The sequence below is a fragment of the Cupressus sempervirens genome, chromosome 7 (assembly GCF_028749045.1).
Source record: "Cupressus sempervirens isolate cs-2001-9-10 chromosome 7, ASM2874904v1, whole genome shotgun sequence".
NCBI classification, from domain to species: domain Eukaryota; kingdom Viridiplantae; phylum Streptophyta; class Pinopsida; order Cupressales; family Cupressaceae; genus Cupressus; species Cupressus sempervirens.
The window spans coordinates 107,487,727-107,776,084 of NC_143124.1; the positions used below are offsets into that span (position 1 = coordinate 107,487,727).

The window sequence follows — 288,358 nt, forward strand, 5'->3', positions numbered from 1 at the left end:
CTCTTCCATCCCGTACTCTCTCTCACACTCTCTCCCATCACATTCTCTCTCTCTCTCTCTCTCTCTCTCTCTCTCTCTCTCTCTCTCTCTCTCTCTCTCTCTCTCTCTCTCTCCCTCCCTCCCTCCCCCATCTCGTATGAGCTCTCTTTGCCACCCCCTACTCTCCGTCAAACTCTCACACTCTCTCCCATCGCCTACTCTATCTCTCTTATACACATTCTCATTCCCCCCCCCCCCTCTCTCTCACTCCCTCTCCCACTGCCTACTCTCTCCCATTCCCTACTCTATCTCTCTTATACATTTCCATTCCCCCTCTCTCTCACTCCCACTCCCTTTCCCACCACCTACTATCTCTCTCTCACTCTCTCCCCCTCTCTCCCATCCCCTACTCTCACTCTCTCTACCACCCCTACTCTCTCTCACTCTCACACTCTCTCCCATCCCCTACTTTCTCTCTTACACATACTCCTATCCCCCCTCTCTCTCCCTCTGCCATTGCCTACTCTCTTTCTCTCCCATCCCCTACTCTCTCTCTTTCACACACACACACACCCATCTCCCCTCTCTCCTCTCCCATCCCCTAGTTTGTCTCTCACTCACTCTCCCTCTCCCACTCCCTCTCCCACCACCTACTCTCTCTCTCTCACTCTCACTCTCACTCTCTCTCACATTTTCACACTCTCTCCTAGATCCCCTACTCTCTCCCATCGCCTAGTCTCTCTCCTATCCCCTACTCTCTCTCAAGCTACTCTATCTCCCCCCTCTCCCATTCCCTACTCTCTCTCTTTCACACACATGCACTCCCATCCTTCTCTCTCTTTCTCTCCCTCTCCCACTCTGTCTCCCACTGCCTACTCTCTCTCCCACCCTATACTCTCTCTCACACTTCCTCTCTCTCCCATCCCCTACATTCAATCTCTCTCCCCCATCCTATACTCTCTCTTTTCCACCCCTACTCTCTCTCACACTTCCTCTCTCTCCCATCTCGTACTCTCTCTTCCACCCCTACTCTCTCACACTTCCTTTCTCTCCCATCCCGTACTCTCTCTGCCACCCCTACTATTTCTCACTTCCTCTCTCCCATCTCATACTCTCTCTTCCACCCCTAATCTTTCTTGCTTCCTCTCTCTCCCATCCCCTACTCTCTCCCCTCTCCCATCCCCTAGTTTCTCTCTATCTCTTTCTCTCTCTCTCACACACACATAGCCATTCCCCCACCCCACTCTCTCTCGCTGTTTCTTTGCAACTTTGCACTATTTATGTCTCAATAGTGCGTGCACACTATAGCATGCACACGCTTTTGAAAATTCAAATGCTTTCAATAGTATGTGCACGCTATAGCATGTGTGTGCTATAGGGTGCATGCTATTGAAAGATTTGCATTAAAACCAAGCCTAAGGCTTGGCTTTTTCTTGGAGATCCAACCCAAAGGTTTGGAGTTTATAAATAGGTCTAAGACATGTTCTCTAGCAAATATACAAAAAATGATTGATTTTTCTTGTGTGATCTCCTTCAAGATTCCTCATGGTTGGGTATCGATAAGATCAGGTTATATGACATTGTAGGTCTCTTTGTTAGCTATCTAATCATATAATTTATTTTTAATTTGAACTATTTCAAGCCTTTCATCTATAATTTCTTTTGAATGTGTGTTCATTTTTTGTCAAAAACCACCATGTACTAATTGGGCTATAGATTTTAGCTCATTCATCAAATTTTGCAACAACTTATTTTTTTAGAAACTAGACTCCATTCTACACACTTTGAAAAAAAATATTTGATTTTAGATTAGTTTTCAATTATTTCTAGGCAAAGCACATAGATATTTCACATTTTTGGGATGTGTCTAGTTAAAAAAATCATTTAAAAAAATACACATTATAAAATTACCCAAAAAATCTAGGATAAACTACATAGTGTTAAGTAATTTTTGACTAGAGCGATTAAAGAATTTCAAAAAAAAAAGTTAAAATTTTAGGGGGCCCATACTTTGTACTATGTTATGTTTTTTTGGAATAAAAAATACCACTTTTTGTGGCCCCCTTTTTTGAGGACCTAAGACTAAACCATTTTGAAAAACAAATTAGTAGTTTAGAAACTAGATTCAAAGGACTATGACTTTTGTTTTTGTCATATCTTAAAATTTTGAGCATAACTATCTTCAAATTCTTGTTGAAGTTTCAAAATTGCAGATTTTAGGAAAACGGTGTCCACTTATACCCCCCTTTTGGCACCACACCTTGGTGCACTTATCCATTTCATCACTAGCAAATGACACTTGTCCAAATCTTCTTATAAACATTATAAAATAATATTTATAAACTCTTAATTATGATTTCTATAAATGTTTGATGTTATAAAGAGGATTTATGGTGATGGTAAAAAGTGAAACATAAAGTAAAAAGATCAATCTTCTATCTTTCTAGAAGTTATTAGGTGTTGCAATGAAGGGGGATTTTCTAGTTTCTTTTTTATTTTAATGGGGAACTCGGTGGGGGGGTGGTATTTTTCTTTCTATGTAGATGTGATGTACAACTCATTTTTGTATATCAAATTTAATGGAGGAATGATTTATGATTCTTTGAGTTCATTATTGTTTATTTAGATTTTGTTGAGCTTTTTTCTCATTAAAATTATTTTTAACATCATTTTATTCATTAAGTGTTCCATTTGCTTCATGAATAAGCTATTTTTTTGGAAATAATACATGCCTGTTGATTTAATGAGTTACAAATTTTGAATGTGCAAGAATTGAGCTTTGTATCAAATTCTCACATTTATTTTCTTTTTTTATTTAAATCTCTTGTCATCTACATCATGTTTATGGGTTGATGTTTGTGCCTTTGATTGTTTCCAGTAAAAATTATATAAACTCTTTAATTCATTGCAATCCTTTCAAAGAGGGAGTTGTACCTCTCAATTTAGAGGAAATTTATCAATCCAATGATAATTTATCCAACTATAAGTAGCATTTATACTTCTATCTAGGCATCATAAGTCATTATATATTGATCTTTTTGAAGTGCAAATCTAGTTACTAACATATTTTTGGTGACTCTACTAGGGAAGGGAATTGAAGGGCAATATTGTAGTTATATACTCATTTTTTCTAGTAAATATCTATGAGTATTCAAACTTGAAAAATATTTTGATTAATCATGTTGAAAGGAGGAGTTGTTAAGAAGATAAGACTAAATCCCCCCATCATGGAGATTCATGAAACATAACATGAGATGTTGCACAAGTTGTGGGACTATTACAAAGAATGAATTTCTTGGCCATTGAAGAAAAATATTAACACGGAGGATGCCCCATGTATCTATAATTTATTTGAGGGTCATTCATGAAAAATTCATAAGATTAAAGATCTACAAGAATGTGAAAAGGAGACATTATAGTCTATGGATCAGTTGGAGGTTTAGAATGAAGAATGCTTGGTAATGTCACCTAGTTATGTTTTTTGTAACTAGTTGATATTGATTGAAAAGGAAGTACAAATATTAGTACTACAGACACAAAAAGGTCAAATATCTTTGAGCAAAGATGAACAAGGCAGTGCACAAGAGACTAGGTTTTTAAACAATGAAATGTCACTATAAAACCTCTCTATCCTTGAGGTAAAATATTTTAACTTTGAATCTCTGATGATCAAGGCCATACCCAGGAAGAAATGGATAGATATAGCAAATATTTTTCCTCACTTAATATAAAAGTGTCTACTTTTCAAGAGGTGAATAAATCATCTTCATATTTAAAAATTTGCAATCAAACCATAGAAGAATCTTGTCAGTTTACAAAGAGAGTTTTTGGTTATGAAAAAGGGAAGTTGTATCTTGGTGAGAATTATTCTCATGTTTAAATTCAAATTTAAAAAGGATAATTTCAAGAAAAATTAAAGCAAGATCATTGTACAACTAAAGTGTCATAGTTATATGAGTCATTAGTTAGTTTGGATACCATTCTTCTTTGTTGGGAGGAAATTATATGCCAATTTCTATCTTCTTTTAAAAGAAGGAATCCTCTATGCATATCCAAGGTATTGATTTAACTGAGATTGAAAATAAGGTGTTAGTTGGAGATTCTCTATTTCAATCCCTTGAATTTAATATTGCTTAAAATGGGGTTGAAAAAAAAAAATCTACATAATAGGGAAAGGGGAATGCTTGTTGTACCAACATATTTAATCATGATGGTTTTTATGATTATTTTGGTGTGAAGGTAGAGATAATATATGATTTTTTTGGTAATAATTGTATTTGTCTTAGAAATGAAGAAAATGTTTCAATAAGAATAGATCCATTGGCGGATGAAATATGTTTACTTTTAAAGATCAACCATAATGCTAATAATTATGCAAATAAAAATATCCTTGTCAACAAAAATCATGATGTCTACTCTTGAGCTCTTGGAGAGGTTCTTGAGCAATTTTTTTTAGTTAGAGATAGAATATTTTTTGGTAAATATTATGATGAGATTTGGTTGTTTGGGAAAGATTTTTGGATGAGCAAGTTTTTGTATGCTACTAGTTTAGTGTTCAACATTAAATAATTTTCCAAAAGACATTTTTTTGAAGCTACTTCATTGAGATATAGTTACTAAGGAGAGGCTCCTACTTCTCTTAGTTGGTCGATGACTTCAAGTAAGTACTCTTTGTTTCAAGTTCTTGTAGTGGGATATTTCTTGCCTATGTATATATTTGTAAATATGTCCTTTATTTGTAGGTTTTTTTTGTGTGTAGTTCACTCTTCTTTGTTTCAACTTGTTTTGTTGGTACTTTAGTTTAAGTGTTTTTTGTGTTGTTACCTTTCATCTTTTTGTGATCGTACACCCCTCCACTTGTGTGCAACCATCTCCCTATATTCCAATCATTAGTCACTCTATTACACAATGGTTTTAGGCAATTATATTTTAACCAAAGACTAGTAGAAATTCTCATCTTTTCCAAGAAAACTAGTCCCTAAATAGAGCCAATGTTAACCCACATATGGACCCTGATTTAAAAAAACATTCTAAGCCTAACTATTCCATGCATAGATATTTAGGTAATGAATCTTTTATCTCAAACACACATGTTATTTGTAATTAAGATTACATAAATTAAACTATTCTAAACTTGTTAAAATTGGTTGAGATTTGATCAAACCGAAACATGTAGTATATTTTTGTTTACAATGGTTCAAATGATCCAGTCGGGCTTAGTTGATACAATTAATTCAAGAATAGACCTTTAAAAACCATGAACTAGTTCAAATTGGTTTCATGGTTCAAATAGGTTCAATGGAAATGTACTTGAATTATAGATTGGTTGATGTAAGTAGACGTGGGTTTAGCGTGGCTGAAATCAATTTGAAGGGTTCAAAATGGTATAGTTGGTTCAAATGGTATAGAGGGTTCAAATTGGTTCAAACAGATTTAGACTACTATATACTAGATCATGATGGTTTAAATAGGTTCATTCAATTCAAAGTACAAGTTCCAAGTTTAGTAATAGAACTAAATGATTCCAAGTCAATCAGTTCAAGGCTATCATAGGTTCATAATTTAAAGAAAAATTTAAGTTCCTTCAAATTGGCATCATATAGGGTTGAACTAGTCCAAATTGGTTCAATGGTTTAAATTAGTTCAACTATTCAGTAGACTTGGTCAATATTGTACTCAAATTTGGTGTCATCAAGTTGGATAAAAAGGATGATAAAGCTCCATATTAAGGATTATGTGTAATAACATATCCAAATAATGTAGATCAACTCAAATTGTTGATTCATGTACAATAACTACCATGAACAGTCATCATTTTTAATAAAAATTATAATTATGAACTTGTTAATGACAAAACCATAGTCATGTTGCGGGGGGGAAGGATAAATTTTAGTCCCATTAGTGTATTAGTATAAATTTTGGGTATGTTTGGGAAACCCCAATTATCTAAATTCTCTCTACATCATTTTTCTATATTTATTATGAATAAAAAGTTACTCATATCTGAGTGAAGAAAATATTAATGAAATTTTCCAAGTGAAGACAAAACTTCATCACCAAAAAATGCAACTTGTCCAAATCATCTTTTAAACATGGTAATGTATTAAAACAAATGAGATGTCATGGCCACTAGAAAATAGCCACATAGTGGAATATAAATAATAACATTAAGATTTAGGTCCAGAGTAATCCCAATTCTCATAATATAATAATCAAATTTACATTCAACATGTCTGAATGTAAGGCATTCCTAGTTATGGCCAAATACAAATCAATTACAATGACAATTATGCAAGACCTTCCAAGATCCAACTCTTAGCTACCCCAAACTCACAATCTGGTAGAGAACCCCAAGAAGAATCTAAACTTGTGTTGGCAATCCACCAAGCAACCTTCTAGTTTTCCCAAGCCCAAACATAGCTACTATTTATGCCAAACTTCACTTCTCTCACCTACTCCAACCTGGAATCCATGATGAACAATGACTCAATACATCACAAGAACCCCAACTTATACTAAACCAAGCCATAGTTTGACTGAGGAAAATACATTAAATAAACAATCACATATTAAATAAACCCTCAAGCCACAAGTTTTCATGGAAATAAACATTAAATACATGAATTAATTAAATACTTATGACAAACCCCAAGTGTACAATGCATAACTAACTCATATGACAATATAAGAGTACACATCCTTAGTTATAAGTCCATGTTCCATCCAACAATCCAAATGTAAGAATTGTTGGAAGAATGAATGATGATGATACTTCTATGGGGGAGTATTGTAGAAACAATATTAGATCATTATCATGATGATATGTTACATTCATGACTATTTTTTTCATTGATGTCAACATAGCATTTTTCTATGGTATCTGACAGAAGAAAAGTAGAAAGATTAGGTTGGTACAAATAGATCATTGAATACTTTCACTAATAGAGGTTAAAAGGAGATACTACAAAGTGTTAGTATATATAGGTAACCTTGAAATCTTAACATATTAATTCTGGAAGAAGTTATGCAAGTTTTGGTGAAGACTATTCTTGAGATAAAGTTTATAGAGGCATGTTTTGGTAAACTTATTATATCTCTTAACAGATTTGTTATTTTGAGAAGCCAAAGTTAAAGATGTGAAGAAGACATTCTAGGGATGATGTAGCTAATCTTGATCATCATAATATTTCATGTGTGGAATTTTGTTCAAGTTATAAGGTAGAAGATTAATGTTCTCACTAAGTGTAACGTGCTCTTAATGAGGTCCTATAATAATTAATTGAGAAGGTGTAAAAGGTTATTCAGAGATTTTTTTTTTCTATGGATTTGGTATAAAGAAAGGACATTTTCCTTTATCATGAGAGAAGTGATGAGATGTAAAAATGATTGCAAAGAGAGAAATACAAAGATAAGAAGAGAAAAATGAATTTGAAGTAAACTTCACTGTCGAGGTTTTATTTTGTGATCTGAAGTTTGATACTTGGATGGAAAGTTCATGACCTAGTCTACAAGGTCAGACAATGATTGGTTTGGTTGATAGGATAGAGGAAGGAAGTTAAAGTATAGTACAGACAATTATTCTACAAGGAATACTTGAGAGATTAGTTGGATAGTGAGTTTAATGGTCTTGCCCCAGAAGTTGTTTGGACAATGCATCCTTTTGTCATCTACAACTCCTAACAAGGTTAGCACAACCCTTATCAGGGTTGGAATCTTTTAACAAGGATTCAAAGTCTACTAACAAGGACTCATGTGTACCAAATGTTGTAATTGACTCCTAACAAAATCCATCCTATAAAAAGGAATATTTATATTAGTACATCATCTTGTGGGCATCATTTCTAGTGGGGTTTTCCCTCTAATCAAGGTTTTCCGTAGTTAACATATCTGGTCTAATTATCTATGTGCATCTTGTTATGATCTTGTTGTTTACTTTGGCTAAAAAGTTAATATTATTTAATGTGGATAAATATTTTAATTACTGCATAATTGATTCACCCGCACCCCCCTCTCAGTTATCTTGGTGGGCTATTGTTTCTAATAATTGGTATCAGAGCATTAGGTCCTTGAAGATAAATTTTAACAAATTTGGGAGATCTATGGTGAATATATTCAGAAAGGATAGTCCCAGGTCTATTAGAGAAAATTTTGATGCCTAATTGATAGAAATTATTTGTGAGTTATTAGATTTGTTTAAAGAGTAGAGCATTGAGTTTTTACATCTAGAATCCTTCTGTTGTATACAAAATAATAGAAGAAAAATAAATGATAAGTCTAGATCTAAAGAAGAAATAGAGGTAAAGGAAGGTATTGATCTACTTATGAAAAGAGAACTAGAAGGTATGAAAAAAAAAATCATGGGACATGTAAAGAATTTGGTCATTTTTTTAATAGACGTCCAAAGAGAATAAGAAAAGCCTAAAAGAGTTCACTTTCTGATAAAGTTGAGCAATTTAACTTAGAAACTATGGAAAGATTCTTGAATGACTATCATAATGAACCTATGCTGGTTAATGAAGAAGAAGTATTAGAAGAGATAGCTTTGGAGACTATTGTTGAATGGTTGACTACATTTCAAATGATGAGAATGATGTTACTAAACCAAGGAATGATGAAGTATTCTTCGAGACTAATAGTGATTTGCAAAATGAAGGAGAGATAAGGTAGGAAAAAATCTTAGAACTTTTAATAGAGATAAGAGTTGAGATAACAAATTCTCTTTTCGTAAGAATATGAAAAAGAATCATCCTCCTAAGTAGATCATCAGAAGTGGAGATAAAGGTGTGATAACAAGAAGTAGAATAAATGAAGAATTATGTCTAATATCTCAAGTTGAACCAAAGAATGTGGATGAAGCATGTAAAGATGACTATTGGAAGCAAGCTATGAAAGAATAATTGGATCATATAGTAAAGAATGAGACATGGGAATTAGTCCCTAGACTGGTAGACAAGAATGTGATAGGAACAAAATGGGTATTCAAGAAAAAGATGAATGAATGAGGTGAAGTTGTAAGGAAAAAAGAAAGATTGGTATGTAAAGGTTACTCACAACAAGAAGGAATAGACTATGATGAAACCTATGCTCCTATGGCAAGAATAGAAGAAATAAGGTTATTCCTAGCATATGTAACATATAAGATGTTCCAAATATATCAGATGGATGTCAAGTTAGCATTTTTTGAATGGAGAACTTGAAGAAGAGGTATACATAGAAGAACCTGAAGGTTTTCCTTTAATAGATGACAAGGACATAGTATGTAGATTGAAGAAATAATTGTACATTTCTTGAAGAAAGAACCCAAAACTTGGTATCTAAAGTTGAACAAGAATTTGACAAATCTTGGATATAAAAAAGGTATGATAGATAGTAATCTATATTGGAAAGAAATTGATAATTTTGAAAATATTTGTTGAAGATATCATATTTGGAGGAAATCATGATGAATGTGGCAAGTTTGTTGAAGGAATGAATAAGGAATTATAAATGAGCATGATAGGAGAAATGAAATATTTTCTAGGATTGCAGATTGTGTAGGACAAAGAAGGAATCTTTATTTCTAAAACTATGTATTTGAAAGATATAATAAAAAGGTTTGGTCTAGAAACATGTAAACCTATTCGAACACCTATGTTAACTAGACAAAATTTATCTACAAAGCATGAGACATCTACTGCTGAGAAAAAGAAGTACATATCTCTGATCAAAGGATTCGAATATCTAACTCACATAAGGCTAGATATAGAAAATGTAGTTGGAATTGTTGCAAGATTTCAAGATGACCCCAGAGAAGCACATTATGTAGTAGTCAAAAGGATATTTAGATACTTGAAAGGAACACTAGAGTTTGGATTGTGGTATGATAGAGCTAATGATTTCACTTTATAGGCTTATACTAATGTTGATTAGGTAGGCAATATGGATGACAGAAAGACCACTAGTGGTGGAGCCTTCTTTCTTGGAGGAAGCTTGGTTTCTTGGCTAATAAAGAAGAAATATTGTACCTCAAAAAGTATAGGAGAAGCATCATATGTTGTAGTAGCAAACAACTATAATCAAGTTCTTTCAATGAAATAGATTTTGAAGGATTTAAGGATATAATTAAGTGAACCTATTGTCATACATTGTGACAACAGAAGCACAGTGAATAAGTCTAAGAATCTAGTCTTACATTCTAAGAATAAGCACATTTCTATCAAGTATTACATATTGAGAGAGAAAATTGGAGAAAAGGAAATTATATTGGAGAATGTAAGAACCAAAGAGAAGATTGCAAATATTTTCACTAAGCATCTTCCCAAAGAAACATTTTGATGTAGAGGTGGTACGGTGGTCTTAATTCTCCAAAGGATGAGTGACTTCATGAATATTTTTCACACACATCAACTAGATCTCCACAAGGATCATTTTCTTTGATCCACTACAACCTCCACCAATTTGAGTGCACAAATGGTTTGTAGTCTCAACATCCACTCTACATCACTAAACACATCTCCGTATCTCTCAACCAATCACTAGTTCCCTCTTATCCCAACAAAATACCTAATCCCTTCACAAAACTCCCCCAACATAGTCATGAAGGAAATTCCTCACAAACTGCCCTATCACTACCCCTTACATAGACCCATAAAGAGTAACACATAAATTTTGAAACAAGAATTATCTTCAAAATTGATCTAATGAGGATGTGCATACTTAGGTTCTCTCTAACATATCTCAAAATCATAATGATCCAATATTTGAGTTGGGAGAGATGTACCCTACACTAGACTGCATTTTTTCTAGATTGTGTCCCTACTCACTATACAGGGAGAGTCACATCTAAAAGGATAAAAACACTTTCAAATCTACACAAAACTTATTCAAAACTCATGTGAAATGCACCACCATGCCTTATGAATCCATTTTTATTCATAATATACATAAAAATGAAAATTTTTCAATAAATATTCTTGATTGTACCCTCTCAGGAAGGGACTAGTAGAATACACAATGGTTTACATTGAACTTTTTGATCTGGAAATGATCATCAACTTGGTCTTCACTCCTTCTTCAACCCAACTTCATTAAAATGTTCAATAAAACTTAAATAACCTCTACTCAAGCAAGTAACTCTCAACCTCTACAAAGACCAACCAACTAACAATTGTAACTGACTGTTATAGGTTTTTTACAATTCTGCAAACACAAAGTTGTTTAAAATGTTGTCAACTTGACAACCTACAACTTGTAGACTCCTCATTATCAAAAATGACATATAAATGACTTATTTAAACTATAAAACTCTAAACATATCCATTAGTCCTTTCTCTTAGCCATTTTTGGCATTCTTGACAACATTTTATCAATTTTGCAATTTACATATTTTTGTGCAACATTTATGCATATCTTGTATCTTAAGCGTGAATGAACTATGACTCCTCCATACTATGACTTTGATGAACCAAACACATTAAATTTGAATATGAACTTAACATTAAATTACTTTTAACCCCTTAAACCTCACTTGTACCATTTTGGCCTATTTTTTCCCATTCTTGGCGTTCATCATCAAATGACTTTACATATCTTCATTAGGCATTGATTGTGCTTGATACCTTCATGGTCTCCTTCATAGGTCTTGGTATACCTTGCAATTTCATGTGTCCACTTGGTGCCCCTGCACCATACTCCCTGACTTCAAATGTTTCCTAGTCCCTAGGGAACTATGTACCTACAAAATAAGCATTAGAAAATGTATCTCCATGTTTTGGAAATGTGTGCTTCTTCCCCATGCATTTTTACTTGTCTTGTAGACACCTTGTTTTTTTTTTTTCCTTTGAAAATCTTCATGACTATCCTCTCCTTCTTCATATGTTGATCCATTTTTGAATCCACCTTTTCAAACTTGTTTTTCATGTTCTCATACATCTTATTGAGGTCTACATCCTTGGATTTCTTCCTACATCTTCTTCTCCTAATTTTAAGTATAGTAGCTATAAGCCAAATCAATAGAAATAACAAGCAATAGAATATCCTTTCCAACATGTAACCTTTACCAAACTCCAACAATTTCACCATGTTAGGAATTTCCATCATAGCCCCATGTACCTACAACAAAATTAGAATAAGAATACAAATATAATCCATTAGATTGAAATATTTCACCTCCATATTTGGAGTACACATTCCTTGATGCATCTTCTCTTCATTCCTCATCAATATGTTTCCTTCTTCATGCTTGAAAACCTCTATTATTTTTTGAAATTTCTCATCATCCTCTTTACTTTTTCCTTTGCATTGCACCTTATCCTTGATGGTTATTTCATTAGCTTCATTCACCTTGGCCTTTGAGAAAAAATTTTTGACCCATTTCCTACCCTATTTTCAGTGGGCACAATGTATCCCCAACCAATATCATCCCTTCACCTTCAAATGTTCTTCTCTTCATGTGTTCATCAGAAACTCCCTCTTCTATCTTTGTCCCAACAATCTAAACCTCTTCACCATGAGATTCACCATCTTTTTTATATCCTATCTATTGCACTCTACCTCCTTCTCCTTTTAGTGGACTCCTCATCTCTATCTTCACATCTTCATGTTCCCTTTGTCTTAGGAACTCTCTTCTTCCAAACAACCAAGATCTGGACATTCCCCATGTTTTCTTATCATCCTACAGTGAACTCATCACAAACATCTTTCCATCTTTGTTAATAGCATATTCATTTTTCAATCCAAAATGTATGGCCTTAACATCTGCTTGCCATCTTCTAGCAAAAATCAAATGATAATCATCCAAAGGTATAGTATCACATAATATTTTATCAACATATGGACCAATATTAAATGAAACATAGGCCTCCTATCTAATACCAATCCATTGATCATTATTGAAACAATATATTTTGTAAGGAAAACCATGTGCTACCCTTTTCAAATTCAATTTGGAAACCATCTGATCTAAAACAAGATTAGCAATAGAGACACTGGATAAAATAAGCTTACATACTTTACCCTAGCACTTACATTTTGTCCTAAATATGGATGAATTTTGAATTTACCTTGTAGCATTATTATCTACCATGATGACCTGCTATCAACCTTCTTCAAATAGCAACTGTAGAAACCACCTTCAATCCAAGATCTATCCAACTTGGAATCACCACTTTGGAACACTCCTAGAGGATGATTCAACTCCAAACATCAACAAAGGACTCCTAGTCTTCAAAATATCAAATCTTCACCCAAAACTAGATCTTTTACTATACTCTGATACCACTTGATGTAGAGGTGGTATGATGGTCTTTAGTCTACAAAGGACAAGGGACTTCATGAATATTCTTCACACACATCAACTAGATCTCCACAAGGATCATTTTCTTTGATCCGCTACAACCTCCACCAATCCGAGTGCACAAATGGTTTGTAGTGCCACCACCCACTCTACGTCACTAAACACATCTTCGTATGTCTCAACCAATCACTAGTTTCCTCTTATCCCAAAAGAATACCTAATCCCTTCACAAAACCCCCCCAACATAGTCATGAAGAAAATTCCACACAAACTTCCTTGTTATTGCCTCTTGCATAGACTTGTAAAGGGTAATGCATAACTTTTGAAGAAAACATTATCTTCAAAATTCCTCCAATGAGGATGTGTGTACTTAGGTTCTCTCTAACATATCTCAAAATCAGAATGATCAAATAGTTGAGTTGGGAGAGATGTACCCCACATGGACTATATTTTTTCTGGATTGTGTCTCTACTCACTATTCAGGGAGAGTCACATCTAAAAGGATAAAAACACTTTAAAACCTGAACAAAAATTATTCAAAACTCATGTGAAATGCACAAAAATTCCTTATTAATCCATTTTTATTCATACCATACATTAAAATGAAAATTTTCCAATAAATATTCTTGACTATACCCTCTTAGGTAGGGACTAGCAAACTACACAATGGTTTACATTGAACTTTTTGATCTGGAAATGATCATCAACTTGGTCTTCACTCCTCCTTCAACCCCCCTTAATTAAAATTTTCAACACAACTTAAATAATCTCTACTCAATAAACTAACTCTCAACATCTACAGAGACCAACCAACTAACAACTATAACTGACTGTTACTGGTGTTATACAATTCTGCAAACACAAAGTTGTTTAAAATGTTGTCAACTTGACAACCTACAACTTGTAGACTCCTCATTATCAAAAATGACATATAAATGACTTATTTAAACTATAAATCTCTAAAAATATCCATTAGTCCTTTCTCTTAGCCATTTTTGGCATTCTTGAGAACATTTTGTCAATTTTGCAATTTAATCTTTTTGTGCAAGATTTATGCATATCTTGTATCTTAACCTTGAATGACCTATGACTCCTCCATACTATGACATTGATGAACCAAATACATTATATTTGACTATGACATTAACATTAAATGACTTTGAACTCCTTAAACCTCACTTGTACCATTTTGACCTATGTTTGCCCATTCTTGGCAATGTATTACAAATTTGACAATTTTATGCTTCCCTTACATTTTGATGGCTTCAATAGCCATGGTTCATAATCAAATGACTTTACATATCTTCATTAGGCATTGATTTCACTTGGTACCTTCATGGTCTCCTTCATAGGTCCTGGTGTACCTTGTAGTTTCATGTGTCCAATTGGTGCCCCTGCACCACTTTTGAGTATTGGTGAGGTATGTTATGAGTTATGCCCCTTCCCACATAAGAGTAGATGCTGCAAGAATGCATCCATCTAGTGTAACAAAGCACTATTGTTTATTTGGACTGAATGTTGATGCTTCTTATGTGGGGGAATATCTATGATGAATAGAGTCATGTAGGACTCTTGTTGGATGGTGTGTTTTTTTAATAGTGTCTTTGGATAGTTGAGAAGGTCAAAGATAGTTGTTACAAAGATTGATGGTTACGGAAACCTTTGACATTGATGTCAATGGGGGAGAAGTACAACATGAAAAAAACATTGGGAGAAGAAAAATAGTTTGGGAATAAGTACAACATGGAAAAATAGTTTTATATAGAGCATATTGAGGTATATCAATGGGGAAGAATGATTGATGAAGAGGATTTGAAAAGAAAGGTTAACAATCTTTTACAGTTGGTATTTTTTGAAACTTGATGTTTTTTATCTATTTTGCCATCAATGCCAAAGGGGGAGATTGTTTGAAGAATGAATGTTAATGATACTTCTATGGGGTAGTATTATAGAAACGCGATTAGATAATTATCACGATCGTATATTACATTCATGACTATGTGTTTCATTAATGTCAACATAGCAATTTTCTGTGGGATCTAATAGAATAACTGTGGAAAGATCAACTTGGTATAGATAGATCATTGAATACTTCTACTAAGTGAGGTTAAATGGAGACACTGTTAAGCATGTAGGATATGCAGCTAACCTCTGAGGCTTAAGATATTAAGTCTAGAAGAAGTTATGCAAGTTTAAGTGAAGACTATTCTAACACAAAATTTACAGAGGCATGTTTTAGTAAAACTGTCATATCTCTTAGCAGATTTATTATTCTAAGAAGTTGAAGTTAAAGATGTGAAGAAGAAATTTTGGAGATGACATAGCTAATCTTGCTCATCATAATATTGAATTTACTAAAAGTTATTCAAGTTACATGGCAAAAGATTAATGTTATCGCTAAGTGTAATGTGTTCTTAATGAGGCCCTATTATTATTTGAGAAGGTGAAATAGCCAACTTAGGGAATAGATTTATGGATTCAATATAACAGAAGGAGATTTTCCTTTATCATGAAGGAAGTGATGAGATGTATGAATCATTGCAAAGAGAAAAATGTGAAGATAAGTAGAGAATAGCAAATGTAATGGGAGGATACTTGAATATGAATGTGATCTAAAATTTGATACTTGGATCCAAGGTTTTTGACCTAGTCTACAAGGTCAAATAATGATTGGTCTAGTTGACAAGATAGAGGAAGGAAGTTAAAGTGTAGTACAAATAATTATTCTACAAGAAATAGTTGAGAGATTAGTTGGATAGTGAGTTTAGTGGTCTTGCCTCTGAAGCTATTTGGACAGTGGGTCATTCTGCCTTCTACAACTCCTAACAGGGTTGGAATCTTCTAACAAGGAATCAAAGTCTCCTAACAAGGACTCGTATGTACTAAATTTTATAATTGACTCCTAACTAGGTTCATCTTCTAACAAAGAATATTTATATTAGTACATCATCTTGTGGGCATCATTCCCACTGTGGTTTTCCCTCTAATCAAGGGTTTCTCTAGTTAACATAACTAGTGTATTTGTGTATGTGCATCTTGTTATGGTTTTCATTTGCATTGGTTGAATGATTAAGATAACTTAAGGTGGATAAATGTTTTAATTAGTGGATAACTGATTCACCCCCTCTCCCTACTATTAGTTATCTTGGTGGATTATTGTTTCTAACAAGAATGCACATGCCAACCCTCTTGAATCAAAGTGCCCGAATCCTATCTGCAAATTATACTAGTAAATAAACTACATGCAATCAAAAGTCACCTCTACATCTCTAACTTCAAGGAAATTAGTCCAATCATTATATGCATTTAGGAAAATTTTCCCTAATACATCTTGAACATATCCCCAACTATGCAAACCATCAATCAGCCATTATGAGCTCAAAGCCCATACATAGAGGATTGAAGACTACCTTAGGATGCTCCTACATAAGATACCCTAGGTGTCAAGAAAGACATTTGTAATAGCTAGAACAACATATTTTAGGGTTCAACACAAAAATCCCAAACTATTTCTTCACATACATGTCCTCTACATTAAAAACTTGCACACTCTTCCCTTTGGTCTACTTCTATAAATCATTTTTAGAAATTGTGATATTTTTTCTCTGGTTCTTCACATATGTTCTCAGTGTAACATGTCTTTTTCCCTTGTTTATCTCTAAACCTTTCAAAGTGAATCCCACAACTTAATTCAGTGAAAAAACTTAAGTTCCTCCTACCAAGTTTTGCATTCTACGAAGGAATCGGGGAATGCTTCTTACCACCTTCTCAACAATAAACACTTTCTTGACACAATCATGCACTACCCTAGAGTTATACTACCAAGGTCTACAAAGTAATATGTGACAATTAATCACATCCACAATATCGTAGAAGAATTGATCAATATATTATCCAATCTAAAAATTATTAGGACATAGCTCTCTTACCTCCAAAGCATGTTCATCTAGCAACCAATGAATCCTACATGGACTAGGATGTATCAATCTCTTCAAACCAGTTTTCTGAACCATCTCCCTAGAAACTAGGTTATCAATACTACTACCATCCACAATTACATTCTTGTATTTTTCTCTAGACTTGCAATGAGATTGAACAAATTACTCATTTGATAAGGTTCCAACAACCTCTTGCTATATAACACTTGCCAAACTAGAAATTTATCCCCCTCCACCTTAGGCTCATTTTGTAAGCCCATGGTCTCATTCACCACCACAACTCTTCTATCACTAGTATTTATATTATCATTGGGACATTCAAAATCTCTATGTCATTCCTCAGCACATTTGATACAGTAACCTTTAAATACAACTTTGCATAATTTTCTCTTTTTCTCAAATAGTTTTGGTTCATCTTAAGTACTATATTTATCCTTCTCAAAGTGTTTGTTCTTCTCCTTCCCTCAAGAATTAACTTGACTTTTTCTCTTTAGATTCTCTTCTTCCTTCAAAGTATACTAATAAGCATCCTCAACCAAAACAATATTTAACAGACCAATCTCATCTTGAATATTGAATCTCAAGCCATTAATATATCTAGCTACTTTTTTATTTTGGAAGTTATCTATATCTAGACCAAATAGTAAACTTATATAGCTCCTCAGTATAATCCTTCACAATTTTATCCTTTTGTTTTAGATTTTGCAATCTCTTAAAAAATTCAAGTTCATTATTAGTAGAAATGAACTTAGCCTTCAATTTAGTCACCGTCAATCTCTAACTTTTGATCTTCATTTCACCTTTTCTTTCTCTATCTCTTTGCAATTATTTCTGCCATAAAGAAACATGTCCTTTCAACTTACTTTGTCCCAACCTCACTATGAGTAAATCAAAAATATCCTCTAACTCAAGTCAACTTCCAATTCAAAAATGCATTCAATCAGGTCTTCAATATTTAAAGTACTTGAGAAATTAGAAACATCCATCTTATGCTTCAGCTTTAAGTAAGCTCAAAATCTATCCATTCTACCAGAAATATTTTCCATGGGCCTCTCCATGTGATTGGTTCTATCTTTACCACTAGATCTAACAAGCCCAAAGTCTTGAGAAACTTCCTCATAACCATCATTAGTACCCATACACCTTGATTTATCATCTCTAGCTCTCATGATCTTAGCAAATTCATCATTAACTCCACCTCAGATCTTAAATATTATTCAAACTTTGATTTAATCTTAGTCTTCACAACCTTATGCATAGATTGAAAATTTCCCTAGGGTCCAATCTTCTTAGGGACATCTTTCAAGGCCTTCATAAACACAAAGAAAAAATCCACTAGATCAACTAGATCAAACTAGCTCCACTAGATCAAATAGCTCTAATACAACTTGATGTAGTGTAGGGAAAGAGAGTCTCCAAAGGACGTATCCTAGCCCCCCACAAAAAATAATCATACTCTGGAATATAAACAATAACATAGATATTTAGATTCAAAGTAATGCCAATAGTCATAATAGAGTAATTAGATTTACATCCAACATGCCTGACTATAAGGCCTTCTCAGTTATGGAAAAATATAAAGAAATTACAATAGCAGTTGTACAAGACATTGCAAGAGCCAACTCCCAGCTAGCCCAAACTCACAATCTGGTAGAGAACCTCACAAAGAATCTAAACTTGTGCTTGTAAGCCACCAAGAAACCTTCAAGTTCTTCCTAGCCTACACTTAGCTACTAGCTCAGCTAAACTTCACTCATCTTAGCTATTCCATGCTAAAGTCCATTATGAATAATGAATTAAAACATCACATCACTCCCTACTTATACTAAACCAAGCCATAGGTTGGCCTAGAAAGTTATATAAAATAAATACTCACATGTTAAACAAACCCTCAAGACACAAATTTTCTTATCAATAAACATTAAACACATGAATTAATTAAATACTTAGGACAAGTCTCAAGTGTAAAAAGTGTTAGGATTAAACATAGACAAAAATAACAATTACATGCAAATATAAACAATATCAAGAAAAAATAAATCATATAGAATAGAACACAAGGCACCAAGATCTAACATGGTTCACCCAAACCGTGGGCTATTTCCACCAAATAGAAAGTCCAATATTATTATGATCCAGTGATTACAACCTAATTACAATCTATAATCCCTTACAATCAACACTATTAGATTATGGTGACTGATTAGGGAAGTAATGTATATACTCCATAATTCCTATTATTTTCCATTTCACGGTCAACATGTTGTAATTAATTTTAACCCTAAAGTGAAAAAAGTACTCATATAAAAGGGCTTAAGGTTAGGGATTGTTTCATTGTGGGAAATGCAAAAATTGCTTCTTGTAGCATTATTGAGTTGTAAGGGATTATGGATCATAAATAGATTGTAATCATTGGATTGAAATAATATTGGACTTTCTATTTGGTGGATGTAGCCCATGATTTGGGTGAACCACATTAAATCTTGTTGTCTTGCGATCTCTTCTATGTGATCTATTTTTTTTTAATATTATTTATATTTTCATTTAATTTTTATTTATGTCTAAGGTTAATCCTAACAAATACCGTCGCAAGAAGAAATTTTTGCATCACATATATTGAAAGATGCATAACCCTAATCCCTTTTACACAAGTATTTATGCTACTTTAGGGTTACAACATGTGTCCCATATGTTGGCCACAAACTAAAAATTTCCTACTTAGGGACAAATTAGGATCCACACTAAACAAAAATCTCCCACTTGGAGAATGATCCTGTAGTAATATTGTTGCCACATGGGGCTCTCACTAGATCAAACCACCTAGGAATTAGTTGTTCTTTTATTCTATTCAGTCCAGAAGACCAACTAGAGATGAAAAGGAGTTCAAAGCTTCTCCCTTGTCACTACCTTTGTAAACATATCCACTAGATTGACATAGGTATGTATCTTGTCCATCTTTATCTATTCATCATTCAAAACTAACTAAATGATGTGGTACCACAACTGCATATGTTTTGTCTTTGAATGCAGAGAAGAATTCTTTGCAAGTTGAATGATACTCTGACTATCTATAAAAAAATAATTATCCCTCTAATGGTGTCCCAATTATTCCATTAAGAACTGAAGCCATATCATCTCCTTTGCTACCTCTATAGCAACAACATACTCTACCTCTATAGTGGATAAAGAATTAACCTATTGTAATTAAGAAACCTAGCTCACTGATACCCCATCAATAGTAAATACATAAACTATAGTACTCTAACTAATATCAATATCCCCTTCCACATCTGAGTCAATAGAGCCATGTAAATCAGTAGTAGAGCCTCAAAAATGTAGACAATTATTGGATGTTCCTCTCTAATATCTAAAAATCCATTTAATTTCATTCTAATGATCATGCCCTAGATGACTCATATACCTACTAATGACTCCCACTACATGTGCAATATTTGGCCTTTTACATACCATAGCATACATCAATCTTCCTATAGATGAAGAATAAGGTACCTTGGACATCTTATGCTCCTCTTCCTATGTCTTTGGACACCTCTCCTTGGTCAATTTTAAGTGACTAGGTAAAAGTGTACTAATAGTTTTAACATTCTCCATCAAGAAATATTGCAACACCTTCACAATATAATCAACCTTAGATAATATCAATTTCATTTTCTTCCTATCTCTATAAATTTTCATACCAAAGATTTTTTTATCTACCCCCAATTTTTTCATAGGAAATGAATGTGCTAACTGGTGTTTAAATTCCTTAATCTAATCCATGTTAGACCCAAGTAAAAGCATATCAGCAACATATAGACATAAAATAATTTAATTTTCATCATCCAACCTCTTAAATTAAGCACAATGATCTAAATGACACCATATATATCTATGCTCATATATAAAGTTGTCAGCTTTTAGATATGAGTTTCGCATCACACATAATGAAAGATATATAATCATAAGCCCTTTTATGGGTATGTGTAGGATTATGGTCAATCAAGCTATGCTCTTAAAGGTATGTGCAGGATCATGGTGTGCTAAAAAGTGGCGATCTGAAAAATCTATAGTTCTAAAATATCTCAAACCATTTCAAAATCTATTCCAACATTTTTCCCACCCAGCCTAATACTAAATGAAAAAAATTAATTTCTTTATAAGGTCTACTATATCTTTTGATAAAAAATCTATATGGTCAACTTTAAAAACATCCTAAAAATGTGCTTTTGGCCTATTTTAATGTGATTTTTACTTCAAACATGTAGCTAATGACTTTTTTTTCACCAAAATTTGATGAAATGAAAAGGGTTTCTTAAGAATGTTCTCATCTTTCCATAGATGTAAGCTTTGTCAAATTATGAGTTTAGTAAGTAATTATTACTTATTTTCTAATGGAATTAGATATAATGTGTTGACTAACATGCTACTTGAAAAACAACTATAACTTTCAAATGGTACAACATTTTTTAAATCCAAAAGATGCATCACTCTATGTTTCTTCTACTATAAGGGAAAAAAATGAAAATTTGAATTTTGTAGAGTTTTGAATTAGTTAAGGTGGTCAAACACGAAATTTTTTTATTCCAAAAATATTAAATGAAAAAATTAATTAATAATTATTGATTTAGAATAAAAATATCCAAAAATATGTGTCACATATGGGCATGAGTCGACTACTTATATCTAGAAAATTATTAAAAAATATTATCATTTGGTTTTGATTAAGGTGGTCAGACATATGTCTACTTCTTATTTTTGTTTTTGAATTTTTGTAATATTGCATTAAAATTCAAAATTTTGACCAATCAATTTATTTTTTTTAAAGATAAGTCCTAGTAGTTTAGAAACTAGATTCAATTTTCTAGAGATTCCTTTCTCTCAACTTTTTGATATAAAGTTAATAAGAAGTAGTAAATTGCATGTCAAGTTGACATAGCCTTGATTTTCTAACTTATTATTGCTACTTAAGAGCATAGTTCGATTGACCATGATCCTGTACATACCCTTAAGTGGCAATAAAAAATTAGAAAATCAAGGTTATGTCAACTTGATGTGCACTTTTCTACTTGTTATTAACTTTATATCACAAAGTTGAGAGAAAAGAATCTCTAGTAAATTATCTCAAAAAAATATAAATTGATTGGTCAAAATTTTGAATTTTAATGCAATATTACAAAAATTTCAGAATAAAAATAAGAACTAGATGTATGTCTGACCACCTTAATCAAAATCAAATGATAATATTTTTTAATAATATTTTAGATATAAGTAGTAGACTCATGCCTGGATGTGACACATATTTTTGGATATTTTTATTCTAAACATATGATTACTGATTAATTTTTCAGTTTAGTATTTTTGGAATAAAAAAACTCTCATGTCTAACCAACTTAACTAATTCAAAACTCTGCAAAATTCAATTTTTCATTTTCTTGCTTATAGTAGAAGAAACATAGAATGTGATGCATCTTTTCGATTAAAAAAATGTTGTACCATTTGAAAGTTATAGTTATTTTTCAAGTAGTGTGCTAATCAATACTTTATATGTAACTCCATTAGAAAATAAGTAATAATTACTTACTAAACTTAAAATTTGACAAACCTTAAATTTATGGAAAGATAAGAACATTCTTAAGAAACCCTTTTCATTTAATCAAATTTTGGTGAAAAAAAAAGTCGTTAGCTACATGTTTGAAGTAAAAATCACATAAAAATAGGCCAAAAGCACATTTTAAAGATTTTTATAGTTGACCATATAGGTTTGGTATCAAAAGATATAGTAGACCTTATAAAGATATTAATTGTTTTCATTTAGTATCAGGGTGGGTGGGGAAAAATTTGAAATAGATTTTGAAATGATTTGAGATATTTCAGAACTAAAGATTTTTACGATCACCACTTTTTGGCACACCATGATCCTGCACATACCTTTATACAAGTATTTATGCTACTTTAGAGTTACAACATGTTGGCCATATGTTAGCTAAAAACTAACAATCTCCCACTTGGGGACTGATCAGGCTCCACACTAAACAAAAATCTCTCACTTGGAGAATGATACTATAGCAATAGTACTACCACATGGGGTTCTCATTAGATCAAACCATCCTAGAATTAGTTTTTCTTTTATTCTATTCAGTCTAGAAGACCAACTAGAGATAAAGAGGAGTTCAGAGCTTCTTCCTTATCACTAACTTTGTAAACATATCCATTAGATTGTCATATGTATGTATTTTCTCCATCTTTAACTATTCATCATTCAAAACTAACCAAATGAAATGGTACCACAACTGCATATGTTTTGTCTTTGAATGTAAAGAAGAATTCTTTACAAGCTGAATGGTACTTTGACTATCTATAAACAAATAATTATCCCTCTAATGGTGTCCCAATTCTTCCATTAAGAATTGAAGCCATCGCATCTCCTTGGCTACCTCTATAGCAACATCATACTCTGCATTTATAGTGGATAAACCATTAACCTTCTATAATTGAGAAACCTAGCGCATTGATACCCCACAAATACTAAATACATAACCTATAGAACTCCATGCAATATCAATATCCCCTACCAAATTTGAGTCAACATAGCCCTGTAAATTAGTAGTAGGGCCCCAAAAATGTAGGCACTTATTGGATGTTCCTCTCAAATATCTAAGAATACATTTAACTTCATTCCAATGATCAAGCCCTAGATGACTCATATACCTACTAACAACTCCCAATACATGTGCAACATTTGTCCTTATACATACTATAGCATACATCAATATTCCTATAGATGAAGCATAAGGTACCTTGGACATTTTATCCTCCTCTTCCTATGTCTTTGATTAGATCTCCTTGGTCAATTTCAAGTGACTAGGTAAAGGTGTGCTAACAATCTTAACATTCTCCATAGAGAAATGTGGCAATAACTTCACAATATAATCAACCTTAGATAATATCAATTTCATATTCTTCCTATCTCTATAAATCTTCATACCAAAGATTTGTTTATCTACCCCCAAATCCTTCATAGGAAATGAATGTGCTAACTAGTGTTTCAACTCCTTAATGTGATGTATGTTAGACCTAACTACAAGCATATCATCAACATATAAACATAAAATAATGTAGTTGTCATCATCCAACCTCTTAAAATAAACACAATGATCTAAATGGCATCTACTATATCTATGCTCATATATAAAACTATCAAATTTTAGATACCAGATTCACATCACATGTAATGAAAGATACGTAACCCTAAGCCCTTTTATACAAGTATTAATGCTACTTTAGGGTTACAACATGTTGACCATATGTCAGCCACAAACTAACAATTTCTCACTTGGGGATTGATCAGGCTCCACACTAAACAAAAATCTCCCACTTGGAGAACTATAATGTAGCAATACCACTACCACATAGGGCTTTTACTGGATCAAACCACCCTAGAATTAGTTGTTCTTTTATTCTAGATTTAGTCTAGAAGACCAACTAGGGATGAAGAGAAGTCCAAAGCTTCTCCCCTATCACTACCTTTGTAAAAATATCCACTAGATTGTCAGATGTATGTATCTTGTCCATCTTTAACTATTCATCACCCAAAGCTAACCAAATGAAGTAGTACCAAAATTGCGTATATTTTTCCTTTAACTACAAAGAAGAATTCTTTGCAAGCTAAATGGTACTTTGACTATATATAAACAAATAATTATCCCTCTAATTGTGTCTCAATTCTTTCATTAAGAACTGAAGCCATATGATCTTTGTGGCTACCTCTATATGAATGACATACTCTACCTCTATAGTGGATAAAGCATTAACCTTCTATAATTGAGAAACCTAACTCATTGCTACCCCACCAATAGTAAATACATAACCTATAGTACTCCACCTAATATCAATATCCCCTACTAAATCTAATTCAACATAGCTCTATAAATCAGTAGTAGAGCCCCAAAAATGTAGATACTTACTGAATGTTCCTCCCAAATATCTAAGAATCCATTTAACTTCATTCTAATGATCAAGCCCTGGCTAACTCATATACCTATTAATGACTCTCACTACATGTGCAATATTTGGCCTTGTACGTACCATATCATACATCAATATTCCTATAGATGAAGCATAAGGTACCTTGGACATCTTATCCTCCTCTTCCTATGTGTTTGGACACATCTCCTTGGTCAATTTCAAGTGACTAGGTAAAGGTGTGCTAATAGTTTTAACATTCTACATCAAGAAATGTTACAAAACCTTCACAATATAATCAACCTTAGATAATATCAATTTCATATTCTTCCTATCTCTATAAATCTTCATACCAAAGATTTGTTTATCTGCCCTCAAATCCTTCATAGGAAATGGATGTGCTAACTAGTGTTTCAACTCCTTAATGTGATCAAGTATAGACCCAACTACAAGCATATCATCAACTTATAAGCATTAAATAATGTAGTTTTCATCATCCAACCTCTTAAAATAAATGCAATGATTTGAATGACACCTACTATATCTATGCTCATATATAAAACCATCAAAGTTTAGATACCATTGTCGAGGTGCTTGCTTCAAGCCATATAAACATTTCTTCAATCTACACACTAAGTTCTCCTTACCTTTGACCTCAAATCCATGTGGTTGTGCCATATATATCACCTCATTCAAATCACCATGAAGGTTTTTTTAATATCAAGTTGCTCCAAATGCAAATCTTCTTTTGCCACAATACTTAAAACAATGTGAATAGAAGTCATATGTACAATAGAGTCATTTTTTCTATGTAAATCCTTTCACAACTAACCTAGCTTTAAATATTTTCTTACTTCCATCCTCATTTTTCAACTTGTAAACTCATTTATTTGTAATGTATGTTTACCTATAGGCAACTAGCATAAATCCCAAGTCTAATTTTTTAGCAAGGCATCTATTTCATTTGCCATTGTAGACTCCCATTGAAGCTTAGTATTCACCTACACAGTTTTATCATAACATTCAAGTTCATTGGCATCTATTAGTAAAATAGAATGCAGAGAGGGAGAAAATATTTCTGGATATCTACTTAGCCTTGTTGATCATCTAACATTCACTAGTGTGTGTGGTATTTGTTGTTGGCATTGTTGCAGATCATGAAGAATTGTTGGAACAACATTTTTGGAGTATCATCCATCACTACATAATCATCTTCTTTCTTCTCATGTTTCTACAATAGATCTCTATACAACACTTTCTCATTGAATATGATATCCTTCCTTCTTACAATTTACAATTTTCAAAATTCCAAAGCCTATAACCAAATTTATCAATGTCATATCCAACAAATACACATTTCTTTGACTTATCTTCCAGCTTCATTCTATTTTTAGAATCTATATGAGAAAATGCTACACAACCAAAGATTTTGAGAAAAGGATAACTCACCTTCTTACCATTCTATACTTCCTCTAGAATACCACAGCCCAAAGGAGTAGTCAGACCTCTATTAATTGAGTATACTATAGTATTGACAATTGTAGCCCATGTTTTAATAGAAACCCAGCATGTAACCTCATGCTCCTTACACTCTATTATAGTCCTGTTCATGCATTCAATGACCCAATTTTCCCATGGAATCCTTGGAATTTTTTTCTATGTAGGAATACCATTAATGGAGCAATATTCTTCAAATTCATGACTGTAATACTCACTACCATTACTAGAACTAATACTTTTAATTTCATACCAGTCTCATTTTCAACCAAGCATTTCCATTTCTTAAAAGTTTGAAATACATTAGATTTCTATCTAAGGAAACAAATCCAAACTTTTCTAGTTACATCATCAATAAATGTAGTTCATAATAATGAGAGCCACCACAGGAAGGTACCTGGGCTGGTCCCCATACATCTCTATGCACAAGTTCTAATTTCTCATTTTTATTTTCCTTCCTAGTCTTCACAAAACTCACTCTCTTGTTTTCCATAAATGAAACTTTCATAGAAATACATGTTGACACATTTTAGACCTCGTAAAATTTTCTTTGAATGAAGTAATTTCATACCTTTTTTGCTCGTGTTCCCAAGTCTGTTGTGCCACAACACTGCATCAGAATGTACAATATGTATTTGTTCTCCCTACTCACCTACATCAATCATTCTTGAAAATTCATTTTTCTCTAATATAATGAAATTAAAAGGAATAATATGACCTATAAAAAGATATAAGGTGTCTACTTTCACAACTTTTTCTACTACAAGGAAATCTTTTGAAACCTTCCAATTTTTATTATTAAAAGTAACTACAGAACCTTCATCACCAAGTTGCCCTGCTGAAATTAAATTTCTACTTAGCCTTGGAAAATGTAGCCTCATGTAGTAGCCAATGATTCTAAGTCTACAACTTAATCTTAACTTTTCCCTTTATAACAATTTTATAGGGTTCATTATCCCCCAAATAAGCAAGCCCAAAATTCCCTTGGACATAATCAATAAAATAACCTCTATGAGGTGCAACATTGATGTAGAAGCATCTAGTAGTTAAGGGGAATCTTGTATCACCCAAAAATATGCTTATTGTTAGATTTTTTTAATGTGTCTTTATTTCTAGGTACCCGTTTGGGTCAAATATTGATTCCAAGTCTTATAGTTCTACTATTGGTTTTCTAGGTTAGAGATTTTTAGCACCTTGGGATATATGCCAATGCAAAGCATGGGCTCTTTTTTAATTGAGATATAACTATGATGATTTAAGGGTGTAATTTTGAGGGATTATTATACTTGTAATTTAAAGCACTTTAGAAAAAGAATCAAGTCAAAAGGCTTTATGGTTTGAAAGTTATTGCAATTTTTAGTTGCCTAGAGACCACCTAAGAGTCCTTCAAAGTCAGATTTGAAGCACTAAATGGCCTCGTATAGGCCCAAAAAAAGATGGACAAGCATTTCTATTCAAAGGTTTGTAGAGAACTTAGAGAGCATTCTAAAAATGTAAATGTTTCATCTATCAGATTCCTAGATTAAAAGTTATGCCTCTCGAAAGTTGGACTACCATTGCTGGATTCTTCTAATTTTACAATGACTTTTGACATATTTTCTAGAAACTTTTGTTTTCATAGTGGATGAAAAAAGGCATATTCTAGAATGTATTCCTAACCCTAAATATTATTTAGGTTACTTAAGGTCATTTCTATCATTTTAAATGTAGTTTTGGTGGAGTTTGGGAGAAGGTATTGTGAGGAGAGATTTCTCCAGAATCAGACAATATTATAAGCCCCTATGGCATGTCATTGATTTTATTTTCATTTTATTGAATGTAAGAGCATATCACTTATGATGATATTGTTTCCCTTTTCCTATTGAGTTCATTTTGTCTTTGGTTGTGCTTTCATCAAGTTGTATCAAAGCTAGTTTTCCTAAGCATGTAGATAGAGCACCAACTATAAGGCAATTTGCACAAGAACTATTTGGTTGTCATCTTTGATATAGTGAGAAGATGCCTCCATGAAGGGAGCATGGTGGAAGGGCTGGAGTTGTTCCTCTTGAGGTTAAAGACCTCTAGAGACAATTTTAGGCATTGCAAGAAGAGATCTGTAGAGGGATGAATATTGCCAAAGGCAACAAAAGTGAGGAGGAAAATGAAGAAGGAAATATTATGTGAGAAGGGGAAGGGGACAAAGAAGTCCTAAAATAGATGGAGGAGAAGATTTTTAGGGCCATTTCCAAGCTAGGAAAAAGACCTAAAATTGACATCAACATGTTTTCAATAAATCTAAACCTAGATGAGTTGATCGACTGGATCAATGAGCTAGAGGAATATTTTGAGTATGAGGATATCAAGGACCCTAATAGGGTTAAGTTTGCAAAAGAAAAAATGAAAGGTCATGCCAAAATCTGGTGGCAAGAGATTTAGTTGGAAAGAAATAGAAGAAGAAATGAGAAAATCACAAGATGGGATCACATGGTGGACAAACTAAAGAAGTAGTTCATTCCTATTGATTATGAGCTTGATTTTTTCAAGAAGATGCAAGTGTTAAAGCAGGAAAGAAAATCTATCTAGGAATACATAGAGGAGTTTTACCAAGTCCTTATTAGGGTGGGGCATGTGGAAGAAAACAAGGAGGAGGTTGTTTGTTACATTAATGGGTTAAGACCTAGCATTTAGGAGGAGTTAAGTCTAGTTAGAATGACCAGCATTGAAGAGGTATACCAGTTTTCCTTGTGAGTTGAGGATAAGTTAAACAAAAAAATTTGATGGAAGGAAAAGAGGGTGCAATCAAGGAGGAAGGGGTGGTGGTAGGTCATATGAAGGCTGAAATGAGAACCAAAAGAAAAATGAAGATGTGGGTACCAACCAAAACTAGAGGAATAAGGGTTTCAACTACTCTCATGATCAAAACTTTGGAGACCAAAGAGGAAGAGGTAGAGGACATGGACAAGGTTCAGGAAGAGGAAGTTTATTGGGTACCTATTTTCATTGCAACTAAGAAGGTCATCATGCCTACGAATGCCCTCAATGCCAAGGAAGGATGGATAGGAGAGCTGATGGTCAAGTAAGGGTTTCTCATGTGGATTATGATGCATAATCATCACATTCAAAGGATGTAGAAAGAGGAGATCTTTTGATTAATGAAAGAGTCTTGTTGAGCGATGAGACAGAACCTAGACAAAAGAGGAGTTTGTTTCATACTAGGTGCAATTGTAAGAGTAAATGCTGTGATGAGATTGTTGATGGTGGAAGCACTGAAAACTTGGTATCAGAGGAGATGGTCTCAAAGATAAAGCTCAAGAGGGAGAAACACCCCCATCCCTATAGGATTTCTTGGGTGCAAGATGATCATAAGGTCCTGGTTAGTGAGAAATATTTGGTAAAGTTCAAGATTGGGAGTTACCATGATGAGGCTCTCTATGACATCATCCCAATGGATGTCTTACATCTATTATTGGGAAGGTTGTGGAAGTTTGATAGGCATGAAATTAAATATTTTTTGACAAAGGATGGAGTTCACCACAAATTGAATCCCTTGTTAAAGGAGCATGAAAAGGTATGCAATAGTGCTAGAATATGTTTTGTTGACGGATGAAATTTTCTATATAGCATGAAACATCAGCATATGTGTTGTGTTTTAATTCTTAGAAAGCATAAGGAAGGTAGTAGTGAAGTTCCACTTAACATTTTGAGTCTATTGAGTATGGAGATGTCATCTCTAATAATGCTCCAAAAGGGTTGCCACCAATAAGGAAAATCAGTCATCAAATGGATTTAGCCGTTGGAGCTAGTTTGCCTGACAAGGCTACTCATAGGATGACTCCCACTGAGACTGAGCAACTAAAAAAAAAGCTCAAGAGTTGTTGAGGAAAGGATTAATTTTAGAGATCTTGAGTCCATGTGTAGTACTTGCAGTGCTAGCACCAAAGAAGTATGCATAGTGGAGAATGTATACAAACTCTCAATGTATAAATAAAATAACCATCAAGTACTAGTTTCCTTTGCCAAGGATGGATGATTTTATGGATTGCTTGAGTGGAGCTTAGTACTTCACAAAGATAGATCTCAAGAGTGGCTATTACCAGATATAGATATGAGAGGTAGATGAGTGTAAAATAGCATTCTAGACCAAGGAGGGTCTATATGAGTGGTTATTCATTCCCTTTGGAATGACCAATGCACCAAGCACCTTCATGTAGCTTATGAATGAGGTACTAAAGAAATTTTTGGGAAAATTTGTTATTGTCTATTTGGATGATATTTTGATTTTTAATAAGTCTTTGGATGAACATTTATTACACATTCATAGTGTCCTTGAAAGGTTGAGGGAAGAGAAATTGTTGATTAATTTGAATAAGTGTAGCTTTGTCAAAATGGAGTTAGTCTATTTGGGGTTTGTTGTATTGACTGAAAGTTTCAAAATGGACCCAAAGAAGGTGAAGGTCATCTTGGAATGGCCTACTCCAAGGTTTTCCATTGAGGTGAGGTCATTCATTGGTATAGCTAGTTTTTATAGGAAGTTCATTAGGACTTTCAGTAGTATATGTGCACCCCTAAGTGAAACAATGAGGGGGGATAGAAAAGAGTTCAAGTGGACTACATGAGCTTCAATGAGTTTTGAATTGATGAAGAAGAAGGTGATAGAGAAACCTATGTTGGCACTTCTTGAATATAACAAAGTGTTTCAGGTGGATTGTGATGCTAGTGGTAGTGTTATTAGGGATGCGTTGAGCTAAGAAGGTAAATCTATTGCCTATTTTAGTGAAAAATTAAATGATGCAAAGAAGAAGTGTTATGTTAACGATCAGGAGTTTTATGCAATAGTTTAGGCCTTAAAGAAATGGAGGCATTATTTGTTGCCAAAATATTTTTTCTTATATACTAATCATCAGGCATTGTAGTACCTAAATTAGCCAACGTAAATTGAATCAAAGAAATTTGAAATGGGTAGAGTTTACACAAAGCTATACATATGTATTGAAACATAGAAGCAAAAGATTTAATAGGGTTGTAGATGCATTAAGTAGGAGAAATTTTTTGCTGATAGAAATGAAGGTTGAAATGGTTAGGTTTGATGAACTCAAGAATCTATACCTTGAGGATCCTGACTTTGCAGAGACTTGGAAGGCTTGTAAAGAACCTATTATTCCAAACAAGACCAAGTGGCTATATTACATGATCGAAGATGGTATGTTATTTAAAGGAAGTCAATTGAGTATTCCAAGGAGTTCCATGAGGGAGAACTTGATCAAGGAGAAAAATAGTGGAGGGATGAAAAGAAAGTTTGGTCAAGATAAGATCATTTCCAATATTAGTGAACATTACTTTTGGCCTCAACTATCATAGAATGTGAAGAAGTTTGTGTAGAGTTGCTTAGTATGTCAAATAGCCAAAGGATTTATTCAAAATAAAAGACTTTATTAACCCTTTCCTATTCCATAGAAGCTTTGGGAGGACATAAAGGGGTAATGACTATATTTGTGGTGGTTGATAGGTTCTCCAAGATGGCACACTTCATTCCATGCCACAAGACTCATGATGTAGTGCATATTGCATATTTGTTTTCAAAGAAGTGGTGAGGCTACATGGTCTCCCAAAAAGTATTGTTTCTAATAGAAATACTAAATTTGTTGGGTATTTCTAGAGGACTTTTGTGGAAGAAGTTCAAGGTAGAATTGAAGTTCAATTTTGCACATCATCAGAAGACCGATGGAAAAAAAAAGTAGAGAATAGAAGTCTGGACAATTTGCTGAGGTGTCTAGTAGGAGATAAGCCTAAGGGATGGGATTTGATTCTACCACAAGTAGAATTTTCTTACAAAAATTATATGAATAGGAGTACTAGTAGATCTCCATTCTAAATTGTGTATGGGAGTAGTCCAAGGACTACACCAGAGCTAAGGAAGATGGAGCAAGGAGAGAGAACAAGTTCTGATGCAAAAGACTTTGTTGAACATGTAGAGACCCTACATGAGGAGGTATGTGCACATATTACCAAGATGAACCTGTAGTATAAGGGTTGAGCATATCAAAAGACAAGACCTAAGGAGTAACAAGTTGGGGATCTGGTTATGGTATACTTGAGGAAGGAACGATTTCTAATGGGTACCTACAACAAGTTGAAGATGAAGAAATTTGGTCCCTACAAAATTTTCAAGAATAATGATTCAGGAAATGCATTTGAGGTGGAGTTGCTAGATGTGATTCACATTTCTCCTATTTTCAATATTGCAAACTTAACATAATATCATGATGATGGTGTAGAGGAGGAGTTGATGCTGGACCCATGTCTAATTCCTACTTCTGAGAAGGAAGAGATTGAAGAAATTTTGGATATTCATGTGGGTCAGGGTACCAAAAAAACGTAGTATGAAGAATACCTAGTAAACTAGAAAGAATGACTGGTGGAACATTCAACTTAGATATCCAAAGTAGAGGTTACCTATTTTGGTTTTCCTTTACCAATTATAAAGTGATAGGGTCACTTTTCAATCTACCCTAGTTGTTTGATGCAGGAGCATCCAATGCTGTAAAAAAAATCTTGTATCACCCAAAAATATGCTTAGTTTTAGTTTCTATTTAATGGATCTTGATTTCTAGATACCCGTTTGGGTCAAAAAGACATTCAAACTCTCATAGTTCAACTATTAGTTTTCTAGGTTAGATTTTTTGAGCACCTTGGGATACATGCTAATGCAAAAAAAAATGGTTATTTTATAATTGAGCCATAATTATGGTGAGTTAGAGTTTTTAAGTTAGAGGGATGATTATACGTGCAATTTAAAGCACTCCAAAAAAAGATTTAGGTCAAAAGGCTTTACAATTTGAAAGTTATTGCAATTTTAAGTTACATTGAGACACCCAAAAAGCCCTTCAAAGTCAAATTTGAGGCACTAAACAACCTTGAATAGAACCAAAAAATTGGGTATAAGCATTATTGTCCATAGGCATATAGAGTGCTTGAGTAGGTTTCTGGAAAGGTAAACGGTTCATCAATCAAAATCCCAGATCAAAAGTTATGTCTCGTAGAAGTTGGACTATGATTTTTGGATCCTTCTATTTTTACACCAACTTCTAACATGTTTTCTAGAACCTTTTGTTTTGGTAGTGGATGTCAAATGACATATTCTAGAATTTATTCCTAACCCAAAACCTAATTCAGGTTACTTAAGGTCATTTCTAGAATTGTAAATGCAATTTTGGTGGAGTTTGGTAGAAGGTACCATGAGGAGAGTTTTCTCTAGATCCAGACAACATTGTAAGTCCCTAGGGCATGTCATTGAGTCTATTTTCATTGTACTAAATGTAAGAGCATATCACTTCTAATAATAATATTCTCCTTTTCCTATTGTTTCATTTTGTCTTAGGTTGTGCCTTCATCAAGCATGAAATGAAGCACCAGAATCTAAAATCCATAAATCATCAACACCTTCTAAAGACAAAAGAAAAGCATCCTCTTCAGATTTATCACTTACCACATTTTCCTCCTTGTTCCCTTCTAGTTTATCTCCTTTATTATTCTTTTGAGTCCAACAATCTTTCTTCTTGTGCCTACTTTCCCATAGTACCAACAATCTTTCAGTCCTTTGGATTGAGACCTCTTCCCCTTTGACTTTCCTCTTGATTTCCCATGATTTCTAGAATAATTTCCTATCTCATTCATTATACCTATGCTTTGACCATTGAAAGAACTTCTTGATGTAGATCCACTTGAGGTTTTCTTATGAGTTTCCTCAATCAAAATAACATTTATCACATCATCATATTTTAGGGTATTATATCTAGAAATGGAATTACTCACAGCCATTACCAAGTCATTCTAGCTTTCAAGAAAAGAATAGAAATTTAGGAGAGCCCTAATTTCTTCATCAAAATTGATACCTACAGACAATAACTAGCTAGTAACAATATTAAACTCATTTAAATGATCTACAATAGATCCACCTTCTGCCATCTTCATATTAAATAAATGCTTCATAAGAAATACCTTATTTCAAGTGGAGGGCTTTTCATAAAATTTCACTACGACTTCCATCAGCTCTATTATTGTCTTTGCTTTCGTAATATTAAATTTCACTAATGGTGCTAGACAATATTGAATTCTTCCAAGTGCCTTTCTATCTAAAATATCTTAGTCCTCATTTGTCATAGTTCCCTAATTCTTGGTTTTTCCTTCCACTGGCTTCCATAAATCCTTCTGATAAAGATAGTCCTCTATTTTCATTTTCCATAACTAAAAGTTATACACATTAAACTTTTCAACCTTCAGCTTACCCTCGTCTACCATTGCTCCCACTCAAACATGAGACTCCCACTCAATCATGAGACTTTCCTACAAAGGATAACTAAAAAGCAACCCTGCTCTAATACCACTTGTTAGGATTAACCACAGATAGAAATAACAATTACATGCAAATATAAAAAATATTAGGAAATAATAAATTTTACATAATAGAACACAAAACACCAAGATTTAATGTGGTTCACCCAAACCCTAGGCTATGTCCACCAAACAACAAGTCCAATATTATTATGATCTAGTGATTACATCCTAATTACAATTTGTAATCCCATACAACTCAATACCACCACAAGAGACAATTTTTGCATCACACACAATGAAATATATCTAACCCTAAGCCCTTTTATACAAGTATGTATTCTGCTTTAGGGTTACAACAATCTCCCACTTGGGAACTAATTAGGCTGCACACTAAAAAACACAATGCATAACTAACTCATATGAAAATATATGACCAATAATCACCAAAATTCCTCCAATGTCAAGGAAATTACTCCAATCATCATGCACACTTAGGACAAGGTTCCCTAGTATGCCTTGAACATATCCCCAACCACACAAACCATCAGTCCACCATTCTAAGTTTTAATCCCTGGCATACAAGATTGTAAACTACCCTAAGATGCTCCTATATCACATTATTAAATGATATTTATAAACTCTTAATTATAGTGTTTAGAAATACTTGATTTAGAAATGAGGATTTAAGGTGAAGGTAAAAAGTAAAATATAAAGTAAAAACATAAATCAACTACCTTTCAAGAATTAGTTATAGTAACTAAAAACATTTCTAAGGAAATGATTTTATGGGAGAAAAAATTTCAATAGCACTTGAGACACTTTCCAGAATTCTTTTGGTGCTACAAGGAACGAAGATTTTCTATTTTGTTTATGATTGTAATGGAGGGGTAGGTTTTTCGATGTAGATGTAATGTATAACTCATTTTTGGATATTGAAAACTTGATGAATGGTTTATGAGTTTTTAAATTCATTATTGGTTCTTGAAATTTTGTTGAGATTTTGTCTCATTAAATTAGTTTTCAGCATAATTTTATTCATTAAGCTATGCATGTTATGTTTCCGAAACTTCTTTTTCTAAAATAATCTGTGTTTGGAAGGAATGTACATGTTTCTTGATTTGATGAGTTAAAAATTTTGAATGTGAGAGACTTGAGATTTGTATCAGATTCTCACATTTCTTTTGTTTTCATATTATAATCTCTTCTCATCGACATCATATTTATGGGTAGATGTTGGTGCCTTTGGTGCTTTCTGGTAAAACCCATATCAACATTATTATTCATTACAAACCTTTCAAAGAGGGAGTTGTACCTCTTAATTCAAAGGAAAGCTATCAATGTAATGATAACTTCTCCAACTATTAGTAGCATTTGTACTTCTATATGGGTATCATAAGTCATTGTCTGTTGATCTTTTTTAAGTGCAAAATTTTTTACTAATAGATATATAGGAAATGTTATAGAAAAAAATTGACAAGGAATGAGGGGTTCTAGAAATAATGGGTGGACACAAGATGTGTCACAAGTTATGGAGGAAATAGTAAACTTAAAAAATAATGTTCCTCTTAATCAGACTACTATAATACACATGCCCAATTGGATAATTTATCTTCAATTTAATGGACTTATCTACTAATGAGTTGATCTTAGATTTAAGAGATAGGATATATAGGAAATTAGATGACCTAAGCCATATCTTCTTCTAGAGTTAGGCTGTATTTTTACCTTTAATGTTTTAGCTATTTTATCTTAATATTCTGGTAGAGAATATAAGAAGTTGATTTCTTCCTATTAAATTGGTATCACTAAGTAGTTGATTACAACTTAAGTTTTTCTTAGATTTATTTATTCTAATGATAGATTACTATGTAAATTATTTTGGATAAATATACATATGGATATATTTCACAAATGACTAGGCTTGATGATATTCATACTATGGTTCTTAGTTCATCTTTTCTAACATCAAGGAATAAATTTAATAACTACTTTAATATTAGATCCTCAAATCAATTAAATTTATTTTCAATTTAAACATTATTTTAAATCCATTTAGGAAGTTGTGTGTGTGTGTGTGTGTGTGTGTGTGTGTGTGTGTGTGTGTGTGTGTTTATCCAAGAAGGTATCTTTCTATATCTATGGGTAAAAGCACAAACCCGTGTTGCCCTTTTATAAAGGAAAAGGCAAAAAAAGTTTAATTGTTCAATTTCAAAGACAAAAAAATGGTATTACTATAATTTACAATTTGAAAATGAAGAAAACTAATGAAATGTGTAGAAATTTATGAATTTTATGACTATTATTTTTAATAATCATTTAGAATAAAATTTGATAGATTTTTGTATTTTTTTAAGGATGGTTTTTTAGTTGCTGAAAATAACTGCAAATTATGGGTCTAGTTCTCACCACAAAATTCTATGAAAGAAAAAAACTTTTTCCCTTTGATCTAATATTATGCTATAGATGACATATATAGATAGATAAATAAAAAATAAATAAAAAAATTTGACCGATATTTTATCTTTCATAAAAGTTCAAATTTCAACTAACCTAAGTCGATAGTCTTCATCTCCGACCACATTTTTTAAAACAAATATATATTCTAGACAAAAGAAAAAATATACATTCTAGAAGATGACTCTCCCCTCTAGAACATCATGTTCTTTTAAAATTTATTTATTATGTGTAAGATCCATGATGAGTGCTCACCAAAGTGTATGATGACAAACAAGTGTGTATCAAACTATAGAGGAATGAAAGGGATAGAAGATCTACCTCTAAATCCAACTTTCCAAAGGAGATATCTAAATTCATCAACCCAAAAGGTAAATTGCATAAAATAATAAATCTATGTAGAATATGAATAGAGAAGAAAATTTAAAAAAATTTATAGTATGTATTGAAATCTTAATTCAATTGAAAACAAATACTAAACTTAAAGTGGGCTAAATCAAAAAAATGTTGTTTCCTGATGTCTATACATAGTTTTAGGAAATTTTGCAATTGGATCTAGATTGGAAATGCAATAAAAGAGTAAACACATAAACCTTTTGTCTTTTGGAAGAAATTTGACCTTGAGCCAAAGTCAAGGTAAGATCTTACCCCTTTATTTTAAACCTTCACCTATGTTGCTCCAATGGAAATTTTGTTCATAGATCTCAAAAAATCATTAAAAAGGATACTCAAGTCTATACCGATATTTACTATGACACACCTACTCCTACAAGAGAAAAAGGTTTTTTTTTGGATGGTGGATTTGCCTTGGTCAAACCTTGGTTTGGAATTAACCTTAAAATTGAAATTGCTATATAGATAAACAAAGTAAATGGAACTATTCACCTTGCTTATGATGTAATACTTTTGGTGGGTTCAAATCCTTGGACCCAAAAGTATGGATGTTCCAAATGAATGTAGAGTTGAATGTAGGATGTCTCAAATAAATAGCATTTGATATTCAACACCAATCTTGAATGGATCTTAGAAAAGTAAGAATCTTGAATGAATGCAGATGTTAGAATCTTCAACAAGAGGACTATAAAGAGATTGAATCCTTTAATAGCTATTAGTGGATCTCCTTAATTATTTGAATACTTGAAGGCTCGAATGTGGATGCTTGATCATAGAAAGTTATCTCTAGAACATCTCCTCATCAAAAGTGATAATAGACAGATGTATAGATTTCAAAATGAGAGAAGAAGGCTTCCTTATATAGTAGTCTAGGGCACAAAGTTTTAGAGACATAGACATAGGAGAATTAAATCCCAATTGAGCCTTAACTAGTAGAACTGGTCTTAGATTAAATGTAATTAAGGGTTTACCATTCCAAAACCTAAAAAAGATGACCTAGAAGTAGGAAAAAAAACTTTTCGAAGCTTGATATCTGAAAACCCCCATAATCTAAATTTTGGACCTAGGGTCTATTAAAACATATAGTCCACTAATATAACTAGGTGGTGGGGGTGAGGGGTTGGTGGTGAACTAGTTATCCAATTATCATCACAATTATCAACCTTAAACAAACTTAATCATATGAGTAATATAAATTGAAACCACAACAAGATACTCATACACAATAACACCAGATATGTTAACTAGGGAAATCCTTGATCAAAGGGAAAACCCCGGTGGGGATGGTACCAACAAGATGATATACTAATATAAATATTCCTTGTTAGATGATGGAATCTATTAGGAGTCTATGAATACATTCAGTACATATGAGTCCCTATTAATATTTTTCATATGAAGATAACAATGTTCATATTAATGAGTACATTACAACTAGTATCAAAGCATGTTCCTGCCATCCTATGATCAATAATTCAAACGAATTAGTGGTGAAGAAATTAATAATTAAATTTGTTGATTCTACAAATTGGTATAGTTATTGTTAAACAAGATTGGAGCTATCATGTGGAAGTGATTAAAATGAATGTAGGACTAAATAGAAGTGTTGTAGCTAAAAAGATACTTTCCAATGATTATCCCAATTATGGAGATAGTGCTGCTATGGGTGGTTATGAAGATTTGATGGTTGTAGGAATTATTGATCCAACTAAGTTTCAGGAATCTAAACTTGAGAAGAATATCAAATATTATTTTGAAATCAATACTTCTGGGCCTCATTGATCAAATAAAAGAAAAGCAATGTCAATTTGATTTGAGCATCAAAAAGATCCTAGATTGTGTTCCTATGTCATAGAACATGAAAGATTGGCATTGCAGAATTAATGAACAAGCCATATGATTTAGAATGATCTCTATAAGTTTTTGTTTAATTTTTTTGAAAATATTATCTAATACAAGCATATATTCAGCTCCAACTGTCCTTCAATTGATCCAAGGTGATACCAAATAAGACTTGCATGGGAAGGTGCAATCTTATAACCCTCTACTCCTGCAATCAATCATTTCTTAGTCCACTCCTTGAATTGATCCAAGGTGATACCAAATAAAGCTTGTGTGGGAAGGTGCAATCCTATAACCCTCTACTCCTGTAATCAATCATTGCTTAGTGCAATCCTATAATCCTCTACTTCTGCAATCAATCATTGCTTAGTCTCCTATTAGTTATGGATAAAGTTGTAACTTGTAACCATTCACCTCTTTGGAGCTAATGATTCATATTTGAAGACAAAAGAAATTTTCAAACTTGCTTCTCCTTGGATGGAAATATATTCTAAGATGATTGGCCCAAGAGACACTCCTTCCAATAAGTAGCAAATAGGTAGAGATTATGAGAAAAAATATGTATATAAAAATAATAATAATAAGAAAAGGGTCAATCGTGAGCATAACAAAGTAGATAAAACCCTACCACTTAGCTGGTATCACTAGGAGTGAAGGGTGAACAATGAAGATTGAACATTGCTATCTCCATGATGTGATTTGTTCACCACACTAGTTCACCACACTCAAATATTGAGAAGTTCCCATAATGCCAGCTTCATTTCCATTTGTAATTCTCCTCTACTTTGTAAATAATGGTGAATGTGTTGAAGGAGTTTAATGTAGGATATATATATATATATATATATATATATATAAAGTCTAATAGTTTTAATAGAAATGCTAAACAAACTAGATGAAAGCTACCATAATACATGATTATTGGATGGACATTGTACCATGGTCGTATGGAAGTGATTGGGGACACCAAAAAATGTAGTGCAAGGAAAAAAGTAGCAGAGACCATTAGGAAGTACCTTAGCCAAATAGGGATAAAGTATCCATCAATATCACATCATGAGGTAGTCTTTCCACCCTAGCATTTAATAACCACAAACCATAGAAGCATTAAGGAGAAATTTTGATTGCACAATTCACATGCCAAAGGTAATATCAATGAGAAAGACATATAATAAGGCTTTGACAAAGGTATGAGTGCCCAAAGTTGAAGGAGAAAAGGGAATATGGTAATTTTCAATCTATTTTATTTATTAAAAATATGATTGATCGATCCCAAGGGAAACATAAGGTCATGGTATTAAAGAAGGAGATCCCATTGGTAGTAAAACAAGAGAAGAAAATGTTAATACTAATTTAGATATATAATTTCTATTCTAAGAAAGGGAGAATATGTGGAAATATAAGGGAGATTAATAATAAAAAAAGGGCACAATGATATATTAGACCAGAGAAACAGTAAGGAGTACCAAAGCATTAGAAATATTTTTTATAAGAGCATCGATATCATTGTATAATATTCAACTATCAAAGTTTCTATAAAAGAAAAGCTAAGGATATATGGATAAGAAACAACATCATCATCAAACTTCATATTAGTACAAGAAAGGACATCGATCGAAGACTAAGCAAGGTCATAAGGAGCTTGACCAAAACCTATGGGCTATGCCATACAAACCCAGGTTATAACATAACGATTAGTGAATGCAAGCATGTAGATCATCAAATCAATAAGTATTAATGCCTTGGAAATTGAGGTGAGATTCCATTTACCACATGATTAAGACTTTAATATATCACTTATTCAATATTATGAGACCTATTTATACATGCAATATATAAGGGATATTTAGATTTGTAATGGTTAATTAAAGAATAAGTAGATTTCTTCTTTGTGCATTAATATAAACTGAACGATTAAAAAATTATAATGTTGTTATAAGTAAAACTAATTAAATTATTTAAGATCAACATCTTCCAAGATAAGGCCTAGGATGGAATGAGTTGGATGACACCATTCAGAGGTACTAGGTAAGGCCTGCAATGAGATGAGCTTTGGGCTACATCATCCAAGGGTACTAGGTAAGGCCTGTGGTGGAGCAAATACCCCAAAGTACATCATACAAAGGTACTATCTTGGAGATGATTATTGGAGAGAAATAAAAATAATAAGGGAGAATGGTGAGGCTCATGATTGAGTAACAGGGCACCCTATTATAGTTTTTCCTCCCATACTCAAGAAATGATAAGTTAATTGGCAATACTCTATATTTTTGATTGGAAAGTCATTGTAAGATCAAATTTTGGTGTATTCTCTAAATAGAGACTATAAATACCTTGTCATGTGATTGATATAAATCCTAAAAGGGAAAATTTAAATATGAATGTGCGCTAATGAATTTTTGTGGTTGCAGGTTAACAATCAAGGAATTGCATAATGTGTGTATTGTGTTTTTACATCATGTATACATTGTGTCTTCATCTGTCTACATCATGTATGCTTCATATTTTCATCTTTCTACATCATGTATGCTTTTTATTCCATCTATCTACATTGTGTATGCTTTGTTCTTTCATGCATTCATGTGACTACTTTTGTCTACTTTGTGTTTTCATTCATTAAGATGTATATCTCACAAATCTTTTAGGACTTTTGTATGTAGATATGTTTATGAAGGAGCTTGTGTATGAATGATTTTTTTTAGGACAAGCAAATTCGAGAGAGGATGACTACGATATACCCATTTTGACATATAATTTTATATTAAATAAGTATTATACATAAATTTTATAATATTAAAAAAATTGATAATGTATATAAAATGTTATAATTATACTAAGATGAAAATATAAATTATTATCTATCATAATAATATAATTATTTAAATATTATTATATATCTATATATATAATTAGATATTTAAATACCATGCTATAAATAATTTATATATACATACATACATACATACATATGTGTGTGTGTGTGTGTGTGTGTAAACTATTTTAAGTACTATAGTATATGACAATTACATTTTTATTAGTAAAATAATAATGTTATAAACAATTAAATAGTATAATTAATTATAAAAAGGATGATTCATATAATTAATATAATATATAATATATAATATAATTATCTTATTAACATAATTAATATTAATAATGAAAAGACATGACTCTATGAAATACACACACATATATAATATCAATAATTAAAGGGATGTAATATGGAATATTATCAAACTTATACAAATTGAAGGGTGAATAAATAATAGTCCTAAAATGGAACATTAAATTTTTTCATGCATACTCTTACCTATTGACATCAATGTCAAGGACCTCAATCTCAGTGTTACTACACACCAATTGATAAATACCAATTATAAGTTGTTCCAAGTCTTCAACCAACTTGAGTGTCCAAAGAAACTGTTCAAAACCAAATACCAAGAGTCCTCAATGACTCAGATCATCATAGATACTCCCCCATATGGGAAGCATCAACATTCATTCTAGGCTAACAATAGTGCTTATTACTACTAGACCGATGCATTCTCTGCATTATCTGCTCAAAATTAGGTAGGGGCATAACTCTAAGCATACCTCTTAAGTACTCAAATGTATCTTTAGGAAAAGGATTTGTAAAGATATCTGCAATCTAATCTTTAGTACTCACCTACTCCAATCTGATCTCCTTTTCTAGTGCTTTCTCTCTCAACTTGTGATACTTAATAGATATATGCTTAGTTTTTGAATGTAATATAGGATTCTGAGACATACTTAGTATACTTGTGTTATTACAGTAAATGATAATGGGTTCTTCAAACTTAATTCTAATCTATGTCAGCATCTACTTCATCCAAATAACATGCTTATAGTTATTTGTTGCTACAATGTACTCTACCTCAGGAGTACTTTGTGAAATATAATCTTGCTTCTTGCTTAACCAAGAAACCAATCTTCCTCAAAGAAAGAATGCTCCACCACTAGTGCTCTTTCTATTATCCATACTGCCTTCCCAGTATGCATCAATATATGTACATAGAATGAATTCACTTGATCTGGCATACTAAATTCCATAGTCAAATGTCCCTTTCAAATATATAAATATTCTCTTCACTACTACAAAATGATACTCGTTAGGATCATCTTGAAATCTAGCTAAAATACCAACTATATTTGTTATATCTAGTCTAGTGTGTGTCAGATATTGCAAACCTCCAATCATGGATCTATATTTCTTCTTCTCTACTATAGGTGTCTCATCTTTTTTGGATAACTTGTGACCAGTTATCATAGGTGTACCAATAGGTTTACAAGTTTCCAAATCAAACATTTTCAACAAATCATTCAAGTACTTAGCTTGTGAAATGAAAATACCATCACTATTTTATACAATCTACAACCCCGAGAAAAAATTCATTTCTCCTATCATGCTCATTTCAAACTCATTCTTCATCTCTTCAAAAAACTAATCACTTTCTTCATCATTACCTTCAAAAATTATGTCAACAACAAATATTAAAATAATCAACAAACCATCTTCAACTTGTTTCAAATACAAGTTACTATTTGTCATACCTGTACACAATCCAAGTTTTGCAAAATAATTGTCCAACCTTACATACCAGGTTCTAGGTACTTGCTTCAAACCATATAAAGCTTTCTTTAGTGTGCGTACCATGTCTTTGTTTTTTAATAAAGGAAAACCTTTAGGTTTCTCAATATATACCTCTTCTTCAAGTTCTCCATTTAGGAAGGCTGATTTAACATCCTTTTGATAAACCTTGAACTTCTTATTTTCTACATAAGCCAAGAACATCCTTACTACTTCCATTCTAGCTACAAGTGCATATGTCTTCTCATTTTTTATGCCTTCTTGTTGTGAATATCCCCTACATACAAGTCTAGCCTTGTTCCTCACAACTTCATGTTGCTCATTCATCTAATTTCTAAATACCCATTTGGTTCCTATCATATTCTTGTCTTTAGGTCTAGGAACTAACTCCCATGTATCATTTTTCACAATCCAATATAATTCTTCCTTCATTTCTTGAATATAATGATCATCTTTACATGCTTCATATGCTCTTTTAGGCACAACTTGAGATATCAAATATATATCCCCATTTACTATGTTCCATGTCATCACACATTTGTCTTTACTTTTAATTATCTATTCAAGAGGGTGATTATTTGTCAGATTCTTGTTAGAGGTAGGAGTTGACATCTCAACTCTTATCTCTTATCTAGGTTCAAATCTCTACTCTCCTATTTGCTCAATAGTTAGCACATCATTTTATAAGTAATTTTTAGTCTCGAAGAAAACTTCAGCATTATGTCTATCAATTCCAAAGTTATCTTCTTCTTCATCTAAATTATATTCTACAATATTTTCCTTACTCCCAAACTTTTATCAATCCTTACATTTGTGCATTGAACTATTGTATTAGTTCTATTGTTAAAACATATGTATGCCTTGCTTTTCAATTAATAACCAAGAAAAATACCTTCATCACTTCTTGGATCAAACTTACCAATGTCATCATCTCTCCTAATGTAACATTTTCTCCCAAATATTCTAAAATACTTAACTCGTGGTGAATGACCAAACCACAGTTCATAAGATGTCTTCTTCATACCTTTTCTGATCTGTACTATGTTTATAGTGTATACTATTGTATAAACTGATTCTCTCCAAAATTTCCTAGGAACATCATTCTGAAACAACAATTCTCTAGTTGCTTCTACTACTATCTTATTCCTTCTTTAAACAATCTAATTTTTCTTAGGTATTCTAGGTGAAGATAGTTTCCTTTTGATTCGATTCTCTTCACAAAATGTGTTAAACTCTCTAGAGGTAAATTATCCTCCTCTATTAGATCTCAAAGACTTTATCTTAACACTAGATTCATTCTCAACTCTATTCTTAAATATCTTAATTTTCTCAAAAGCTTCAGATTTATCTTTAAGAAATGCTACCCATGTCATTCTAGTGAAATCATCAACCAAAATCATAACATACCTTTTACCATTGAATCCTCTTGTTCTAGAGGGACCACCTTGATTTTTGTGAATCACCTTCAACTTCTCTAAGATAGTGAACTTCTTGTTAGGAAATGATAATTTTCTTCTACCTAGCTAAAATATATTATTTCCAAACAACTAGTAGGCTTTGTAATCTTAGCCAAGTCTTTGACTGCAAAAGTGATATTAACCTTCACAATGTTATCAAAATTTATGTGATAGAATCTTATATGCCACAACCAATTGTTATCCACTTTAGCTACAAAACATGTCATTTCAATAGCATTCAACTGAAATGCATTACCTCTGGATCTAGTGCTAGTTTCAATTAGCTTACCATCTCTATCTTTGATAATGTAGGTCTTCTTAGTGAATTGTATTTCATAACCCTTGTCCAGAAACTATCCAGCACTGAACAAGTTATGCTTCAATCCATCAACAAAATGAACATCATCTATGTTAGTTTTACCATCAAGAGTAATGGATACAGTTTCTATTATATGACATGCTACATTGTTACCAACTCTAACAATACCTCCATCATAATTCTTGACCTTAACAAACTTATTCATATCACCAATCATGTGATGTGAACAACCAATATCAATTATCTAATAAGATTTCTTTTGTACTTGGGAATCATAGCTCTCTCTTCTCTAATTTCTCTATCAAGATCATCTTCCTTGATAGCCAATAATTCCAATTCATCATCACTTTCACTTTGACCTTTCTCATTAGATTCTTCATCTTTATTTGCATATAAATAGTTTATATCTCTATCCCTTCTATGCTTGAACTTCCCTTCATACTTTTTCTCTCTTTTAGGACATTTAGATGCATAATGACAATATTCATCACAAGTCCAACATTTAAATATTTTCTTAGCATCTATTTCTCTTCTCACAAGAATGGTTATTCCTTCCTCAATCTTCTTGTTTTCATCAGATCTACTGCTACAAGAAAAATCTCCACATGTGCTTGCACTCCTTATCAAATTAGGTCAAATATTCAGGGCACTAAAAGCTATTTTGACTCTTGATAGAGCTCCAAACTATCTTAAATCTACTTATGTTGATGTTAATCTTCTAAGTAACATTTCTTTTGTGAAGCCCTTAAAGCAAAGCATTACTAGTTGAATCATTTGAGCTACTTGCTTGAATGGTGATGTCAAACTTTTCAAGATCTTCCATATAACATCATCTTCATCTTTGGTTCCATGATGAGAATATTCTTGCAACAATCTATGATATTATGCCTATATAACTTCTTATAGATTCATCTTCCATCATTTTAGCATCTTGAAATGCACATATCCAATTTTGTAATCTCATTCTCTTTGCATGATCATCGCCTTCAAAAGTAGATTCTAATACTTTCCAAATTTCATAAGATGTTCTAAGTGATTTTACCTAATTGTATTCATTCTCTAGAAGAGTTGTCAGTAAAAATTCTCTTGCTCTAATGTTATACATGAATATGTCTCTTTCATCTTCATTGCATCCTTCTATTGTTTCTTCTTCAATGATTGTTTTGTTACTCTTTGCCAATATCCAATATCCCAAACCCATGCACAATAGATGAGCCTTTGTCTTCTTTTTCCAAATATCATAGTTTTCCCAATAAAAGCTAGGACTATCCTTTCTAAAAATATTTTTTATTGATCTCCCAAAGCTATTAAGTTTATCATTCAAGGACCTAATGCTCTGATACTAATTGTTAGAAAATATGGTCTACTGATATAACTAAGAGGAGGGTGGGGGAGTGAATGATTTATAAAAATATTATCACAATTATCAAAATTAAATAAACTTTACCATATGAGTAATATAAATTGAAACCACAACAAGATACTCATACACAACAACACTAGATACATTAAAGCGAAACCCTTAATTACAGGAAAAACCCCAGTGGGGATGGTACCCACAAGATGATGTACTAATATAAATATTCCTTGTTAGAGGATAGACCCTATTAGGAGTCTTTGAATACATTCATTACATATGAGTCCCCGTTAGGAGACTTTGAATCCTTGTTAGGAGATTCCATCCCTATTAGGAGTTGTGGAATACAGTTGGACCCACCACCCAAACAAGTTCAATGGAAAGACTAATGAACCCACTATCCAAATGATCTCCCTATTATTCCTTGCATAATAACATAAATGAAATACACAAAAGGCTACCATAGTAGAGTTGTTTGCATTTCTATTCAAGCTATTGCTCCTATTAAAGTGTTAGCAATGACTTTAATATGGGGGCATATTCTCTACTCACTTATTGCAGACACACACTTTCAATACATACATACATACATACATACATACATATATACATACATACATACATATATATATATATCTATATACATATATATATATATATATATATATATATATAGATAGATAGATATATATATATACATATATATATATACATATATATATATGTATATGTGTATACATATATGTATATATATGTATATATGTATACATATATGTATATATATACATATACATATACATATATATACATATATGTATATACATATACATATATATACATATATGTATATATATGTATATATATACATATATATATACATATATATATATATACATATATATATATATGTATATGTATATATATGTATATATATACATATATATATACATATATATATATACATATATATATGTATATGTATATATATGTATATGTATATACATATATACATATACATATATATATATATATACATATACATATACATATATACATATACATATATATATATGTATATATATATATATGTATATATATATATATCTATATATATATATATATATGTATATATGTATATATATATATATATGTATATAGATATATATATATGTATGTATATATGTATGTATGTATGTATGTATGTATGTATGTATGTATGTATGTATTGAAAGTGTGTGTCTGCAATAAGTGAGTAGAGAATATGCCCCCATATTAAAGTCATTGCTAACACTTTAATAGGAGCAATAGCTTGAATAGAAACGCAAACAACTCTACTATTTACATTTCCACTATGAAATGCCCCCAAACAAAGACAAATCAAGGGAAATACCATAGAAACATATAGAGAACATAGAAGGGATCTACCTTCCATGGGGTCATTATGATCATAAGCTAATATACATATATGATATTATTGAAAATGAATTGACATCATTCCCCAAAGAAAGTAGAACTACAATCAAAATGGAGGAAAGAACAGATAAGAGTTACAAAGAAGAATCTTTTCAAACCATGACATGGAGACCAAAAAGAATTAGTGCTACCAAGTCATTGATCCAAGAAAATTTCACAAGGAAACTTTTACAAACAAAAGCACAGGTATAACATAACATGAAACAACATATAGAAGAAAAAATGATATAGATAGAGGAGTAGCACAACAGGTTTGATTCCTTTATCACCTTACACCAATGAAGCAACAAAGGTCATAGAATATAATCTAAAAAAAATCTAGCAAACACATTACAAGAGAAGCACAATATGAAAGACAAATACACAAAAGGCTACCATGAAGGACCAACCAATCAAGCATGTCTCCTACTCTCCCCATCTTTTTATGTATCATTTAGGGAAGGTTGGTAACTCACAAGAGGGATTATATCAAACAAATAGAGGTGATAGCCAGTTCCAAATGAGGATCCTCTTCAGAATAATCATGTTTGATAGTAGGTGTAATTATCAATTATAATGAAAGCATATTAAGTAAATCAATGTCAATGTCAATAGTCTCATATTCATCATCAACATCATCAATAGTATCTTCTTCATCCAAATTAATCAAAATATCTAAGATACAAACACAATAATCATAATCTTGCATTTTAACCTCATTATTAGCATTAACCTCATCTAACACATCATGCATAGATTGATCAAAAGAAGATAAAAATTTGTAAATAACAAAAGTATGGGCCTTAGGATGAGCATGAAACTTCTTATGATGTTCATTATTAGACTGATTACATTTTTTCTTGTTTGAAACATGTTGAGAACTAAGAGGAATAACTACCAAATCCTTTATAGATTCTTTAGGAGGATTAATAGGATTATCAGGAAATTAAAAAGCAACACTAGGAGCTTGATGAACAAAACCAGAAGCCATAGATAAAGGAGGTATATGGTGTAGGAAAAAGACCATGATTAAGATCCATCAGAGGCATTCTTAACTCAAGAATCTTGTGATGCTTATAGGCTTTATATAATCAAAAAACATTAGAAAAGTTGAGAAGGACATGAATTAGGTATTGAAGGCCAAGAGAAGTCAAGTATAGCATAATCCTCGAGCATTGAAGGTTGATATAAACTATGGTTACTCATCTTCACTTCATCATCATGAACAAATTTAAGACACTTATGGATTGGAGAAGAAACAACATGCATGGCATTCAACCAAGGAAAACCAAGATTAACTTGAAATTGATCAAAAGTAGGAACAACAAGAAAAGTAGTGTTCACAATTTTACCACGAAGTTCAACTAGAAAATAAATAGAACCAAATGATGGATATACAAAAACCATTACAAGTTTGAATCCATACATCAGATGTGTCATAAGAATCACGTTGCAAGTGTTTTTGTAGTGCCTCTTATGTTTGAAATCTATACCCTATTTATTTTGATTCAAGAGATACATGTTACTCATGTTACATTTATTTTTGAGATGACCTAAGGCTCAGATGTTATACCTTGATTTCAGTATCATAGCTCTTAGACCACTATGTTGTTCAGTTTATTATATTTGCATAATGATGCCATTTTGAGATGACAGTATGTTTTGTGATGATACATGGTTATCTGGTATTGGGACATATCTCTGATTTGGTTATATGTTGGATTTAATGCTTTGGTTATTTGCTTCATTATGCTTTATGCAAATGTGATTGATGTAAATGGATTATTTTAGTATAATGGAATAAATGGTTAAATTATGTATTTAATGCATTTATTACTTCAATTAAGTTATTATATGCAATTGTACTTGATCATGTGTTTTATTATGTAGGAGTTATATCCTTGGTAGTGGCACATGGAGTTAACAATTTAGCTATTCATATTTACCAATGTCATCCTTGTATGGTTGATGTATCATATTTTAAATGTTTGAATTAAACCTTCTAGTGATTTGATAAATCCAGACTCATTTTCATTATGTGACTAGACTAGTGAACGTGTCTATATATTTAGAGTTTCGCATTATCACGAAGTTGTTAAGGCTTTTTGTGATTTTGGTTTAAGGGTTTTCAAGATTTATTTAATTTATTTTTAATTTATGAAATCTTTTCTATAGATGAATTCCAATTTCTTGGAATAGCCTATTTTTGTTTGGGGCAATTAAGGGTCTAACTAGTATAATTAGTTATTTACCCTAATTGATTGTTCACTCGAAAAGTGAATAAGTTTTGAAAGAGGAAATTAATTCCTCACTTCTTACTTTTGGAAATTGAGAATTTGAGAGTTTTTTCCAAAATCCTCTTTTGAAGGATTATGTTTCTATTTAGTGTGAGAGTTGCAGGCATGGGATCTTTGCGAGGTCACTCTTGTTGGATCCATCTTGGGGAGACCTTGCTTTTCCATGATTTCTAGCAGCTTCCGTAGGTTATTTATTTTATTGGGTTGTTTCCTATTTTTGCCCCTTTTGTTGTCAGGTAGGGCTCTCCCATTTTCATGTTTCAACTCTATTTCTACTTTTGTTTTTGGTAGCTATTTGTTATGAGGCTAAGAACTAGTGTTCCCCTCTATTTTTGTTTTCTGGTTCTACCCAATTGGTTGGGTATAAATGTTTTCCCTATTTCTAGGATGGGGGCTTGGGGTTTTGCATTATTATGCTGGCTATTTTTGCATATGGACTCCAAAACCAAATTTTAGTGGATTTTTCGTGGCTTTTATGCCCTAAGACCAAATGGTTTTTATTTTTTAAGTTTTTCAATTTTGGGGTTTTTACCTTGATTTGTGTGTCACCCAGTTTTCATGGGTTTCTTTGGCATGATGTTGGTCGTCGACTTGGATCATACATTGGGATGCCAATTAGATCATTGTTGCATTGGGATGTGTGTCACATCCATCCTCTTGAGCTTGTCTTCTATAGAGTGATATTTTTCTTGTATTCTCATCTATTCCTTGTGGTATGATCTTTGTGATGGTGGTGTGCCACACATGAGCACATACATATGTAATTGTTGGGTGACTTGTGAGGCCTTATCTTCTATGGTACTTTTGAGATCCATGACCATTTGGGATTGAGTTGGGAATATGCATTCCTATGGGCACTCATCACTAGATGAGCATAGGTAGAGTAGGGTAGCACCATGCAAGGGGCTTTTATCTCATAGCCTAGTGATCATTTCCCAATGGGTTGGCAGAGGAAGTTTTAAGTAAGTGATAACTATTTAAATAAAACACTAGGTGATAATAAAACTTAGGATAATAAAATATTTGAGCACCTGATTAAGTGTGAGGACATAATGCATAAACCTTCTATTGGGGAGTTGAGACACACAATCTGAGCTTTGGTCTTACGATGCCAAGTAACTCTCCATGTTGTTATCCCCTACATAGTAACCCATTGAGTGTCTAACTAGGACCTGTAGTAGTTGCATTGTCTCATGTTCTTGGTTTCAATCATCTTTATTGTCTAGCATGAGTATTAGCCATGGATGTTTGCTTTATGCATTTTTTCGGTTGGATCATTATCTCCATCAGCATGATGGGAGTGGACCTATGGGTTTTCATGTGGTAGGGAGGTTTAGCTACCTACACTACTACTAGGGGATGGTGTATAGAGATGGTCTATTTCTCTAGTGCGACCCTTGCTCGATATTTTCACTTGATACTTTAGGTTTTGGAGTATGCTTTCTTATGATTTATGCTTTCATTGGAATGCTTGGATATCATGTTTAGATGATGTTAATGTATTTGATACAATCCCTTATTATGATGTTTAGCATATGATTAGATGATATAATTTTTTTATTTGGAGTATCTATTGCTTACTGGTTAGCATGTTAATTTTCCTTGTTCTTATGATGTTTTTATGCTTTAGTAGTGACATCCTCATAAGATAGGTCCAACCATCTAGTTGGCAGTTTGGGATGTTACGCATGGGGGATGGCTAGGAACTTCAAGGTCTCATGATCTTATTATGGTTGGGAGAAGCCACATACTTAGTTTTGTTGTTTTAGCTCATTGTGATGTTGCTTTTAGTACTTTTCATCCACTGCTATATTTAGATGGTTAGATGTAGTTTCCATCTCGCAATTATATTCTTTGAGTTTTTATGCCTTGATTTTGGACCTAATACTCCCTAGTGTGAAGGAATCATCTTTTCTATATTTTTATCCTTCTATTTTTGGTGTGATGTTATGGTTCCTCGTGCGAGATTTTACTTCCTTGCACAAGAGTGTGAAATTTACATGTGGCTCTTTGCATTTTCTCATGTGGCTTATTGCACTCCCTCACACAAACCTTAGAACTAGTATAGTTCTTTTTGTTGCTGGTCCTAGTATTTCCTTGTGTGAGATGGTATTTCCTTGTATGTTTTAGTGTACTTTCTCACATAAAGAGATACTTCCTCATTCGAGACTATCAGTTGTAAATCCTCTTGCACAAAAAATAATGGGCATCTCCATTATTTTTCAAAGAATACAATTTGGACATTTGAGTACCCTTTAGGAATGCTAGTGTTTCCTTATGTCGATAGGTCATAGATTTTGTGTTCTCTTGTTGTCTTTGGTTTCCATTCTTCAATTTGGTTGTGTTAGTTTGGTAGTGGCATTGGAGATCCGTTGGTGTTTGGATGCTTGTTTAGTCTTCCATTGTGATCTTTGTGATCCTTGTATGGTGTTGTGATGTGCATACATACTTTTTTTTTAAAAGAAGAAGAAAAAATATCTTGGCTTATATTTATCCTTGTTCCAATGATCTCTGGGTGGGGCATTACAATTACATAAAAAGATTATCTCCAGTAATAACATTGATTAAGGATGTAGGACCAACTAGACAACCACATGTAGGTATTTGAAAAATCTTAGCATAAATGTAAAGAGGACCATCAGGAACTTTTATAATCTCATAATCATCAAAAGTAATTGAGAGGTCCCAAGGTCTTTTATTCTTATATTATTTTCAAGTTTTGGGATGAGTTTTGAACTTAAGCTAAGGTTTCTATGTATGAGGAAGTTGAATTTGAGGTTGAGTTGGAGGTTGAGGTGGAGATGTAGATTGTGACAAATCAACATGCTCCACATGGTTGATGATATGATTAAGACCATCCATCTTTAAATTATAAACAATATCCATAGAAGATGGCTAAGCAATGACATTAGTATTGTGTGTGGGTAAAGGATTCATATAGATTTGAAGATTTTGATTAAGAGTAGAGACTAACTTGTTCTCACTACCATCAAAATTATCCACAGATAAGGCATTAGAATCAATCGAATCTTCCACCTTATATTTTAATGAATAACACTTCTTAGTATCATGGCCATTTCGAAAATGGTATTGACAAAAAGTTTTAGGATCAAAAGATTTAGATGCAATCATTGTTGAGATAATGGGTGTTGCACACATTGCATAATATTGTTATATTTTATTATTTTATTTTATCATGTAATGTTCCACCTAGATGGACGTGCAACATGTAAAGATTCCCATGGAATATTCTTGATGAGTTGTATTGTAACATTGTGATAATATTTCATGTAATTATTTAATATTGGGGAACAGAATTAAATTCCCAATATTAAATGTGGGGTCAGTGGGTTAGGTACCACATGGTTTATGTAATACCACTTAGTGGTTTTGTGGGACTTGCTACTATATAAGTAGTTTCAAGGGTAGTTGTTGTAGAGAGTAAGAGTGAGAAAGGCAAGAGTCAAGCGAGACAAGGCTTGACAGGTTAGCCAAGGGAGCATTTGTGAAGGTTGGAAGCATGGCATGGGATGTGTGGATTCATGCTTGTTCACATAGTCTGCTCGATTGTGGCTATGACCATGAAGGCTTCCATGGTTGTATGGCAATGGTATTTTTTGCTGAATAATACATGGTGATGGATGCTTTTGGGGGCTAGGTTTTTCCCTCAATGAGGGTTTCCCAGGGTATATCTTGTGTCACAATTTTTTGGGTATGTTGTCTATTCTCTTGCATGTGGATTTTAATTTCGTATTTATTTCAGATCTATTATGGGTTATGTGGAAACGGTTATATTCTTTATTGCCAACTTTCCTTACAATCATAATTGTTAAAAGACGTTGAATATGAGGTAAACTAATAATATTAAAAAGTTAACAACCTATTCATAATAGAATGTAAAAATTCAGAGAGAGAAATAACTATATGATTTAAATGAAAAGTAGTAGATTCAAAAGTAGCATTATGAGGTGCAACAACAACTTGATCAACATTTGTATTCTCTGGTTTGTTTATCTTGAGATAGTTGTTAGGCTTTTGAAATTTGTTTGGATTAAGAGCAGTTCATCACTCTTATGAACTGGAACAAGTGCCATTAGATTGTTGCTCTCAAATTGATTCACTTGTAATTGATAATGATGAAGCACTGCACAAAGTTGATGAAAAGAGGTAAATTTAGTATGAAGAATCTTATCTCTAATATCCTTTTACAAATTTGAGATAAACATACATTAACTATCAATATCAAGAATAGGATAAGAATTTTGAGCATGTAAATGCTTAAATCTACCAATGAATTTAGTCAATTTTTCTTTAGTGTTTTGTTTACAATATATTAAATTAGTTAAAAACACTTGCAGACCAATGTTGTTTTGAAATTGTTGAATAAAGGCATTGTCAAGATTTGGAAAATAGTTAATAGAATTAGGAGGCAAGGAACAAAACCATTGTAAGGCCTTATCATGGAAAGTTCTAGCAAACAACTTAGCTAAAATCCTATGATCATGAGCATAATGACTATAATGGATGATTTATAAACTAGGATTTACAAGATTTATAACTTTAATCCAAATACAGATTTAATCCCTAAACCAAGCAATAATTGTGTAGTATGTATTCTAAACCATTGAAATTACAAGAAGAATTATGCTTAAATACTTAAATAAACTATGTGTTTAAATACATTAAAAAAAAGCATAATATATCTAAAAGAATAGAAGGAATAAGAAAGAAAATAAGGAGACTGATATGGAGTTCGTCAAGGTAGGACTATGTCTTTGGGTTAACTTCTTAGTTAGGGGACCTCTTTATTAATTATGCCAAGTGAAACACATTGTTACAGAATCCAAGCTTTGGGCATTAATAGTCTCTCCTATGTACTTGAAGACAATACACAATACCTTCATGCATACAATCTCTCACAAGGAAAAAAATTATTCCTTCCTTTACAAAATTTCTCCCCACTGAAACTCTCCAAACTCCGATGGCTTTACAAAGGGGCTACTACCCATTTAAATACATAAAACTAAGCTAAATTAGGTGACAACAACTTAGCAACCTTGTAAATCCCTTTACATGGAAAATTTTATCCTTTTCCAATCAAAAATCTTATCCTCATCTCATAAATGAAGGTTAGTTTTAACAATAACCCTTATTTAAATAAGGTTGGTGGCTAAACGCTTTAAAACAAGACATGCCGCTAGAAAATATTTGAATTAACAAATAGTGTAATGGTAAAGAGTACTATCCCCAATATAGCATGTACTATTTTCCAAATAACAACAAAACCATCTCATGCAACAAATTTTGAAATCCTAAAAATCAAGGTGGCATAATAGACTACGCACGAAATGGATTGTTCGATTGTCCTTGGTTGTAGCCAAAGAGATACAAATGTTAGTGAGCAGTTATTACACTTTAAATAAAATTACATGCATGTCTTTGCCAAAGTTGAATGCATGGTGTAATGGTTTAGGAGACCTTACCAAGTTTGGGAGGTTTGGGGTTCAACTCCCATAAAGACCACTTTGAAACCTAACCAACTTGCTATGTCACATTTCCCTCATTTCCTACAACTATCATGCTGACATTATCACTAACAACTTGATTTTATTTCAATGAGCTCTTCAACATAAAACCCATTATTGACCACTTTCAAGATTGTCAAACTTCACCACTTTTTTATAAAGTCAACCTCCAGTTCACTAGTTTGTTCTAAACTTTGACCAAGCATAACTTTTCACCATAATATCCTTTCAATGCAATTCAAATTGCATTAGGATTGTATCATCAAGCTCTAGTAACTAATGTTGATACTATGAGATTCTGAGACTATAAAATTTTCAAGTTCTCTAGATCCACTTGGATCAAAGGATTTGAAAAAGTTTTAACAAGAGTAATAGGGATTCCTTTCCCATTGTAATTCTCAAGATGGGGCATATCAACTTGCTGATGAATAATAGTACAAGTGATGTCTAAAGATAGAGGAATTCTCATGTCACATGTAGGAAGGCTAAACTTGTTTTGAGTAAATGAAGCAAGTTGTTGTAAAGATGACATAGTTTGATCCAAATTTATAATTATTGAATCATTAGAAGAAATAGTAGACAAAAAAATGTTAGGAATTCTACGTAAAGTGTAAGAAATGACATGAATGGAAGACACAACTAGAGAAACACTTGAAACCATAGCTAGAAGAGGATTGTTATAAGTAAAAGGAAAATTATGGTAAGAAGGTTGTGATGAAGGGAGGGATATAGGAAGAACACTCAAAGAAAGAGATAGAAAAATTATAGTCACCAAATGAGGGGTATACATAGGAAAACTAGGTAAAGGCACTGGAGAAGGTTCAACACTAGCAACCAGAGGAATAAATCCTAAATCTTGAACTTCTTGAAGTAAAGGTGTAATATTTGAATGCACGAGGTGAGTGATATCATAGAGGAGATTAACACCTTGATCATTATCACAAAAGAATATCTTAAGAGCCTTTATAGCTAGAATATAATCTTGATTATGGTTTTCTTGGATAAGCCAATTACCAATTTTATCAAATTGAGTGAAAATTTTTTGGACTTGTTCAAGAGGAACTCTTAAAGCATCATCCTCGTCATGAGATGACTGAGAAGAGTTTTTCTCCATAATAGGGTTGGAAACATGAATAATCAAATTGTCTAGGATTCTAATGAAAGGAGAGGAAGACTTAGGATCAAAGGCACCTATAAGTCTATAACTTCTTCTAACCGGAATATTATGAATAGCACTATAGGTAGTAAAGCTCATATACCAATGCAATGTTAATGAACTAAACTAAGAAAACACAAAGCATGAAGAAATGAGTATTTTTGTATTTTTACTTTATTAGAGATGCAAATACGTAAAAGAAATCTAATACATGCAAGATCTATCACCATAAAAGAAAGAGTTGTCTATCATAGGTTCACCAAAATATAAGATGAAGGTGAACACATAAGATAATATGAATGGAAATCTAACACCAAAAGTATAATTGGGCATCTAATTCCACAAAAGAGATAGGGGTAAGCTTGTTAGGTTCACCAAAATGTAAGATCCACGATGAGTGCTCACTAAAGTCTATGATGAACAACAAGTGCATATCAAACCGTAGAGGAATGAAAGGGATATAAGTCCTACCTCTAAATGCAAATTCTGGAATAAGAGATCCAAATTGATCAACCAAAAAGGTTAATTGCATAAAAGAATCAATCTATGGAGAATATGAATAGAGAAGAAAATTGTATATGTTGTTATAGAAAGTATGTATTAAAATCTTGATTAAATTTTTAAAAAATACTAACCTTAAAGTAGGGTAAATATAGAAAATATTTTTTTCTGATGTCGATGTATAGTTTCGAGAAATTTTGCAATCGGATATGGGCAGGAAATGCAAAAAAAAAAAAAAAAAACCCAGATACCATTTGTCTTTCTGAAGAAATTTGACCTAGACCCAAAGTTGGGGTAAGATCTTACTCCTTTATTTCTGACCTTGACCCATGCTTCTTTGACAAAAAATTTGTTCATGGATCCTGAAAGTTTGTAGAAAAAGGCACTCAAATTTGCACTGATATGCACTATGCCACACTCCTACTACAAGAAAGGGGTTTTTTTTGTTGGATGAGGGGTTTGCCTTGATCAAACCCCAGTTTGGAATTAACCTTTAAATTGAAATTGTAATATAGGTAAATAGAGTAAATGGAACTATTCACCTTTCTTGTTATAATCCTTGTGGAGGATTCAAATCCTTGGATCCACAAGTATGGATGTTCTAAATGAATGTAGAGTTAAATTTAGGATGTCTCAAATCAAGTGCATTAGATTTTCAAGACCAATCTTGAATTGATCTTGGAATAGAAAGAAGATTGAAAGAATGTGGATGTTAGAATCTTTAACAATTTTGGAAATATAAGAGGAGTAACTAAGAGGGGAGGGGTGAATCAGTTACTACTCAAATAAATCCCAGATCCCTTAGATGTCTATTAAAATCCAAATTAATAAAATTGATTATTGCTGATACTTGATAAGCATTCAAAAAATGTTATAACTCAATAAATGTAGAGTGTGTATTACTTTAGCAAATCTTAAGATGTTATCAATAATTACTTGCAAGCATGAAAGAAATAACATGAACACATAAGACACCAAGATTTAACAAGGAAACCCAATTTGGGAAAAACCACTAAATGTAACTAGTTACTATTTTTTACTCTTCTAAACTGAGCCGTGTTAGGAGCCAACCTCGTTAAAGGTTACAAAACACAATATTAGGTGTGACCCTATTAAAGGATTTAATCACCCTATTAAGAGTGGCCTTGCAAGAGGCCTTGAAACAATTCAATGGAATTGTCACCTTGTTAGAGGATTTACAAATGGCAAATTTGTTAAGAGATTTTAGATCACTGCTACAATGGTTAGAGAGTAACAATGAAAATGACCTAATCAAATAAAACTTTTCTACTCCACAAGATACCTACTTATGCTTCAAGTTCACTTCCTCTCTTCTTATCCTTTCAACTCATTTAACTTTCATATCACACACTTTAAAATCACATGATCATTTGCTTATACCTTTCCAATTGTCAAGTCATCTCAAATAAAAATTAGAATAACCAATATTCATCACTTCAATTAGCTAGAATCAATAGGTAAAATAATTAAGCTTTACATGCCAAAATAAGAAAATCCTTTGGTAGTTGACCCAGCTTGGTAGAAACTAATTCTAAAGCAATTTCCTATGTTAACCAACAAAGGCTCAGTTAACACAAAAAACCTAAAAAAATCTTTTGTTAATAGAGTGAACTTAGTTAACACTAACTCTATTCCACTTTCCCTTTGTTAATCAAGCGAGCTTAGTTAACACTCTTTTTTTCATAACTTCCTTTGACACCTGAGTGAGCTCGATAGAAACTGCCTTCTACACAGAGTAAACTTAAGAATTCTCCATAGACTAGGAAAACTATCTTTACTGACCAATTGAGCTCAACATGCATTGACTATCAACTGATATGACATTCGTGTAACATCAAAGACAACACACAATTAATCAATTGTATCCAACAATCTCCCTCTTTGGCATTGATGGCAATAGAACATGTCATATCACAATGAAAATTTGAGAACAAGACTCCCTCTATCAAAAACTTTCTCCCTCTTTGATTTTTTATAGAAAACTTCTCCTATATTCTTCTCTCTCTATGAAGGAACTACTTAACTTCTTCCTCTACAAAATTTTAGAGAGATATGACAGTAAACTTCTCCCTCTTTAACAACACATGCCAAAGAAAATTCTGATTAGTATTAATGTACCTTGAGTACAAATTCATTTGCAATATGTCCTTGTCAATACTACATCAACTGATTGATCTTCAATTGGGTTCCTGCTGATGCATCACTAAACTTTATTTAGTGAGCTTCAAATAGGGGAATGACCTTAGCTTACCTCTTAGATACAAAAATGCATCCTTAGGTAATGGCTTGGTGAATATATCTACAATTTATTCTTTTGTATGCACATATTCCAATATGATTTCTTTGTCCCATACTAATTCTCTTACAAAGTGATATTTTATAGCAATGTGCTTTTTTTTGGAATGTATCACTAGATTCTTTGATATGTTGATTGCACTGGTGTGATCACAATACATGACTATTGGCTCTTTGATTTCAACCTTCATTCCTTCGAACAACTATTTGAACCAAAAAATGTTAGAGCAATTCATTGTTGCTACTACATATTTTGCTTTTATTATAGATTGACATGTGCAGTTTTGCTTCTTGCTTGTCCAAGATACCAGCGTTTTACCAAAAAAGAATGCTCCACCACTAGTGTTTTTTTTCTATCGTCAAGATTTCCTGCCCAATCAACATCAATAAATACTTTTAGGTCAAGGTTGCCTCCAATTTTGTACCATAAGCCATAGTCTTTAGTACCTTTCAAATATCTTAAGATTCTTTTTATTTTCATCATGTGGTTTTCTTTGTGTTTTGCTGAGAATCTTGCCACTATCCCAATTGCTAAGGCAATATTAGGCCTTGTATGTACCACATAATGTAGTTTCCCAATCCTTGATTTGTATAAGGTCTGATCTACTTCTTTGGAGTCATCATCTTTTGTAAGTTTAATTCTAGTACACATGGGGGTTCTAGCTAGTTTTGAATCCTCCATTCCAAATTTTTTGAGTATCTCTTTGATATACTTAGATTGAGTGATATAGATACCATTTATGTTTTGTTGTATCTGCAATCCAATAAAGAATTTTATTTCACTAAACATGGACATTTCAAATTCTTTATTTATTTGTTCTGAAAATGCTTTGCATAAGTCATCATCTCATGTGAATAGAGTACCATCCACAAATATTTATGCCAACACAATCTTCTTTTCTGGTCCTTCCTTGATATATAGGCTACTGTTATCATTTGTTCTTTGAAAACCAATCTATATGAAATAGTTATGTAGTCTTTCATACTAGGCTCTAGGAGCTTGTTTTAGACCATATAGGACTTTGAGTAATTTCTAAACCATGTCCCTTTTGTCTGAATCAACAAAACCTTCCAGTTATTCAATGTAGCCTTCCTCATCAAGAATTCCATTCAAGAATGAAAATTTAACATCCATCTAATATACGTTGAATCCTCTATGAGCTGCATATGCTAGTAAAGTCCTAACACCTTCTAATCTTGCAATAGGGGCAAAAGTTTCACCATAATCAATACCTTCTTCTTGAGAATAGCCTTACTTACCAATCTTGCTTTATTTCTTGACACTTTTCCATCTTCATTCAGCTTATTTTTGAATACCCATTTTGTGCCAATCACATTTTAATCTTTGGGCCTAGGTACAAGAGTCCAAGTTTTATTCTTTTCTATATGTTCTATTTCTTCATTCATAGCCTCAATCCAACTTTCATTTTCTAGTGCACCTTTAACACTTCTAGGTTCAAATTCAGCAAGTAAACATGTAGACAAATCGCCGAAGCTGAGGCAGTTTGCACCAGGACCTTGGGAGGACATGCAGATGGATTGATGGATGCAGAGATGGAAGACTAAACTTGTTGAGGCATGATCATAGAGAGCTTGTGGATTGCAAATCCATGGTCCTAGACTTGTGATGTGGTTCCTGATTGTTCGTGCGAGGTGGTAGGTTGTGATCTGAGTACATTTTTCTACAAAACATTGCTTCTTGTTGTCTCTAGATAGACCCATGAATAGACATGTGTAACTTTTGAACCAGACAATTATTTCTCAATCCAACCGTTGATATTATGCATAACTAGGTTTCAAACAACATATAAAAATATGAGAGAAATCCAACGGTTCAAACTTGAGATATTGACCCCGCATCATAGTACATTTTTTTGCAAAACATTGCTTCTTGTTGTCTCTAGATAGGCTTGCACTCAGACATGAATAACTCTTGAACCAGATCAAAACTCTTCAATCGCTCTGGTGAAGATGGGCATAATTAGGCCTATAATAACATATCCAAAGCTCATGAAAATCCAACGGTGCATTTGGGAGATATCACCCATGCACTGAGACTAATTTTTTGCAAACATACCGAATTCGACCCAAAACTAAAACATTTTAATCTTCTGCAAACTATCAACTTATTTCTAGTGAGAAGATAAGAAAAATCCGTTCAAAACTCAGACCATCGAAAACTTGCACAAAGGCAAAAATGAAAAAAATATTCCATATCTCTCCAAATTCGATTCCTCTTACATAGCCGACTGGCTCACCCTTAAAATTGACTTTCTTTTTCCTATTAAAGGATGTGAAACGTTTTCTTCTTATTTTAGAAAAGAAGAATGTCTTCTATCCAAAAAAAGGATAAGAATCTAAAACGTTTTTTCTACCAATATTAGACAGTCGTTTTCTAAGTCAAGAATATTCCAAAAACTGCCTACTACCTATTATTGGATTCTAAAAATCATTAAACACTCCACCTACGAACTAAAAAAAAACTATTCTAATTTAAGATCCACACACCTGGTCCTAGGTGGCTATATCTGGAGAGCTTATCGAACTGCTACTCTAGGTATGCCACCACATGTAGGACGTTATTACAAACATCAAAAACTAAAAGCATTTAAAACATAACATTAAATTCCCTATTACATTTTTAACAATGTTGCCTCCTATAGCATTTCTCTTCTCTGCCACTACAGCACCTTTTGGTTTGCTTCTTGTCATTGTTCCTTCTAATTTATCTCTAATGATCTGATGAGGTGCATGATGACTTCTGACATACTTAACCAATACACATTCTTTAACTTTTGAATGAATTGCACTATCTTCATTTTGAATTTCAACTTCAAACTTGTGTCCTTCTACCTATGGCTCAGGTTCTTCAGACTTGGTATGCACTAAGTTGGTAGCCTCTGAATGCAACTTGAGTCCCTGTGACTCAATTTGCACTTCCTAGAACTCAGTAACTGATGAAGACTTGGAGAGCTTGGGAGATGAAGTCTCATTTTTGTCAAATGTGGTTAGAAATGTATCAAGTTCATAGTAGACAAATCTTCTGTAGTCTTTTGGCTCCTTTTTGCTTTATTCTTTAGTCTTTTTTGCAAACTCATCAATTCTCACATGTGCACTTTCCATGATTTTGTGAGTGGACAAATTCTAGCATTTGTATTCTTTACTTCTATAGGAATATCCTAGAAATATACCTTCATCACCTTTTACATCAAATTTTACTTTTCTAGATTCTTTCAAAATATAACATTTGCTACCAAATACTTTCAAGTAACATACATTTGGTTTGTAGCCATACCATAGTTCTTACAAAGTTTTGTTTGAGTCCTCCAACTAAACTCAGTTCAAAGTATGAACTACAATGATGATAGCTTGCTTCTAGTATTTGATAGCAACATTCTTTTCAATCATTAGAGTTCTTAGACAATCCATGATGGATCTATTGCTTCATTTAGCTATTTCATTCTACTCAAGAGTACTAGAGACTGATACTTGTCTTTTGATTCCTCTTTCAATGCAAAAATTGTTGAATTCATTTCAGATGAATTCGCCGCCTCTATCTGATCTTCAACATTTCAATCTTTTTCTAGTTTCTTTTTCTACTCCAACTAGATACCATTTGAATTTCTCAAAAGCTTATGATTTTTCTTTCAGGTACATAATGAATAATCATCAACACAAAGAATAAAAAAAAATTCTCCACTATAAGTTTCTATTCCAATGGGTCCACATAAATCAATATGCACAATTTCCAAGACATCTTCTAACTAATAGTTTTTTCTTTTAAAACTAGTCTTTCCCATTTTACCAATTTGACAATTTTTGCATAATCCAACATTAGGTTTCTTCAAACTAGGAAGACCTCTTACTCTTCTAAGTTTTCTTATCTAGACCATATTATCAAAGTTTGCATGACATGGTCTTCTATGCCATAGCCAACTTTCTTCTACTTGAGCAATAAAACATGAACAATCACCAAGATCAAGATAAAATAGGTTACCTTTTGTTTGCCTACCTGATCCAATCAAATTTCCTTGGTTATCCAGTAGTCTTGCCTTGCCATTCATGAATTCTACCTTGAATCCAATATTTTTCAGCTATGCCACACTTAGTAAATTAAGTTCTAGTCCTTCAACCCAATAAGTGTTATCACATACTAGTTCATTGGTTAATGAGATTTGGCCTTTTCCTTTTATGCAGCAGGGTTCATTATTTCCAAACCTTACACTACCTCCATCATAGTGTTCAAAATGTTCAAACTTAGTTTTGTCTCCAGTCATATGGTGAGAACATCCACTATCTATGATCCATGTGTCACGAGAGACAAGTGTCATCTTATCTCTTTCATCATTGGATTCATCTTTTATAGAAATATACACTATTTCATCTTCATTGTTATCAGAATTTTTAGCCATGAAACAAGTTTTCTTACCTTTGTACTTTCCTTTACTCCTGGAATACTTCTTTGCAAGTAGAGCTTCAACAATTTCAAGATCACTATCAAAAATTTCTTCAGTATCTCCCTCACTTTTTGATTGATTTTTTTTTATTTTCTTGCCTTTTTCTTTGAGTGAGAGCTTGTTAGTGTAGTTTTTTATTTTTTTCTATTTTGCTAGGTTTTTCCTACACTTTTAATAATCTCGCTTAGATTAATAAAGCATGTCTTATTAGGTGAATGGTTGTGAGGTGTCACCTTCCTACATGTGAGCATCCATTAGCTATCTTGGGAAGATACTTTGCTATCTTTAGTCCAATAGATGGTTGCTCCTCATTGGTTGGTGTTGCCACCTCCTCCCTCTTCCTAGCCTATATAAGCATGCTACCTGGCTTGTATTTGCATCTCTTATTTTTGCATCCTCTTAATGTTATTTTGCTTCCAGCATTTGCATTACTCTCTTGGAAACTAACTCTATGATGCTATTTTGATTTTGTATCATTTGCATTCATAGTTTAGATATTTACTCTTTGCACTAGTTTTCTGGGTTATTAATCTTATCAGATTCTAACATGGTATCAGAGCTTTTCTATGTGCAAGAGTAGATTTTAGTTTCCTTATTTGAGAGATTTGGGGGGGGGGCAAATAAACTTTATTGTAATTTTTTGAAAAACAAAGTATGCTCTTCTCTTGCATCTTTGGATGATCCTGAGAATCAGAAAAGTTTTGACAAAAACAGTTTTTCTCTGGGGTTTCAATCTCAAATTTGACAAGCAACTTGCATATTTGGAGTTTTTAATCAATTTTGCAGGTTCCAGCATGCCATTGATGGACTTAAGAAGCTGATCCAGCATTTGCATGTCAAATTTTGGTTGCTGGGGTCGTTTTCTGATTTTTGGAGCCGTTTTTTATTGTTAAAGGCGTCTGATTTACACTACAGCAACATCTTCTGTTCATCAGTAAGAAAAATGCTTTCTGGGTTTTGTTCGCAGCCCCGAAAAACCATCTGGGTATCTTTTAGATTTTGCATGCAAGCTGTATATTTTTCAGGATCGAGCATGCAAAGCTACAGCCATACCCCTCTCCGTTGGCAGCCGCAGATCTGAATGTAGTTTTCAAATGTCTCGTTCTTGCTCATACGGACTCCGATTTTGATGATTCTTGTTATGAACTCGGCTATTTTTTTGTGCTCTATCCATTAATAGAGTTAGTTTTTGATTTTCATGCATGAATTCTTCAGAAATTGCAGATTCTCAGCCGTGACTGTGCACAGTTCTCGTTTTGGAAACTTCGGAGGATCATAACTTTCTCATACGACCTCGTATCGAGGCGATTCTTTTTTTGAAAGTGCATGATTTTTCGAGTAGATCGCAGTGGTGCTATTTGTTTCCTTGATTATTGTGCCCAAATTTCACTTTTAACATATGCTCTTCATGAGGGTTTGTAATGCATTGAAATCAAGACCTACTTGTGGTTTTTTGGCATTAACTTTTGCATATGGAGGTATTTTTCCAATCCGAAAGAAGCGTCGAAAAGCTGGTTCTGAGACAGAGATATTGGTATAGGTTTTTTTGAGTTTTGATACAGTTTGGTTACCTATTATGGCAATCAAAGTCAGATGTTCTATTTTGCACTCCGGGAGGCGTATCTTGAGCTTTCGATCTCCGTTTTTGGACTTCTTTATATCGCTGGAAAGCTCTTTCTGTGCTCTTTCTAGTGATGTTGGTTGTTGTTCCAGATTCTGTTCCAGACACATCCTATTCAGTCTTTTGCATTTTAGCATTCTGGTGGATATTCTGTTTGTTTCAGGTTCGGAGATCGATTTTGTTGCTTCAGTTACTTCATTTTGGGCTTTACCTTCTGTTGTTTCAACCTTATGTTTTTTTTGATCATTGTTGATATTCACTGTAAGCATCTTTATGCAACGCACTGAGATAAAGTGCCACTCTTGCGATTCGGGATCCTTTTCATCATTGTGATTCATTGTACTTGCACTATTATATAAAGTGCCATGGGGGGGATAGTTGTTTGCCGCTTATAGGCTCTCTTTCTCTAATTCCTCATGCAGTGTCGACGACACATGCCTTTATTTGTGTTTGTACCTCACTCTCGATGAGTTTGGCTCCTGTGTTGTAGGAGATTTTTTGGCCCATCTTTTCAACTGCCTGTCACCTCACCTACCTTAAGGGGAGGTTATATTGTTGTTCTATGCTTCTTTGGTTGATGGTTCGTGCCTTCTATTTCCATGGAGGTTCCTTTGGTTGATGGTTCGTGCCTTCTATTTCCATCGAGGTTCCTTTGGTTGATGGTTCGTGCCTTCTATTTCCATCGAGGTTCCTTTGGTTGATGGTTCGTGCCTTCTATTTCTATGGAGGTTCCTTTGGTTGATCGTTCGTGCCTTCTATTTCCATGGGGGTTCTACAAATCAGCATTTTGACAGAGTTTTGCGGTTCTTCATGCTTCAGTGATGCTGCTTCTTCATGATCACTCCTTGTTCCTATTTTAGGGGACAATTTCCCTAGCGAGAGACTTCTTCAGTTCTTCACTAGGTTCTTACCTCTTTTTGGGGGAGGGTTTTTCCCTTGTGGTTTTCTCTCTTTCCCCGCTTTCAGAGGTTGCATCTTCTTGCATTGTACGTGGATACCTAACATGGCCTCGTTGCCGGGACCCATTTCTACATCCACCTAAGCTTCGCTTATGGGGGGGTGTTAGTGTAGTTTTTTATTTTTTTCTATTTTGCTAGGTTTTTCCTACACTTTTAATAATCTCGCTTAGATTAATAAAGCATGTCTTATTAGGTGAATGGTTGTGAGGTGTCACCTTCCTACATGTGAGCATCCATTAGCTATCTTGGGAAGATACTTTGCTATCTTTAGTCCAATAGATGGTTGCTCCTCATTGGTTGGTGTTGCCACCTCCTCCCTCTTCCTAGCCTATATAAGCATGCTACCTGGCTTGTATTTGCATCTCTTATTTTTGCATCCTCTTAATGTTATTTTGCTTCCAGCATTTGCATTACTCTCTTGGAAACTAACTCTATGATGCTATTTTGATTTTGTATCATTTGCATTCATAGTTTAGATATTTACTCTTTGCACTAGTTTTCTGGGTTATTAATCTTATCAGATTCTAACAGAGCTTAGCTTCAAATGCAAACTCAATATTCTTGGAAGCAGGAACATATTTGTCAAAATTGTCTAGTTCAAAAGTTGTCAATCTTCTTACTAGGGCATCCAAGCCTATCTTGTTATTTGGATCACATCTCTTTTCTTGAATAATGGATACTTTAATTGCATAGATGGGAAGCAAACTTCTAAGTATTTTACTTACAATAGTTTCTTCTTTGATTTCTCCTCCAAATGTTCTGATTGCACTTACATTGGCCCTAATTTTTTCCACATGTTTTGCAACATTTTCATCTTCTCTCATCCTCATTTGATCAAATTGTCCTCTAAGGCTTTCTGCTTTGGCTCTTCTTACATTGTCATCTTCTCCATAGATTTCTTTCAGTTTGTTCCACATATCAAAATTAGTTTTATAGTCTTTGACCTCATCAAATTCAGCATAATTGAAAGCAGATGTAATGTCAATCATCATGATGTTATGGTTCTTCTTATCAACAATATCTTCAACTAATAATGTTTCAGTGGAAGTTTTATATTCTTCATCAAGATATTTTCATCCTGAATCACTGATGGTAGCTAGATGAAGCCTCATAAGTCCTTGACATGCTGCAAAGTTATCTCTGTTCAGCTTTGGAATCTCTCTCTTTTAAGACATCCTAATCTTTAACTTAGGTCCTTGAAACCTTCTCTGCAAGCACCAAAAGCTTTGATACCAATTGTTGGAAATATAAGAGGAGTAACTAAGAGGGGAGGGGTGAATCAATTACTACTCAAATAAATCTCAAATCCTTTAGATGTCTATTAAAATCTAGACTAATATGATTACTATCGATGCTCAGTAAGCATTCAAAAATTGTTGTTATTTGGTAAATGTAGAGTGTGTGTTACTTTAGCAAATCTTAAGATGTTATCAGCAATTACTTGCAAGCATGAAAAAAATAACATGAACACATAAGACACCAGGATTTAATGTGGAAACCCAATTTAGAAAAAACCACCAAATGTAACTAGTTACTATTTTTCACTCTTTTGAAGTGAGCCCTATTAGGAGCCAACCCTATTAAAGGTTACAAAACACACTGTTAGGTGTAACCCTATTAAAGGATTTAATCACCTATTAAGAATGGCCTTGAAAGAGGTCTTCAAACAATTCAATGGAATGACCACCTTGTTAGAGGATTTACAAATGGAAGCTCTGTTAAGAGATTTTAGATCACTGCTACAATGGTTAGAGAGTAACAATGAAAATGACCTAATTGAGATGCAACTGAATTGCTGATTACAAATCTCTATTCTAGTTCATACTTGATCCTTGCTAATCGAACAACACTTTTCTGCTTGACAAGGATACCTTCTTATCCTTCAAGTTCGCTTCCTCTCTTCTTATCCTTTCAACTCATTCAACTTGCATATCACACACTTTGAAATCACAACTTGACCATTTTCTTATACCTTACAGATTTTCAAGTAAGCTCGAATACAAATTAGAATAACGAATATTCATCACCTTAGTCGGCTTGAATCAATAGGTAAAATAATTAAGCTTTACATGCCAAAATAAGAAAATCCTTTGGTAGCTAACGCAGCTCGATAGAAACTGATTATGAAGTGATTTCCTATGTTAACCAATAGAGGCTTGGTTAACACTGCGAACTTACAAAATTCCTTTGGTAACTGAGTGAACTCGGTTAACACTGACTTTGTTCCACTTTCCCTTAGTTAACCGAGTGAGCTCAGTTAACACTCTTTTCTACATAACTTCCTTTGACACTTGAGTGAGCTTGGTAGAAACTTCCTTTTGCATAGAGGAAACTTAGTAATGCTCGGTAGACTAGGAAAACTATCTTTACTAACCAAGTGATCTCGACATGCACTGACTATCAACTGATATGACATTTGTGTAACACCAAAGACAATACACAATTAATCAATTGTATCTAACACAACAATAGGGCTCCAAAGAGATTGAATCCTTCAATAACTATCAATCAATCTCCTTGATGAACTGAATACTTGAACATGCTCGAATGTGGATGATTGATCATAGATAGATCTCAAAATGAGAGGAGAAGGCTTCCTTATATACTAGTCTAGGGCACAAACTTATATAGAAGGTGACATAGGAGAATTAAATTTCAATAAAGCCTTAACCCCTAGAAATGGTCCTAGATTAAATGCAATTAATGGGTTAAACCATTCTGATACCTAAAATAGCCGACCTAGAAGTGGGAAAACAATCTTTCCAAAGCTCAAAATCCCAAAACATTTGGAATTTGAAAATTAGACCTAGAACCTAACCCAAAAGGTCATCCTTGACCCCAAAATCCAAACATCTCAGACCTTCAAGAAAGACTCCCAAAAAAGAGCTAGAAATAGGGGAGAGAGAAGAAGAACAAGAGGAAAAAGTCAGATCTAGTCAATTACCCACTCAAGGCACTTGACATGACCCCAGACCACCTACTCAAAGGGCTAAACCAATCCTAAATGGAAATGCTTCCATTTTTAGATGATAAATTATAATTTACTATTTTTTTCTTTCTCAAAATCAACATCTTCTCGAGTGTTAAAATACATGTACTTGTAGTATTCTTTAATTATAATATACTATATATCTAATTAAAATAGAATAAACTCTATATGTGAATATTTTTGACTTTGAGCTCTACAAAATAGTTTTTATATGTTACGAAAAAAAATCATTAAAAAGATTAAGAGCTATTTAAAAGTCACTTTTTTCTTAAATCATTTTATTTCTTTAGTAATTGGATACAATATATAGTATTTAAAACATGTATAAATAATAGAAATTTTCAATTGGAAAAGTGTGAGAACTTTTATAACTTAGCTATAATGAACCAAAATAATTTTTAAATACAAATATTCAAATTCAGTCATTTTAATAAGTCGACCTAAAAGGTGACATAGCTTTGCACTTACCTATGTATCCAAACATATGTATGGTTTAGTTAAAAATATATGTATGTATAGAAAGACATGTATGCTAATACTCTATAACTCTTCAAAGCATTCTACCTACATTTGTTATGAATGACCATTTGTCATACCATTTAAATTTTGATATGTCTTATAATATCCTCTAGATTATTATGTTTAACCAAAGTTCCCTTTTTTAAAGAATAAGAAAACAAATAATATGTTATCCAAATTTGTGGTTCAATATTCCTAACATTAAGATGGGTATTCTATATAGTCAATTTTGTTTCTATATAGGACTTTAGTCATAAGGACATGATGTATTTGTAGGACCACACTTTACTAAATACTTAATGTAGTAAGGTATGACATTACTTGAGAATTTTTCTTATGGTTATTGAACTAATGTCAGAATAAGGTATCAATGCTATAAACTGGGAAAAAATTTGATTAGTAGAATCTCAATATAAGCCTAAAATATTCCTTGATATTTATGTTGGTTTCTATATTTCATCTCATTTCATCTATATCAATGATACATAAGTGGAATGAGATATGATTGTAGTCAAAAGAAGAAAGAGAGCATGTTTAGGTTGCAGGAAGAAAATACAGAGCACTAACTAGTTGTGGAAGATGAAAGAGTATGCACATGTCTATCTTCAAATCAAATGTCCAAAGGAACAAGGTTATCTAGAATCCCCAACTCTTGGTGGCTAAAAAACCAACATGTTCTTTATGGCTTGATAGATTTGGATTCGCTTGATAACGTATAGGAATTTGTAACTGCATGTGTCAAGTTGTTTTTTATATAACATCTCGTCATAGAGAGACATTTGGCTTGGTTTTGAGATTTGTTTATGATATAATCCCATCCTAATATGGAAGCAGGAATTGTGACAAAAAATAAAAATATATGTAAATTTGAAATCTAAATATGTATACGAGAACCTTGTTCACATCACCTAATATACTACTAGTAGAGGGTGGGATTGTAAAATATATGATCTGAAGATCCAAACTACATAAGTTCTGTGCTAGTCACAGATATTTCCTTAAATTCCTTTTTTTTTGTTGATCACACTAAACGTAGATCAAATTGTATTTTCTCTAAACTTAGTAATAAAATAATTTTGTACTTGGATGATAAAAAAAATCTTTTTCATATATTTTAAATTGCAATATCTAGAGAAACCCATGATAGACCTATTATATTGATATAAAAATATTACTTGTAAATAAAATAACATTTTAGCCTTGTAAAATATTTATTAATAAAGAATATTGAAAAGAAATAATAATAAGATTTTAAATATTAGTCTACTTTTGCATACTATAATTTATCAATAAATATTTTACAAGCTAATTATTTATTAATTTTCACTAGTTGAATATAGATTTACATTGTATTGTTATTAAATGACAAATGATTAGAGAAAAATATTATGTTTGTGGATTTAGAATGGTTTTGAAGTACGGTTTCTATTTTAGGGGCACGTAGCAACTTATTTGCATCTTAGTAAAAAATTGTCCCAATACACTAACTCATTTGCACCTTAGTGAAAAAAATATTACAAATTACTAACACATATTAATACAATTAACTAATATATATACTAACATACTATTGTTTGTTAGCAATATGTTTTTTTACTAAGATGCAAATAAATGTCCTATTGAAGTGGGTGAAAACAATTTCACTTTAAGAATCTCAAGTGTTATAATTGAGAATTTTATAAAACCAAACAAATTATTTTATAAAGTATAGTATTGAATATTAAAACTTTTAAGTTGCTAGAGAAAATGAGTAGTTACCTCGGGGAAGTCTATGCTTCACCTCTATGAGCATCACCTAGATCCAATGAGTGCTAAGTGTTCCATTTATTCTCATGAAAATGGATTCATGTTGAATTACTACTCATGAAACATAGATCAACGTGTTTGACTTATAAACTAGAGTTAAATCGTGATAACAATATCACCATTTAACTTGGTGTAGAATTATCTCCTACCTATTAACTAAAACAATGTTGCTAAACCTTTTACCTAATCCAACGGTTCCTAATATTAAAACTTGTAATCGCACCTCAAATCTGAATATGTTTAGGTCACACCAATTTAAATAGCTACGAAGTTGCAACTCTCGTTAAAATTTAAGTTCAATAGTGACTCCACTAATCGTGGAAAATGAATTCAGTTGCATCACACGACGGGGTAGCATTGATTTAATATGTAGGCCATGAGCTTCGAACCCTACACCTACTTCAAATTCAACGAATCTTCGAAATTCTGTGTGAATGCTTCTTAAGAGTCAAGATCTTTAGATGTCTTCTAGTGAAGGCCTGCCCGACTCAAAAAAATCGTGGAGAATGAGGACGACAATGTACAATGACGTTTGGGGTTATAATCTTCAAGCTGTAAATTTATGGTGCAGAGAGTTGAAATTTTAAGGAATCCGCCCTCATTTCTACATATAATAAGGACGAATCTGTGTGAAATCCCAAATCCGCACTTTCATTATGCCAGGCACAATTAAATTCGCCCGGCACTCATGGATTCTGTTGTATGTACTCTTAGTTTCAGGCACGCCCAATTTCGTTCTCCGTTTAGAAGCCGATCCCCAAGTTATAGAGGCTGGCCATGGCTGTAGTTTGATCAAATATGCAAATGGCACCGTTTTCAAAGAAAATCTCAACACCGTATTCTCACTACTTGCCGAAAATATTTCTTCCACAGGCTTCGCTACGGCTTCATCCGGGAAAGGCGTAGATGGCGTCTATGGGCTCGCCCAGTGTAGAAGGGATTTGTCAATGGAGGACTGTAATAAGTGCTTTGCAGCGGCCACAGAGCAGATTGTAAGGTATTGTCCCGTCGAGATTGGGGCACGGATGATTTTTGACGGATGTTTTTTGCGTTATGAGAATCACACTTTTTTTGATCAGGCGGTGGATGCTGGGAATTCCAATGTGTGCATCTCCGATTCCTCCTCCCGACCTGAAATTTTCAATCAAACTGTGCAGAATTTGCTAGCGGAAATCAAATCCAAGGCTCTCAGAAACGAGGGTTTCGCCACCGATGAAATTAGGGCCAAGGGTTTACCGACGACCATTTATGCTCTGGCCATGTGCAGGCCGACACTTAGCACAAATAGCTGTGATGTTTGCCTCCACCACGCTACTCGGCTCGTGGAACGGTGCTTTTCGCTCCAGGATGGAAGGGGTCTTGATGCTGGCTGCTTTTTGCGTTACTCCACCATTGCATTTTTCTCCGCTCCGTCTTCTTCCTGTGAGCCACCGAAGTCTGTATTTTATTTTATTTTATTTAAGTTCTATGTGATTTTCCAGAAAAAGCTTTGAAAGTTTATCTACAAAAAGATCGGTTATGACCTTTTTCAGACCGATCTGCTGTCCGCACATCGAAATTTAAGTTAATAGCTCATTACTTTTCAAAGAAGCTTGTAGTGCACATTCTCCCCTGCAAGCGCAGCTCACGTTTATTTTAGAAAATGAAATACTGTGCTAACTAAAGGTACAAAATTGTTTGATTTGTTGTTGATTCTTTTAAATCTCGTAAGATCTGGAATTTATTGTTTCCACAGCAAGCCATTCGAAGAGTAGGGTTATCTTGGTCGGAACCCTGGGAGGTGCAGCTTTCATTGCCATATTGGGGCTCTTGTTTATATTCAGGCACTCTTTTCGAAAGATGTACACTAAAGTCCCCGGCCGAAGCCAGGATGAAGAAGCAGGTGAATTAATGCAAACTTTACTGCAGGATATGCTAAATTTCATTCCAAATTTGTGGATTGTACATCAAATACATTTTTCTTCATCAAAGGTTTTTTTTTTTAATTGATGAAATTAAAGAAATTTTACGGTAAGAATTGTGAACGCCGTGAAATTTCTACAGTTCATTCAAATTTTGGAGTTGCACATAAAATCTACTTGTTTCAGATCACATTAATAATCTATCATGAGAATGAGATAGGCAGAGTAGAGGAATGAGATTGAGATAGGCAGAGCACAGAATAGTTTTTTCTCAGTATGAAACAGAGAAGAGAACTACTTTATTTCAGCTTGATGATAGATCTTATCTGAGTGATAAATTTTATGATTATCCGATAAGAAACGTTGATAATGAAAACAAAATTAAATTCCCCTGAATCTAGTTGTGGTATGATTTGATTTTTCCTCTTTTCTGAATTTCAGAAGCACCTTTCTGTATTGTAGGGGTAAAGTTCATTTTTAACTGTATAAATGTTCAATTTGGTCCGAGCAGAGGCATATTTTGCTGCGGAGGAAGACCCTAAGGGAGATCATCTATTTAAGTACGATTCCCTTCGAGCTGCAACTAATAACTTCGATCATAGTATGAAACTCGGTGAAGGAGGATTTGGTAAAGTTTATAAGGTATGAAAGGTACCAATTGGTTCAACATATTAAGCATACTGATTCTTGGTTTACGATCTGATTTAATTATCTCTGGTGGTAGGGAATATTTAGGGATGGCCAGGAGGTTGCAGTGAAGAAACTTTTGGTACAACACTCGACGAACACGTTAGCTGAATTTGTGACTGAAGTGAAACTGATCAGCGCTGTTCGTCATCGAAATCTTGTTCGTTTGCTTGGCTGTTGCAGACGAGGAACGGAGAGGCTATTGGTTTACGAATTCATACCAAATACGAGCCTTGACAGGCATCTCTTTGGTTTGTGAAAATCCTCAGAAAGAAACAGGGCATAATTTTTTATTTTTGTTTAATGAATTAGATCTCTTGGATTCTCATTAAATAGTCTCTCATAATCTTTTGCAGTGAATACGTCAAAACCACTGAGTTGGAAAACGCGATTTGAGATCATTTTGGGAACCGCGCATGGGCTTGCATATCTAAACGAAGAATCCCCGTTTCGAATCCTGCACCGGGATATCAAAGCTGCAAATATACTGCTGGATAACGATTTTCAGGCAAAAATTGCAGATTTCGGACTGGCAAGGCTCTTTCCAGATGACCTGACACATCTTACTACAAGAGTCGGTGGAACAATGTATGTAAGATTTACTCAAGTTTCTTCACTTGAGTGCATTCGTTTCCCCTCTCTCTGTCAAGATTTGAAGCATAAACTAATGCAATTGCAATGATTTTGGTATGCGACAGAGGGTATACTGCGCCGGAATATGCTGTTCACGGTCAATTGACAGAAAAGGTAGATGTGTACAGTTACGGCATGCTTGTTTTGGAAATTGTAAGCGGCAGAAAATACACTGATCCCAAACTTCCGGCACAGATGGAACTCCTCCTCGGATGGGTAAGCTCTACTGTGAACTCCTCTTATACATTTATAGGGATTTTTAAAAAGAAATTATATTAAAATTATCATATTTTCACAATTTGTATGAATATTAATGATAGTTTTTAGACTGATAACATCTATATTTCTAACCACACCATGATCTATTATCAGAAATATTAGAATAGAGGAGAACATTAAAAAAAATTAAATAACTAATTAAATTCCAACATTTCTGAATTTTGAAGTTTTGTCAGCATGATCCATTATCAGAAATATTAGAATGGAGAACATTAAAAAAATTAAATAACTAATTAAAATCTAACATTTCTGAATTTTAAAGTTCTGTTGCGGGAGTGGATGAACAAGGGCAAATGAGTAAATTCATGAACTTTTATAAATAGAAATAATGTGATGATTCATAAACTTTTATAAATTTATATATATATTAAAATTGGTTATCATATTAAATATAGACTACTGTAAATATTTAAATTTATTAGAACTAATCAAAATCTAATAATTTTAGATTTTTTTAAGTTTGATTCATTGTGAGAGGGGACAAATTATGAAAGATAAGATTATAATTATCAACAATTCAATAAACTAATTTGTCTATTTTATTAAGTAAACAATAGATTCAATTAAATATCTCAAAACTTATCAAAAACTTTTGACTTTGTGTAAACAACAAAATATTTGAATATGAAGTACCAATTTAATTATTAGATTAAATTAGATTCTATTTAGAATTAAAATACCCAATTTTGAGAACCTCTTCGAGTACTTTACAGACATTTTTCATTTCTACTTTAATGAAACAAAATATCAGTGCACTAGCTGTAGTGGGTCCTAGTGGTGACTTGAGGATAAGAATCCTTTGTCTGCTTCCACCTACCAGACAAATAAATAACTCTCGGACTGATTACCGATTACTGTTCGATAACATACTCTTTATGGTCAGATTGATTTAACATATTGTCCCTTCAACCGATTAATTATCTTAAGGATTGGCAGAGCAAACAAGAACAGTCCAAAAGGGCAGAGATCAGAGCTTGCCAGGCTCTGAAACCATAACCGACACACCCACTCTACTAGCCATCTGGTGCTTAATTCAAGTTGAGGATAAGTATCTCTTTGTTTAGTTTCATATCAGACAAGAAAATAAATTTAAAAAATAATAGAATACAATAGTTTTAACTTTGATGGGTCAAAGATACTTTATAGTATAGCAAAACACTGTTTTCATATCTTGCTGCAATGATTTTGATGGATGTTGAACTTTAATCTTATTATCTTTGAACAAATAAACGTTACTGTCAAACCAAACAATCACTTTCCTATAAGAAATTATCTAATAAAATAGGTTCATCTTTTTTGAGTTGAAAACTATAAATTGTTGAGCATGATACATCTTGAATTGGAGATTTTATAATGAATTACTTTGCTTTCAATGCAGGCATGGAGTCTATACGAGAAAAATGAAGCATATAAATTGGTGGACCCAAAACTAATCGTCTCAGATCCAGAAGTGAATAAAGAAGAGATATTGAAGGTAATCCAGATTGCTCTACTGTGTACACAAGGAGCTCCCGAATCGAGGCCATTAATGTCAAAAGTAGTATCGATGCTAACGAGCAATAATACAGATATTTCGGCTCGGCCCACTCGCCCAGCTTTTATTGAAAACAACTACAGTTCACAGGGAGTAGATGTGGTTGATGATGGGTGGGTTGAATCCCCATCATTAGCACCAACACAAGCTAGTCTGTCAATCTCTCTCGAAGCCCGTTAAATCATGCAACTATGGTTCTCCAATTTTATTAATTAATATTATTAATAGAAAATTAGAAAATATGTTTTCTATTTTCTATTTAGTGTTTTAATTAGAATAGGAAATAGTAATGTTGGTAAACAGATTTGTCACAGTAGAATTTGTCCAACGGAGTGTGTGGCAAACCGTTCACAACAGTTGGAGAGACCCTTGATATGCGGCCTTCCTCTGCGTTTAGAGGGGCAGCTCCCTTGTAAGATAAAATATGTGATTTTTCAATAAAGATAAGTAGAACTTAGAAAATAGAAAGGAAAACCATTGACAATGAATGCACCACACGCCTTCAACGTTTTCATAAAAAAGATGTAAACAATTAATGAGATCAATCAAGGACTACGCTTGAGAACTTTCACCAACACGATGCTAATTTAAACATTCATGAATATTCACACCATACCATGAAAATACTCATAAATGAATCAACACCTCAACAATTCAGACCCTTGGAGAGAGAACACCAAATGTACTTCCTTTTATTTCTTGCACCAAGAAAGAAAAAAAAAATTGATTACACGAAAACAACAATAGTACACATTTTCCAAAAATTGCTTTGTTATCAGAACATAAGTGTTCCCTGTATCCAAGTCCCAAAAAGTCCCTCATTACAATGATTTTCAGGAATTGATAACCAATTTAGAACAACCAACTTTTCGGGTTCGTAACTACCCAAAAAGTTAGAGTTTGGACTACTTGGAGATGGTTCGTAACCAACTCTAACCTTTAAAGCTTAACTACAGTTAGAAAAATCAGAACTGGAGTTAATTCTAAAGTTGATCTTTTCGATCACCAAGAGTGACTTACGTCACTTTACAAAGAAGTGGTTTGAGGTTCATATTATCAAAGTGAGGACTAGACTTTGATGTCATGGATGAAATATCTATGCCTCTTTCTTGATCCTTGAGCCATTTTTTTTTGAAGGATTTTAAAGCCTCTTCAGCATATCCATTTTTGACCAATTTTCAAATTGTTGCATCCGATGGTGCCCATGTCATTCCATCAAGAACGTGGAAATGTTTATAGCATTAAAGCATAATCTACAAATCCTGAAAACTATGACACCTCTCAAGTGCCTCAAATGTTCTCACAAAATTGTACAGCTTTTTGATATCAAATTGATGGCATTCCATCAAACAAATTGATGGCAACTCCTATTACTACTCTAACAGCCAAGGTTTTACATGGATGAGTCATTAAATGACTTATCAGTGACTGCCAACTCGAAACTCCACCATGTTCACTTTGGTAAACATGTAACCACAAATCTAGCTAATGCCATTCACTATAGATTTATGGCATGAATATAGAATTTAGTTGAATTATTAACATGTTCAACCCATTCACCTCATGTGCTTTCCTCCTAACTTCACTATTTTCAGACTATCCCATCCATTGAAAGAGAAGTCTTCGGTTTCTGTTAGGTTGATTCAAAATCAAGCATTTCTAGAAATTATGGTGTTTCACGAAGTTAGATATCTCAATGTCGAGATACATCTTCTCTACTCCCATGCTGGCATACTTATTCAGGAGAGAGATCCCTGCATTCAACAATGCTTTACACCTGATCATTGTACTCTACAAGGCGACACATCCAAAGATAGTTCATCAAACATATCATGGGCATCGTACATATGATTCTATGTCTCCACATTGGCCATGTGTATTTGATTTGGCTCTGCCACAACCTCACCTTGGCAACATTATACTTTTTTTTAATTGTCATAACGTCTTATGAGACTGCAAATCTTCGATGATTTTGTCAAACTCCATGATCTTAGACCAAATCTTCTTCTAAAGAATTCATTGGGGAATTTTGAAGTCGTGGAGAGCATGTGTGGTGATCTAAGCTACACCTCCAGCCCATGAGTAGATGAGATTGCGTGACCTGTATCCTCATTCGTGTGCCTTATTCAGCTCCCAATATGAGAAAAATTATAGATATGGGTAAGCTTAGAGTTATCGCTGCATAAATATGCACCATTCCATGGCATTATCGGGTTCACCACCCAAATTGCATTAGGTACGTTCTAAAAAATGAGGCATCTCCTTATCACATTGGCTGAGTGAAGTTACTCAAGAACTCGGGTTGTCATAAACTTTCTCCTATTAAGACTTCTTCTATTCCTTATAGTGGCTCTATTCCTATTATCGAGTTGGGAATGACATTAAATCAAACACATCAGATTCATTGTCACATCTGCGGCTTTATGTGTTTCGTTCATGGTTCCGTTGATGCCACTGGTTGAAGAAATGAGTCAAGTCATGTGTTTTGCTTGAGGATGGACATGCTGGAAATCCTGCTATACATTTGCCCCCTGCAATTTATTGAGCTCAGTGCACGATGAAATGTTAGTAGGACTTAGTTCTTTGCCTGCTTGATGCGTCAACGCATTGCACCAATCATTTGAAATACAAAATCTACTCCAAATTCTATTCTCTTTGGTTTGCTCACGTGTTTGGTCTAATCTCTGTGGTTTTGATTGACTTTGAGAATATTTAATTAAATAGTGCATATGCCTTGTCTTGCATGGGACGGCTTGGGAGTGTTTTTGTTAGCATTATGGCTGCTCATTTTGTCAAACAAATTGTAGGTATCCTTTAAAAATATATGTTCCTTCTTTGTTGGTGAATTTGCTTCCTTTTGCTTGGTTGCCGAATAGATGAAGAAGTGCTTGCGAAACTATTATTTGATTTCCTCCATTCCTTTATACCAAAGCATTTTTCTCTTCGAATTCCAAGCTCCACATTTTGCAAATTTTGTCACAATATTCAACATCCCCAAAAAGGACGGGTAGTCATCAAAATCCTTCTATATCACTTGATGGTATTATTACAGGCTTCCACTCTCTCATAGTGAAATCCTATCCCATGACTTTTGGTCCCTATTCATAGAAATAAGCAGTAACTTCATTGATGGAGGAGAGAGCTTGAGTAAAGATGATGATAAAAATTGTAGACAACGTAGATAGAGTGGTGAGCTAGGGTTTGGTATGATGGCTGGTGAAGGAATCGAGGAATCTACCCCTCCATTTGCTCTTGTAACCTTCAGTGATCTCCTTCCTCAATCTCCTAAGCTCCTCCAGTGAAAGAATAGCCATGCCTTTGCACAGATCATCGCACAAATGGTCACCTCTATTTGACGCATCAGTTGCATGTGTAATATCTTTTTCAGATCATGAGTTGGAGAACATTGTGTATGATTATGAAGATAGGTACTTCATACATGATACTTGACTTCTTTCACATTGGAATTAAACTCCAGGATTTTGAAATATTCTGAGCACACTACTTTTATCCTCAAAATAAGAGCTCTATCTCAATGCAATGATAGGCATCATCAATAGTTATGGTCTTGCTTTTGTTACTGTTACTTTCAAACTCATCCTGACTGACATGTGAACTTTATTTCTAGCCGGTAGTTGTTTTAACAGGTAGATTTGGATTGAGAAGTTTGAGTTAGGATTAGGTTAAAAAGTTGGAGTATAGGGAGAGAGAGTATTTTGGTACGTGGACAGAGAAGATTATGAAGGAGGAAACTCAAACCCAAACCCATACTTCTCTCTAAAAGTTTGAGTATGTGGAGAGAGAAAAGTAGAAGAGAGAGGGAGAAAGCCAAACCCAAAACCAAAACCCGTACTTGTCTCTACAAGGTTTTAGTACGTGGAGAGAGAAAAGTAGAAGAGAGAGAGAAGGTTTGATTTTTCTTGAGGACTAATCTCTCTCTTTCCGATTAATTAATATAATTAAACTCTCTGTAAAATGTTTGGGTAACAGTTGGCTCTATCTGGGCACAAGGACTGTACAGGATGCTGAAAGAACCCAGAGTTAAGAAATGACAGTGCTTTGTCACAAGGGCTAGAGAGTCACCCCAAAAGGAGATAAATTCAGGAAAAAGGGACCAAGCATGACAAAAAGGGAACACAACCAAACTGAAAGGAAAAGAAGGCACAAAAAAAACTCCTAGCTAAGATATGTACAAGGTGGGTTTTTCCTACCTCCAGCGACTTAAGGTATAATCATGCAAATCCATTCACTGGTTGGGAAAAATAAATACCATGGGCTACCAACATGTGACAATTTTGAAGCTTCCATGGGTTTGAATATAAGTGCGCTCCTTGAATTCTAACTCTGAGATTCCTAGCATGCCTCATATCTCTAGATGAAAGAGCATATCCAAATAACCAGGCTTCATAAAAAATTTCAGACTTTAAAATCAACTCTACTTCCTGTTGAATGTCATAGATGACTTCATTTTGAAAGAGTTGAATTATAAGGCTCTCGAGTTTCTCAATGCATTTTTGATCTTCTCTTGTGCGTGGCAAACCCTCTTCTTTTTCCATTACCATGATCCTGGTTGAATCTTCTGTAAAATTATTCCAACTTAGATGCACATCTATGTTAGGTTGAATGTCGCCATGATCCATTTCTTCTTCCTCATCTTCCAATAGATCATCTTGAATTTTTAGGTATTGTGAAGTTACACTAATATCATTGTCAACATGGTTGGTCATAACTTCAATTTTCCTTCCATTAATATCAAAATTCTCCTTCTGAAGATCCTTCTGGTGATTAAGACTCAAATATATCGAACCTCGTATTAGATTGCCTTCATATAATTTGAGATGTGAAGAAACTTGTGGAGTTATAGCAATCAAATCTTGTTTTCGAATACCAACTTGAAAATCATCAATAGAAATGTCTTTCTCTATGAATAAAGGATTTAAGTAAACATCTTCTTCATAAAGAAATTTACCATCCAAGGATTTTGAGCACAATCTTGGAGTAAACCCATCATAAGACTCTGCTTTATTGAATTCCTCCATGAGATCCCCTGCTAACTCATTACTTTCTTCATCGTGGTTATTCTTCTCATAGAAGTCCTTTGGCATAGAATTTCCTATTTGATGAAAAGATTCAAAAAGAGGATTTCCTTGAACTTTGAATGTTCCATAGGAATTTAATTTCAATTCTATTGGAATAGAGGAACTTGTCTTCATGTCCATATAGCTTTCATCTTCAATATGTTCGATGATATCTATCCGCTTTTGAATCATCATTTCTTGTACAAGACATCCTTTATGAAATGTAGAAGTTGGTATGCGTGCTAAAGAATGAAGGCTAGCTGGTTCATCTTCTTCTCTTGAAGCTGATTTTTAACTTTTTCATCAACAGATCTTTTAATCACAAGTTCATCGATGTCATCAAAAGTAAAGATTTCCATTTCTTCGGGGAAAGCAAATATTTGTAAAAGTTGATGGGTGCTCTTATCTCCATCAATGGTAGTAGTTTCAGATTGTTCCATGACATCTAAAGTATTGATATCATCAATAGATTCATCATAATGAATGGTCATTGAAGGATGATTTAGAAGATTTTCTCCACATAGGAAGTCATCATCTGAAGCATCGAGGCACCAAGTAGGAATAAAAGTAGTATGAAATTCACCTTGATCCACATTTTCCTCATCTTCAATCATTTGTTGTGTAGTTTCCTGAGATTTTGATATTTCTTTTTCTTTCCCATTAGGATTGAGATGATTGAATAATTTCTCCTAAATTTTAAAATCTTCACAGTCATGCCTTGATACATTAGCAAACCCTTCTTCTCCTACAGATTATCTCCCTTGACTATCTCCTTCATTACACATAGGATCCCTGTCTTCTTTTATGCATGAAGATTTAGATGAATCCTTTGTAACATTTGGATCAGGAGATGTTCTACTACCAATAAGATAATTCTTGCATGGGTCTTCTTTCTCAAGTTCTCTCAACATTTGAAGTAAAGAAGGGTGTACTTTGTTAGGATCCAGGCTTGCATTACCATAGAAGCTTTTTAAAAATTGAAATTGATTGGGATCAATGGAAGTATGATTTTGATGATTAATAGGTGCAAGCATGGGGACACCTTTTTTTATCACAACTATCCATCTTCGATTGACATGGATCACTTTTCTTATCAAGCTCTTCTTTATGCTCATATGTAGGACTTCCTTCTGAAAATGATTTGGGTCTGTGAGAGAAAAATTGATTATCTTTACTGTCATCTTTATCTATCTTTTGCAAAGTTTGGAGCAAAGATGGATGAATCCCTCCTAGATCTAGTTTCCATCCACCATAGAAACTTTTCAAGAAGCTTGTCTGCTTAGGATCAATCTGATTTTGCTGAGATGTAGGCGCATGAGAAACATTTTTAGTATTCCTCATTGCTGATTTAGATGAAGCACATTTTTCAGCAAAGCCTTCTTTATCTTTATACGTAGAATCTTTTTCCAAAAAGGATTTTTGATCATGAAAAAGAAAACCATAATTCTTTCCATCCTCTTCTTCAATATTTTGAAAAACTTGAAGTAAGTGGGGATGAACCATTTTGGGATCTAGCCTCCTGCCGCCATAGAAATTCTTTAAGAATTCAACTTGTAGAGGCTCATCAAGAATCTGTTTCTTAGGATATGAAAAGTATTCATCATCACTATCACTATCAGTACCACTTTCAACTTTTCCCTTGTACCAAACCATGATTCTGAATTACCACCTTCAAATAGAGTCGCTGATAATCAATCTTTAAAATAGAGTTGCCAACCTTCATTCCAGGGAAGGTACCTTTCATCAACCATGTCATTGATTATTGTTCACTTGGTTTTGGATGTGACCAAGATTTTGCCTGCTTCTTCTTGGGATAACTACTATTCTTTCAACGACCACAACATTATGACCAATAGGAGCTCTTTGTAAGATTTCTTTGAACTCTTCTTCTTCTTCAAGAACTTGGTTCACTTGATGATATTGTTGTGCACTTCGTTTACACCTCCAGGCTAGAGTGTTCAAGTCTGAAATAGTATCCTTCAGGGTGTCTTGGAAGCCAAGGTTTGGTAGGAGAACTGGAAGCACATTCTCATGCGACAATACCATGTTATTTCATCATAGGCGACTGATTAATCTTTCTCATTCAATCCGCAGCAGAGTCGCCAAAAATCTATTGGTAAACAAATTTGTCACAATAGAATTTTCCCAACGGAGTGTGTAGCAAACCATTCACAATAGTTGGAGAGGCCCTCGATATGCGACCTTCCTCTGCATTTAGAGGGGCAACTCCCTTGTAAGATAAAATATGTGATTTTTCGATAAAGATAAGTAGAACTTAGAAAATAGAAAGGAAAACCGTTGACAATGAATGCACCACACACCTTCAACGTTTTCATAAAAAAAGATGTCAACTATTAATGAGAGCAATCAAGGACTACGCTTGAGAACTTTCACCAACACGATGCTAACTTAACCATTCATGAATACTCACACCATACCATGAAAATACTCATAAATGAATCAACAATTCAACAATTCAGACCCTTGGAGAGAGAATGCCAAATGTACTTCCTTTTATTTCTTGCACCAAGAAAGAAAGAAATAACTGATTACATGAAAACAACAATTGTACACACTTTCCAAAAATTGCTTTGTTATTAGAACATAAGTGTTCCCTGTATCCAAGTCCCAAAAATTCCCCCATTACAATGATTTTCAAGAATTTATAACCAATCTAGAACAACCAACTTTTTGGGTTCGTAACTACCCAAAAAGTTATTGGACTACTTGGAGATGGTTCATAACCAACTCTAACCTTTAAAGCTTAACTACAGTTAAAAAAACCAGAATTGGAGTTAATTCTAAAGTTGATCTTTTCGATCACCAGGAGTGACTTACGTCACTTTACAAAGAAGTGGTTTGAGGTTCATATTATCAAAGTGAGGACTAGACTTTGATGTCATGGATGAAATAATTATGCCTCTTTCTTGATCCTTGAGCCATTTCTTTAGAAGGATTTTAAAGCCTCTTCAACGTATCCATTTTTGACCAATTTTCAAATTGTTGCATCCGATGGTGCCCATGTCATTCCATCAAGAACGTGGAAATGTTTATAGCATTAAAGCATAATCTACAAATCCTGAAAACTATGACACCTCTCAACTGCCTCAAATGTTGTCACAACATTGTACAACTTTCTGATATCAAATTGATGGCATTCCATCAAACAAATTGATGACAACTTCTATTACTACTCTAACAGCCAAGGTTTTACATGGATGAGTCATTAAATGACTTATTAGTGAGTGCCAATTCGAAACTCCACCATGTTCACTTTGTTAAACATGTAACCACAAATCTAGCTAATGCCATTCACTATAGATTTATGGCATGAATACAGAATTTAGTTGAATTATTACCATGTTCAACCCATCCACCTCATGTGCTTTCCTCCTAACTTCACTATTTTCAGTCTGTCCCATCCATTGAAAGAGAAGCCTTCATTTTTTGTTAGGTTGATTCAAAATCAAGCATTTCTAGAAATTATGGTGTTTCACGAAGTTAGATATCTCAATGTCGAGATACATCTTCTCTACTCCCATGCTGGCATACTTAATCAGGAGAGAGATCCCTGCATTCAGAAATGCTTTACACCTGATCATTGTACTCGACAAGGTGACACATCCAGAGATATTTCATCAAACATATCATGGGCACCATACATATGATTCTACGTCTCCACATTGGCCATGTGTATTTGATTTGGCTCTGCCACAACCTCATCTTGGCAACATTATACTTTTTTTTAATTGTCATAACGTCTTATGAGACTACAAATCTCTGATGATTTTTTCAAACTCCATGATCTTAGACCAAATCTTCTTCTAAAGAATTCATTGCGGAATTTTGAAGTCGTGGAGAGCATGTTCGGTGATCTAAGCTACACCTCCAGCCCATAAGTATATGAGATTGCGTTACCTGTATCTTCATTCGTGTGCCTTATTCAGCTCCCAATATGAGAAAAGTTATAGATATGGGTAAGCTTAGAGTTATAGCTGCATAAATATGCACCATTCCATGGCATTATCGGGTTCACCACCTAAATTGCATTGGGTACGTTCTCAAAAATGAGGCATCTCTTTATCACATTGGCTGAGTGAAATTACTCAAGAACCCGGGCTCTCATAAACTTTCTCCTATTAAGACTTCTTCTATTCCTTACAGCAGCTCTATTCCTATTATCGAGTTAGGAATGACATTAAATCAAACACATCGGATTCATCATCACATCTACTGCTTTGTGTGCTTTGTTCATGGTTCTGTTGATGCCGCTAGTCGAAGAAATGAGTCAAGTCATGTGTTTTGCTTGAGGATGGACATGCTGGAAATGCTGCTATACATTTGTTGCCTACAATTTATTGAGCTCAGTGCATGATGAAATGTTAATAGGACTTAGTTGTTTGCCTGCTTGATGTGTCAACGCATTGGGCCAATCATTTGAAATACAAAATCTGCTCCAAATTCTATTCGCTTTGGTTTGCTCACGTGTTTGGTCTAAGCTCTGTGGTTTTGATTGACTTTGAGAATATTTAATTAAATAGTGCATATGCCTTGTCCTGCGTGGGACGACTTGGGAGTGTTTTTGTTAGCATTTTGGCTGCTCATTTTGTTAAACAGATTGTATGTATCCTTTAAAAATATATGTTCCTTCTTTGTTGGTGAATTTGCTTCTTTTTGCTTGGTTACCGAATAGATGAAGAAGTGCTCGCGGAACTATTTTTTGATTTCCTCCATTCTTTTATACCAAAGCATTTTTCTCTTCGAATTCCAAGCTCCACATTTCGCAAATTTTTTCACAATATTCAACATCCCCAAAAAGGACAGGGTAATCATCAAAATCCGTCTATATCGCTTGATGGTATTATTACAGGCTTCCACTCTCTCATAGCAAAATCCTATCCCATGACTTTTGGTCCATGTTCATGGAAATAAGTGGTAACTTCATTGATGGAGGAGAGAGCTTGAGTAAAGATGATGGTAAAAATTATAGACAACGTAGATAGAGTGGTGAGCTAGGGTTTGGTATGATGGTTGGTGAAGGAATCGAGGAATCTACCCCTCCATTTGCTCCTATAACCCTCAGTGATCTCCTTCCTCAATCCCCTAAGCTCCTCCAGTGAAACAATAGCCATGCCTGTGCACAGATCATCGCACAAATGGTCACCTCTATTTGACGCATCAATTGCATGTGTAATATCTTTTTCAGATCATGAGTTGGAGAACACTGTGTATGATTATGAAGATAGGTACTTCATACATGATACATGACTTCTTTCACATTGGAATTAAACTCCAGGATTTTGAAATATTCTGAGCACACTACTTTCATCCTCGAAATAATAGCTCTATCTCAATGCAATGATAGGCATCATCAATAGTTATGGTCTTGCTTTTGTTACTGTTACTTTCAAACTCATCCTGACTGACATGTGAAATTTATTTCTAGCTGGTAGTTATTTTAACAGGTAGATTTGGATTGAGAAGTTCGAGTTAGGATTAGGTTAAAAAGTTGGAGTACAGGGAGAGAGAGTATTTTGGTATGTGGAGAGAGAAGATTGTGAAGGAGGAAACTCAAACCCAAAACCATACTTCTCTCTAAAAGTTTGAGTACGTGGAGAGAGAAAAGTAGAAGAGAGAGAGGGAGAAAGCCAAACCCAAAACCAAACTCCGTACTTCTCTCTACAAGGTTTTAGTACGTGGAGAGAGAAAAGTAGAAGAGAGAGAGAAAGTTTGATTTTTCTTGAGGACTAATCTCTGTCTTTTCGATTAATTAATATAATTAAACTCTCTATAAAATGTTTGGGTAACAAGTAATATATATTCTTATTTTTCTTTCTAAAATGAATTCAAATGTCTATTTCAAAGATAATTGTTATTGAAATAGTCATTCTATTTTCAATATACACTTAGACGCATTCATCTAATCGATGCGACAACAAGTTTCTTGCATTAGGACTCCACTTGAGAGATTCCCTTTGCATTTTCAAATGCACCCTCTTTTGGTCCAAAATTGATGTACTCACGAAACTATAATATATACCTATCTATTGATATATATCTGAACAAAATTCACCGTTTTTCCTTATACCATTGATTCGTGAGTTGTAAAACATCACTTAGGTCTTGTTGTTATAATATAATAATATAAACAAGGGGTGCATGCGCCAAAGTTTCTTCCTTCATGATTTTATGGTTGATTGAAGTAAGTTTTGGTTAAAATATAATGTATTTAATTTAGTAAAATAACAAATAAATAGTAATGAAAAATATAATATTATAGTGTGAACTAAATTAAATTACAGAGTCTAGTTAGTATATTATTAAATTATATAACTGCAATGATATATATTAATTAAAATAGTAAAAGAATATATAAATAAACATTATAGTATCATGCTAAATTAAAATTAGATGACATCCTAAAGAACATTTATCATACCAAAGATATTTATCAACTAATTATATATAAGATATAGATAAAATTATATAATTTTTTTAAAAAAGAGTTAAATTGATTAATTTTAATGATTAAATTGTTTGATATATCTTGTTTAAGCGATAAAATTCATCCAATTAAGAAGCTAGACAATATTCTTAAGCTTAAATCTAATGCATAAAAATAAATAAATATAAATTAATTTAAAAATAACATTTATGCTTTAAAAAAACCAAACACACTTATAATAAATAAAGTTGATAATATACCAAGCTAAACAATTTGAACTTTATTAAAATTGATACAAAATTAGTATTATGTATTTTAAAGTATAAATTAAAAATATCAATATAATAAAAATTATATATGTTAAATAAATGTATAATCTAATAAAATTATATATAAAAAAATAAGAAAAAGAAATCTATTAAAATAAATATGAAATTAAACTATATAAAAAATAAATTTTGAAAATTAACAGTTTAAAAGAGTTAAAATGTCTATATTTGATTAAAATATTTATATTTGAATAACATTTTACAAATTACAAAAAATAAACATCAATTAAAATTGATTGTCTTTTTTTTTAAAAGTTTATCCACTTTTCACAAATGTGGAAAAGATAAAATTGAAATTAATGCATTCATTAATAGAGGTGTTAGAAAAATGATTATCTTTAAAAAAATTTATCCACTTGTCACAAGAAAAGATAAAGTTGCAATTAATGCTTGCATTAATAGAGGTGTTGGAAAAAATAGTTATTTTTGCTAAAGAAAATTGAATTTTTTCATTGCCTTTTTCATCATGAGCCAATAAAGTTTTAAAAAAATTGTATTTTTAAATTCTAAAATATCATGCAAATTAATAAACCTTTTGCAAACATTAGTATATCAATGAAATTTTTAGATTATAGAACTAATATGGAACTTGGTGGAACTTGAAACTAAAAATCATGTTCTTTTATAAATTGGAATACTTATTTTAGAAAATTTAGTAGTGAAATTATTTTGTACAATTAAGTATTCGGTCAAGTATTCTTTGGAAGGTTCTTAATCTACCATAAACAACTTTGATGAAATGGAGAAGTATCTTTCAAAAAATTAATCTTTCAAATATTACATAAGTAATATTGTTTTTGAATTAATAAAAATATTTATTTTTAATATAGAATATATTATTTATTTTAAGATAAATATGAGGAAGATTTTTAGGCAAGATTCTACAATGTAATAGTAAATTGTCTATCTGTGAGTTTCTTATCTAGGAGGTTGGATTTGATTCTACTCAACTTAATAAAATGCCTCTTACCAATCAAAATTTAAAAAAATATAGACTTGTGTCTACCTATCTTTTTTCATATGCCAATATAGACACATATTTAACCAAATTAAAAATAAAGTTAATCTATATTATTGTTATTCTATAAATTAGTTATATGTAAGATAAATTTTGTGTATATATGATTGTGGTAAGAAGTATTATTTTTAATGATCGTGCAATATAATGGTATAAAAATAAAGATACGTATCTATGAAAAAAAACAAAAATATGTATATTATAAATAATTTTTTAAATGAATAATGAAAATTTTCATTGATCATTTCTTAATTAACATTGCATTAATAATAAAAAGTCGTACAATTTTTTGAAAAAAGAAAAGGTGGTAAGGAGCTAAACCTACAAGTAGAATCTGGAAAAACACAAGAAATGTTCTATTAAATTCATCCCTTTGAAGACTTCATCTACAAAATGAATCTACAAGGTAGCGCTAAAACCATAGGTGGTACTAGAATAAGTCAACATGAGAGGATTCTCTTCCCACATTTCCTAAATGATATGTTAATGTCAAAGTATACAAAAAGTATGTAATAGTTTGGTTCATGCTCTATCATTTGTGTGGATCACCATGTGGAGCAAGAAAATTGTATTAGGAATATTGAGTATAAAAGTTAAACCTAAAAGAAATTTAAATTATTGACTAGGCAAATGAGAGATACTATGTAGATAGTAAGCTAATCATCCTTCTAAAAACATGGACACTTTATAAAGAGATGATTTAGGATGATAAAAAACCGTCACAATAAACATGTAAAATGATAATTTTGAATGTAACATCAAATCAAAGTATTGCAAAAGAAGTGAGGCAAGCAAGTTAATTTAAAAAATGAGGTAAAACCAAGAACACTAGATCCATGATCATGTTGTTGATATCAAAGTGGAATTGACATTTTATAATTTTTTAAAGGAATCATGATAAAATTGAAGTTTTAAAAATGGATGAAATGGAGTCATGAAAACAAGGGATGGGATATTGAAAAAATAACAAAAATTGATAAAGGATACATTTCTTGAATGTTTAAAATTGTTCAGCAAGGTCAAGTGATCCTAAAATATGGTAAACATGGATAATATGTGGTTTGTTAGTGTAGTTTTTATAATTTTCTAGTGGGTTATTGATTTTTCCTTATATTGCTAGGTTTTTCCTACACTTTTAATAATCTTGCTTAGGTTAATAAAGCATGTCTTATTTAGTAAGTTGTTGTGAGGTGTCACCTTCCTACATGTGAGCATCCACTAGCTATCTTAGGAAGATACTTTGGTATCTTTAGTTCAATAGATGGTTGCTCCTCATTGGTCAGTGTTACCATGTCCTCCCTCTTCCTAGTCTATATAAGCATGCTACATGGCTTGTATTTGCAATTGATTTCTTTTGCATCCTCTTAGTGTTATTTTGCTTCTAGCATTTTCATTACTCTCTTGGAGATTAACTCTATGTTGCTATTTTGATTTTGTATCATTTGCATTCATAGTTTAGATATCTATTATTTGCACTAATTTTTTGGGTTATCAATCTTTTCAGATTCTAACATGGTATGAGAGCTTTTCTATGTGCAAGAGTACATTTTAGTTTCCTTATTTGAGAGATTCAGGGGGGGGGTTAATAAATATTATTGTAGGTTTTTAAAAAATTCAGTATGCATTTCTCTTGCATCTTTAGATGATCTTAAGAATCAAAAAAAGTTTGACAAAAACATTTTTAATCTCTAGGGCTTCAATCTCAAATCTGACAACCAACTTGCATATTTGGTGTTTTCAATCAGTACTGTAGGTTCCAACATGTCATTGATTGGCTTAGGTAGTTGATTCAACCTTTTCATGTTGTCTTTTGGTTTTTGGGGTCATTTTTTTATTGTTAAAGACATCTAATTTACACTATAGCTACATCTTCTATACATTAGGAAGAAAATTTCTTTTTGGGTTTTGTTCACAGCATCGAAGATCCATCTGGGTATCTTTTAGTTTTTGCTTGCAATTGTACATTTTGCATAATCAAGCGCAAAAAGCTACAACCATACACCTCTTTATTGGTAGTCATAGATTTGAATGCAATTTTCAAATGCCTTGTTCTTTCTCATACAGACTTCGATTTTGACGATTCTTTTTATTATCTTGGCTATTTTTTTGTGCTATATCCACTAGTGTAGTCATTTTTTGATTTTCATGCATAATTTTTTTAGAAATTGTAGATTCTTGCGCATGACTTTGCATAGTTTTCATTTTGGAAACTTCGAAGGATCATAAATTTATCATATGACCTCGTATCGAGATTATTCTTTCTTTGAAAGTGCATGATTTTTCAAGTAGAATGCATTGGTGCTATTTGTTTCCTTGAGTATTGTGCCCAAGTTTCACTTTCAACATATGCTCTTCATGAGGGTTTGGTAATGCATTGAAATCAAGACCACTTAGTATTTCTTGGTAGTGGTAGTCATAATCGCACTAAAATAAAGTGCCAAATCATATTTCTTTGGTGAGGGGGTTCTTTGATTGAGTAAAAAGGGTGAGGGGGGGGGGGGGCACATTGTTTTGGTTGGGTTCTCTTCTTTTTAATATTTCTTCTTTGCATTTCTTCATTATGGATCAAACAAATATACCCATCCTAATTGCATACAATTACTTTGAGTGGAAATCATGCATAACAATTCACTTAAGGAAAGATGGAATAAATAGGATAACTATGGGACTTGAAACTGAACTTGATAAAGATGAAGATAAGCCTAAGTGGTTTAACAAATGTGATGAGGCACATAGAACATTATGTTTGTTTGTTTCTCCTAATTTTCTATTTCACATTGAGTCTTTGGATACACCAAATGAAATATGGACAAAGCTAGAAATATTATTTGGCACACAAGATACAATGAGGGGTCATATGTTGGAAATGAACTAATTAGTTTAAGTCCAGGAAATTCTTAGTATTCTCTCTAAGTTGAGTTCAAAATATTCTATGTTTGTCTCTACCTTCTATGCTACTAAAGGTGCACTTGGTACTCAATTCACCATGCCATCTTTAGATGATTTTACTGTCAATCTCACTCGAGAAAAGGACAAGCTAATCCATATTGGAACTCTTAAGTCCTCTAAGTCACATGCCTTGGCTGCCAGCCAAGGCATAGAAGAACAAAAAGGACAAAGTAGTAACAACAATAATAACTATAAGAAAAAAATAATAGCAAGGAGAAGAAGGATCAAATATAGGTCACTTCAAAAGAAACTATTGATACCCCATCTTCCAAGGGAGATAAGCCTAAGAAAGAAAGGGTCAATTGTGCCTATTGTAAAAGACCTAGTCATGATGAACATAAATTTTTGAAGAAACAAATTGATCACTTGACACACATTCTTGAAAAGAATAATATTAGTGTTCTTGAGTCTATCAAAAAAAGTTTGAATGAAGGGTGTAACAAAACAAAAGAAAACAACAAGGGGAAAGAAAAGGATAAGGCCCTTGTTGCAATTTCTTCCTCACCATCCACTTGGGTTCTTGATTTGAGTGCTTTTCACCACATGGATTCATCTAAGGAAGAACTTGCATCCTTGGAGCCATGTACCATGCCTTCTATTTTGATGGGTGATGACACTCGTGTTGAGGTGTGTGGGAAAGGGTCTATTGATGTGGGGGATGACACATTCCATGATGTTCTTTGTCTACCCTCATTATCAACTAATCTCCTATAGGTATACTAGATCACTCACACAGGTTCAAGTAGGTAGGTTGAGTTCACTTCTAATTAAGTGGAGATACATGAGTTGCACAATGATTCTATAGTTGCAGTTGGGAGAGTAGATCAACAGTCATGACTCTATCTGTTTTCTCACTTTGTTCTTGATCCTCCTTCGACTATTTCTCTCACTCACTTTAATGATGTGACTAAATTATGGCATGAACAGTTTGGCCATCTTAACTTCTGCTACTTGCATCAGCTTAACCAGTGGAGCATAGTCATAGGGTTGCCTTCAGTTTAGTTCTCAAGTGGTGTTTTCCAAGGTTGCATTCTTGGTAAGCATCCTAGGGAAAATTTTGACAAAAGTAAGGCATGGAGAGCTTCACAAATACTAGAGTTAGTTCATAGTGATTTGGTTGGTCCATTTTAGCATCCTTCTTTTAGTAGGGCCCAATATGTTCTCACATCCATTGATGAATTTTCTTGATATACTTGGGTGTACTTTCTCAAACAAAAGTTAGAGGTATTTGATCATTTTCAGGAGTTCAAACTTTTGTAGAGAAGAAATTTGGGAAAGCTATCAAAGTTTTGCACACAAACAATGGTGGTGAGTATGTCAACCATTGGTTTGAAAGATTTTTCACTTTAGAGGGGATTGATTTTTTGGAATATTCAAATGGGAAGAGTACTTTTAAGAGTTGGGGGGGGGGGGGGGGGGGGGGTGAATCAAAAGTACCACACTTTAACCTTTTCAAATCCTTTAAAACAAATAATTGAAAGTAAACTACATGCATGCAAACATATCAAATAATCATAAAGTAAACACATAACACCAGAATTTGGTAACCCAGAAACCCTCTAGAAATAAGAAGGTAAAACTGGGGTGGGGATGATACCCACAAAATCACTGCACAGTAATAATTGTTTGACCACTTCTAATGGTCTGCCCAGTTAAAGGCTTTACATTGTGTCAATAGTGGCCTAGTTAAAGGATTTAAAACACTTTACATGAAGTGTCACCCTGTTAAAGGATTTAGTCACCTCTTTAAAGGATCTACAAAATGTTTGTTAAGCTAACCTATCATCATAGGATTTTCACAATATAATACAATTGCTAAAGAGTGTTAGAAATCTTTGACCTAATTGCTTAAAATCTTCAATTGCTAATTTCAGGCACTTGATCTACTCATTCTAATGTAATCCTTGTTTGATCTGATATCTGTTCATAGCCCTTGTTCTATTATCATCAATTGAATAAGTAATTGCTGCACAATTCACTAAGTCTTTGATGCCCCTACTATTTGCTCTATTTTGCAATTTTGCTATTCGCTTAGCAACTTCCTTAACTTCTATTCAACCACATAAAATTGTGGGGTCTAAGCCTTCTTATAAAGACTTCGTAGACTTAGGGTTAGGTATGGATCTATGATCAATATTGAATCTTTAATTCCCGTTCATTCCTTGCACTTTTCTCATTGGTTGCATGCCTTCTCAATTTTTCTTATTGGCTGCATGTTGATTGCATAGGAAATATCCTTATTATCCTTCGAAATCCTTCTATGTTAGCTCAAAAAATGATTTACATCTGAGTTTGTGAAGGCACAAACCCATATGCTGATTCTGCATTACTCGGCACATACTGGACTACTGATGCTCGACACATGTTTGATCCTAGTTTTCTCGGCACTTATTACATTCTGTCTTGCTCAGCACCTGTATAGTTCTGGCTCACTCGACACATGAAGTATTCTTACTTGCTCAACATCAACTATAACTCAGCACCTATATATCACTTGGCATGTGTATAATGCTTGGCACCTAAAGTCACTCAATAGCTATTGGAAACTTAGCTTGGCACATGCTGTGGCTCAGCATACATAGTGTACTTCGCTTCAATGTAGAAAGTGGTTAAGTGTGTTGACACTCAAACGTCAAAACCAAACTAAGACCAAAAATCTCCCCCTTTGACATGAGTGTCAAAAACACTTAACTAGACATTATTGATCTGACCTTATGAGTGCATATGTATAAAATTTCAAAATTTGTTCAAAATGCCTTATAACTCCCCTTGAGTTGATTGTGCCTTGTCTATTCTTTTAACCAAAATTTTGTGTTGAATGTGCCTGATATTCTTTTTTGTTGCCTTGTATCTGTAATCTATACCTATGTGCTAAGCTATTCTATCTTTTGGCTATCGACAATCTTTCCCCCTTTATTCTTCAAAAGAATGAATGAAAGAATGTAATCAAAATGCTTAGTATTCTCCCTCTTAGTTATATCTTCCTTATTATTTCTCCCCCAAAACATTATATATATCTATCTTATCTCCCTTATTTTTATTTCTCCCCCTTTTTGATAGTTATGTCAAAGGGTTCTAAGGAGTAATACCATATTTAGCCAAAAATGTACTATTTACCTCAATTATCATTTTGAGGGTTGCATCCCAATTCTCCAAAGCAATTTCAAGTGACTTATGCTAGATGGTAGTCTCTGTAGCAAGATGTACAAGCCCATCAAGTGTAGAAAGATTAGGATCATTCTTTAAGATAGTTTCAACATAGACTTGCTCTTTATGGAGGACCTCCAGATGTGGGGTAATGGGGGATTGAATCTGCATCAATTTGACCTTTATATTGGCGTCTTCACTTGCTAGTGCAACTAATTATTTTTGAGTGTGAAGCAATTGGGAAAAATGCTTCTCACTTTGAGTTGGATCTCTTGGTAATTGCATGCTAGAAATCTTCACATTTCTCTCCAAGCTCATCATCCTTTGGCCTATCTCTCATGTGAAATTGGAAAAGTCACATAGCTTTTTATACAGTGAGAAAATGTTCTTAAGTACAATTTTGACCTTTTCAATCTGCTTGGCCAATTCAACTTGTTGGAGTGCTATGCCACTTCATATTTTCTCATTTACATTTCCTTGAAACTTCCTTTCAGACCATTCCATAAGTTTGACATTTGTATACTAGTCTTCACTTGTCACCTAGTCAATTATATCTAATAATTGTTCCATTATAGGCTTTGATTCATCTGGTGACTGCAAGCTAAAGGCATCCAAAAAGATGTCCTTAATTTCAAGTAGTGCTTTCTTATGTTTATACACTTTTCTAAGTATTTCTTGTCTTCTCCTTCTATTTAGTGCATCTTGCATCTCTATAATATACTCAATGGTGATAGTCTTTGAGTCATAGACAATTATTACTATCTCTTCATCTAGCTCAGGATCTACATAGTGAAGCACCCCAGTCACCTTGGTTGAGGTAGCCTGGTGTTGATATTTGTAAAGCTATGACTTCAATGCTCAACTTTCGAAGAGTTTTTATAGGAGTGCCTATTTTTGGTAGCTCTACCAATGTATGAATAGTGGCTTGGTCCTCTTCCTTTGATGTATCCTCCTTCTAATCATACTTCCCTTCTTTTGCACTCGGCTTCTAAATGGTGTCACCAGCTGCTATTGCAATCATTGGAGATGGTGGTGGAAGCACTAAAATTTGAGTACTAGTAGCTATATAGATGAAAGGTGGTTCTTGTGGTTTCATTGTCTCTTTTTGGTTCTGCTACTACCTTTTGTAACGCATCTACATTCACCAATATAAGATTTGTGCATAATTGTGCCTATAGAGTGGATTGGTGAAGGATCTTGGAGAGATCCTCTATAGTTAAGGGATTGATGTTTTGAGCAGAATTGTTAAGAATATCCTTGATTGTTATAGCGTCTGTAGGTGTGATGATTACATGAGTAGGGCTAGAAGGTGGCATTTGTGTGTCTTGCACACTTTGTTCTTCTTGCTGCTACTATTCAGCTATTGCCATATCTTCTTCTTTTTGTGTTTCCTCCTCTCCTTTTTCCTTATCCTCTTTCTGTTTCTTCTCTTCTTCTCCTCTGTTCTCTTCATCTCTTCTTCTTTCTCTTTTTCTTTCTTTTCTTCTTTTCAATTTTCTTTTCCCCCTCCACTTATTTGGCTTTCTTTTCCTTCTCATTGGCTTTAGCTTTATTTGCTTTTGCATCCTTGTCATCACTCACTTTGTATATTGACTTCCACAATTGTATGGACTTATTCACTGTATCCTCAATTTTATTTTGTAGAATATTGAAAGCTCTATATTTTGGTGCAAATTTTCCACCATGTTTCTTAGTAGCCTTAGTTATTTGACCTCTTGTTAAGTCAGGCATCACTTGTGCTAAGGTAGATTCTCTGATCTCCTTTTCCATTTTTAGACAATAATGCCATTTGTTTTCAATTATCTCATATAATTCCCTAGGCATGGTGTTGTCTAACTCTAGAGATGTGTTCTTAAATTTAGCCATCATGGCATACATTGATTCCTCTATTTTATTTTGCTCTTCTTTACTTAGCTTATTGAAATCAAGGATTTTCAAATCATTCAAATCTGTATTCTTAATATTTTCACAAATTTTATCTATAGAAGATTTGGGAGGATGGCTTACCACTCGGAATTGGCTGATATCCTCTATCTGAGTCTTCTCCTCCTCATTAGAATTTGGTTGAGCTACATATTTTCTTCTTTTCTTCTACACTTTACCAGTCTGTTTAGTGGCCTTCTTCTTCTCTTTTACTTTCTTCTTGGCCTTTTGAGTAGAGGCCCTTGTGGTAGCTCTTGTTACTAGTGCTAGCTTGGCTTGAGTTGACTCTACAACCTTCTTTTTCTCTTTTGGCTAGGCTAGAGGCTAATTTTTAGCCTTTCTTTTCTTTGACTCAGCTTGTGTAGGTGCTTCCTTGGCTTATTTTTCCTTAGCACCTTCCTCCTTATCTTTACCTAACCCTTGGGCCTTGCCCTTGTTCTTCTTCTTTATTCTCACCTTCTTCTTCTTCCTCTTCAACACCTTTTGCCCCTTCAATTTCTGCACCCAATTTCTTCTTTATTTTCTTCACTAGTTTATCTTTCTTCTTTAGGGTGGAGGTTGTTTTTATGTCCATATTTACCTTGGAATGTACAACATCATATGTTCCAAAATGGGGTGCCTCTTTATCAATTTCTTCTACAAGCAATGTTGTGATTGCTACTGAGGTTTCATCCACATCAAGTTCATAACCTAATGGCCTTAGCCATCTCACCCTTGGAATTGCTGCTTGAATGTAAGTGTAATCAATGTCTACTAGGAACCATATGTCATTGATATGTTTTTCCACTAAGGAAATTGGTATTCTCACACTTTGTTTCATGGATTTCTTAAAATCCTCAAAATAGCTTGTCATTTGGGCTTCAAAGTTGTCACCCATCTGATCAATGTACTCATTAATTTGAGTGATTGTAGTTTTGTTTGGATTCTAGTTCACTTTTCCTATTGATGGAAAATCTTCCATGACATAAAAGAATATGTAGACAATAACTGAACCGAACTTGCATTGAGCACCTTTTGACCTACTTATTGCTCCTAGGTTCTCATTTATCTGTTGTAACATCAATTCGGCTAGATCATATGTATGATCTTTTTTTACAAGCTTATAGGCTACATCAACAACAATGCATGGTACACTATTTAATCTACTGGATTGGTAAAATTTGTGAGATATCACTCTCACTAAAAAATCTAGAAGAGGATCTGTTATAGTATCAATTTTCATACCCCTCTTATTCCACTTAGCCCTTTTTTTCCTTTCAATGACCTTTTGAGAATCACTACACAAGGTCTTAGGCTGATCTAGGGTTGGAAAATTTGTAACCCTATGTATTATCCTCTTTGTAATCTTAATTGGTCTTGTTTCTAGCCATAGACAACCATTGTGTATTCTGCTCAAGACAATTCATATCCATTTTGTTTTAAAACTTGTAGGGTAAACTAGGGCATTTGTTAAACCCTTCTTCTCAACTATCTGAAACTCATCCTTTAGAATTTTGTTATCACATAGCTTGTCATAGGCTTGAAGAATTTCAAGGTCTTCTACTACTCTTATTTTATAGTTGTAACACTTCCTTACATCCTGCACCATAACAACCTTGGGTGGAATTATGGACAATGTACCGATAGGGTCATTTTTGTAGGCTACCTGAGGAATAGGTCTAAACATAGGTTGTTTTACTTCATTACTAACCAGTTGGACCTCATGACTTTCCTTTCCCTTGGGGTTCTTAGAACTAGAAGCCATTATACCAATCTAGGGTTTCAATATATTAAAACTTTAACACTACGTAGCTCGACACTTGATAAATACCTTAGTTTGACAAAATTTATGCTGAATCATTGTTGAAATCAGTGCAAAAGCCTTCAAGGTTACTCTTTGATCACTTTTTCACTCTTTTTGTCTTTTCTCTATGTTTGAATGGTGTAAAAATGATCAAAATTTGACCTTATACCTTTCAAAACCTAGTATTAAATGCTTAGTGCATACAACTGTAAACTCGACACTTGAATGTTTCAACATGACTTAGATTCCATTAGATTTTGTTCACTTAGATTTCACTGGACTTCCACTTCACTTGTCTTCCATTGACATATCTCAACTCGGCATCAACCATTAACTTAGTTGCTACTAGCAGTTTGGCACTTGAGGACAACTCAATAGTATTTGCAAAAATTCCAAATTTTGACTTGGCATCTCTACTCATGCTAATTTCTTCTTTGTAGTATTTTTTTTTTTTTTTTTGTCTTGAGACTAATGTATGATATAATCTTTTATATTAGTCCCATATACTTGTTCATGCTTAGTTGGATGAGGTGTGATCACTTGGCCTCTTGGGTGAATGATGCCTTCATTTGATGTGTTGCACTCATCTTGCTTCATCCAAGTCTTATTCATTTGCCCTTTGATTTTTTCAACATCTACCTTCTCTTTTCCTTTGTTGACTTCTAACTTGGATGCCTTTGACTTTGTTGGGTGATTCTTGTTGATATGACCAATCTTCAAGCAATTGAAACATGTGGTTTGGCTCAACCACCTACTATAGTTTCCTCTAAAATGTGTCCTTATGAAATTTTTAAAAATGTGTCCATATTCTTGACAGTAGTGACAACTATACCTGGTGTTATAGTCCCAATTGTGGTGATGACCATGGTTATTTCCCTTTGTAGGCTGATTGGGTGTCCACATAGGCTTTGATCTGCACTCGAAAGCTCTATGTCCATATTTCTTGCAATTGTAGTAGTGACCCTCAAATCTTGGTTTTCTTATAGTCCTAGTCTTGCATTCATGTGCTTGATGTCTTTGTTTTTTACACTTGTGAAAAAAGCTTTCATTTTTAGGCTTATCATGCTAATGGCCTTCCTTTCTCTTGCATGCATTAGAGGTATGTCTCTTTTTACCACAGAAATGACAAGTATGTTTAGTATTCTTACCTTTGTCACTCCTTTCTTCTATAGTCTTGGATGGTTCTCCTTATTCAGTGCTGGTGTAACCAAGTCCTAAAGTATCATTACTAGCCCTTGCTGATTTCTATAATTTCTCAAAGTACTTGATAGCCCCATTGGGCTTTTTGAAGATTTTTTCTATCTCCTTCTCTCTCCTCAATTCATTCCATAATTGTTTATTTTGCATTCTCAAGGTGGAGATCTCAATGTCCTTCATGTTTAGCTCATGATGAGCATTCATCATCTGGCTTAAGGTGTCAAGCTGCATGTTTGAGATTCTTTCAAACTCAATTGTCTTCTCCTCTAGTATATTGGTAAGATTTCTCTTGTCATCTTCTATCATAGCCTTGCCTTCAATGGCTCTCTTCTTTTGTTCAGTCACTTCACAAAGTACTATGGCTTGTGATTCTTGTTCAAGCTTGAGTATTCTAATTTCTTCTACTTGAGCTTTATTTTTTTCCATCAATTCTATCATTGTTGCATCAAATTCCTTGGAATCTCCATTGGGAAACACTTATGTGGTATCAATCTCCTTGTAGTGTATGTCATTTTCAGCTATCGCTATATCCTTCCTTCTTTTCAAGGATTTTCTCAATTCTTCTCTAGCTTCCTACAATTTGTGTAGAGTGAGATGCACATCAATCACCTAATTGTCTATGATCTTCCCATGTTTGAAGACATCCATCTTTAGATCTTTTCTCTAAGCTGTTAGGCTTCTCTTTGTGAGAACCTTGCTCTAATACCAATTTTTGGAATATTTAAATAGGACGAGTAATTCTTGGGGGGTGGGGGGAGATGAATCAGAAGTACCACACTTTAACCTTTTCAAATCCTTTAAAACAAATAACTGAATGTAAATTGCATGCATGCAAACATATCAAATAATCATAAAGTAAACACATAACACCAGAATTTGGTAACCCAAAAACCCTTGAGGAATAAGAAGGTAAAACTTGGGTGGGGATGATACCCACAAAATCACTGCAGCAATAATTATTTGACCACTTCGATGGTCTACCCTATTAAAGGCCTGCCCTTTTAAAGGCTTTACACTATGTCAATAGTGGCCAAGTTAAAAGATTTAAAACACTTTACATGAAGTGTCACCCTGTTAAAGGATTTAGTCACCTCTTCAAAGGATCTACAAAATAGCTATTAAGCTAACCTATCATCATAGGATTTTCACAATCTAATACAATTGCTAGAGAGTATTAGAAATCTTTGACCTAATTTCTTACAATCTTCAATTGCTAATTTTAGGCACTTGATCTACTTGATCTAATATCTTTTCATAGCCCTTGTTTTATTCTGATCAACTAGATAAGTAATTGCTACTCAATTCACTAAGTCTTTGATGCCCCTACAGTTTTCCTTGTTCTGCAATTTTGCTATCTACTTAGCAACTTCCTTGACTTCTATTCAGCCACACAAAACTGTGTGGTCTAAGCCTTCTTATAAAGACTTCATAGACTTAGGGTTAGGTATGGATCTATAATCTATATTGAATCTTTAATTCTCGCTCATTCCTTGCACTTTTCTCATTGGTTGCATGCCTTCTCCATTTTTCTTATTGGCTGCATGCTGATTGCATAGGAAATATAAAAGATTTATTCTTATCCTTATTATCCTTCAAAATCCTTGTATGATAGCTCAAAAAATGGCTTACATCTAAGTCATGTGAAGGCACAAACCCATATGTTGATTCTATGTTACTCGACACATACTGGACAACTGATGCTCACCACATGTTTGATCCTGGTTTTCTCATCACCTATTACATTCTGTCTTTCTCAACACCTATATAGTTCTAGCTCACTTGACAGATGAAGCATTCTAACGTGTTCACCATCAACTATGACTCAACACCTATATATTACTCAGCACCTATATAATGCTTGGCACCTGAAGTCACTTGACACCTATTGGAATTCTGGCTCAACACATGTTGTGGCTTGACATACATAGTGTACTTGGGCTTCAATGTGGAAAGTGGTTAAGTGTGTTGACACTCAAATGTCAAAACCAAATTGAGACCAATGTGATTTACAACATTTAGTTCCATACAATCCTCAGTAGAAAAATGTTGCAAAATGGAAGAATATATCCTTGAAGGAAATGGAAAACTGTATGATTCACTCTAGATCTCTTGCACCACAGTATTGGGTAGAGGCCACTAACTATTCTTGTTACACCTAGAACCATGTTCCTCACAGAGACTTGTAGAGAGTTACTGAAGCTTTGAGCAGTCAGAAACCATCAGTTAAGCACTTTCAAGTTTTTGGCTCTCTTGCATGGGCCCACATTCCTCCAGAGAAATGTAAGGACTTGGATCTGGAAAGCATACCTTGCATATTTGTAGGTTATCTGATGGTGTAAAGGTTTATTGATTGCTCCACCCTAATACATATGAGTTGTTCATTGAGAGGAGTATTCATCTTGAGGAGGTATCTACAAGATCACTTTCTATCACTTCTCCAACTCCTTTTCCTTTGACATTGGAGTCACTTGGAATACATGACAGATCTTCTAATGAGTTAGATTCACCTGAGTAGTCTTCTACCTCCACTTCTGATGTAGAGAGTGATTCAAAGAACTCACCTCCTTCCTCTCTCAGTCATCATTAAAAGGTTATTGATTCCCCTCCAAATTCTCCATCTTCTGGTCCACTTTGGACTAGACAAACCTTATAATCTATAGGTGATTGGGTTGGGGATCCATCATACACCATCAAAACTCATTCAAAATTCTAGGATGCTCCACATGTCTTCATCGCTACTACCTCAGATCCATAGTGCTTTCATGAGAAATTTGGTATTCCTGAGTGGGATACAACTATAGAGGAAGAGTATAGTTCCTTGATGAGGAACCACACTTTGGATTTTGTCCCTCTTCCTAAGGGAAGAAAACTTTTTCAATGTAAGTGGATCTATCAGACAAAATTTATAGCAGATGGTTAAGCTGACAAGCATAAGGTTCACTTGGTTGCCAAAGGATTCTCCTAGGTTCCTGGGATTGACTACTTGGAGACTTTTGTGTCACCTTCCTGAATGAGTTTTATTTGACTTGTTCTTTCTATTGCTATGGCTAATCATTGGGAAGTACATTAGATGGATGTGAATAATTCCTTTCTTCATGGTGACCTTCATGAGGAGATCTACAAGGAGCAGCCATAGGGTTTCCTTTAGGATTTTTCACTTGTGTGTCATCTTCAAAAGTCTCTTTATGGACTCAAATAGGCTCCTTGGGCCTAGTATGCCAAGATGGACTCCTTCCTTCTATTAGTTGGGTTCACTCGGTGCCATTCTAATCCTAATGTCTACATTTCAGAATAGGGTGATTCACTCCTATTTTTGGTTTTGTATGTTGATGACTTGCTGATCACCAGAAGTTCTTCACCCATCATTAAGGCTATCAAATTTTCCCTTCAGGATAGTTTTTTGATGACTAACTTTGGCTTGTTGCATTACTTTCTTGGGATTGAGATCTTTTAGTCTCCTTTTGTGATCACCATCACATGGTCCAAGTATGCTCTTGGTTTACTCATGAGGTTTCATGTGGCTAACTATAAGCCTACTCTAAATCCCTTCCTTTCTCAAGTCAAACTTGAGGTTTAATGTCCTTCTCCACTTGTTGATCATACTTTGTATCGCCAACTTGTTGGGAGTCTTATTTAACTGACTCATACAAGACCTAACATCTCATATGATGTAGGCATGGTCTCTCAATTCATGTAGGAGCCTCATGAGTTACATTGGAAAGAACCCAAGTAGATCCTTCACTACATTTAGGGTTCTCATAGTTATGGGATTCACATGCAGTAGGTATTGAGCTTGATTTGGTGGGATACATAGATTCAAATTGAGTGAGTGATTCTTAGGATTGCAAGTCTACTTTAGGTTACAACTTCTCACTTGGTTCAGGTCTTATTTGTTGGTTGAGAATAAAATAGTCTCCTATTGCTCTATCTTCTACTAAGGCTAAGTATTGGAGGGTTGTAAATGCCACCACTAAGGCCATTTGGCCTCAACATCTTCTCACTGAGTTTGGTATCTAGATCAAATGACCATCAATCATATTTTGTGACAACCAAAGTGCCATTCAGATCTTAGAGAATTCGGTCCATCATTAATGGACCAAACACATAGAGATCCACATGCAATACATCTAGGAGCTCATCCATGGTCATATCATTGACCTTTTCTACTGTTTGACTTTCAAGCAGGTTGCTGATATCCTCACCAAACCCTTCATTGAGAGAAAGTTCCTTTATTTGTGAGCTTTTCTAGGGGTGTGAGATGCTTCATCTTTTGGGGGGGCCTCTTTCTTTCACTCAGAGTCTTAATTTTTTTGGTGGGTCTCTTCTCTCTCTTTTTGGGGAATTTATGTACATGGGTACCTCATTAGGCTTGACTTGCTAGGACCCATTTCTACATCCACCTAAGCTTTTCTTATGGGGGGTTGTTAGTGTAGTTTTTATTATTTCCTAGTGGGTTATTTTTTTTTTGTATATTGCTAGGTTTTTCCTACACTTTTAATAATCTTGCTTAGGTTAATAAAGCATGTCTTATTTAGTAATTGGTTGTGAGATGTCACCTTCCTACATGTGAGCATCCATTAGCTATATTAGGACAATAATTTTCTATCTTAGTCTAATAGATGGTTGCTCCTCATTGGTTGGTGTTGCCACCTCCTCCCTCTTCCTAGTCTATATAAGCATGCTACATGGCTTGTATTTGCAATTGATTTATTTTGCATCCTCTTAATGCTATTTTGCTTATATCATTTTTATTACTCCCTTGGAGATTAACTCTATGTTTCTTTTTTGATTTTGTATCTTTTGTATTCATAGTTTAGATATCTATTCTTTGCACTAGTTTTTTGGGTTATCAATATTTTCTTTTCAGATTCTAACATGGTCAAGTATTATATCTCTAAGCTTGGATCTCAAATTTTCTTATTGAAGGCTCCTCTTATTCATGCTAACTAATGTTTCTATAAATTTTATATTTAATTTGACCCTTCAATCTCTTTCTCAAAAATATCGTATCCAAACTTTGAAGAGTAATATGGTGTAAACTAGCTTTGGACAAATTCTTTAGCCTACATGTCCACTCAAGAGAAAGTGTGAAAATGGATTTGAAAACAATATTGTCTTAGAATAATTACCCTCACAAGTGTTTTGTTTCTCATGAGGATTATTATAGCTTTATAAATCTTGTCTAAACCTTTAATTGATGGTAGGAACAACATGTATGCCTTCACTAATTCTTGGATAAAGACATTACTCCTTCATTTCTTCTCTATCTTTAGGCTCCTGTATTCTGAAAAGGAAATACCATCAAATTGTCTTACAAATACAAAACTAGTAACCACAAGACAAGATCAAAGATTCTCTTGAAGAGAAATAAAATATGCCATGCATGCACTATTGGCAATTTGGCTAAGAGGTGAGTATGAAAATATGTCTAAGTGTCACAAAGTCTAACTATCATGAGAATTACCTTTTTAGTTGGTACACTTCTTATATGGAGTTTTGGAAAATGTGTAATAACCTAGATGAAGTAAAAGAATGTCAAGATTTCATACCTAAGTGTTTGATTCTTTATGGACTCTAAGAATTTGCCTTAGGGAAAACTCACCCAAGATCAAGGAACTAAAGCACAAGCACAATAGTAGACCAGAAGAGTATGATCAATATGAGAGTGAATATCTCAAAGAATATACATACACACTAGGGGTGCTTGTATATAAAGGTCTCTAAGATGCATCTAGAATGGTTTTAAAAAGAACTAGGAGATAAGCATGACAACTAAGCACACTTCATCTATTGTGCATGAATATATGTGCATCAATGAGAGGATATGCATGATGAGATGTCTCATGTGTAGAGATGTTGTAGACACCATGTGCTCAAATAAAGTGCTAACTCCTATGGTGTAGCCACCATGTGCATAATTAGAGTGCTAACTCATGTGTTGTCAACATGACAACTCACAAGAGTATGCATACTCCTAGGTGACTAACTAATAAATAATAAAATAATGCATTAAACTAAGTAAACTTGAGTAAATTTTTAATAGTAAATACTTATTTAACTTAGGGGAATGCACTTAAGCTTACGAAATTTAGGATGAAATTCATAATGGGTCCTAGCTACTAGGCCATGTTAGGTACCCATGTACATAATGAAATACAATCTCTCATAAAGCAGAGAAAAAGAGAAAATCTCATGGGGAAAACCCTCCCCAAAAAAGAGAGATAAAAAGAAAAGATGCATGGATGGATGGAGTAATTACATCAAGTATATACGATAAAGAAATATGAGAAGAAGAAGAAGAAGAGAGACAAGGTAGTCTCCCCCCCAAATGAAGAGAATCAATTAGTGATAGTTGCTCCAATGTAGAAGCTGGTCCATGAATGTTGAATAATGTTCCTCCCCTTTGGAAGAAACAATGCGATAGGTACACGTGAGATGATTCCCCTGTGTGTGAAAAGAATCTAAATGATGGATGATGTCTCTAAAACTTGCTCAACTGTCCTTGTCAAGGATGAATGTAGAACCTATCCCAAAGAACCATCTGTTTCCTCAAATGATAAAGAGACCTCCTACAACTAATATTCATTAGAATCCACAATCATATCAAACTGTGAAGATTGATCATGTAAAGAATGGATAGGAGGGTCAAGTTGATGTGTGTTTTATGACTCACCAAATAGTAGAACAAAATACCGAAATATCTTATCCTCTCTTGAATAAAGTCTTATGTATGCTAAGATTGCTAGAAGATCATACAATGACTTCAAGGTTCCTTTATTGCTAGGTCTTGACTATGGATAAGATCGGTGGTTGATGTGATTTGCTGATGATCACAAGGGGCCTTACGTGTTTATTCATATTCATTTCAAGCTATACTAGATGAGGGAGCTATCTTAAGGTTTTGTAATGAAGCACTTCTTTTTTTTGATTTTTCACAGAATATGCAGAAATTAAATAAGATGGGGTTCAGAAATTCCATTCTAATCGTAAGGGTAGTGATAACAACAAATAGTATTCTAGTGGACAAATTCCTCAATTTACTGAATTCCACTTCGCCAAGTTATACTACAACTAAGCATGAACCATTGCAATCTTCAAGGGTTATGCCAAAGATTTTCATATCACCGCATACACCATCATAAAGAACAATGTATACAAATGATAGAAGTTGAGCATATGCATGAAAGAGGTTCAGGCTAACTTTACATAATGAATTAGAATCACTAAAATGTCAAAAGTATGAACCAAAGGAATTCATTAATACACCATCATATTCTCCATTGTAATCACCACACATTGAATATGCTAAACTTAATCTACTTGAAGAGATTTAGGAGAACAAGCAACCACTAAGACACATCAAGTATTCACCAAACTCCAATGAAAACTTTATTATCTCAATAGCTCATAGCAAAAATCTCATAAAAATCTTCCTTTTACAAATGAGAAATGAGGCCTTTATATAGGTCCTCAATTACAATGGGTGGCCTGGATGATCATAATAACTGATGGTCGAGATCATGCCACATCAACCCTAACTAGGGTTAGGGCAATGGAAAGGAATCTACATTAATGCCATAAGGAATCTACTACTGTAGTGGGTAATAAATGCCCACCATGCATTTAATGCATATATCCTTGATTTCTTCGCCTAAAAGATCAAAATCGATCTAATACTATTTCCAACTCCACTGTACTAATGCTTGGTGTAGATTCTTGCTTGAATTCTAGCACTTCAATTACTCTTTCTGCTTTTCCCAAGCTTTCATCCCAATCTGGTAGTAAGTCCTTAGTAGTGTGCATTGTATTTGAGAAGATGGAGAAGTTCTCAAAATCATCTCTTCCATATAAATTTAGCTGAAAGAATTCCTCTGACTTGACTTTCAGATTATCAGTTGTCATTTCCTCTTCCCCTAATCTTTGTGATAACAAGGATGCAACTGTATTTGATATTCCTTGCTTGATGTTATCAACAATCTTTTTCCATCGATTGGATTCCCTGGTAAAGCTCTCGAACATTTCCTTAGCCATGATCACTGCAATGTACCATCGAATAAAATCATAGAAATCCCCCTCGCTGATAACTTGATCATCAATCAATTCTTTCTTTGGGGTATCCATCAGACTCTGAATGTTGGCAATCACCTCTTCTTGGTAAATATGCTCATCCACCCATGATTCCTCCATGCACTGAATCCTAGAGACTGTAGCTAATGCCCTATTGTGCACTTGCACTAATTCTTCTGCATGTTTGAAGGCTACCTCCTGAATTCCTTCGATCCAAATCTTTGCACCCTAAGAAATCTGCTTGATTCTGTCAATATCACCTACCACTTCACTAGAAACACCTGTTGGACGGACAAGTGATGGACCTTCCTCTCTTACTGGATGAGGCAAGTTATTGATGTACTGACATAAGGCTCGAATTTCTCTTTTCTACTTTTCATACCCTTCTTCTACTTTCTTCAGCCTATCCTTCAAAGCCTATGTGGAGTCATCAAATTCTTCCAATATTTGCTCTTGGGAGGCCTGACCAAGATTTACTTCTGTAACATGATATTCATTTGGAGCAATCTGATTTTTCCCTTTGTCAACTATGGGAGTCGCAATTTGCAAGATTCTGGATCCTGATTCTCCTCTGATGAATTTAGTATATATTTTTGCTTTCCCTTGTTCTTTTGATTAGTTTGATCACTCAAAAATTTCCTGTAATTCAATTGCTAGATCAACCTCCTTTTGTTGATGCAATTGGATTCATTACCTCAACCATTCCGAAATGGGTATACTTTGGTCCCCCAGAATTACCAATTTTTCTTTCCTTTGGACCGCTCAAATGTCAATCTCTTCTTCACCTCTTGGACTATCCATTGTAACCTCAGGAACTATAGATTCGACACTTGGAAGATGTATTTCTACACTTGGAGTTTCTTCCTCTAGTGGACCATCTCCATCATTAATCATTTCTCGCTCTAAGATCATACCAAGACTTTCTTTTGTAGCAATATCTTGATCTCTCCCTCTTTCTTGCATGGATTTTTCATAAGCATTTATACTCAACCTATCATGAATTGGCCTATCCAAATTCTCTTCTTTCTCAAATATCCTTATACTTGTCCCTACATCTTGCCTTTCAAAAGTTTCTATCTCTTGGACACTTGGAATTCGACTTGCAGAAGAGGGAGCATCTTCGTGTTTCTGCTTCTTATTTTGAGATTCCTGGATGACTTCCTCAATCCTAGGACACTTTTCTCGGGTTACCTCCTTCCCTTTCTTGGTTCCTACATCTTTGGATGGAGTTCTCCTTTCTTCAACAACCCCTTCATATATTTGGCTTGATCTTTCATCCCTGAGTGGTCTCTGGCCAAGAAACCTATATGTGAATCCATTAGCTGGTGCAACTAATTTTTCAAGATTATGCTCGATCCACCACTTTGTAAAATCTAAGACTAGTTTTGAAAGGGTTTCGAGATTTTTAATTTCTTTCTTCTTCCAATCAAATGGTTGAGCTATCATTTCTGGATTGAATACTTTTCGAATCACATTTGGGTCCTCCTCCATTTGATCACGAACCTTGAATATGTTGCATGTTCTAATAATGTTTAATGGTAGTCTTGAATGCAATCTTTTTCTAATCTCGTTCTCGTCTACTGCATTTTCCCAAATGTCTTCAAGGTGAACCTTGTGTTGGTACTTTGACCCTCCTACTGACGAGATCTTGTAGAAAGGATCAAAATCATTCCTCTTTGGATAAAGAGGAAGGCGAAAGAAGTGGAGCTCATCTGATGATTTCTCTACAACTTTTAGACATGGGCATACCTCAGTTTTCCCTTCTCCTATGGAAATTGGAAACTGTAATCCCAACTTCTTCTTCCCTTTCTGAATCTTTTCATAGGCAGTAAGTTGTCGAGTAAGCTCTAACAAGACCATCTTATCCATTGGATACCAAAGAAGTTTGTATGGCTCCGTGGAGAATCATTGAACTCGGATGTATGAAAAGGTACAAAAATGAATGAACCAGGTGCCATATTCTTCAACCAACTTCATTGCACCCATTGACATTCTTATATGTGGCCTCTTTTGTAGTTTTTCTTACTATGCACATGGAAAATATATCATTAACCCTCATGTAATCATCGTTTGAATACAAATGCAATTGTGGGTAACATTCGTGGACTTTGAGGTGTTGGCTTCCGCTTCCAATTGGTCCTTTGCATCATAGTACATCATAATTTGTCCTCCATGCTAGCATGTAGTTGACATAGGAGCTCATGTAAAATTTCCTTGTATGCTCTAGATTCATCAACTGCTCATTTAGGTTATCACTTATGAGCCCAGCCCAATCTATTCTGTGACCTTCCTCCATTACCTGCTCAACAAAATACCACCTCCAAGATTCAAACCTATAAGAATAAGGCATGCCAAATATGCGACTCAACATAATGATCATATCACTATATTCCCTCTGCAAGTCAAGCCAAACTATTTCTTTATGAATCTTGGAATGATGTGGTCTATTCTTTTTCAACCATCTTTTGTTGATTATTTCTTCACAAAAATTGATTCCAGATGTATAGATTATTAGTTCTTGCTCTTGCATTTTTGTGACCATCCTTGGATTTGAAGGAATTCCAAATGCTTCAGAAATGGATTTCGGAGAAAAATTTGCCAGAATATTTTGTTCAGAATCTCAGATGGTTCTGTCTCTAGGACTATAATGCTTGGTACATTCCACAATTAACTCTGGATGCTGAGAAGGAGGGAAACTAGCTGCAGCAAAAATTCCACTTCTCACAATTTTTGTAGCCAGGTGTGTTGTGTGATAGTCATTATATCTGAGCATTCTTCGATTAAAATCTTTCAAATCAAGGCCGCCAAGACTTGTATCTCCAATTTCTGTCCACTTTGACATGATTTTGGATTCAAGATAGAATCCTCTCCTTTCATTCTTTATCAATTGTCCTCACATTTCTCCTGTTCCCCTGGGCTCTACCATTTTCCTTTCTTGCAAAATAGAAAATGTACATACATAAGACTATGCAAGGAAAGCATTAAAAACAACAGATATGACTTGTCCATAAGACAAAGATTTTGGATTTTTGCCAAAATTTCCATACTCCTTTCAAGATTCACTTTTTAACACTTAAGTGAGAAATATGAAATTCCACAACTCACTGCAAAGGAAAAATCCTTTCTGATAGGATTCAAAATCTTCTGACGTGAATTCCCAAAAAAATCCTCAAAAATTTTAGAAAATTTCTCAAAAAATCTACTTCCTTGAACTCCTCAAATCTTACTCCTATTCTTGATCTGCTCTTCAAATTTTTTTGTGAGCCTAAATGAATGAGAGGGTTTCTTATAGAAGTCATCCTTCAAAAAAGATGCCTTTAAAGCTACAGACTAAAATTAGGCAGCTGCTTTACTTAACCATTAAGGTTTTCATTTTTTGTGCCACTTGTCGCCTCTTTGTTGCTTGATTCAAAAAGTTGCTATCTTTAATGCTCTTAACTTCATGATGAAGCTAAGTATTTCTATTTTGATTTTTTTTTAAAATTAATTAAATATCAATTAAAAAAAATCAATATTTAATTAACTTCCATTTTTAAATGAAAAATCAAATTTATTTGCAACTTTTTCTCCATTTTTATTTTTTAGGTTATTATTCAAAAAAAATCAAATTAAATATTAGTAAAACTAATATTTAATTTTTTAATGTAAATCCAAAAAAAAATCTTTTGAAGGAAAACCATTTTTTTGCTTTTCCTCTTTGAATCCAACTTTCACTTCATAAGAAAATTCATCCTTACTCTAAATTTTTTGATTTTTTTGCAAAATTTTCAATTTTCTGCTTTACACGATTTTTTAACCAATTTACAAGAGCGGGCTTTTTCAGAATTGAGGATTTTTCCTTTGCATAATATTTCCTTCACTCCTACTAACTTGCGCTTGTTGTTTTATGAAAGCAGGATTTTCAAGGAATGAAGGATAGAATCCTTCATCAAAACATTTCTCCATTTCCTGAAAACTACGCTTCAAAATTTTAGGGAGCGGGCTTTTTAAGGAATGAACGATAAAATCTTTCATTTCTTTCCTTCATTTCCTGAAAATGCCGCTCCAAAATTTTAGGGAGCAAGCTTTTTAAGGAATGAAGGATAAAATCCTTCATTTCTTTCCTTCATTTCCTTTCTTCATTTCCTAAAAATTGCGCTCCGAAATTTTAGGGAGCAAGCTTTTTAAGGAATGAAGGATAAAATCCTTCATTTCTTTCCTTCATTTCCTAAAAACTGCGCTCCACATTTTCAGGAACAGCTGGCATATTTCCTAAATGGGATTAAATCCTTGTCTCCTTTAGTCTTGCGCTCTATAAAAGCTGGCAAAAGTTTTTAAAAAAAATAGAAAGGGGTCCCCCAATCGGGGCAATGGTGACTGGCGGTCACAACATCTGGCGACTCCACGAGTGAAATGTTACAAGCATTTCAAGGATAAGACTTAATGTGAAGTCAGAATCTCTAGTTTCTCTATCTTATGTCATCAATAAGAGAGAAAACAAGCTCAAAAGGGGAGAATAATCATATATTGGATCAAAAACACATTTACTCTATGACAACCTGAGTGTGTGCAATTTATATTAATTCCATCTCAACAAGACCACTCAGAAATCCTAGGATTAATCATGACAAGTTATTGATTCCTCTTGACTTCAAAAGCATCCTGGACATTGCCTCACTGCCAGTCAGGCATCCATAGCCCTGACAGAGTTGTCGTTGTAAAACCAACGAAGATTGCTCCACTTCCGACAAATTTTTCTTTAGAACACCTATGGAGATTTTCGCGTACCCCCAAAGCCAATCTCATTATTTCATCATTTTTCTCTCTCTTTTTATTTTTAATTCCTTTTGAATTTGTATTTCATTTCTTTCTTTTCTCTTAGCTTGTAAGAAAAGAAGCTTACCATGGGTTTAGGAGTTATAGTGGCGCTGAAGCAAGATTTTAAAATTTTCACAAGTCATGACCTTTCCAAAGACACATAAATGGACTTAGAGCAATAGTTAAGAGTGTGAAATATGTGGCAACCTCAGAGTTCATGTGTCAAGACACAATGTATGATTAACCTTCGGAGTCAAGTATGTTTTCTAACCTATTGAAAATATATGAAGGATAGCCAAGATTTTAATGCTCTTCATAATAATTATCCAAGAAATGAAATAAACAAAACTCGGTGAAGTCTTCAGATGAAGTAACCAAATCATGACACCACTGCACTTGCAAAAAGGAGATTCTCATAGCTATGATCCACCTAGCAAAAGCCAAAACCGAAGCCAAACCAAAAGAAGAGAGAAAATTGAACCACCCAAGGAAGACAACCTAGGGAAAAAGAAAACAAAACAAACAAGGGAAAGAAACCTAAACTATGCAAAGCCAAAACTCCTAACCAAGAGAGGGGAGACAAACCAAAACGCCCACCTAATTAAAAAAAAGGAAAAACAAAAATAAAAACACACCACAAAGGAAAACCTAAACTAACTATGTACAAGTTAGGCTTCACAAAGAAAACCTAAGGGCAAAAATAATGCTTGAGGAATTGCCCATTGATAGGCAATTTGACTTCCTTTCCTGTTAGAGTCTTAAGCTGGAATGCATTATCTCCCAAAATTTTTGAAATCTAATAAGGACCTTTCCATAGATTATCAAACTTGTCATGTCCACCTTTCTTTTCATGTGCCTTATCCCAGCGAAGTACCAGATCTAAAATTCAAAATTCTTTAACCTTTGCCATTTTGTCAAACCATCTCTTAACAACTCCTTGATGTTTAGCAAACTTTTCCAATGCTTCGTCCCTCTTCTCTTCCAAGTGCAATAATTGGGTGAAATGTGTTTGCACTCTATCTTCTCCTTCCATAAAATCTTGCATGAATTGTAGTGTTGGAATCCTCAATTGGATAGGAAAAACTGGATCTTGTCCGTAGACCAAATGATATGGAGATGTCCCCAAAGAACTCTTTATTTTGATCCTATCCGCCCAAAGTACAAATCTTAGTTGTGTATGCCAATCTCTAGGGTTATTGTCTAATAACTTCTTCATTGCACTCAATAGATTTTTGTTTGTTGATTTTGCCAATCCATTCCCTTGCGGATAGCAGTTTGATGAAAAGTATAGTGTGATCCCATAGTCAAATGCCCAGTTTGAGAACTTCAACGATCTAAATGCTGTCCCATTATCACATACAAATGCATGGGGACATCCAAACCTGGTAACGATATTTTCTTCAAGAAATTTGATAACAACCTCTATTGTACAATTTTTCAGTGATTGAGCCTTGGTCCATCTGGTGCAATAGTCTATAGTAGTTAGGATATACTGGTGGTGTCCTGATGATGGTGGATTGATGGGACCGATGGAATCTAACCCCCATTTTGCGAACGGTTTTACTTCAATAATAGGTTGTAATGGCATAGCAAGATTTCTTTCACATGTCGTAGCTATCTGACATGTGTGACAAGTCTTCAGGTGTTCATAAGTGTCTTTAAACAAGGTTGGCCAATAATACCCTGCTCTTGATATTTGATGAGCCATAGCCAAACCACTTCCATGGCTGGTTCCATATTTACTATGAAAATGCTCAATGATGTGTCCAGCCTCTTCCTTTCCAACACATCTCAAATAAACCCCATCATGATTCTTTCTATATAGCACAGATCCTTGAAGCATAAAATGTTGACTCTTCATTCTCAATGAACGCTTTTGAACAAAATTCAAGTGTGATGGAGACTTATGGTTTAGCAAATAATGAACAATGTCATCATACCATTCATCTAGGGATACTTCTTCTAACACATATACTTGTCATACTAACCCGAGACTAGTTGTAGACAGGGTTTGAGCTAGAGCTTGTCCTCGTACCAACTTCATTGGTTGTATCTCCATGTCATATTCTTGAATAATTGCCATCCACTTTCCTCTTATTCCTCCCAATTCATTCTACATTAGCAAAGTCTTTACTGCTGCATCAGGAACTATTGCATAAACCTTTCTTCTTAGGATGTAGTGTCAAAATTTCTTTATTGCTTTCACCAAAGCATAGGTTTTTTTTTCAATGTTTGGATATCTCAACTCTGCATCTTTCATGGGTGAACTCATGAATGCAATAGGATGTTCATCCTGATCATCTGACTTCTGGGTGAGGATAGTTGCACAAGTGTGTTCTGAGGCAAAAGAATATATATAAAAAGGCTTGGTGTAGTCAGGACTCAACAAAACAGGAACATCCAAAATTGCTTGCTTGATTTCTTCAAATGCCTTTTTTGCTGTAGGTGTCCAATCTATTCTTGCTCCCTTTTTTAACATATCATTTAATGGCCTTACTATCTTTGTAAATCCAGTTATGAACTTTATTACGAAGTTAATTTTGCCAAAGAATGACTTTAGTTCTTTCTGACTAGCTGGCAATCTTATCTTTGATATTGCCTCAATGCACTCAAGATCAATTGAGATTCCTCTTTCTAATATTACATGTCCTAACAATTTTCCTTTAGTGAAATCAAACATACATTTCTTTGGATTCAAGGAAATCCCATATCTTCTACATCTTTGGAAGATTCTCCTCAAATCACTCATGTGATCTTCCCTACGTCGAGAGAATACTATGAGATCATCCATGTAAATGATGATGCACTTCTTTACCAAGTCTCTAAAAGCATAATCCATGGCCCTTTGAAAAGTGGCTCCTGCGTTGATCAAACCAAAAGGCATTCTTCTATAAGAAAATGTACCCCATTTTTTTGTGAATGTCGTCTTTAGTCTATCTTCTTCTTTTACCATCACTTGGTTATATCCAGAATAACCATCTAAAAATGACATCATTTGAGAACCGTTAACAACTTGTATCACTTCATCTAATGATGGCACTGGATAATTATCCTTCTCTAAAGCTCATTTGAGATTTCTAAAGTCCATGCACAACCTTATCTCTCCATTCTTCTTTCTAATAGGTACAAGGTTGGTGAACCACGTTGAGTGTCAAACTAGGAATATAATCCTTGCTGACAATAACTTCTTCACTTCTTGATGTATTAGTGGTTCTAACAATGGATTCATTGGTCTCTACCTTTGTCTAAATGGTTTACTATTTGGCTTTAGCGGAATAGTATGTGTAATCAGAGACATATCATATGTCTTCAGATCTTCATATCCCCAAGCAATCACATCAAGGAATTCCTTCATAAGATTCAATATTTCCTCCTTTTCTATGGGGGTACAAACTTTCCTAATAAATACATTCTTGACATTTTCTCTCGTTCCCAAGTTCACCTTTTCACATTCCCCTCCTTCAGTACTTTGGTACTTGAGGGAACTTAGTCTGTCGGCATAAAAAATTCTCTCTAGTTCAATCATTCCTTTTCGAATGGTATTTTTCCTTAAATTCATAATCTCATCGATTTCAAATTGAGCTTGTTGTTGTTCTCCTTCATCTATGACTTGTGCTTCAAATACCCTCAAGCTTGTCAAAAAATCCAGAATATGCTTGTCATCTTCAAACACTTGAAAATTTTTGATGTTGTTAGGAACTGATTATACTAAAGTCAACTCAACTATAAATTTCTTCGCACAATCCATGGCTAATGGTTCTAATAAACTTGCAGATTGAGCCAAAGAGTTTGCTACTAGATTGCTTGTTCGACTTATCCTTTTAATATTGAAAGCATCAAAGCTTTCGATTAAGTCCCAAACTCTATTATGATACTGACCCAATCTTTTATCATGACATGTATATTTCTTGCATACCTGTCCAATGACTATGTCTAAATCTCCACGTACATGTAGGATTTTGGCACCCTTTTGGATAGCGAGGAGCAATCCAATGACCAATGATTCATACTCAGCCACATTATTAGTACAAGGGAACTACAACCTATGTGATGCCAAATATGTTTCTCCAATTGGGCTGATGAGTTCAACACTAGCTCCACTACCTTTCTTTGATTTGGATCCATCAAAGGATAGAGTCCATACTTGATCATTTTCATATTTCATGGGTGATTTTATCTTTGAATCCTTGGATTCTTTTTGATGTTCTTCTTGTCCTATTTCACCTTCTCAAATTCTTTCTTGTTGTGGGTCTAAAATTTTCATATAGGATGAGTTCATTTTGATCACATTTTCTGCTATCCATGCTTGTGGAACCATTTTGGAAACTTGTGCAATTGCTTCTTTGCACATGGTGCATGATATCTCAGAATGAAAAGCATCATGTATTCTACACCAGTTGGGTAAAAACAAATTTTGAATGGTTGCACCTTTTCCTAGTTCAACTTCCTGCTTAATGCTTTTTAGGACAAAATTCCTAAAATTCTTAAATATTCCTTCATTTAGCGATGGTTTTGAATTATCCATAATTGGTAGCTTAGTGAAAGTTGGAGTCACATCAGGACATCCCCCTTGATTGTAACCTTGCAACATTAAAACCTCTCCAGTTTTTGGAATATATGATCCCAAAGTGGTTTCCATAAACAAGATCTCATTGTGTTCACCATACTCAGTGATCAACAACCAGAGCCTTGGAGTGCTCTCTATCCTTATCCGATTGGGAATTCCCTTCCATGGGAGCCACTTGTGTGAAAAGTCCATTGCAATATAACCATTCAATTTCCTTGCCCAATCTCTACTAAGAAGCATGCCATACCCTTCAGGAATATCCACAACAGATATGTCAATACAACTTTTAACACATGGATCAGAGGCCAATTGCATGTGAATATTATTCAACTCTCCCACGACTAGGACTTCAGTTTTATCCAATTGTGTGACTTTCTTGTTAGTCTGAAGTGGAATCAATCCCAACTTTCTACATATGTCCAATGGAATTACATTACTTGATCCACCAGAGTCAATTAAACAATTATGTAACATTTCTCCAAAATTCTAATAGATACTAGGAAAGGTGCAGGTTCCTCCTTCCCTTGGTCAAAAACCACTGGCTTTTGCCCTTTTGAATCAAATGTCTCATTGTTATGTATATAATTTCTCCCATTTTGAGTTGTCATGGAACTTTCCACTATAGGAGAATTATCTTTGATTATTTCTAGTGATGGATCCTTTGAAGATACTTGTCCATTTGATGTAACCTTCTGAACATCCTGAGAGTTTTGCACCATTCCAATGAAACTTGAAGGATTCTCAGCAAGCTTAGATGCATATGGTGATACATCCTCTACAACATTGGTATTTTGCGCAAAATTATATTGTTGGACATTGGATACCCCTCTTGGAGGATGTGATACATTTTGAGAAACAATCTTTGTGGGGGCATCATTGAAACTTTCCAATAATGTATCTCTAATTTTTGAGATCTTCATCAATTCATATAGTGGAAGACTCACTTTAATTTTCTTGAATTCCTCTAGTACATAAGAACTCAACCTTTTCAATTCCTCTCTAGAAGGACTTCCTTTCTATTTTTGTCCTAGATTTTCACATTGCCTTTGTTCTCCTTGTTGAGCAGAGGATTGAAGATTATTCTTTCCTTAATCACTTTATGAAGAATTTGTCATGGGAGATTGGCCTATATCTCCTTGAGAGCTTGTGAGTTGTCGATATTCAGGGGAGTCTCTGAGAGGCTCAGGATTATTGTTCACATTTGGATGCGGGGGAGTTGAAAAGTTATTTGGAGGAACTGATGATGTTAATGGCTCATGGTTCCTATAATTCCTCTGATACGTCTTTATTGGAGTATTACCAGATGTTTGTTGATAAGCTCGCACTTCACTTGTCCCTTCCACCAAGACACTATTATATAGAGGAGGAAATAAAAATCTATCCTTATGTAATGATTCATTTGGGGATACTGATGGAGGTTGATTTTTTGGTCGGACTTGATAATGCGGCATCTCTATAGGACCATTTGCTGAAGCTAGTGGGAATTTCTGATTAGCTTGTATTGGCATGTAATCTTGAGAATCAGGAGGAGGAAACTTAAAATCATCAAAAACCAATATTTGGTCATATCTTGGTGAGGGTACCATCTCATATCCCATAGGAGGAGGATTCTCAAATGTGGTAGTGTTCCTCACTTCTCCCTTGAAAATATCCACTGCTCTTTGAAATTTGTGACACTGTAATTCAGAATGTTGACTAGTCTCATGTAATCTACACCATCCAGATAGTGCAGCTTCTGCTAAGTAAACTTTATCAGCTGGGCGATTCTCAGATGGAGGATTATCCAATGGTGATGGTACACCTCCATTATTTGGATTAGTGTTCCATGATCTTTGATGACCTTGGTTATTATTACGATATCCTTGATTACCTTCATTGAATCCTTGGTTGTGTCCTTGATTACTATCATGATGTTGAGGGGTATTCCCTTGATAATTGTTGTCACTTAGGTTTGCACCCTTGTCCAAGGTCTATGCGCGAGAACAACCTAGTGAAACATGGAAACAACCTCCAAGTTGTGGGACTTGAACTGTGAGGTTGAGTCTCTGAAGAAGGCTGGCTTCCTCTTACTATTAGGGTGCACCTATCTACTCTTGGAGAGGAAAAGGGAGAAAAAGGAGCACGAAAGAAAATCTACCTAGTCTATTCTAAGGAGGTGATGCACCAAAATAGAGTGTTCAGACCCATTTCTGCCCATATATGCACTACAAAACCAAGATAACATTCAAAGACATACACACTCAGACTTATGTCAATCAGTAACCACATATAGATTAGAGAACCAGCTAAATAACACAAGGAAAAGGGTTTCACTTATACATTATCCAGTGGGCCAAGAATAGATACAATATGCCAGTCACAGATCTCAACAGTACACCAATGAGAAGCAAGATGAACACACATGCACATCGATGGCTGAAGGAGATGATACAGAATGTTATACAGTTCAGAGACACATGGAATTTCACACTGCAAACCTGTGAGCAGTAGCAGAGAATAAAAAAGAAGGGTCCACCTTAAGAAAAGATCACAAAATTGCCTTTATAGTTCAGGCATAACTGAGGAAACTAGCTCTGCATTAACTGCTCAACTACTACCATCGAACCCCAAAAATATCCAATCAAAGATCACACTCGAGCATGGTTCTGAAGTACAAACTCAGATATTTGACTGAAGGAATGCCTCAAGTAGACAAAAGCGGTGCCAATGAATTATCCTAACATAGTATATGGATTGACTGAGACGGTAGAGTGTTTCCCTATGCCTTGCATTCATTTTTGGTAGGTCAGAATTGATCGCGAAGATCAGATCGCAAGATAGCATCAATCATCTTTGCTTCTTGGTTCATGAATCCATCAAAGTCAAAAAGTCAACCAAGCTATATAAACCAGCTGGGCCAATCATCTCTCTTTATTCTACCACCTGGGGAGTCCTTCTATGGTTGACCACCTTTATCGGACTAACTGTGCCACCTTTCAGACTATTATTATCACTATAACTACTAGCCGCTAATCGTCAACCATCAACAACCAAACCTAGTCTGGCAGTGAGCCACATGTCGACAAATCACTATGTCACCAACATATACATCGCGCAACTTCTCCATAGCACGATGGCACCTACCGTCAATCTCTCTCAATTTGACGATTGTGAAGACTCGTCATACTTCGTACTGTCCTTACCCCAAGCCCATCCTATCTGGCACCACCTCAGCAGCTGCGCCACCCCCAAATGACACTTGGTGATATTTGGTGAGACTTGGCCCTGCTGATCCACGTGGAAAATGGGCGTTATGTTGCCATAGTAAAATTCGCACATCTTCACCATAGTGAGATGGTGCCATCCATTGATCCGAATTGATCTGACGGTGAGCAAAGTAGATCATTCTCCTCAGCGCATCAATGAATAAGATCTGGCCACGTACCAACGGTCTGATGGGTCCTCGCTGACATCCCTGGACCCATGAGGACACATGTCCTCCAAGCGCTATGTTGCCATCATAATTCTCATGTAGCTCTTCTATAGCACAATGGCACCTATCGTTGATCTGAGCTGATCCGACGGTGGAGATCTTAACCTCTGACGGTACTGACAAAACTGATGATCTAGTCCCATGCACTAACTGTGTTTTGAATTGGTATATGTGGCAATTTCTTTTTGGCCATTTGAAGCGCTGACCTGGCATATTACAAGACCTGACCCCACAGAGTGGCCACGTGTCGACTAGGTGCCATGTCGCTATGAGAGAATCAAGGTCAAATTCCCATAGCGCCATAGTGCCCAACTAATGACATGTCTTTTATCTGCATGTGGCTCCCTCTGATTCACCAGCATGGTGCCGAGCTTTTTGACTATGCAGGTGAAGTACAAATGGGACCCAAACGCTTGCCTGAAGTTCCTACCGCTAATATTTTTTGTCACTGCAAACCTTGCCGTCGATACAAAGACTTGCCGTAAAACATCTTTCGGCCGGCCAGGCGCTATGTCGCTATCGAAAAACTTGTGAGTTTTCTGATGGTGATATGGCACCTTGTAGCCTTTCAAATTTTTTGGCCAACAAAACTGACCGCCCATCGTGAACCTTGCCGGCAACTGACCGCCCATCGTGAACCCTTTTTTGGCACACCACAAAACCTGGTGCCCCTCTCGTAAACTGATTGCCTGTCGCTAGACCCACCGGACACGCTTCAACTTGGCGCGATGTCACTAATGTAACTCTTGCACAAATTTTCCATAGCAAGATGGTGCCCTCCGTAGATCTTCCTTAGATCTGACGGCCAGAAAACTTGCAGGCTGTGGAAACTTTTATAAGGTTTGATCGTTTAGAATTTTTTATGTCTCTTAGGCATTAAAATAATATTACTTCTGGGACTAGCCGTTGGACGAGCCAAATGTTTGGATTTTGAATGTTTTGGCGGGTGACAAAAGATAACATTTTTGGCGACTCACAGGGGGCATGAGCCTGCTCGATGCATAAGACCAGTGCCTGCAAAAAACTCCATTGGGCTACAAGGTCAAAAAGTGTGAATCTGAGAACTGAAAAACCCTAACCTGCCTGTTGGGACAATTAAAACCTTGAAAACCCTAGCTCTATTTCTGTAACTAGAAACAGAAATAGAACTTCCTCTGCAACCTGAGACTGTCAAAACTTCGAAAGATGGCAACTCAAAAAGAGAACCTTGTGCACGCACACTTCTTGAAAAGCAGGAAATAACAGAAAAGAAACTAGACTAACTATGTACATGGATTCAAAATCTTCATCAGAAGTAAGCTTTAAGATAAATCCCATTGACTGGGATGGGCAGAACTTCACCATTGGGTCTGCTCAGTTGGAATGCATTAGCCTGTTTGCAATTGGCAATTAGATAGGGGCCACTCCATAGTGGGTCAAACTTAGAATGTCTTCCTGGTTTTGCTCTGTCTGAATCCCACTTGAAGACTAAATCTCCCTCTCTGAAGGTTTTGACCCTAGCCTTCTTATCAAAATTCTCTTTCATCTACTATTGATGCATTTCCAGGGTTTGCATGGCTTTGTTTCTCTTTTCTTCTAGTTCAATCAGCTCTGCCATTCTTACTGACATGGCATTATCTTCAATCAATTCCAGCTGATGAGCCAACTCCAAGGAAGGGAATTCCAATGAACTTGGGAGTCTAGCCTCCCTACCATATACCAACACAAAAGGTGAATTTCCAATAGATCTCTTGGGTGTTATCCTATCAGCCCACAGAGCAGTTCTTAATTTCTTATGCCAGACCCTCTGATTGTCTTCTATTGTCCTCTTCATGATTCTGATCAGATTCTTGTTGGAATACTTAGCCAAACCATTGCCCCGGGGATAATAATTTGATGATGCACTCAGGTAGATATTGTGATTCATTGCCCATGCACAAATTTGGGTTCCAACAAAAGATTTAGCATTATCTCAGATGATAGTAGAAGGAGCACCAAACCTAGACACAATCCCATCAAGGAATTCAACAACTGATGGTTTTGTGGCATCCTTCAAGGAAACTGCTTCTGTCCACCTAATGAAATAATCAGTATTAGCCAAAATCCATTTATGACCTGCACTAGATGGAGGATTAATGGGGCCTATAAAATCCAACCCCCACTGGGTAAATGGCTGATCCGCCTGAATAGGATGAAGGGGGAGAGTTGCAAGCCTTTGTTTGCCTGAAAAGAAGGAACATTTCTCACATTTTTTTACATATCCATAAAAATCATGGAACAGAGATGGCCAATAATAACCAGCCCTCATGATCCTCATGGCAGTTGTTCTTGCAGAGAAATGGCCGCCATCAGGGCCATCATGAAGTTCTTTAATCATCCTTTCAGCCTGATCCTCTTCAATGCATCTCAATAGGGTCCCATTAAAATCCCTCCTAAATAGGATACCATCAATTACAACATAGGGAATGGACTGTAGTCTATATTGTCTTCTTTTAGCTCTGTCCAATCCCTGAGGGTATCCATCCCCTGATAAGAAGCTCTTCATATTATTTATCCAGCTCTTTGGGCCATTAACATTTCCTTCCTCCTGCTGCTCTGTTAATACCATAGCAGCCTCTTCATTAGAATCTTGACTTGATAACATTTCTTTGCAAAATCCTCTCCCTCTTACTAGCTTGGTAATCTGAATATCAACATCATATTCTATTACCCTAGTGATCCATCTAGCTCTCTTTTCACTGATATCCTTGCTTAACAGAAAATCTTTTACACTGCCATGGGGCACCAACAAATGGATCCTATTTTGGGATAAGAGGTGCTTGAATTTCTTCAAGGCTCTGATGACTGCAAGGGCTTGCTTCTCAACAAAGCTATACTTATCTTCATATTCCTTGAGCCCTTCACTAAAGAAGGATATGGGTTGCTCCTCATCCTTGCCATTTGTTTGAGTCAAGACAGTAGAGATACTTGACTCACCACCTAAAGTGTAGAGGATGAAATCTTTCTCAAAATTTGGGTTCATGAGAGTAGGGGCTGAGGCTATGGCTACCTTGATCTCTTCAAAACTCTCCTTCCCCTCCTTGGTCCATGAGAAGACCACATCTTTCTTAAGCATGGTTGTAAGAGGTTTCACCATGGTAGCAAGATTAGGAATAAACCTCCTTACAAAATTTATTCTACCAAGGAAACTTTGCAGCCCCTTCTTGTGTTTAGGAAGAGGAAGGGCGAGTATTGCCTTTGTTCTTTTTGGATCAATGGTCAGCCCATCCTCAGATACAATGTATCCTAATAACTTTCCTTGGCTTATAGCAAAGACACACTTGGCTGGGTTGTGGGAAACCCCAAACTCTCTACATCTTAGAAATACCTACCTTAAGTGATCAAAATGATCTTCTACATTTTTTGAGTATACAATTATATCATCAAGGTATACTAAGACAAACTTATCAATTAATTTTTTGAAGGCCATCTCCATTGCCTTCTGAAATGTGGCACCTACATTTGCTAGTCCAAATGGCATCTTCCAATAAGCATAGGTGCCCCATTTAGTAGTAAATGTTGTTTTATGTCTATCAAATTCTTTAACCAGCACTTGGTTGTAACCAGAGAATCCATCAAGAAAAGAGAATCTCCTTGACCCACTGACCTTGGATAGAATTTGCTCCATGGAAGGGAGAGGATGGTGATCTTTAAGAGAAGCCTGATTAAGATCCCTAAAGTCCACACACAATCTGATTTCCCCATTCTTCTTCCTTACAGGGACAAGGTTAGCTACCCATGATGAGTGTTTGATAGGAAATATTATATTAGCCTCTATCAACTTGGATAGTTCTTTTCTCATTAGGGGCTCAATCTTAGGATTCACTGGTCTCTGTTTTTGCCTTACTAGTTTGGCCTTATCAACTAAATCTATGGTATGCTAAAACAAACAAGGGTCAAACCCTTTTAAGTCATCATATGTCCAAGAAAATACATCATTAAATTCTTGACATAAATGAATGAAGTTTTCTTGCTTAGTTTCAGAACATACCTTCCCCATATTCAGAGATTTTCCATCATCAATTGTAACTGGGGCATAATCATCTTTCTCTGTAGCTAGATTCATCCCTTTGCCTTTTTTTTGATCATCATGATTAAAGACACTCTCCAAGGTAATGAGACCCTTGGGCAACTTTTTAGAACTAAGGCGAATGATCTGATCACCATACTGATCTTGCAGCCTTGATTGGTTTCTATCTGAGAATTCTGCCTCATTCTACAAGAAACTCACAATTTGTTCATCAGAGTCAAACACTTGCCAATGAGTGTTGTTGTTAAGGATGGCAGGCCTCACTACCACCCTAATTTGTTGCTTCTTCTCCTCCTCAAGATTCCCTAGTACATCATAAGCTTCACCCACTGCTGCAAGTCTATCAACATGTTTATTTTCTTTCCTAGGAATGCTCTGAATATTGAATGCATTGAAACCCTCAAGAAAATCCCAGACTCTGTGTTTGTAAGACTTGAGCAGGCCATTTTTGGTGATGTTCTGATTCCTCACCTAATTGACTACCAACTCACTAGCTCCATATACTTTCAAGGCTTGAATTCCTCTCTTTTGGGCAAGTAGGAGACCTTGAATCAAGGATTCATACTCGGCTACATTATTGGTGCAACTGAATTGGATCCTAAAGGAGAAGTAGTATCTTATTTGTGCAGGAGAGACCAACATAACACCGACCCCTGATCCATTTCTATTCTTTGAGCCATCAAAGTACATACTCCATATTCCATTTATATCATCATTAGTCCCAAAAAGATCAGGAACTTGGGCATCTTTCTTTATTATGCAATATGTACTAAGGCCTATCTCAAGAGTCTCTGACATAGGCTCAAACTGATATGCATTTGCCCACTCATCCAAGAAGAAATCAGGAATCTCTGCTATGGAAGTGATAGGCTCATTTACTATGTCATTTTCATCCATCTCTAGAATAGGGCAATTCATATTGATGAAGTTGGGGGTATAGGGTTCAGTGTGATGAAGGGCTTGAGGTTCTAGTCTAATTGAGGCATTGGCTCCATATCTGGTCCTAAATGACATATATGATCAATCAGTAGATATGAATCCACCAATTTGAGTTGTGAAGTCTTTTGAAAGATAGATGGAAAAATAGGGCTTGACTTCAGCAATAGATATATCCTGAATCACAGTGCAACCAGGGCATGCATGTAGGGCCATCTCCACATTCCTAATGATACCTACAGTTTTGATAGTACTACCATCTAATTGTAACACATCCCTAACAATGGGCTCATATTTCATTCCTAAAGCACCAGCAACACACCTAGGCATTACTGAGTTACTAGCCCCTAAATCTATCATGCAATTGTGGACTAATTTGCCTCCTATAATCAGAGAAACATAGAATGGAGGAGGTCTAACCTTTTTATTTGTCTCCACATCCCCTGCTAGTTGTACTAGACTCGTGGCATTCTCCATGATAGATGGCTGATCCTTGAGTTTAATCTTCTCTAATTCTTGCTGCAGCATCCTCTTCTGCATTGGTATGGTAGAAACAACATCCCACATGGAGATATTCATATTGGTCTTCTTCATTTTCTCTACCACACTGAAAGGTGCATTAGGAACTTTGGTAGAAACTTTGGGAGCTGCACTTATAAGAGGTTGAGATGGGGCAACATAAGGATCACTTGCATCTTTCTTTCTAGAATATTGCTTTTGCTGTTGTGAAGTACTTGTTTGTTCATTTGCTACTTGTATATGAGGTGTAGCACTTGAAGTTGAGGCCTGCTTAGGAGAAGGAGGGGCAGCATGTTCCATAGCTCTCTTCCTACTTCTTGTGTTATGAGCAATGAAATCCTGGTTTACATTACAATGCTCCCCAACCTGATGATTCATGAAAGAGCAATCATCACATCCTTGAATATATGAGGCCTCCTTGGGATGATCCTCCTTGTATGATTGCTTTGTTGCAGGTTCTTGGATAGTTAGGGTCATATAAGATTCTGCCTTCTGGCACATGCAATAGGTATAAGAATAATAGCAAGAAGGACAGAAATCTTGATCTTGGACCAAGTTATTTTGAGGCACTATAGCTCTGTTCTAATTTGAGCTTGAAGCAGAAGCATGACTATTTTTCCTACCCTGATCAAAGGAGCTATTCCACTGATTAGGAAGCCTACCACCACTTGGAGCTTGATATTGCAGTTGGGGAGGCTTGCCACTTTGAGCTTGCTACTTTTCTAAGGCCACCACCTTGTTACTCATTTTTTGTATCATAGAGAGACTATCCTCTAATCTCTTCCCCTAGTCCTTCATATCCCTCCCCTACTCTTGCAAATTTTTATCCAGGGTCTTCTCTCTTTTATCTGTATTTAGCACTAGACCTTGGAGCATTTCTTTGAGCTCATCTATCCCATTTGAGGATGTAGAAGCTTGAGGGATTGGAGTAAGGGTTTGTGATGTAGAAGTTGTAGGAAGAGGGGCCATTGCTGGTTGGTGGTTAGGAACATCAGGAAAGAAAGGCATAGGGGGCCTTGGAGCCAACTTTCCTCCTTGTATTAGGATGTTCTCAGCTTTTACGGCTATCTCATAGGCATTAGGCAAGGCATCTCCTCCCATAGTTTGGATTGTAGTGGAAATATCACTGTTAAAAGCTCTAAGGTAATGCAAGAAGGTATTACCAGGGGTAGGTTTCACTGTAGTAGGTATTCTATCCCATGTCTTTTGAAATCTATAATTAAAATCAGTCATACACTCATGGGGGCTCTTTTTATTGTAGTCAACTGCTCTAAAAGTGACAGATGGTCACTTCTATCCTCAAAATGTTTGCATAATCCTGCTCCTAGTTCATCCCAATTAGTTATAGAACCATGAGCTAAGCCTCTATACCACTGTAATGCTTTTCCTTTTAAAGACGAGGCTAGAAGTCTGACAACAACATCATCCTCTATAATACCATGAATATTACAGACATTTGCTACTTCTTGGATATGTTCTAAAGGGGAGATGGAAGTTTCACCAATAAAATCCAGTATACTTTTTAGTGCAGATACTGGTATATCATGTCTTTGGGCTAACAATAGAGGAATCCCACCATTAAAGGTGGAAAAAGCATGAACTCTTGGCTGCGCCATGTAAACAAGTGTTCTATTGATGAGTGTTGATGGCAATCTAGGCTGAGTTCGAGTAGTAGGAGGAGTAGAGACAGACCTTACAGGTATATTAACTGTTATTGCACCCCTAGCTGGTGATAATGAAGTTCTAGTCCTCCTTCTTCTAGGATTTGAAAGAAAAAAGCTCTTGATATTGAAATTTACCTCTACAAGATGCCCTTGGTTCAGCCCTGGGCATGAATCATTGCAACTTTGGCCTAGAACCAGATCTGTTGATGTTCAGAGTCGCCAAGTACTTTGAAGAACCAGCCTCTTGAAGGCTTGAATACTGAAGCTAGCACTACCTCTTTAGCATTAATATCTGAAACTCTTTCCTTTTTGACACCAGTAGACTTTAAATCTTTGCTTGATCTTGTTATTGTGGTCCCACCAGGCATGCCAAAAATTGTTTTCACTTAGGTTTGCACCCTTGTCCAAGGCCTATGTGCAAGGACAACCTAGTGAAACATGGAAAAAACCTCCAAGCTATGGGACTTGAACTATGAGGTTGAGTCTCTAGAGAAGGCCAACTTTCTCTTACTATCAGGGTGCACCTATCTACTCTTGGAGAGGAAAACGAAGAAAAAGGAGCACGAAAGAAAATCTACGTAGTCTATTCTAAGGAGGTGATGCACAAAAATAGAGTGTTCAGACCCATTTCTGCCCATATATGCACTACAAAATCAAGATAACATTCAAAGGCATACACACTCAGACTTATGTCAATCAGTAACCACATACAGATCAGAGAACCGACTGAATAACACAAGGAAAAGGGTTTCACTTATACATTATCCAGTGGGCCAAGAATAGATACAATATGCCAGTCACAGATCTCAACAGTACACCAATGAGAGGGAAGATGAATGCACATGCACATCGATGGCTGAAGGAGATGATACAGAATGTTATACAGTTCAAAGACACAGGGAATTTTACACTGCAAACCTGCGAGCAGTAGCAAAGAATAACAGAGAAGGGTCCACCTTAAGAAAAGATCATAAAATTGCCTTTATAGTTCAGGCATAATTGAGGAAATTGGCTTTGCATTAACTGCTCAACTACTATTGTCGAACCCCAAAAATATCCAATCAAAGATCACACTCGAGCATGGTTTTGAAGTACAAAATTAGATATTTGACTAAAGGAACACCTCGAGTAGACAGAAGTAGCGCCAATGAATGATCCTGACATAGTAGATGGATCAAATGAGACAGTGGAGTGTTTCCCTATGCCTGGCATTCATTTCTGGTAGGTCAGAATTGATCACGAAGATCAGATCGCAAGATAACATTGATCATCTTTGCTTCCTAGTTCATGAATCCTTTGAAGTCAAAAAGTCAACCAGGCTATATAAACTAGCTGGGCCAATCATCTCTCTTTATTCTGCCACCTGGGGAGTCCTTCCGCGGTTGACCACCTTTATCGGACTAACCGTGCCACCTTTCAGACTGTTATTATTCACTGTAACCGCCAGTCGCTAATCATCAACTGTCAACAGTCAAACCTAGTCTGCCAGTGAGCCACATGTCGACAAATCACTATGTCACCAACATATACATTGTGTAGCTTCTCCATAGCACGATGGTGCCTGCCATCGATCTGTCTTGATCTGACAATCGCGAAGACTCATTGTACTCCGTGCTGTCCTTACCCCGAGCCCATCCTATCTGGTGCCACCTCAGTGACTGTGCCACCCCAAATGAGACTTGGCCCTACTGATCCACATGGTGGATGGGTGTTATGTTGCCATGGTAAAATTCACACATCTTCACCATAGCGAGATGGCACCATCTGTTGATCCAAATTGATCTGACGGTGAGTAAAGTAGATCATTCTCCTTAGCGCATCAATGAATAAGAACTAGCCACATACCAACGGTCTAATGGGTCCTCGCTGACATCCCTGGACCCACGAGGACATGTGTCCTCCAGGCCCTATGTCACCATTATAATTCTCATGCAACTCTTCTATAGCGTGATGGCACCTGCCGTTGATCTGAGCTGATCCGACGGTGGAGATCTTAACCTCTGAAGGCACCGACAATGCTGATGATCTAGTCCCATGCACTGACTGTGTTCTAACTTGGTATATGTGGCAATTTCTTATTGGCCATTTGAAGCGCCAACCTGGCAGATTACAATACCTGACCCCACGGAGTGACCACGTGTTGACTAGGCGCCATGTCACTATGAGAGAATCGAGGTCAAATTCCCATAGCGCCATAGCGCCCAACTGATGATATGTCTTTTATTTGCACGTGGCTCCCTCTGATTCACCACCATGGCACCGAGCTTTTTGACTATGTAGGTGAAGTACAAATGGGACCCAACCGCTTTCTTGAAGTTCCTGGTACTGATATTTTCTGTTGTCGCGAACCTTGCCGCCAATACAGAGACTTGCCATAAAACATCTGCTAGCCGGCTGGGCACTATGTTGCTATCGAAAAACTTGTGAGTTTTTCGATGGCGAGATGGTACCTTTCTGCCTTTTGGATTTTCTGGCCAACAAAATTGACTGCCTATTGTGAACCTTGCCAGCAACTAACTGCCCATCGTGAACCCTTTTCCGGCACACCATGAAACCTGGTGCTCGGCCCGTGAACTGATTGCCTACCATTGGACTCACCAGACACGCGTCATCTGGGCACAATGTCACTAATGTAACTCTCGCACAACTTTGCCATAGCAAGATTGCGCCCTCCGTAGATCTTCCTTAGATTTGATGGCCAAAAAACTTGCGGGCCATGGAAACTTTTATAAGGTTTGATCATTTAGAATTTTTTATGTCTCTTAGGCATTAAAATAATATTACTTCTGGGACTAGCCATTGGATGAGCTAAATGTTTGAATTTTGAATTTTTTGGTGGGTGACAAAAGATAACAATAACCTCGGTTGCTACCTTGATATGACTGATAATTCCTTTGTGCATTTTGCAACTGATTATTTTGATTTCTGAGGTAAGTGACCTCAGTGGACAAATTTTTCACTTGTTCAATGAAATCTCTCATCTCATCTTTTTCCTCTTGGGTCCTATTAGGATTTTTCGGGTTCTAGAGATAAATTGGCTGTGTGGGCATTGCCTGTGACATAGGTGCTCTAGGGTGCAACACCAACTAGCTCGGAGGGGCAAGAACTGGATTGATAGTCGGAGCATAATTCAAAGCTCTTTGATTCAATGTATTTGTATTTCCAAAATAGCTAGGTGCTTCATTCATAGTTGCCAGTGATTGTAAACTAACTTTCTCCGCCTCAGCATATGCTTGGATCAAACTTGCAAGAGTCAGATGAGGTTTTTGAACAAACATAGATGTGAAACAGTCTAGGGCTGCATAGTAGATAGGTCATGCTGGATCATCTCCTGTGCGATATGGATCATGCAATCTTTAATAAGCCCTTTGAAATTTGTTATTGAAGGCACCAATTGATTCACATTCTTGTCTCCTTATCTCGATAAACTATCTATACAATTCTGCAGGGGTGATAGGCAATCTGAACTTCTTGAGGAATGCATCCTTCAATTGTTGCCAAGTCTGTATTGAATTTGAAGGTAGGTTGATATACCAGTGAAATGCTTCCTCACCCAATGAATAAGGGAATAGTCTACATGCAACATCCTCATCTTGCATGTTTCTATTCTAGAGGACATCCTCAAAAATTTTAATGTGTTCATCAGCAGTGCAATTCACATCATTCACAAAGAATTTAGAACAAAAGTGTTCAAGATTCTTTGGCATATTATTGTATGCGAAAAACGTTACAAGGGGTGATGCATTCTGCGGACGCCATTGTTGGGCCATTGCTGGAACTTGTTGTTGGACAGTTGCAGGTGAAAAAACTTGTATAGGTATTTGCACAAATAATTGTTGAATTTGTGTAGCTCCTGGTGGAGCTCCTCCTTGGATTGATCCTTGTGCTTGATGTTGAGGTGGTGGAGTTTGGAATATCCTTGTGAGATCAGCTACACTTGGTGAATTCTAACTCGTAGATGCTTCTTTATTTCCTCACCTAGACTTTGGATAAAAACTCAACTCTTGTAATTTGTGTGCTCCTAGGGTGAATCTCAAGGATCTTCGATGTACCTCGAGCGAGGATGAATTAATGTTCCCCAGTATGTGAAACTGCTATGAAATCTTTTAGTCAAGCCCACCTTCTAGTGCCAGTTTTTGTTGATGTGTGTTTTATGACTCACCAAATAGTAGAAAAAAATACTGAAATATCTTATCCTCTCTTAAATAAAGTCTTGTGTATGCTAAGATTGCTAGAAGATCATACAATGACTTCAAGGTTCCTTTAATGCTAGGTCTTGACTGTGGATAAGATCAGTGGTTGATGTGATTTTCTGATGATCACAAGGGACCTTATGTGTTTATTCACATTCATTTCAAGCCATACTGGATGAGGGAGCTATCTTAAGGTTTTGCAATGAAGCACTTCTTTTTTTTTGATTTTTCACAGAATATGCAGAAATTAAATAATATGGGGTTCAGGAATTCTATTCTAATCCTAAGGGTAGTGATAACATCAAATAGTATTCTAGTGGACAAATTCCTCAATTTACTGAATTTCGCTTCGCCAAGTTATACTACAACTAAGCATGAACCATTGCAATCTTCAAGGGTTATGCCAAAGATTTTCATATCACCGCATACACCATCATAAAGAACAATGTATACAAATGATAGAAGTTGAGCATATGCATGAAGAGGCTCAGGCTAACTTTACACAATGAATTAGAATCACTAAAACTTCAAAAGTATGAACCAAAGGAATTCATCAGTACACCATCATATTCTCCATTGTAATCACCACACATTGACTATGCTAAACTTAATCTACTTGAAGAGATTTAGGAGAACAAGCAAGCACTAAGACATGTCAAGTATTCACCAAACTCCAATGAAAACTTTATTATCTCAGTAACTCATAGTAACAATTATCTCAGTAGGTCATAGTAACAATCTCATAAAAATTTGGCTTTTACAAATGAGAAATGAGGCCTTTATATAGGTCCTCCATTACAACGGGTGGCTTGGATGATCACAATAATCGATGGTCGAGATCATGCCACATCAGCCCTAATTAGGGTTAGGGCAATGGAAAGGAATCTACATTAATGCCATAAGGAATCTACTATTGTAGTGGGTAATAAATCCCCACCATGCATGCTAATTTAAGGAGTGGGGTGTAATAAATGATCCCTATGCACACGCACTTTGCATTTAATGCATCTATCCTTGATTTCTTTTCCTAAAAGATCAAAATTGATCTAATACTATTTCCAACTCCTCTGCACTGATGCTTGGTGCAGATTCTTGCTTGAATTCTAGAACTTCAATTGCTCTTTCTGCTTTTTCCAAGCTTTCATCCCAATCTGGTAGTAAGTCCTTAGTAGTGTGCATTGTATTTGAGAAGATGGAGAAGTTTTCAAAATCATCTCTTCCATATACATTTAGCTGAATTAATTCCTCTAACTTGACTTTTATATTATCAGTTGTTATTTCCTCTTCCCCTAATCTTTGTGATAACAAGGATGCAACTGCATTTGATATTCCTTGCTTGATGTTATCAACAATCTTTTTCCATCAACTGGATTCCTTGGTAAAGCTCTCAAACATTTCCTTAGCCATGATCACTGCACTATACCATCAAATAAAATCATAGAAATCCCCCTCGCTGATAACTCAACCATCAATCAATTCTTGCTTTGTGGTATTCATCAGACTCTAAATGTCGACAATCACCTCTTCTTGGTAAATATGCTCATCCACCCATGATTCCTCCATGCACTGAATCCTAGAGACTGCAGCCAATGCCCTATTGTGCACTTGCACTAATTCTTCTGCATGTTTGAAGGCTACCTCCTGAATTCCTTCGATCCAAATCTTTGCACCCTGAGAAATCCACTTGATTTTGTCAATATCACCTACCACTTCACTGGAAACACCTGTTGGAGGGAAAAATGATGGACCTTCCTCTCTTACTAGATGAGGCAAGTTATTGATGTACTGACATAAGGCCCGAATTTCTCTTTTCTGCTTTCCATACCCTTCTTCTACTTTCTTCAGCCTATCCTTCAAAGCCTATGTGGAGTCATCAAATTCTTCCAATATTTGCTCTCGGGAGGCCCGACCAAGATTTACTTCTGTAACCTGATATTCATTCGGAGCAATCTGATTTTTCCCTTTGTCAACTCTGGGAGTTACAATGTGCAAGATTCTAGATCCTGATTCTCCTATGATGAATTTAGTATATCTTTTTGCTTTCCCTTGTTCTTCTGATCAGTTTGATCAGTCCAAAATTTCCTATAATTCAATTGCTGGATCAACCTCCTTTTGTTGATGCAATTGAATTCGTTGCCTCAACCATTCCAGAATGGGTATACTTTGGTCCCCCGAAATAACCAATTGTTCTTTCCTTTGGACCGCTCGAATGTCAATCTCTTTGTCACCTCCTGGACTATCCATTGTAACCTCAGGAACTATAGCTTCGGCACTTGGAAGATATATTGCTACCCCTGGAGTTTCTTCCTCTAGTGGACCATCTCCATCATTAATCATTTCTCACTCTAAGATCATAGCAAGACTTTCTTCTATAGCAATATCTTGATCTCTCCCTCTTTCTTGCATGGATTTTTCATAAGCATTTATATTGAACCTATCATGAATTGGCCTATCCAAATTTTCTTCTTTCTCAAATCTCCTTATACTTGTCCCTACATCATGCCTTTCAAAAGTTTCTATCTCTTGGACACTTGGAATTCGACTTGGAGAAGAGGGAGCATCTCTGTGTTTTTGCTTCTTATTTTGAGATTCTTGGATGACTTCCTCAATCCTAGGATGCTTTTCTCGAGGTATCTCCTTCCTGTAGGGCCCATTTTCCATTACACCAAAAGCCATGACTGTTAGTGAACATGGAACACCACATAATTAACCACCTGTGGGAAGGGGAGCGCATCGCATCACCCAACAATCTCCCCCTCGACGCGCATACCAGGTGCTTACACGGATCAAGAAGGCACCAGTGAGATTTGAACCCATGACTAGGCCAAAACCAAGCTTTGATACCAATTGTAGGGCCCATTTGCCATTGCACCAAAAGACACGACTGTTAGTGAACATGGAACACCACATAATTAACCACCTGTGGGCAGGGGAGCACGTCGCATCACCGAACACTTCCCTTTCTTGGTTCCTACATCTTCGGATGGGGTTCCCCTTTCTTCAATAGTCCCTTTAGATATTTGTCTTGATCTTTCATCCCTGAGTGGTCTATGGCCAAGCAACCTATACGTGAATCCATTAGCTGGTGCAACTAATTTTTTCGGCTTACGCTCGATCCACCACTTTTAAAATCTAAGACTGGTTTTGAAAGGGTTTTGAGATCTGTAATTTCTTTCTTCTTCCAATTAAATGTTTGAGCTATCATTTCTAGATTGAACCCCTTTCTCATCACATTTGGGTCCTCCTCCATTTGATCAGGAACCTTGAATATGTTGCATTTTCTAATAATGTTCAATGGTAGTCTTGAATGTAATCTTTTTCTAATCTCGTTCTCGTCTATTGCATTTTCCCAAAAGTCTTCAAGGTGAACCTTGTGTTGGTACTTTGACCCTCCTACTGATGAGATCTTGTTGAGAGGATCAAAATCATTCCTCTTTGGATAAAGCGGAAGGCGAAAGAAGTGGAGCTCATCTGATGATTTCTCTGTAGCTTTTAGACATGGGCATACCTCAGTTTTCCCTTCTCCTATGGAAATTGGAAACTGCAATCCCAACTTCTTCTTCCCTTTCTGAATCTTGTCATAGGTAGTAAGTTTTTGAGTAAGCTCTAACAAGACCATCTTATCCGTTGGATACCTAGGAAGTTTGTATGGTTCCGTAGAGAATCCTTGAACTCGAATGTATGAAAAGGTAGGAAATTGAATGAACCAGGCAACATATTCTTCAACCAACTTCATTGCACCCATTGACATTCTTATATGTGGCCTCTTTTGTAGTGTTCTTACTATGTGGATGGAAAATATATCATTAACCCTCATGTAATCATCATTTGAATACAAATGCAACTACGGGTAACATTCGTGGACTTTGAGGTGTTGGCTTTCGCTTCCAGTTGGTCCTTTGCATCATAGCCCATCATAATTTGTCCTCTGTGCTAGCATGTAGATGACATAGGAGCTCATGTAAAATTTCCTTGTATGCTCTAGATTCATCATCTACTCATTTAGGTTATCACTTATGAGCTCAGCCCAATCTATTCTATCACCTTCCTCCATTACTTGCTCAACAAAATACCACATCCAAGATTCAAACCTATAAGAATAAGGCATGCCAAATATGCGACTCAACATAATGACCATATCACTATATTCCCTCTACAAGTCGAGCAAAACTATTTCTTTACAAATCTTGGAATGATGTGGTCTATTCTTTTTAAACCATCTTTTGTTGATTATTTCTTCACAAAAATTGATTCCAAATGTATATATTCTCAATGCTTGCTCTTGTTTTTTTGTGACCATCCTTGGATTTGAAGGAATTCCAAATGCTTCAGAAATGGATGTCAGAGAAAAATTTGCCAGAATATTTCGTTCAAAATCTCGGATGGTTCTGTCTCTAGGACTGTAATGCTTGGTACATTCCACAATTAACTTTGGATGCTAAAAAGGAGGGAAACCAGCTACAACAAAAATTTCAGTTTTCACAATTATTGTAGCTAGGTGTGTTGGGTGATAGTCATTCTATCCAAGAATTCTCCAGTTAAAATCTTTCAAATCATGGCCGCCAAGACTTGTATCTCCAATTTCTGTCCACTTTGACACGATTTTGGATTTAGGATAGAATCCTCTCCTTTCATTCTTTATCAATTGTCCTCGCATTTCTTTTGTTCCCCTAGGCTCTGCCATTTTCCTTTCCTACAAAATAGAAAATGTACATACATAAGACTATGCAAAGAAAGCATTAAAAACAACAGATATGACTTGTCCATAAGACAAAGATTTTGGATTTTCGCCAAAATTTCCATACTCCTTTGAAGATTCACTTTTTAACACTTCCACGAGAAATATGAAATTCCACAACTCACTGCAAAGAAAAAATCCTTTCTGATAGGATTTAAAATCTTCTGACGTGAATTCCCAGAAAACTCCTCAACAATTTCAAAAAATTTCTCAAAAAATCTGCTTCCTAGAACTCCTCAAATCTTACTCCTATTCTTGATCTGCTCTTCAAATTTCTGTGTGAACCTGAATGAATGAGAGGGTTTCTTCTAGAAATCAACCTTCAAAAAAGATGCCTTTAAAGCTGTAGACTAAAATTAGGCAGCTACTTTACTTAACCATTAAGGTTTCCATTTTTTGTGCCACTTGTCACCCTTTTGCTGCTTGATTCAAATAGTTGCTATCTTTAATGCTCTTAACTTCATGATGAAGCTAAGTATTTCTATTTTGATTTTTTTTTTTATTAATTTAATATAATTTTAAAAAAATCAATATTTAATTAACTTCCATTTTTCAATGAAAAATCAAATTTATTTGCAACTTTTTCTCGATTTTTATTTTTTGGGTTACTATTAAAAAAAATCAAATTAAATATTAGTAAAACTAATATTTAATTTTTTAATGTAAATCCAAAAAAAAATCTTTTGAAGGAAAATCATTTTTTCGCTTTTCCTCTCTGAATCCAACTTTCACTTCATAAGAAAATTCGTCCTTCCTCTAAATTTTCTGATTTTTTTGAAAAATTTTTAATTTTCCACTTTTCACAAATTTTTAACCAATTTACAAGAGTAAGATTTTTCAGAATTGAGGATTTTTCCTTTGCATAATATTTCCTTCACTCCTACTAACTTGCGCTTGTTTTTTGAAAGCGGAATTTTCAAGGAATGAAGGATAGAATCCTTCATCAAAACATTCCTCCATTTCTTGAAAACTATGCTCTGAAATTTTAGGGAGCGAGCTTTTTAAAGAATGAAAGATAAAATCCTTCATTTCTTTCCTTCATTTCCTGAAAATTGGACTCCAAAATTTTAGAGAGGGAGCTTTTTAAGGAATGAAGGATAAAATCCTTCATTTCTTTCCTTCATTTCCTGAAAACTGTGCTCCACATTTTTAGGAATAGCTAGCATATTTCCTAAATGGGATTAAATCCTTGTCTCCTTCAGTCTTGCACTCTGCAAAAGCTGGCAAAAGTTTAAAAAAAAAATAGAAAGGGGTCCCCCGGCTGGGGCGATGGTGACTGGCGGTCACAACAGGTCAAAGTGAGCCCTCGTGACAACTGAAGAAGTATTTTCTTAATCAAAGAGAAGATGTATATCATCAATATCATCTCCCAAATATTTTATGTGTGACTCCACAAATAGACTTAAAATGTCTACCAAGAAGTCATCCACTAATACTAGAGTTGGAAGACTTTGTGTACCCTATTGTGCTAAACCTATCACTATGGCTATATATGCATGTGGAGTATGTTGATATTGTGACCTCTCACTACAATTGTCAACAAAAATCCACATTTTTAAATTTTTTGAACCACTATCACTAGTGTCATTATTAGTTTCCACAATGTATGAAGTGCAGAGAAGATTAGAGGATAAGCTTGGTGAACTTTCCTCAAAGTGTACATCCTTCTCCACAAATATCTCATGTGTCTCAGGATCCATAAGTCTGTATAAATTAACACTATATTCATATCTGATGAAAGTACAAGGCCTGGGTGGTGGTTCCTTGCATCCCTTGGAAGATAGGTTTGCCCATGTTGGATAATCGAAGACTTTGAAGTGTGATGCAACTGGTTTTTTGCCACACCATGCTTCAAGAGGAATCTTTCCATCTAAGGCATTATGAGGAGACTTGTTAAGTATGTGATTGGCATTTCTAATTTCTTAGAATTCAAGTGATGGATCCAAAGACTTGTCTTGTATCATGCAACTTGTCATTGACTTAAAGAGTTTGGATCCTCAATGTTGCAACATCTGTCATGTGCAGACTAAATGTTGGTCTATTCTAAAGATCAATACTCTCAAGTTTGCAAAAGTCTTTAAGTCTTTTGTTCACATATCTGCTTTCATTTTCCATCCTTAGAACTTTGATGGCTTTCCTTGATTGCTTTTCAACATGAGCCTTGAAGGCTAGAAATTTTTCCAACACTTCATTCTTGTGATGAAGAAAGTAGATCCAAGTGTAGCATGAAAAGTCATCAATGAAAGTGAGTATGTAGCAACCTTGGCTAACTGATGTCACTGCAAAAGGACATACTAGTACCATGTGAACAAATTGAAGAACAACTTGTGCTCTTGAATACTTCCCTTTATGTAACTTCTCCTATAGATGCATATCCATTGAACATGTTGAACATTCACTATGAGAAAATTTGATTGTAGGTAGACCTTTGACCATATTGTTTGAGAAAAGTTGTTGAGGATAGCAAAAGTCAAGGTGTCCATACTGCTCATGCCTTAATTTGGTTTGTGAATTGGATTGAGTTAACAAGGAATGTGAAGGAGACTTAGGCAAAAACTGGAAGAAAAAATACAAACTTTTGTCACAATTAACTTTCCCCACTACAACCACTGAATCATCTTTTAGACTACACACCTTTACTAAGTTAGGAAGGAACTCAACTTTGTGGCCATCTCCAAAATAAGTGATTTGGTAAGTTGAGAGGAGATTAGAACTTAGGTTAGGAACATAGAGAACATCTTTAAACTCTCCATTTTCCATCTCCATATTTCCTTTCCCTTCAACTTCCATTTTTTTATCATCTCCTACAAAGATGTGCAATACTTGGATTGTTTCAATGAAGAAAACTCTCCTTTTAAAGAACCCATATGATATGAGGCACCTAAGTCAAGAGTCTGTTCCATTGAAGAACTTGAATTTTCCATGAGTGCATGCCATTTTCCCTTTGAATATGAAGAAGATCCTTTCTCCTTATAAGCATTAGGTAATGGAACATTGTGTTTCTTCATGATATTTGTCAACTCATCAATCTTTTTAAGATAACACTCATGTTCTTCATCACCCAACTTCTTGCAATAGACATACTTTTTCTTCTCCTTATTAGTGTCTCCCTTTTTGTTTGAATTCAAGGAAGACTTTCCTTGTTGATTTGATGGTGGTGTTTTCTTTTTTGCATCCTCTTGTTTGTTATTCTTCTACTTCTTATTCTTGCCCTTTCCTTTATTTGAAGATTGACCAGCTGAATTTTGAGAACCCTCATTATTGGCCACCAATGCCTTAGACTTAGATGTCTGGAGAATTCCCATTGATTTCAACTTATTTTCTTCTTCATCCAATAGTTCAGCATAACGATCAAAAGTGACTTTCTGATAGGCAAACCCTAATGTAGTCTTAGAGGTGTTATAAGAAGAAACAAATGTGGAGTACTTAGATGGCAGCTTATTATGTATGAGATAGATCAACCTATCATCTTTAATAGGACTACCACAATCATCAAGCTTTGTTCTTAATTCATTCACCTTTATGATAAAATCTTGTATGGAATAAAATGTCTTAAGATCTAAGGAGATAATCTCATCTTCAATTTTGTAAACATCTTCATTAGAGACTTTACCATATAGGTTTTTGAGGGTATCCCAAGCTTCCTTGGATGTAGAAGATTTTCAAATCTGATATATGATCTTGTCTTCAACCCCCAAACAATTATCACCTTGGGATTTTCTATCTACTATTTCCCAAGCAGTGATGTCACTTGTAAATTCTTGATCACCCATTGGTTTAGGAAGGGTACCATCTACATATTAAGAAACTCCATTATGCATTAAATGACACCACATTTTAATTAACCATGTAGCATAGTTATGTGGTGTTAATTATGGAGATTTAAAATTTCCCATGATGTAGAAAATGAAAGAAAATAGTAGGAAAGGAGGAACACAACACCAGAAACAGCCCCCAATTCACTCAATCAAGAAAACCCCCAAAAAAGATGCTTTTGGCACTTTATGTGTAGTGCGTTTACAATAGACTCTTGCCAATTTTGGCCTTAGTGGTCTATTGATTTTTTTTTTTACAACCTCTTTATGGAATACAAATTTGAAACTTTACAATGTACAACAATTTGAAGCAATGGAAAGAAAAGAAAGGTCCTATTTTTGAAAGTGATACTTTTGTCCACACAATCCTATAATCTAATTGTAGATCTAGAAAGTAGATAAAAACAAACACACCTTAAAAAAGAATAGAACCTATTTTTGGGTCCAGATGAGCCCATATGGAGCAATTAAAGTGGAAAAATGGAGGATTGGATAGGTACAGTCACAAAAAGATGCAATCTTTGACAAATTCATGCACCAAAACTAGAAAAAAACTACACCACTAAAAAGTTTAGAAAATTCTAGTCAAAATATAAAAAATTGCACTTGATTTGGAGTCCAGATGACTGAGATATGACCTCCCAAAGCCAGACTATCAAATAAAAAATTAATTTGGAAAGGGGTTGGATCAGCAAAAGATGACGTTAAATTTGATTGTCAAATGACCATTGCAACAATTCAAAATTACCTCCAGATGATGGTCAAATGACCATAAATTTTAGAATAGTAGAATGCTGACGATAGCATACTTGTGCCCCTCTAGTGATGTCAAGTTGACATGTCTTGTATGGATGATGATGTCCCTATGTATAGATTGTACAAAAAAAAATGACATTTTTGACTAAATCAACATATAGAAAATGATACGCTACAGTCGTACATCGTATAGATCTGATGTCACTTTCTGAGTGTGCAAGTCTATGTGTCTCTAACATAGCAAGGCTGGAGTTTGATGGGGCCCTATAATGTGGAGGTTTATTGTTGTTTTTCCACATGGAAAACTACTATTGATGCAGATGTTGACACATAGACGGTGGGAGTTTGTGCCACAACCGAGAGGGTTCATGCTGCAGAGAGCTATCAAAATCTTTAATGCAGTAAACAACAAAGAGCTGAAGGGTCATAAATGAGAATCCAACAAGACAATTAGTCCCACATTCGCAAGGTTATGAATGTCAATGTGTTTTAAATAACACAAAGCACCAATCTTATATCAAAGCGTAAGTGACTGTGAGTGTGTTAATTCATTGGCTAGTTTCTGGTTTGCTCCCCAGGTTTGGAATATTGTGCCCAACGGTATAACTAGCCTAATGCTGGAAAATGTATTATGGCTGCTATAAATTGAAGCACCAAATTAAGAATAATCTACAAATATTCTCTGCAAAGGCCAAGGTGTCATTACTTCCTACTAAAAAAATTCTCTATAGGACCTAGTAGGTGAAAAAATTCTAAAAAATACATATTCAAAAATTATAATAGAGAAATATAGAATTTAGATTTGAAAATAAATCAACAAATTGAATAAATGACCATACCCAATTTACAAATTAGGCCTTCGGGTGCTAGTTTACAAAAAGTATTTTGCCTCAAAATTGAATTTAGCCTAGCATAGGCAAATTTATAGCTGATTATCATTGAATTGACATTCTCGACACAATGGTGAGGTCTATTTTGGCTCTAGACACTCCCAATTTTTGTAGATTCTCCAGATCTGGGTCAAGGTGCTGAAGCAAGAATGGTCTCGAATGGCTATGTGAAGAGAATGTCCCCAAGAGCTTTGATACCATGTAAGAATTTTCCATATGGAAAGATCATCCAAAATCAAGGAACTCAAGCACAAGCATAATAGTAGACCAAAAGAGTATGATCAATATGAGAATAAATATCTCAAAGCATGTACATACACACTAAGAGTGCCTGTATATAAACATGCCTCTAAGATGCATCTAGAATGGTTCTAGATAGAACTAGGAGATAAGCATGAAAACTAAGCACATGTCCTTGATTGTACATGAATATATGTGCATTAGTGAGAGGATAAGCATGATGAGATTTCTCATGTGTAGAAATGTTGTAGACACCATGTGCATAATTAGAGTGCTAACTCCTATGTTGTCAACATGACAACTCACAAGAGTATGCATACTCCTAGGTGACTAATTAATAAATAATAAAATAATGCATTAACCTAAGTAAACTTAATTAAAGTGTAAATAGTAAATTCTTATTTACACCAACATGGATAGTATAGATAGAGTTTTGGATGATTTAGCACTAACTTGTATACTCAGGAAGAACATGATAGAATTAATAAAAGAGGTATTTTATGTGAAGAATTTTTTTAATTGAGCCTAACAATTAATTAACAAATTAGGTATGACATCCTAGATGTTAACTTTAAGTGAGAAAAGTATAGTTTTGTATATTCAAGCATGTGTGAAGATATGAAGGTTGACAAGATAATATAACTTGGTATAAAGGATAGAGTTTTGTATGCGAAGTGTTGTGATTTCTTTGACATTTAAATGTTGTTGTATTCTGATGTGAACTTGATGATAGAGTAGTGTAAAGGAAGATTATGTGAAGTTATGTATAGTTATGCTCTACAAAGGATAATAGGCTCTAGAAAGGATAATTTAGATATAGAAAAATATCAACATTGTCAAAGGTTTTTGTATCTATACCTTTGTGTACAAACTTTTTTATTGTAATAGCATGTATGACAAGTAGGCCCATCTTGCATATATATTGTAATTGTAATACCAAGTCCTAATAGTGTTGAGGCTTGGAACAAGGCCTATTCCTCTAACAAGGACATGTAGACATTATACAAATGTAATAGATTCCTAACAAGGTCAATATATTTCAAAAGATACTTTTGATTAGTGGATCATTTTGTGGGTACCATCCCCACCTTGGTTTTCCTTTGGCCAAGGTTTTCCTAGTTAAAAAATAGTGGTGTTATGAGTTGTGCTGTGCTATTGTTATGTTTATTTTTTTTCTTATAATTAAAAATGCACATTTTAAAGTTATAAAATATATCCATAGTTGGGAAAGTTTTTGTGAAATACTAATTCACCCCCACAACACACCCCTTCCCTTGCCCCCTATTTCTAACAATTAGTATCAGGCAAAAATTACTCAGAGAAGACCTAATAGCTTGAGTAATCTCTCTTTGGATATTGATTAAGGGTACTCCCCTTAATAACATAAACACATAATAGAAACAAAGAAACAATAGTAATTAGGAGAATAAAATATGGGCTTCTTATTATCATCGTAAATGCAAAATTATAGAATTCATAATTACAATATGCTAACCCACATGGACACCTTCATCATAGTAATCTACAAGACAAAGTTGCAAACTATCACTCATAACTATCCTAGACAATGTTTGAGCATTTCTTAAATAGGCAATTCTATGCCACCTAGGAAGGTTTTAGACTCTCAAACTTAATACCTAGGGCCAAGAGATGCTAACAATACATATAAAGTCAGCCAAATACATTTTTGACATTTATTTTGGGTGTTTTGGTTGGCCTAACTTTGGAAGACCATAGCTCTCAAACCATTGCTCTGATTAGCTATTATAACCACTTTTTAGAAACCCTAGCTCCTGATCTACAACCCATATCTACACAACCACCCATCTGTTGAGTTTCTAGGCCTCATATGATCACTTTAAGGCCTCCAATGATGAACTTGAAGTTTATATACCAAAATTGCAAACCAAAAATCTGCAATAAATCCATGAATACACATGATATAGCACTAAGCCTCAACTTGTAGGCTAATATATCCAAGATGAATATCCACCTCTTAAATTAGGACATTCTAAGCTTGTATGAAAAACTTACTAAAAATAGCAAGTTCCCAGAAATAGTAACCCCTTGTCTACTAGTCCTAATTAAAATAGAAAAGGCTGAAAATAAAAATATTTTTTGGTGATGCAAGATTGCCCTCACACCCAAGATGCTCTTGGATCGGACACCTGGGTTAATTTGAGAAGTGACTCTGGCACATCTTAGGTGTTCAAGGGAAAACCAAGATGGTTAATCTCCTCCCTTGCTAGCCATGATGAATCCTCTACTAGCCTCCCTTTCTATTTGACTAGGTATTCTTCATAAGCTTTTTTCCTTATACTTTGGCCAACACGAAGTTATCCATTATCTCCTCAATCTCCTTTGTAGCTAAACTAGCTATTGGAATACTCCACTATGCTTTTACAATTTCCTCTCCATCACCTCCTTCATAATAGGCTATTAAACCTTAAATGTTAAATACTAGTGAAATATTCAATTCAATAGGCAACTACACTTCATAGGAATTTCTAGAATTGTGCCTTTTCACTATCTTACATGGTCCAAACTTCTTCATCTTCATCTTATTATATGTACCCACTGGAAAATTCTCCTTTTTCAAATGAACCATGAGTTCATCTCCAATAGGAAATTCCTTATACCTCCTTTTTACATCTGTCTTAACTTTATACTGTGTATTCATCTTTATAATGTACTTCCTTAGCTCCTCATGGACGTTCTTCAAATGCTCAACAAATTCTTCTTCTTTAGCACAACTTATCTCTCCTTTATCCACTTGTCACAATTCACAAAAATTTATGGGACTTGTCCCATATACAATATGAAATGGTGATTTACAAGTACTCCTATGAGGAGAACTATTATATGCAAATGTTTCCTATGGTAAAATTAGATCCTAGACTTTTGGCTTGTCTCCAACCAAAAATCTCAACAAATTTTCCAAACTAAGATTCACAACTTCTGTCTCTCCATCAATCTATGGATGATGTGATGAGATAAAATTTAAATTTGTCTTCAATTTCTTCCACGATCTATGCCAAAAATACACAACAAATTTGGTATCTTGTTATGAAAATATACTCTTTGGTAGACCATGTACTCTCACCACTTCTCTAAAAAATAACTCTACCACATGAACAACATCACTAGTCTTCTTGCAAGGAATAAAATGTGTCATCTTTGACAACTTTTCAACCACCAAAAAATAGAATCATGCCCTTGTTGATTCTTTGGTAATCTAAGAACAAAATCCATGCTTATATTCTCTCACAACTTCTTTGGTACAGGTAATGGCTAATAGATCCCTATATTCTCCTTCACTCCTTTCATCATCTGACACACTTTGCAACTCTATACAAAATTCTTCACATCTCGCTACAATTGTGGCAAATAATAATTCTTAGCAACCAAAGCTATGGTTTTATCTCTACCAAAGTGTCCAGCCAATCCTCCAAAATGCTTCTCCTAGATGAGATTCTCTCTTATCAAACTTCTTGGAGTACACAACTAAGTTCCTTTGAACAGAATACCATCTTGGATTATGAAATCCAACCACTTTTTCATGTCAAGAGTAACATGTTCTATACAAGCCTTCCACGCTTCACCAAAATCAGGATCCTCTAGATAGAAATTGTTGATTTCCTTGAACCCAACCACCTCAATCTACATTTCTATCAACAAAAATTATCTTCTACTAAGAGCATCTACAGCTCTATTAGACTTTCCACTCTTGTGTTTTAAAAAAATGCATAACTTTATAAAAAATCAACCCACTTCAAATGCCTTTGGTTTAATTTTCCTTGAATATTCAAACATTGCAAAGCTTGATGTTCAGTATACAAAAAAAACTCCTTAGGAAGAAGATACTATCTCCACTTCTTTAATGCTTGACCTATAGCATAAAATTCTTGATCATAAAAATAATATTTTATTTTGGCATTATTTAATTTCTCACTAACCAATAGGTCTACCTTCTTGGCTCAAAATAAATCCTATTGCAATACCACTAGCATCACAATCTACTTGAAATACCTTGTTAAAATATGGAAGTGCTAAAATAGGCCACTCTATAACTTTCTAGTTTCAACAGATTAAAACTCTTATCTGCTCTTACATTCCACTTAAATTCTTTCTTATCCCCTCTCATTATTTCAGATAAGGGTCCACAAATATTGCTAAAACCTCTTATGAACTCTCTACAAACACTAGCTAGTCCATGAAAATATCTTACCTCAATAGAACTCTTTGGAGTAGGCCATTCAAGGATAACCTTCACTTTCTTTGGGTCCATTTTTAGACCTTCTACCGAGACTACAAATCATAGGTACACCAAATCTTTCTTCACAAAACCACACTTCTTTAGGATTGTCAACAACTTTTCTTCCCCTCAACTTATCAAACAACTTCTAGATATGCGTCAAATGCTCCTCCAATGTCTTACTAAGATCAAAATATCATCTAGGTAAATAATGACAAACTTACCCAAAAACTCCTTTAGTACCTCATTCATGAGCCTCATGAAAGTTCTAGGTGCATTGGTTATCCCAAAAGCCATGATAACTGCCTGTATGACCCTTCCCTTGTCTTGAAAGCAGTCTTCCACTCATCATGTTCTCTATTACGAATCTAATGGATCTTTGTGAAAATTTAGCTCCCCACTCAAACAAACCATAATATCATCCATCCTTGGCAATGGAAATCTGTACTTGATTTTGAACTTGTTAATAGCACAAGAATCTATACATATCCTCCATTCTTATTTTGTACTAGTACTACTAGTATATCACATGGACTCAGACTCTCTCAAATTAACCCTTTCTTCAAAATCTCATGAACTTTTCTATTCAATTCTTCACTTTCTACTAGTCTCATTCTATGTGCTACCTTGTTTGGTAAACTAGCTCTTGGAATCAAATCTATCTTGTGACTGATCTTCCTCATTCGAGGAAATCCATCAAGTACATTATCCAAGACAGTAGATTAGCAAACTCTCCCAACATATCTGTAACTTCTACACATAGCTCCTCTACTTCTTTACCATCTTTTTGAATTATAGAAAAACACATATGCTCACTCTTCATACCTTGGAAAAACTCCTTTTCATCAATAAAATGAATTTTGGAAACACTACATATCTATTCTTTGTTCTCGTTCAATGGCTTCAACTTATGTTTCAATCCATCCTTGGTCAGAGTGTAGGTATTTTCTCACTCATAGTGTACAACATGCATGTCAAACTACCACGGTCTACTCAACAACATATGACATATGAGAATATGTATGATATCACAAAGTACCTCATCTTGGTAGCTTCCAATCTTGAACTTCACTAAGCATTTCTCATTGACCATGACCTTGTGGTCATCTTGCACCCAAGCAATACAATATGGATGTAGGTGTTTCTATCTCTTCAGCTTCAAATTTGTGACCATCATTTCTAACACTAGATTGTTAGTACTTCAACCATCAATGATCACATTACAACACTAATATTCCCATCTACACCTTGTGTGAAACAAGATCCTTCTTTGATCAAGTTCATTCTCACCACTCAGCAAGACTCTTTTATTAACTAAGACATCTCTTCTTTCAGCATCTTCAAAATGTGATGATTTGACATCTTCGTCAACATGTGAAACTCTGGCCTAGCCTTTTGTTCTTTGATCTATCCTTCCTTAGCACTAGGAACATTCAAATGATCTATGCCCTTCTTCTCCATAATAAAGAAATTTCCCATAGAATCCTCCTCTTCTAGATCCTTGTTATTTGACTCTTCTTCTCTAATCTCTATTTTTGTTATCATGGAAACAATTGGAATTATTTCCCTTGTGGTTTTGACTACTATTCTTGTTGTTAAAATTTTTGCTCAATTTTTCCTCAACTCTTAGGGAAAATTGGTATGCCTCCTCAATACTATTCATTTGAACCAAATTTAGCTCACAATGAATTCTTGGCCTTAACCCATTAAGATAATGGCCCACTTTCTCCTTATTAGCTTTTGCATGGTCGCTTCTAATCAGGACTCAGTAAAACTCTTCAATATACTCTTGAACAGATTTTCCCACTTGCTTCAACCCTTAAATTTTCTTAAATAGATCTAGCTCATAATCCAAATTGTATTTTAGCTACCATCCAATCTGATCTGGTGATTTTTTCCTTTCCTTTTTTTATTTCAATCCAACTAGATCTCTTGCCATCAGATTATTGCATGACCCAGAAGTTTGGCCTTCAGAAACTTGACCTTATCTAGATCTTTAATATCTTCATATTCAAAGTACTTTTCTACTTCATCGATCCAATTGATCAATTCCTCTAGGTTGAGATTTCTCTAAAAAGTGGGAATATCAAACTTAAGAGGTGAAAGTACAAAGCTATGTCACCTTTTAGGTTGAGTTATCAGAATGAGTGAATTTGAGTATTTATATCTAAAAGTTAATTTTTTTCAAACATATGATCTAGATAATTTCACTCTAGCTAAGTTTCATATGATCTCATACTTTTCCAATTGGAAATGTGTATTAAATGCATGTTGTATACAAATTTGTATCTAATTACTAAATTTTTTTTTTTAGAAAACTAAAATTGCCATAACTCTTACGTTTTTTAATGATATTTTTTTAATAACATATAAATAATATTTTATAGAGCTCAAAGTCAAGAATATTCTCATATAGATTTTATAGTGTTTTCATTAGATATAGGATACTATAATTACAAAATTATACAAGTACATTATTTAACACTCAAGACGATGTCGATTTTGAGAAGGAAAAAAAATATTAAATCGTATTAAATTTTTTAAATTCATATGATGTTCTAGAGGAGGCATTCCTCTTCGAGAATGTATAATTTTTCTTTTGGTTAGAATAGATTTTCTTTGAAGAATGTGGTGGGAGATAAAAACTATCAATTTTAGGTGAGTTGAAATTTGAATCGTTATAAAAGATAAACTATAAGCCAAAAGGAAATTTTTATTTTTGATTGTTCTATCTATACATTTTTTCTATAATCTAATCTAAGATCAAAGGGAAATAATTTTATTTCCATATAATTTTGTGGTGGAAACTAGACCCCTAATTTTTATAATTTTTTAGAAACTAAAATATTGAATTTAATAATTAGGAAAATATATCAATTCTTATTCCAAATAATTATTAAAAATTATAATCCTAAAATTCATCTATTTCTACACATTTCATTAGTTTACTTCAGTTTCAAATTCTAAATAATACTACTAGTTCGATGTTATTGAAGATGAATAGTTATACCTTTGTTAGCCTTTTCCTTTGTAAAAGGGTGACATAGATTTGTACTTTTACCCTAGGTCTTTTTCCAATACTAGAATGGCCTTAAAAAGCTTCATCTTATTTGGGTTAAGAACTTCCTATATTGCGTGTGGGTCCACATTTCCTTATTCTAATCTTTCATCCTTGCTTTTATCACTTCCTACGGAATGATTCATTCCTCTATGCATTTGTTCTTTTATTGCTTGCATTTTCCTTTGGAGGGTTCTAAAATCCATAGGTGTAACACCTTTGAATTTTTCACCATGATCTCTTCATGGCGGCATTTTCACACTTCCATAGAAACCCTAGTTCAAACTACCTCACAATAAGTGATTTGTCTACATGCTTAGCCTAAACCATGGCCTTTGTGCTAATTGTCTCATAGTCAGTGATCTATCCACACACTCAACAACTCTAGTTCTAATACCACTTGATGAAGGGTTCTCCTCTTAATACCATAAAAACATAAAAAAAGAAAAGAAACAACAATAATTGCAAGAAAAAAATGGGCTTCTTATTATCACAAAAAATGCAAAATTATAGAATTCACAATTACAATATGCTAACCCACATGGGCACCTTCATTACAATAATCTACAAGACAAACCTATGAACTATCACCTAGAACTTTCCAAGACAATGTTACACCATTTATTAAATAGGCAATTTTATGCTGCTCAAGAAGGTTCTACATACTCAAACTTAATACCTAAGGCTGATAGACCCCAAAAATACATATAAAGTCAGCCAAATACATTTTTGACATTTATTTCTGACTTTTTTTCACCCATCTTTGGAAGACCATAAATCTCAAACCATTGGTCTACTTGGCTATTATAACCACTTTTCAAAAACCCCAACTCTTGATTTGCTGGCTCAAATTTGTTCAAGCACCCCTCCATCGAGTTTTTAGGCCTTGTCCAAGCACTTTAAGGCCTCCAATAGTGGACCTAAAGTTTATATACCAAAATTGCAAACTAAAAATCCACAATAAATCCATAAATATGTATAATATTGCACCGAGTCTCAATTGATAGGTTGATATATCCAAGATGAATATCCACCTCTAAAATTAGGACATCCCAAGCTCATATCACAAAATTACTAAAAATAATAAGTCCCTAGAAATAGTAACCCCTTTTTCTTCTAGTCATGATTAAAATAGAAAAGGGTGGAAATAATAATATTTTTAGGTGATGCAAGATTTCCCTCACACCTAGGATGCTCATGCATCATATATGGACTAGTTATATACGAACATGGAGAAGCTCTTAAGGAACTTGATGTAATCACAAAGGAAAGAGATATATTAAAGGAAACATATGAAAAGGAAAAAGATCACATTTAGAAGTTCAAAGACAAAATTTAATCTATTAGATACAAGAGAGTCTAATGATCATATTAAGGATAGTGATGAAGTTTCCAAGCTTAAGAAGGAAAATAAATCTTGAAGCATGAGCTTGAGATCACCAATCTTAATATTAGTTTGATGGAAGATAAGAATAAAAGTCAATCAAATTTGAGATCCAAGAATGGAGATCTAAAATCCAAGCTCACCAAGATGATATCTAAACTTGAGAAGTACAATACTATTGTGAAAGGAGAGCTTACACAATCAAAGAAACATCTTGAGAAATTTTATTCAAGAACTAAGAAAATTGATGAGTAGATTATGACACAAAGACCTGCTTATGATAATATTGGTATTGATTACTCTAAAGGAGATTCCTCTAAGAAATATGAATTTACTCAAGAAGAAGATCCTATGCTTAACAACCTGAACATAAATAAGAAGATCAAAATAAGGCTGAGACTAATCAATCTCAAGATGAACCTAAAAAAATGGAACCACCTAAAAATGTGAGAAGAGAATTTGTTGAAAAATGTTATGCATGCAATAAAATTGGTTACATGAAGGACTATATAGTTAAGTATTCTAGCCCTATCTCTAGTTATTGTTATAATTATTATGCTTATGGGACTCATAAAGTTATTGAATGTACGAAACCTCTCATATAATAATTATGATAATAGAATGCATAAAGGTACTAACCCTGTAGCTAGGAGACCTATTGGAGAAACTAATGACATAAGGAATGAAGTATCATGTTATAAGTGAAATAACATTGGACTTATTGCTAGAGATTGTAGATTATAGATAAGCTACTCAGGACCTAGATATGGAAACAATGTGATTCCATGTTAGATTTGCAACCATTTTGGTCATACAACAATATTTTGTAGGATGAATAATATGAGAATGTCTAACAACATGAGGAATACCATGAACTATAAAATAAATGAAAAAAGAAATGTTAGAAGAAGAGAAAGTAGTAATGAAAGGAAGAAAGAGAATGCAAAAGAGCATGTAGAAAACTTTGAATAATGAAACATTGGTCAAAGCTAAGACACCCAAAAGCACACAAATTTGGGTGGAAACCAGGGAAAATGACACATAAAAATAAGTTGAAGTTAGTAATAGCTGTTGAAAGACCCTTATCCATTTGAGAAATTTATTTCATGAAAGTGAAAGGGGAATTACCATTAGAAAATATTTTAACCCCTACATGATGGAATTATGGTTTGCATCATTAAGGATATCATGAAATAGCTTACAGAAAGCCATGGTTTAGTACACATGCAATTTTGAGTTCTCATGTGAATGCATGAACATAAAATAGTTTATTGGTAAAGAGAAACAAATTTTTTACTTGTGCATACTTGCATAATTATGCAGATGTTAATTAAAAAGGATTTAAAAGTTAGAACCAATTATTTGATTACCATTTGATTATGCAAAGAGTTAACAAGCCCTTAGAAGTGAATTAGGAGAAAATTGTCTATAATTTGGATAACTTGTCAAAGTTTTAAACCATTTTTAGGTAGAAAGCCTTGAATCACAAGTTAAATTACTTATGCTCTTGCACAAATAATTTGTGAATTATGGTTAAAATTATAGAAAGAACAAGAGAATTTGAGAGCAGTGAGGAGATGTTTCAATGTAAATAATGATGCAAAAATCAAAAAATTAATTCATTTAATCAATCCACATGTGTGAGATAAGATGAGAGTAATAAGGATTATTGGAGCACTAAAAAAGGAGGTTATAAGTGATATTGAAATTATTATTGATTAGATTATCAATGATCCTATCTATAGAACCTATGTTGAAGAGGTTGGAAAAGAAATTGAAGAACCTATTAGAATTAGTATATGGGAAACAAGATACTACGAGGGAGTGAATCGAGATTAAACTTTTAACTTCAAAACCAATTTAATAAATTCATACTTAATTCATCACACATATAATAGATCTACCATTAAAAATGTAATGCTGAAATATAAATGAAATAAATCACATCCATAAAGAGTTCAACACATAACATAATGATTTGGTAACCTAGAAACACTTCAAGATGAAGGTAAAATTGGGGTGGAATGAAACCCAAGGTAGGTGCACCAAGATAATGTACAAAAAAGTGGACACCTCCCCCACCCCCCCCACTCCCCACCAAAAAAAATAGAAAATGAAAAAATGAAAATTTCAATAACCCAACCAGGTTTTTCAAAACTGATCAGGTTCTTTGAAAAGTGAAATGGTAGTTTACAAAACTTGATTTGGTTTTGTTAAAAAAATATTTTTACTATTGTCCATATTTGAGGTTTATTGAGTTCAAATTGCATGGGACAAATATATACAATTAGCTTTTGTATAACCTGATTGGGTTCTAGTTACTACTCCACAAAGGTACATAAAGAGATAGAAGGGGATATGAAGAGGGAGATTGAATAATAGAGATGGAGAGTGAATGGGGGTAAGAGATAGAGGGGGGGGATATGAGAGAGATAGAGAGATTATGGGATAGGAGGGATGAAGAGAGAGAGATTATGGGATAGGAGGGATGAAGATAGAGAGCGATAGAGAGATTATGAGATAAGGGAGGGAGGGAGAGGGGGGAGGGAGAGAGAGAGGGGGAGATAGATAGATAGATAGATAGATAGAGATAGATAGATAGATAGATAGATAGATAGAGAGAGAGAGAGAGAGAGAGAGAGAGAGAGAGAGAGAGAGAGAGAGTTTAGGGGATAAGAGAAAGAGAGAGAGGGAATATGAGAGAGAGAGATTAGGAGATAGGAGAAAGAGAGAGATGGGATGAGAGAGATACAGGGGAGGGAGGGAGGGAGGGAGGGATGGGGAAAGAGAGAGGGATGGAGGGGGAGAGAGAGAGAGAGAGAGAGAGAGAGAGAGAGAGAGAGAGGAGAGAGAGAGAGAGAGAGAGAGAGAGAGAGATTAGGGGATATGATAGAAAGAGTGAGAGAGATGGAGAGAATGAAGATAGAAGGAGTGAAGGGGGGATAGTAGAAAGAGAGGGGGGATAGGACAACAAGAATGAGAGAGAGAGGGGACATATGAGTAAGAGAGAATGAGAGAGAGAGAGAGGATGGGATGGATAGAAGAATATGAGGATATGATAGAAAGAGTGAGAGTGAGAAGGGGATGAGAGAGAGAGGGAGAGAGAGAGAGAGAGAGAGAGAGAGAGAGAGAGAGAGAGAGAGAGAGAGAGAGAGAGAGAGAGAGTGGATGGGATGGATAGAAGAATTAGAAGATATGATATAAAGAGTGAGAGAGAGAAGGAGAGAGATTAGGGTATAGGAGAGAGAGAGAGGATATGTGTGTGTGTGTGTGTGTGTGTGTGAGAGAGAGAGAGAGAGAGAGAGAGAGAGAGAGAGAGAGAGAGAGAGAGAGAGAGAGAGAGATAGAGAGAGAGAGAGAGAGCAGGGGGATGGGGGAGGGAAGGAGGGAGGGAGGGAGGGAGAGAAGGGGATAGGAGAAAGAGAGAGGAGAGAGAGAGGAAAAAGAGAGAGATTAGGGGATACCATATAAAGAGTGCGAGAGAGAAGGGGATAGGATAAAGAGCAAAAATGAGAGAGAGGTAGTGATGCAAAGAGAGGATGAGATGGAGACAAGGATATAATAGACACTACTTTATTAGAATACATAACTTGGTAGATCTCTCTCTCTCCCTCTCTCCCTCACTCCCGCCCTTAATCTAACCTTATGAAGTAGTAATACAAAACCTTATCAAGTTTTGTAGAACCCGATCGGATTTTGAATGCATTTTTTATTTTTGTAACATGATCAAGTTTTTTGAATCCAAAAAAATTGTAGGGTTATGTCTTGGTGATAGCCTAGGAAAATGACCTAGAAAGGCTTGGGAGATTGCTTTCCCTCCATTTTTTTCCTTTAGACATTTTTTCATCTTCTAAGATGAATTCTCATCTTTTCCTTCACCAATTTTTCTAATGATGAAGTGGGCATCTCTAAAATCACCACCATAATCTCACACGTTTCTTAGCTTTCTAGCCATATAAATTTTTCTTTTTCTTGACAACATGAACATTCTAAAGTTTAATTACTTTTAGCAATATTTTAACATTCCTCATAGACACATGTCTACCATTAAATTTTTTTTTTATATACTAAACCAAATTCAAAATAAATTATATATTATTTTTCTACACTTGATTCTATACACTTAAAATAAAAAGTTTTCATTTTCAATTATTTTGATGCAAGTTATGCTCAACACACAAATAGGTACTAAAATTTCAGGATGTAGTCAGTTCAATAATTCATAATTAAAAAAATACTAATCATAAAATTAAAAATAAATTGACAACTTCTAGATATGACTCTTAACTATCATCCTACCAAATGGATATGCAAGATACTAAATATAACTTGGTCTTTTCTATTACACATGAAAATAGCTATGTTATGTTTTATAAAAAAAATTAGGAACTATTTTTTGTGTCCCTAGGTTTTGACCCACCTAATCTTATCCATTTTGTAAAAAATATTATATTTTGGAAAGTAGATTTAGAGTATTACAATTTATATATTTTACACATCTTGTCCTTTTTAGTGGATGAGCCCCAAATGTCTCATCCAAGTTAAGGTTTACTTGATTTTAAAAAAAAAGGGTGTCCACTTATACCCCACTTTTTGTACACCATCTTGGTGCACTCACCCCCTTTGAAGAATTTGTTGTGTGAATTGTATCTGCATAACTTTGAAATGCCTAATGATATAGAGTGCAACTGACTCCTTTATGTAGGCGATGTATAATTGAGGGCATTTATGTCTTGGATGTAGAATAATATAAGAATGGAACACCAAACTACACCATATAGGGACAATGCAATGAAAAATCCTCTACTCATGAGACTAGAAGTTCAAAATTCATAGAGAATATTTTTGGATTGGATTTCTATTCTGGAAAACCCTAGTGGAGATAATATAGTATACCTAGTAAGAGAGCAAGCCTTTGTCAATTGGGAGAAACATTCATCTTGTGATGTTGAAACAACAATTGTTGCTTTAAGACAAATATGGACAAAGATGTGACATAACCTGAAGATAAGGTAACCATACTCTTCTCAAAATTTAATTCTTGCTACTATCAGAATTCCATGGTATATCAATTTGGGAAGGAGTCTGTGCAAATACTAGCTTCCATTAAGTTTTTAACCTCCCATTCTCCTACACCCATTACTAGCAATGACTAACAATGTAGAGTATCATGGTATGCCTAGAAAAGTTTGGCAATGGAGAAGGCTTGGGCCAAATTATGGATACTATGATTATGTTAAGAATGAGCCAAGGGAGAGGACAATTAGTGATTAGAGATTTTGGGCCAGAATCAATAATTTCATGGTTGTTGGGGACCAGTAATAGTTCTGTTGGGGGGGAATGATGGGCCTCCAAAATTCCATCTTTCTAAGTTCTCTTTATCTTGTTTTCATAAAATTGTTTTGCAAAAATTCATAACTTTATGGTTTCAAGCATACAAACTTGTGGTTTTTGTTTTGTGTGTGTGTGTGCATGTGTGTGTGTGTGTGTGTGTGTGTGTGCACGCATGGGCACGTGTGTGCGCGTGTGCATACGTGTGTGTGTGTGTGTGTGTGTGTGTGTGTGTGTGTGTGTGTGTGTGTGTGTGTGTGTGTGTGTGTGTGTGTGTGTGTGTGTGTGAAGACATGAAGTAGAAGTATGGATAGTTTAAACATGTTATATTTTCTTAAATTTATGGATAAAAATGGTATAATGAAGTATTTTTACATGATAAATGTTTCCACATCTATGTTATGTTTTGGGTAGTTTTGCTCCTATAGCCATAAGATTTGCAAGAGTGATAATTAGAACTTTACACCTTTTCTCTAATATTGATGATGAATATATATATATCTCTGTGTGTGTGTGTGTGTGTGTGTGTGTGTGTGTGTATGTATGTATGTGGAGGTTATGTGTGCATTGATTATTTTTTCAGGTATTTTCCATGGGTATTTAAGAGTCAAAACTTCAGTGGTGGAGTAGTAAAAGAAAACTAGATTGCTAGACCTTCGCAAGCAAAGAAAATAAATTATTTCTTTCTGTTGTTCCAGCATACGAATGTTGTAGCTTCCACAACTTTTTATATTCCTATAGATTTATTCATGGTTAATGTTGTTTCTCTTTCAAACTTTATGAGTCTATAATTGATCCTCATTAATAGAGTGATCTTAGATTTAGGAAATATTTTTATTTTCCTTTAAATAACAAATGTTGTAACTTTGAGGTCAGTTAGGAAATAATAAAATGATTTGATTTTCATAGTAGAAAAGCATGATACTATTTTTCAATCAAGTGTAATATTTCACCATGAATGAATAAAATGCACAATTCAAGTTTATACCTCTTATCTTGACTATATTTTATGTTCACTCATCCAAGGGGGGCCAGTTGGTGAGTAAAATATTCTATTATAATATATTTCATTCCCTTGTTGTTTCTAAGTAAGCTAGAACTTTGTTGCTCCTACAACCATTAATTACAAAATTGGTGGACGATTCTTGCATCATAGACTCTTAGAGTAGTTTATATCTATGATTGTATGCTTTGTTAGAGTAATTTCATTTACTCGCTCTTGTTTATTTTTTATGTAGCTCAAGCATTTGAATTCCATAGGTTAATCTTAGAATAAGATGGTTTAAAGCATATACTTTGCAAATGCCATTCCAAGTTTATGTCCCTATTCGATAATTAAATGAGACTGAATAATTCATTTAGAAACTAATTAGGTTGTCCAATCCTGATTAAGGAGTACATTGTTGTAGGTTTTTGGTACTATTATTTGGCCAACCAATCTTTACTTGAAACCTTCCTAGAAGATGACCTATCATAAATCCCCTTGTCTAGCTTCTTTTATCTATGCTCTTAAATATCCTTTTATTTGCAAACCTAGATTGGGGCATCAATAAGGGTTACAATAGTATTGAGCTACCATGGTTTATTCCTTTGGGTATGAAAGGTTGATTTTACATTAGATCCCAAGAGAACCAAATTTTATTTTTGAATCTCCAATCATTCATCCTTCCTTGTCTCCTACTAAATTTAGAAGGGATTCTATTTAAACATTATTCTCTAACAAGTTTTCAACCCACTCATAATCAACAAGTGACACACCTTTCTTAGTAATATCACATGTCATGCTCTAAAAAGTTAGAACTTCCACTAATAAACTTGGGTGCAACCTCCTCCATGTTATGCCTAGTATAATAGTTTAAAGCTCTAGACTTATCTCAATCTTTAGGCCATCAATCACCTTCTCTTTCTGATGAAGTGTGCTCCCCTTAATACCATAAATCTATAACAAAAACAAAGAAACAAAAAAAAATGCAAGAACAAAATATGGACTTCTTATATTTTCTGCAAATGTGGAATTAAAGGATTCACAAGTACAATATGCTAATGCACATGGGTGCCTTCATTATAATAATTTACAAGACTAAGTTGCAAACTACACCAAGAGTTATCCTAGAAAATGTTTGGGCCTTTCTTAAATAGGCAATTTTATGTTGTTCTAGAAGGTTCTAGACATTCAAACTTAATAACTAGTGTCGACAAACCCTAACAAGACATATAGAGTTGGCCAAATACATCTTTGAAAATTATTTTAGAAATTTGGGGTAGCCCAACACTATTTCTCTAATTAGCTGTTATAAACTTTTTTGAAAATTTCAACTACTGATTTACAAGCTCAAAATGGTGCAAACACCCTTCCTTCAATTTTTTGGACCTCATCTAGACACTCTAAGGCCTCCAACAATGAGCCTAAAGATTTTTCTCCTTAGAAATTTTCCACTGAAATCGACAACAACTTCTCTGATACTTAAGCCAAAGCAATGTGATTTTTATGGTAGGCTTATAACTCTAAAACGAACCTTCATGTAGAAAATGAGAACATTTTTTATCTCGTATGAAAAAGTTACTAAAAATAGTAATCTCTCTGAAATAGTAACCACCTTGTCCACTAGTCCTTATTAAAATAGAAGGGCTAAAAATAAAAATATTTTTGGGTAGTGCAAGATTACTCTTACACCCAAGATGCTCCTACATTACTTTTGAACAACAATAGAGTCCTTTACATAATTCATTTACAGACCTTTTGGTTTAGTATTCTTTAAACATTTCTCAACCACATGCCTAAACCCCTTCTATTTTTAACATAGTTCCATAAATTATTCTACCTCAATATAATACTTCCATATAACTTCTCCTATCATATGGTCAACCAAATCTTATAAGCGATAATATTCTTATCATTAAATCCATATCTCATAATACATGCTAAATTGATATAGGAGTATTCTGGGTTTCCTTGTAATCCTACACTTTTGTTCATTCTGCCAGTTCATGTTGAGTTCCAGTTACTGTTGAGTGCCAGTTGATATCGAGTTCTAGTTACTACCAAGTGCCAGTTGCTACCAAGCTCCAACTACTATCGAGTGCGAGTATCTATTGAGTTCTAGTTACTACCGAGTTATCCAGTGTGTGCCAAGTTATTAAGTGTGTGTTGAGTTATCCAATGTGTGTTTAGTGAATTGTTATTTGTTGATGCTCGGTTCCTTCTTTAGCCAAGTTGTCTATGTTTTGGTTCTTAGTGGGAGAAAACTTATGTATTTAATTTCGATTATAGATTTAATTATAGGATATTTTTTAGGGATGAGTGTTGACCATTTTGAGTTTGGCCTTTCTATTATGGAATATTCTAGAATATTTTGTAAGCCATTTTGTCAAGTATATATAAAGTGCTTAGGCTTAGGTTAAAGAGAGAAAACTTAGAGGGTTTTGAAGGGGGTATGTATACATGACTCAAAATGCAAATTTGAAGCTGGATTGTGGATCTTGAAGTTGTAATTTGTATCTGGCTATAACCTAGAAGGCGTTATAGTTGGACATGTATACTAATTACTTGATGAATCAATAGAATATTTTGTTCTCCCTCTCCTTGGTTTTGTTCTCTAGTTTTTGCTTCTATTGTGTTAACTCTGCAAGGGTGTTGGGATAGTTGGCTGTGCCCTTGCCCCTAGTTATTTCTTTTCTTCCTTTTCACTAGGTGGTATTAGAGCTCAAGGTTCATCCTTGTGGAGTGTGCAGAACCCTAAGTGAATTGGATTGTGGGGTAGTAAATCAAAGGATTTGGCCTCGATTTGTAGAGGGTTACAATCTTGTAGGAACCTAATTTGCAAAGATGGTTTGAGGTAGAGGAAATGTTGATAATGTAGCATTGGATACATTGAGACAAATTTTAGCCAAATTAGATGTTGTAGACAATGCCTAAAGGAGAGGAGCATATGTTGACAATGAAGCAATAACACTAAACCCTAATCTAGAACCTGAGGAAGATCAAGATGAGGCAAGGTTGTTGAGAGTATTATCTAGAGAAAATTAAAAGCCTAATGTAGAAATTGTTCCTTATGATGGGAAATTGGATACCAATGTGTGTTGGATTGGATCTTTGAAATGGAGAAGTTTTTTGAGTATGAAAACACTCCTGATAATAGGAAGGTAAAGATTGTAGTCACTAGGTTGAAAAGGACAAAGGATAGGAAAGGAAAATATCAAAACTTGGGTGAAAATGGTGAATAGGGTAAAGAAAAAATTTCTTCCAATGGATTACAAGGTTATCTTGTTGAGAAAGATGCATAATTTGAGATGAAGAGACATGATTGTGAAGGAGTATACTAATGAATTCTATAGATTGGACATTAGGTTTGGACATGTAGATGATGATGTTGAGAAAATTGAAAAGTAACTAAATGGATTGAGATCTAAAATTCAAGATGAGATAAGTTTTGTAAAATTGGAAAGTGTGGAGGAAGCATACCAAATATGCCTTGAAATTTGAGGAGATCTTGATAAAAAAGCATGAACAGAGACAAAGAGGGAGATGTGGTGGATTCTATAGAGGTAGAGGTAGATCCTATAGAGAAGGTGATAGATATGACAATTATGTGGAAGATAAGGGAAAATCTAAATGGAAGCATGATGAAAAAGGCAAGACTAAGTGAAAAGGTGGTGATTCTTATTGAGGAGGTACTAGTTCTTATCAAAGAAGGGGTAGTTCTTATTCTAGAGGTAGATTTTGTAATAATTGTTTTGAGTGTGGTAAAGAAGGGCATAGATCCTTTGAATTTAGATCCTTTGAAAGTGGTCAAGTTAATAGAAACGTTGTGATTGAAGGAGGCACTAAGGGTTGACCAAGTGGACCTAAGGCTGGAGAAAATATAATGGTAAGAAGAACCTTATGTAATAAGGGAAGTGATGAGGAACCTATCCTTAGGAGAAGTCTCTTCAAAACTAGATTTAAGATGGCTGGAGAATGTTACAAGGTAATCATTGATAGTGGAAGTTTTACAAATCTGGCATCAGAAGAGCTAGTTACAAAGTTGCAGTTGTGAAGGCTCAAGCATCCTAAACCCTACCATGTTTCATGGATCAAAGATGAGCATAAGATATTGGTAAGTCAATAATGTATTGTGAAGTTCAAGAATGGACATTACTTTGATGAAGTCTTATGAGATATTATGCCTATGGATTGTTGTCATATTTTATTGTGTAGACCTTGGAAATATGATAGATATGCTATACATGATGAAAGATTGAATCAATATACTCTTTGGGTGAATGGAAAAAAGAAAGTATTGTTGCCTTTGATTTAAAGTCTAGATGAGGTTAATTGTACTATTATGAAAATTTGCATGGAAAATGGGAAACAATTTGAAAAAGAAATGAAAAGGAACCAAATTTGTTTTGCTATAATTCCTAGAGGGCTAAGTTTTGGTAGTAATGGTCAAGTGACAACAAAATCTAGTAATGGCTGAGTGATAGTAGAAACTACTAGAAGCCAAGTACCAGCAAAAATTGAAAATTTTCTGAATGAATACATGGATATTGTTGCAAAAGATATTCCTAATGGTTTACCACTAGTAAGGAGTATAAGTCATTATATGGATCTAATTCTTGGAGCTAGTTTGTCAAATAAAGCACCATATATATTAAAACCTACACAGAATGAAGAACTTAATAGACAAGTGCATGAGTTATTGTAGGAAGGTTTTATTAGAGAAAGTTTGAATCCATATGCTATGCCTATTGTATTGGCACCTAAGAAAAATGGAAAATCGAGAATGGGGAATGGAGAATGTGTACTAATTCCAAAGCTACCAATAAGATCATAATAAAATATAGGTTTCGTATGCCAAGGATGGATGACATAATGGATCATTTATTTGGAGCAAAGTATTTTACCAAGATAAATTTAAAGAGTGGCTATCATTAGATTAGAATCAAAGAAGGTGATGAATGGAAGAGTTCTATTATAACAAAAGATGGTTGTTTGAATGGTTGGTAATGCCATTTGGTTTGACTAATACACCTAGTACTTTCATGAGGTTAATGAATGAAATTCTAAAATGATTCTTGGGTAAATTTATGATTTTTTAGTTGGATGATATATAGATATTTAGTAAGACTAAGGAAGAGCAACTTAAGCATGCTAGACAAGTATTGTAGATATTGAACGAAGAGAAGTTGATGATTAACTTGAAAAATATTCTTTTATGCAAGAAGAGATTGTATATTCAAGACTTATGATTTTCGCTGATGGTTTGAAGATGGATCCTAAGATGGTTAAAGAAATTTTTGAGCGGTCTACACCTAAGAATGTGGGTGAGGTAAGATCATTTCATAGTTTTGCTCCCTTGTATAGGAAGTTTATAAGGAATTTCATTTTTTTTTGTAATGCTGCGACTGAGACAATAAGAGGAGATAAATGGGAATTCAAGTGGACACATGGAGTTGATAATAGTTTTGAGAATTTGAAAAAAAAAGGTTGTTGAGTTTCCTGTATTGGATTTACCTAATTTAAATAAGGTATTTTAAGTTGAATGTGATGCTTCTTGTAGTGCAATAGGATTTTTATTGAGTCAAGAAGGTAAGCCTATTTCTTTCTTTTGTGAGAAGTTGAATGATGCTACAAGGAATTATTTTGTGTATAATCAAGACTTTTATGCTATTGTTCAAGCCTTGAAGAAGTGGAGACATTATTTGATTCTTCAAGACTTTGTGTTGTATACTAATCATAATGCTTTACAGTACTTGGGAAGTCAACATAAATTGAATTAGAGACATGTGAACTGGGTTGAGTACTTGCATAGTTTTACATTTGTTATCAATCATAAGAGTGGAGATACTAATGGAGTTGATGATGCATTGAGCATAATACATTCTTTATTGACTAAGATGAAGGTTGAAGTTCTTGGTTTTAATGAAATGAAGGAGTTGTATGAGACTAACCCTAATTTTTCTAAGGTGTGGAGAGAGTGCAGAGCACCAAATCTAATAGATCACATTGTTAGAATTATTTAGAATAACTGGGAGGGGGGGTGGGTTGAATGAGTTATTCAAGGTCCAAATTTACAAATAAAACTTTTTCACTTAGCTTAGTGAACCCATTAAACATTCATCTCTGTGTATGCATCCAAGCTTATCTCAAAAACTTGTAGGTTACTAAAATATCAACATGTAGAAAAAAAACATGAAACATAAACATTTATCCACACACTTGACATAGTGATTTAATGTAGAAACCCAATTTGGGAAAAACCACCAGTAACATGCTACTCCATTTTCACTTTTCAGAAGTGATGCCCTATAAAAGGCCAACCCTATTAAAGGTTACAACACACACTATTAAATGTGACCTAGATAAGGGATTTCAATCACCCTTTTAAAAGTGGGCCTTGTTAGAGGGATTTAGGCCATTCACTTTAAATGCCACCCTGCTAAAGGATTTTCTAATGACTACTAAGTCAACCTTAGTCCAAAGGATTTTACTCCAAGCTGATACAATTGTTAGAGAGTAATAGTAGAGCTTTTGATATGATACAACTTACAACTTTCTCTTGTAGATTTTAGATCACTATTTAGTCCTCAATCTTGCTTGGTTTTCATTCTTTTTAGTTCTAGTAGCTTGTTCACCCTTCAAGCATACACCTCCTTAAGGCTTCTTGCTTGGTTCTCTAATGTAATCTCCTATTTGATCATTTGATGAAGTGGAGTCGTTGACTCTCTATCTTTGCTCTTCCTTGGTCTTTTCTAACTTATCAATATCTTGCCCCTTCTTTATTTGCTTCATGACCAAACATTCCCTAAATAGAAAGTTATAATACTTTTTCCACTTTTTTCTCCATTGTCCATTTTAGGGCTTGGATGGATTAGGTAGGATATAATGTATCTATCCCTTATTTTGTGTCTTCTAGAAAATTCTCCTAAAATCTATTTGCATTCACCTAGAAATGGTTTACCTTAAATTCTGTACCACCATCTCATCATTCTTATCTTACAAATCGTTCAAAGACTTCAAGAAAAAAAACTTTTCAGCTCAGATTTGGTGAACCTTTGACTTTTCTAATAATGTAGTGACTCGACATTATTAATCTTCTGATGCTTGACACATACTACATTGCTTGACATCAACTGTAAGTTCACTTGGCATCAACTACATTTTACTAATGCTTGGCACATACTGTGTTGGTCAACATCAACAATTTTACATGGCACACACTAGAATTTTCTTTTACTTGGCACCAATTAATTTTTTTCTTAGCTTGCACTAACTTTGCATAGCACCTGTACTATCAACTCCATCAAGCTTTGCAGGTAGTCTTAGTGTAACTTGATCATCTAAAGTTTCTAAGTGTAGCCAACCTTTGTAACCTCAAGTAGATTATCAATACATTATTTTACTATTTTCTTAACTGATCCTTGTACTTCATTACATGTACATAACTCAACCTTTCCTTTAGGTGCTATTTTTATAGCTTATTGATTAAATCCTCTTCATCAATCAACTTAGTGATAGTACTTGACTTTTATAAGAAATTATCCTTCTAGAAAATATTAGGTTTGACATCAATGACAAAACAATGATTGAAACACATTTTTTGCTTCAACAATCTCCCTCTTTCAATAATCCCTTTCATCAATGATCAAATCTCAACAATCTCCTTCGTTGGTATTGATGGCAAACCAAACTGGTCAACTAAGTCTCTTGATTGGTAAAACACTTTGTCTAACCAAACTAACTAAGTTAAAATAGTAAGATAATACCAAAAAGAAAAATTGTATCAAATTCTCCCTCTATCAGCATCTTCCATTGGGTTACAAAATTATTTCTTATGATTCCTTCTGAGCTTCTTCTTCTAGCTCCCTCTTACTAGGTAGATTAAGATTTCTCCTTTATCATACAAAGTTATTTTCTAAGTGAATATCAGTTTCTATTATTCCTCCCTCTTTTCTCTTTCTCCCTAATATTTTTTGGAGTCTCCCTTTCTTGATGATCAGAATGCTCTTTCTCTTCCTCATACTCTATCTCATGCTTTGTTTCCTTCTTAGCTCTTTTGACCAGTTTTTGTTATTTCCCCCTCTTTGACAACAATGCTAAAGGTCTATCATCTTTTCATCTCAACATGAAGATATAGAATTTTTTAGTATCTTTATTTCTCCCTCTATCACCTTTCTTATGACTTTTTTGGGGTTTCATCATTTTTATTACTTTAGGCAACACCTAAAGTAAGATCCTCTACATCAATTTGTGATATTTGACAATCAACTTATTTGATGTAGGGTAGTCCTCATGTTACTTAAGAAGCATTTGATAGGGGTATCACCCCTAGCTTACCTCTTAGATACTCATGTGCATCTTTAGGCTATGGTTTTGTGAAGATATAAATAATTTGTTCCTTTGAATTTACATACTCTGTCTTCACCTCTTTATCTTCAACTAACTCTCTCAAGTAATGATACTTGATTGTAATGTGCTCTATCTTGGTATGCATTACTAGATTGTTTGATATGTTGATGGAACTAGTGTTATCAAAATAAATTATCACATGTTATGTTATTTCTTCCCTCATTCCTTTGAGTAGATCCTTTATCCATACAATGTTTGTGCAGTTTATAGCAGCAGCAACATATTCAGTTTAGCTGTAGACTATGAGGTACAACTCTATTTCTTACTAGTCCATGTAATTAATCTTTTTCCTAAGAAAAGTGCTCCTCCACTTGTGCTCTTTCTATCATCTATATTACCTCCCTAATCAACATCAGTGTAGGCTCTTAAATCAAACTTTTCATTCTTCTTATAGTATAGGGAAAGCTCTTATGTTCCTTTCAAGTATCTCATTATTCTTTTCATCACCATTAAATTATTTTCTTTGGGATTTGCAAAAAATCTTGCAACTATCCCAATAGATAATACAATATCAAATCTTCTACATACAACATATTACAACTTGCCAATCATAGACCTATATTGTGTTTGATTTACTTTAGCAAAATCATCATTCTTTGATAGTTTATGTCTTGTTATCATAGGTGTACTCACTGGTTTTGAATCTTTCAGTCTGAATGTTTTTAATATTTCCTTGATGTATTTTGATTGAGTGAATCAAAGAGGGGGGTAAATCAAAATTAACTAACTTTAACCTTTTCAAAACTTTTTAGCTGAAACTATTCACATGCATCTAATCCATCTAATAAACATGAAAGTAAAGACATGCACGAAAATAGATAACACAACATTTGGTAACCCCAAAACCCTCCAAAATGAGAAGGTAAAACTAGGTTGGGACTAACACCCTCAAAGTATCATTACAACAATATGTAACTATTCAAGGTTAAAAAGTTTGACCACTTCCAATGGTTTTCCCTATGAAAGACCTATCTTGTTAAAGACTTTACACCCTATTAAAAGTGACCTAGTAAAAGGATTTATGAACATTCACTTGGAATGCTACCCTGCTAAAGGATTTACAATCCTGCTAGGGATCTACAATATGGATGCTAAACCTATATAGTTGTTAAGGCAACCTATCAACATAGGATTTCCATTCTTACAATACAATGGTTAGAAAGTATAGAAGAATGTCTTGACCTAATGACTTACAATCTTCAATTGTTGATTTTAGATCCTTGTTTTGCTATGTTTTCTCTGATCCTTGCTTGATCTAATGTCTCTTCTTGAAACTTTGATAGTCTATTCTGATCAACTAAATTTTACAATGTTGTTCTACTTTCTCTAAGTCATTATACCCTTGTGCACTTTTCTATAATTCACTCGTACATTTCTCACATTTGTGCATACAATGGGGTTTCATCCTCCTTTTAAAGATTTCAAAGACTTAGGGTTAGGTATGAATTTACAATCAATATTTACTCTTTATTTCCTGCTCAATTCATGCACTTTTCCTATTGGTTGCATGCCTTCTCAATTTTTCTTATTGGATGCATGCTAATTACATAGGTAATGTAAAAGATTTGATCTTATCTTCAAGATCCTTTAAGATTCATCCTATGTTGGTTCCAAAAATGGTTTACATCTAAGTTTGTGAAGATACAAACTCATATATTGATTCTGTGTTACTTGACAATTAGTAGTTTTTGATGCTCAGCACATATAGAAATTTTGTTTCACTTGGCTCCTATATAAATTATGTTTCACTTGAAATCTATACTTTTCTCGACACTTGAACTTTACTTGGCACCTGAAGATCACTTGACACCTATTGAATCTCTAACTCAGCACACACTATAGCTCGGCTTCTATATTATACTCAACATCATCTTGAGAATTGGTTAAGTGTGTTGACACTCAATTGTCCAAACCATTATGAGAAAAACAATCTCCCCCTTTGACATGAGTGGAAAAAACACTTAACTAAGCATTATGGATCTAGTCTTTATGAGAATAATAAATATTCTATTTGATATATGTACAAAACTTCAAAAACTTGTTCAAAAAGTTTGTATACCTCAAAATCTTGTAACTCCCCCTAAGTTGATGTGCCAATTCTATAACCAAAAGTTCCATTCCTGCAACCAAAGACTCCTGTGCTAAATTTGTCTCATGCTGATGTGTTTGATACTCTTTGCCTCTATTTTTTTGTACCCTATTTCTGCTTTGTTTGTACTCTATATCTACTTTACTTTTCACATATTCTTTTAGTTTTACATCCTTTTTGTTGTACCTTGTCAAAATTTGAATATCTCCCACTTTGGATATCCTTTATTTCCTCCATCAAAGAATGTATTATCTCCCCATTCTTATTATCTCCCTTGAAATTTTATATTTTCCCCTGTTTGATACTTATGTCAAAGGGTCCTAGGGATGAATCTAATATTTAGCCAAAAATGTTTTATTTACCTCAATAATCATCTTTAGAGAAGTATCCCAATTGTTCAATGCTATTGCTAGTGATTTGTGCTAGATGGCTATCTTTTCTACAAGATGTACAAGGCCTTCTAGTATAGAAATATTTGGGTCTTTCTTCAAAACATTTTTTGCATAGGCCTATTCCTTATGTAGTACTTCTAGGTGTGGACTAATAGAGGATTGAATTTGCATTAATTTTTCCTTAATATTGGCCTCTTCTACTATCCATATAGCTAACTCTTTCTATGTGTGAAGTGTAGTTACAAAATTCTTCTCACTCTGAGTTGGACCTTTGGGTAACTATATGCTAGAAATCTTGAAATTTTGTTCAAAACACAATATCCTTTGGCTAGATTTTTGTGTGAAGTATGACGAGTCACACAATTTTGAGTTCAATGAAAATACATTCCTAATTACTATTTTAACTTTCTCAATCTTTTTAGCCAATTCTACTTCTCAAAGTGCTATCTCACTAGATATCTTCTCATTGACTTTCATTTGAAACTTCTTTTCAGACCATTCTAATAATTTGACATTTGTATGAAGGTCTTTGTTTTGTACCTGGTCCACTATGTTGGACAATTTCTCCATGACGGGCTTGGTTTCATTAGGTACTTGGAAGATAAATGCATCAAGAAATATATCTTTAATTTCCACCAATGCTTGCTTCTGTCTATCCTCATTTCTAAGTATCTCTTGTTTCTTCCTTCTTTCCAGTGCCTCTTGCACTTCATTTATCTATTCTAGGTTCATAGTTTTGGAGTCATAACTAGGTATGACTATTTCCTCATCAAGTGTAGGGTCTCCATAGTGAAGTACCCCTTCAACCTTGGTGTAGCTTGAGCCTAGTGCTGAAATTTGCAATGGTACTGCATCAGTGCTCAACTTCTTAGTAGGAGTCCCTGAGGTAGGAAAGTTCAACAGTGTTTGTATTACCTCTTGCTCCTTAGGTATTTTCTCCTCTTTCTTCTCCTCTTATCTACTACCTTGATCAATGATGATAACTTGAGGATGTGCACCTTGGCTTTGTGTTGTAGGAACATCTTGTCCTATTTGTTCCTTTGTTGGCTCCTCGGTAGTTGTTGTCACTTTTACTATAGAATCAACCTTAACAATTGTATCATGTGCTTATTACTCTTTAGGTTGATTTTCTATAGCTATGGGAGGTTGTGAAGGTGGTTCTTGTGTATTCACCTTTTCTCTTGTGATTTCTTCTACAGCCTTCTATAATTCTTCCACACTCACTAAAATTATATTAGTGCATAGTTGTGATTGCAGTGTAGTTTGCTGAAGAATCTTCTTGAGATCCTCTGCAATCAAAGGATTGATGTTCTAACCAAAGGTGTTAGGAACATCTTTAACTATTATTGTTTCTATAGGTGTTGTATGTGGAGGACTTGGTGGTGGCATTTGGGTGTCTTGGACACTCTGTTTTGGCTACTGCTCCTTAGCTATTACCTCTTCACCCCGTGTTTTCTCCACTGTTTCCTCTTCTTTCCCATTTTCTTCTTCTTCTTCATCATTTCTCCCCTCAAATGGGTCTTCCTATCCTTCTTTCACAATTTTCAATCCATAAATTATTTTCCAAATTGGTGTGGACTTTTGCACAATATCTTCAATTTGGTTTTGGAAAATTCTAAAGGCTCTATATTTGGGTGCAAATTTTCTCCCATGCTTTTTGTTAGCCTTAGTTATTTGACCTTTACTAAGGTCTAGCATTACATGAGCCGATGTAGAATCTCTTATTTCCTTTTCCATTTTGAGATAGTAATGCCATTTATTTTCAACTAATGAGCTTTGCTCCTTAGGTATTGACTTGTCCAATTTAAGTGGGGTGGTCTTGAACTCAGCCATCATAGTGTAGATGGACTCTTATACTATGTTTTTTTGTTCCTTTGACAACTTATTAAAATGAATGGTCTTTAGACCAGTTAAATCTACATTGTCTCTAATATTATTACAAACACTTTCCAATTTAGATGTGGTAGAATGACTTACCAATATGAATTGATCTTCATCAGACTCTATCTTTTGTTTGTCTAATTTAGTAGGTGCAACATAATTTCTTCTCTTCTTTTTTTCTATAGAGCTTCCTTATTTTGTAGCCTTTTTTTTCTCATGTTCTTTTGTCACTTGAGTTGTAGCCCTAGTATCTACCCTTGTAGTTAGCTTGGCTAGGCTTGGGTTTGTAGCTTTCTTCTTCCCTTTGGGTTCTGTAGCTAGCTATTTTTGAGCTTTCCTTTTCTTTGGCTAAGCCTTAGGTGCTTCTTTCTTGCCACCTCCCTCTTCTTCAACATCCTCCCCCATACCTTGGGTTAAAGCAAGTGGTCCCTAACCTTGTTCCTCTTCATCATCCTTGGCTTCTTCACCTTCTTCTTCTTCTACTTTTGTTGTGCCTTCCCCAAATTTTTCTTTTAATTTCTTGACAAGTTTATCCTTCCTTTTCAATGTGGAGGTAGTCTTCATCTCCATATCCACTTTTGACCTCACCACATCATAAGTTCCAAAATGTGGTGCATCCTAGTCTATTTCCTCCACAAGTAATGTAGTCATTGTTGCTAATGCTTCATCTATGTTAATTTCATAACCAAGAGGTCTTAACCATCTCACTCTTGGTATGAAAGTTTGAATGTATATATATTCAATGTCTACAATAAAGTATAGATCATTTACATGTTTCTCTACTAAGGAAACTTGTATTCTTAGCCTTTGCTTCATTTTCTTCTTGAAGTCTTTAGAATAACTCTTCATTAGGGTCTCAAAATTAGCTCCCATCTACTCAATGTATTCATTAAGTTGAGCTATAATAGACCTATTTGTTTTCCATGCCACTTTACCAAAAGAAGGAAACTCATTCTATACATAGAAGAAAATACAAATCAAAATAGCACAAAATTTGCATTGGGCTCCCTTGGTTCTCTTGATTGTTGCTAAATTTTCATTAATCTATTGTAGTTCTATGAGATCATAAGTATGATCCTTTTTCGTCAATTTATAGCCTACATCCATTGCAATGTAGGATACACTGTTAAATCTACTAGATTGGTAGAATTTATATGCAATCACTCTAATAAAAAAATCAACTAGAGGGTCTTGAATGGTATTAATTGTCATCGCTCTCTTGTTCCACTTAGCACTAGTATTCTTCTCAATTACTTCCTTGGTATCACTCCTAAGTGTCTTTGGCTGATCTAGGGTTGGGTACCCTATCACTCTATGAACAATTCTCTTTGTGATTTTTATTGGGGCATCCTCCAAGTATAAGCTTCCATCATGTATTCTATTGAGCACTAGTCTAATCCATTCAGTCTTGAATAGTGTAGGAAATTCTAGGGCTCACGTCAAACCCTTCTTCTCAACAATATAGTATTATTCCTTTAACACTACATTTTCACACAGTCTCTCATAGGCTTCCCTCATTTCCATGTCACCTATAGCTCCAATCTTGAAATTGTAGCATCTCCTTACATCTTGAACCATAATAACCTTAGGAAGTATGATACATAGGGCTCTAGCTGGGTAATTTTTATATGCCACCTCTAGCATTGGATGGAAATAAGGTTGTTTTACCTGATTGGACACTAGCTAGACTTTGAAAGGTTACTTCTCCTGAGTTTTCCTAGAGCTAGAAGCCATTTATGCAATCTAAGGTTTGTACGCAAAGAAAATATGAAACTGCATAGCTTAGCACAAATGTAAATACCTCAAGATCAATGGAATCATGCTAAAATGCTGTTGAAATTTTCTTAAATGTTGAATTCTCTATTGTGAAGTCATTCTATGCTCTTTTTCATCTTTTCTCTTTGTTCATGGTGAAGAAAAATGATTAAAAATGCAATGATATACCCTATTTTTACTACATTTAATGCTTAGAGCAGTTACAACTATCCACTTAGCTTCTAAAGGATTTTACATTATTGGTCATCCATTGGCTTTTCATCACTTGACATCTACAAGAGTATTCTTTACTTAGCTTCAACTAAATTTTCTCTTTACTCGACTTCTACTACCAACTCAGCTCCAACTGATCATTCAACTTCTACTTCTTTGATAGTCAACTTGGCATGTACTAGGATTTTACTTGGCATCTGAGGACAACTCGGAAAAACTCTTGAAAACTTAACTTTGCATCTTTGATCATGTTGATTTCTTCTTTTTAGTACTTGCTTGTTTTAGGAATTGATGTATGAAAAAACTTTGTAAACCAGTCCCTCATGCCTTTTCTTTGCTTAGTTTGATGAAGTATGATCACTTGACCTATTGGGTGAAGTGATGCCTTCATTTGATGTGCTACACCCATCTTTCTTCTTCCATGTCTTGTTTAATTCTCCCTTGATGTGTTCAACATCTACCTTCTCTTTACCTTTGTTGTTCTTTGAGTTGGGTGCCTTTGACCTTGTTGGGAAATTCTTGCTAATATAACCAATCTTCAAGCAATTGAGACATGTAGTTTGACTCAACCATCTACTATAGTTTCCTCTAAAATGTTTCATTATGCAATTCTCCAGAATGTCTCCATATTCTTGATAGTAATGACAACTATACCTGGTGTTAATGTCCCAATTGTAGTGATGTCCATGATTATTTCCTCTTGTTTGGCTAATTAGGTGTCTACATCGGCTTTGATTTTTCCTCAAAAGCTTGATGTCCACACTTCTTGCAATTGTAGTAGTGACCTTAAAATTTTGGTGTCCTAGTAGTCCTAGTCCTACAGTTGCGTGCTTGATGTCCTTGGTTTTTGCACTTATGACAATAACTCACATTCTTAAGTTTATCATGCTGATGGGTATTCTTACTCCTTCATATATTAGAGGTATGTCCCTTTTTACCACAACAATGACAAGTAGGTTTAGTGTTCTTACCTTTTTTACTCCTTTCTTCTATAGTCTTGGATGACTCTCCCTATTCAGTGCTGGTGAATCCTAATTCTGAAGTATCATTGCTAGCCCTTGGTGATTTTAGTAGTTGCTCAAAGTACTTGATTGTTTTATTGGGTTTATTGAAGCTCTCTAAAATTTCCTTCTCTTTTTTCATATCATTTTGTAGTTGTTCATTTTGCATCTTTAGTGTAGAGATCTCAATGTCCTTGACATTCAGTTCATGGTGTGCATTCATCATCTGGCTTAGGGTGCTAGCTGCATGCTTGAAATTCTTGCAAGCTCAATTGACTTTGCTTCTATTCTGTTGGCAAGATTCCTCTTGACTTCTTCTAACATAGCCTTATCTTCAATGACTCTTTTCTTCTATTCAATCACATCACAAAGTGTTATGGCTTGTGACTCTTGTTCATGCTTGATTGTTCTAATTTCTTCTACTTGAGCTCTATTCTTCTCCATTAGGTCTGCTATTGCTACATCAAACTCTTTGGAATCTCTATTTGTAAACAATTTTGAGGTGTCAATCTCCTTGTATTTTGTATCATTCTCAACTATGGCAATGTCTCTTCTTTTCTTTAAGGATTTTCTCAGTTAGTCCTAGGCTTCCTCCAAAGTGTGTAGAGCAAGTTGTATGTCAATTGCCTAATTCTCTATGATCTTCCCAAGTTTTTAGACTTCCATTTCTAGATATTTTTTCCAAGCTGTAAGGTTCCTCCTTCTAAGAACTTGGTTTTGATACCAATTTTTGGAATTTAGAAGTGGGAAGATTTACTTCTAAGAGGGGGGGGGGGGGGGGTGAATCAGAAGTAACTAACTTTAACCTTTTCAAAACCTTTTAGCTGAAACCATTCGTATGCATCTAATCCATATAATAAAAATGAAAGTAAATACATGCATGAAAATAGATAACACAAGATTTGGTAACCCAAAAATCCTCCAAAATAAGAAGGTAAAATTGGGATGGGGATGACACCTACAAAGTATCACTGCAACAATATGTAACTGTTCAAGATTACAAAGTTTGACCACTTCTAGTGGTCTACCCTGTGAAAGGCCTATCCTATTAAAGACTTTACACCGTATTAAAAGTGACCTGGTAGAAGGATTTACAAACATTCACTTGGAATGCTACACTACTAAAGGATTTACAATCTTGTTAAGGATCTATAATATGGCTACTAAACCTACATAGGCATTAAGCCAACCTATCAACATAGGATTTCCATTCTTACAATACAATGGTTACAAAGTATAGAAGAATGTCTTCACCTGGTGACTTGCAATCTTCAATTAGTGATTCCATATCCTTATTCTTCTCTGTATGCTCTAATCCTTGCTTGATCTGATGTCTCTTCTTAAAACTCAGATACTCTATTCTAATCAACTAAATTTTACAATGTTATTTTTCTTTCTCTAAGCCATTATACACCTCTTCACTTTGCTATAATTCATCCATACACTTCTCACATCCATTCATATAATGGAGTTTCATCCTCCTTTTAAATATTGCAAAGACTTAGGGTTAGATATGAATCTATGATCAATATTTACTCTTCATTTCTCGCTCAATTCATGCACTTTTCCTATTGGTTGCATGCCTTCTCCATTTTTCTTATTGGCTTAATCCTGATTACATAGGTAATGTAAAAGATTCAATATTATCTTCAAGATCCTTTGAGATTCATCCTATGTAGGTTCTAAAAATGGTTTACATCTAAGTTTGTGAAGATACAAACTCATATGTTGATTCTATGTTACTCGACACTTACTAGTTTCTAATGCCCAACACATATACAAATTCTATTTCACTTGGCTCCTATAGTAATTTTGTTTCACTCAATATCTATACTCTACTTGGCACTTGAGCTTCGCTTAGCACCTAAACATCACTCGACACCTAAAGTTCACTTGGCACTTATTGAATCTCTGACTTGGCATACAATATCGCTTATTTTTTGTATTATACTCAGCATCGTCTTGAGAATTAGTTAAGTGTGTTGATACTCAATTTTCAAAACCATTCTTAGACCAACATCATCATCTTCTAGTGCATCTTTTCTATCTTGGGTTCTTTATTGCTTAGGAAACATGATTTACTCCTCAATCTATTTCTTGTCATTGGTCTAGCATCTTTGTTTCCAATGATTCAATTAGTAGGATGGTTTTTTCTAACATATTTGGATAGTCTTGTCTCATCTCTTCTTTCTTCATTTTTTCTTTTAGATTTAGAGTCATTATCTATATTTCTATTAGGTATATTAGCATCTCTTTCATGTGTTAGAATCTGAAAAGATTAATAACCTAGAAAACTAGTGCAAAGAGTAAATATCTAAACTATGAATGCAAATGATACAAAATCAAAATAGCATCATAGAGTTAGTCTCCAAGAGAGTAATGCAAATGCTGGAAGAAAAATAGCATTAAGAGGATGCAAAAACAAGAGATGTAAATACAAGCTAGGTAGCATGCTTATATAGGCTAGGAAGAGGGAGGAGGTGGCAACACCAACCAATGAGGAGCAACCATCTATCGGACTAAAGATAGCAAAGTATCTTCCCAAGATAGCTAATGGATGCTCACATGTAGGAAGGTGACACCTCACAACCATTCACCTAATAAGACATGCTTTATTAACCTAAGTGAGATTATTAAAAGTGTAGGAAAAACCTAGCAAAATAGAAAAAATAAAAAACTACACTAACACCCCCCCATAAGCGAAGCTTGGGAGGAAGCTAACCTAGCAAAGCTATGAAAGCAAAAGAATGGGTCTTGACAACAAGGCCTGATTAGGTACCCAATACAAGAAAAAGAACTAGATGAAGGAAACTAAGCCTCCAATCTAGGAAATGTCCCAAAGAGAGGAACAAAAAAGAGCATGAAGCATCTCCGAAGCATGAAGCTACAAACACTGTCAAAAGAAACTGCTGGAACCCCCACTGAAATAGTGCATGACCAGGTAGAGAAGACAAAGTCTGAAGAGCTGATCAATCGAAGAGGTGACCTCCAAAGGTAGGAATGAATGAGTGTCTATATAGTAGATGAACCATCTCACCGAAATGCATAGGTGCCTAGCCACTGCATCCGCCTAGTACATAGGAACAAAAACTGAATACGTAGATCACTCAACCGAACCAAGGAAGCAATAGAGCCAATAGGTGAACCCCCCCATAACGTTGAACAGGAAAAGGGGTGACAGGAACACTGAAATGCAATGCCAAAAACATCTGCAAGAAGAAGAATCAGGAACACCAATAGTGCAATAGAAGTACAAGCACAAGATAAAGGGCGGTGTCACTGACACACTGCATGGGCTAATGTCGTGGAAGAAAAATTCAATTGACAAAGGTGGATGAGCACAAAATGGCAAAACATCATGACCCCCCATGGCACTTTATAACTGAGTGCAAGTACAAACAAATACAAGGTGTACAAGATCCTAGATATGCAAAAGCAGGCACTTTATCTCAGTGCGTTTACAGAAAAAGGAATGCAACAGAATAGAATCATACAATGTTTAGAAGTCAGAAAGAAGAGTGAGCCAAAAGAACAGAAGAAGAGATTCCAGGACCTGTAGAATCCAAGTAATCTGCCAGAGTGCGAAAGTGCAAAACTCAAAGGAGAAAGAACCTGGAGCAAAATCTGGATAAAAGACCTCTGCAACTGAATAACTCATAGAACCAGCTTTCCAACGATATAAAGCGAGCCCAAAAAAAAGAGTCCGGATGAGCGAGATATGGCTCTCGGAAGGAAAAATAGAACATATGGCTTTGACTGCCAAAATAGGCAACCAGACTGCAGCAAAAATAAAAACCACCTATACCATCATCTCTGTCTTGAAACCAACTTTTTGATTCATTTTTCAAATCGAAAAAATATGTTTGTATGCTCAAGTTACGGTGAAAAAACCAACATGGCCTCCTCATGAAGAGCATATGCTAAAAGTGAAACTTGGGCACAATAATCAAAGAAGAAAATAGCACCATTGTGATCTACTTGAAAAATCATACACTTTCAAAAAAAGAATCTCCTCAATATGAGGTCGTATGAGAAAGTTATGATCCTCTGAAGTTTCCAAAACAAGAACTGTGCACAGTCATGACTGAGAATCTGCAATTTCTGAAGAATTCATGCGTGAAAATCAAAAAATAACTTCACTAGTGGATAGAGCACAAAAAAAAAGCCAAGTTCATAACAAGAATCATCAAAATCGAAGTCCGTATGAGCAAGAATGAGACATTTGAAAAATGCATTCAAATTTGCGGCTGCCAACGGAGAGGGGTATGGCTGTATCTTTGCATGCTCGATTCTAAAAAATATACAGCTTGCATGCAAAATATAAAAGATACCCAGATGGTTTTTCGTGGTTGCAAACAAAACCCAGAAAGCATTTTTCTTGCTAACATACAAAAGATGTTGCTGTAGTGTAAATCAGACACCTTTAACAGTAAAAAATGGCTCCAAAAATCAAAAAATGACCCCAACAACCAAAATATGACATGCAAGTGCTGGATCAGCTTCCTAAGTCCATCAATGGCATGCTGGAACCTGAAAAACTGATTGAAAACTCCAAATATGCAAGTTGGTTGTCAGATTTGAGATTGAAACCCTTGAAAAAAACTGTTTTTGTCAAATCTTTTCTGATTCTTAGGATCATCCAAAGATGCAAGAGAAGAGCATAATTCATTTTTCAAAAAACTACAATAAAGTTTATTTGCCCCCCTCGAATCTCTCAAACAAGGAAACTAAAATCTACTCTTGCACATAGAATAGCTCTGATACCATGTTAGAATCTGAAAAGATTAATAATCCAGAAAACTAGTGCAAAGAGTAAATATCTAAACTATGAATGCAAATGATACAAAATCAAAATAGCATCATAGAGTTAGTCTCCAAGAGAGTAATGCAAATGCTGGAAGCAAAATAGCATTAAGAGGATGCAAAAACAAGAGATGTAAATACAAGCTAGGTAGCATGCTTATATAGGCTAGGAAGAGGGAGGAGGTGGCAACACCAACCAATGAGGAGCAACCATCTATCAGACTAAAGATAGCAAAGTATCTTCCCAAGATAGCTAATGGATGCTCACATGTAGGAAGGTGACACCTCACAACCATTCACTTAACAAGACATGCTTTATTAACTAAGCAAGATTATTAAAAGTGTAGGAAAAACCTAGCAAAATAAAAAAAATAAAAAACTACACTAACATCATGTATACTAACTTCAGAATCAGAATGTGTAGTTTCTTCATTTTGTAACTTGGCACTTGAATGTAGCTTGGTTCCTAAATTCAATTCGGTATTCACTAGTTGTAATTGGTAGCTACTGAAACTTTTTGTTGGTTTCCAACATGATTTGTATCTTCTTCTTTAGCAAGCATTCCTTCATAGAAGTACACAAATGATTTTTATTCTTTTGGCCTTTTATGGGTTCAACATTATGAACTTCGGTGTTTTCATCAACATTTACATTTTGCACTTTCCACAATGTTTCTAGTGTTAGTATTTAAACACTTGTATGCTTTACTTCTTGTGGAGTAGCCAAGGAATATACCTTTATCACTTTTTGCAACAAACTTACCATTCCTAGCATCTTTAAGTATGTAACATTTGCTCCCAAATACCTTAAAGTATTTTACATTATTTCAGAATCCATACCATAATTCAAAAGGTGTTGAATGGGTACTTTTCTTGATTTGCACTTAGTTTAGGGCATAGAAAGGTGTGCTTACAACTTCTCTCCAATATTTTAGAGCAACTTTTTTCTCCATCATAAGTGTCGTAGCATAGTCCATTATTGACCTATTTCTTCTCTCAAGAATCCCATTTTGTGGAGGGGTCTTTGGTGTAGATGTCTATCTTTTGATTCATCTATCATTATAGAACATTTCAAATTCATTTGATGTGAACTCTCTTGCTCTGTCTGATCTCAAACATTTTAGTCTTTTAACTATTTCTTTTTCCACTCTTGCCAAAAATCATTTAAACATTTGAATGGCATCAAACTTTTTCTTTAGAAACATGAATGTCATCATCCTTGAATAGTAATCTACAAATAACATTATGTACTTGTCTCCTTTGTAGCTTTGTACTTCTATTGATCAACATAAGTCAATATGAACAATATCTAGTATCTCTTTAGAGGTATAAGTTTTTCTCTTGAAACTTGACTTAGTAATTTTACCTAGCTGACATTTTTTGCATATCAGATCATTAGGCTTTTTTAGCTTCGAAGATCCTCTAACTTTCTTCATGTTACTAATACTAATCAAGTTATCAAAGTTAACATGACATAACCTTTTATGCCATAGCCACACATCATCAATTTTCATAGTAAGACAAGTAGCATCTTCTATATCAAGATAAAATAGTTTGCTTCTAGTTTGGTCTCTCTTTCCTATCAATTTCCTATATATGTCATATATCTTGGCTATCTTGTTTCCAAATTCAAATTTGCATCCCACATTGCTTAGTTGTGACACACACAACAGATTATAATTGAGTCCTTCAACATAGTAAGCATTATCACATGTGATCTTTTATGTGAGTTTAATGGAACCTTTTCCTTTTCTCAAACATGAAGCATCATTACCAAATCTAACACTATTTCCATCATAATGGGTTAAGGTAACAAACTTACTTTTATCTATCATCATGTGATGTGAGCATCTACTATCCATGATCCATCTATCAATTTTGTTTACACAAGTCACAAGTGTAGTTACCTCATCTTTATCAAACTTGTCCTTCATTGCAACATAAACTACATCATCATCATGTTCATCAGAATTGTCCTCTTTAGCAATGTAGCACTTCTTTCCATTATCTTTATAATCCTTTTTGTCTTCATTTCTTCTACCTTTGTATTTGTCATTTCCTTTGTAGTTTTTCTTCTCTAGACATCTAGTAACAATATAACCAATTTCATTGCAATTAAAGAAAATGATGGGTAACATACCTTTGAACTTGCCTTTTCCTCTGTCGAATCTTCTTGCTAGTAGTGCTTCTAATAGATCAACATCTTCTTCATGTGTATCACTATCACTAGAAAATTTTTTTATCTTTCTTTTCTCCTTTTCCTTCTTCTCATTAGAATCTTTCAATAGAAACTTAGCCTTGAAAGTAGATTCAAGACTCTTTGGATTGTAGTTGTCAGAATTAGATAGCTCAAAAGTAGTGAGTCTACCTACTGGACCTTCAAGACTTAGATTGTTTCCTAGAATACATCTCAATTATTGGATTGTAGGTACTCTAATAGCATAAATAGGTCATAGTGTTCTTAAGACTTTTCTTTAAACAATGTCATCTTCTACTTGACTAGTAGCTCCTCTCATTGCACTAACTACTTTTATTATAGCAACATATTGAGCAATGTCCCCACCTTCTTCAATTCTCATGTCATCAAATTTACATCTGAGGCTCTCTAACTTTTCTCTTTGAACATTTTTGTCTCCTCCATAGATGGTGTGTAGGGTATCCCACATCTTCTTTGTAGTGACACTTCTCTTGATGACATTGAGTTCTTCATAGCTTAGGGTAGAGGCAATCTCCAACATCGGCTGATTGTATTCTTTCTTCTTCTTCATATCTTCAATAGTAGGAACTTTAGTAGGATCAACATGTTCTACTGAGATGGAAAATTGTGCATGATATCCTATTCCTCCAAGATGTAGTCTCATTATACTTTGTCATGTAGGGAAGTTTGTTCTATTAAGCTTGGGCACTTCTCTTTTGGACATCTTGATCTTTGCACTTCTAGTACCTTCAAACTAGTCTTTTTAGTAGATGGCTCTGATACCAATTGTTAGAATTATTTAGTATAAATGAGAGGGGGAATTAATAGGTTATTCAAGGTCTATATGTACGACTAAATTTTTTTCACTTAGCTTAGTGAACCCATTAAACATTCATATTTGTGTATGCATCCAAGCTTATCTCCAAAACTTGTAGGTTATTGATAATCAACATGTAGCAATAAAAACATGAAACGTAAAGATTCATCCACACATTTGACATAGTGATTTAACATGGAAACCAAATTTGGGAAAAACCACTAGTGACATGCTACTCCATTTTAACTCTTATGAAGTGATGCCCTGTGAAAAGCCAACTCTATTAAAGGTTACAACACACACTATTAAACATGACCCAGTTAAGGTATTTCGATCATCCTATTAAAACTGAGCCTTGTTATAGGATTTTAGGTCATTCACTTGGAATGCCACCTTGTTAAAGGATTTTCTAATGATTGTTAAGTCAATCTTAGTCCAAAGGATTTTACTCTAAGCTGATATGATTGTTAGAGAGTAATAGTATAGCTTTTGATCCGATACAACTTACTACTTTCTCTTGTAGATTTCATATCACTATTCAGTCCTCAATCTTGCTTGGCTTTAATTCTTTTGAGTTCTAATAGCTTGTTCACCCTTCAAGCATATATCTCCTTAAGCCTTCTTTCTTAGTACTCCAATGTAGTCTCCTATTTGGTCACTTGATGAAGAAGAGTCCTTTACTCTCTATCTCTGTTATTCCTCAATCTTTTCTAACCTTATAAATGTCTTCCCCCTTCCTTATTTTCTTCATGACTAGACATTTCTTAAATAGGAAATTAGAATAATTTTTCCACTTTATTCTCCATCATCTATTTTAGGGTTTGGATAGATTAGGTTGGATACAATGTATCTACCCCATATCTTGTCTCTTCTATAAACCTCTCTTAGAATCCATTTGAATTCACCTTGAAATTGTTTACCTCAAATTTAGTACCACTAGCTCATCATCCTTATCTTCCACCTAGTTCATAGACTTCAAGAAAACAAACTTGTCAACTTAGATTTGGTGAATCTTTGACTTTTTTAATAATGTAGCAGCTCAACATTATTAATCTTTTGATGCTCAACACACACTACATTTCTTGGCATCAACTCTGAGTTCACTCGACATTAACTACATTTTTTTTGATCTTTGATACATACTATGTTGCTTGGCATCAACTATTTTACTTGGCAAACACTCAGCACCAATTGATTTTCTGCTTGGCTTGCGCCAACTTTTCTTGGCACCTATTGTCAAATCAGTCAAGCTTTGCAGAAAGTCTTAGTGTAACTTGATCTTCTAAAGTTTCTAAGTGTAACCAACCTTTGTAACCTCAATTAGATTGCCAATACATCATTTTACCATTTTCTTAACTGATCCTTCTACTTCATTACATATCCATAACTCAACCTTTCCTCTAGGTGCTATTGTTACATCTTATTGATTAAATCCTCTTTATCAATCAACTAAGTTATAGTAATAGAATATAAGAAATTTTCTTTCCAACAAATATCACATTTGACATCAATGATAGAATAATGATTGAAACACATTTTCTACTTCAAAAATTTTCCTCTTGCAATAATCTCTTTTAGCGATGATCAGATCTCAAAACACATATGTAAGTATGATGAATATTTCATTCAAGAAGGTATTTTGTTTAAAGGAATTTAGTTGTATATCTATAGAAGTTCTATGAGAGTTAATTTGATTAAAGAAAATCATAATGGTGTATTGTTTGGACATCTTGGAATTGATAAGACATTGAGTTTGTTGAAGGAAAAGTATTATTAGCCACAAATGTACAAGGATGTTTAGAAATTTTTGAAGAGTTGTGAAGTTTGTCAAGTTGCAAAAGGAGTAATTTAGAATACTAATTTGTATACACCTAGTTTTGTTCCTAAGAAACCTTGAAGTGAAATTATTATGGATTTTGTTCTAGAATTTCCTAAAACAGTGAAGAGGTATGATTCTATATTTGTTTTTGTGGATGGATTTTCTAAAATGGCACATTTCATACCATATAAAAACACATCAGATGCTATGTATGTTGCTGAACCTTTCTTTAAAGAGATTGTGAGATTGCATGGATTACCAAGAAGTGTTATTATAAACATAGATAATAAGTTTGTTGATTATTATTGGAAGACTTTTTGAAAGAAGATAGGTAATAAATTAAGGTTTATTTCTACATTCCATTTATAGATAGATGGATAGATAGAGGTTGTGAATAGAAGCTTGGGTAATGTGCTAAGATGTCTATTTGGAGATAAGCTGAGTAATTGGGAGATGGTATTGACACAAGTTGAGTTTGTATACAATAATTTTGTGAATAGGGGTATAGAGAAAAAACCTTTGGAGATTGTTAAAAGAATACAACCTAGAGGAGTATCAAATTTGAGGGATGTTGCTAGTGAAGAAAAGAAAAGTACTATAGAGGAAGAATTTTTTGATCTTATGGAGTCTTTCCATAAGGAAATAAAGTTGAGGTTAGAAAAAAATAATCAAAATTATAAAGAGAATGCTGATAAGTCTAGAAGACATCATGTTTTTCAAGATTTTGATGAGGTGATGGTTAAGAAGGAATATTTCCTATTGGAACATATAGTAAGCTGAAGATGAATAAGTTTGGACCTTGTTAGTGTAGAACTAGATCTTCGTGTGCAAGGAACATTAACATTAAGGAAAGCATTCACAAACCAAAAACTATGTTCACATATATGCTTAGACAAAGAAAAAAAACAAGAGATGCAAACCTCAAAAGATGAAGCAATTTATTGCTTTCTTGATTTTTTAGATGCGTCCTTTGATGTGGATGTATGCTCAAGATGCTCAAAGTTGCTTCAATGGTGGAGATGGGTAATAGAAAATTGGTAGCTTTGTGAGCTCTCAATTTGGCATTATAAGGGTATGAGTATGGATTTTGTCTATCAAAAAGGCATGATAACTTTAGCTCAAGGATTGTTATTGAAATGGCTTGGGAGGGGATTCAATTTATAGGTAAGGGCTTGAGGGATGGAGGGATAAGATGAAAGGAGCGATGAAGGCTTAAGGAGGGCTAGGATGCACTCAAAGGAAAGCACATGGATTGTGCTTGTTTAGCACCAATGGGAAGGTGACACTTGTCACAAGGAGGATGAGTGTGAGAGGGTAGGGTAAAGGGTTGGTTAAAGGCATGATGAGTGGGGTTGAGTATGTAAGAGAGATGTAAGAGGAATGAGTGTGGAAGAGGGAAGAGTGTGGAAGATGGATGTAAGAGTCATGATTGGGCTTGTAAGAGTCTTTTATGGTTTGTAAGAGCACTCATGACTTGGTGGTTAGGTTTTCTGAGGGGAGACTTTGATTTGGTTTAGGAAAGTCTTAAACTTGTCTAGGGAATGTGACAACATTAGGGGGTGGATTAGGCTTGGGTTTAGGATTAGATTAGGGATGTTAGAGATGTGCAAGTAGATGACATTAATGAGGGTGGGTGATTTAGTGGCTAAGCTTGGTTAGTATGGGTGGATGGGGTGGATTAGGCTAAATGGAGGATTAGGGATAAGTTAGGGGTTTTTAGATTTGAGAATTTTATTTATCAAATAGATTTATTTAATAAATGGGGATTTTTGGAATTACATAGAAGAATAGGATTTAATTGATAAATGATAGGTTATTTGATTTATCAATTAGGACTATAGATGATTAATTAAATTAATCAACTAGGGATGGAAAAGGATTAACTAAATAAGAATTTAATTAATGATGCCTTTAGAGATAACTAAATAGGATTACCAAAGCGGTGTAATCAAATTTAGGTGTCTACATTTTGCCCCTCTTTGACATAGTGTTGAGACAACACTATTTCAAAGAAGTTCGAGTGAAGATGACATGAGGAAGATGTTTTAGCAACAAGGTTGCTCCAGTCTCAAATAAGAAGAGGAGAGACTAGACTTAGATGATGCTCCCTCAAGAAGGCAGCGGGGAGACAAATGAGGCTCGATGACTTCTTGAAAAGTACAAGAAATTGAGATGAGCTGAGACACAGGTTAGCAAAGAGAAGGGGCTGAATTAGCTCAAACTCTCACTATGGGAGAATGATAAAGGAGAATTAGAGGCACAAGAGTAAAGCAAGCTTAAGACTTTCCAAAATTGGGGGAGGGGATGGAGGAGCAGAGCACTATAAAAGAAATCTAGGATAGGGAGATGGATGATGGGATGATAAAGCTGATGCAACAGGATTTCAAAGAGTTAGATTGGCAAAAGATGGGTTTTAGAGAACCCTAGGACTAGGATTGTGGATCTCAAAAGATGAGGCTTGGTGGATTGATTTGATTGGTGGATCCCTAAGACTAGGATTGTGGATCCCTAAAGCTAAGCAGAGATACTGATGCATAAGTTGGGGGAGGAGTGACAGATGTTAGAGATGGATGGGGGATAATGGAGATGAAGGGAATCCATTGAAGCTTTTTGAGCAGGGGGATACTTCAAAGAGAAGTACCACCATGTAGTTGAGCACTAAATTTGCTATAGGACTGTTGGTTAATTGCCAAGGTTACCAAGAACATCAAGGCCTTTTCACCAACCGTCCAAAGGACTGACGAACTGACTCGAAACAAACACGCAAGGATTGCCCCAGTATCACACATGAATCCTAGAGGAAGCAGCATGGAAATGACACTAGGTAACCCACAAGTAGAAAAAGAAAACAAGAAAAAGACATGATCAAGACCTTACACTCTGATTGCCCCATTCGCAGTATACCATGATATGGAAGATCGTGGCAACCTTGAGGAGGGAACAAAAAAATTGCTTGGAAAAGATGTTTTCAAGACCCAAAAGGGAAGATCCCAAATCAAAAGAAAGAAAAAATCCAAAAGAGAGCCATTTACCAATGAGATGGGTAGGACAAGGTACTAATGGACCAATATCAGACATGAGGAAAGCTATATCCTACAAGGATCTATCAGAGAGCACCTAAGCTGGTGCATTTGGATGAGTGATGCGTCTGGCAAGCTGAACTAAGAAGGATAATACTTTGGTGATAAGAAATCTAGCTAAAGGGTGCATTGGAATAGCTAACCAAGATGTGCGATGTGTGCAAGATGATGATCAAGGGTGAACTGACATGGAAGTTGGATAGATACAATGGTACTAAGCTAAAGAGGATGTACAAGCTGACGGGCCAAGATATGTTACAAATGTACAAGTTTGTTCAAGTTTTGGTTTTTGTGAGATGGAAATGTTTGTGAAGGATGGGATGTCTATAATAGTTGATAGGTGGATAGGTAGATGGTTTGTGAAAAGGGGGTTCTTTGTGTGCATGTGATAGGATACAAGCTAGGATACAAGATTATTTACAAGCTGGAATATGGTACAAGCTTTGGACAAGATTCGGATATACAAGGTATGCTACAAGATTTACAAGGTATAATATAAGCTTTGGTACAAGATTTTACAAGCTGAGGTACAAGATTTTACAAGCTGTATAGGAGGTATTTACAAGCTTCATCAAATTTTGGATATTTGGTTGGAACACCAGGGGAACAAGCAGGTGTGTTATGGGACGGTGAATGGATGGATGAGGGATAGGATAGTGATAGATAATGGATTAGTCTTAGTACATAAGGTACCTAAATTACTAGGTTTTAACCAAAGTACCTATCCAAGGTGCTTGAATTGCCAAGTTTTCACCATTGGATGCTTATTTCTCTTTACTATTTTTTTTGTATTTTTCAAAAGCTGGGTATACCAAGCATCTTCAAGCATAGAACTTCTTGAGATGAATAATGTTAGTAGGATCATTCAAGAGTTCCCCTTCTGGTGTAGATAGCTGATAAGCTCTAGAACCAAAAGATGCAGTGACAACATAAGGACCAAGCCATGTAGGTTCAAACTTGCCTTTCTTTTCTCGATCTGCTTGGACTTTCATGTTTTCTTTGAGGACTATGTCGCCTGGCTGAAAGTGTCATGGGAGCACCTTCTTGTTGAAATTCCTTTTGAGACGAGCTTGATAGACTGTGAGATGGTCATAAGCTTGTTGTCACTTCTTGTCTAAGAGATCTAGCTAGGTGAGTCGAGCTACTCTGTGTTCTTCATTTGAGATTTGCCCTCGTAAAGATATGCGTAGTGAGGGATGTTCAACTTCTATAGGTAATACCACTTTGGAACCATAGACTAAGGAGTATGGAGTTGTTCCTGTGGATTTACAGAAGGAGGTTCGATAGGCCCATAGAGCTGGATTTATTTGTAGGTGCCAATCGCGGTCGAAATCATTGACAACTTTCTTTAGGATTTTGAGGAGGGTTTTGTTAGTTTCCTCTGCTTGGCCATTACCTTGTGGGAAATATGGGTTAGAAAAGCAGTGATGGATGCGGAGGGAAGTGCATAATTCTTCCATTTTGAGATTTTCAAAGTTATCTCTATGGTCAGTGAAGATGGTGGATGGGATGCCGAAGTGGCAAACAATGTGGTACAAGATGAACTTGGAGACCTGAACTCCTGTAGCTGAGACTAGGGGGACTGCTTCTACCCACTTAGTGAAATAGTCTATAGCTATTATTATCCATTTATGCCCATCAGATGAGAGAGGTGTGATAGTTCCAACTAGATCAAAGCCCCAACAAGTGAAAGGCCAAGGTGGTGCAATAGGCTGTAGATCTTGTGCTAGAGTGTGCACAAGATTTGCGTGCTGCTGACATGGGAGACACTTTCTGACAAAGTCATAGGAGTCTTCTTCAATGGTAGGCCAATAGTAACCTGCTATAAGGATTTGTCGTGCTAGGACAATACCACTTGTGTGGGCACTACAAAGTCTAGAGTGTACTTCTTTTAATGCCATTGCGGCCTCGTTTTCATCTAAACATCGAGAGAGAGAGTATCGTGATAACCTTGAGGATATAAGGTATTAGCTATGATAACATAGCGGGATTATTTTCGGATGAGGTTCTGGCATTGGGTACATGTGAGGTGAGGGGATATGATACCATCGTTAAGGTAAGCATGAATTTCATGGTACCAAGGAGATTGGGGACCAACCAAGATACAAACACGGTTTGAATCCTTATTTGCATAGGCAGGTGTGAGGATCTACTCGACTAAAAACTCATTCTATGTAGCTACTTGGGGAATTTCATAGAGTGAGCCGATAGTAGCCATAGCATCTGCTGCTTTGTTTTGCATTCGAGGTACTTGTGTAAACTAAAGCTTTGTAAAATCTTGGGTTAGTTGATCAACTAGCTCTTTGTAGGGTAATAACTTTTCATCTTTGGTTTGATATTCATTTAGGGTTTGCTTGATGATGAGCTGAGAATCACCAATGATTTGTAACTCAGTGATATTCCATTCTACAGCTATCTTTAATCCTGCTATAAGAGCTTCATATTATGCTATATTGTTGGTACTAGGGAATTGTAGCTTGAAGGCTTTTGGAATATAATCTCCTTGAGGTGTGACCAGCAATATTCTTTCCCTTGATCCATGAGATGTGTATGAGCCATCAAAATAGAGTTTCCATGGGGGTTGTTCTTCAATTAGACAGATATGCTCATCTGGAAATTCTGTGATCAAAGTATATGCATCTATTAGAGGTGCATCAGCTAGGGGATCTGCTCTAGCTTGCCCTTTGATTGCCTTTCTGTCCACATACTGGATGTCAAACTCACTTAGTAGCATAACCCATTTTGCTAGTCGACCTGTGAGTGCTGTTCTAGAGAGCATATACTTGAGAGGATCAATTTTGGATACTATTTGGATGGTATGACTTAGCATGTAGTGGTGAAGCTTTTGAGTTGAGAAAACAACTACCAAACAAGCTTTTTCCATAGAAGTGTCATTGAGTTCATAACCAACTAGGGTTCTGCTGATATAGTAGATGGCTCTTTCCCTACTATAATTATCATGTTGTGCTAGAAGTGCCCCTAGAGCAGTAGGTGTTGCTGATATGTATAAGATATAGGGATGACCAGGAACTGGTGGGACCAAGATAGGGGGATTGGTGAGATACTGCTTGAGCTGATCAAAGCTGCACTGACATAAAGGATCCCACTTGAAGTTCTCATCCTTCTTTAGTAACTGTGAAAATGGTGTACACTTATCTGCAAGCTGGGAGATGAAGCGCCGGAAGGATTGAAGCTTTCCCTGAAGAGAGAGAAGCTGTCGCAGTGTTTGGGGAGGAGGCATGTCTAAGATAGCCTTGACCTTCTTGGGGTTGATCTCTATACCTCATTTAGAAACTATGAAGCCTAGAAGCTTGCCAGATGTGACCCCAAAGACACACTTCTTGGGATTTAGCATGAGATGATATTGGGCTAACCTATCAAAGACTTTCTCCAGTTCAGTGAGATGATCCATGAAGGTGTGAGATTTGACTAGGATATCGTCCACATAATCCTCCAAAATGCTATGGATAAGATCATGGAAAACGACAGTCATAGCTCTTTGATAGGTAGCCCCTGCATTCTTTAGGCCAAAAGGCATCATGGTGTAGAAAAAGGTTCCCCAAGGGGTAATGAATGCTATCTTATGCTGATCCTCTTCTACAATCTTGATCTGATTATACCCGAAAAATCCATCCATAAGGGACAAAATTTCATGTCCAGTTGTAAGATCTACAATCATATCTATGTTGGGTAAGGGAAAATCATCTTTTGGACAAGCTTTGTTTAGATCTCTAAAATCAGTGTAGATTCTGACGTTGTTGGAAGGCTTAATGACAGGGACCATGTTGGAGATCCACTTTGAGTAGTCGATAGGTCGGATAACCTTAGTAGCTAACATTCTTTCTAATTTAGCTTTGACCAGTAATGCCACCTTGTGGTGCATTTTTCTAAGCTTTTGTCTGATGGGCTTGATCTTTGGATCGACTACAAGATGATGAACTACAAGCTTTGGATCAAGTCTTGGCATATCTTGATATGACCATGCAAATTGGCCAATGTTCTCTTGTAAGACCTCAAAGAGGAGATCAACTTGGTCTTGTGATAGGGATGCAACAATGTGAACAAGTCTGGGGATCTGTGAAGAACTGATGTTGACTTCTCTAGTATCCTCTATTAGAATAGATGACACCTCTAGTCGATTACCTTGAGGAGGCAATAATAAATCCTCATGTTCTACTTGTGGCTCTAGATTTTCTTGCTAAGGGGTTCTCTTCACTGCCTTAGCTAGTCTCGGATTCACCTTAGTTCCAGTTTTGGGTGTATCGGAACTAGGTTGGGGATTTTATCCAAAATACCCCGTGGGATCTAGCTTATAGATATAGGCAGAATCTAGCTTTGTCTGCTTGTGAGGTGTTTCAACTCCCATGAATCTTAGAAGAACTTCCTCTTATGTGAACTCATCAATGTGTATGATGTTTGGTTGGTCCCAATCTATGAGTTGTGGATGAGCGAGTGGTAGGTCAATGAGATGGATGGATATTTCTCAGAGAATAGAGTCTCCTAGGAAGATTTGGTATGGGATATCGTCGTAGGCTCTATTTTCAACTTCCTCAGGAATGTCTTCGATTTTGACAAGGTCACGGTGGATGTTCGAAAAAGCATGACCGTTCTCATTGGTGCCCCCAGTTTTGGGTATGCCAAAGCCAACACCTGACATCCTTTCCCACTTATGTGCTTCGATGGGAAATTGGATGCCCCTTTCTTCTGGTCCTAGTCCACCTCCTTGATAGTTCCATTTTTCAGTGATGAGCTTATGTTCTTGGGGATACTTCTGGCTGAAGTGGTCAAGGCATGCTTGATTTCTCGGAGGTGCATCCTAATGTAACCAATTGTTGATATCTGGAGTGAGCTCCTCATGAAGAGGGGTTTTTGAGGATACAAAGGTTGTTGGGCCAAACTATTTGTATCAAGGAGGTGGAATCTCCTTAGCTTTGTGATATGTCGACCGTCCATGGGTATGTGGATCAAGTGGGATTGCTCCAACAACAAATGCATCTGATAGACTATACTCTCCATAGCCTTTGTTATTGATCTTCACGGTAGATAGGGTGGAGGCGAGGATGGTTTCTGGGTCATTACAAGTGTAGGATGAGCTGGAAATGGCTATGCCGATATCAATTCCAGGGCAATGATTTGTATATGAGGCTTCAACCGCATTGCAGTAAGCAAAGGGTTCTGGATCGGCATGGATGGTCACCTCAGTGCCCTAATGCAAAAATTTGATGCACTGATGGTACATGGATGGAATGGATTTCATGGCATGAATACATGGGCTGTCGAGGAGGATGTTAAATGGTAGGTTTAGATTAATAACATGGAAAACCATCTCTTGGATGACCGGCCCAACCTTGATTGGCAGCAAAATAGTTCCTTCTGTGGTTCTTTCCAAGTTGTCATAAGCTTTGATGGTGATAACCTCACTAATCATATCTGCCTCCGTATACCCAGCTTGTTTTATGAATTTTAGGGTGCAAATATTCAAGGCTGATCCATTATCTATCATTACTCTTTTCATGATGAAATTGGATACCATGATGGCTATGCGAAGTGGAAGGGTGTGATTTGGCTCGACCATGGGTATGTCAGTGGGTTTGAAAGATAAGGCACATGAGGATGAAAGGTGTCCAACAAGATTATGAAAATTAGTAGCATTGATATTAGAAGGGACATGGGATTCTATGAGAGTAGTGCCAAGGATATCTTTGTACATAGGACTAGTACGGAGAAGGTCTAAAATGGAGATTTGGGCAGGCATGTTCCCAAGGTGTTCCAAGATATTGTACTGGCTTTTTGATGGAGCTGATGGTGTTGATGAAACTGGTGGGCCTGCGATGTTAAATTGCACTCTTTGAGGGGTAACTGCACACTCATTGTCTGGTCCTCGGATATTGATAACATTGAAAGAAGACTCTTTCTCGGATATACAACCTATAAGGCTACCATAGTCTATATAGGATGAATTGTGGTCATTGTTCTTCCCATGCTGTTGGTTTGGCTGGCAGTTGTTGCTGTTGTTTTGGATAGGTGCTTTTCCAGGATTTTGGTTGTTGTGTGGAGGAAAAGCATTTTGATAAATCTGTAAGCCTGCATTGGGAGAGGTTTGGGCACCAATAGTGATTTCTTTTTGATCAATGAGGTCCTACACATAATCTTTTAGTTTCATGCATCTGAGGGTGGTGTGACCGTTTACCCTATGGAACTTGTAATACTCATTGTCCTTGTACCATGCAGCTTTGGATTGGCTTGGATCAATTTGCTAGGTAGGAGGAAATTTGATGAGGTTTTCCTTAGCCAATTTCTCAAAAATGACATCCAATGGCTCACCGAGGGGTGTATAGTTTCTAGGTGCAGTTTGGAATCTGGGTTTTTTCCCTGCAACTACATTGATGGCATTAGCTTGATTGTTAGACCCTTGAAAGTTGGATCTTGTATTGTGGTTTTGATAGCTTTAGTTATTCTATTGTTGGTAATTGATATCTTGTTGGTTGTTTGGTTGATATGGTGGGTTAGATTGGTTTTGAGAAGGACCAACAATATTCACATGTTTGGTGTCAATAACCCCATCTATTGCAACATGCTTTCTTTTGTTCCAATACCTAGACTTTTCATTGGAATGTGATTGATTTTGGTTGGCCTCTTTGTAAATCTTGACCACACCATCTTTAATGAGTCCTTGTTCAAGGATCATTCATTTCTCTTTGATATCTTTATAGGTCTGCAAACAGTTCATGGTCATGTGGTGATCCAAGCTAGGATGGGCATTATCAATAAACATTTTCACCGCATGGTGCTCTAGCAAGGTGTAGGATATGTGGGTGGTAAGGGTTTGCCATCTTTGTAGGTATTCAACAAGGCTTTCTCCACCTTTTTTCTTAGTGTGGACAAGGTCAACTATTGCTAGCTCCGTTTCAACAAGATGGGCATATTGGGCTATGAATGCCTTAGATAATTCAGCAAAGTTTTTAATTGTGCCATAGGGGATTCTGTAAAACCATTCAAGAGCTGGTCCAGCCAAGCTTTTGGCAAAAAGGCACAAGAGAAAGACATCATTGTATGCCACGTCCTGACAGTGCATGTAAAATTCTTTGATATGTGTGACATGGTCTTCTTTTCCTCTGAATTTGTCAAAATTGGGTACCTCAAAGTGTTTGGGAAATGGTGTCATGGTAATGGCTCTGTCAAATGGGTAAGGACACACATTCTCAAACTTGAATGTCTTCGGATCATTCCCATTTTGGATGGCTTTTAGAGCTGTCTTCATTTTCTCCCATTCTGAATTGATAGGTGATGGCTAGGGTGCCCCCAATGTAGGAGTGCCTTGAGGTAGGTATGCACTAGATGGGGCCACTGAATATGGATGGCTGTGAGGGATTTTTTGATAGGGATTGTACATTGTTTGGGCAGCTGCATGGTGGATGACGAGTTGTTGAGGGGGAGGTGGCACATATTGCTGCATGTGTTGCAAGGCTTGCTGTTGATATGAGATTTGAGGTTGGGATTGAGGAACATAAGTTGGCTATGGGATAAATGAATGGCTTTGTGGAGGTAAGGTATAAGATGGTTGTGAAGCTTGGGGAAAGAATTGAGGGGCTTGTGGGGTTTGACCAAGGTATGTGGGCTGCGCCCCCATTTGGGATGGTACCTGCAAATAATTGGTGGTTGGCTGGATTGGTGGATTATCTCATAGAAGGGGCATTGAAAAGTAGTTGGTAATAGGAGGTAATGGATTAGTTGGTGGTGGAGGTGGTGAGATTTGAAAGCTTGGGAATGGAACTAATGGGGTTTGATAGCTTGGTGGCTAGATTTGGAAGCTTGGTAGAGTGGTGGCGATAGCTGGGGTCACTTGGGAGCTTAGTAGAAAATTAGCAGTAGCTTGTGGGATTTGATAGCTTTGTGGAGTGAAGGTAGTAGCTTGTGGATTTGTGGCTGATGGTATTGAGCTCCCAAGACCTAATGGAAATGATGGGATTGTGCTTTGGGCTATGGCGAACAAGCTGGGGGTGATGAAAGGTTAATTACTTGGCCCCATGGGTGGCATCCCTATTGTATATTGCTGAGGTTGGCCAAAGATGCTAGCACTGATTTGGGACATGGGTGGATTTGGAAGGCTGGGTTGGGGAGTAGCAGAAGCAATAGTGAAGGGAGTGAATGGTGAGGTATTTTTGGCAAAGGCAGTTTGGAGCGGAGATTTATGAACCAAGGATGGAGTGGTAGTGGCTGGATTGGCTTGCAAAATGGAGATTTCAACTTGGGTGGAGGATGGTATGTTTGGGTTTGTTGGATCAAATGGATTGGCTTGAGGCTCTTCTTTTGGCATATATTGAGGATAATTTGGATCATAAGAGCCGATGGGTGGTGGCAGCTACCCAAACAATGGGTGAGATGGATCTGATAATGAAGGGGGTCTTCCAAAGTCAAAGGTTCCTACATTGTCCCTTCAAAAATTAGCCATGATTGTCTCTTTGTTCTTGTCTATAATGGCGTTTACCAATACTGCATTTCCTGGTTGGTTCATGTAAGCTTCAATGTCAGTAGGTGATGGCATAGCTTTCTCTGGGTTGAAGGATGGCTAAGTGCTCAAGGGGGGTGATGTTGTTCGATCCAAATGATAGGGCTCCATTTTTTCTTTCTTCTTGGCTAAGCGAGTGACAGGTGACATGAAGATGTAGAGTGTTCCTAGGGATGAGATGAAATAATGTTGATGGATGCAAAAGGGGGAAGGCTTTTCTATGCAAATGATTTCCTAGGTTGAGGCAAAGCTATATGCCAAACCTAAGTGACGATTGGGTTGGGAATTCTAACTTCCAAAGATATGTTGCCAAAGTATGAAAGGTCTGCCTTCCTATGTGTGAGCTTGGTGGTGATTGTGTCAACTTAAGGATAGACTAATGATCTTTTAGGAAGAACATGAGATTGACCACTTGTGGATTCCAACCTTTAGCTCAAGATGATGAGGGATAACAAGTGATAAAGCTAGATTACCCTAGACAAAGCTCTATCAAAGGGATAACCTTAGTGAGATTGGTGGATTTGGAAGGTTTTAGGAATGACAAACTTTTGGCAAGGTGACAACAATTTTGAAAGCTTAGATGTGAAGTTTTTGGATTGCTGGCTAGATGGTTTGGTTCTAAATGAGATGGATGAGCTAATAATGCTTATGAGGATAACCTAAGATGGCTGGCTTTTCTACAAAGATGACTCTAAAGTGAAGCTTATCCAAGAAGATGTGGTGAAACAAGGGTGTCTAATCATAAAAATCATGCCTAGTTGGTAAGGCATAAGTAGGATTAACTCCTGGATGTTGGCTAAATTTGATGGTGCACTCTAACCAGGCCTCTTGAAGTGCTTCGTCAGTAGCTTTGTCCTCTGCTTTGTGGAGTTTGGCAATTCGCAGGCTTGGTGTTATTTCTTTTCTCTTGGCTGAAAGTTCTTGGTATGCCAGAGATGGCATGAGTTTGACTTTGTGAAACTTTTGTTTGGGTTTGGGTTGTTCTGACATAAATTTCTGAATCTACTTGGCTTTGAGAGATCTCAGTTGTTTTTCTTCGACTCGTTCAACTTCTAAAATAGGCAGTGACTATGCTAAGTGTTCCCTAAGCTAGGATTGACCAAGTTTGGAAAACATTCATTTAACAAGTAAAATAAAATCAAGCAATAGTTAGGAACACCCAGATAGAAGTTTGCAGTTGTCAGAATGTGATACTTGCGTCAAGGAGTGTGTATGTTCTACAAATGTTTCAATCAGGCACTTCAAACACATTAACATCCTAGATGGTTGTCTGCAAGGCTGACAACTATTTTAGCTAGGGAGTCCTCGATATACCCAAGGTACGTGAGGCCCAAATCTGTAGATGAGACCAAAAGGATGTCACACAGTCAAGAGGAGTGGTAACCCACTTCTCCTCTTTCACTTCTCAAGGGTATAAAGTTCCTTGAGGCTTAGCCTGAGTGACAAAATCTTGATCCCAAGAGAGGTGTCTTTCGATTCACTTCCTGGTTCTTATACTCCGCTGGAACGCTGGAGTTGAGGTCATCTAAGGGGTGATGAAATCCCCAAGCAGGCCTCCTAAAAAGAAATAAGGTTTTGGATCCTAATCTTATGCACCCAAGATGGCCTCGAAAGACAACAAGGGGAGAGAAGACTTGGATGACCTTAGGCTAAAAAACACGTTTGTTCTTTTACCAACTGACTCTTATGTGTGCTAATCTAGACCTTGCAAGCACTCATGTTTAAGAGATAATGTTCAATTCCAACTTGAAGCACCAAAAAAAGTAAATTGATCGAAGAATGCAAACAAGAAGAATAGTTAGGGTCAACAAAAGAAAATTTGCGTGTAGGGAGGCCCTCCACGTCAACTATCGATTAATTTTCTTTAAGGCATTCAAGATTGAGTGTGAGTTTGTTTTAAGCCCAAAACAAAAGTGTGTGAGATTCAATTTTAAGCGCGCGCCAAGAGGCTCTCCACGTCAATTGTTCTTCAATTTTAGTGCCCAAACTTGAAGTGTGATCGATTTAATCTAGAGTTTTGGTCATTTCAGAATTTTGATAAAGTTAAAGCAAATGTTCAAAGACCAAGTGAGTTAGTTAGATTGTGGAACATTTAACACCTTTTTCAAGTAGACCCATCCCCATAAATGGTGCTGAGATTGCAACCAATGGTTGAATTGATGGGTGATTAGAAAAGAGGTGAGTCCAAAGAACTAATCAAATTGATTTTTGCAAATTTGTATTTAACTTAACAAAGTTTCTTAATTGTCCAAAAATCAAACTTTTCCTAAATTGCATGCAAAAGAGAGATTTGTTTGTTCTTTTTAATGCACCAAAAATTGAAGTGAGAGATATTGAAATGGTTCATTGATCTTTGCATTCAAGATTGAGTTGTTTGTTTTAAGCATGCATTCCAAATAAAATTGATTTTAATCCATGGCATTCAAGAGTGTGTTTTGAACAACATATATTCAATGAAAAATGTGTTTAACCATTCAAGTTCATTTTAGCAACATGCATTCAAAGACAAATGATTAAACATTCAAGTTTATTTTTTAGCAACATGCATTCAAAGACAAATGATTAAACATTCAAGTTCATTTTTTAGCAACATGCATTCAAAGACAAACAATTAAACATTCAAGTTCATTTTTTAGCAACATGAGAACCTGCAAGAAACATGGTTAGTGGTTTCATATGTGCTCCAACCTACAATGAGACAAAAAAAAAAAATTTGGTTAGTCACCCAAAATCTTCAAAAATGAAAGTTTAACTATGGAAAAAAAATTTAAAACATTTTTTGCTATTTTCTCTACGCGTAAAAATGCTTACAATGGTCTAAATTCTACGGAACCACTAAAAGTCAATTTTTTTTGTTTTTTTTTTTTTTTAAATAAAAAGTGCAGGAACTAATATGCTAAAATAGAAATGTAACATAAACAGACAGAGACGACATTTCATCAGGTGGAGATGCCAAAATTCGGAGACGTTGATCTCCGGAGATGCCAATCTATGGAGATGTCAAAACTTGCAGATGACAGTCGGATGAAGGAGGTAGCTGGCAGCGTCGGAGATGAAAGTTGACAGATTGCGGCAGCAAAGATGACAGTTTGTCTGCTGGTGGCGGCGGAGACAACAGTTCTAGCTTTGGAGGTGGCGTAGATGATAGAGGCCAGGCGAAGACACTGAAACTCGTAGACGCTAATCTGTGCAGATGCCAAAATTTGCAGACGACAGTTCAAGTTTCGAGACAGACTACCAGAAAATAGGCAGAGACACTGAAACTCGCAGACGACATTTTGAGTGTGCGAAGATGACAGTTGAGCTTTCGTAGACGACGTTCTGCGCAGATGACAGGTGAAGATGCCAATCCGTAGAGATGACACTGCACAAAATGAACTGACGGACGCAATTTTTTTCAAGTTTTTTTAATTTTTTTGGTTATTTTTGGATTTTAAAAGGGTACGTCTTTCTCTCTAGTGCGTCCTTCAACCTGCAAAAACAAGCAAAAGCACCTTGCACCCACTCAAATCTCAACAAACATTAGATGGTTAGTTTGTAAGCATAAAATATGGATTGAAAAAGATTAAGGAATGACCCATAGTGGGGTCCCACCGGGCGTGCCAAAATGTAGAACTAGATCTTAGTGTGCAAGGAAAATTAACATTAAAGAAAGCATTCACAAACCAAAAACTATGTTCACATATATGCTTAGACAAAGAAAGCAAACAAGAGATGCAAACCTCAAAGGATGAAGCAATTCATTGCTTTCTTGATTTTGTAGATGCGTCCTTTGATGTGGATGTATGCTCAAGATGCTCAAAGTTGCTTCAATGGTGGAGATGGGTAATAGAAAATTGGTAGCTTTGTAAGCTCTCAATTTGACATTATAAGGGCATGGGTATGAATTTTGGCTCTCAAAAGGGCATGATAACTTTAGCTCAAGGATTGTGATCAAAATGGCTTAGGAGGGGATTCAATTTATAGGCTAAGGGCTTGAGGGATGGAGGGCTAAGATGCAAGGAGAGATGAAGGCTTAAGGAGGGCTAGGATGCACTCAAAAGAGAGCACATGGATTGTGCTTATTTAGCACCAATGGGAAGTTGACACTTGTCACAAGGAGGATGAGTGTGAGAGGGTAGGGTTAAGGGTTGGTTAAAGGCATGAGGAGTGGGGTTCAGTATGTAAGAGAGATGTAAGAGGAATGAGTGTGGAAGAGGGAAGAGTGTGGAAGATGGATGTAAGAGTCATGAGTGGGCTTGTAAGAGTCTTTTATGGTTTGTAAGAGAACTCATGACTTGGTGGTTGGGTTTTTTGAGGGGAGACTTTGATTTGGTTTAGGAAAGTATTAAACTTGTTTAGGGAATGTGACAACATTAGGGGGTGGATTAGGCTTGGGTTTAGGATTAGATTAGGGATGTTAGAGATATGCAAGTGGATGGCATTAATGAAGATGGGTGATTTAGTGGCTAAGCTTGGTTAGTATGGTTGGATGGGGTGGATTAGGCTAAATGGAGGATTAGGGATAAGGTAGGAGTTTTTAGATTTGAGAATTTTATTTATCAAATAGATTTATTTAATAAATAGGGATTTTTGGAATTAGATAGAAAAATAAGATTTAATTGATAAATGATAGGTTATTTGATTTATCAATTAGGACTATAGATGATTAATTAAATTAATCAGCTAGGGATGGTAAAGGATTAATTAAATAAAAATTTAATTAATGATGCCTTTAGAGATAACTAAATAGGATTACCAAAGTGGTGTAATCAAATTTAGGTGTCCACAGTAAGATCTTGAAGAAGTTTGACAGTGGTAATGCTTATGAAGTTCAATTACCTGATGACATGAATATATCTCTTATATTCAATGTTGCTTACTTATATAAGTATCATGAGTCAGATGATGAAGTTGTATGAGATGATTATCCTAAGAAGTAGATGAAAGAAATTGAAAATGTATTGGATCAAAGAGTTGGTAAGAGAACGAGAGGAAAAGATTACTATGAGTATTTGGTAAAGTGGAAGAATAGACCAATTGAATATCTTGCATGGATTTCTCAAATTGAGTTGAATTTAGCTTAGGTTCTGACACTTGCATGATTCAAGAGAATCATTTATTCCAACTCTAGTTGTCTAATGCAGGAGCATTTGAGTTTCCTTGTAATCCTAGACTTTTGTTCATTCTGCTAGTTGTTGTCGAGTTCCAATTAATGCCAAGTACCAGTTGCTACCAAGTTCTAGTTACTGTTGAGTGCCAATTGCTGCCAAGTTCCAATTACTAATGAGTGCCAATTGCTACTGAGTTTCAGTTACTATTGACTGCCAGTTGTTGCCGAGTTCTAGTTACTACCAAGTTAGCTAGTGTGTGTTGAGTTATCTAGTGTGTGTCGAGTGAGAGTATTATTTGTTGATGCTTGATTCCTTCTTTGGTTGAGTTGTCTATGTTTTGGTTCTTAGTGGGAGCTGACTTGTATATAAAATTTTGATCATGAATTTAATGATAGGATCTTTTCTAGGGATGAGTGTTCACCATTTTGAGGTTGGCCTTTCTATTATGTAATGTTCTAGAATCTTTTGTAAGTCATTTTGGAAAGTATAAATAGACTTCTTAGGCTTAGGTTAAGGAGGGAGAACTTAGAGGATTCTAAAGAGGGAACACATGTGTTTGGAAATGTTAATTTGAAGTTGGATCATGGATTTTGAAGTTGTATTTTGTATTTGGCCATAACCTAGAAGGCCTTATAGCTAGGCATGTATACTGATTACTTGATGAACCAATAAAATATTTTGTTCTCTCTCTCTCCTTCCTTGGTTTTTTTCTCTATTTTCTTCTTCAGTTGTGTTAACTCTACAAGGTGGTTGGGATAACTAGGTGTGCCCTTGACCCTAGTTATTTATTTTCCTCCTTGCACCATAAATTATATCTATCTATGGTCTTGTCATCTTTAATGAATCTTCCATTCTTATTCTAAATGATGCCTAGGGTATCATCATCCAATACTCACATGAAGAATTGTATACTGTTATCTATAATGATACCTCATCAATCTTTGTCATTTTTGGATTGAAGTTTGGGATCCATTGTTTAATGTAAAACCCTTTGTCATCCATCATAAAAGGGTTACTTTCTAGGATCCATTACTTTTTCTTAGAACTTGGGAAGACCAAGAAATAGAAGCGATTAGCTCTTAAAAAGATTTGTGTGTGTGTGTGTGTGTGTGTGTGTGGTATTATATTTTTTTATTCAATTTAGATATATATACATATACATCTACATACATATATACATATATATACAAACATATATACATATATATATATACACACACACACAATATGTACATATACATATATATATATATATGATATATATATACATATATTCATATATACACATATATACATATATATACACCTATATATCTATATACATATATCTATACATATATATGTGCGTGTGTGTGTGTGTATCTGTATATATATGTATATGTACATATACATATATAATATGTATATGTATATATATATATTATTATGGAAATTTGATACTATTATAAAAGGAGATAAATTTCATTTTAGTTAACTTAAATTTTAATTATATTTTTTTATTGTATTAAATTTATTTTCTAGTAAATTGAATTTAGTATTTATCAAATATAATTTGATGTGGGTGAATTACAAAATTAGTGAAATTGTGCAATCAGAGAACATGATTGATGTCATCACTCCATGGGCATGATGTGTGGCCAAACAATGGATAGTTTACATAGTTTAAATGGTTATGTTTCATTGTAATATGGCTTAGTAAGCCATTTTTGTTGAGTTAGTTAATGTTAATATAGGATTAGTTTTATTAGTAAGGAGGAAAATGATGGGGCACGCCATGGTAAGAGTGGGTGAAGGCCCAATTTTGAAGGAAACTTCATAATGGAGCTAATGATATGGTTATCGATTCTTTGGAAGGAAGATGGTTGATGGTTCTTGGAACCAATTACAACTCTCTTCCACCTATTAATCTAAGCATGGAGATTGTGTTGGAAAGAAAAGAGGGAGGCCTATGTGAGTATAGCTTGGGATTTTTTATAGTTAGAGGGAAAGCTTGATACAGAAGAGGAATCCGATAATCTCAAGAAGATGTTGGGGTTGAGATCAAAGGTGGTGGAGAGGAGATAGGCATGGAAGGTGGAAGAAGGGAACAACAACTTAAGAATATTTCTTGGGAGATACAAGGTTGGCGACATCAATGGAAAGAAGTAACCATGAAAGTTAAGAAAAGGTGGTAGTGTAAATTGTAGAAGGCAAGGAAGAAGCCATTACCAGGGTGAAGGAGGATGGGTGGTGTTAGCAGGTTGAAGAACCCAACTCTTGAAGACAACAATAACCACAACCAACATTTGTAATGGCATCATTATATAATGAATGTAATTTTTCCTTTTGTGCAATTTGAGTATTATATGTGTGTGTGGACCTTCTTGTTTTGGAAAAGCCGACCATGTCATTTGGTATTTTGTTGATCATTTGTATATAAGAGAACCCTTTGTGATGTATGCTTCTGTGTTTTGAGATCAATGGCCCTTGGAAGGTACTTTATAATCTTTGAACAAGGTGATTTGGAGATAGGTCCTTTGTAAATGCATATTTCAGTGGGTTCTTGATTTTATCTAGACCAAAGTGGTATCAGAGCATGGAAGATCTAGTGTGAGTTGGTTATGTGATGAAATGTTTAAAGAGTGACACTAAAGTTTCCATGGATGAGATAAAATAATTGAAGGTGGATGAAAGAAGAAAGACACTTGAAGACATGAGGGACACATTAACAAGAATGTGGAAGGAACTTGTAGAGTGTAAGAAACACACTCTCACCTTACTAGAATTGATTCAAGCCCAATCAACATGTGGAGACAATGATGGGATAGAGTTCCTTGTTCTTGATTGCCAAGTGGAAGGACATGGAGAGAAAATTGATGTTGGTGAATAGTAGATGGTTTTAGAAGAATCTTGTGTTTAGAAGATTCTTCAAGAAAATGTTGATTCTCATTTAGTTGTTGAAATGGGTAGCTCAATTTGACTTAATGGAGAATTTGAGAGTAGTAAGTTGGTTTGCAAAGATTAGTAGGTGGTCAAACTGAACCTACATGCAAATGCCTTCATCTTTGATAGCATGGAGGATGTAAGGCATGTTGTTTGGTATGAAAAAGTTGTAACAATCATTGATAGTGAAGTCAATGAGAGTAGTGTCTTGAAGGATCCATTTCATGATCTCTTGGCGATTCTTTTTGTTGAAGTACAGATGCAAATTGGGAGTTTCCACTAGGTTCTTCTTTCATGTTTGAACAACATAATACAAAGTTGGAAGATTTGAAAGAAGCTCATGCCATATTCAATGGGACTTGTATTCATGCATCCCTAGGAGTATGATGTAGGTGCATCAAAAAATTAGTGAAATTTTGCAATGAGAGAACATTGCTGAAGTTATCATTTCATGGGCACGATGTGTGGCCAAACCATGGACAATTTACATAGTTTTAGATGATTATGTTTCATTGTAATATGGCTTAGTAAGCCATTTTTTGAAGTTAATTTTAGTATAGAATCAATTTTGTTAGTATGGAGGAAAAAGATGTGGCATAACATGGTAAGAGTGGGTGGAGGCCTGAGTTAGAAGGAAACTCCATAATGGAGCTGATGACATGGTTATCAGTTCTTGGGAAGGAAATTGGTTGGTTGTTCTTGGAAATGATTACAAATCTCTTCCACCCATTAATTTGAATGTGGAGATTGGGTTGGAAAGAAAAGAGGGAGGCCCACAAGAGTATAGCTCAAGGTTTTTAATAGTTAGAAGAAAAGCTTGATAAAGAAGAGGGACCCAATAATCTCAAGAAGATATCAGTGTTGAGAGAAAAGGTGGCGGAGAGGAGATGGGCATGTAAGGAGGAAGAAGGGAGTAGCAACTTAAGAATATGTCATGCAAGATATAAGGTTGGAAAAATCAATGGAAAGAAGGGATCATGAGAGTTAAGAAAGGTGGTGGTGTAGATGGTATAAAGGAAAGAAGAATTTGTGAGTGGGGTGAAGGAGGATGGGTGGTGTTAGCAGATTGAAGAACCTAATTTCTAAAGACAATAATAGCGACAGACAACATTTATAATGTCATCTTTATACAATGAATGAAATTTTGTCTTTTGTACAATTTGAGTATTATATGTGTGTGTGCCTTCTTGCTTTGGAAAAGTCGACCATGTTGTTTGGTACTTTGTTGATTATTTGTATAATAGAGAACCCTTTGAGATGTATTCTTTTGTCTTTTGAGATCGATGGCCCCATGGAAGGCACTTTGTAATCTTCAAACATGGTGATTTGGACATAGGTTCTTGGTAAATGGAGATTTTAGTTGGTTCTTAATTTTCTTTGCACCATAATTATTATTTAATATCTCTATAATTAGATTTTTAAAATATTATTAAATAAAAATTCTATGCAAAGTGGGATAAAATAATTATTTGTATGGATTATCCTTGAGCTCAAATAAATATGTAGTTTTTGATAAGATAAACAGGATTTGAAGGAACTCTAAAACCCTTTACAATTCAAGAATTTTCAATGAAGCCCAAACCAAACAAAACTATAGTCCTAAGGAAGAACAAGTCACGAAATAGTAGTGACTAGAATGACATTGCAGATAACATAGTACTCATCAGCCACTCAACTAGGTTTTAAAGGGTGCCTGGAACCCTATATGAGTCAACAATGGTGAAACATATCACCAAAAAAAAGGTGACCAAAGTGGAAAAACATAAAACAAGATAATAATAGCCACAAAAATAGGTTTTTACTTGGCTCCTAAAACCCCATAATGCAACACACTGCCAAGAACAAAATGCCAAAAGAGCCATGGGACAAGTGACCAAAAGCTAAGAGAGTCAAACTTTCCCTTTTGAACCCTTCTTGTAAGACCTCAGTGCCATATAAAAAGAGGGAGTGGATGGATTTACCTATTTTTCCTTTTACTATAGTCCATCTATCCTCCACAAAACCAATAGCCTTCTACCACTAAAAATTAGCACCATCATAGCCAGAACATGAAACCCCAAAAGCCAGGGAAAAGGTTGTAGAAGAGGATGTGACGATAGAGACCTGAGATGGAACAGTGGCACCCAACAAAGGTACCACATGAGGAACTGCCTTGGAAACACTAGAAGATAGACCAAAAGCCACAACAAAAGGAGCCAAAAGTAGATCCATCAACAAGAAGTTAGGAGTGGGTGGACCAATAGAAACAAGAGCAGAGTCCAAACTAGAAACTAGGAAATCCAGAGACGGACCTACTATCACCACTGAAGGAGCCAGAGGAGAGAATAGAGTAATAGAGAAAGAAGTAGAATCCACCTCAGAAATAGGGATAGTAGCAGGAAAACCAAGAATAGGTGCATAATCTAGAGACAAACCTATAGTCAACATGGAAGGGGTTGATGGAAGAACCTTCTTCAAGATGCTAGGAGAAGACAATTTCTAAGAAGAGACATTCTCAGCAGCCTTCTAATACATGTAGTGGTCATCTAAGACCCCCTTCCACCAAGAAGGGGACATTTTCAGTCTAGATTTACTAGAAGAGCACTTGGCAGTGAGGTGACCTATTAAGTGGTGATTCCTATAGCTAAAGGGGATACCCTCATAGTCTAAAAGAATATTCCAAGAGCCAAGAAGAGAATACACCAAAATCTTACAATGAAGTTTCTTAGAAATGTTGATCTCAACAAGCATGCGAGAAAATGTTGTCTAATACAAGCTGGAAGTAGCTGAATTAGATTTCAAAAAGTCTCCAAGAACATTCCCCATCTCCTCTAAGAAAGCTTCCAGCCAAAGATGAAGAGGAAGATTCAACAACCTTACCCATAGAGGGATCTTATTAAAAGTTTCCGTCAATGGGTTGAAATCCTTGTGTCAAATTCTTTCCATCAAGGGAAACTTCCCATCCCAAGAGAAATTATTGCTAAGAATGAAATTTCTTTCATCTCTAGTATCAAATTTCATAACAAAAAAACCCCTTTCCATAGGGTAGATCTGGGCACTCTTCGATATGAATGGCTCCCAAACATGGGATATTCATGCATGCAAATTTAAAAGAGAAGGCCGAAATCCCTTAAAGAAAAAGATAGTAGCAGAAAACAAGAGATCATCCATATTAATAGAAATCTCATCTACTATAGAAGAATTTAAATGAAGCCTTTTTGGGTTACTTACCACAACTAGTACAGTGTCACAGAACCTTGAATGCACAGTATCATGAAACCCTAGCTGCATAGTTTGACCACCAATACCTACCTCAAAAACAACCACATCAGCATAGGAAATAGCTGAACCATCCACAACTCTTGGAAAAACCTTAGCTTGATCAACAAAAGCTAAAGCAATCCCCATAAAGCTAGGCATAGCAGAAGACGCTGAAGTGGCCATCAAAAAGAGGGACAAGAAAAGCCAAATCCAAATGCAGGAGACAAAATAGGACTCAAGCCCAAAGGCGGGGCTAGTCGTAGAAGTTGAGTCCAAAGCTAAAGCTAGGTGCAGGGAGCTAAGTGAGAAGTGAGATAGAAAGCTTAATCTAGGTGCAAGAGATAGAATAGGACTTAGGCCCAAGCTAGAGCCAGGAATAGAAACCAAGTCTGAAGCTGAAGCCAGGTGTAGGGAGCCAAGTTGGAAACTAGGAAGGAAGTTGAATTCAAAAATTCCTTCAAATAAATATGTAGTTATCTTAGGAAATGTAAACATTTAAGTTATGAGTATAAACCTTATATTTGATTGAATTAAAATTGGCAAAACAATGTCTACCAAAAAACTTTGGCAAATAAAAATGAAAATATACTTTCAAATTGACCATTATGAAATATTATTAGAAATTGTATTATGGTGGATCAAGTGCACTTGTGTTAATATTTGTAGTGGTGATATGTTGTATCTTGATATGGGTTCTAGGAAACCTTTTATTCGGCTAAATAGGAATATTACCATATGTGGAGAGACAAGTCTTGTGTTTTAGTGATTCATGTTAGGATGATTATTATATCTTGATTGATGATGACCATTTATTTTGTAAGCTCATGTGTTATGATTCTTGATATAACATATTGAGGTTATTTGATATGTGATGTATTTGAGATTCTAATTTCTTGTATAAAATCTAAGATATTTATTGTGATGTTTAGGAGATGTATTTCTATTAGTTTAGGGAAGGTTATCTAACCATGTGTTGGGAAGTGGATTGCAATGGGGTTCAAAACCCTAAAGATGTTTCCTATGTAACTCACTATAAGTAGTATTAATAAGTGATAACATGTTATTAAATGGAGTTTAAAATGAATTAAGAAGAAGTCAGTATTGATACCTCATGCATGCCTTGAGTGTTAGTACAAACTAGGATGGGAGTAGAGAGTGTACTTGGTTACAACCTTGCTCCATTGATATGCCTTATCTGTATGAAAGGATATTGATACCACATAGAGTCACTAGGGGTGTGGGATCTTGAGAGGTTGTTAGGGTAACCTTAGAATTGACTCATGTGATGACACTTTCCCACATGCACACTAGGTTTCCTACATGTTTATTGCATCTAGGACTAGACATTTCCTTGTATACTTAGTGCATTGAGATAGATTTCTTTTAGGATCTTGAGACTTAGATTCTAGTAGTGATTTTGGATTGATATCCATTTGGGACTTGAGATTATCTCCTATGTATAGTGGGAGTGGGTCTGCTTAGGTTCCATGAGGCTAGGAGGTAGCTATTCTTTTTCCATTGAGACCTAATAGCTCAACATTGATGTTAAATGTTCCTTTGATGTAGATTTTATATTCTTCTACTTTGTGATTATGTTGTATGTTCATAATTTGATATTTTGCACTTCAATTATCTTGATCCTATAAGATAATGTATCTTTCCATGATGTTTATTCTCTTAGCATTTCATACCCTACAACATATGTTATGGATGAATATGAACCTTATGTACATGTATATTCCTTTATGGGATTTTTCATATCTAGTTAATCTAATGACATGGGTAGGGATAACTTTAAGGAACCCCCCCTCCCAAAATTTATAAAATTGTGGCGAATCACATGTCATTTGGGTGAAAAAAATTTAATAGTGTTGGCGAATTATGCATCAATCAATGGATATTTGGTGGCAAATTTTTTAATAGTTTAGACAATTTTTATAAAATAATGGCGATTATAATTTTTGTTTTTAATAAAATTATTAATATTGATGGTGAATTATGTTTTGAAATGTAATTATGTTAAATGTATTATTTGATAACTCAAATCGTCTGATGATCCAAGATCAATGGCTGAGGTTTAATTTCAGCCAACATTTCTTGAAGGAAGAAGAATTGTCAAGGTAGTCACCAGAATGTTGACACGTATCAAGGTAAGTTGTCTGTGAAGTACAGTGTCACTCATAAAAAAGAAATTTCACATAGGAAAATGGGAATTTGGCGATTGATGATCGTCGAAAGAGACAATCAATTAATTCTGTGGCGAATAAGAGTAAACATTAAAGAGAAACATGGGCGAAGAACCCAACTACCAAACTGAAATTACGTAATAATAGTGGCAAACATTTCAACCACTATATGAGTATTTTATAAAATTTGGATGAACCAATCAACTAGTATACGGTGTTTTTTTTAGCCAATTTCTATAGCGCAATCGGGACATATTAGCCAATTAGCGAATAATAGCCACTAAAAAAATCCCTGGACATGGGTTTGTCTAATTGTTAAGCTTAAACTTAAATTAATTTTTACACATGCTTTAGCAATGTAACTATTATTTCTTACTTATATATGTATGTGATTTGTGTTTGATGCTATTGCTTCCACAATATTGTCTCAAATATGTTTTACTCTTAAAAAAAAATTGTATAGAAAACTTAACATCATATTAGGTTAATTTATGTCAAGTTCCCTGGGAAGGTGTTACATCTGGCATTAGACCCCAAGTTTCTAGACTAGCAACTCTGGGCATATTGTATATCCACTAAATGTCAAGTAGAAAACTTACAACAAAACTTGAATGTCAAGAACTATAAATTTGGAGACAAAAGGAAACACCTTGAACAAAAAACCTAGCAAAAATGAAACATAAAAATGTGGAAAAATGGGAGAACTCATAACCCTTATTTTTTGAACAAATGTTCATGTACTAAATATTATGATGCCATACTTTTGTTTTATTTTATTATGCCCTTATTTTCACTTGATGGTTGTAGGAGGATGGTGATCAAGACTGGATCAAGTGTGAGGGTTCATAGGTTAGGATGAGGTATAGGTCAAGGAAGGGGCCGACATAGAAGCCCTCATATGACTGGTCATGAGAATCCTATTTAGGAGGAGAATAGGGAGGATCAAAGTAGAGAGAAACATGCTAACTCATAGGAGATCTACACTAGGCAGATGTTGAAAATTATCATAGAGTGCCTATCTCCTTGGAAGGGTATCGATAAGAAGGATTCACATCACTCTAGGAATGGTGAGAGATAGAGATCTTGGATCCCTTGGGGAGATTTTTATGGTGATAGGTAGAGGTCTATCAAGGTTGTTTAGATGAAGGACTTGCAATAGGCCAAGATTAATTCCTTCATAAGAGAAGGTAGTGGTTATGGTGAAAAGAATTAGTTGATTGCATTGGACAAATTATTTGTGATGCAAGACTTTGACTATAATGTCAAAGAAAGGAATATCATCACCCACTTGGATATCTTTGCAGACACATGGTAGAGAATTGAGGAAAATGAGTTCAAAAAGGATACATGAATTCTATTACCTGGGAGTTATTCCTTGAAAAATTCCATGATCACTTTTTACCAAAGAAATCAAACTAGTATAGGGATGTTGAGTTCCATAATATGAGGTAGTACAACTTGACCATGGTGGAATACAAATGCATGTTATTTGAACTCGTACCACATGCAAGGATTAGCAACAATTCACCACTAATGGTACAACACTTTATTTAGGGACTAAATTACCATATCATTGGGAGTGTGAATGTATTTTAGCCTAAGACCCTTACATATGTAGTTCAACAAGCTATTCTTGTCGAGAAGAATATTACTTTGGGGCATGGTGGTTGTATGGGGGAATCTGCTAGTGATAATGCACATTTAGGATTTAGTGGCACACAAAACCAAGGAGTAGAAAGTAGGAGGAAGCCTCCTTTTTCATAGGGAAATTATGGGTATCAACAACAAAATCAGTAGACGAAACCTTTTCAGTTAGTTTAGAGTGGTGATGGTGGTTCAAACTCTCAGAATTTCCATAATTCTCATGGCAATAAGAGTGATTTGTAGAGTCATTTGGTATAGTGAACACACTCTTTCGCCAACAAGGAAAGCCACTAGTAGTCTATTGTGCCTTCACCTAGAATAGGATGTTTCTCATGTGGATAGTTTGGGAATATTGCAGCCAACTATCTACAACATGCTTTATAGTATTCAAGGTAGAACCCCACAACTTCTTAGCCTCCCATGGGTGATATTGGAAGATCTTATAGATTCTTTGTAGTGGTAGACAACCATTATGAATATCATTGAGGTATCATTGTTGAGACCACATGAGCTATCAGAGGCACACCTCTTTCCATTTTCTTTGATTCTAGTCAAATAGAATGAAGATAAGGTTTTTTCACTTAACCCTAATTTTCAATGTGATGATCCAAATTGATTAAGCAAAAGAAAGTGATCAATGTAGAACTAGATCATGTGATGGAAAATAAGGATAGAGGGGGTTATATGATCTTTCTAATATGGGGGATTATGTGTATAAATCCTGAAATATATAAAAGACAAATATTAACCTTGAATCTGGAAAGTGTTGTTCTCTGATGCATGTATATAGTTTCTAGAACATCTGAAAACCATTCTAGACTAAAAATGTTGAGATAGAGAAAACCTAGAAATCATTTGTGTTTTTGAAGGGAGGTCAACCTTGACCCTAATAGTGGGGCACAATCCTACCCTGGGGCACAATTGTACCCCAAAAGTTGACATTGTGTAGTGCCTCTCCCATTTGACTTTTGTAAGTCATCCTGATGGATGCAACCTTGTTGATATTTTGTTGTGATGGGATCATGATTGTGATCCTGAGTAGTCTACACCATTGAGATGTTCAGAATTATGTTTCTATATCAGTTGCTTTGATTATGCTTTTGACTAATCTATGAGATTATGATGTGATTTATGGTTCACTGAGGTTTCTGCCAGTGGTTACTAGGATCGATGTGGTATCATGAGGTTGTTCCATGATTACCTTGTGATGTGTGCAGAGATTGCATTATGTACTATTACCATGCCACACTAGACCAGGTTCCTGTAGTAGTGGTTAGTCATGTTTATGACTATGGTTGTTTGTGTGTTTTAAATGCCTTTTTAATGCAGAATAATCAATCATTCTTAAATTCTTAAGTAATTAAATGGATTGTTCATGTTGGATTCTTTGGTTATGTATTGTGGACATTTACCTTGTTATATTTTGATCTGAGAGATATCTGTTCTTATGTGATATTTTACATTTGAGACGACCCGAGAGTAAGATGTTATACTTAGATTTCAGTATCATAGATATTAGACTACTATGTTGTTTTGTTAATCATATTGCATGATGATGCCATTTTGAGATGATAGTGTGTTTTATGATGATATTTGGTTATCTATTATTTTGACATACCTCTGACTATGTTAGGTGATGGATTTAATGCTATGGTTATTTGCTTCATTCTTACGTTGTTATGATTTATGCCAACATGAGCGATGTAAATATATTATTTAATATAATTAAATAAATGGTTAAATTAGGTGATTAAATGCATTTATTTCTTCGGCTATGTTATTATATGCAATTGCACTTGATCATGTTGTTTAGTGTGCAACATTTATATCCCTGGCAGTGGCACATGGAGTTAGTGATTCAACCATTCATATTTTACTAATTTTGTCCTTATATGGTTGATGTATCTTTTATTAAATGTTTAAATTAAACCTTTCGGTGATTATTAAATCCAAACTCATTTGCATTATGTGATTAGACCAGTGAGTGTGTCTGTGCATTTAGAGTTTCGCATTGTCGTGAAAGTTGTTAAGGAGATTTCTGTGTTTTTGGGTTTTTGGGTTTTTTAATTGATTTATTTTAATTTTTGGCATCTTTTCCATAGATGAATTCCTATTTATAGGAATAGCCTATTTTTGTTTGGGTGGATTTAGGTTTTAACAAGGTTGGCTAGTTATTTTCCCTAATCGATTATTCACTTGAAAAGTGAATAAATATCCAAAAAGGAATTTAATTTCTCACTTCTCACTTTTGAATTGGAAAGTTGGAGAGTAAAACCCAAAATCCTCTTTATGAGGATTTATTGTTTTATTCGTTGTGGGAGCTACGGGCATGGGATCATTGCGAGGTTGAGCTCATTGGATCCAGCTTGAGAAAACCTTGGATTGGCGTGATTTTTAGCTACTTCTATGAGATATTTATTTTATGGTTCAGATTCCTGTCTTGCCCTTTTGGTTGTGAGGTAGGGCTTTGTTGTTTTATTGTTTCTGCTCCATTTCTACTTTTGTTTTTGGTAGCCATTTTTTTTGAGGCTGTGAACTAGTGTTCCCCTCTATTTCTATATGTTAGTTCTACCGGGTTGGGCAGGTATGAACATTTCCCTATTTTTCAAGATGAGGGTTTGGAGTTTTGCACCATTATGCTAGCCGTTTTTGCATATGGTGTCCGATTCCTTTTATTTTCAGATTTTTGGGGTTTTTGTGCCGAAAGGTCAGATGGGTTTTAATTTTGCAATTTTTCCAAAATTTGGGGTTTTTACCTTGTTTTGCATGCCACCCTGTTTTCTCGAGTTTTCTTAGCACAATTTGGGTCGTGGACTTGGATGATCTATTTGGATATCAGTTAGACCACTTTTGCACTTTTATGTTGCATCTGTACTCTTGACTTTGTGTTCAGTTGAGTGTTTTTATACTTGTTGTTATTGTTTCTTTTAGACCTTTGCTTTGTTTCATGGACACTAGGATTTGTGTAGAATCCATACTCTTGGATTGAGTTCGGTTGAGTAAGTTCATGAATTTTGGTCTTGTTACATCATTGGGATTTGTGCAAAATCCATACGCTCAGATTGAAGCTAGTTGAGTAATTTTATGATGTATGGTTTTATTGGCTTTGAAATTCATGTAGAATCTGTCCTCTTGAGTTGCTTTCGGTTGGGTGTTTTTTTTTGCATTGTGTTTTGATTCCTGTCCTTGTGTTATGATCTTCATGATGGTGGTGCGCCACACATGAGTATGTGCATGTACATTTGTTGGGTGACTTGTGAGGCTTGATCTTTTGTGGATTTGCTGGAAGTTATGATAATTGGGGTTGGGATGGGAGTATGCATGCCCACGAGCAATTTTCGTAGGATGAGTATGGGTAGGATAGGGTAGCATATGAAGGGGGCTTCTATCTCATAGCCTGATGATCATGACACCACGAGTATGGCTGAGAGGAGCTTTGATTAAGTGATAACTAAAGAAACTTTGTGAATGGTAATAAAACTTAAGATAATAAAACTTCATGTGATGGTTCCAAGGGAGTACCTCGAGAGGGAAGTACCTTGGGAGAGTTTCCACACGTGATCTGAGCTTGGGCTTGTCAATGCCAAGTGACTCTCCATGATGTCAGCCCCTACTTAGTAGCCTTTTGAGTGTCTGACCAGGACCTGTACTCCTTGCATTGTCTTAGATTCTTGGTTATAGCCATCATACTGTCTGGCATGAGTGTTAGCCTTGGATGTTGTGCTTTTTTTGTGTTTGTGGTCAGATCTTTATCTCCATTAGCATGGTGGGTGTGGACCTATGGGTGCCACGTGGTTGGGAGGTGTAGCTACCTACACCACTACTAGGGACTAGTGTACAAAGACGGTCTTGTCCTAGTGCGACCATTGCTGGATGTTTTCACTTGGTACTTTGGGTTCCAGAGTATGCTTTCTTGTGACTTATGATTTCATTGGAATGCTTGGATATCATGTTTAGATGATGTTAGTTTATTTGACGCATTTCCATATTATGATGTTTAGCATATGATTAGATGATGTGAATTGTTGTAGTAGGATATCTATTTCTTATTGATGTTTATTATGTGAAAGGTGATGTTATCTACTGTAGGATTATCTTATGATTTTCTACTAGCATGTTAGTTTTCCTTATGCTTTTGGTTATTTTCATGTTTAGTAGTGATGTCCCTATTATGACAGTATCGATGATCCGATCAATCACTTGGGATGTTATGCACGGGGGATAGCTAGGATCCATGATGGTCTTATGATGCTATTGACAATTGCGAGGAACCACGTACTTAGTTTGTTTGTTTAGTTCATTGCGATGTTGCTTATGTTCATTGTGATGTTCCTTCCATTCTTTTCTACTGTAGTTTTAGATGGATAGATGTATCTCCCTCTTGGCATCTTTTTTTTATGCACTTGAGTGTTTGCTCCTCGAATTGTGGTTCCGATACTCTTGGCTGTGGAGGTTCTAACTCTGTTTGGCTTAACGTTCTTCCTTTGTAGTCTTCTTGTCTTTTCTTGGGCAACCATTTGTTAGCATGGTGTGATACAATAAAGTTTTGCATGCCCATTTGAACTCTATCCTGCACACCATGTGTGTCACATGCCTCTTGGAGTTTTGTCATGCGATACTTTATAGTATTGCACTCCATTTGAAGAAATGTCATACGATACACTTCAAGTATCACCCAACCCCTATATATTTAATTTTTTATACTTAAGATATATTTTAATAGATGCGATGAATCTTTTGAGATAGGTTTCAGACCTCTTGGAGACAAGTTAAGGATTCTAGGAAATTTCAGGGCTTCAAAAATCTAGACCTAGCCAATTTTCATGGCTTCAGGATTTTAGGCTTAGCCAAATTTCAAGATTCTACATTTTACCCTAGCTTGGTGTTTTGTTGATGAGTGGTCATTTCTTGAGCCCTCATCTTGTTTCTAGTGGTTGTTGGCTTTTGTTCGCGTGTGTCAATTGGTAGTGGCATTCGGAGATCTGTTGGTTGTTGGGATCCTTGTATGATGTTGTCATGTGCATTCATACTTGTAAAAAAAAAAAAAATCTGGCTTGTATTTCATCCTTGTTTCCAAGGATCTCTGGGTGGGGCATTACACATTGACATGCACTATTTTGATGAAATGGGTATCTGAATCTATTCTTTAATTCTCTATTCTACACATGTATCTACAAGAAAAATGGTTTTGTTTGTTTGATGAGGGGTTTTTCTTGGTCAAAACCTAGTTTTGAATTAACCTCAAAATTGAATTGAAATTGCAATATATGTAAACAAAGAAAATGAAACAATTCACCTTGCTTATGTTGATATCCTTGTGGACAATTTGAATCCTTGAATCCACAATTATAGATGTTCCAAATGTATGTAGAAATGTATGTAGGATGCCTATCTTGAATATATCTTTGAATAGGAGAAGGCTTGGATGAATGTAGGTGAAATCTTCAACAAGATGGCTCCATAGAGATTGAATGCTTCAATCATTGATAATGGATCTCCTTATTGAATTGGATGCTTAAACACTTTAATGCTTAAATGCTTGAATGATAGTAGAACATCATTTCATAGAATAATGAATGTAGAAAGGTAATAGTTCATCTAATCTCATAATACATCTTATAGAAAAAAAATGAGAGGAAGAGGCTTCCTTATATAGAGATCTAGGACACTAACTCCTAGAGAAGGCTAACATAGGAGCATTCAATTCCATTTAACCTTAACCCCTAGGAATATACCTAGATTAAATGTAATTTAAAAGTCTACCCTTCTAAAACTTGAAGTAACTAACCTGAAAGTGGGAAAATAAAATTTCCAAAGCTTGAGATCCCAAAACTTCAAGAAATTGAAAAATGAACCTGGGCGGTTAGGGATGAGGTCTACCCTACCCTAGATCAAGGTCAAGGTTGTCCTTGACCTAGGTCAAGGTCAAGGTTGACCATGACCCACTAGGTCATCATTGACCTAGAAGTCAAAATCTCTAGTTTCACAGAGAAAGTTGTAAAAATTAGGCTAGAAATGGAGAGAGAGAGAACCAAAATAGAGGAAAACAACTAGACCCTTGCAAAGACCTAGTCAAGATGCCTGACATGATCCCAAACCACTTACTTGGAGGGCTAAACACTCTTAACATAAAAAGTGCTTCTATTTTAAGATGATATGTTTAGTCCTCACTTTAGCAAGAGTATGGACTCAATACAAACTCTTGGTAAAGTAGATCATAATGAAAAGATAATCTCATTAAAATTAAAGAGACAAAGAGATCCTCAAGCCCCCAAAGACTTAAGCCTTTGTCAACTCTAAGATCACAATAAGAGAGAAATTTCTAAAAGAAGAGAAAAAGAAAAAAGAGTGTGATTATCTTGCCCAATGAGAACTTATATCTCATTGTGAAGCACACATGGAAATTGTGCAACTAGAAAGATGGATTTGAACCTCCTAGTGAATTTTGGCTACTCACTAGTTAACCCATCAAGGGTTCACTCTTAAGAATATTCTATTTTATAAGAGTACAAGTACAAAGTATAAAGAGATTCAAGATTAAGGACACCTCAAACCTTAAGTGATCAAAGATATATTTGAAATTGGAGGGATCAAGAGATCCTAAAATATAAATCCATTGTTTACGAATTAGTCACTAATTCAAAAAGGGAATAAAAAATCTTGAAAAATAATATATATGTATTGAAAAGTGTGTGTAAGTGTTTGCAATAAGTGAGTAGAGCATATGCCCCCATGTTGAAGTCATTACTGACACTTTAACAAGAGCAATGGCTTTGAAAAAAACATAAATAGCTCCACTAATTATGTTTCCTCTACAAGATGCCCCCAAATAAAGACAAATTAAGGAAAATAGTATAGAAATATATAGAGAACACAGAAGGGATGTACCCAGTGTGGGGTCAGTATGATCATAAGATTATATATATATATATATATATATATATATATATATATATATATATATATATATATATATATATATATATATATATATATATATATATATATATATAAAATTGTAAATGAATTGACATCATTCCTCAAAGAAAGTAGAACTACACTTACAAAGGAGGAAAGATCATATGAAAAACATGAAGAAGAATCTTTTCAGACCATGACCTAGAGACCAAAAAGAATCATTGCTACCAAGTCATGAATCTAGGAAGATTTACACAAGGAAACATGTACTAACAATAGCACAAGTAAAACATAACATGAAACAAAATGTGTAAGAATAGAGATACATATAGAATAATAATAGAACAGGTGTGATTGTTTTATCACCTTGTACCAACAAAGCAATAAAGATCATATAAAAGAATCTAACAATATTTAGCAAACATGTGAAGGGAGAAATACAATACAAAAAACAAACACACAACAAAGAATACCATGAAGGATTAGCCAATCAAGCATGCCACCAAATTTCCTCGTCTCATTTTTTATCATTTACAAAAGGTGGGTACCTCACAAGAGGGACTATATCGAACATAGTAGGAATGATAGCCAGTTCCAAACAAGGATCGTCTTGAGAATCACAATGTTCAAAACTAGGTGCAAGTATCAATTGTGAGGAAAAAATATTTGGTAAATCAATTTCAATGTCAATAGTTTCATATTCATCATTAACATCATCAAGAGTATCTTCTTCATCTAAAATAGTCAAAATAGGATCTAAGAAATAAATAGAATCATCAGAATCATGCAATTTAACATCATTATTAGCAACAACTTGTTCTAACACACTAGGCATAGTTGTATCCAAAGAATGTAAAGATTTTTGAAGAATAGAATTACAAGATTTAGCTTAAGCACAACACTTCTTATGGAATTTGTTAGCAGATCAATTAAATTTTTCCTTGAAATTTGTTGAGAACTAGGAGGAAAAATTATAGTATCCTATACAGGTTCTATAGGAGGATTACTAGTAGACTGAAAAACAACAAGAGGAGCTTAATTAATAGTTGTAGAAGCTATAGATAAAGGAGGTATGGAAGGTGCAGGAAATAAACCATAGTTAATATCCTTATGACATAAACTTAACACGAGAATCTTACGATGCTTATAAAATTGATATGAATGGAAATGATGATCAAGTCAAGGACATGAATTAGGTAAAGAAGGACAAAAGAAGTCAATGATAGAAAAATCTTTGGGCCTAGAAGTATGATATAAATAATGATTATCTGTCTTCACTTCATCATCATAAATAAACTTAAGACATTTATGAATAGGTGAAGCAACAATATTCATGGCATTTAACCATGGTAAAACAAGCTTAACTTGAAATTGATCACAAGTAGGAACAACAACAAAGGTCGTGTTCACAATCTTTCCATAAAGTTGCACTGGTAAATCAATAGAACCAAATGATGGATCAAGAAAATCATTACAAGTTTGAATCCATATATCTAATTTATCATAAAAACCATGTTGCAAAATTTTAATAAAAATATTTTCTTCTATAATAACATTGACTAAGGAGGTGGGATCAACAAGACAACTAGAAGTGGCTATCTCAACAATCTTAGCATAAATATAAAGGGGACCATCAAGAGCTTGAATAGTCTCATAATCATCAAAGGTAATCAAAAATTCCCTAAGCCATTTTTTCTTAGGTTGTTGTTGAGGTTTAGGTTGAGGCTTCAATTTAGGCTTAGATTTCATTTGAAGTAGAGATGAAACTTGAGATTGAAGTGGAGGTTTACACTGAGGTGGTGATATAGATTGAGTGACATGCTCCACTTGATTAACCAAATGATTAAGATCACCCATCTTTGAATCATACACAATATCCATAGAAGATGGCTTAGCAATAGTATTAGTATCATGTGTAAGTAAAGGATTCATATAGATTTGTAAATTTTGATTAGGAGGAGAAGAAAATTTATTCCCACTACCATCAAAATTATCAACAGATAAAGCATTAGAATCAATTAAGTCGTAAACCTTATATTTAAAAGAATAACATTTCTCTATATCTTGACTATTTTGGTAATGATATTGAATAAAAACTTTTGGATCAAAAGATTTAGCCACCATTGTAGCAGGTAAAAGAGGTTCAATAGGAGGTAAAGTAATCATATTAGTAGGTAACAACCTATTCATAATAGAATGTAAAGATCCAAAAAAAGGAGTAAACACACAATTCAATTAAAAAGTAGTGGATGCAGAAGTTGCATTGTGAGATGCAACAACAACTTGATCAACAACTGCATTTTCTTGTTTATTTATCTTGATATAGTTTTTGAACATTATTCTGATTAGGAGAAGCATCACTTTTATCAATAGGAATAGGAGCCATTGGAGTGGTTCTCTCAAATTGACTCACTTATAACTGATAATGATGAAGTGTTGCACAAAGTTGTTGAAAAGAAGTAAATTTAGTAAGAAAAATATTATCTATAATATCCTTTTGCAAATTTGAAATAAACATACATTGAATATCAATATCAGGAGTAGGATAGGAAATATGAGCATGAAAATTATTAAATATACCAATAAATTTAGTCAATTTTTCCATAGGATTTTGTTTACAATGAATCAAATCAGTCAAAGACACTTGTGGGTCAATGTTGTTTTGAATTTTTTGAATAAAAGCATTAGCAAGTTGAGAAAATGAGTGAATACAATAAGGCATCAAAGAACAAAACCATTATAAAGCCTTTTCATGAAAAGTTCAAGCCAATAACTTAGCTAAAATCCTATGATCATGAGCATAATCACTACAAAGGATTTGAAAGGTTTTAACATGATGAACATGATCTCCGATACCATTATAATTCTCAAGATGAGGTATATCAGCTTGCTGAGGAAAATAAGTATAAATAATATCTTGAGACAAAGGACTTCTCATGTCACAAGTAGGGATACTAAAGTTTTTTTGAGTTAAAGAGGATAATTATTTTTGTAAAGATTACATATTCTGAGCCAAACTGATAATTATAGAACCATGAGGAGAAATAGGAGGAATATCAACATTAGATACACTAGGTAATGTGTAAGAAGCTACAAGAATGGAAGACACAACTAGAGGAACATTAGGCACCATAGTTGGAATAGGAGTAGAATAAGTAAATGAAACAATATGATAATAATTTTGTTATGTAGGAAGGGAAAAAGGAGGAAAGCTCATAAGAATAGAGGGAACCACTGCAGTCACCAAAGAAGGAGTATAAATAGGCAGGCTAGGAAGAGAAACTAAAGAAGTTTCGAAACTGGTGATAGGAGGAATCAACCCTAAATATTGAGCTTCTTGAACTAAAGGTTTAACATTAGAATGCAAACGGTGAGTAATACCATGTAAGAGATTAACACCTTGGTCACTATCAAGAAGAACTTTCTTAAAAGCCTCAATAACTTGAATAGAATCTTGATTATGGTTTTCTTGAAGAAGCCAATTACCCATTTTATCAAGTTTGTTTGAATTCTTTTGGAATTTTTTAGGATGAAATCTTAAAGAATCATCCTCATCATGAGATGAGTGAGAAGATTTTTTATACATAATAGGATTAGAAATAGGAAGAATCAAAGTCTCAACCAGAATTCTAAGCAAAGGAGAATAAGACTCAAGTTTAAATGTACCCATAAGTCTATGACTGTGTTTAACCCTAAGATTAGAAGTAGGACTAGAAATAATAATGCTCATAAACCAATGCAATGTAAATGAACTAAACTAAGAAAACATAAAGCATACATATTATTGTATTTTGAAACAAATTTTACAAATTTTTTGTATTTTTTAATTAAAATGCAAGAGCATAAATGAAATCTAATCTTAATGCAAGAAAAGACTTCATAAATAAAAAATGAAATATAACACCAAAAAAGAAAATAGGGCACCTAATTCCACAAAATAAAAGAGGGTACAAGCGTGTTGGGTTCACCAAAATGAATAGGAAGAAAACAAGGTTTTCTCTCTTAACCCTAATTTTCAATGTGATGTTCCAAATGAATTAAGCACAAGAAAGTGATCAATGCAGAAAAGGAGTAGGTGATGGAAGATAAGGAGAGAGGGGTTTATATGATATTTATATTATGGGAGAGTATGTTCTTAAGTCATCAAATAGATAAAAGACAAATACTAACCTTGAATCTGGAATGTGTTTTTTTTTATGTCTATATAGAGTTTTTGGAAAATCTGCAACTCATTCCAGCTCTAGATTGGAAATGTCAAGATGGAGAAAATGGAGAAATATTGTCTTTTTGAATGGAGGTCAACCTTGACCATGATAGTAGGGCAAAATCCTACTGTAGGACACAATTGTACCTCAAAAAGTTGACATTGACCTTCATTACTCTGAGAAAATTTCTGTCTACGGATCTCACAAGTTCGACAAAAAAAATATCTGAATGTGTTCTTCAATTCATTATTCCACACTTGTATTTATAAGAAATTTTTTTTTTCTATTTGATGGTTAGTTTTCCTTGGTCAAACCCTAGTTTTTAATAAACCTTGAAATTGAATTGAAATTGCAATATATGTAAACAAAGTAAATGAAACAATTCACCTTGCTTATATTAAAATACCTGTAGAGGATTCAAATCCTTGAATCCACAAGTATGGATGCTCCAAATTTATGTTTTAATGTATGTAAGACACAAATATTGAATGTATCTTTGCATAGGAAAAGGCTTGGATGAATGTGGATGAAATCTTAAACAAGAGGGCTCCATAGAGATTGAATCCTTCAATGTCTAGCAATGGATCTCCTTGATGAATTGGATGCTTGAACAATTCAATGCTTGAATTATTGAAGTATAGTAGAACTTCACTTCATAGAATAATGGATGTGGAAAGAAAATAGTTCATCTAATCTCATAATCCATCTTAGGTGTATGTGTAGGATCATGGTCAACCAAACTATGCTCTTAAATGGCAATAAAAAATTAGAAAATCAGGGTTATGTCAACTTGACGTGTAATTTTTTACTTGTTATTAACTTTATTTTAAAAAGTTGAGAGAAAATAATCTCTAGTAAATAGAATCTAATTTCTAAAATACTAGGACTTATCTAAAAAAATAAAAATTGATTGGTCAAAATTTTGAATTTTAATGTAACATTGCAAAAATTTTAGAACAAAAATAAGAAGTACACATATGTTTGACCACCTTAATCAAAATTAAATGATAATATTTTAAAAAAATATTCTAGATATAAGTAGTAGACTCATGCGCGGATGTGACACGTTTTTTTGGGTATTTTTATTCTAAATAAATAATAAATATTTAATTTTTGACTTTAGTATTTTTGGAATAAAAAAATCTCGTGTCTGACCACCTTAACTAATTCAAAACTCTACAAAATTCTATTTTTCATTATTTCCCCTTATAGTAGAAGAAACATAGAATGTGATGCATCTTTTGGATTTAAAAAATGTTGTACCATTTGAAAGTTATAGTTATTTTTCAAGTAGTGTGTCAGTCAGCACTTTATACGTAACTCCATTAGAAAATAAGTAATAATTACTTACTGAACTCATAATTTGATAAACCTTATATTTGTGGAAAGATAAGAAAATTCTTAAGAAACCCTTTTCATTTCATCAAATTTTGGTGAAAAAAAAGTTATCACCTACATCTTTGAAGTAAAAATCACATAAAAATAGGCCAAAAACACATTTTTAGGATGTTTTTAAAGTTGACTATATAGGTTTGGTATCAAGAAATATAATAGACCTCATAAAGATATTAATTTTTTTCATTTAGTATTAGGGTGGGTGGGAAAAAAGTTGGAATAGATTTTGAAATGGTTTGAGATATTTTAGAACTATAGATTTTTCAAATCGCCACTTTTTGGCACACCATGATCCTGCACATACCCTTAGAGAAAAAAATGAGAGGAAGAAGCTTCCTTATATAGAGATCCTGCACATACCCTTACATAGGAGCATTAAATATCAGTTAACCTTAACCTCTAGAAATAGACCTAGATTAAATGTAATCGAAGAGTCTAGCATTCTTAAACCCAAAACCATTGACCTAAAAGTAGGAAAAGAAACTTTCCAAAGCTTGAGATCCCAAAAGTTCCAAAAATTGAAAAATGAACCTAGGTTAGGGAAGAGGTCAACCCTACCTTAGGTCAAGTCAAGGTCATCCTTGAGCTAGGTTAGGGTTGAGGTCAACCTTGACCCAAAAGTCAAAATCTTTAGTTTCATAGAGCGGGTTGTCAAAAATAGGAGAGAGAGAGAGAGAGAGAGAGAGAGAGAGAGAGAGAGAGAGAGAGAGAGAGAGAGAGAGAGAGAAGCATAACAAGAGGAAAACAACTAGATCCAAGCAAGGACCATTCATGGTGCTTGATATGACCCCAAACTACTTACTTAGAGGGATAATCATTCTTAACATAGAAGTGCTTCCATATTAAGATGATACACTAGTGATACAAACTCTTTGATATCACCTTCTATAGTAGACAAGTGTAAGATTAAGGTGATTAAGCAAGACATAGGTCAAAAAGTGGAACTATGTTCAAGAGCCAAGGTTTCCATAGACTTTCTAGTATATTATTGCAGGTTGGACCTAGGAGGATTCACTAATATAGTAGACTATTGAGTTATTCCCCTTGGATCTTATCATGTGGTATTGGGAATGGATTGGTTAGGAGTTCATGGATCTATCATTGACTTTAGTGTTGATCTCAGATTAGTTTTGAAAAGTGAGTGTCAACACACTTAAATCATTTACTTAGTTAATCTTGAACTAGTAATACATGCTAAGCACAACATGTAAATATTAGACCATGTCGAGTCACTTAGGTGTTGAGTAGATAGACCATGGCAAGTAACTCAAGTGCCAAGTAAATAATTTATGCCAAGTGGTTTAGGTGCCAAGTTAGAAGTAGAAATATAATGAGTTCCGAGCATCAATAACTTCATATGCTGAGTGACACAATTTGGACATATTTGTTTTTAATGGCACAAAAAACTATGTAAACCATTTTCAAGCCAACTTAATAGATTTCAATCTTTTAGAGATAAGGACAAATCTATATTGAGATTCCTTATGTAATTGCATGCAACCAATTAGAAAAAAGGAAGGTTCAAGTGGTAATATGGATAGATCTCAATTGTAGATTTATATTGAACCCTAAGCCATCAAAGTCTTCTTAAGGATGACAAAGCCCTAAAATTTTCATAGTGTACAAGGGGTGAATGATAGAATTGAAGTGAACAAGATAGTTTAAAGAGTATTCAAGGTGACTTAGTAGTAAGAGTGTATTGCAAAATCAGTTAGTGAAGAACAAAGGATATAGAAGGAGACAACATTGATACATCATATAGTGAATGATCAATCACAGACTGTGCACAGGTGATATGTTATCAGGAAAGCAAGTGCAAATCATAGGATCTATGCAAAGACATTCTAGAAGGTGATTTCAGTTGAATCTCTTAATAGAGTAGTCCTAATAGGCTGTAATAAATCATTTAATAGGGTGCTTACTTAATTGTAAGTTAAACTCCTCTAACCATCCACACTTCTAATAGGATGTTGGAACCCTCTAACAAGGTGAGACTTAATAGTCTTTCTAACCTTTTAATAGGGCAGGCCTTTCATAGGGAAGACCATGATAAATGGTCAAACCATTGTAACCTTAATTGACTACACTTTATTGCTCTAGTAGTGAAGATTTGTGGGTGTCATCCCTAGCCAATTTTACCTTCTTACTTGGAGGGTTTCTAGGTAATCATATCTGGTCTTTTGTGTGTGTTTTCTTATATGTTTACATGATTAATGCATATGCTTTACATGTTGTTTTAGTGTGTTAATGCATGTGTGAATGGTGAAAGTTTTATGGGTTCAAGTTTAAACTCCTCCTTCACCCTCTCCCCCCTCCTCTTAGAAGTTTACCTTTTTTACTTGTAATTCTAACAATTAGTATTAGAGCTAAGTTTTTAGAAGAAATGGATTTTTATCTTTGAGGAAAATATCTTGAAATGGAAGTCTAAAAATTGGGAAAGATTATTGGGAATCAAGGAATAGAGATACAAGTCATTCTACATGAACTTGATGAAGGTAGAGAAGAATTAAGGAAATCCTTAAAGAGAAAGAAAGAAATTGCCATTACAGAGAATGACACACAATACAAAGAAATTGACTCTACCAAGCTCTTTTCTAATGGTGATTTCATTGAATTTGATTTAGCAATTGCAGAGCTAATGGAAAAGATTAGAGTAAAAGCTAAGGAAATAAAAAATCTCAAGCTAGAGCAAGAATCTCAAGAAATGATGCTATGTGAGGTAATTAAAAAAAAGAAGAAAGCCATGGAAGAAAAAACCATGATTGAAGAAGACAAAATAATTTTGGCCAACATATTGGAACAGAAGTCAACAAAGCTAACCAGGATCTCCAACATGCAATTGGATACTCTAAGCCAAATGATGATGCTCATCATAAGTTTAATGCCAAAGACATTGAGATAACTACATTGAAGTTGCTGAATGAATAACTATAGAATGATTCAAAAAGATTTAAAAAAAATTGTTGAAAGTCTCAATAAGCCAAATAAAGCAATCAAATACTTTGACCAATTATTGAGATCCCCTAGATCCAACAATGATACATCCAGATTAGGCTACACAAGCACTAAAGAAGGAGAATAATCCAAAGTTGCTAAATAAAGGAACATCAAAGGTAAGGACTCCAAACCTACTTTTCATTTTTTTGGTAAGAAAGGACATATTGCTAATATGTGTAGGAGAAAGAATGCAAATCAAAATGTCAAGCCTATGAAGATGACTCATTGTCATAAGTGTAACAAACAAGGTCACCAGGCACATGAATGTAAAATGGAGACCATACAAGCACCAAGATTTGAAGGATATTGCTACAATTGTCAGAAATATGGACATATAGGTTTTGAATGCAAATCCAAATCCATATGGTCATCATACAAGTCAAAAAATGTAAAAAGTTATGGAAACTTTTATAATTTGAATTATAACACAAGGCATAGCTTTCATTATTTTAAAGAATATGGATATATTCCTAATAATTGCATTAGGACACACTTCAGTGGAAACTAGAACAAAGGGTTAAGTCAAACTACATGTTTTAGGTGCTTGAAGAATGGTCACATTAGGAAGCATTTCCCAAGTATGTCAAAAGCACTGAATTGCAAATTCAACAAAGGAAAATGCAAAGCAGATGTTGAACACATCAGTGATGAGATGAAAAATACATGGAAAAAGAAAGATGTTTGCAACACATCAAATGCAGTAGGGATCACTTCACCTAATAGGTTAGGTGATCACACCTCATCAAACTAGAAAAGCAAGAGGTGTGTGGGACTAATATTTAAGTATTATATCATACATCAGTTCCAAAGGAGATAGTACTGAAAATACTACTTTAACATGAAAAAAGATGCAAGATATTATTAAAAAATCAAGTTAAAACTTTAAGTCTTTCATGTTGTTGCTGAGTGGAATGTTAGGTGATGCCAAGCTGCCAGACTAAGTCAGTTGATGTTGAGTCTATAGTAGCTTCCAAGTGATGGTAATATCTATAGATGCCAAGTGGTTTTGAAATTGTGTTGATGTCGAGCTTACAACTATACAAGCACTAAGCATTAAATGCAAGGTTTTCAAAGGATATTTGATCAATTTTTTCTCATTATTCATCACTTCAAAATCAAGAAAAGAGTGATTAGAGTGAAAGGTGATTCAAAAACTTGTTAGGATATATGTAGAGAATTTGACAATGATCTAACACCAGTTCTCCAGATTTCACAAGGTATTTATCACAAGTTGAGCTACGTAGTTTTATTTTACAAAAACCCTAGTTTGATAGAATGGCATCTAGCTCCAAAACTTTATAAGGAAAATAGGTTTTGAATGTTCAACTTGTTAGTAATGAAGTAAAACAACCAATATTCAATGTCATACCTAACATATCTTAAAAGTAAGATCCTTCTGGTGCTTTGTCAATGATTCACTAGAAGTTATTATGGTAAAAGATATTAGGAAATGCTATAATTGCAAAATAGGAGGAATAGGAGACATGGAAATCATAGAAGCATATGATAGGTTATGTCAAAATGGTATTCAAAAGGAAGAATACAAAATCTTTGAGAAGAAGGGTTTAACGTGTGCCCTAGATTTTCCAAGTGTATTTAAAATTGAATGGATATTTTTGAGTTGAATACATGATGGTTCTTTATGGCTGGAAGGTGGACCAATTAAGATTAACAAAAGAATAATTCATAGGTTTACTAGTTACCCAACCCTAGATATGCCCAAGACTCTGAGGAGTGATTCCAAGGAAGTGATAGAGAAAAACACAAGAGAAAAATGAAATGAAAGAGGCAGGACAATAGATATTGTTACTAATTCATTGTTGACTTTTTCTGTTAGGGTAATCTTTCACAAATTCTATCAATCTAGTAGATTTAATAATGTACCCTATGTACCCTATGTTGATGTGGATGTTGGTTACAATATTATGAAGAAAGATCATACTTATGATCTAGCTAAGCTTCAACTATGACAATTGATGGAAAATCTTGGAGCAATCAAAAAAACCAAAAGTGCTCAATGTAAATTTGGTTCAACATTGTCTATATAATATTTTATGTGTAGAATACATTTCCCTCTTTTGGTACAATAAGAAGGAAAATAAATAGGTAAATAGAAGTACAGATCAATGAGTACACTGAATAAATGGAAGAAAACTGCCAAACCATCATGACTAGCTATTTTGAAGACTTTAAGAAGTCAATGAAGTAGAGACTTAGGATACCTATTGTTGGATACAATTGATCAATTGTGTGTTGTCTTTGATGTTACACAAATGTCATATTAGTTATCAGACAGAGTCTATTAGGCTCAGCTCGTCAGCAAAGCAAAAGACAAAGTCTACCGAGTGTAGATGGTTAGCAAAGTGAATTATAGAGTCTACCGTGCATTTGTAGAAGTTATAATATAAAATCAATTTCTACTAAGCTCACTTGAGCACTAAAGGATTTTGTGGTAGAAGTCAGTTTCTATCGAGCTCACAAGGTTAGCGAAGGAAAGTTAGTATTTACCAAGTTCACTAGGTCTCCAAAGGATTTTGTAGAGTTTTTAGTGTTTACTAAGCATCACTTGGCTAACACTGGAAATCATTTCTGGAGTAGTGTTTACGGAGCAAGGTTGGCCAATGAAATATTTTATAAATAAAGTCTAATTGTTTCATATAATATTTTTAGCTAACTAATGTATTGTTTATTGGTAAATGTAACTTGTAAATCAGCCAACTTGACAATTTGTAATGTCTAAATAAAAGGTCAAGTTATGAATTCAAATCTATGGATGAATGAGTACACATGCAAGTGAATTAATTATGTGAAGAGGAAGTATGAATTTTTTTTGAAGAAGGATAAGATATCCTTGAGGAGCAGCAAAGTTGTATTCGATCAGAGAGGATCTAGTGAAGAAGAATAGAGATGTATAACAACAAAGTTTAGTTGCATCTCATCCAGGTCACTTATTGTTACTTTCACACCATTGTAGCAGTAATTCCTAAATCTCTTAATAGAGTTGGTCTAAAAGCCATTTTTGTAAATCCTCTAACAAGGTGGACAGTTCTACTAAATTATTCTAAAGTCCTCTAGGAAGGCTACTTCGAGTAGGGTGAATAAATCCTCTAACAAGGTCACACCTAAGAATGTGTTTTGTAACCTTTAACATGGTTGGCTCCTAATAGGGCTCACTTCAGAAGAGTGAAAATTAGTAGCTAGTTACTTGGAGATTTTTCCTATATTAGGTTTCCACATTAAATTTGGTGTCTCTTGTGTTCATGTTATTTCCCTTTGCATGCATGTTAATAACTATGAATGCTTAAATTTTAGTAATAAGTTAATACAATGTTCATCTACTAAGTTAAAACATTTTTTTTCTATGTGGCTATTGAGTGACAGTAATAACTAGTTATTTAAGACATCTAAGGCTATAACCCTAGTGCTTTATAAAATGCCAAAAAAAAAAATTTGGCTATCATTTTCGTTGTAGTAGTTCCGAGATTCTTGGAGAGAAATTAAGGTGTTTCGGTCATAATAGGTTAGTGGTTTTTTTTTTCTATTTAAAAATTATTTTTTAAGTGTTTCGTGATCAATAAATGTTAATGGTAGTTAAATTAATTATTTTTTACATATTTTATGAGTGAATTATTTAGATTTGTTAATTTTTAATATATTTAAATTGTTTTTTAGATTTATTTGTAAATTATTTAAAACATAAGCCAGAATGTCGCCAAACATTGGTTAAAAATGTAGAAAAACATTAGGTAAAAATATAGAAAAATATTAACTAAAATGTAGTCAAACATAAATTATTTAGAAGTAAAATAGAGTCAAACTTTAGGTAAAAATAAACAAAATTAAATTTTTTATATTCAAATTTGCAATTAAAATGTATCATTAATTTCTAAAAAATAATACAACACTTTACATTTATATGAAACTTAGAAACACTTGTACCTTTATATGAAACTTAGAAACACTTGCACATTTATATGAAACTTCGAAAAAATGTTTAACCTTGTAGCTAAATCAAAATCTAATTTAGTAAAAAACTTAAGGTACATGTGTGCACTTACTTATAATTTTATCAAAATATTTTATTTTTTATTGCATATACATGTACATGTACGAAATTTATTTTTCACATTTACATGAGCATGTTAAAATAAATTAGATATGGTCTCTAAGATAATTTGTTTTAAAATACATGTACATGATTGAATAGAACCATACATTTAATGTTGTGTATTTATATACATGTGTTTCAAATTAAATTTAACTTTTAATTATTTTAATTTATACACTTTTATGTTTGTGTGTGTGTGTGTGTGTGTGTGTGTGTGTGCGCGCGCGCGCGGGTGTGTGTACACACACATACACACATGGATGTGCAGATCTCTAGATATTTATTAGATTTTGTCTCTTGTAGCTTCACACTCATATCCTCATACATTATATACATATATACATTATGACATCTAGTTTTTGGGATCATGCTCCTATATCCTCAAGCAATGCTAGTGTCCATAGAGGGGGTCAGAGTGCTAACTCTATCACAACATGTAGATCCACATCCTCCACTAAGGATAGAGAGTGGTTATTTAGAGATACACTTGCCAAATTATCTCATGCTATAGAGGTTCTAGACTCCTTTCTTTACTCTTCTACCACCCTCCCTAATAGGGAGAAGATTATAGCAATGCAAGAGGATTGTTTCATATGATTTAGACCATTGAATCATACAACCCTTTTTATTATATTAGTATTGAGACATTTCATTCTTCTCTATCTCATAGTGTCACTAGTATTGTGAAGTATAGATAGGTTGACACTAAGGTCTCCATTACCATGGTGAAGACCACCTTTCCATTTTATACAGATAGAGCTAGAGTTAGAGGCTACTCTGCAACAAAGTGTACTGATGAGCTTGTCACACCATTTATATATCCTCACTAGTTGGATACTCATCATAGATAGCCACAGAAGGATGATTTCCCTCTGTATTTATGTAAATAATTGTTTATAGAATTTCATTTACAACACAATGTTGATTATACAGATTATCCAAGTCATATTGGGCAAGGTTTGGTTAGACTTTTAGAGATATTTAGACCCATGGACACTCCTACACTCATTAATAAATGGGAAATGGTGGGTCCAGACCTTTTGGCCATGCTGAGAGGTCTAGAGATGGTTGCTATAGGTCAGAGTGTTCCTAATGACACAATCAGGACACAAATTTATTCGAGCATTGCCACCATCACTACATAGCTGCAGGAGATTTCTTTTGATCGATGTGGTAGATATATGTTATGGTCTTGAGGTACTATTCCCATAGCTGCATCATCTAGCACAGGTGTTGCTAATGCATATGGGCTAGTAGACATAACTTCTCCACTATAGGTTTCCATAGTCTCAAATCTGGATGCATTGCATCATTTGGGATCCTATTTAGCATTTTATCTTTTAGATTCATATCAAGCATTATCTATAGTCACAAGGATTCCACTTTGTGACATCAACGCTTAGATTAATCACATTCTATCACATACAGTAGGATCATAGGGTTCACAGAAGTAGTAGGATATTCTTGCACCTTCTACTACACTTACCACTACACAAGCCCCTACAATACCAACCCTAGCTACATAGGACCCTATAGCAGCCCCCTACTCATGATTCCACTGCTAGATAACGTGGTCTATTTACCTCTATGCTTTCAGATGATGCTATCAACTTGGACACTGATAATGTTTTATCATTGCATGATTTAGATATTAGTTAGATCGACAGAGCATTAAATGATGCTATGGTAAATATGTCTATATGTTTAAATTTATTTTATTTATAGTAAAATTTACACTTAAAGATATAGGAACAAACATATATTTTTGATACAATCTAAACTTATATGTACATATATATGTATATATATGTGTGTGTTTATGTATGTGTGTTATTAGGTCTGAGTGCTAGTATGTTATGTTTTGGTGATTTGCAAACACTGATAGATCCTACATGTCATGAGTTTCACGTATGTTACAATTTAAATATATATTTGATTTATATGTATGATATAATTTCTCTATACATAATATGACACTATCATTTGACATAGGGTTTAGATGTAGTTGATAGACCCTTTTGGGGACATGGATTAGGAGGGGGATGTAGCTGATTAGATGGCCTTTTATTTTATATGTTATTTTTGGAGACATTTGATATAGTATTTTGGATGTACATGTTTATATGGACACTTTGATGTTTTATATGTTATTTGGATACATGTTTATATGGAGACTTTGATGTTTTATATATGTTATTTGGAGAAATTTGATACATGATATTTTTATACATTTGATATGGGTACATTATTTTCCAGATATATTTTCTTATATATATCTACATGTCTCTGATGTTATTTCATAGATGTATATGTGCATATGTTCATGTTGAATGTGCATGCATGTTTTCAATTCATATTTTTATTAGAATTTATGTACATGTTATTGATCTTTTAATGCCTTAATTTTTTATGCTTATGTATGTGTTATTCATATATCTATATATGTTATTCATCTTAATGCCTTACTCATGTTTTCAATATTCATGTTTATGTAAATTCTATTCATCTTAATTCCTTAATCTAAGTGTAATCAACTATATTTAATGACATGTCATAAGGGGAGATCCTAAATTATACATAAGAGTGTAGATTAAAATGTATTTTTTATTTCATAGATGTATGTATATATGTTCATGTTAAAAGTAGACATGTATGTTTTCAATATTTACATTTTTATGTATATGTTATTGATTTTAATGTTTTTATCTAAGTGTAATTAACTATATTTAAGGACATATCTTAAGGGGAGATCCCAAATTATACATAAGAATGTAGAATAATGTACATTTTATTTCATAGATGTATGTAAATATTTTCATGTTAAATGTAGACATGTATGTTTTCAATATTCATGTTTATGTATATGTTATTGTTTTTAATGCCTTAATCTAAGTATATTTAACTATATTTAATGACATTTCATAAGGGGAGATCCTAAATTATACATATATAAGAATCTAGATTAATGCATAGGTAAGAATATAACATATATATGTACATATGAACATATAAATAGTATGACCTAAAGAATGCATGTTACAACATTAAATTAATAAAAGGTAATAGATATAAGAACATAAAGATTATATACATAAATTCATAAGAGCATTAACAATCATAAAAAAATATAAACAATGTATATAAATACATACAAATACTAAAGGGGTTGTCTTAAGGAGAGGTCCTAAAAGGTGGTACTAAGGGGATGTCCTAATAGGTGGTCTTAGGGGGAGGTTAGGTAATAGGTGGTCCTAAGGGGAGGTCCTAAGAGGTTGTCTTAAATGAGATATCCATGTCTAATTTAAATAAAAATAACAAAACATGTCTAATTTTGCATATCTAAGATAAATGATTCAATGTATACAAATTTATAAAACAAATATCCTGTCAACATTAAATGTGAAAGTATAAGAGCTATATAAGCATAGCTAAACTAGAGCTCCACAAAAATTGTATTATTAGGATCCTCTCTAGTTTTTATTATCTCTAGAAGTTTTTTTTTGTTCTTCAATAGACAATTTCCACTTTTGATTTCCACGATGTCCTCTTCTTTGTATTGCTTCAAATTGTAACTTCGTTGCTATAACATGGTTATTGTAATGTAAAAATTTTCCTCCAGACTTGTATTTAATAAATTCAATACCACTATCAATTACTCTTGTTTGTTGATAATATGTTCCTTCAATAACAACTAATCTAATTGGATATGATTGTTCATCAACATCTATAGTTCCTTCTAGCAACTTGTGTTTTGATTTTGTGCATCTTAAAAGATAATATTCCACATTTTCCACATTTCCTACCAAGGCTTGAACTACAAAAATATATCCTGCATGTATATAGAAATAGACAAATATAAATTTATTTTAAAATGAATATAGTTGTATATTAATTTATATATGTATATGCACACAAACTTTCCATATGTAAATAAGAAATGTACTCATAATCAGCTGAATATAAAAGATCATGAATGCCAATGTCAATGTTAGAATCTTCAAAAAGAGGCTTTCTAACTATCTCCAAATTCCCATGTGAAACATATCCATTCACAATATTTTCACATACACTCATTAGATTGTCCTTAATGCTGTCATCAAGAAAACATATTTTCTCTCTTACTTTAATTATTGGAGGTTTATGGTTTCCTATAGTCATCAATTGATGTAAACTTCTAATACCAGGAATCATTTGACAATTGTAAGGATTCAATCGATCTATATCTATTACAAATATAAAATGTAATTGCCATATTTCAAAATAAATATTTAATAAAAAAGCCAAGAATTTGAAAAATACATTAAAAATAGATATAAAGTTCACCTTTCACTTCCCAAAAGTAATGCTTATTGTATTTAGTATCTCGAGTAGCAAAATGAACTTTGCACCATTCAATAATTTGATTTGCGCTCTTTATCCTGTTCCCTGTATGTACATACACAATGCATATATATAATTTAAAATATATGCTACTAGTATTAACATACACATTTAATGCATATTTACCTATAGGTTCATGTTGTTGAAGTGCATGCTTTATACATGCTCTAGCTCCATCATGCTCCCCATTTTCATGTCCACTTTCAATGAAATTCAATAAAAACCTAACATTGGTTCTAGCATGTTGCATTGCTAACCAATTAAATGCTTTTACAAATTGGAATTGTCCTGTGAATATGAAATGATAAGTAGAAACAATTATCTATGTACATGTATCAAATTGAAATAGGCATGTACAAGTAAATATAAATTAAAATAAAGTTAAATAGATGTATAAGTTCATGTATACTAATCTGCACATCCATCACACTAAATCTAGTGCTCTAAAACATTTATTCCACAATATATAAGATCTTTAGAGAATATTACAAAACAATGAGCCACATAACTCCTATCATGAACTCTATTATCACTAATATAGAAATGAACCTCTTTCATGATGATGCGTCCATTTTTATCCAACTTTTCTATCTCATCCACCTCAAATTGTGCACGTCTATAGGTCACTTGAACAAATATTGCAACTTGCTCAAAATGAAAATATTGCCCTTGAAGCTCTATTTGAGGTGCAAATGTATAACTCTCAGAAAAATATTCAACTAAAAGTATACAACTAGGTGGAAAATAATTTTTGGAATGATGAAACTATTTAGCTTGCCATCATGCACCATTGTAATGTTGGATATGTGGATATATAAATGAACAAAACTTGGTCATAAAATCACCATAATGAAATTCACTCTCCTTCAATACAATTTTTTTGGATTCATCTCCTATCTTATTTTGGTATGTCTCATATTCACATCTCATCCATGAAACTAGTGTCGATTCTTTAATATTCTAAAATTGCATTGACAATTTGTGTAAATCTCCACAATCTTCACACTATTTTATGATGCATTGCATTTTTGAACTCGTCTGAATATTCTAATTTATCGCATAATATGGACTTCACAAATTGTGTTGTACTATTAGGTGTGACCAAATTAGGATTAAGTTCTGGCATAACTTTTTTATATGATTGCAGCTATAGACCAAATTCAACATGATTTTGACAACAACAAGTTTTATGCATCTTATTTATGTGTACATAGGAAGGATGCAAACTCTCAAACATTCTCTGACATATTTTGACATTTAAAAATTTGTGCTTAAATGTTTGAAATAATTCACTTTGATTTATATCTATGAAATGTTTTGGATGTTCAATTTTGGTCCCTGTTTCTTGAACTTTAATTTGTATAGTATCATGTCTGTTGGAAGAAACACAAGAATATGTGGTCTAAAATTCAATAACTTATCTTTTTACATCTTTAGAAATTTTGTCTTTTTGAGGAACTCTACAAATATTCACCTAGTTATTCTCAATGTTATCATCTAACATATTTCTTCTCTTGATGTATCTCTAAAAAGTTCTAGATATATGTGGTACATGAGAAATTGCATGTACCTATTTTCTATGTGTCAATTTTCTACTAGATATAGTAGTCATCAATGCTCTATGTGCATTACTCAAATCACCTCCTCGAGTTGTGTTGTCAATTTTGTTATAAGCATTTTGCTAGTTTTTAACTATTGTTTTATTAATATTATACACATGGTTTTTCTTGTTATCAACACCCAAAAATTCCAAAATAGGTCTCATATCTTTTCTACTAAATAACTTGACAAATAATTGTGCTTGTCCAAACATACTTTTATTTTTGAAATAAGCATCCAACATGTTTTGACAATGCTTTCTAATAGTGTTATCATTTATCATATCTTTAGATGGAATTTGGTTAAAATGTAGTTCCTCATCCAAATCCATAAAATTTTCTTTGTCTTTTAATTTGTTCTATCATTAGAACTACCAATTTCTTCCTCTTCATTACTTTCATGTTGAAATATCTTAATGGAAAGAATTCTTCTGAGAGGGCGGGGGGGTGAATCAAAAGCACTAGCTTCTATCCTATTTTTCACAAATCCTTAAAATCATAATATTGAAATGTATATGCATGTGTATCAACATTAAGCAATTATGAAAAATACATGTGCATCATCACATAACACTTGAAATTTTGGTAACCCATAAACCCTCTAGGAATAAGAAGGTAAAACTGGGGTGGGGATGATACCCACAAAATTACTGTAGCAATAATGTTTAACTACTTTGATGGTCTACCCTGTTAAAGGCTTTACACTGTATCAATAGTGACATGGTTAAAGGATCTACAAAATAGCTGTTAAGCTAACCTATCATCATAGGGTTTCCTTTCTAATAAAATTGCTAGAGTATTAGGTGTAATAAACTTGATAGCTTACAATCCTTTGATTTCTAAATATAGGCACTTGATATGCTTTCTCTTATCTTGATCCTCTGAGATCTAATATTCTTCACTCTGAAAATAGTTTTCCTTACACACCTTCATCCTTTCACACATACAATGAGATTTAGTCTTCCTTATAAAGACATTCAAAGACTTAGGGTTAGATGTGGATCTATGATCCATATTGAATCTATGTTTCCCGCTCATTCCTTGCACTTTTATTATTGGTTGCATGCCTTCTCCATTTTTCTTATTGGCTACATGTAGATTGCATAGGAAATAAAAAAGATTCGATCTAATTATTTTAATCCTTCAAGATTTTTCATATGTCGGCCATGAAAATAGTTTACATCTGAATTAGTGAGGTTACAAACTCATATGTGTATTCTGTGTTACTCGACACTTACTGATTCTAGATGCTTGGAACATGTAACAAACTGGCTTACTCGACTTTGGTTTCATTTTTGTATTGCTTGGCATCGTCTGTGACTTAGCACTCAAATATCACTTGGAACTTGTATCATGCTCGACAGCTAAAGTCACTCGTCACTTGTTCTTCACTCGACACTTGATCTTCACTCGACACCTAAAGGTTGCTTGGCACTTGTAGATCACTTGACACCTGTTGGATTTCCTAACTCAGCTCATGTTGTGGCTCAACATTCATAGTGTGCTCGGCTCCAATGTAGAAAATGGTTAAGTGTAGTGACACTCAAATGTCAAAACCATATTGAGACTAACAATCTCCCCCTTTGACATGAGTGACAAAAAACACTTAACTAGCCTTATGAGTACATTCACTAATCTGCTCGGTATATATAAAGGTTTTAAAACCTTGATCAAAATTTTCTAACTTACAATATATACCTCAAAATTATTGTAACTCCCCTTGAGTTGATTGTGCCATTATCTGTGCTATCTTGGTAACCAAAATTTTATGCTATATATCATGCTCCCCTTTTAGCTTATCTCCCCCCGTTAACTTGTCTCTTTGTCTCCTTCATTCATCTTGTCTTCCCCTTTCATCTTGTCTCCCCCTTTTGGACACTTATTTCAAAGGGTTTTAAGGGTTAAGACCATATTTTACCAAAAATGTGTTGTTTACCTCCATAATAATTCTGAGAGTTGCATCCCAATTATGCAAAGCAATTTCCAATGACTTGTGCTAGATGGCAGTCTCTGTAGCAAGGTGAATAAGTCCTTCTGAAGTAGAAAGATTAGGATTTTTCTTGAGAATAGTTTTAGCATAGACTTTTTCTTTATGGAGTACTTCTAAATGTGGGGTAATGGAGGATTGGAGCTGTATCAGTTTTGCCTTGATAGTGGCCTCTTCTGCTATTAATATAGTTATTTCTTTCCGAGTGTGAAGCGTTTGAGAAAAATGCTTCTCACTTTGGGCTGGATCTTTGGGTAGTTGCATGCTTTAAATATTCAAATTCCTCTCCATGATCATTCTCTTTTAGCTTGTCTGCTGTGTGAAGTATGAAAAGTCACACAATTATTGGTACAATGAGAATATATTCCCAAGTACCTTTTTCACTTTGTCTATGACCTTTGCCTATTTAACCTATGAAAGTGCTATTTCACTAGATATTTTCTAATTAAGTTTCCCTTGAAATTTTCTTTCAGACCATTCCATAAGTTTTGCATTAGTCTCTTGGTTTGCGTTTGTCACCTCGTCAACAATATCTATCAATTGTTCCATTATATGCTTGGACTCATCTGGTGACTAAATACTAAAGCCATCCATAAATATGTCTTTAATTTCATGTGAAGTTTTTTTTTGTTTATACTCCTTCCTGAGTATCTCTTGCCTCTTTCTTCTATTTAATGCGTCCTGTACCTCATTGATTTGATCAATTCTTAGTGTTTTTGAGTCATTACTCGGTATGACTATCTCCTCATCTAGTTCAAGGTCTCCATAGTGAAGTACCCTTGCAACTTTTGTAGAACTTGATCCTGGTGCTGATATTTGTAGTGGCTGTTGTGAAGGAGTCCCTGAGGTAGGAAAATTTATCAATGTTTGTATTGCCTCCTAATCTTTAGGGGTTTCCTTTGTTATCTCCTTCTGCTGTCTACCTTGATCAATTATAGTAATTTTAGGAAGTGCACCTTGTGTTTGTGCTATAGGATCAGATGTAATAGTCCATCCTATTTGTTTTACTTCTTTGTCTACTACTGTACTCGGCTTTTGTATTGTTGTGTCAACTATGCTTGATGAAACAACTATTGGCATTTGAAGTTGACCACTAGTAGCTAAAGAGATGAAGGAAGGTGGTTCTTTTGGATTCACCTTATCTTTAACTGTGTTTTCTACTAGTTTTTGTAATTCATCCATACTGATCAATACTGGATCTACACATAATCTTGCTTGTCATGTCCCCTTTTCAAATAATTAAAAAAGAAAATCTTTGCTAAGGCAGGCAGGCCCAAGAAAGTGAAGTTTCGGAAAAAGGGGGCTAATATTTGGAAATTGTTGGACTAATAAATGAAAATTATTATTAAAATAAGTTTCATTAACCTCTCTTGGACGTGAGTTACAGTTATGCCCTCTTTTAAGGGGTTTGGAGGCATTTTGGGCTCATTCCAGAACTTGATTTTTGCTCATTCTTTGTTATTCTTCAGAGGTTGCCAAACCTGTGGAGAAGGAGACCCAAGAACGGGAGTTTGCTGGTTTCCAGGGAGACCCAAGAACGGGAGTTTGAAGGTTTATAGGAAGGCTAAGGATGGGAGTTTGAAGCCATTCCATGTGCATGCTCATACAGAGTTTGCCTTTGTGCTGAACAGTGCAGATTTGTGAGTTTTCGGGTGTGTTTTTGTATGAGTTTGGTGTTTACAGTTGAGTATTTCATATCAGTTTGGGTTGCTGCTGTATATCAAAATTTTAAATGTTAAAATAGAGCTGAATATATATATTGGGATTTGATTAAACTTTTGAGATAGATTATTAGTGTTTTTGTGGTGTTTCCGGGCATATTTTGTGCTATTTCGGGAGCCCGATGAGCATAGTTTTGGTCCTACATTTTCGAGCTGTTGTGTAAAGGCTATACGGATCTGGAAATGTCAATTTGTAGGCTGTTATTCTGCTGAAATTTTTGTAAAAATTTCCATTTTCAGATTTATTAATAATTTGTGAAGTTGTGAAGCTTTTAGCACTATTTTCAGCATACCCGATTTGGGGTTTCTTGAGGAATTTGGTGGATCTTTGGGATATTAGCTATTTGATTTTAAAGATCTGATCAGAGGTTGGAAATATCATGCAAAAATTAGAAAAGGGACATTTCAGTGGTATCAGAGCCATGATCTTGCCAGCCTGAGGGTTTGTAGAAGTTGCAGGTCAGTTTTGACAACTCCCAGATCTTGCATGTCATAATTTGGTGGTTGCATGTTGCTTCTAATCAGTTGCATGTCCAAATCTATGGTTTCATGCTACTTCTAATCATTTTCATGTTAGTTCTTGGTGAATTTGGTGGTTGTAGAAGTTTGCATGTCAGTTTTGACAACTACCCAGATCTTGCATGTTAGTTTTGACAACTACCTAGATCTTGCATGTCATAATTTGGTGGTTGCATGTTGCTTCTAATCAGTTGCATGTCCAAATCTATGGTTGCATGCTACTTCTAATCATTTGCATGTTAGTTCTTGGTGCTTGAAGAAGTTATATCCTATTGGGGTTACACTCTATCCAGAATGGACAGGTATAGTACAGAGTCTCAGAGGGAACAATCTTGGACAATTGATAGACAGAGTCAAAATAGTAGAAAGGATGGTTATTTAGACATTCGAGATAAACTTATGAAAATAAGCCATGACATGTCTATACAGTTGGTTGAGCACCACCGTATAAATGACATGTTATCTGACCCAGCTAAGGTGGATAAGTTGACTGGATTTCTATTTGGCAGATTTTCTCACAGGACAGATGACACAATTCCCAAGAACTTGCATGAGGAGTTTGAAAAACTAGCTGATAGCCAGGTAGAGGTCTCAGATTCTACTCTGCCACAGGAGGTGGTGGGAAAGGATATCACACAGATTGATAGTAACAGTCAACTTGATACTCAAATTGAGACAATTGTTTACAGGTCGTCAAAGGGTGATGCCACAGGTATTCAAGATGGTATAGTTACAACAGGCAGTGACTACAGTGTAGTGGGTTCAGATGATGATTATGAGGATGTTGTTGTGCAGGATGGTGAGATACCTAGTAGAGATGAGCAGACATTGAGCATTCATGACTTTGCTGAGAAAGAGTACCAGGCACAGTTAGATGCTTCATCACATGAGGTTGAGGCTGGTAGTACTTCACATGATTTGTCCAGCCAGCTGAAGGTGAACCAAGATAGTATTGTGACTTCATTATCTCATCATGACAGGTATGTGGAGTTAGTTGGTATTGGTCATATTACTCAGGTGAGGAGTTTTCTTGAGTTACCAGTTGATTCTAGTTTACGGATATGGACTCGAGATTGTTATATTGGCATTTGGGATTCAATTGACTGGAGATCTTTAACACTTTTTGGTAGCAGTGTTTGTTTGGGTGCTATCATGGATTTGATTAGCAGATTACACGATGTTGTCTTTTCTTGTGCCAGTATCTTGTTTGATGTTGGTATTAGTTTTTATACACCAATGTTGGGCTTTGTTCATATATCCAGTCGACCATACTTGCTGGAATGTGTTGATGATATTTCATATTTGGCAGTGTGTATAGATGAGTCCCAGGATCATATTAGCATTGATGACATCTAGGAGGATGCAGTGGGCAGTTTTGAAGACTTAGTTTCCTTGGGTATAGAGGAGTTGGACAGCAATGCTAATGTTTTTGATACTCCGTGTGTTGATATGAGCTTTAGATTTGATTCACAGGATATGAATGGTAATACTCTAGAGACTAGTAACTTTGAGGACACTCCTTCAGACAGTGCATCAGAGGAGGTTTGTAGGAGATAGTCAAGCCAGTGCCATCATGTGTCTAATCAGTTGAGAGTTAGTGACCAAGACATTGCTATCACTTGCCAACATTTCGATGCTGCTCGTCAGTTGTTAGCAGTTTATGGATGGGGTTCTCCTACTAGTGATGAGCAGGGAGGAAGTTATCTTTCCTTGATAGAGATCCACTCTTTATGGGAGGCTATTCGGATTTTGAGACAGAATTATATGCAGTTGGTAGCCGACAGAGATTATCTTATGGAGTGGGGCAGTACATCATATGATGCATTGTTGGCCAAGGAAGATGAGGTGAGTGATCTTACTGAGCAGCTTGAGGTGACTTCTGAGATTCTTGAGAGTACACAATTGGCTCTCAAGGAGTCACAGTTTCATTTGGCTAAGGTGACCATGGAGTTAGAGTGACTACAGTCTTTCCCTGATTCTATACAGTCACAAGCTATGGTGTTTGGTGATCCGAGGATGTCCATGGCCGAGATTGTTAGAGACAGTGGAGATGGGGATGCATCCAACCTTGATACTAACATTGGCATATCAGGTTCATTCCCACTAGAGTCAGGTTCAATTGAGTTGGGTTCTGTAGCAGATTTTTGTGGTGTGCCTGACATGGTGGTGACCTCTAGTACTAATGGCACGAAGACTAGAGATGTTGTATCAAAGACCATGTGTGATGTTGGTGAGCTGATAGTTGGCATGGTTCCTACTAGTAATACTACTCCCTTCGCAATGTCTTCAGAGGTAGTAGTCAGTTCCAACTTGGTTAATGATCGATTGCAGTTAGTTACATCTGGATTGCAGTCTGAGCCACTGACTAAGATTGGTGCATTCTATCGGCATTACACTATGAGGTATCCTCATCTATCTACCTTTGATGACCATGTTGATGAGATGATGATACAGAGATGTACTTTGGTTCCTAGTGCTTATCATCAGTTATGGGATAGTTTGATGCCTCAGGATGAGAGTTGTGATGGGCATGACATGGTGATAGGTCCTACAATTGACAGGTTGATAATACATGACTTAGAGCAGGAGTTTTGGAGTGATGCTTTAGAAAGTGTTGTTATTGATTCTACTCCTTTGTCTATGACATCTCTTGACTTAGCTGGTGATCAGTCACAGTGGGTTGTATCACTTCTTCATGGTGAGCTGTTGACTGAGGTTGGTTTTTTTGATCAACATTATATTGCAAGGTATGTACATCAGTTAGCATTTGATCCTTGTGCTGAGGAGTTGATGGCAGACAAATTTGGTTTGGATTCCATTTCTTACTCTTTATCTTGTAATGTCTTTTCACCATCAGCAGTGTATGGGAGTTATGGTTATGAGATAGTGGCCTATGATTTGCAAAGTTGTGTTGACTGCAGGAGTTGTACAGTGTGTGGATTCTCCATACTTGGTACAGTTTCATTAGAGAGGGTTCATCATTGTTTCAGAGTTGGATTGTACATTCCATATAAGCCAGTGGGATGCGTTGATGGTATTTACTGTGTTGGTAGTTTGATTTGTCCACTTTACTTGGGTTCTGATGTTCTAAGAGTTTGTGCCTCATGGGTTTTTGATTGTGGTAGTGGTGATTTTGGAGTTTGGTTGAGCTATAATTGTCAATTTGATTATGGATTCCTCTTGGTCATATTGCAGATGATATTGTAGGAGCCTGTGTTAATTGGTAGTAGTATAGTTCATGACTACATTTGGGATCCCAGTGGATTGATTGGTTTATTGTTTAGCCATTGCTTGAGGAAAAGCAATGATTGGGAGGGGAGGACTTGTCATGTCCCCTTTTCAAATAATTAAAAAAGAAAATCTTTGCTAAGGCAAGCAGGCCCAAGAAAGTGAAGTTTCGAAAAAAGGGGGCTAATCTTTGGAAACCGTTGGACTAATAAATGAAAATTATTATTAAAATAAGTTTCATTAACCTCTCTTGGATGTGAGTTATAGTTATGCCCTCTTTTAAGGGGTTTGGAGGCATTTTGGGCTCATTCCAGAACTTGATTTTTGCTCATTCTTTGTTATTCTTCAGAGGCTACCAAACCTGTGGAGAAGGAGACCCAAGAACGGGAGTTTGCAGGTTTCCAAGGAGACCCAAGAATGGGATTTTTTAGGTTTCTAGGAAGGCTAAGGATGGGAGTTTGAAGCCATTCCATGTGCATGCTCATATAGAGTTTACCTTTTTGCTGAACAGTGCAGATTTGTGAGTTTTCGGGTGTGTTTTTGTATGAGTTTGGTGTTTACAGTTGAGTATTTCATATCAGTTTGGGTTGCTGCTATATATCAGACTTTTAAATGTTAAAATAGAGCTGAATATATATATTGGGACATGATTAAACTTCTGAGATAGATTATTAGTGTTTTTGTGGTGTTTTCGGGCATATTTTGTGCTATTTCGGGAGCCCGATGAGCATAGTTTTGGTCCTACATTTTTGAGCTGTTGTGTAAAGGCTATACGGATCTGGAAATGTCAATTTGTAGTCTGTTATTCTGCTGAAATTTCTGTAAAAATTTCCATTTTCAGATTTATTAATAATTTGTGAAGTTGTGAAGCTTTTAGCACTATTTTCAGCATACCCGATTTGGGGTTTCTTGAGGAATTTGGTGGATCTTTGGGATATTAGTTGTTTGATTTTAAAGATCTGATTAGAGGTTGGAAATATCATGCAAAAATCAGAAAAGGGACATTTCATTGCCTGTTGCATGGATTGGTCAAGGATTGTTTTGAGATCTTCTACAGTTAATGGATTGATGTTCTGAGCAGAAGTGTTAGGAACATCTTGTACTATTACAATTTCTACAAGTGTGATGGGTAAATGAGGAGGGCTAGTAGGTGGCAATTGTGTGTCTTGTACACTTTGATCTTGTTGCTACTCTTGCTCAGTTGTTATCATTTCATCTTGCTTTTTTGTCTCCTCCTCTATTTCTTTCTTTTCTTCTTCCTTCTTCTCTTCTTCTTTTTTCTTTTCTTCTTCCTTCTTTACTTCTTTTCCTTGCTCTACTTCTATCTTCTCTTCTCTCCTTTATCTTCTTTCTTTTGGTGGAGCAGTAGCTTCTTCCTTGTATTCTTCTTCAAGAAAATCTTCAACCTTTTTGTACAATTTCTTCCATGATTTTTTTGTTCTTTGTACAATTTCTTCCATTTTGTTTTGGAGAATGAAGAATGCCCTGTACTTAGGTGTAAACCTAGTATTATGCCTTTTGATTGCTTTCTCTATTTTCTCCTTAGTTAAATTAGGTAGTATTCTTGCTAGGGTTGATTCTCTCATTTCCTTCTCCATTTTCAAACAAAAATACCATCTGTCTTCTACAATTTTAGACAGTTCATTTGGCAATTGTCCATCTAGTTCAAGAGGAGTATACTTGAACTATGCCATCATTCCAAACACTAATTCTTCTATTCTATTTTGTTCAGCTTTAGTGAAATTATTGAAATCAACTTTATTTATGTTTCTTAAGTCTCCATTTCTAATCTTTTTACATAATGTATCAACTGAAAAATGGCTTACCTTTCTAGATTGATCTTCTTCATCAATATTAGGTTGAGCCACACATTTTCTTCTTTTCCTTGGCTCTTCTTGTGTCTTCTTTATTTTTTTCTTCTTTGTAGCTTCCTCTTTAATTTTTTGTGTGGAGGCCCTTGTTGCAGCTCTAGTTGTTGGCTTTTGTGGTGATGGCATGGTAGTTTTCTTTGGTTTGGGTTGAGTTGGAGGTTGTTCTGTTGCCTTTCTTTTCTTTGGCTCTTCTTGCGATTGGTGTATCCTTGTATTCTTCTTCCTCAACACCTTCCTCCTTGTCTTCACCTAGGCCTTGAGTTAATTCCATTGGGCCTTGTTCTTGTTCATCCTCATCATCATCATTTTTATCATCTTCTTCTTCTACTTCAGCCTCTATTCCTTCACTATATTTCTTCTTAATTTTCTTCATCAATTTATCTTTCTTCTTCAATGTGGAGGCAATTTTTAATTCTGTATTTATCTTTGACCTTACCACATCATAAATGCCAAAATATGGGGCACTCTTATCTGTCTCTTCTATCAATAATGTTGTTATTGCTTCATATGCTTCATCTATGTTGATCTCATAACTAAATGGCCTTAGTAATCTCACCCTTAGAATTGCTGCTTGGATATAGGTGAAGTCAATATCAACTAAGAAGCATATATCATTAATATGCTTTTCCACTAAGGAAACTGGTATTCTCACCCTTTGCTTCATGGATTTCTTGAAATCCTCAAAATAGCTTGTCATAAGGGTATCAAAATTGTCTCCCATTGGTTCTATATATTCATTAATTTGGGATATGATAGTTCTATCATTTCTCCATGTAACTTTTCCAAAAGAGGGAAATTCATTCTGAACATAAAAGAATATAAAAACTAGAATTGCTCCAAATTTTCATTGAGCACCCTTTGTCCTTCTTATGGCTACTAGATTTTCATTAATTTGTTGTAGTTGCAGTTCTGCAAGATCATAAGTATGATCCTTTTTCACCAGTTTGTAGCCTACATCTACTGCAATACATGGCACACTGTTGAGTCTACTAGATTGATAGAATTTATGGGCAATAACTCTAATAGCAAACTCAACTAGAGTATCCTAAATGGTGTGAATTGTCATTCCTCTTTTGTTCCACTAAGCACGCATGTTCTTTTCAATAACCTCCTTGGATTCACTTCTCAAGGTGTTGAATCGATCTAGGGTAGGATATCTAGTTACCCTATGAATGATTCTTTTTGTGATTTTGACAGGGACATCTTCTAACCACAAACTACCATCATGAATTTTGCTCAACACAAGTCTGATCCATTCTATTTTAAATACGGTGGAAAAACTCAAAACACGTGTTAAACCCTTCCTTTCAACAATTTTTTATTCATCTTTCAAGACTCCATCGACACACAACTTCACAAAGGCTTCTCTTATTTCCATGTCTCCTATGGCTCCTATCTTACAATTATAGCATCTCCTTACATCCTGAACCATAACAACGTTTGGGGGTATGCAAGAAAGGGCTCTAGCGGGATCATTTTTGTATGCAACTTTAGGGATAGGGAAAAAATCAAGCTACCTAACCTCATTAGATAGTAATTGGACTTCAAACGATTCTTTGTCCTGGGTTGTCTTAGAACTCAAAGCCATTTATGCAAACTAGGGTTTCCTTTACATAGAAATATGAAACTGCGTAGCTCAACACAAATTAAAAATACCTCAAGATTGATGAAAACATGTTGTAAGAGATTGCAATCTACTTGGAATGCTAGATTCTTTGCTATGGAGTTGCTCCACTCTCTTTCTCTTCTTTGCTTCTTGATCGTGAGGATGAAGAATGATTAAAATCACAATAATATACCCTATTTCCATCACATTAAATGCTCAACTACAAACTTAGATTATGAAGGATTTTAACATTACTCAGCTTGCACTCCATTTCTACTTCACTCAACTTCCATTGGAGTTATTTAATTCAGCATCAGCTATCAACTCAATCACTGTTAGGAACTTGGCATGTATTGGAGTTTTACTTGGTATCCAAAGATAGCTCGGCATCATCATTTAAAATTTTGTCTTGGCATCTTGTTTCATACTTATTTCTACTTTTTCAGTACTACTTTATCTTGGGACTAATGTATGATGTAACTTTGTATATCGGTCCCAGACACTTCTCTTATGCTTAGTTTGATAAAGTGTGATCACTTGACCCATTGGATGAAGTGATCCCTCCACTTGATGTGTCAGACTCATCTTTCTTCTTCCAAGTCTTATTCATTTGTCTTCTTATTTTCTCAACATCAATCTTTTCTTTGCCCTTATTTTCTTTGTTGGATTTAGTTTTTGGTGTTTTAGACCTTTTAGGATAGTTTTTGCTGATATGAACAATTTTTAAGCAACTAAAACATGTGGTTTGGTTCAACCATCTTTTATAGTTCCGTTTGAAATGTGTTCTTATGCAGTTCTGGGGTATATGTCCATATTCTTGACAATAATGATAGCTATACCTAGCGTTGTAATCCCAATCGTACTGACTTTCATTTCCTTTTATTTTTGTTGGTTGATTTGATGCCCACATAGGCTTTGATCTACATTCAAATGCTCTATGTCCATACTTCTTACAATTATGACAATGTCCATCAAATCTTTGTGTACTTTTGACTTTGGATCTGCAATCTTGTGTCATATGTCCTTGCATGTTGCACTTGTGATAGTAACTCTTGCTCTTGGGTGTGTTTAGCTAATTGAATCTTCTACTCCTGCAAATATTAGTAATATGCTCCTTTTTATTACAGTAATGACAAATGGCTTTAGAATCCTTACCTTTGTCACCTTTATGCTCAACATTCTTTGATGATTCTCCAATTTCAGTGCTATTGTATCCAAGTCCTAATGTATCATGGGCTGATCTTGGGAATTTCATCAACTGTTCAAAGTACTTGATGGCTTCACTTGACTTATTGACATTCTTTGCTATTTCTTTTTCTCTATTCAATTCATTATGTAGTTGTTCATTCTACATCCTTAAGGTAGAGATCTCAATATCTTTCATATTGAGTTCATGACAAAGGTTCATCATTTGAGCAAGTGTATCCATTTGCATGTTTGAGATCCTTGTTAATTCAGTACATTTTTCTTCAAGTCTGTTTGCAAGATTTCTTTTGTCATCTTCCATCATGACTCTATCCTCAACTACTCTTTTCTTTTGTTCAGTGATTTCACATAACATTATGACCTATGATTCATGTTCCATCTTGAGAGATCTTATCTCTTCTGCTTGAATTTTCTTTTTCTCCATCAGTTCTGCTATTGCTGCATCAAAATTTTTAGTGTCTCTATTGACAAACAGTTTTGTGGTATCTATCTCCTTGTAGTTTGTATCATTCTTAGCTATGGCTATATCCTTTCTTCTTTTCAAGGATTTTCTTAGTTCCTCCCTAGCTTCCGCTACTTTGTGTAGAGCCAGTTGCACATCAATCACTTGATTGTCAATAATCTTTCCAAGTTTGAAGAATTCCATATTCAAACCTTTTCCTCCAAGCTTCTAGACTTCTTCTTCTGAGAACCTTGCTGCTCTGATACCAATCGTTCAAATATCTTAATGGAAAGAATGCTTCTGAGAGGTGGGCGGGGGGTGGGGCGGGGTTGGGTTGAATCAAAAGTACTAGCTTCTATCCTATTTTTCACAAATCCTTAAAATCATAATATTGAAACATACATGCATGCATATCAACATTAAGAAATTATGAAAAACACATGTGCATCATCACATAACACTTGAAATTTTGGTAACCCAAAAACCCTCTAGGAATAAAAAGGTAAAACTAGGGTGGGGATGATACCCACAAAATTACTATAGCAATAATGTTTAACCACTTCTGATGGTTTGCCTTATTAAAGGCCTGCCCTATTAAAGGCTTTACACTGTATCAATAGTGACCTGGTTAAATAATTTACGAACACTTTACATGAAGTGTTACCCTGTTAAAGGATTTATCACCTATTTAAAGGATCTACAAAATAGCTATTAAGCTAACCTATCATCATAGGGTTTCCTTTCTAATACAATTGCTAGAGAGTATTAGGTGTAATAAACTTGATAGCTTACAATCCTTTGATTGCTGAATATAGGCACTTGATTTGCTTTCTCTAATCTTGATCCTCTAAGATCTAATATTCTGCACTCTAAAAATAGTTTTCCTTACACATCTTCGTCTATTCACACATACAATGAGATTTAGTCTTCTTTATAAAGACATTCGAAGACTTAGGGTTAGATGTGGATCTACAATCCATATTGAATCTTTATTTCTCGCTCATTCCTTGCACTTTTATTATTGGTTGCATGCCTTCTCCATTTTTCTTATTGGCTGCATGTAGATTGCATAGGTAATACAAAAGATTCGATCTAATTATTTTAATCCTTCAAGATTCATCATATGTTAGCCATGAAAATGGTCTACATCTAAATTAGTGAGGTTATAAACTTATATGTGTGTTCTATGTTACTCGACACTTACTGATTCCAAATGCTCAGCACATGTAACAAACTATCTTGCTCGGATTTTGTTGTATTTTTTTATTGCTCGACATCATCTATGACTTGACACTCAAATATCACTTAGCACTTATATCATGCTCAACAGCTAAAGTCACTCGGCACTTGTTCTTTACTCGGCACCCGATCTTCACTTGGCACCTGAAGGCTGCTCGACACTTGTTTGATTTCTTGACTCAGCTAATGTTGTGGCTCGACATACATAGTGTGCTCAGCTCCAATGTAGAAAATGGTTAAGTGTGGTGGCGCTCAAATGTCAAAACCATTTTGAGACTAACATTTCATTCTCTTCATGAATCTCATCCTCTTCAAGAATTTTAATAGGTTGGTTTTGGTTACATTTTGTATGACCTTTTATTTTGTCATCTCTTATTCTATTATATTTCCTTGAACTTTTCCTTTTATTGCCCATTGAATAATTTAATCTATAGAAACAAAAAAATTAATTTAGATTTCACTAAATACCAGCTAATGCTTCAATATAGAATAAAAAAAAAAAGTAGACGAGAAAAAAAATCTTAAAAATATTCAATCCTTTGTAGTTCTAATTAAATCCATGAAAATGTTGTTGAAAATGGCTTGAAAATTGTTGTCTTTTGAAAATGCTCTTTTATTTTTTTCCTATTTTCTAAATTTATTAAAAAAAGAATTTTTTTAAATTTTATTTTATATGAAACAACCAAATTAACTATTGGCAATTTGATAGGCTAACGAGGGTTATGGCCGAAACCCTTTTAGCCGAAAGTGTTTCGGCTGAAAGAGTTTTGGCCAAAAGGGTTTTGGCTATAACTATTTATGTGGCATCCTAAGTGGTAGCCACACAAGCAAAAATAAGAAATTCTATAAACATCTCACTTTGAAGGCCAATTTGACCTACTAAAATGAAGTTTTCTTAAAAACTAAAACTATACCTTTGTAGGTCTCAGAGTCAAGATTATGATCATATTCATTTATTATTATTTTGATTATGGATAATATGTTATAACTTGAAAATATTACAAGTAGGTATTTTAAGATTCAAGAAGATGTCTATTCAAAAATAGGAAAAAAATAGTAAACCATGTTAAAAAATTATTGTTCTTTAATGGTGCACTAGAGGAGAGAGTCTTCTTCAATAAAATGTAATTTGTTTTAAAAAATATGTAGATTTTATGAAAAAATTTTGATAGGAGAAAAGAACTACCAATTTTTGATAACTTTGACTTTGACCAATTATAGCCAAAAAAGTATAAGCCAAATTTCAATTTTTATTTTTTGGTGCACTAGGTATACATCTCAGTTCCAACATATTCCATAATTAGACCAAAATATGATCATTTGAATATATTTATTTCACGGGGAAAAAAATCTTCACTCAATATTTTTTTAAAAATTACACCCATAAACTTCATCCAATTTTACACATTCAAATAGTTTACATCATCTTCAAATTCTATACACAAATGCCACTTTTATGTCATTAAAGTTAAAGAGTTTAAATTCTACTGTCACTTTCCTTTATAAAAGGTCACACAAATTTGTGCTTTCACCCATAGAAGAGAACATAGGTAGAAGAAAGCTCTTCAAGACATTAAGGACATATTTTGAGATGCATTTAGCCTACCAACTCCTGAAGAAACCAATCCACTGATAGAGAAGCTCATAGGTATAGTGGAAAAGGTCAATAATGAAGACCTTGATACTATTGCAAAAATTTTAGAATGGTCTAAGAGAAAGTTTCAAGGAAAAGTGAATGAAAAGATATCTAGTGAGATAGCACTAACTCAAGTAGCATTTGCAACTAAGAATTAAGAGGTGGAGAAATACTTGAGAATATATTCTCATTGTACACCAAATTGTGTGACCCTATACTCTTCACCCAAGAGACCAAACATCATATTCTAATCCTTGAGAGTAACCTAAACATATCAGGTACTCAGTTACCTCAGAACCCAGCTCAGAGTGAGAAGTATTTTCACACATTACTTCAAACACAAAGTCAATTATCTATGTTAATAGTAGAAGAGGCTAAAATAAGAGCCAAATTGACAAGTATACAAGCATCCCTCGTGCCACACATGGAAATAATGTATAAGGAACTAGGTTACAAAGAGACTCTACTGAAGAAAGACCCCAATCTTTCTACCCTAGATGGCCTAGTACACCTTGTTGTCGAGCTTTTTAGCTAGATCAAATCATTAGATGTTGCATGTGACAACCAGGATGTAACTCTTAAGATCATAATGGAATTCCATAAATCATTTTTGGACAAACACACTATGCATGTATAACCCTTTTGACATAATTGTCAAAAAGAGGGAGAAATATCCAAGGGGGAGAGATATAGCAACAAGGAGAAAATAAAAAGAAAAGGGAAGCCCAAAATAGAGAAATATAGAAGGGAGAGCATGAACAAAGGGGGAGGAGAGAATATAATATGAGAAACCATGTGAGCATCTCAGTGATATACATTTTTTAGATTAATTTTTGGAAAGAAAAGGCAATAAACTGATATAGATATCAGTTATGACAGAGCATATCAGATGAAAGAGTATTAGGTGCAATGCATGGAAGTTAGAGAGGAGCACATATCTTGGATACAAAATAGACACATTAACTTGAGGGGAGTTTTCAATTTTGAGGTATATAGTTTATTAGAGAATTTAAAAAATTTTGAAGTCTTGTATAAAATCCTAGGCATGGATATATTATGTAATTCCCCGCCAAGAGATCCACAGAATTAATCTAAAATTTCACTAAGTTGCCAAACAATTTTTTTTTTTTTTTTTTTAAAACATGGAAGTAAAACCATTCATAACGTTCATGGAAGCAATAGTAACAATACAAGTGAAAGAAAGCATACATAACATATTACATTCTTCATGAATCCCTTAACATTGCATCACATCTAAATTAACTAATCATCTAACATCACATCCTTAACAATGATACATCCAATCTTCTTAAACAATATACTAGTGTCCTTTTTGTAATTACATTTTAGTTTAGCTCAATCATCCACTATACATGTTACAAGATATGAAAAGGCTTGAAAGAATAAACATCCATGTAAATAAAGTACATCATCATCCAATATTAATCCATGATGCAATAACATAAATGAAACCATACATCATACATGATACATCATCACAAAAGATATAAACATCCATCATAAAAGATAAAAATATATCATCAAACATAAATAACTAAGTGCACGGTTCCTCCCAACTGTAAATAGCATCATTAGACCATCGTGGATCCTAGCCATCCCTCCATGCATAACATCCCAAAGCACCAAAGAGATCATCGGTATTAACATAGTAGGAATGTCACTCCTAACATATACTACATCATATGCGAAAAGTAATCCAACATGAAAATATAAGCATAAGATAACATCATCTAACATATGCTAATCATTAATGAAAGGATACATATCCACCATCATGAAGGATGCATCAGCCACAATGTCTCAATAGATCCCAAATGATAAGAGTGGAAAAAAACTACCACTCGATCATGTGGAACCTAAGTGGTCCACTCCCACCGTGCTAAAGAGATAATCTCAAGTCTCAAATAGGCTATCAAAATCACATAGCATAGATACTCTCTAAGTCCAGGTTTCCTAAAAGTATACTAACTCAAAGGTTCCATCATACAAAACTGACATCTAATTCTCATAGGCACACAAAGACATGTAGGAAACCTACTATGCAAGCAAGAAAGTGTCATTGCATATATCATGTACAAGTTACCCTGGCAGTTAGCTAAACTCCACGGGTCCATACTGATCCTCATGCAGCCACTAGTATCCTCTCATACAGACAAGGCATACTATGGAATGCAAGGTCGCAACCATGCGTTCTCTCTACTTCCATCCTAGTCTGTACAAGCACTCGAGGCATGGGCGAGAACCAAAACAATTATCTTTTTAGGTTCATTTAATCCCTATTTAGTGTGTAAATGTTATCAGTTATTAACCAAACTTGCAATGAGTTACCCTGGTAGCCACTGAGGGCCTCGGCCCGCATTGCAAGCCACTTCCCGACACTACAAGTAGATAACCTACCCTAAGCTCATGGAATCATAAATCACCACAGTCCTGTACAAGCGATTGTAAAAATACCAAAAGATAATCCATAAAAAGAATCATGAAATATCCACAATAAGAATCATCAAATATCCATAATAAGAATCATCAAATCTCTATGAGTATCTGAAAAGAATCCATAGAAAATCATGACCACAACAATTCTCTTTTGGCAACTGAAGGTATCACTGTTAATCAAAGTATCCATTGGTTCTCAATAACCAAAATATATCTCAAAATCATACTGATCGAAGACTCCAAAATGGTTGAGTCAAAACATGTCACAACATGATATCATCAAGAAATAAATCAACATTTCAGTCCCATCATGGCGACTAGAAAGTAATCCAAGGATAATTGATCGATGACTCAAAAATATGGTTAAGTCCAATGTCTCAGATACTTATAACTCAGCTTCACTCAAGAAGATTGATGAACAATAACAATCAGTAAATGCAAATATCTCATAGAGCATTCCATCACATAACCATGGTTGGGTTTATAAAGATCGAGACCAAATAAGATCAACATGCCATCACATCTCATAACCCTCGAGCCTTTGGTAACAACCTAAGACTGGTCAATACTAGTCAACCCAAAACCCAAAACAAGAAGCATAGAGAATACACAATGCATACACATGTTTTGGTTTACTAAATTCACATAGTTGAATTAAGTGTAGAGGTTTCCAATTTTCTATTTGCAAGTATACTTCAAGTGTATAGGATTTACCATTTGACCTACACATCAACTCGTTTGTTTCTCCGATAGCATTATCCTTCCATTATTAAAAATTACATTGTAAGAATAACTTAAGGGTAAATACTTTACTCATTAAACTGATCATCATTGACCTTTAATTAAATTGTTCTCTTTATTTAACTAAGATCCATATTCTAATTGAATAACTCTTCTTTAATATTACTTCAACTTCTCAACATAATCAAAGGATCATTATTCGTTATATTATAAGAGAGCCAATTACCAATCTTTGAATAAGAAGATAACAACAAGACTAACTAGCCTTACTTAAAATGTCATACTTTATTAAATCATTAAATTAAGTAATAATGCACATAGGTACACAATCCATGACCTTTTATCATTCTAATAATTCTCAATTAAATATTACTAAGTCCCATCATTAAAATATATAAGGTCATTATTCAAGTCATGAGAGTACTTCATAACTTTGCTAGAGGAATCGATATTAGCATATCAATTAAAACTTTATTACATATCTTAATTATTAATTAAATTTAATTAACTCTAATTAATTAATTTAATTAATAATTACATAACCATAATCCAATACTCTAATAATAATAGTTCATTAATGACTTGTTATAATAAAACCCCAATACCAATTATTATCCTCAAATAAATTTCCCCTATGTACGTTGATTTATAATCCAATTAATTAATACTCCTCCAATTTATTAACCAATTCAAATTGATTAATATCTTTTATAGAACTTCAAACATTAACTTTAATTTGATTAATTAATAACTATTTAAAACATTTATACCATTATTTATTAATAGTTTGTTAGACCCAACAACCATTAATAAATAATAAACTCATCAAAACTATAAATAATCGATCTAGAGAAACTTTACATAAACTTCATTGATTAATATTTAACTAACTCTAGCACAATTAAGATATATCAATAATTTGTTTAATAATACATAACGTATTAATAATAACATAACAATTCAAGTTATTGCAATGTTATAACAATGACTCCATGTCAATTAATTCTTAATCCATTATCATTACAATCTCTTCATTTAAAAACATCCTCATTAAACAACTATTATTAACGTAATATAAAATTACCATTTCTTAAATTATACATTAAAAGTCAACTATATTATTAGCTCAATGAATTATTTCAAGCGAGAAGACTCTATTCTGAGGCATTAATATTCCAAATGATCTAAGGATAGTCGTAGTTCAAATCACTCAATATCATTATCCAATATCCAAGATTGATTGATCTAATTAAACATTATTACATTAAATAATTTGATATATCAACCCCTAATCTTCATCTATTAATTAACCTTAATTTTAATTAAGCTAATTATTAGATTCTAGATATAACACTATGTTAACGTCTCTCCTCCTTTTAATTAACAAATTGTTTTATTTTAGACATTCTTAATATAATAACATTATTATATAAAAATTAATATTCAATACTTATTCTTGGGCTGACCTCCAGCGAAGACTTCTTTCCTACAGGTGGCCTGGTTGGTCGGTCCAGTCTTTATTCTATGGAATCTTTGGCTAGAAAGGAATCGTAGAGTTTTCTATGATGTCAAAACTAGCAACTCCCAATTGTGGAAGTTGATTCTTAATAGGCTCCAGGAGATGATATATGCAAAGTGTGATATGGCAGTTAATATTGATTCTGGGGATCAAGGTATTGTGAGGAATTTTCATCTAAATGATAGCTGGTGGGGAGGCAGTCCAAGGAAACGATCGAGCCATGGTAAGCAGTGAGTGTGTAGAGATGGGAGATGGTCCCCTCGCTTGATAGGTTTCTTGAAGATCAATATAGATGGATCTTCTCGGGGGAATCCTGGGCATGTCGGTATTGGGGCTATTGGTAGAGGCGATGATGGTGGTACAGTGTTTCTTTTCTCTGCTTACAAGGGTCAACATTATAATAATTTGATCGAGGCCCTGGCTATTAAGGTTGCTATTGAGTGTGGCCTCTCATTAGGGTGCCAGAAGATCATTTGTGAGTCTGACTCACAGATTGTTGTGGATATGTTGCACAATGAAAGAGTGGTAGATGTTAGTTGGCAACTTGCCTCTGTAGCCAGACAAATTTTGGATCTTTGTTAGTCACTGGACTCTGTTGCCTTCCGTCATATCCCTCGGGAATGGAACAGAGTGGCTGATTGTCTGGCTAAGTGGGAGTCTAAGAATGAGGGTAAATGAGATATTAATAATAGGGAAGTGCTACCCACTGAGTACCATGAGATTATTGATCAGTTGCTCCTGGAGGACATATGTTTATAGTGTTGTGCTGGGCCGTTTGGCCTTTGCCTTGTATCTTGATTGTGATTGAATAAATTTTTACCCCTCTTTTCCCAAAGAAAAAAAAAATATTCAATACTTATTAATATTAACAAATATATATATATATATATAATATAAAACTATTATTTAAACTTTTAACAATATTATATTCATTGTTTGTGCCGTCATCTGCAAAGTCGCAGACCATACCATATAACATTTAACTATGCATCATATTAAAACTGTGCGTTATATTAAAAGGATGAAAATGTTTTAAAATGGTTTAAACTAATATTTTTATCACTATCGCCCCCTTTGTTAAAGGGCCGTGTGCGGTTAAAAAGATTTGTCGCGAGTACCCTACGAAACGTAGGTACCCTGCGACTAATGTACTTGCTGGCACATGAAACAGAGTGGGGTACGGGGTGGGTAATCCCGTCCCCCCTCAATTAACTAATTTTTTTATTTTTTATTTATAAACATTTTAAGAAATGCATTTCAGATTTTATTAAAAGAATTCTCCACTGCGTTTTCTTAACAATTATATACATATATGTTTATATATGTATTTATATATGTATATATATATATATATATATATGTATGTATATATATATATATATATATATATATATATATATATAAATATGTATATATATATATATATATATATATATGTATGTATGTATGTATGTATGTATGTATGTATGTATGTATGTATAAAAGAGAACATATATAACTAATTTATATAACAAGGGCTTTTTATTTAGATGAATTAAGAATTTGTCCAAAAGGGTAATTAATCCATTCATCTAATAGATTTGACTATAAGTTTTGAAACACTTTTCAAATCTATTTTATAATTTGATTCAAATTCGAACCCGAACCTAATTTAGATCTAATTTTCTTCTTAATTGGATCTAAGGTTTTCTATTGTTTTCTTCTCAACCAATTAATATACATATCTAGATTTTAATTTCAAAATTGCAGATCCAATCATAGAGAATATTCAGACACATATAACAGACACGATGAAGACAGGAAGAGAAAGTGTGCAAATAGATTATGAGAAAATCATGGGTGCACTTAGACACTGATGCTAATTTTTCCATCCCTTAGAAGTCCATAGAAAATCCCTTCTCCAACATTCGCAATTCCTCCAAGATCCAAGCCAACCGAAACCTCCAAGTGACTAGAAATGCTTGAAGAAGCATAGAAGCATGTAGGAACATATAAGCATGTAGAAGCATATGAGCTTCTCAAAATACATGTAAGCTTTGAAGCTTGTCCAAACAAACTAGGAGAGCCTCTATTTAAAGACCTCTAAGACGCATCTAGAATGTGTCTAAAAACGACTAGAGGATAAGCATAACAACTAAGCATGAGACTTCTCCAACCTTCTAGATGAGTCATAAGGTTGTAGACACCATGTGCTCAAATAATATGCTAACTCCTAAGTGTAGACAACTTGTGCATTCTTAGAGTGCAAACTCCTATGTTGTCTACATGACAACTCTCAAGAATTTGCAAACTCCTATGTGAGAAAACATTAAAATAATGCACATTAATTAATATAATATTTATTTACTGTTTTCAATTTAATTTATTAAATTTTAAATCTCATGCACTAACTTTAATAACTCCACTTATTTAATCTTAATATATTTATATTTTAATCACATGAGATCTAGAATCTTTTAATAATTTTAATATCTTTTCCACTTTTAAAACTTAATTACTAAAATATTTATTAATTTAAATAAATATTATCACATTCCAACTTTAAAATTATAACTTTTATTTTCAAATTTAATTATTTAATTTAATTAATTTTCCAATTAATAAAATAAAATAAATATTAAAATATCATATTAATTTTCCATTAAATTAAACCATTAATTAAATATTTTAATTAGGCTTAATTAATAGAAAATACTCCAAAGACTCACAAAGATAAAATATGAAAATCCACATAGCCAAAATACATACAAAATCAAACCAAGGGTTTATATCATGAATTATGTTATCCAATGTATTCGAAGGGTACTCAACTCAGATACTTGTCCTAATTTTCAATTAGGACAAATGGCTTAAAGGGTTGGGACTTGGACTTGAGAATTTATCTCCCCTCTCTTATCATTGAGATAATGTGATATGGTATGCTCATTCTGGCAATTCAGGGAAGTCGATACCCAGTACCTACAACCTACATAAAATCCAAGCATGTGCAAGCACAATATATACTAAACTAAAGAGACAATGGCAGGAAGTGGTGCATCGTGTAGATCCCGACTAATAGGTGACTATGAATCCCTTCCCTAACCACATTAGAAATGCCATACATAACAACAAACACGCACACCATACACATGCAAGTATGGGGTAAGTATCCATAAGAAAACACATATGATAATAGATCATCTTACTAATCATCATTAATACTACAAACATTGAAAATAATCATCATACATACATGAAATGTAAAGTCTCAGTGATCTCATCACATATCAATAGAATCCATAGCACAATATCTGATAGTCTCAAAAAAATGCTACCATCCATCAACATGAAACTAGCCCTAAAAGAGCTCGACAATGACATCAAAAATCCAACCTAGGGGCAGGCACTACATATTATGCTCGAGGAAACTAAGATTGATTATGTATATTTAAGTGTTTTTGACATTCATGTCAAAGGGGAAGATTGTTGATGTCAGATTGATTTTGACAAGTTAGTGTCAACACACTTAAACCATTTACTTAGTTCATGCTGAATTAGTAATACTTGTCAAGCACAATTAAATATTAGACCATGTTGAGTTGCAATGAGTGTCGAGTCACTTATATGCCAAGTAGATAGACCATGATGAGTAATTCAAGTGTTGAGTAAACAATTGATGCCAAGTAGTTCAGGTGCGAAGCTAGAAGTAGAAATACAATGCATGCCAAGCGTTAGTAACTTCATATGCCTAGTGACAAAGTTTGGACAGATTTGTTAGTAATGGCACAAAAAACTATGTAAACCATTTTGAAGATGATGTAAGGATAGATTCTGATATTTTAGAGGTAAGGATGAATCTATATTTGGACTCCCTATGTAATTACATGCAACCAATTAGGAAATAGGAAGGGTCAAGTGGCAATATGGATGAATCTCAGCCATAGATTCATACCAAACCCTAAGCCATTAGTAACTTCTTAAGGAAGATGAATCCCTAAACTTTTCATAGTGTGCATGGGGTGAATGACAAAATTGAAGGAGTGAACAAGATAGTTTGCAGAACATTCAAGGTGACTTGGTAGTAAGAGTGTATTGCAAAAGTTAGTGAAGAATAGATGATATAGAAGGATACAACATTGATACATTACATCGTGAAGGATCAATCAAATATTGTGTAGAGGTGATATGTTATTAGGAAAACAAGTGCCAATCACATGATCTTTGCTAAGACATTCTTGCAGGTAATTTTAGTTAAATCTCTTAATAGAGTAGTCCTAACATGTTGTATTCAATCCTTTAATAGGGTTCTTACTTAATTATAAGTTGAAGTCCTCTAACTAGGCACACTTTTAATAGGGTGTTCAAATCCTCTAACAAGGTGAGGCTTAATAGTCATTCTAAGCCTTTAACTAGGTAGGAATTTCATAGGGAAGACCATGATTCATGGTCAAACCATTGTAACCTTAATTGGCTACACTTTATTGCTGTAGTAGTGAAGATTTGTGGGTGTCATCCCCACCCCAATTGTACCTTCTTACTCAAAGTGTTTCTAGGTAATTATATCTAGTGTTGTGTGTGTTTTCTTATATGTCTACATGATTAATACATATGATTTACATGTTGTTTTAGTGTGTTAGTGCATGTGTGAATGGTGAGATTTTTATGGGTTCAAGTTAAACTCTTGATTCACCTCCCCCTCTCAGAAGTTTACCTTTCCTACTTGTAATTCCAACATTTAGGATAAAGACTATTAAGTGAAAGGATGATAAGGGAAAGGACACAGAGATTATAGGTATTTAGAGATCCATATCCCTCCACATCATATTTTCTATGTAGCTTAGTCATAGCCATCTGAAAGGGTTATTAGGTGTTCTACATTATAGTGAATGAACTAGAGGAGGAAGAGGAGACTAACGTTAAGACTTTAGATCACCCTATAATGTGGGAGTTTATTTATGTCTTCCCTCTTTATTATTAAACTGATGTCCTTGCTTCTGCAGGCTATAACTCTAAAAGGCTTAGTAAATAAGGGAAATGGGATATGCCTTTCCTATAGTCTCTATTGCCTCTTATGTTCTTGCCCCTGCATGCTCCTTTGCTAGCCCATGAATATGGAAATCTTCCACCCAAGAGGTTCATTGATTTTCATATTGATCTCATTCTAGGAGAAGAGCCATGTCTAAATCCCCTGACTAGATGATTGCCCAAGAGTTGGATGAGTTTTGACTATAGTTAGAGGAGCTCTTAGCTAAGGGTTGCATTAGATCTGGTGTTTGTCCATGGGGAGAAGCTATTCTCCTTTTGAAGAATAAGGATGTATTGTTACATTTGTGTATTAATTATGGGTAGTTGAACAAGGTAACAATTAAGAATAGGTAGTCATTGCCAAGGATTGATGGTTTATTTTATTAGAATAGGGGAGTCAAGGTGTTCCCGAAGATTGACCTTAATTTAGGGTACCATCGATTGCACATTCATGATGTAAACATCCATAAGATAACCTTTCACACTTGGTATGGTCACTGTGAGTTAGCAATGGTCATATTTGGTCTAACAATTTCTCTATTAGTATTCACATGCTTGATTAATGGAGTATTTTATGCTTACCTTGATTATTTGTACTCATGTTCCTAGATGATATATTTTATTTATTGTAGATCTCAGGAGATACATGAGGATAATATTCTATTAGTTATGCAATTCCTTCAAGACAAATAGTTGTATGCCAATACGATGAAGTGTAAATTCTTCTAGTTTGAGTTACAATAGTTGGGGTATGTCATATTAGGAGATGGTATTTTAGTAGATCCCACAAAGATCTAAGCTATAGTGGATTAACATGCACCAATTAATGTTTTTGAGATTCATAGCTTCATGGATTTGGTAGCATAACACTACACATTTATCCAACACTTTTCTAGAGTTTCTTACCTATCACTTCTATCCAAAGAAAGGGAAAGAAGTTTGTTTGGTTGGAGAAGTGTGAAGAGGGCTTCCAGACACTCAACAATATTTTGACTAGTCAACCTATCCTAGAAGTACTTGATCCAACATGTGGTTTCATGGCATGCATTGATGTTTCTATAGAAGGTATTAGAGTTGTTGTCATGTAGAAATGATGGACGATTGTATATGAGTCTTAAAAGCTCAAGAATCTAAGTTGAACTATCCTACTCATGATCTTGAGTTAGTTGTAGTGGTTCATCCCCTAGTTAGATGGAGAGACTTCTTGTTGAGGCATCATTATAAGTTGCATATTGATCATCAAAGTATATAGTATATCTTCATATAACCCAATTTGAATGCTAGGAAAAGGTGTAGGATGAATTTTTTATGTGAGTATGAATTTGAAGTACATTTAGGGGAAGGAGAACATGGTGCCTAAAACCTTGAGTCATAGGAGACATGAGATATTAGCACTGAGTCTTAATGTCAATTTGAGGAGTCATATACTTTAGGTACTTCCTATAGATACATCATACAAGGAAGTGAAAGAAGAGATTGGATTAGGTAGACATTTAGAGGGAAGATTTCTAGGTTATGTATTGAAGTTAACTGGTCTTTTACATTAGTCTAGGAGGATTTATGTACCACCACTATATGACCTTTGTACATTGATCATATCTAAGGCTGATTGTGCACACTCAACACACCTAGGTGTCAAGAAGATGCATTCATACTTGTGATAGTTTTATTATTAGTCTAGGATGAAGCATGATATCATTGATCTTGTAGATAGATGCCTTGAGTGCTAAAGAGTTAAGACAAAACACCAACACCATGCAGAGATTATTTAGTCTAATATTGTTCCTTTATCAAGGTAGAATATTATTTTCATGGACTTCATTGTGTCGTTACTTATGGCTCTTGAGTGACATCACTCTATCATGGTCATCATTGATCAACTGACTTAGATGGCACACTTCTCACTAATGAGGTCATTCTACACAGTGGCTTCTGTGTCCAAGGTCTTTATGCACAACATTATGAGATTTTATGATATTCCCTAAAAGATCATTTTAGATAGGGATCATGTATTCATATCCACATTATGGACTTCATTGCACCATGATCTTGGATCAAATCTTAATTTCAACTAACCATATCACTTGAAGATGGATGGTTAGATAGAGAGTGAATCAATTTCTAGAGGATATGTTGAGGATGTATGTAAAGGACTCAAAGATTCTCTAGGAGGATTACCTTTACCTACTTGACTTACTATATGATAATGGGTATCATAGTTCGATTGGGATGGTACCTTTTTAGGCATTATATGGTCATTTTTATCATTTGCATTTGAGAAGGGATAGTTTGGAGGATCACATCATGTTAACTCTATAACACAAGATAGACAAAAGAAGTATGCCAATGCTCACAAGATAGATAATAAATTTTTAGTAGGGAACAAGGTTTTATTAAGATCACTTCCACAGAAGAGTTTGATCGATTATTGAAGGGATTCAAAGCTGGCATCTCATCTTGTGGGTCCATTTTATATTTTGGACATGATAGGTCTAGTATCCTACCATCTTATATTTTTACCCAACTTGGCTTGTATTCATGATATTTTCCATGTTTTGGTACTTAGACAATATAATCATGATGGGGTACATGTTCTTGATAGGAATGTGTTGTAGGCAGAGTATGAGTAGCTGGCTTTGGAGTGTGTGCACACCCTATAGTAGTGATAATTGAACCTTATGGGTTGGGCTATATAGTAGGTAATTTTCCAATGGGATCCTATCAATGAGTCATCAGTTACTTGGGAGGATGTAGCTAGATTGAGTCATTTATATCCCTACTTGTTTATATGCATCTAAGAATAAGCCTAATATTAGGGGGGATGATGTAGTACCTACCTTATTTTTCTTCAAGTTATTCTTTCAAACACTTTTAGGTGAATTTCCATGTTATATTATTTGATGTCGTGGAACTTGGTTACCTAATTGGTTGATACTATCTACATGCGTTTCTTATATTATTGATGAGATACTCTGTACTTAGATATTTCATGTGTTATTGTGATTCATGGTTATTCATGTGATGATGCTAGATGTTTGAATATACTAACTATAGTTAAATTCATGATGATGTTTATATGGAATATGGATAGTTACCCCATACTGGCATGTGTCTAGTGTGCATGTTGTTTTTTCTATTATGTTATCATGACTTATAAGGTTGAGGGAGGGTGTTGTAGTCACCTTCTAGTCAAGATCTTCATGATGTACAACTCATTGTCATTGTCTTTTTTGTTATATATATATATATATATATATATATATATATATATATATATATATATATATATATATATATATATATATATATATATATATATATATATATATATATATATATATATATATATGTATGTATGTATGTATGTATGTATGTATGTATGTATGTATGTATGTATGTATGTATGTATGTATGTATGTATGTATGTATGTATGTATGTATATGTTGGTTAACAATTTGTCTTCTTATCTTTTTAGTTCATACCTTGACTATTAAACAACCCAATGACTTGTGTGGAACAAATAAGTTAACAATATAATGGGTCAATGAAGTAATCATTTAAGGGCCCCTAAATTGAAAGGTACAACTCCCTTTTGAATGCAAGATATGCAATAATTTCTTTTTCATATTTGGGGGTATGCTCTTAACCATAGAGGAGAAGAGGCAAATAGTAGATTGCTCAACACTTTGAATAACCTAGGCAAGTAAAAGATGGGTAAAACTCCCTAAATGTAATCTATTCTAAAATAAATGTAGGATGCAAAAACAAGTTTGACTAACTATAACAACATGAGAGTGTGAAAATATGGAAAAATGGGTAATCCTTAGATTACTAAGTAACTGATGTCTTGACAATACCCTAATTGTCTATTTCTATGCTACTCCATTAACCAATGTCTCGACATCTTAAGCAACTAACTACACTACATGTATAAACTACGGTGTAAAATAGAGAGAACAAAAGAAATACTTATGCTAAAGAAAGTAAGGCATACAATCTATTGAATGAAGGAAACAAAACCAAGTTCATTTACACTCATTCAATTCTTAACAATATCACATTCATTCCATACACTATAATGAGACTAAATGAACATAAAAACTAGAAATGGACTCAGAGTCATATGTAGTACTCCCAACTATAGGGATTTTCCCAAAAGTAATTTTGTCAATCTAATTAACTTCTCAAAAGTTACATATATAAACCTTCTCAAAATAAATGGTTACACTAGATGATTGCTTCACATAGTATCTCTAAATAGAATAAACTAAAAATAGGACAAATTTGAATCATTGTCCACTACAAAGATTAAAAAATCCCATGAATGGCTACAAAAAGAAAGAGAAGAGGGTGAATGACAGATGTCTAGAAGAGCTTCAGAACATCATTCCTTCCTAAGAGCAACTACTTTACCTCTATAAGCTTTCATGGCATCAGTTACTCCATCTAGTTCTTTGACATTTAGAATGATGATATTGTTAGCTCAAACCATCTATTATTCATACATTTGAGTCAATTCATCCATTCTGGTGACCCTTGACTAGAAATTCTTTGATTCTCTCCTTATGATTGTGTCCACTACTGAGAGTTTCTGGATCTTTGACATTTGGAGATTGAGTGGATCTACAACTTCATCAACAAATGCTAAGAGCTTTGACTTCATCCTCTTGATATTCACAAGCTTACCATTAGTAGACACAAAGGATTTTGTATGCAATATCTTCAAATATTGAAATAATTTTTGAATGACCATCTATACTAGGTCATTTACATCCTTGAGCTCATTTACAGACCTCATAGAGCTTTCTATAAAAAAAAACTCCAAGGATTATTTCCAATGAAAAAATGACTCCTTGCATGTCTTGAGAATTCCATGGATAATGGAAACATTATTCTTAATGTCAATAACTTGTTGCAGAAGGACTACTACTTTATGATCTTGTGTATTTTCTTTTGTATGGTGGTTTTATTATTGGAAGTTTCCTATCTTAGCTTGTGATCATCTAACACTAGACTTCCCAAATTTTTAATTTATCTTGGACCTTGAGCCTTCATCTGGTCTACCCATGCTTAAACAACCTACTTGAATTGCCTCTATTTTTGTGGTATTAGGAGTAGATTTTTGTTCTCCTTTGTATTTGGGTCAAATTGATTTGATGAAGTGCTCATAAGAGAATTCCTTATGTACTTCATCAATTATCTATCCAAGGCCTTCAAGATTTCCTCTTCTACACTAAGTTCTTCTACCTTATCTTCAATTTTCTCATTGATTTACTTCCACATGTTCACCATGGAGTCATGAACAGTTATACTAAGATCTTCTATTGTAATCTAGAGCTCATCTTTGGAAAGTTCATGAAATTTTCCTTCCTTTTATGGCTCAATAATCCCTACCAACATGTGGTCAGTAGTTGAATCAGTAGCCAATGTAGCAATTGTGTTCTTCTTCTTCATCTTCGTGGATGGCTGAGAAGAGGTGAGTTGTGTTATCAAGTCCTTCGATGAAGCCACTTCTTCGTATCTCCTCTTCTTATTATCAATTGTCTCTTCAAGCCATGACTCTATAGAGAGCACATTGATAATTGACTTCAAGGAATTACAATTGAATAGCTTCCTTAGTGTCAGGGGAGTTTTCCTACTCTAGTAAGAAATTGGGAAGGTAGTGACCTTAGTCACTAAGAGGGCTAAGGTATCCCCTTGCTGAAATTCTTCTTGTTCTTGGCCATTTGTGGAGTTGGTGTTGCCATCCAAATTAATTACTTGGATAGGGGAGGATGGTTTGGCCACTAATATCTCTTTTTCTTTCCCTTTTTACTTATCTCCCTCCTTCTCCCCAACATTCCTAGTTTCTGGAAGAAAGCCACCTTCATAGGTAGGAATGATTGGCAGATTCTTCTTTGAAGTATTGTCTCCACCTTGACCAATGGACTCTAATAGTCTTGTAGATGTTGAAGTAATAGCTATGGTGGTCACTATTGTAGTTGACTAGATAGCTCCAAAATGTACATCACCCATAGAACTAGTGCTCTTGGTCCTCTTCTTCCTCACTTGAGTCCACTTCACCCACTTATCTATTCTTTTAATTATTCCTATCATAAGAACCTCCATAGTGTCTATGATAGGACATGTAGGTGGGGTAGACAAAACTAGGGTGCATTTGATCTTCTCGTAAGATGTGGGATGTATGTAGGCTCCATCACCTACAAGGTCAAAAACATCAAAGAAATCGCTATATAATTTAATCTCATTAATTTTTAGCCACAACCAAAAATTCTCTCAGGTTTGATATTCATTAAGATACATGGTCTAGTAGTCTTCTATATCCATAACATGGGTGTATGCATATCCCAACTTCAAGTGATCCCTTAGAAACTTGACTAGATCATATTGAGGCCTAAGTAACTCACAATCCACCAATTTTATCTTACTCTCAAAGTTCTTCACCAAATTTTGAGCGTTAGATCTAGAAGCACATGAATAGGGTGTAACTAAATTAGGGAAGGGAATCCCAACTATTTTCTTTACATTACAAAAAAAGGTGTTCACTTCAAGGATCTGTTGACATATTTTACTAGGACCACCTTTTCTTTTGGATACCTTGGAAACCTCTTAGGAAAGCTATCATGAGCTCTTATCTACAAATAATAGAAATGTAGAAACTTAATGAATGAGCATGAAAATTGGTTGATGGCTAAAATTTTCTCTAGTAAAAATCTCCTTTAAGGGAATCCTTGTGATTCCTAGCATATCCTCATTATGAAGGCATCATTTATAGCCACATACTCCTAAAAACTTCTTTGCAGCTATATATGTGGATAGAACTCATATAATTTAGTGTGCTCATCATATTTTTGGATGATAGGGAGATCGAACTAGAAGTGGTGAGTAGCCAAGGCATAAATTAGATAGGAGGACATGTAAATTTCTTAAATCCTCTAACCAAATTCAACCATGAGTTGAGCTCATCCCAAATAATCTGCACCCAATTAATCTACATATCCTCAACACATATAGATTTCTCTAGTAATAAATGGTTTCCTATAAACTCCAAGAGCTCCTCTTTTCCTTTTAGTCTAAGAAGTAGAGAAACAATTTATCCACTATCTCTCTTTTCAAATTTGTTTTGAACCAGGTCTTGGGCATTTTTCTCTTCTTCATGTGAGAAATCTAGAACCATGTCCTCTACATGTCTTCCCATTTGAGGGTATTCTTCTCATTAAACATAGATTTGGAAGATCTAAAATCAACATCACAATACTTATTTTTCATGGGAATGTTGAACATGGATTACATTAGTTCCTTATTGATTGAGATGCAAATAGATTGGTTAAGAAACACATTTTTCTTTGTTTTCGAGTCATATCTCTTGATACATTCCCTCATAAGCTCAAGTGCATTTACTACCATTTGAAAACCAACTACCTCAACCAATTTTCTCTCTTTAAGATTTTGAGTGATAGGATGAATAGGTTGAGAATTGAGTCTTCTATGAAGATCACCCAAATTGTAGAATTTGAAAGATGTTTCTTTTAGCTCTTTTAATTCACTCTCTAGACCTATCAACTTATCATAACCAGTAGCTCTAATTCCCATTTACTATGATTTTGTAGGATGTAGTTCTTGATAAATAGTTATTTTAAAATACTTGGGGAAATCATTTTCTAGCAATTCTAATGAAATGGGTATAGGAATCTGAATGTTGGTGCCACACAAATGAAATTAAGTTTGGCCAATGATTATAATGGAAGGATTTGCATTTAGTTCCATGATCAATGGCTATTTTAACTTTCCATTATCTTCCACATAAAAAATTAAATTCTTGAAAGTTCTATTACTTTACTTGGAGAAAATTTATATTATCAAAAATCACTTTACAAAAAAGGTCTTTAAGTTCCATGGGGAAGAAAGAGAAACCTAGCTTTTCCACAAACCAACTTTCCTTCTATTTGGAATCATAGCATGGGGAGTGATTCTTTGTTATCTTGTGCACTTAATTCTTTGACCTTTTACCTTAAGCATTTCACACTTCTTTTCTTTCATATCAATCTCACATTCTCACCACTGAACTTTCTAGAAGTATCTTTTGAGAATCTCCAAAGAATATTCTCACTTTAAGGAAGATTATAGAGAAGTATCCTTTTTTATTACCTAGGGATGGAAAACCCCTTTCTCAACAACATTTCCCAGAATGAAGTAAAGCTAACAACACTTTATTCTTTAACACCAATTTGATGGCTAAATAGCTATATCTTGAGCATGCCCCACTACTAAAAAGATCACAAAAATTCATTAAAACATCATGCCTATACTACCTATATGTAAAGCCTTAGAAATAATACAAATAACTATGGCTTTGAAAGAAAAACAAAATATTGTCCCTCTTGTTAGTGCATAATAGGAAAATCATAGATTTGTTATTTTCCTTTTGAAGGTAAACTTTTATCTCTACAGTATGAATGGCCTTCTTCCTAAACTAGATCTATAGCTTCATGAGTCTTTCCATTATGCCATAATCATATACATAGCTTCTAGATTACTTTTATGGTTTCCTCCTTTTAGGTATGCACTTGATTAAGTTCACTAATTAGGAAAACCAGTTTGATTACTCAAAACCTATAGGAAAGAGGGATGTCGAAGAAATATAGAGGATGGTGAAACATGAATAACTTACTTCTCATTGGAAAGACACCAAAACACATCCCAACCATGTCTAGATTTCCTAGACCACCAAAAAAATAGAAAAAAAACATAGCATGCTTAGGAGATCCATAAAAAAATAAAATAAAGTGAGGTACTTAGGAAAATGAGAAGTAACCTAAAGAATACTTAGACATCACACTTGGACACAAACTCACTTAAATACCAATGACTTTAAGTTTTACAAGGGTAGGACTAAAACTTGGAAATAATATGTATGTATAAATATGTACATGCTAATTTTTTATGCAGATTACAAGAACTAGGCATTGACTTCTCTGAATTTCTAGGATGAGCATGCTCTTGGGAGTGTTGGCCTAGTTATTCACCATTTAATTTTTTTTGCATATTTGTGCGAAAATCTAGTTGCTTGTTCAAAATCAAGGTTATGTGTTTCTTTTCTAATTCCCCAAAATAGAAAACCTTAAGTTTATGTTAGCCTTAATATTATTTTTTCCTAGGTGTCTAAAAAATAGGGTTGCATTGGTTCATTTTAAAAATACATAGGAATTTTTTTTCCTTTGAAAATATTTATTTCAAAATTTTCATGTTTATTTTTAAAATATTTTCCTAAAAATCATTTTACTTTGACCTTTTTTTTAGCTATGGTTTTAACGAGTCAACCTACATGCTTTTCCTTTCAAAATCTCTAACCCTATGTGCTTTAAGTATTAAATGTTGACCATAGGAAGATCAATGAGCATAGCTTTCTTGTAATTTGAAACTACCCAACCTTTCGAGAATGTGGGGAAGTGACATCTTGACATGTGGATTTGTTGAAGTCATCTCTATTGTGGCTATAAAAGGATAGATTTTTTAGGTATAGCTCAAAGTTGTTAGACTGGTGTGAGGACATGGTGGAAATTTGGAATATTTCATTGGATGAAGTTGGCAATTGGAATAATTTAAAGAGGATTTGTTACACCATTGATTATCTAAAGATTGATAGACATCACTTTCATACTTTATTGAAGTGTACAAGTTTTAGAAAACGTGGGGAAGAGATAATTTCATACATAGCCATTTGGGGTTATCTTTTCCAAAAAAATTTAGAAGGTGTTGAGGTGGAATGTGGGTTAGATGATTTATGTTGATTCACCAATGAGTATTGCATGTATGATGAGTTATAGGATGAGTGTACAAGTTTTCATGATCGTCAATAATTTGAAGATCGATGATTGTTGCTTTCCTACTTTATGGAAATGATCAAACTTTAGAGAATGCAGGGAAGTGATATTTTGATGTGTGGCCAATTTCAAAAAAGGGTAACCTAATAATTGGATTTAGGAAAATCAATGACAATATTTTAAATTCTTCACCACAACATGAAATATGACTATTGCGAGATTAATTTTTTATCAATCTTGTTTCGTGTGAGCCCAATTTGCAATAAGGTTTCCAATTTTTTATTATTGAGCACCAAGGTTCCAAAACTTTTCTAGATTGGAAATATCTAGATCTCAAGTTGATTTTTTTGAGGGTTTTGAATTGTTTCTAAAAAATTCTTCAGTGAGATAAATAGGAAAATTAGGTGAGTATCAGGACTTCTATTGAATTGAATTTTTTTAATTGAAGTAAGATAATATTTCCACTATGCCTCCATGAGGAGATTTCTTAGGAAAGGTGGATTACTAGCAGAGTGTTGTGCACGATGATATCTTAGAACAACTACCATTGTCAACAAATGAATTCTCTAGGGGGAAGGAATTGATACCTAAAAATCATAGGTTTTTTGTGAGTGAGGGTTTCTATGATAGTGAAAATTGACTAAGGGATGCTCAGACATGAATTGGAGGTTCGGAGTTATTCTGAAAATAGTCTTGAGAAAGAAAACTTGATACCCCTCGGAGCAATGTATGGGAATTTGAAATTGTAAATTTGATTGTACCTAGGGTGTTCTTTGATGATGACTTACTCAACAAAATGTCAAAAAAGTATGATCCAATAAAGATGATGGTAAAAAAAAAATTCTAGTGATAATATTTTTAGGGTTTCACCAGAATTGATTAGGGAGGTATTCAAGCTAAACCCTAACCATGCAGTGCATAAGAAAATAGATATGGAAGATTTGTAGGCTAGGTATACATAGAGGGTATATCTGAGGGGAGGACCATTACAAGAACATTTTTTCAAAATAGGATTGTTGCGTTTAGTAACTGCTTCCACTCTAGAGCTATTATTGAAGAAAACTTTTAATCTTAGGGCTCAAGCATTCAATTTTTCTCTTTGTATACCTTTTGAAATGGATGAATAGGACCAAATTCATAGGTCCCTTGTTCTTACTATTTTTCAAATAAGTCAGTATATTATGAGCTCAATCTTTTATTTTTTCACCTACTTAGCATAAGAGATTCATAATGGGTTGATAGGTATAGCTAAGGATTAAGTTGATAGACCCTTCTGATGGTATTCCTTGTTAATGTACATATATTCTTACAAAGGTTTCACCTTCTTCTCTAAAGAAATGAAATTAGAATAAGAAAGAGATGGAGAAAATCTTCCTATCAATTATGGAGCACATACATGACATGGGAGGCTACTGATGCTAGTATTGTAAAATTTGATAGGAATGTTTCTTCCAAGCTTAGATTTTTATTAGCTAGAGATAACCCTAGAATACCTCAATCATTATTAGAATTGATTAGACCAAAAGATCATGCAGAAGGATTGAGGGTAAGTCATAATTGGGGAGATATTATTCCATATATAGTGTGCACTATTTTTAGAGTATATGGTTTCCTTGGGGAACCAATGTGTTACATTATCAAGTGCCCTTGAAGGTAGGAATAGTAGAGCTCTTGTGGTAGATATGATCATTGGAGGAAAGTGAGTTGATTTGTAGATCTAGCTCATAATTTCTTTCATCAAATTACCATTGTGCACATTTTTATTTTTGTTAAAAGGGGTGTAGGAATATAAAGAAATTTAGAGATAAATATCAAATGAAAAATTCTCCAATGAGTTCATAGATCTAGTGGGTTTTTCTGATATATTCAAAGAAATAACCAAGGCTAGATCCTTTGCACAAACTGTGTACTATCCTAGAGATGTAATCAAAAAATTATTTTTATTATAAGAATAAGAGATTAGGAAAGAAAAATGGAGAGTATATAGTAGGGTATTGGATTTTGTGAATGTTTTCAAACAAAAATATGATCCTCTTGCTAAAAAGAAGTAGTGGGGCACTGAAATGGATTTCCTTATGAATTTTTTTTCTAGTTTTATGTAAACCTTGAATGAGAAAAAGACAATCATAACCTAAGCTTATCCAAACAAGGTATCTGAGATAAAAACTATATTGGAAAATAGGGTAATTATATCATTAGGCTAGTATACATTATAGTGAAAAGTGGGTTATGTTGTGGCAAATATTGTACAACTTGTACCTCTTTATAAAAGACAACTTTCTAAAAGCCATCTTGCTACACCTGTTCCAAAGAAATAAAAATTGGAGCAAGGATCCTCTTCTAGGGTTAAAGAAAACTCCCCTACCCAAAATCCACTCTAAATAGATGATGATGTATCCTTGAGAGAAAAGATGAGATAGATGGAAGGGCAGAAGGACATTATAATTACAACAACATATTTAGAAGAGGGAGTGCTTGATGACCCCCCTGTGCCAACATTACCAATCACTATAGGAGATTTACAAGGAAAAGAGATAGATGTTCTAGTAGAATGGGCATATCGTAAATTCATAGATGATGAAAGCTTTGTGAGGTCTAGAGAATTCATTTAATTTTTGTGGAGTAGAAGTATAATTTTTTTTGAAGAGAAATGTAAAAGGCTTAAAACAAAGCAACTTGGCAGGTAGGAATCTGAGATTGAGGAGGAAGTTAAAGCTAGTCTTGTTGAGGGAATTGCATAGATAACCCCTGAAGGGGTTAGACACCTACTAAAAGATTCAGGATTTTTTATTTTACCTTAAAAGGATATTGCAAATGCTATGATTTTTGACACTATGAGGAAAGAAATGGACACCCAATTCAAAATTGAAGAAGAAGTTTTATAGGCTCATAAGGAGTTGAAATAAAATTATAACAATCAAGCCCTAGTAATATGGTCTATTCAAAAAAGAGAGAAAACTAGGATGCAAGGAGTCTCAGATGTGGAACATATAAGTAGCCTCATTGTTTATAGAATATATGAGGTTGATAGTGATAAAGTTTCTTGGATGACTAAAAATATGGTAGATTTTGGAGTGGTAGTTACTGCCAAGGACAAAAATAAGTTCCTTGAGTTAAATGCCAAATTTGAAAGGGTGCTAGAAGCCTATGAAGAGAGAGGTAATAGAATACACTAGCTAGAAGGAACAATTTCTCAAATGGAGAAACAAATGGGGAAGATGAAGGTGGGAGAAGAATATAGTTAGCCAAGGATTACATATCCCCCTCATCCTCCAGTTGCACCTGTCAATACAACTCCCCTTATAGAAGTAATGGCTATTCCATAGGGACTCCAGGCATGTACAACTGAAGAGCCTAAAGAAGAAATGAGTAAAATATGGTCATTAAATGTGGAGCTAGGTGTCCAATATGAAAATAAAATTAGAGACTCCATTATGTATCTGGTAGATAGGATAGAATGGCCTATATTTTATTAACAATTATCAAAATTGACAAATGTATGGAGTAAGATGAAGAATAGTGGAGCCATCTTGAAGCCAATTGTCAAAAAATGGAACAATAGGGACAATGATGTGACAATTTTATGTTGTTATGTCATTGGTCTTTCTTGTCAGCAAATAGAGAAGACTTTTGACATGACCAATGGCCTCTCTGATTTTGAAAATGAGAGTTGCATTACAAAGGACAATCATAAATTATTTCTCAAAATATCTTAGTGAAATTTTTGAGCTTTTCCCTCATGTACTCAAAGTCATAGATAATTTGAAAGCTAAAGAAAAATGGGCTAAGGAGATAGATGAGTTAATGTTCATCAAATTAAATAATGTCATTAATGAAAAGAGCCACATATCATTCGCTAAAACAACTGAAGAAATTTTTTTAGGTTTAGATTTTTTTATTTCTTCTAAAAAGGATTTCTTGAAATTGAGAAGTTGGGAGAAGAAATATTGAGCAAGTAACAAGAAGTTTTGAATTTTAACTGGCCAAATCATTCATTTTTCAATAAGTGGATGATAGATCTTGCTCAAGCCAATTAGTTAATATATGAGGATGCTGATGAAGATGGTATAGATCTAGATGAGTTACAAATAATTGATGCACCAATTCCAATAGAAGAGAAAGTGGAACAACAAAATGTAGTTACACATATGGAAATTCAAACTAAAAACTTAACAAAAAGAAACCATTTGTGACCATTGATTTGATAGCCCAGCCTGGTAATCTGGAGGGAGATCCATTAGTCACAATCAATTAGTATGTAGCATAATTTGATGCAAATCAACTAGTCCCACAATCAAGACAACAAAAATTGCATCTAAGCCAATCATCGCATGAAGTCTTTCAGTAAAAAATAGTCCCACAATAAGAAAATTCATGATGTAGACATTCTATTGCAAGAAACTAAGAGAGCACATTTTTGTCTTAATATGATAGTGGCCTTTTCTGTATAATATTTTTTTTTTCTTAAGGATAGTTTTTATTCCTCTCTAAGGCTGAAGCTTGTTTCATCTCATGTTATATAAATGAGATCCCAAGGCTAGAGAAAGGGTTTAAATTGTGTATAATTTTGAGTTTTAGGATATTTGTGTAGTCAATCAAGTAGTCTCTATGAAAATTGTTGATGTATTCATCTTTGCATATTTTATAGTAATGAGAACATGAAAGGATTAAGTATTTAGTCTTGAGTTATTCTCAACTTAATGCCAGTAACATATATTTTTGAAAGAAAATAAATACAAAGGAAGGTTCTACAAATATCTATGTCTATGAATTTTGTCTCCTATTTCATATATCTAAAGATTTGAGAATACACGAATAATGTTTCTTCATTTCAATGCAACTTGGATGGATTGCATAAATGTTCACTTATTGCTCTTAATTCAAATAATTAAATAAATTATTTCATAGAAATGATAGGTTTTCTAGCTGTGTAGGGAGGATATTCATAAGAAGAATATATAGAGTTAACTATTGATACTTTCAATTGTAAGGCAATTTAATAGATCATGTTTTACTAGTGTGATTTATTTGTACCAATAGATAAGGCACTGATCACTACTTAGAATGCAAATTGTTGAGTTCATGGGGTTACATAGAACACAAATATAAATCAAATAAATTTTTACTTCCTGGCATGAAGAGTTAAACTATTGGTCAACACTTGTTTGTAATAACCCCCTGTATGTCATTTTTAGTTGTTGTTGTCAAGGATTATTTGCAAATAATAGAAGAATTTTAATCATTTTCTGTTGTAAGGGATAGAAGTGAAGAATAAAATGATGCTAATAAGTATATTTTGAGGCCACAAATTATAAACCAATTATATATCTAGATATCCCCTATTGGAATGTTCAAAATAGGAAGAGTACTTTTAAGAGGGGGGGTGAATCAGAAGTATCACACTTTTAACCTTTCTCAATCCTTTAAATCAAATAACTGAAAAGTAAATTACATGCATTTAAACATACAAATGAACATAAAGTAAACACATGAAATAACACATAACGCTAGATTTGGTAACCCAAAACCCTCCAAGAATAAGAAGGTAAAACTAGGCTGGGGATGATACCTATAGAATTTATTGCAGCAATAAATGTTTGACCACTTCTAATGGTCTACCCTGTGAAAGGCTTGCCATGTTAAAGTCTTTACACTATATCAATATGACTTGGTTAAAGGATTTACAAACACTTTACATGAAGTGTCACCCTGTTAAAGAATTTAGTCACCTTTTCAAAGGATCTACAAGATAGTTGTTAAGCTAACCTATCAACATAGGATTCTCACTTATCTAATACAATTCAGCTAGAAAGTATTAGGAATCTTTAACTTGATTACTTACAATCTTTGATTGCTGATTTTAGGTACTTGATTTGCTCCTTCTGATCTTGATCCTCTAAGATATGATATCTGATTATGTCCCTTGTACTATTTTGATCAACTTGATACGTAATTGTTGCTCTATTCCTCTAAATCTTTCTCGTTTTACACTAAATTTCACTATAGTTTACCTATACATTGCTCTCTTCCACACATGCAATGAGGATTTCAACATCCTTTTAAAGATTGTGAAGACTTAGGGTTAGGTATGGATCTATGATCCATATTGAATCTTAAGTTTTTGCTCATTCCTTGCATTTTCCTTATTGGTTGCATGCCTTTTCCATTTCTCTGATTGGTTGCATGCTGATTGCATAGCAAAAGTAAAAGGTTCATCTTTATCCTTTTTATCCTTCAAAATCCTTCTATGTTGGCTCCAAAAGTGGTTTACATCTAAGTTTATGAGGGCACAAACTCATATGTTGATTTTGTGTTACTCAACGCATACTAGACTACTGGTAATCGACACATAAATTATCCTGGCTTGCTCGTCATCTATTGCACTCTATCTTTCTTAGCACATGTAAGATCTTGGATTACTCAACACATGTATACTTATGGATTGCTTGACACATGTATAGTTCTGGATTGCTTGGCATCAACTGTGACTCGACACTTATATACTAGTTGGCACTTATTGGAAATCTAACTTGGCACACATTGTGGCTCAACATACATAGTGTACTTAGCTTCAATATAGAAAGTGGTTAAGTGTGTTGATACTGAAATTTCAAAACCATCTAAGACCAACAATCTCCCCCTTTGATATGAGTTCAAAACCACTTAACTAATCTATCCTTATGAGTACCTTATCCACAAATTTTCAAATTTTGTTCAAAATTCACTCAAAAATACTATATAACTCCCCCTAAGCTGATTGTGCCTTGACATTCTTGCAACCAATATTTTGTGCTAAATTTTCCTATTATTCTTTGTATTTTTCCCTAGTCCTATATTCTATACCTATGTTTTGTATCTAATCTATGGAAGTCTTGCATTTTGTATTATATTTGGAATAGAGCTATCTTCCATATAATTGTCAAAATTTTGTATCTCCCCCCCTTTTGCATTATTACTTGTCTCCCCCTTTTGGCTATTTGCAAACTTTCCTTTTTATTCTCAAAATGAATGAGAGAATGTAATCAAAATTGATTGTATTCTCCCCATTAGTTATATCTTCATCCAAATATTATTACTCTCCCTTATATCTCCCCTAAAACATATTTCTCCCCCTTTTTGACACTTATGTCAAAGGGCTCTAAGGATTAATACCATATTTAGCATAAAAGTTACTATTTACCTCCATTATTATCTTTAGAGCTGCATCCAAATTCTCCAAAGCAATGTCAAGTGACTTGTGCTGGATGGTAGTCTCTGCAACAAGGTGTACAAGTCCATCAAGTGTAGAAAGATTAGGATCTTTCTTTAGAACTATTTCAGTGTACACTTACTCCTTTTTGAGGACTTCTAAATGTGGGGTTATAGAGGACTAAATTTGAATCAATTTGGCCTTAACATTGGCCTCCTTTGTTATAAGCACAACTAACTCCATTTGAGTGTGAAGAAATTGTGCAAAATGCTTCTCATTTTTAGCTAGATCCTTTGGTAGTTGCATACTAGAAAATTTTTAATTTCTTTCCAAGCTTATTATTCTCTAGTTTGTTTCTTGTGTGAAATTGGAAAAATCACACAACTTTCTATACAATGAGAAAATGTTCTCAAGTACAACTTTCACCTTATCTATTTTCTTGGCCAACTCTACCTGTTCATGTGTTATTCCACTTGATATCTTCTCATTTACCTTCAAATTTTCTCTCTAACCATTCCATGAGTTTAACATTAGTATCCTAGTGTTCATTGGTCACCTGGTCAACTATATCTGATAGTTGCTCTATTATTGGCTTTGCTTCATCTAGTGACTGCAAGCTAAAGGCATCCATAAAGATGTCCTTGATCTCATGAAGTGCTTGCTTGTGTTTGAACTCTTTCCTAAGTATTTCTTACCTCATCCTTTTGTCTAATTTAGTTTGCATTTTATTGATTTTTGCCATTGTGAGGGTCTTGGAATCATAGGAGGGTATTGCAATATCTTCATCTAATTTAGGGTCTCCATAGTGAAGTACCCTACCTACTATGGTTCAGTTCAAGCCTGAATTGAAAATTGCAAAGGAATGGCTTTAGTGCTTGACTTCTGAAGGGTCTTTGTAGTTGTGCATGTCTTTGGTAGTTCTACCAATGTCTGTATGGCAACTTGTTCCTTTTCTTTTGATGTATCCTCCTTCTCATCCGACTTTCATTCCATTGCAATTGGCTTCTAAATAGTATCACTTGTTGCACTTGATGGAGGTGGTAGAAGCATCAAAACTTTAGTCCTAGTAGTTGTGTAGGTGAAAGGTGGTTCTTTTGGTTTCACCTTTTCTCTTTATGGTGCTGCTACCACCTTCTGTAGTTCATCTACTCTCACCAATATAGGGCTTGTGCATAACTATGCCTATAGAGTGGATTGGTGAAGGATCTTAGAAAGATCCTCTACAGTAAGGGGATTGATGTTCAGAGCTATGTTGTTAGGAACATCCTTGATAATTATTGTCTCTACAAGTGTAATAGTTACATGAGGTGGACTAGGAGGTGGCATTTATGTGTCTTGTGCACTCTCTTCTTCTTCTTCCTATTGTTGAGCTATTGCCATAGTTTCTTCCTTCTGTGTTTCTTCCTCCTAACCTTTTTCTTTATCCTCCTCAACTTTCTTATCTTCCTCTTCTTTCTTCTTTTCTTCTTCAGCTCTTTCTATTGCTTCCTTCTCCTCCTCTTGCTTCTCCTCTTGTTCTTTCTTCTCCTCTACTTTCTTTTCCTCCATCTTTTCCTTGTCACTTATTTCTGCCTTATTTTCTTCCTCTACCTTGTCATCAGTTATTTTATAAATTTTTTTCCACAATTGTGTGGATTTATTTACTACATCCTCTATCTTGTTTTGAAGGATGCTACAGGCTCTATACTTAGATACAAACTTGCAACCGTGTCTCTCGTCTACCTTTGTTATTTGACCCTTTTTCATCTTAGGCTTTACTTGAGCCAAGATAGATTATTTGATCTCCCTTTCCATTTTTAGACAATAATGCCATTTATTCTTAATTATTTCATATAGTTCCTTGGGCATAATATTGTCAAGTTCCAGAGTTGTTTTTTTAAATTATGCCATCATGGCATACATAGATTCCTCTACTTTATTTTTCTCTTCTCTACTGAGCTTATCAAAATTAAAGAGTCTTTAAATTATTTAAATCTAAACTTCTAATATTTTCACAAAGTTTGTAAATTGTAGACTTATGAGGATGATTTACCACTCTAAATTGTCTAATATCCTCTGACTTTGTTCTTTCTTCATCATCTGTATCTGGCTATGCCATATACCTCCTTCTCTTCTTTAGCTCTTCAATAGGTTGCTCAATGGTTTTATTCTTCTCTTTTGATGCCTCTTTGTTGGAGTTGGCTTAGTTTGAGATGGCTCAGTGACCTTCTTAGGCTTGGGCTGAGTTGTAGGTTGAGATTTTTTTTTTCTTTCCTTTTTCTCAACAGGTGTAGGTGCTCACTCAACTTTTTATTTCTTGACACCTTCGTTTCCTTCTCCTAAGCCTTGGGCCTTGCCCTTGTTCTTCTTCTTCTTCACTTTCTCCTTTTACTTTTTCTTCTTCTTCTTCACCTACTTCTCCTTCAATAATAATCCAAATTGCTTCTTTATCTTCTTTACCATCTTATCTTTCTTCTTGATAACAGTGGCTATTTTTAATTCAGTCTCAACTTTGGACTTGACAACATCATGCATTCCAAAGTGAAAAGCCTTCTTTTCTATCTCTTATACTATCAATGATGTGATTATTGTTGAGGCTTCATCTATATCAAGCTCATATACCAATGGCCTTAGCCATCTTACTCTAGGTATTGCTACCTGGATGTAGGTGTAGTCAATGTCAACCAAGAAGCATATGTCATTGACATGTTTCTCTACCAATGAAACTAGTATTCTCATTCTCTACTTCATGAATTTCTTAAAATCTTCAAAATAACTTGTCATTTGTGCCTTAAAATTGTCTCCCATCTGATCAATGAACTCATTGATTTGTGTGATTCCAGACTTGTTGGAATTCCAATTTACCTTCCCAATTGAAGTGAAATCTTCCATCACATAAAAGAATATGTAGACTAATATTGATCCAAATTTGCATTTTGCTCCCTTATATCTTCTTATAGCTCCCAAGTTTTCATTTATTTGTTGAAGCATTGGTTCTACCAGATCATTGGTATGATCTTTCTTCACCAACTTGTAAGCTACATCAACAGCTATGTAGGATACACTGTTCAGTCTACTTGATTGGTATAATTTGTCTTATTCTAACTACAAAGTCAAGTAGGGGTTCTATTATAGTGTCTATGGTCATTCCCCTATTCTTCTATTTGGGTCTTCATGTATTCTTCTCAATGACCTCCTTTCTATCACTTCTCAAGGTCTTCGATCGATCTAGGGTTGGGAGTCTCATAACCCTATGCACTATCCCTTTTGTAATCTTTATAGGTCATGTCTCTAGCCATAGACAACCATCATGAATTCAACTTCAAACAATGCAAATCCATTCAATCTTAAACACTGAAGGAAAAACTAGTGTTTTTGTCAAACCCTTTTTCTCAACTATTTGGAATTCATCTTTCAATATCCCATTGTCACATAACTTATCATAGGCATGGAAGATTTCAAGATCACCTATGGCACCAATTTTGTAGCTATAACATTTTCTCACATCTTGAACCATGACAACTTTAGGTGGAATGATGGATAATGCACCAGCTGGGTCATTTCTATAGGAAACTTTAGGTATTGGCCTAAATTCAAGTTGCTTTACCTCATTGCTAACTAGATGGACCTCATGAATCTATTTTCCCTTGGGGTTTCTTGAAGTAGAGGCCATTTTACCAAACTAGGGTTTAAAATTAGTAAAACTTTAACTCTGCATAGCTCGACACTTGATAAATACCTTTGAATCGATGAATTTGTGTTGAAATCTGTGCGAATAGCTATTAGGTTGCTACTTGATTGCTTCTTTACTCTTCTCATCTTTGCTCTATGTTCAAATGGCATGAAAATGAGAAAAAATTCAACCTTATACGTACCAAAACCTAGCATTAAATGCTTAATGCATACAACTATAAAATTGGCACTTGAAGGATTCAACATGACTCAACTCCAATTGTATTTCATTTACTCAGCTTCCACTAGTTCTTTACTTCACTTGACTCCACCTATTGACTTAGTTGCTATTAGAAACTCAACATCCATTGGACCTTTACTCAGTATCTAAGGATAGTTTGACACTATTTGCAAAAACTTTGACCTAGCATCTTGACTCATGAAAATTTCTTCCTTCTAGTACTCCTTTATCTTGGAACTGATGTATGATATAAATTTGTATATCAGTCCCATACACTCTTCTTTTTCTTAGTTGGATGAAGTGTGATCACTTGACCTTTTGGGTGAAGTGATCCCTCCATTTGATGTGTTGCACTCATCTTTCTTTTTCCAAGTCTTGTTTATTTTTCCTCTTATTTGTTCTACATCAACCTTCTCTTTTCCTTTGTTAACTTTTGTCTTGGGTGGTTTTGACTTTGTTGGACAATTCTTGCTGATATGACAAGTTTTTAGGAAACTAAAACATGTAGTTTGACTTAACCTTCTAGTATAATTCCTTCTAAAATGTGTCCTTATGAAATTTTTAGGAATGTGTCCATACTCTTGACAATAGTGATAGCTATACCTGGTGTTGTAATCCCAGTTGTAGTGATGTGCATGATTGGTTCCTCTTGCAGGCTAATTAGGTGTCCACATAGGCTTTGATCTACATTCAAATTCTCTATGTCCATATTTTTTGCAGTTGTAGCAATGACCTTCAAATCTTGGTGTCCTCATAGTCTTGGTTCTATATTCATGTGTTTGATGTCCTTTCTTTTTGCACTTGTGACAAAATCTTGCATTGATAGGCTTATCATGTTGATTACTATTCTTGCTCCTACATACATTAGAGGTATGTCCCTTTTTACCACAAAAATGACAAGTAGGTTTCATCTTCTTACCTTTGCTCCTTGTTTCTTCTATAGTCTTGGATGATTCTCCTTGTTCGGTGCTAGTGTAACCAAGTCCTGAAGTATCATTACTAGCCCTTGGTTATTTCAATAGTTGCTTAAAGTACTTGATATCCTCATTGGCTTTGTTGAAGCTTTCTTCTATCTCCTTCTCTATCTTCAATTCATTCTACAATTTCTCATTATGCATTCTTAGAGTGGAAATCTCAATGTCCTTCATGTTTAGCTCATGATGAGCATTCATCATCTAACTTAAGGTGTCTAACTACATGTTTGAGATCTTTTCAAACTCAATTGTTTTCTCCTCTAGTCCATTGGTAAGATTTCTCTTATCATCTTCTATCATGGGCTTGTCTTCAATGGATCTCTTCTTTTGTTCAGTCACTTCGTAAAGCATTATGGCTTGTGATTTTTATTCAAGCTTGAGGAATCTGATTTCTTTAGCTTGTACTCTATTTTTCTCCATTAGTTTTTCTATTGTTGCATCAAATTCCTTGGAATCTCCATTGGAGAATACTTGTGCGGTATCAATCTCCTTGTAGTGTATGTCATTTTTAGCTATGGCTATATTCTTCCTTCCTTTTAAGGACTTTGTCAATTCTTCTCTAGCTTCTTCCAATTTGTGTAGAGTGTGATGCACATCAACCACCTGATTGTCTATGATCTTCCCAAATTTGAAGACTTCCATCTTTAGACCCTTTCTCTAAGTTATTAGGCTTCTCCTTGTGAGAACCTTAGCTCTGATACTAATTGTTGGAATGTTCAAAATGGGAAGAGTACTTCTGAGAGGGGGGGTGAATTAGAAGTATCACACTTTTAACCTTTCTCAATCCTTTAAATCAAATAACTAAAAAGTAATCTTCATGCATGTAAACATATAAATGAACATAAAGTAAACACATGCAATAAAACATAACACCAGATTTGGTAACCCAAAAACCCTCAAGGAATAAGAAGGTAAAACTAGGGTGGGGATGATACCCACAAAAATCACTGTAGTAATAAATGTTTGACCACTTCTGATGGTCTGCCCTATGAAAGGCCTACCTTGTTAAAGGCTTTATACTATGTCAATAGTGATCTAGTACAAACACTTCACATGAAGTTTCATCCTGTTAAAGGATTTAGTCACCTCTTCATAGGATCTACAAGTTAGATGTTAAGCTAAACTATCAACATAGGATTTTCACATATCCAATACAATGGCTAGAAAGTATTAGGAATCTTTGATCTGATTGCTTACAATCTTTAATTTTAGGCACTTGATCTACTCCCTCTGATCTTGATCCTCTAAGATTTCATTGTGTCCCTTGTACTATTCTGATTAACTAGATATGTAATTGTTTCTCTATTCCTCTAAGTCTTTCTCCCTTCACAATGAATCTTGCTATAGTTTACCCATACACTACTCTCTTCCATAAATGCAATGGGATTTTTGACCTCCTTTTAAAGATTTTGAAGGCTTAAGATTAGTTGTGGATCTACATTCCATATTGAATACTAAGTTCCTACTCATTCCTTGCATTTTCCTCATTGGTTTCCTGTCTTGTCCATTTTTCTAATTGGTTTTATCCTAATTGCATAGGAAATAAAAAAGATTCATCCTTATTTTTTTTCTCCTTCAAAATTCTTCCATGTCGGCTCAAAAAATGGTTTACATCTATGTTTGTGAGGGCACAAACTCTTATGTTAATTCTATGTTACTAGGCATATACTGGACTACTAGTGTTCGACACATATATTATCCTAGCTTACTTGACACCTATTACACTCTATCTGGCTTGGCACATGTAAGATACTAGATTTCTTGACACATGTATAGTTCTGGATTTCTCAGCATTAACTATGACTTGAAACCTATATATCAGTCAGCACTTATATACTACTCGGCACTTGAAGTCACTTGGCACCTGTTGGAAATCTGACTTGGCACATACTGTCGCTCCATAGTGTACTTTTCTTCAATGTAGAAAGTGGTTAAGTGTGTTGACACTCAAATTTAAAATCCATCTAAGACCAAAAATCCTCAAGGAGCACCTATGTCATGTCCACTTTTCAAATAATTAAAAAAATAATAATCTTTGCTAAGGCAGGCAGGCCCAAAAAGGCGAAGTTTCAACAAAAGGGGATAATCTTTGGAAGCTAATGGACTAATAAATGAATATTATTATTAAAATATGTTTTATTAACCCCTCTTGGAAGTGAGTTAGGGTTATGACCTCTTTTAAGGGGTTTGGAGGCATTTTGGGCTAATTCTAGAACTTGATTTTTGCTCATTTCTTTGTTATTCTTTAGAGGCTGCCAAACCTGCGGAGAAGGAGACCCAAGAATGGGAGTTTGAAGGTTTCCAGGGAGACCCAAGAATGGGGGTTTTCAAGTTTCCAAGAAGGCTAAGGATGGGAGTTTGAATCCATTCCATGTGCATGCTCATGCAGAGTTTGCCTTTGTGCTAAATAGTGCAGATTTGTGGGTTTTCAAGTGTATATTTTGTACGAGTTTGGTGTTTCCAGTTGAGTATTTCATATCAGTTTGGGTTTATTCTATATATCAGACTTTTAAATATTAAAATAGAGCTGAATATATTTATTTGGATATGATTATACTTTTGTGATAGATTATTAAGTTTTTGTGGTGATTCTAGGCTATTTTGTGGTATTTTCGAGAGCCCGATGAGCATTGTTTTTGTCCTCCATTTGGGAGCTATTGTGTGCATGTTATACAGATCTAGAAATTTCATTTTATAGGCTATTATGCTGCTCAATTTTTTGTAAAAATTTCCACTTTCAGATTTATTAATAATAGGTGAAGCTGTGAAGCTTTTGGTACTATTTCTGGCATACCCGATTTGGGGTTTCTTGAGAAATTTGGTGGATCTTTGTGATATTAGTTGTTTGATCTTGAAAATATGATTAGAGGCATGAAATATCATACAAAAATAGTAAAGGGACATTTTAGTGGTATCAAAGCCATGATCTTTCCAGCTTGAGGGTTTGTAGAAGTTTGCATGTCAATTTTGACAACTACCCAGATTTTGCATGTCAGTTTTGACAAATACCCAGATCTTGCATGTCAGTTTTGACAACTACCCAGATCTTGCATGTCAATTTTGAAAACTACCTAGATCTTGCATGTCAATTTTGACAACTACCTAGATCTTGCATGTCAGTTTTGACAACTACCCAGATCTTGCATGTCAGTTTTGACAACTACCCAGATCTTGCATGTTAGTTTTGATAATTACCCAAATCTTGCATGTCATAATTTATGGTTGCATGTTGCTTCCAATCAGTTGGATGTCAAAATTTATGGTTGCATGCTACTTCTAATCATTTGCATGTTATTTCTTGGTAAATTTGGTGGTTGCATGTTACTTCTAATCAGATGCATGTCAAACATCTGAAGTATAAATATTCTTGGTGTTTGAAGAAGTTATAACCTATTGGGGTTACACTCTACTTTATCCAGAATGGATAGGTATAGTATAGAGTCTCAAAGGACACAACCTTGGACAATTGATATCTAGAGTCAGAACAGTAGAAAGGATGGTTATTTAGACGTTCGAGATGAACTTAGAAAAATAAACCATGATATGCCTGAATAGTTGGTTGAGCACCACCATATGATGAATGACATATTTTCTGACCTAGCTAAGGTGGATAAGTTGACTAGATTTCTATTTGGAAAATTTTCTCACAGGGAAGATGACATAATTACCAAGAATTTGCATGAGGAGTTTGAGAAACTAGCTTATAGTCAGGCAAAGGTCTCAGATTCTACTCCACCACAGGAGGTAGTGAGAAAGGATATTACACAGATTGATAGTAATGGTCAACTTGATACTCAAATTGAGACAATTATATATAGGTCATTAAAGGGTGATATCACAGGTATTTAGGATGGTATACTTACAATGGGTAGTGACTACAGTGTAGTGGGTTCAGATGATGATTATGAGGATGTTGTTGTTCATGATGGTGAGATACCTGGTAGAGATGAGCAGACATTGAGCATTCATGACTTTGCTAAGAAAGAGTACTAGGCACAATTAGATGCTTCGTCACATGAGGT

General features: G+C 34.5%; 1 protein-coding gene across 2 annotated transcripts; it reads left to right on the forward strand.

Moving 5' to 3' along the window:
* The first annotated feature begins 73,248 nt into the window (after positions 1 to 73,248).
* Positions 73,249 to 78,286, forward strand: LOC149545716 (cysteine-rich receptor-like protein kinase 2). Of its 2 annotated transcripts, XM_089790785.1 has the most exons (8): positions 73,510 to 73,714; positions 73,868 to 74,416; positions 74,730 to 74,876; positions 75,407 to 75,537; positions 75,620 to 75,833; positions 75,939 to 76,170; positions 76,281 to 76,431; positions 77,873 to 78,286. In XM_089790785.1, the coding sequence occupies exons 1-8, from the start codon at positions 73,651 to 73,653 to the stop codon at positions 78,206 to 78,208; spliced, it is 1,824 nt and encodes a 607-aa protein (XP_089646911.1). In that variant the 5' UTR covers positions 73,510 to 73,650; the 3' UTR covers positions 78,209 to 78,286. The 2 variants fall into 2 exon arrangements, with proteins under 2 accessions (XP_089646910.1, XP_089646911.1); XM_089790784.1 differs by having other exon boundaries at positions 73,249 to 74,416.
* The last annotated feature ends 210,072 nt before the right edge of the window (positions 78,287 to 288,358 follow it).

Coding starts and splice junctions, on each gene's coding strand:
- LOC149545716 (XM_089790784.1), top strand. CDS start 73,651: ATGCCAGGCACAATTAAATTCGCCCGGCACTCATGGATTCTGTTGTAT. Junction 74,877..75,406: donor AAGCCAGGATGAAGAAGCAG/GTGAATTAATGC, acceptor TGGTCCGAGCAG/AGGCATATTTTGCTGCGGAG. Junction 76,171..76,280: donor ACAAGAGTCGGTGGAACAAT/GTATGTAAGATT, acceptor GGTATGCGACAG/AGGGTATACTGCGCCGGAAT.